General features: G+C 45.9%; 1 protein-coding gene across 1 annotated transcript; it reads right to left on the bottom strand.

Annotated features, from left to right (window-relative positions):
- Nucleotides 1-43,786: 43,786 nt before the first annotated feature.
- On the bottom strand, nucleotides 43,787-217,702 carry PHLPP1 (PH domain and leucine rich repeat protein phosphatase 1). The gene is made up of 17 exons (XM_053664180.1): nucleotides 216,002-217,702; nucleotides 131,529-131,725; nucleotides 125,196-125,321; nucleotides 108,968-109,134; nucleotides 87,524-87,670; nucleotides 86,670-86,900; nucleotides 81,237-81,439; nucleotides 79,484-79,544; nucleotides 77,135-77,230; nucleotides 72,972-73,127; nucleotides 66,050-66,250; nucleotides 63,194-63,356; nucleotides 58,776-58,906; nucleotides 53,855-53,959; nucleotides 50,916-51,110; nucleotides 48,247-48,475; nucleotides 43,787-45,859 (listed from the first exon to the last, which is right to left on the bottom strand). Exons 1-17 carry the CDS (start codon nucleotides 217,455-217,457, stop codon nucleotides 44,732-44,734), a joined length of 4,992 nt encoding a protein of 1,663 aa, XP_053520155.1. The 5' UTR covers nucleotides 217,458-217,702; the 3' UTR covers nucleotides 43,787-44,731.
- Nucleotides 217,703-281,890: the final 64,188 nt, after the last annotated feature.

Here is a 281,890-nt window from a genome sequence, read left to right as displayed (position 1 = left end):
TCAATCTTAACGTTATGACCAGCTGCAGAAAAGCAGACTGACATCTTCACCAGTATTTCTTTGCTTGTTGCTAGTGTGTAACGATTTCCTCCCTTTTTAGTGTTTAAGTAGAAGTTACACCCCTCCGTACATGTCCCCCAAAATGAAAACATATGTCTATAAAAATCTGCATGCTTATGTTCACAGCAGCACTGCTCCTAAGAGCCAAAAACAAAAACAGCCCAGGCACCGTCAGCTGATAATTGAATAAATAAATTGTGGCTAACCAGACAACAGAATATTATTCAGCAATCAAGATGAATGGACTACACGAGCAATAGAAAAATAAGATGTGTTCCAGGTGCACTCGAAATGAAAAAATATCATAAGGGAACTGTTGCACAATTTTATGTCAATAAATTTGGGATCAAATTGCTGCTTTTAAAGAAATAATTCTGACTTCCTCAAACTGACAGAAGATGTAGAAAACCTGAATAAAGTGACTTTAGCACTAAAAGAATTTGACAAGCCAATGTCAACCCCTCCCAAAAAAGACATGAGTCTTAGATGAATTTAGCAGTGAATTTTACCAAACCTCCCAGGAAAAGATCTTCTCTATCTTTTATCAACCTACGGACAGTAGAAAGGACAGCAGACTTCTTCATTTGTAGAACTACTGCAGGCTTGACACAGAAGTGAAATGGGGCTGTGCAAGAGAGAAAAACTGTAGCATAATCTCACTTATAAATGTAGATGAGTAAATATGATAAATATTAGCAAATTTAATCCAACCAGTATATTTTTCAAAATGATCATTACTAAGGTTTATCCCAGGATGGTGGGAACATTAGAAAAACAAATTAACATATTTTATTCTATGAATTCAACCCTCACTCTTACCTAAAAGGAAAAAGTAGAGATAGAAGAGAATTTACTTAATCAGATGGGAGTTTTACCAAAGACATGATCATAGTAGTCACTTCCTGTTGGAACATTCCCATTAAAAGCAAGACCAAGGCAAGGAGGCAGCTATACCGGCCACAATTCAACATCACATAGGAAATACTAGCAAATGCTTTAGAAAGGAAAAACAAGGAAGAAAAAGGAAAAAATGTCTGAGGTTTGGAAAGGAAATTAAATATTTCTAGGCATGGAGAATGCAGAGACATCAACAGACAAGCTATTGGAACTGCAAAAAAAAGAATTTAGCAAGGTTGCTGACTCTAGATCAACATACAAAATCCAATGTATCTGCTCATATGTCAGCAACAATTTAGGAAACAAAGTTGAAAAAAATTGAGCAGATTCACAATCGCAGCAAAAATTATAAAGGACCTAAGAAATACAACTCACATAAAACATCTAAGAGCTTTCTGGAAAAAATTCTATAACTTAATGGACATAAAAGAAGATCTGAATAATGAGTAAGAAGACTGGAAAGAATAAAAGTGTCAATTCTGCCTAAATTATCTATAAATTTAACTAAATTCCAAACCAAATCCCTGCAGAAATTTTTTGGTTTTTGAACTGTTTCTAAAACTCACATTAACATTTAAATTATGTAAAAAGAATGATTTTGGAAAAGAAAAGAACAGTGAGGTGGGCAGATATCAACTTATTCCAGGTGCCCACAGAAGTTAAAATACAGCGTCTGGGCAGAGAAAGGAGCCTGGAACAGCACAGCGCAGATCCGTTTACATTCAGAATGTAAAACATGAGGGGGACGCAAGGATGGAAACACTGCGTTTCCATATTTAAAAAAAAAAAATGTCATTGGAATCCTATGCCCACTGGACAAAAACGAGCTCCGGAAGACCTCAACGTGAAGGGCTGCAACGGGAGACTACCTGGGTGTGTAGGAGGACACCTTCACGGCCTGGAGTGCACGCGTCTTCCGGCTCTGCTGAGGCAGGGATGTCCCCCAGGCCACCAGGTGCCGGTTGGTTCCCACACCATCCACAAGGCGCGGCCCCCCCACCGAGGCCCGCCCATCTGGCGCCAAGGGAGCCTCAGGCAGAAATGAGGCGGCTGGCGGCTGCAGGACCTCCAGGGACCTTCAGATTTTCTGCAGCGTGGAGGGGCAGCGGCCGCGTGGTTCGGGGACTGGCGGCCCATTCCGGAAAGAGATGCGGTACTGGGGTGTTCCTTCCATCAAGTTGGAGGCCTCTTTTCCCATTAGTCCCAAATGCTGGGTGAGCGCCCTTGTGTTTCTCAATTCTCGTAATTTTTTTTTTCTGCTTGGACTCGTCAGACTGGATTCTATTGCTTGTAACTAACAACAATAACTGACATACTACCCCTCTGAACTGAAAACATCTTTATTTAAAAAATACCATAATCAAAGTTAGATATTAAAAAAAAAAAAACAGGATGGGAGAAGACATTTGCAGGATCTATCACCAAGAAGTTAATAAATATATATTTGTTTTATCAGAAAATTTATACTTAATGGAGAAAGAACAGAAATCAATAAATAAACAAATAAGAGATTGGATAAACCCCAATAGAAAAGTAGGGGGAAAAATGAAAACAGGTAATTTTTAAAAGTAGAAATTTAAATGCATATATATACATTTTCTTATTTAAAAATTGCATAAATAGAATTATAGTATTCTTATCTATAAATTTTTTCACTATATAATCCAAATATAAACATATTCTTTTTTTAAAATTGCATAAAAAGAATTATGCCATTCTTATTCTATATTTTCACTTTACAGTCCAATTATATATATTCTTATTTTTTAATGCATAGTTATGGTATTATTCTATAAATTTTTCACTCAAGGTGAGCATTTATGAGAGCTCAACTACCTCTTGAGGGCAAAACTTTAAATAGACTGTGGACACCATAATGCTGTTTCCATCAAGTTTTAAGTAAGATAAAGCAATACTATCATTTATGAAGATACTAAAAATCCAAGGAGAAAAAGCAGTAGGAAGCTAGCACAGTGAGCTACACGGTGCTGTCCTTCAAGGGTGGGGCTGGAAGGCCACTGAGGGCGACAAGTGCTGAGCACCCGCAACTTAGTTACATTTGATTCCTGGGGACAAAGGGATAAAGGCTTGGTGGTTGTTAACATTTGCTGTGGATTTGGTGTGGATTTTTCTCCATTTCTGACATTTCCTTAAGCATAACAATCTTTAACATGTTCCCCTCATTTCTCTCCTTCTATAAAATGTGAGAAAGATGAAACTTGCCATTTAATCTATACATTATATGATATGGTGGGAACATTGTGAGAGAAATAACAGCGTATTCTCTGTAAAAAATACAGAGGGAACCCCCATAGTAGATTCCCCCCAAAATAAGCATTTTTAAAAAAAGGGTCAATTTGCGAAGCTTTATTTTTAATTTACTTTTAAATTATACATGCATATTGTAATGACAAAAGACCCTGATATAAGGATTTTAGGCCTTAAAAATGTCACCGATGGTTGTTTTTCCTTGGCTGGCCACACTCTCTGCAATGACTCCCTGTCATCCTGAGGCTACAGCTGTGACCCACGATGGCCATTCAGGGGCCAGGCCACAGGACGCCACTGTTGCATTTGTGTGTAAGTGAGGTTCCTTAGACCGAGGTGGACGAAGAGAGAAAAACTGAAAAAAGCGCCCTGCTATAAATGGACGCATGGTGACTGTTTGAAGTCCAAGAGGCAAACCTTTATCTTTCGAGTTCTAATTTTTTAAATCCCTTTCCACTGGAATTCGAACATCACATATTGAAATGATCTGAGCCTTTAATGACATCCCAGAATCAAACCAAGACAAATGATTTTAGAACAGTTAGAAAATGGGAGCAACCACAAACGCTTAGAACACAGCCCTCTGGCGGCTCGTCGCTCAGCGGTTTTGACGCCGCTGCGTGGAATTGATGGTTAGGTGCGCAGACTCACGAGAGCTCAGGGATACTCGATTGCTGAAACGGACAAGTAATATGTCCATACTGTTTAAACCTATTTAAATGTGCTTTTTAATGGGGCCAGTGCATGTTTGAAATCAAAGTGTTGGGTAAATCAAATTATGATTTTCCTTTGATTTACCCCAAGATACTTTATTTGCATTTCTAACAGAATCACAACTGACGGTTAACACTTGGCAACTTTGAAATTCCTTTCTGACCCTGTCCCAGACTCAAGCCAGTAATTAAAGGTTTATAAATTAACAACGACAGGTCCCAGAGAAGCTGATTTGAAGGGAGGCATCCCTTAGGTCTCATGAATAAATAAAATTTACAGAAAGATGTTCCCAAAGCAGAATATGTCCTATTAAAAAGCTACCCTAGTTATGAGTATCTGGTCTTGCATGTAGGAAATAAACTATAGTCTCTCAAAGACACTGGAGTTGAATTAGAGACACGTGACACACCCGTATTTTAAAAATGCCATCAGGAATGTGAAGTGCCCAAGTATTTTAAAGTGCCCAGTTCAGAAGAGGGTCCCCAAGGACTGGAGCAGCTGGGAAAGGCTTTGGAGGAGTTGAGCCCTCGGGCTCAGCATCGCCCCCTTGAGCGTGCTGCCTGTCCTCCCCTCGGCCCAGCCAAGCTAGTCCCTCCTCCGCTTGCTGTGTTGGTCAGTCCTTGTCTCCTGAAGACTTGCCGAGCTCCTGGGACACGCGTTTAGTTGTAACTATCAAATGTTGCTCACTTATTTACACGACCGACACTAGGCGCAAAGAGGACAACCAACAGGGTCCCTGTCCCTGGAGCTTACAGTCTAGTAAATGCACTGTGACCACTGGCTGGCTCATCTCTGTCTTCTGGGGGACTGTGCAGTGCCCACACAGAGCAGGACAGAGTGTGGAGGACAGAGCAGACCAGGACTAAATGTGGGTTAAATGAATGAGGCACCAGGATGAGGTGGAGGCAGCGAGAACAGAAGTTAGTTAGCAGAGCCGTCCGGCCAGGGGTGCTGAGCCCTCGGATCTGAGTGATGCGAGAGGGGATGGCAGAGAGAGGGCAGTTAACAAAGGACAGCCAAAGACCCAATGCTCCTGTGACAGGAAGGCCAAGGACGAAGCCAAAACCTATTCCAAGGGTGGCTAGGGAAGGCGGGTTGTTTGCCTGCTTGTTTCCTTCGCTAATCCTTTGCGCTGGCCACCCGCTCCAGCTACCGAATTAACCACAGGCCAGCCTGGTTGCTGTGAACCACACCTCCCTGTCCTGCCCTGAATTTTGATCCCACAATAAAGGGCAGGCTCCTTGGAAGATCAGCGAGTGTCCCCTGGCCTGTGCTCCTTGGCGCACCCAGCGAGATGAGGAGGCCACTCTCGGCACATGAGTCATGGTGGTTTGTCCCAGCTGTTCACTGCACCCGGGCCACGGGTCTTAGTTCAATTAGAGTCAAAGGCAACTCTTAGGGGTCAGCGTGACTCATAGGAGCAGGGCATGAGCAAAGTGATGGGCTGAGTGGTTGTAAGGTAATAAATTTTTAAACTTAACTAAAATAGCCCAAGTCTGAATTCAGGATACTGGTTGCCCTGGCAACAGAGAGGTTAAAGCGGCAATGAATTACAGCTGGTCTCATCAAATTGAACCATCGCCACTTTACAGCATGGCACCAGCGCCCTGGACGTTGCTGCTGAACACGATTCAGCATGGAGAAATTAACAGCAAGTTCACTCAAAGGAAAACAGAAGGCTGCAGCCAAGGTCAAGGCCCAAGCAGCCTTGGGTCCTCAGCTCAGACAGGAAATCGTGACTTGTGTGGTGGCTCACCTTGCTGGCTCTGGGCCTACCAGTACCTGTGGGGACCCTAGCTGTTGGCCTCCACTCCTGTGGCTGCAGGGTCTTCCCACGCGGCGTGCAGGGCCGTGGAGGACAGTGCCCTGTTGGGACGGTGGGGGGCAGTGCACGTCGGGAAAGGCGGGCCCCACCCACGCCTGCGCACCACGGTGGGGGCCAGCTGTTGGGGTCTGGGCCAGTGCTGTGCACTCCCGCAGCTGCAGGGGCCTGGGCTGGCGGCTGGGGCAGATCCCAAGCTCAGGCAGGGCCAGGGAGGGAAGGGGACGCGGAGGGGTTCCCGTGTCTGGTGTCTGTGATGCGGTGAATACCTGTGGGAGCAAGTGGAGACGTCTGCAGGGGGTCCGCCGCAGCTGCGCACACACCACTTCTTCAGTGCCAAGAGCTGTGGGTCCCTGTGATTCTCGCCCTGTGCGTCAGCTTTGCTGGTTTCCGGGTGGGGTGACACTGAAGCAGGACATTCCTGCCGTTCCCTGAAAGGCTGGGGAGGCTGGTCCCTCACCCACGCCCCCTTTCCCAGCGAAGGGACCCCTCCTAGCGGGGACTTTCCTCCCGGCACAGAGCATTACGGGCCCCGGGATGGCTGATACCCGTGCAGTGAAGCTCTTCTCCCCGTGGTTTGTGCGGCTATTCGGATGTTTTGTTGCACAGCTTCTGGGGCAAACCTGTGAGCTCCCCCAAACGCGTCGTAGTCCGTGGGTGGCTTTGGTGCAGGGACGGAGGCTGGGGTCCCCTCCCTCACCGTCTGGGTCTTGCTAGGGGTTCATGAAGAAGAACGGGGTGGGGGAGATTTTTAAAATAGACTTTGAAATGCGTAGCATCCTTACCTTGCTGAGAGTTCAGACTTAAAGGAAGAGCAGGGAGTGGTGTGAGCGAGCCCGAGTGCGGGTGGCTGTGTTTGGGATTTGAGCGGAGTTGATTATGATGGACCAGGTTGAGGTGCTGCTCTCTGTTTGGATGGACGGCCATGATCGGCCTCCCAGCACCTCCTCCTCAATGCAGGCCAGCTGCCACACCCATGGGTACTTCTGTCCCCAGGCTGCTTATCAGCCCTTTCCATCGGCGGGAGATGTACTGCCGATAAGCAAGTGGACTGGACACTCCAATCAATAGCAGTCACATAAATATTCTCAGGTCGTATAAATGGGACTGCTTTCAAGTGACTATATTTCCAGCTTCTGGTAGCAGCAAATGCTCTTTTGGGAAATGCCATCAACTCATATTATATTTGAAAAGAGCTTGGTGAACTCGGGCTCCCTACAAGATGTCACAGAATACAGACCTTAATGAAAACCTGTTTTCATCTGTCATCCCCATTTTCAAAGTATTCAACTGCCCTTCGCCTTGAACTTGAGATTTACCTCTCAGTGACAAATCACGTTGCAGAACCAAAGACCAGGCAGGGCATAGCGACACGCTGAACGGTCATGTTGCAAAGCCGACGCACTTGGCTCTGGCATTTGTGGGCAAAGGAGCTCCCTGTCCTGTGTTAATTCCCCAGCGGCGTCTGAGAACCTGCAAATCTGAAGAGTCTCGGGCCTGTGGCTAGGGAGGGGAGACATTGGTTTCTTTTCTCTTGCTGTGTTTTCATTTTCTTATGCCCCATGAGAACATGGGCGCCGTGGGACAGAGTGAGTTGAGGAGGCCCACGCCCACCCTCCTCCGCCCTGAGAGGGGGGCTGAGTGGAGTGGAGCGAACTAACGGAGTCACTGAAACTGCCTCACTCGGGAAGGGCGTGTGGACACCGGATTTACTGAGACAGATGACATCTCTGTGTGTAAATCACTTCGCCGATCAGGCAGTTTTCTGTAACTCCTTCAGGCCTCTAGGGGGCAGTTTAATACACTCAAGGAATAATTTACTGTCAAGTAGGATCCTTGGGGTGGCAACGGTCTTCGCTTTGGGCGACTCCTTCATGACGAGGCAATCAGGAGGCTTCTCTGTCTTCTGTCTGCTTCTGTCCCCCTCTGTCTCCATGTCCAAAAGGGGGCCATCCAGGCTTCGGGTTTGGAAAGCAGAGGGTCAGGACTTGTGTTCCTGGGAGGAGGAGGTGTTAACCTGTTCACGGGAATGGTGAGGCAACACCATGTGAAGCTCACCGTCTGTCTGGACACCAGATCAGCAGAGTTTGTCCCCAGCAAGCATCTGGGCTTGGTCGGTTTCAGGAAAGGCCAGACTAGACCCCGGATCCTCAGGTTCATTACGAAGTTGTGAACACCAACTCTTGTTTCTCTAAGGCATTGGATTTGCATTTAGGATGTGGCTGTGCTTTGAATGTTTTAAATTGTCTTTCTGATCTGCAAAAAGAATGACAATTGATTGGTCGCTTAACCTGCAACTGTAAAAAAGAGGAAATAGCAGTGGGAGGAGGGCTGATAACAGTCCCGTACTTATAAAATTGTGCATTCCAATGAAGAAGACCCATTTAAGAATGGGTAGCTTAAGTTTATTGAAAATGTAATTACTTTTGGCTTTTGCAATTTTATTCCTTTTTCATGGACCAAGACAAGAATTCCACAAACAATGGCAGCCCGTGGAACCTACTATTCAGGAGAGGACTGGGTGGTTCAGGATGAAACAGAATCCCGTGCCCGGGTAGGCTGCAGGGTTCTCGAGCGCCGGGCTGTGCTGTGGCCTGTTCCTGGTTCCCTTCTGCGTCGGCGGTAGCCAGACGTTCATTGCCACCTGATGGCCTCGCCCCCGAATGCTCTGTGATCCTTTCACACTTCCATCTTCCTATCTCGTCGTTCATTCATAGGACTCAGACAACCGTGCCTTTCTCCTGGGTCTCTCTCCCTTCTCGCAGCTCCACTATTCCACTTTGCAACTAAATGTCTACTTTTATAACACACACACACACACACACTATCTTGGGGTGAAGTAAATGTAATTTACAATTACATTGTTAGTTACCTAAAAAAAAAAAACAGATCTCACTATCATACTGTAGCTTAAAATAATTCTAGACTTATCATTCATGCACTGGAAAATTTTCCAGATGAGCCCGAGGTCCAGGCAGGACAGGGCCTGTCAGCCCCAGAACCCCAGCCCCCCAGGTGCTGCCAGGGGCCACCGAGGGCTAACGGCAGTGCCAGCCCGCTTGGCCCAGGCTCAGACCTCTCGTCTGGCCTCCCTCCTGCCCTGCCAGCAATGCTTGGGGGACATGAGAAGATGCTACCGCAAAAGTTTGTCCAAAATCCAGTGAAGCAATGGAAAAGCCGAACCTTGGTGGCTTTTCACAAATATCAGTGTCTCTAATATTGCTGCCCCCTGTCCTTCACTCACAGACTATAGTGACCACATAGATAATACTTTGAAGCCAATCTCACCTGATAAATGCTGCCAGCATTTAAAAAGGACAGATATGTGAGATGCAGGAAGTTTCAGACAGCCCTTAGGCCTTTAGCGCAAAGCAGTTGGGCGGAGATCAAGCCCGGGGAGCTGGGGGCTTTTCTGGGGGTGCAAAGCCCCTCCTATTAGCCTACACTTACATGCTTGGGGATTTTCCAAATACACCCAGGAGCAACTCAGGTTTCTATTTCCCTCTGGCTTGGCTGAGTGTGGAACCAGCACCAACACGATTCGGGCAGGGTGGACACGCCTGGTGACATCATCCCTGTCAGCCGAGACTTGCGCTGGAGTCTGCTGGTGTCGCTGCAAATGAACCAGGACTTTCCCACTCGCAGGGAGCAGATCCATGGATGTCTGAATTGCCTTTGGATCTTTGCAAACAGTGACTGCAAGCCTGGTGTTTTTCAAATACCTAATAATACAGTAGTACTTTCCATAATTGCCTTCCCTAACATTCGTAGAAAACTATAAATAGTCCTCTTAATATGCGCAGAAATGCTTCTCTCCCAGATGTTCCCATGGTGAAGGGACTGAGCTGTAATTTCCACCTATTTCAGAAGCGCCGAGGCATGGAAACCTGACAAGCACATTCTTTTCTTCTGCCTCCTACAGGTTCCCACGCCTTCCCCCGTCCCCATCCTCCAAGCCACTGCAAGACGACCCGATCGCCTGGCTGTGGCTTGGACAGTGCCTGGGCCTTCTGACTTCCTCGGACAGGAGCCTCAGGCAAAGCCCTCTGGCAGCAGGGCCCCCTCCCGCACTCTGGAACAGGTGTGGGTCCTGGTCCTTTGCTTCCTTGTTTCTATTTTTAAAGACCACGGGGGTGGGCTGAGCAGAGGCTCCCCAGTGTTATTTTATGAGGGCACATTTTCCCTGATTACTGAGTTTTCATGTCTAGTTACAAAACCACCGACCGTGACTCTAACGAAGAGACCTTCCCCACGATTTCAATGAGAACCTTGACCGGTAATGATTTTTGAACTTTTCTTAGGCTGCACAAAATCCACAGTACTATTTCAGCAGACTCCTTGTCTCCTAGAATCATAAGCATGTTTTAATCATCGTGGCCCTAACTTGCAGTCCTCAGTGCATTTTAGGTCACGCCATCAAAGGCACCACGGACCGGCCTGGCCCCTGCCCCGCACGTGGCCGTGTGATTGAAGAGGGTGCAGGGCTGCCCAGTGGGCCTGGGGTGAGGGGCTGGAACCTCTGGGCCTCACCCAGAAACACGGTAGGAAGGGCCGTTTCTAATGGGAGGGCTGCTGTCTAATCCTGCGCATGTCGCTAGGAAGTCTGTCGGGCAGATCGGTACCAGAAAGACGCCCAGGGAAGTTGGAGGCCTGGGGGTGTCCTTCTGTGAACCCAGCTCTTCCCACAATCTCTGGACGTCCCTGCTGCACTAGACACTTCAGAGCACAGTAAACACAAACATTATGTCCAGGCTCCCAGCTTCCTCAAGCGGCTGCCTGGCACTGACCTGGGCTCTGCAATTCACAGAAGAAAAACGTGTGCTTCCTAGCTCGCCCCAGAACGTGAAACGTGCCAGGCCAAGGGCAACCCAACACACTCGTGTTCCACTGGGCACCTTGCACTGGCTGTCTCCACTTAGTTCTCATAAGGGGAAGCGTAGCTTCGGAGCCGCAGGTATCACCCCGGTTAGCTGCCCAGGCTCTACTGTGAACATCTCTCTTTGGTTCTCTAACCACTGACAGAGCTCTGGCAGCGGGGCTCAGGCTCGGGCTCTGGGCTTCCTCCCTTGCCCTCTGTGAAGTGGGACATCGATCTGGAGACAGCATAACGTAGTCATTTGAACTGAAAAAAGAAGGCAGGTTCTCTCTAATAGAAAGCCTGGGTCCCGTGTGGCTGATCAAGCGGACAAATTTGAGGACGGACTTTGTCGGTTCAGCTACACGAGTATGACAGCTACGTCTGATGAACGAGAGGTGCTAAAAGGTTGTTCTGATGTCTTGGATAAAACACATTTAAAGCCAGTGAGAAGGTAAAAGCACTTCATCTAGAATATTCTATTGGTGAAGGCATATTAAAATGAATGAAATTTAGAACTTTCTAATCTTTCTGGCAATACTGGGTGAAATAAAATGCTTAAGCGATACACACACACACACACAAATAAATTGGTTGTAGTTCAGTAAATCTTAGTAGAGTTTGTTTGATTCTATTTTCTACAAGTTGAGAAACTGATGAATGAATAACAAATCTCTTTGTAAAGCAGATGGCTTCCTGTTATTTATTCGTATTATTTTGGCTTTTAATATAATTGAAGGAGGGCCTAATTGATTAGTCTGCTGGTAGATTAATACAAATAAATTCTGAAGATGGATTAGTACGTGTTTCTGGACATGTCCCTTAGAAGGAGTTCGCAGAAGCGATGCCGCCCTTCTCACCGATGCCTGTCATTCGTTTCCGGGGACAGAGACCCGTGTGTGGAGCTTACTGCCTGTCAGTGACAACGAGGAGGAGGATTGTAGCGAAGCCCTGTCAGACTCTGGCAAAATACTCACCTACGGACGAATCCATCTCTTTAAGAGAGGCATTTCCTGTAACATTTTACTTTTATGTGTAATAATTATTCACCAACACTTAAAATATATTTATGTTGTTTTGACCAGTTGTGAATGAATAATAATTGTAGCCATAACTCAATCCCTCCCCAAAATGAATGCGTAGTGTCTCTCTGGTCACTGAAAATGTAAACAGTTTAAAATTTTAATTTCCAATCGTGAGGAATAAATTTCTGTTGTTTATAAGCCAATTTTTTTCTTTAATCTCTATGCGCTAATGCACGAGGCCATGATGGTTACAACTTTGAAGCATGCAGATGTAACTTCGGGACAAAATTCTGCAGGAAAGTAGAAAGGAAATCTGTCTTCAGGAGGAAAGAGAAATGATACAAACGTTCCAGGAGCTAAACAAGAGAGATTTGCCTCCTTTTTAACTGCATAGTGGATGTTTTCAACTCCTACGGTATTTAGACTTCATTATAACTATTTTCAAAGAATTCTGTAACAGATTGTTTTTCAAATGCCACTATTTACAGCAGTCTGGAACATTCATCTTTTGTAATTATTGTGACTTACAATGAAAAACTTAAATGTCAACTAAAAAATGTGTCGGGGGGTACCTGGTTTAGTTTTGTTTTCATTATTGCACAAGCTACAACAGAACATTTCGCAATCCACGGCTCCACGAGATGCAGGCTGCTGGATACCAGACCGGAGACTTTCCCTCTCTCCCTCCCTGTGCTCCTGTTAATGAGCCACACGCCTCCTGGGGCCCCGCGGTTGATGAGACCCCCCCTTTCCTGCTACCGAGTGTGTGTGAATTTGAGCGACACTGGGACGGCTTTCAAAGGGAAAATATCCTATGGACCCCCATGGGTGGCTTAAGGGATTTCTATAGTAATGTCACTTACAGCTACAAAACTCTATATTTAACCCTTTGTACGCATAGCCCTGACACATTGACTTAGAAAAACAAGTCGACAAATTCAAAATAAGCCACAAAGCCAACACAATTAGAAATGTGGTTAGCACACTGTTGCTATCATTTGCTCAGGCTAAACCGCTGCTCTCCGAGGGAACAGATCGCCGATTGTTCTGACGGAGGCTGGGGCCACGGTTTTGCTTTCATTTTGACCTGCCCGCATTCCTAGGGGCCACGGAACTATGCTCCAACTGCCTCCGTTCTTCGGTGTTTAACCGCCGTGACACCTCTGCGGACAGTCAGCGCGGACAAGGTCACTGGATGCTGTCACCGGGCTTTGCCCGGTGCAGACCTTCCTTCACCAGATCCCACTGTTCTTATCTCAATAGCCTGGGACAATTGTATGGTCCGCGGTGACAAAAAGATTATAAATATGAATGCAGGCACCTCCCTCAGGGAGTGGATTTCATTTTAAAGTGTTTATCAAATGATGCTGAATTCACTGCCATTATGATTTTTTGAAAGTTAGCAACAAAATGAAAATATGAAATTTTAAACCTACCTATTGTAGAAAGTCTATGGGCCCTGGTCCCATCTTCCGACCTCTGGAATTTCGGAGATCCCAGCTTGGGACACCAACACCACCATCGCGGTGGTCACCAGCAGCCAGAATGGGTGTCGATCTCACCAATTTAGGCAGGTCCAAGAAGACGTGTCGGAAAGAGTGACCGTGGACAGTTCTTTCCATCTAATCTACTAGAAGAAACTCAGAGCCAAAGCATCTCTGGTTTGCTTACCATGCCTGGCACCATGCCCAGCGCTTGTGGTGAGCTCACGGTCATTTGTTTGTTACAGTGACTTAAATAAAGGATCCAAGTCATTAAGTCACCCAGGGTGGGCCTTGGATGATGGCCTGTATTTCCAAAGACCCCGAGAGCAGGTCACCTGGGCTCACGGTCCCCATCGATCCCGGCCGGGCCTGCACAAGCAGACTGCTGTGCTTCCACAGTTCCACCTCTCTAGCTAAATAAGAGAGCAAATATAATAGAAATAGCAGATACGAGTTAAATAGAGCCTATGCTACATATTATGCAGCATATAAAATTATAACTGTATAAATATAAAATTAAAATACAGAAAGACAACGGGGAGGGGTGGGACCCTCATAAACTCATTTTGAAGGCTCCAAAGACACACCTCGATTGTGTTATTGTTTGTTTGCTTTGCAGGTTGTGTGTTTCTGTCAAGTGGTTTTGGAGGGAGCCAGTGGGGACTGGAGCCCCCATTACCAACCCTGGTGGGATTCTAAATCCTTGGATGTTTTCCACACTATTCCCCGAGCTGTCCTCATCATAGCAGCGCCCATGGCCAAGGTGTCCAAGGAGAAAGGACAACGTCTCAGGCCCTTCTCTGTCCTTCCCCCAAGACTGTGATTAATGCATATTTCCCCTGTCACTAGAGGATTTTCTCTTAAAGATGTACAGCGCCGTCTAATTATAGGTCGAGTGTAACCAACACTGTTCTGAGAAAGTCGTGTCTGCCCTACAGTTTCTCAGCCCTTAAGTGTATTGTGAACCATCAGAATCCCGACACCCTTGGTGTTCTTCCGGCTGCATTGTCAAGGTCTAAGTCATGTGCGTCAGCATCGAGCTTTCTTCTACGCCACGTGGTCTGAGGACTAAACACACGGACCTTAGAGCTGCATGACCTCGGTTTAAATCGCACCCTGGCGACCTATTTACTCTCCGGTTTCAGAAGGTCACCTCACCTTTCTGAGCCGTAGCCTTCTGTTCTCAAAATGGTTGTTGAAGTGACTGAGTGTGCCAACTGCATAAGATTTTTAGCACAGTGCTTGGCATAAAAGAAGCATTCAGTGAATAAGAGCTATATTTTCTGCTGAAATATAAATTCACTCACGGCTTTGAATGAGACTTCCCAAGCCTTTATAAAATATGATCCCCTTTCTGTGACTTTTTCCCGAGTCCTTCCAGAACGCAGCCCGGAACTGTATTCGCACAGCCCTGTGGGGTCTCCTGCAACCAGAGCAGCAGGCTGACTGCCCACGTGGCTGTCAGCTCTGCTCTTCAGAAATAACCGATGGACACAGCACTTACAATGAGGCAGAAGCTTCTGTTGGACTCTACAGCGACCCTTGCTCATCTGGGCCTTAGGACTCTCTGATACCCCAAATCTTGGATTCTTCCATGCTCGATGTGTTCTTTTCACACTTTTAAATAACCAAATTTCACTTTTAAGTTACAGACTTGCAAAAGATTTGGAATTGAAACCTCTAAACCCAAAAGAAACAAACGGGGCAGTCCTGTAGGAAGGGGCACTGAGTTCGGGGAACACGGGTGCCCGACCCAGCACTGCGCAGCCCGGCTGGGCGGTCTTGGGTAACTCGCTGCCCTGCTCTGGGCCTCAGTTTCCTCTTGTGCCAAGTGAGAAGATGGGTTACACAAACTCCAAGGTTTTAAGTTCCCACGTTCTGAAAGTAATAGGCAAAGTCTACTCATAATGCCACGGAGAAAGTAATTAAGATGTTTACGGAGCCCTGTGGTTTACAAAGCCCTGTCTCCATTGTTCCTCTAACAGTGCCCTGAGGTATTTTCCCCAGTCCCATTTTACAGATGGGACTTTCGTAATATTGAGAAGTCAATCGAAAACCAAGGCAATGCAGTTACTGAGCTAAGAGAAGACCTAGGACCTTTCTGTCTGGGATGTGGGATTTCTTTCTTTTCTATCCTCACTCAAGGACATTTTTCATTTGTTTTTAGAGTGAGAGGAGGGACGGAGGAAGGGGGAGAGAAAAACATCAGTGTGAGACAGAAGCACTGATTGGTTGCCTCTCACAGATGCCCAGATCGGGGATCGTACAGGCCCGTCCTGGAACCAAACCCACATCCTAGGCATGTGCCCCGGCCGGGAATCTGACCTGCAAACTTTTGGTTTATGGGATGATGCTTCAACCAGCTGAGCTGCGCTGGCCAGGGTTGGGGTGTTGGATTTCAAAATTTTCTCTAAACTTGTTGCCATGCCATTAGAGGAGAAATTACTTTAAATCCCCAAAGAATGCCCTTTGTGGCTACTTGTCTATTGACATGGCTGTGGATTCTGCAGGTTATGTATTCATTCATTCATTCACTCATTTAGCTAGGATTTTATTGGCCATGTCAACACAGCAGTATTTAACCTGCTATGTGGGACATAAGAACACACGAAGGTCAGTTGTTCACTGAAATTCTTCACTTACACTGTCATGAACATGAACTTCCGGGTCTCTCTGTTCACTGCTCCCACCCAGAACTTAGGACAATGTCTGCAGCGTGGCAGATGAGCGAACGAATGAATGAAACAGGCAGATTCGATCCTGGCCTCACATAAGTGTGACCAGCCTCTTCCAGGAAGGTTTCCCTCCAACCCACCACTCAAGACTCAGCATTGTCCACCCCACTCCACGCCATGCCTGTAACACTTACCACACTGTGGTGGTTTTCCTTTCATTTTAATTTTTTATCAAAGCCATATCTACACCGAGTTAACAATCAGACAGTGCCCAAAGGCTGGTGATAAATCACAGCAGTCCTTAACCCTGTCCCTCCCCCCACCAAACACACACTCCAGTTCTGATTCCTGGGGCAACCACTTTGAACTTGGAGCTGTGCTTCAGCACCAGCCTTCGCATTGCTGCATCATGTGCTCCTCTGGCTGGTTCCTGATTTATCTGTTTTCGATGGTATCTGTTATCTGTTGTGATGGATCACCATTTTAAATTAAACCATGTAAGTATGACTATGTGAATATGACTTGAGTTTCAAATGCTCTGTCAGTCCTCCCATCCATCTGTTTTTTGTCTTGCCCTGGTGACCCGCCGTCTCAGTTATTCCAGGAGTCCCTGTTTTTTTCCAGAGCTTTCTCTCCCTGGACCCCCGTTCCCCCAGCTCCCGGCCAGCCTGTGGCTCTTCGGTCTCTCTGAAATGTCTTTCCCTGCTTTCCTGGGGGAACATCCGCTCTTTCTGGGATCCCAGGTCTCCTCTCTCTTGGTCTACGCTCTCATCCTCCCAGAGTATTAGCTCCACTCACTTGCTCCACCAGGATGAATGGAAGGTAAAGATTCTGAGTCCTGGCATGTGTCTGAAATCCATTTTGCCTCACTTTGGAGTCAGTTTAGCAGAGAGCCGAGTTCCACGTTGAATTCATGTTTCTCAGCATTTAGAAGACACTGCTTCCCCATCCTCTGCACCCAATGTCGCGCGGCCTGAAGCCAAGCTTGCTTCTTCCTTGGAAAGCTTTCAGGGATAAAGTCCACTGTGTCCGTTGTCCACAGCCACGTCCCTTGGTGTCAATCAGCTCCCGTTGCCGTGTGGCTACTCGGTCAGCTGTTTCAGTGCAGTGACTTGTATCTCAGTCCCGGGAAAGGCTCAGTCATTTTTTTCCTGTTCCTTTTCTCTGTCCTCTTACCCAAAGCCCCGGTTACTCAGATGCTGCACTTTCAGGGATCATTCTCCATGTCTCCTTTCTTTTCTTTCATATTTCCCGCCTTTGTATCATTTGTAATTATTTATTCAACTTTACTTACTAACCCCCATGTTAAATATTTTTCTTCAGTTTGTTGTATATGTTTTAAATGTCTAATGCTTATTCTTCACCCCTAATTGTTACCACTTTATAGCACTTTCAAGTTGTAAAGCTTTTTTCCTTATGTCTAAGGTTATTATTGGGCTTGTTTAAAACATTTTCTCTTCTCCCTGATTAGTTGCATTTCCTCCGGTCTCCTTTGTGCAGCCCTTTACTCGGGGCTTCTTCGCGTTAGAGGCTCTCTGCTCGAGTCCCGGGGCCCTTGGTTGTCCAGTGTCCCAGGTCCTCAGGGAGCTGCCTGGGGAGCTCTGTGTGCAAGGGCGGGACTTGCTGCTGGCTCCTCAGAAGGAACCCACCCTGCAATGCCCTGACCTTGGACTTTCTAGCCTCCCCGAGAACTGGGAGACAGTGAGTTCCTGTTGTTCATGCCACTCAGTCTGAGATACTTGGGACCCTTAGGAAACGAATGCAGTGACTGTACATTTTAATTGGAAATATGAATATTTATATTATGTCTAGGTTATATTACATATTCAGAATAGAATTCCAGTCCAAGAATTAGGCTTATGGAATAATGCAGGTCCTTTGGATGACCTCGTAGCTGAGTTCTCTGGCCCTTCCCTTAACTCCTGTCTATTTCCTCATTAACGAATTCTTTCAATCAGTCAGAGGTATCTGTTGAGCACCAACTGTGTGCCAGGAATTGCCTGGCCACAGGACTCAGCTGTGAGTCAGAGAGACAGGCTCTCCGTCCCCTGGGCCTTGGGAAGGATCACGGATGGTTGTGTCTGGAAGGCTTCAGTGGCCGATTGTTTAACACACGCAGCCCACCTCTGGGGGGACAGGCTCATTCTCTAGGTGTAATCAACTAGAACAGTTCATTAAAAGTATGATTTTGTGATGATTATTGGGGCAAGTCCGTCTCCGAGTTGCTGTGTTACTTTATTGCCAGATGGGCAGCATCATGGAGCAGAAAGACCGTGAGCTGGGCAGCGTGAGAGGCCCGGGGAGAAGGAAGAGGCCGCTCCGTGCCCCGGCCTCAGCCTGCCCCCCAGCTTTCTAGGCCGCAGGGCGCTCACCTGTGACAAGGTGAGAGCAGTCCCACCCCCTGGACAGCCAGGAGTCTCAGGGGGGGAATACTTTTACATGGCTGTTTTTCTGGGCTGCTATTCTTAAACCAGATACAGAAAAAAATTCCTGCTATTGAACATGAGATTAGATTTCCTTGATAAAGCTTCTTGGGGGGTCTGAAACCTGCACTAGGCTTTGGAGAACACGGTCCTGAGAAATGATGGGGCTGTTTCCCTGTTTCCACAGAAAACCGCTGCCCACTCACCGCGTGTCACCAGGCCTTCATCACCAGAGTGTCCGCGGTGGTGCCATGGCCAACAAGGAAGTCCCCACAGAATCACGCTCTCAGCAGCTCGGGCCTTTGTGGTCTGGTGCTAGGTGTCTCGGGATCAGGTCTGACTTCCTTGCCTGGGGTGTTTGACCTTGGAATGTGTAAATGGCCTGCTTGGTTCCAGGTCAAGTTTCGTGTTGAGGTGCAGCTGATTAGCACTGAGCTACAGACCACATGAATAATGACACTCGTGTGACCCGTGGCTCATAATGTCCCAGTGATGGTCCTGGCCTCTGCCCAAGTCCTCCCCTGCTCGCTCAGCCCTGGTACTAAGCTGGGGTGAGGACACAGTGGAGAGGGCCAGCAGCAACTGGAAGAGGGGTGCCCAGGGTGGTGGTCACACCGGCGACTGTGTCGAGCTTTTAGTAAAAAGCTCACACGCTTTCTGGGATAGCCAGAGCGACCTGCCTTATTACTTCTTAAATTTATTTATATTCCTACTTAGTTCCAGCTATTTGGGGACAGATGGCTAATACTTGACAGGTTGCACACATATGTGTGTAAATATCTTTCCCCCTCCAGCCGTGAGCTTAAATATTAAAGATGACAACGCTTATTATTGTTAGAAACTGTAAGTTTAAAAAAATCTCTCATTTTGTGTACTCAAGCAAAATGACTTAATCAGTTTCCCCTTGACTCACACAAAGGGAATTTGAAGTTCAAGTTCGTGCTGCAGGAGGCATTACATAGGGGGCCCTTTTCCTCCCACACCGCACATCAAGCTGACTTTTTCTTCAACTGTGAGTGATATTGGGGTAATCGAGATAAGCTCTGAAGCACTGCAGGAGGACAAACAGAAATCCCACATACAGAGTTAACAGAGACATCTTCACGTGCTTAGTGTCAATGGGGACATCGTACCGTTGTCTGTCGTTGCTCAGTAAATTACTGGCATCAGGACTGTGTGGAGATGAAGGCCAGTTGGGACGTAAGGATTTTGGACTTTTTCTTAAAGTGAGGAAGGCCTGATGCTTTGTCATCCTCCACGGGATCACATTTGGCTGTGGCTGGAAAATGAAGAATGGAAAGTGAGGACCTGAAGAGAGCAAACCAGCGGGTGCTGTGGGCGCCCCCCCGGGGTGTGAGAGGCAGCAAATGACATTGCGGTGGGTGGGGGGGGAGAAGTGACAGCTTCCAGAAACCACAGGCTGGCCAACCCCTCGGATTTGATGAGTGGACAGATAGGGGGGGGAGGGGAATCTAAGGATTCTACTGGACGTCTTATCCGGGTGGAAATCACGACCTATGGGAAGAGGTGGGAAGAGGAAGAGTTACTGATATTGATCTCCCTCCTTTGGCTTCTTAAGAGCGCAACAATTTATGTGACTATGTAGAAGTCTGTGCAGAGCCCTTTCGAATATGGTGGCTTCCTTCCAAAGTCCTATGTATTCGGAATCCTAAGCAGGAAAGCCAAGCCACAGCTCCTTGCTCAGAGTCCTCTTTGCCTTCAAGGTGAAGATCAAGCAGAGCTCGAGTCTGGCTTTGGTGTTCGCCCCCAGCCCAGGTTTTCTCACATTGCTCGTTTTTCTGAGACCCTGGGCTTTTCCAGGGTGGCTGAGCAGGGGCTGTGCCTGCAGCCGCCTCCACTGTGTGCTGAGTCCCAACTGAGTTTCATGAGAAAAGTTGCCCTTGGAGGTTTTTAAATGCACTGGGAACTCTCAGCACCAGGACGGCCACTGAAGGGGCACAGCCATCACGAAAAGTCTGGCGTAATTGTTGGCGTCACACCATGGGCGTGTGGGGAGCATAAGGACATCACTGGTGACAGAGACAAGTTGTTTTCAACTCCATCGTGCACGGCACTGCTTTTTTATGGCAGTAACTATCCTGTGTTGCCCCCTCTTTGTTACCCTCCAAAGTTAAATTTATAGGGGGTGTATCTACCCAAGTGCATCATTTTAAAACTTGAGTTATAATGACATATAGCATTAGTTTCAGGTGTATGACACAATGACTCCATAATTATATATATTGCTGACGATCACTACACTCTGTCTAGTTAACATCCATCCCCTCTATAGTTACAAAATCTTTTTTCTGGTGAGACTTTGAAACCTTAGCAACTTTCAAATACACAATACAGGGTCCAGTGGAAGTCAGGCCTGCTTGCGTGTGGTGGGGAGGGTAATACTATGAGTGTAATAATTAGAGTTTTAATCTGAGCATTTCACCTCAAATGTCCCAGGGTCAGCTTGAGCGGGATATTGTTATGTTACCGGATGACATGCCTATGGTTTTGTAATACAAGGTTTTGTAATAGAAAGAGACGTTATTTGTGCCGGACCCTGGATTACACAGCCGGTCCTTGAGTGACGTCCTGCCCTTCCGCGCCGTGGCGCTGTGCCGTGGGCGTGACGTCACTGGCACGCAGCTCTCGTTTGCGTCAGCCTGTGGTACAGCTGGTCTCGCTGCCCGTCGTCTCCCTGAAGTTCTGCGAACCCAGTGGCGACTGTGAGCGGGGGCCGATGGTACTCACTACAGCCACATGCTACATGCTACACCACATGACAGCCACATGCTACATGCTACAGCACGTGACGTACTTCTCACCATCAGGAGTCTGTGCCTCTTCACCCTTCATATGCATATTCTTTAAAAAAAAAAAAAAGGCTATGATGCCCTGACTATAATATAAACAAGTGTAACAGCGCAAAATTCTGAGCACTTTTTTTAATCCATCCCTGTCCAATCAGGAAAACAAACCACCCTTGGTGTTTCTAAGGAAGGTGAGTTCATGGAGGGAATTGGTCACAGAGGCCGGGGCACACGCAGGAAGGTAGGGTCGTCCAGGGCTACCTGCAGGGACTCCTAGGAACCAGAGAAGCAGAAGCCTCTGATGGCCAGACTTCCGCCGATGCCTCCGCTCCCACCGCGGCTGTGTGCACACCACATGACCCAGAGGGAAAGGCCGTCTCTCTGACCTCTCCCAGCCTCCCGGGGGCCTCCCATCGGCGGACCCTCAGGGAAGCCTGGCGGGAAGGAATCTGGAAGCTGCGAGTTGGAGGATTCCAGCCCCAGGGGTGGAGAGCAGGGCTTGGAAGAGGTGCACAGAGCTGACGGATGAGTTTCAATGCGCAAATGCACAATGCATCTGAAGATACACGGAAGACACCAGATGCCTGAATCGGCTTTTTTAAAAATTGGGGCTGAATTCAACAAGACGAGGTTCCACTAAATGTCTGTAGACACTTCCTGTCTCTGATGTTTGGAAAGAAAAGCCAAACCGAAGTGTTCCCACGTACACTCAGTCACAGCAAGTGCCAAGACTGCAGAGCCGAGCGGCCCAGGTGGCGGTGACGCGGGCCCGCAGTGAGGGGTCCGGCCATGGCCGCTGAGGTTTTCCAAATGGTTGGGTTGACAACGCGTCGAAGAAAGTACAAACAAAATAAAGCTCACGAGTTGCATTGTTATAACATTCAGTGTATACTAAACCCATGCCAAAAAGCTTTGTGTTTATATGTAAAATGGAGTCAGGTTTTGGGCTGAAATCATTCTAAACAGGTTTTCTTTTCTTTTTTTTTTTTTTCCACTTTCATGAATATCCAACAGGACGTTCAAAATCTGAGTTGGACTAAATATTGTAGAACAGCTAACTTCCTGGTCCCCCGCCTTTCAGTGTCGCTTGCATGCTGCCACCCGCCCTGTCCCACCCTCTACATGTGACAAATGACAGTGCCCCGGGCGGGCGAGGCTCATTGTCTCGGAGCAGCAGCTCTGCTCCTGGTGAGGCCTCCAGTGCGAACGTCCGTCTCTGACGCGGGAATATCACGCTACCGGGTGGAAAGCAGGTCACAGAATGGTTTCCAGTAACGGCGGCTTGTCCCAATTTTAGAAAGTATTTCCCATACATGCGAGAAGAGGCCTTGTGGTACATTGAACCAAAGCCATTACAGCGGTTACCTTTCCTCCTGAGATCGGAGAAATGATGTTTTTCTTTTGTTTTGTTTGTATGTTTGAATTTTTCCACTCAAGGGTTTTTTTTTCCACTTTTAGTTTTCATGACAGTTTGCATCCAACACCCTTTTGTATTAGTTTCCGGCGTGAAACTCCGTGGATGGACGTTCACGTAGGGTACAAGTGTTCCCTCCGATCCACTCAAGATGTTTCTAACATGCATTCAAGGAAGGAAGAAACTGGGCAAATGGTAGGTCGGGTCAGGTCGGGTGAGCCCCTCCAGGAGGACTGCCCTCGGCTACAGGCCAGGCCGGCCTCGAAGCTCGGCCCTGGCTGCCGCTCGACACTGGTGTCTGACACACACATTAGCTCCCCTCTGGTTCTGGCAGAAACGCCACCTTCCTCCCCGCACACAGACCCCTCTGTGGGGCTCACTGCCCTTCACAGACGGTGGGCAGCACACTCCCTTCCCAGGGCAGGAGCCACTGGTCCAAAAAGCAGCTCAGCGTCTTCTTTCAGAACAGGCGCCACCTCCGAACTAAGCACGTGGTGATGCAGAGATAATCCACACCCCCGCCTGCACCACAAGCCTCAGGTATAGGTGTCTGCACTGGGAGACCCAGGCCCGGGCTGGGATGACCATTTCCACTCCCAGGCCAAGCCACAGTGCGGCATCAGCGAGACCTGGCGAGATGCTCGCTGCGAGCTGGAGGCTGGAGGCAGGCCCGGCATGGGGGTGGGGGTGGGGGGGCCCTGCCGAGGAAGCTGAGGAAGGATGGTAGGATGGGGAGCAGGGGTGCTGCTGTTGGCAGGCGGCCCGTTAGGGTTTCACCAACACACGGTCTCCCAGCCAAGCCATGGCCCCAAGACCAACCGCTGCCCCGCACACACCTTGGGTGATGATGGCAGGCGCAGTGTGGCCGTACCTGACACGAACACGTCTCCTGAGCCTGGAGGCCGGGGCCAAGACCAGGGATAGCTTCCAGATGTGGGCCCCACATCTGGGCCAGCTGTCGGGAGGCTGCTTGCTTGAACAAAGGCTGCAAGTACTCAGAGAGCCCTAAGGTCCAGACAAGGCTGCCAAGACCTGGTGAGCAGATGGGCGCAAAGCAGACCCCAATGTTTGCTCTCAGGAGAGGAAGGAAGCCGTGTCCCGTGGTGCATGCACTCCGTGGAGACGGGTGCGTGTCCCTCTCACACAAGGCCGTGGCTGTGGTCACTCAGGTGAGGGCCTCTGATTCAGGGCGGGCAGTGGTCCTGGCTGAGGGTGTGCTTCTGTTTTCAGCAGCCCAGGTTTTTAAAAATATAGTTACTTTTAGAGAGAGGGGAAGGGAAGGAGAGACGGAGAGAAGGAGAGAAATATCCATGTACGGTTGCCTCTCGTGGGTCCCCTGCTGGGAACTGGCCTGCAACCCGGGCCTGTGCCCTGACTGGGAATCAAACCAGCGACCTTTCAGTTCACAGGCCGCCTCTCAATCGCTGAGCAGCACCAGCCAGGGCAGCAGCCCGTACCTTGACCCTCCCCTCTTTCCTCTGCATCTCATAACTTGTATTCTCCAGAAATATTTTTGAAGTACGGAATTTCACCACGTTATTATAGTTCGGTGGGCCCAGCCAGCCCCTCGGCCTCAGCAGACACGTACTTTCTTTTATACGAAACCGTGAGACTGGAGAACCCCCCACCGGACCGGGAAGCTGAGCTGAATGGGCGTCAGCAGTCAGGGGCCTCCGGGAGAAGCCGGGGCCTGGCGGCGGCCTGGAGCCGCATCTCACACTCCTAGGCACAAGGGGGCGCCTGCTCCTCTGGCTGCGTTCTTAAGGGCTCAGCTGTGTCCCCCCCAAATTTGCATTTGAAGTCCTGACCCCCACACAGTCCCCGAGAACGTGACTGCATTCGGAAACCGCATCTTTAAAGAGGTGGTTAGGTTAAAATGAGGTGACTGGGTTGGGCCTGGCGCAATGCGACTAGTGTCCTCAAAAGAGGAGATTCGGACGCAGACACGCCCCAGGGAAGACCACGTGGGACACAGAGAGAAGACAGCCGTCTGCCAGCCCAGGGGAGAGGCCTGGGAGGGACCCGTGGTGTGGACTTCCAGCCTGGAGAAGGAGGGAGAGGTCACTGCTGCAGTTTAGGCCACCCTGTCTGCAGGGCTTTGCAGCTAAGCACATGAAGACTGGGGGCTGGGGGTGTCTGGAGACTCGGGACAGCTGAGGCCCGTCCCAGGGCTCCGTGGGAGCGCAGCTCTGCTCCCGACAGCCCATCAGCAGGCGGCGGGACGGCAAGACACGGCCGATGTGCACCGTGCAACACGACCGAGCCTCAGGCAGTGTGGTTCCGATTCGTGCCCCGCGTGGGCGAACCTTGCAGACACAAGCTAAATGAAGTAAGCCAGACACGAAAGGACAAATGCTGCGGAATTCCGCTCACTGGGGAGGGTGGGGGGCGGTCCTGGCTGGGACGAGGGAGGAGTTCTGAGGAGACTCCAGGGTGTGGAGAACGCCCTTAATACCACAGAACTGTGCACTTGAAAGTGGAAAACAGCCGGAAGGGTTATGTTATGCCTGCTTTATCACAATAAAGAAATTAATTAATAAAAACAAAGCGACCTGCCCCAGGTCATAGGGCGAGGGAAGTTGAGGCGCTGAGCTGGGGACACAGGGTCCCACACTTGCACCTGGGGGCTACCTCCCACCGTGGGAACCATGCTGCTGACCGTGGTCCACGGTGAAGTCCCCGCAGCAGACGTGCCGGGAACATGGCAACGTTCCTCAACTCCTTCCCTCTAACCACCTGGGGCTCACCTGGGCTCCTTCCCCCTTTCTTTCCTTGTAACCCTCTTTTCATTTTCCCTTTAAATCACACTTTCTCCTCCTTGGGTTGGAGGCTCCTTCCTCTGAGTACTGGTTAGGAGCAGGTGCCTGGGTTCAAATCTCCACTCTTCGGCTTACTAGGGGGTGGCCTTCCGCAGGTGTGTTAAACTCTCTGTCCCCCGCCCCCCACCCCCCGCCCCCGCTCTCCCACCTGTGCAAAGGGGCATCGGCAGTGGCTGCCTGTGGGGGTGGCTGTGGAGGAAGGTGCAGTGACCATGAAAAGTGCCAGGGGTGTTTCCCAGGTCATGGCTGCAGGGCCCAGAGCGGCCTGTGGGGGAAGGTTCCCGCTACCTTTCCACCTTGGTGACCTCTCAGAACCCTTTCGGCACGACTCTTATAAGCCCAGGACTCTCTCCTGGAATGTTGCATCGGCAGCAAAGACCCACAGGAAACACAGCCGGGCCAAGCCTTCCTTATGCAGCAGGGCCGGGGGGGGGGGGTCACTCGTGTCTGTACAGGGATTGGTTTGTAAACAACTGGCGGGTCATTAGAACGCCCTGAACACACGGGAAGTGAGCCCCGAGGGGCCCCACACCCCACCCAGGTGCATCCCCTCCCATTTAGCAGGGCGCCTCGCTGGGCAGTCCGCCACCCGCTGCGCAGGCACCCTTGGGAGGAGCTGGGGGCAGGGCCAGGCCGAGGCCGACTGCACTGTGTCCTGCCGACAGCCCCCCCCTTCTTCCCTCTGTTCTCTGTACGCACATCCATGAGATGCTTCCAGGCTCCCTGTCCCACGAAATGAGGCTTTAGGAGGAAAAGGCAGTCGGCCTCCCAAACCCAAGGAGCTGCAGCCCCCACCTGCAGTGGGGCGGGGGCAGGTCTCAGGGTGGCCCCCAGCAAAAAGGCTCCCCAGGGGCCCAGGGTCTGCTCTCCCTTGCACAGCGTCCTTAGTCCCACACTTTTCCTTTCCTTTTCTTTCTTTTTCTTTTCTTAGAGAGAGGGAAGGAAACATCAATGGGAGACAGAAACATTGATCTATTGCCTCCTGTATGTGCCCTGACTGGGGATGGAACCCACAGCCCAGGTACATGCCCTGACCTGAACGGGACCTGCTACCTTTTCGTGCACAGGAGGGCACTCCAACCAGCTGAGCCACCCAGCCAGGGCTATTCCTGCACTTTTCAAACCGATGACTCAAAATCCAGAGGCATAAAAGATGAGACGAATTGATTTTTTTAAAACTGTTTTCCTGGAAAGGAAAAAACAATCCCCATATGCTAAATCTTTAAAAATAACAAATGGAAAAAAAATGTTTTTGCAACTCATGACAAAAAGGCCTAATTTTCCCTAATTATAAATAGCTCCTAGAAAGAGAAAAGAGCGTGGAGGGGGGGCAGCACTGCTGCTTCCCAGATGAGGCCTCTCCCTGAACCCCCCCACCCCAGTAACGAGTGTCCGAGCTATTAGAGACCACATCAGACGCGGGCACCTAAAACGAGGTGTAGACCACAGAGATGAACAAAAGCGGAGGAAGAATGAGGTTGTGAAAGCCATTCCGTGGGCCGGCCGGTCGCCAGGGCAGTTGCCACCAAGGCTAAATTGCAGCCTGCCACACCCCAATGTCTCCCCACCACTCCGGGAGCTTCTCGCTCCAGCCTATGTTAGGGGGGTCCACGATGTGCTTCTAATTCCATCCCTCTCCAAGTCGTCTCACAGAACACAAACCCGGGCAAATATCAGAAGCCTGCCAGTGCGTCCTCTTTTGTAGGTGAGGTCAGACAGGGGCTGAGCATTCCGGACGTCTCACGCCCAGGCCGTTTGCAGGGCCAGCCGCACCTGCGTGGTGTCCCAGGCGCATGTCTACCTGCTGGACTACCTGCCAGGCCACCCGCAAGGCCAGTGGGCCAATCGCACACCTGGGTGTGTTTCAAGTCTGTCACCTTCGTGACTGGGGAAAAGCTCCAGGCTGTGTGCACGCCCGCCCAACTTTTTCCCGAGACCTGAGAGCTGGAGTCTGGGGCTCATTCAGAAAAGGCCTGTTTGGAGGTGCCTTTCACCTTGGAGGCAGACAGCCAGTCCTGGCCCTGAATTTGCTGAGGTCTTTCCATTCTTGCCTGTAGAAAAGGTGCATTTGCCTACAGGCTTTGAGTTCAAGTGCTAGGCAGATGCTAGCTGAGCCCCACCCACGCTCTGTCTTCCCACCTCTGCACTGACAGGCTGGAATGCCAGCGGCCACCCTCATTTCACGGCCTGAGGACACCCTCTCCACCTGCAGCCACTCAGCCACCCGCACAGTGGGCCAAAGTGCCGGGAACCCCAGCAGCCTCCTGGCAGCAGCAGGCAAGAGCTGGGGTGCGAATACCCCAGTTCCCTAGCCCCTTGGGCGAGACAACCAAGGGGTGCGGTCGACTCTGCTTCCAGAGCTTTCCGAACAGAATTAAGCTTCAGGGCCCACAGTGGCAGCCGGCCTGACGCCACACTTGCCCTTGGCCATGCCTCTCCCTCGCACCCCTGCACCCCTGCCAGCATCCCCTAGGCTCACCTCCCAGCTGAACTGCTGTACCTGGAACCTCCGTCAGAGAGAACCCGAACAGACCCCTCTGCCAGCGGACGTTGCTGCAGACATCTGGGAGCTTCCTGCACAAAATCGGAGAGTGTGGCCGCTTCCCTGGCCTGAGCTATGGAGTGGACCCTTTGGGGGCGCCCTGGCAGCTATCTCTGGTCCCTGGAGGGGGAGGGCGGCAGCAACGCCCAGCCAGAGGCGGCCGGAACACCCATGCAGGGGGACGGAGATGAGGGAAACGACGGACCCATCACGTTTTCCTGCCACCACCATCCAGGCGTCCTCCTCAAGGTCCCCCCAGAATGTGAGGTCAGAGGTGAACGGCACCAGAGAGAGGGGCCAGAAGAGAGAAGACCACCCTACGCATTCCCTTTAAAGAGGTTCCATAGATTATTTTTTTCCTTTAAAATACATTTTTAAATATTTCTCTCAGGACGGGTCTGCCAGGGGTACACCCTGCACATTTGTTCCACTGAAGACGTCTGTATTTGGCCCTCACTCGTAGATGGCAGTTGAGCTGGACTGGATGTTGCACTGGAACCGCGGTCCTGCCGGCGGGAACCTCGTCGCCTGATGTCTCTTGTGGATGCCCAGGAGGCCTGTGCCCCTCGGGCTGTGGATGTTTGGCAGGCAAACTTGTCCGTTTTTCAGTCTCCGGCTCCTTCACCCAGAGGTGTTCAATCCCCCTTCCCTCTGCCTGGTGGTCTGTGGCTTCATTGTCATCGGTTCAGCTGTGCCTTAGTTTCTATGAGTCAGCACTGCCTCCACCTTGAATCTGAAGAATCATGTCTTCTATGAACTCCCCCCAAAACAAATCTGAGCCACTATCTCTTTAAAGATTGCCACCCTCTTATTCTTTCCCTTGTCACTTGCGAGCCATTTTTGGTTTGTGCTGCAGGTTTTGTTACTCGGGCCTTTGGTGGTGGCTCCGGAGAGCGATCCTCCCCTGCCCCCTAGTGGCCTCACGACAAATTGCAGGGGCCGTGTTTCTTCTCCATTTTCCACCCTGCTTCTATTCTTGCTGTTTTTACTACTCATGGGGGGAAAAATGGTTTTCTTGGACGTGTCCCTGTGCTGAAAATGAAATGAATACAGTGTGCTTTCACCAGGAAACGTGAGAGCGGTTGGAGGCACTGTTCGGCACAGAGAGGCTGGAATGCAGAGGTTGATGGCCTCTGGTTCTCCGTGGTGGCTGTGCACCCTCGGGCGGGCGGGCGCTTCCTGGGACAGCTGCCCCCCACGCTGGGACCCCTCGCTGGACAGCTCCCTCTCTGATCCGCACGAAAAATGTCCTCTGCCTCCCCAGCTGCCTTAGGCCACCTGGAACGTCCCCCACGGGCCCGCTTCTACCTGGTGTGGCTGTCCAGTGCCCGGTCCCCTGTGCAGACCCCGAGCAGCCCCCTCCGACCTGAGCTCTCAACAGAACGCTGGTGGGGTGGCGCCCCGACAGAACTCGGTCCTGGACTTGAACATGGGGCTCACAGCGAGGCCTGACTGGTGCCAACCAGAGACCGTGCCCACCACGCCTTGGTGTACGCCCCCAAGTCTGCACTGAGCTCCGATCAAACAGTCCGCCACCTCCCGACACCCCGATTGCCTTCACGTCTGCAGCGGCCCTGCCGGGCCACTGTCATTCTGTCCTCACGACAGCGGCTTCTTTTTTCATCGGAGTCATGGGAACTCTATTTTAATCCCTGTTGTTTGCCAGGAGACAGGATCATAATTGGGCTGTAAAGAAAAATTCCAACCTGGAGGTTTGGGGACAGTCCCTGGCACCAACAATCGAGTGTTGTGACCTTCCCTAGCTACCAGGCTTCTCCTTGGTGACATGGAACGCGCCTCACCATGCGCCAGTGAGGACCAGGGAGGAGGAAGCCTCCGCTCCTCTCACGGTGAGTGGACCACAGAGGGGACGATTCAGTTTTAGAAACTTCCGGGAAACCGCGCCGACGCTCCGGACATCAGCTCTCCGACACCAGCTGAGGGGACCTTCAGTTCACAAATTCTGGTGCGAGAGATACTACATTTGTTTTTACTTTTAAAATTCTCACTACTCCTTCTGATCATTTTGGGGGAGAACTTCTACACACTATCCATCATTCATTTTCCCTCATTTTTTTTTAAGGCCTGCACTACAAATCGACTACCGGGACTCCACATGTACATAACATTTACCATTTCAGCCGTGTTTGTGTGTCCAGCTCAGCAGCATTAGCACGTTCACACTGCCGTGCAGCCATCACCGTCACTGACAGGGCTTCTCCTCCTCCCCATCACCCTCCCCACCACCCTCCCCACCACCCTCCCCGCCGGAAACGCTGCCCCACAAACATGTACCCCCACCCCTCTCTGCGAGGCCCAGCAGCCTCCACCCTACCGAAGATTTCAGGTGTAAAACAAAGTGAATCTCGGCACGTTAACTCTCTTTGGTACCTATTCTCAGGCACTAGAGTTCCTTCGTATTACAGGCATAGCTGGCATTTTCTATGGGAACTTCTGGGGGAATAAACCCATGGGGGGCACACCCCTCCCACAGGGGCTTCGCTGCCCCTTTGGTTCCTTGGACAGTGTCTGGGGAGAGCTGTCCGAGAGAGTGTGCCCCGCGGCAGAGCACGGCGATCCCAGACATGGGGCCAGGGGCCAGGCCCGCTGACGGCCTGCGGGCAGTGCCGGGACACTCACTGCCATGATGGCCGTGGGACTGGTCTGCCGAGAGACGCCTCTGCCCGCAGATCTAGAGTCTGGAAAACACTGACCACAGACGTTCCCTCCATTGGTGATGCTCCGCTGCGTGAGTGCTGGTTGGAGTTCTGACTGTGGGGTCCTTCTTCACTGCAGAGACCCCTGAGTGGCTGCTGAGGAACGTCGCCCTCGCTCAGAGCCCCTGGGCCGGGGGAGCCGTCTGCGCCCCCCCCCCAGGTGTGGTGGGACCACACGGGCAGTCACAGGCACTTCCCAAATGCAGGGGCGTGTGGCTGACCCATGGCTCCAGAAGAATCAGGACACCAGTGAACCTGCCGGTGGCATCTACTGAAACTGAACCCCAGGATGGACCCCCACCCCCGTCACCCAAGGAATCGCCCTGTTGTCCTGGCCAGGACGCCGAGTAGGAATATTTGGCTCCGTTCCTCAGGGAAAAACTGGTTCTTGCTCCTGCTACTGTTCCATAATGAGAGCTCTGCTGGGTGGCGTGGGTTTTCCAACACACGTGCTGCTGTGGCCTGTTCCAAGATTCCAGGCTTAAGGCTACTAAAAAAAACCTGTAGGTTGCCTGCATTTTCGTCGCCCTTCGTGCGTTTTTCAAAATGTTTTCTCTCTTCTCCTTTACACCTTTTGGTGCTAACTTCTGGGGAAGCACCTCCCACATGGTGTGGGGAGGAAGGAGAGCTTCTATTCTCATGGGCCTAGGAAGAGCCTGTGCATCTTGGTCAAGTGCAGGTGCTGGGTTAGAGGGTGCAGGGCAGGGCCCAACCCTCTGCATTTTAAAGATGTTCTCAGGCGGCACCCACTACAGAATTGCCCCTTACAAAATAAACATGCAAGGCCCCTTGTTGAACGGTGATTAAGAATGTCAAGAGGAAAGAGCAGAGCATTAAACCAGTGGGCGACGTTTCTAGGCACAGTCCCTCTGAGCACCGGGACTGTGGGCTGCGCAGGTCACGGGTCCCCAAAGCTGGCATCGCTCCCAGGTGATGTGGGCGGCTGTCGAGGAGCAGAGCTACAACGTCGGGCTATTATGACAAGGCCATCTGGCTCCAGCACATTCCTCAGAGTCTCAGCCCAGGGCAGGGCGGCTCTAATCCACATTCCATCAAGGGGAGTTAGTTCCCGGAGCCGAACACCCCAGGTCTCTCCTGGGGAGGTGGTCAGAGATGCACAGCCTCAGCGAGCCAGCAAGGGGGAGGTGGCCCAGGCCCGGCCCTACTGTGCTCTGTCTCAGAACCGAGTTGCCCCGGGGAGACGGTACGTATGCAAATGTTTTGTAAACTTGGAGGCACCGTACAAACACGACACCTCTACCTGGACCTGCACCTTGAGGAGGGAAAACAGCGTGAATAAAAATCCTGGTGTTTCCCAACGTCAGTCTCTAAATTCAAGATGGCTCATGTACTGACTAGACAGCTGAAGTGTAATTTAAGGGAAGGGGAAGTCGTGCTGGACCGGAGGAGTGCGGAGAGGAAGGGCGGGGCACGGGGGGGGGGGCGGGGGGAGGGGGTACCCCAGGGCCCGAAACCCCAGCCCCTGGAAAGCCTGCCAGGTGACTTGGTGGCTTCCCGCCTGCTGAGCTGGGAGGGCCAGTAGTTTGCCAGGGGAGCGGGAGCCAGGCCTGCAGTTTTGAAGTGCCGGCCTGCGAGCAGGAGTTCAGCGGGGGCGCCTTCTCTGTGGAGGGCCAGCCACCCCTCCCCCTGCCCTCACCCCCCATATCCCACCCAAGGGCGCCTCTGTGGACCCTGCCGGGGGCCCATCTGTCCTGCTGGTGGCGGCAGCTGGGCCACTCGGGGCTGGCGTTCTTTCCTGCTTGTGGGGTCCAGCAGCCCACCCACCGGTACCTCGGCCTCCCCAGCCCGGCCAGCTGGCTCAGTGGCCCGGGCCCCGCTGGGACCTGCCCTGTGTGCTCCAAAGGAGGTCCCAGAGGTGAGCACACCTGTCAGAACGGGTCCCTCTGTGGGCCACGAGCACCCTGCTTTTCCATTTAGTGTCAAATCAGGTGCCCGAGTCCTCTCCACACCCAGAGTGGGAGGAACTCTCCCTCTTCTTGCGAGGATTCTCCCCCAACCCCCCCTGCACAGCAGACTGGCCTAGAGCAGGGCCCACCCCTGGGCCTGTGCCACCAGGATTCCTCAGGGTGCCACCTGGCACTTGGACTCTCTCACGCCCCCACCAGGTTCCCCCGTGCAGCTGGGGCTGAGAACCCTGAGGGGCACGACCGCTGCAGACGGTACTGCAGAGACCCCCCCCCCCAATGCCGCCCTCCCCAAGGCCCTGCCCCGCCCACCACACTGTGCTGCTCAGCACTCTTCCCAGTGACCCTTCGTTTCCTGGAGTGGCTATTCCGAGCCACTGTCAGCTCCTCACTCTTCCTAGGCCGACGACCTCTGACCCTGCCAGCACCTGATCAGCCTCTCTGAGCCAAAGTCTAGGCAGGCATCTGTTTCAGGGCTTTGGTTTCTGGAGCATCACAAGAAGCAGGCAGGTCTGGAGACAAAGCCACAGGGTCCCTGTCCCTCCACCTCACCTTTGTGGTGGGGTCTCGGGCCTGAACACAGACACGCCCTGTTCCCTGTGCTCTCTGACCCTGTGGTTGCAGGCGCGCTGAAGCCTGTTGGCTTGAAGGATACAAGGAGCCTCCAGGATTGGGCTTTGGCCTTGGCCTTTGCCCGGGGTGCCACTGCCCCCTCCCCATCTCAGCCGTGGGTGGGGTGCACATCGCTGCCACTCTCCCAGGGGACAGGAGCTGTCTGCACAGCCACATGCTGACAGTACAGCTCACCCCTGGGCTCCTCGGCTCTGCCGTCACGGCTGGCAACACCCACTCGCATCAGCCCAAGTTCTCGGAGCGACAGTCCGTCCGTCCGTGGTGCAGGCTGCTCACAGATGAGCCCCTGATAACCCACTGACCAACGGGGACGTCACCGACCGGACTGTGAAGGTGGGCACAGCCTCCGGCCCCCACCGAGGGCCCTCCAGCAGTGACCCTGGGGAAGGCCCCATTTTGGGTCGAGCTGTGTCCCCACCAAATTCACACACCCAAGTCCTAACCCTCAACACTGCAGAACGTGATCTTACAGGGCAACAGGGGCGTGGCGGGGGTAATTAATTACGGTGAGAGCACGCTGAGTTCCAGTGGGCCCTGAATCCATTACGACTGGTGAGCTTACAAGACGAGGGGCATCTGGACCCAGAGACAGGGACACACGGGGCCGTGGCCATGTGAGGACACATGTGGAAATTGGAGCGAGGTGGCTGCAAGCCAAGGAACACCCAGACGCCACCGGGAGCGGGAAGAGGCAGGAAGGGTCCTCCCCTGCAGGTTTCAGAGCCCTGCCAGCCCCTGGTGTCAGACGCCTGGACTGCAGGACTAGGGAAGAGTGAGTTCTGCTGTCTGGAGCCTCTCGGCGGGCGGACTTTGCCGTGGCAACCCCAGGGAAGTGTGCGAGGGACAGTTTAGTGAGCCTTTGGCTGAGCAATCTGGAGTTTTGCCTTCAAGCGATAATTCTCTAAATCCTTTTCCAATTTATTTCTTGAGCATCGTCCCTGAGATCTGTTCAGTGGGGAAGGCAACCGGAGTCAGAGCGACCCTCAGCATTATCTAACCGCAGAGCCACAGGAATGGTGTGTCCTCAGGAGTCTGGACCCCCCACAGCCCGGCCCTGCACGCACAGGTGCTGTTGGAGAGAGAACCGTGGACTTCCGCTTGCATTTCCACCCCAGAGAACACAAGCCTCAGAGTCCTGGACACTTAGCTCAAGTCCTGTGGGTGCGTGTTACCTGCTGGTCGACACGTTTTGCACACCAGGAGTGTGCGGTTTTCAGCCTTTGCATGTCTATGAGAAGTGATCCATTCCTTACAGTGATCCAAAGTGATCCATTTTTACAGTGAGAAGTTCAATATTTGACAGTCCAGTGATACTGCCTTTGGTTCCCGGCTCCAGCCTTCGATATTTAATTGTGATGTGTAGCAGGTGAAACAAGTGGAATCAATTGAGATGGAAAATGGAGACGTTGGAAAAAGTGAAGAAACATATCCTTTGTGGTCAATATTAATCTTGCAAAGTTTTTTTCCCCCCCTGTAAGGAAGCCTGCCAAGAACAAAGAAGACAATGAGGACAGAAAATGACTCACCAAATCCGCAGCTTCCGAGGTCAGGAGAGACAGACCGGCCCCTGTGTTTGGCAAGGGGAAGAGTCAAGAAATTGGCCGCCGGCCGCCGGAAACGCATCCTGTGTGACCACGGGATGGTCAGGAGGCTGGGGCTGGAGGAGGAGGGACGCCCAGCCTCCTGACCAGCACTGTGGCTCCTGGCAGGGCGCCTTCCCTTTCCTGGATCAGCTTCCTACCCCCGACAGGACAGCCCAGGCTCCCTCCAAGTCAGTACCCTTTCTGAGACCCGACTGTTCTCGACCCTCTACACTTCTGTTTGAGTCGCCCCAAAGTGACCTTTCTGTCACAGCTGGGAGGACTGGGTGGCACCTCCTCAGGAGGAAGACCGGATCTGCGCGGTTCCTCACCTGGGTCCCCGGGCACTTGGTTCTCCAGACTAAGAAAGCCAAGTCTAGAAGATGCTACCAAGCGAAATCTTTCTAGATTTTCAGTCCTGGAACGCCAAGGGTTCTGTGATTCCCTAATGCCAGTGCTCCTTCACCTTCACGAAAACCTCCGTGAAGCGGGAGGAAGGTATTTACGCATCCATTTGACATCTGCTACTTGTCATATGCCTGCTACAGCCCTGGCCCCGTTGGTCGTATTTGGGACTCTTCATGAAGGCAGGCAAGTTTTCGAGAAGGTGGACAAGTGCCTGCGTTCATTAAGCTCACCATCTAACGAGGGGACAGAGGACCAAGGCCATTTCAGAAACTGACAAAGGGTAAGGAGGAACTGAACTACAGCGATGCAGACTTCCGGGGGCCACCTTAGTTCGGGTGGTGACATCTGGAAACAGAACAGAGGAGGGGGCAGACATGGCATCATCTAAGGGAGAGCCTCTCTCAGAAAGGGTACGACTTGGAGGGACCCTGGGCTGTCCTGTGGGGGTAGGAAGCTGATCCCTCCCTGACCCTCATCTAAGGGCAAGACAGGAGCTGCCATAAGGCGTCTCTCGGGGGATGTGTGGGAGGTTGGCGGGAAGGAAGCCACAGCCACGCGATGACCGACCCTCACAGCGGTGCGTTTGACCCCTGGGGAACACTGTCCGTGTCTGGAGACACTTCTGTTGCCACAAGTATGGAAGGGCTCTCCTGGCAGCTAGCAGGTGGGGCTGGAGATGACTCCGGAACCCTGTGATGGGCACAACAGCTGCCCATGAGGGAGAGCGACGTGGGCCCAAACCGTCACTGGAGCTGAAACTGGGAAGCCTGGACTGGAGGGTGTGTGTGAGGGCGGGAGTGGGAGGCACCGGGAGTGGGAGGCACCACGCGTGGGGGGGCTGTCGGGCCGTACCGACTGGGCAGGTCCTTGTGGGCAGCGTGGGCGCTCTCTGCAGTGACAGTAACCCGCAGGAGACGTCTCCCCAGGGGCCTGCACAGCCCCCTGCCTTTTGAAATGATGGTTCTGATGGGAAGTTGCTGGGGCGGTGCCACAGTGGAACCCCGTCCAGAAGCCCAAATGGGAGGTAACAGTTGCTTGGACGAGCAGGGGAGGTGGACAGAAGTGGACGGTCTGGACACGTGTTCAAGATGAAATGGGTCGGACAACTAGATGGACTAGCTGCGCGGAAAAGAGCCATCAAGGGCGACTCCGGGCATTTTTCCTGGAGCAACTGGAGGGTTCCCAGGGACACTTGAGTCATGCAAAGGACCAAGACAGTACTCATTTGGGGCAGGAAACCAGAAATTCTGTTTTGTGTGGGATGAGTTCAGTACACGGAACAGAAACCTGCATGCGGGTATTCAGAGACCGTGGGCCGCCACCAAGCAAACGGCGTTTAAAGTGGACGAGAGACTCGGCAGCCCACCCGCAGGGCGCTGGGCCACCTCAGACCGCTCTGCTCGCACAGAAGCTGCCATGCTCTCATCAACTATGGCTCTGAGAAGAATCATTTTTTTCAGAGAGGCCAGAGAACGACGTGGTCTAAGGCATCGACAAATACAGAGGGATCCAGCAGGTCAGTATCAAAGCTCGGAGAACTTGGACTTCTTGCTGGCCCCCCAAATTGACATATGTGAAGCGATGGTTCCCCTGGTGGGGACGCTGTTACCCTACGTCTCCGTGGGCCACCTCCCAAAGCAGCCCCTCGGGACCCCAGCAGAAAGCGCCTCCCTGTGACACCGCCTTTGGTCCTGACCTGGGTGGCTGCTCTTTTCTGTGCATTTGAGACCCTTGACGTTAAGCCCTTCCCACAAACTAGTGACCTTCATCACCAAATCCTCGTGCTGACTCATGCCTGGGTACCCTGAACCCCAGTTTGCAGACCAAGTAACTAAAGTCCTGGGAGATTCCATTGTCAAGGACACCCAGCTAATCCAAGGCAGAGGCAGGATTTGAACTCAGGGCTGTCTGCTCACAAACTCCTGCCCCTATTATTTTTCAATGACTTTCTCCTCCACTAGCCTGTGCCGTCCCTGAGGGGCAGAGTGGGCTGAGCTGGGTTCCTGGGGAACACCAAGTGCCCTGGGTTTGTTTGCAGAGTCACCACATACCTGGGTGTAGTCTTGACATTGAAAACCTGACCACGAAATCAGTCACAGATGCTGGGGTTCAGTCTTTAGGAATTCAAACCCCGTGCTGCTGAAATCTGCCATCAACCACTAGCCACTTAAAGGAGTATTTCACAGAGCAGAAAAATGAAATCCTGATTTCCTTTCTCCACGCCGAAATATACAACCCTTTAAGAATCAGCCTAAAGCTATATCCGAATTTTCTCTGTACTGGTGAAATTCCTTTCTTTTTCCAGAAAGACAATACATACTTAGGGTACTTGTCCCTTTTACAGTCCATGCTTTGACCCCGCCTCCCCCCACACAGCCGACCCACCAACAGCCCAGGGCCACTGCCGTGGGAGCCAAGGCCACGCCCGCCTCTGCCGCAGACAGCCACTGCTGGGCACCCCACCTCCCGCTCCAGCTGCCCATACATTTTAATCAACATATTGATTAAATGAACATTTGCAATTGCTTAATCGAGGAGAGCGAAGAAGTTCACTGCAGGGCTACCACAACAGCAGAAAAGCTACAGACCATCCAAATGACCCCATCACTGACCTGTCTGACTGACGAGAGTAGCGTCAGCTTTTAAAAATGTTTACAAAAGAGTTTTTAGTAACCAGGAAAGATGCTCAAAACATATGGGGGAAGAAGGATATTGAATACAGCATAATCGCAATTGTGTATCAAAAACTGGCGCTTAGAAAAAGGACTGGATGGGAATAAAGCCATGCTGATATGAGAAGGAGATTGTGGGTGGTCCTTTTGCTTCGTTGATGTTCTTGTCTTTTCCAACTTTTGTGAATGTATTATTATTTTATGACCAGAAAAAAATATTGGTTATATTTTAGATCACGTGTGTGGCTTCCAAAGCAAGAGAAGGCACTGGTCCACATGGTGAAGGTAAGTCTCATCATGAAAGGGCTAAGAAGGTTGATGAGAGACTGGAGCCACTGGCCGGGCTCAAACCCCTGCTTCCTGGCAGTGACCTTGGGCTGATCACCCAAACCCTGTGAGCCTCAGCTGCTGCTGCTTGTGTGAGCCAGGACTGTCAGTCTCCTGCTATCCTCAAGGTTAAGGGACGCACTAAGACAGGTGAGCACGTGAGGTGAAGCCTGACACTCACTCAAAGCAGCGCTTGAACGTGAACTCTCACGACCTTCAGAGCACAGACAACGACGCAAAGGGAAGGTCCGGGGCTCTCCTTCCACACCCGCGTGTCCTCCGCTGTCCTGCACCCAGGAGCCTGCAGAGGCAGGGGCTCTGGCCCCACTGTCCTCAGTCTGCTGGGCCTCCTCACCGGGCTCTGGGCGGTGGCGCTCCAGCTCCGCCCACCCCCCCCCCCCCCGGGCCCTGCCAGAGGTCTCCACGGAAACTCACTCAATCGGGACACGTCTGTCTCATCCACCGAGAGGAGTCCTACCTGCGGAGCAAACCTGTAGGGCGCCTGTTCCAGTTTGTCTCTGGTTCCCGAAGGATGCGAGGAAAGTGGCCAGTTCCGGGCCGGCCCCTTGTGGGGACAACAGATTCAGCAAAGGCAGAAGTCGGCGAGTCGCCCAGACCGCAGCTTCCACTTGTGGCAGGACACTCTGCAGTGGCTCAGAACGGGTCACCCAGGGGCGCCTGTGTGTGGCCTGTGGATTATTTGGAGCTAAAGGCAACTGAGACCCTGTGGTCTCAAGTGCAACCCCATGCCAGCTGCCTAGAAGAACTTGAATTAGGGCCTGACCCATAATGAGAACAATCACGGCCCGGGCTGTTGTGGCTCACGTGGTTGGAGCATCGGCTGTCAACCAGAGGTTGTGTGCTCCATCCCGCTCAGGGCGCGCACCCAGGCTGTGAGTTCCGTGCTGGTCGGGCACATACTAGAGGCAACCGATCCGTGTTTCTCTCCCTCTCTGCCTCCTTCCCTTCCCCTCTCTCTAAAATCAGTGAGCCTATCTTTGGGTGAGGATGGAAAATAAAAACGAAATATAAGAACTATCAGAAATATCTTATTTGTCTGATAAGACAAATGTTTTATGTCTGATGTCATACCTTGTTTGACTCATCTCTGTGGCAGAGCAAACTTCAAATCCTTACCTTGTCATCTGTCCTCGTCATCCTGCCGGGACCCCAGCACTCACCCCCCCTCCGCGGCTGTGCCCTGGCAGGTCCTCTGCCTGAGAGTCTCTTCCTCCAGATCCTGCCTTCTTCTCCAACATCACCTTGATCCCATCACCCTCTTCCTAGTTTCTTCACATCTGCAATCATCATGTTTGTAAAACAAACAAACCGTGTATTCATCGCCCCTGTCCTCCCTGAGGGAGGTCCAGGAGGTGGATCGACAGGGCTTGACGACGGATACAGGTTGGGCCAGTGCCAGGCCTGCAGGGGCGTCCAGGAGGCAGTGGGGAGCGGCTGACATGGGGGGACAGTAAGCACCCCCGTGCTGAGCCCTGAGTGGGCAGCAAGGGCTGCTGGCTCTCCACTGCAGGAAGGACCCGCCCGCTCTGGGCGTTAATGAGGAGCAGCGTGTGGGCGGTGGCCCTTCTCCCCTCTTTATGCCTTGGAGGTGGGAAGTCCTGACCTTCCCTGACACGCACCAGCCCGTACCTCCGAATGAGTGCCAGGGATTGAGAAGGAAAAGGACAAAACCGCACACTTGGTAATCCATGAAATACCCTGAGGCACGAATGTGGGGAGTGGAGGAGTCCTGGAAGTGTTGCCATGAGAGTGTATGCAAATGACATGCAGGCATCCTGCACTGCGAGCCCAGTGAGGTTCCCAGCGGGTCTACCTGGGAGAGCCGGTGGCTGCAGTGGCTAACAACCCGCCGCTCCTGCACTCGGCAGGCCTGGAGCGACGCACATTTCAACAGCTATTTTTAACCCACTGACATGGCTCTAGGAAAAGGAATATTTGAGTAGTTCTTAAAATGGATCGTAGGCCATACAACAAGATATTTTGTGTGTGTGGCTTATTCCTGGTGTGCAGGGCAATTTCCGCTGATTTAAGAACCTCCGAATTCTAACTGTGGAGCAGTTTGCACAGTCCCAGGAAAGCAAATGACCTCTTAATGAGAGCTCCAGAAAAGTCAACATCTGGAGGCACAACATTTGGGAAATCTACCTTGGTTGCTATTTGAATGCTCTTTCAATGGGTAAGATTAGTAGTTAGGGGAACGTGAGAGCTAAGAACTCGGAAATGAGTAGACATTTCGGTTTGAAACGTTTTACCTTCACATCTTCAGTGAGGCAGGGTAATGGAGGAGGCCCAGTCATAAGCAGATGGCAGCAAATTCTCCAAGAGCTCTGCCGCACCCCCCCCCCCCCCCTTTGAATAGGACAGAACATTGTGTTTCTGGTCTGGAATTAAAATGAAGGCACTCACGAACCGCAGCCCAACAAAGGCAGCCCTTGTTTTGGGGCTCTTCAATTCAGGGCCAGGAATGGCATGACTTCCTACTTCATAACACAGCCCAGAAGTCGGGGCTCCTGTCCGCCTCCTCCTGTCCAGTGTTCAGCCTTGATCTTCTGGAGAGGACAACAGGCAGCAGCCCCCTAACCCAGTCACCCTCAGGACCTGTCACTGAATGGTTGGGATAGTGGGCTTGCCAAATTGTCTAGCCTTGTGGCAATTTTGGTATTCTGATGGCGGTGGGGAATAAAAAGATTTCGGAGCCATCTTTCAGGCATGCAGCAATGGGGGTCGGTTCATGGCAGGTGAATGACTATAGTGAAATAGAACAAAGTTTGCAGGGATTCGTTTGCACAAAAGGTATGCTGGAGGATGAAGGGAAAGAAAAAATGAAATTCAATAGCAAGAAATGAGGAAAGCCTACTTTCTCTCCCATTACTGCATCTCTCTCTCCTGTAACAATTCAATAGATGTTTCTGGTAAGAGTTTTTCATTTAAAGAGGCACTTTTGCTGCATTCCCAATTACTTTCTTTCCAGCCATCCTTAATGGTTCATTATAACAGTGACAATACTTCTGCCTACATAAGGCTTTACTATCTACAAATTGCCTTGAATGAGTGGCCTGGTTCGATCACCGGGTAGGCAGCAAGGGCAGGTACCACAGCCCCCACACTTCACCTGAACCCCACCTTCTGACAGGTTGGGGTGACCTCCCAATGCCTTCTAGGAGGCTTCACCTGGGGTCATGCAACCAAATCGGACTGTTCCCTGGCCCGACTCTTGGATGCTGTCCTGCCAGATCCGAGGCACAGCGCGGATTTTTATGTGTGTGTCTTTCACCGCGGGGAGTGGGGAACTAGGCAGACGCTGAGGATACTCACCTCCTGTCTTCCAGGTCGGTGCTGTGACCAGCTGCCCCTCTTCACAGGCCCACATGGCAACTTCCCAGGGAGCACAGTGCCCATGACCAGCGGTCACCCATTACACCACCTGACAAAGCAGACCTCCATGGGTGCAATACGGTACGGCTTAATCAGAATCCTCTGCCTCTGCCCTGGCCAGTGTGGCTCGGTTGGTTGGAGAGTCTTCCCACAGCCGAAAGGTTCCGGGTTCAACCCCTGATCACGGCACATACCAGACCAGGGGCACATGTGAGGCAACCACTCAATCCATGATCCAGGATCATACAAGGCAACCAGTCACTGTTTCTCTTGCACGTGGATGTTTCTCTCCCTTTCCCGCTTTCTAAAAACAACAAACAATGAAAAAATGTCCTTCGGATGAGGATTAAAAAATTCTCTATCTCCTTAATAGTGCTGGGACTGCTTTCTCACATCATGAGTAGCATAAACTTTATTTTTTCTGGAAACCTGGAGGAAGGATGAAGAAGGAATCAGCAGGGAGGCCACTTGCACCCAGGGTCTAGCCTCACCAGCAGGGGGTGCTGCGACAAAAGCAATCGAGAGAAACCAGGTGGGAGAGGTTGGGAGTCCACAAAGGCAGTAATCCGAGGGCACACAGGTGGACGCTCTCACACCAAACCACTTCTACGGTCCTGAAAGGGGAGCCGAGGGTACTGGCAAGGACGCAAGCCTTCTCGGGGCTTCTCAAATCTGCTCCATCTCCCGCCCTCTCTCCTGCTCTTCCCCAGTTACCTGCTCTGCCCAGCAGGGGGAGATGCCCTTCTGGCTCATATTCACTCTGCAGATACCTTGGATTTGGGACCTTGAAATAGTATGCATGTTATAGCTTACGTATATTATCAGATGCTACCGTGATGAGAAGCAAAAGGACATGCTTCCTCGGAAAACAACGGCGAGGCTTCCACGCAAGAGCAAGGCGTGCTCCTCTGTCCACGTGCCTGTTTGCCCCACACTCCCGAAGAGAAACGCCCTGCCCTTCGTTCGTTCCCCAGCACCTTCTACGTGTAGGGTGTGCTCAGTGTGACATCAGGACACAGCGAACAGGAAAGCCGGCACTGGCGGAACTGGCGGGCCTCGGCCAGCACCAGCCCCAGCTGCCCCGGTCCGCACATCAGCCACAGACGTGGCTCGTGAGGGGCTCTCCCCGGGGCACCTGGCCACCCCCACCCATCGTGGGCTCCTCGAGTGACTGCTGCCTCCTCAGGTGACCACCACGAGGGTGTCCAGTGCTGGCCCCCGCGGAAGGGAGCTGCAGCAGAGAGATCCACACGGCCGGCTGGCCTGGGGATGCCCCACCCAGGGCGGTGGCTGAGCCGGGCCCACAGGGGGTTTAGGAACTGCGGGAACCAGCCAGGCCTCCGCTGGCGTGGGCCCCAGTGCCTCCCGCCTCTGCCTGCTGGGATCCGCCTACCGCAGAGCAGACTGCGGAGGGCAGGGGCTGGCGAGGGGCTGGGCACAGGTGTCCTCAGGGGGCTGGGGGCTGGTTTTGCTTCCAGTCTGGAACAGTCTAGGCCACTGGTCACTGATCCCTCCCTGGGCTGAGAGGAGCTCCTTTGTGGCCTTCGTGGTGTCCAAGAAGCACGGTGCGCGAGTGGCCCGACGTGGGACCAAGCACAGACAACACCAAGACGAGGCCAGCCCACTCACCTGGCCACTCAGCAAAGGGACAGACAGGCCACCACCCCCGAGCCTGCGAGTTGAGGAATGCTGATCGTCCTGGCACTGAACCATCACCACTCGGGGGCAGACCTGAAGGAGGACGGGAGCAGGTCCACCTGGGAAGCCGGTCCATGTGAGTCAGAGAAGACGGACCGAGTCTTCAACACGTGGCTCACGGGGGCGGGGCTGCCGTCGGTCAGCGAGGCCGTCAGGGGCGTGCTGGACGTCCCAGTGGGCGGCACCGTGCGAGCATCACTTGTCCTAGTGGTGGGGACTGAGCTGACTAGCTTCTGATGTTCACTGTTCAGACGAAGGTGATTAACCTGATCTTGTGCTTTGGGGGCCCCTGGGAGAGGTGGAGATGGGCATGGCTCTGTGGGAGACAGCTTCCAGAGGCCCTGTTTTTTGCAACCTCTGTCTCATCCCCTTTTAACACCTGGGCTACATAATAACGAGACATGGGAAGGCCACAAGATCAACTACTTCTGTTAATCTCAAGGTCAACGTCACTACCTCATTCAGTGTAGGTTAACCTGTTGGGTGTTTTTCCCTTCCCAAAAATATCAGTCAGAAAGCATCTGGTAACATCAACAGTCCACCTGGTCACTCCAAGCCCAACCCCAGCTGTGGCGACCGACTGCAAGGCACATCTGGCTGCTGAGACAAAAGCAGATGGGTGCAGTACTTGTAAATTTTGTATTTATTATAACAAAAATTATGACATGTTCATCTGTGCATTCTGCTGTAGTAGAACTCTTGGTATGTGAATGGCCTACCTGAACGCTACACAACCATGCTGACCGGGGCGGCGGCAGTAAGGAACAGGGTTAGAAAGTGTCTGTGAAAGTCAGGGGGCTGGGGGCTGGGGGCCGGGAGAGGAGGGAAAGAGGTACAGGGGCCCCTCGGGTGCAACTGTGTCTGCAGTGGCCCACAAGGCACCACCTTTGAACAGAAACGCTCTTCGCCGTTCGGCCTCATATTTAATGATGAACTGGGGGGCTGGGTGGGGGCTCCTGGGTGGGGGGCAGTCAGTTGTTTAGACCGTGTCCTTACGCCCAAACTACGAAACACCGGAAGCAACACTATACAACACTGAGCTATTTACAATAGAAATTTCTCAATCAACTGTTCTCTCAGAGAAAATTAGTGAATCCAGTGACGTAAGTCACCTGACAGAGTAAGCAACTCCTAGGAGTTAGTCTCCATATTCTACAAATGTCTATCATTTTCAAGACAAAAAAAAAAGCTTTCCCCCCCGAATTACAATATTATTAAATCATTTAGCAATGGCAACCTGCCCTGCCTTCCGAACAAAACAATAAAAAGCCATTTTAAAAAATATTACATTATCATTAACTGTTTCTCTGTAATATATTAAACCTTTTGTTCTTTGTCTTTACACATCTGAGACGTTAGGAAAAGAAGTTAACAAATTTAAATCATATCGGTAAAGCATCACTAGAAGAAAAGTGGTAATTATTTTAAAAATCACCAGCAGGGAGAACCTACAGACTGGCCGCAAAGACAGGCGGGGGGTCGGGGGAGGGCGCGGTCGGACCCTGCTTAACGCCAGCCCGGAGCCTCGTGCCGCTCAGCCTCCCAGGTCGTGTAGTCCAGGGGGCCGCGGTCATAGCGGTGTGTCGCAGTAGTCCGGCAGCGGGTCCCCCGGGCACGGCCGCGGCGGCTGCTGCTGCTGGTGGTGTTTCATGATCTCCTTGACCTCCTCCTCCAGCTCAGGCGGGATGATAAACTGATCCTCGGGGTCCGGCTGGGCGGGGGCGGCGAAGTAGCCTCCAGGCCTCCGGAGAGGTGCGTCCGCGGCTACCTCGATCACGTTGTGGCTCCTCTCCTGGGGCGCCACCGAGCCGTTGGCCCTCCGGCGCCCGATGGTCCCCACGGCAGCGAAGTCCACCTTCCTGGGCAGCCCGGGCTCGTCCTCGTTGGCGCTGATGACGATGCCCTCGTCGCTGGCCTCGGCCTGCACGAGCAGCGCGGGCTGCGGCTTGTCCCTGTCCTTGGCGCGGCCGCAGTGGATGTCCACCTCCACCTCCACCCGGCTGCCATTGCTGAAGACGCCCTCAATCGGCTCTTCGTCGTCACTGTCCAGGCCGTTGTCCGAGAAGGCGCTGGAAAACGTGGCGCTGGACAGCTGGCGCTGGAAGGAGCTGGGCAGGCAGGCAGGGTGCAGCAGGCAGCGCTGCTCGCTGGGGAAGGCGGGGCCGCTCTCGCTCAGGGGCCCAGGCGGGGGCTCGTCGGAGGCCGTGGAACCCACCTCGCTGCTCATCTCAGAGGTGGACAGCTCGCTGCTGATCTCCGAGGCCATGCCGCTGCTGGAGGACGGCCCGCCCAGCCCGTCCGCCGGCCGGTCCTTGATCACCATGCTGACCGAGGGCGGGAAGATGCCCGGGCTGGGTGGCGGCAGCGCCCCGCCAGCGCCCAGCTCACAGCAGCAGAAGCTGTCCTCGGTGACGCTGAGCTGCACCACCACGGCGCTGAGGCTGTCGCGGCAGCCGTAGCTCTGCGCCAGGGTGCACAGCTTCTTAGCGGCGGCCAGGGCGTCGGGCACGTTGCGCACGGCTGCCACAGCCTCCTCCATGGACAGGCTGTCCCACAAGCCCTTGCTGCCCAGGATGAAGAACTCGTCCTGCGGGGTCAGGGGCACGGACTGCACGTGGGGGCGGGGCACCACGCTCGGGTGGAGGAACGTGTAGCCCAGGATGCGGGTGGACTCAGTCACTCCGTTCACCTTGCCGTCCTGGAAGAACAGGGTGTGCGAGCAGAGGTTAGCACAGAGCACAGGCAGCAACCTCCCTCGGGCCTCCTGCCGGGACCCCAGGGAGGAAGCTGGGCCACAGAGGGAAGGACTGCGCAGGCTGTGGTGAATGGCGAGTGTCCACCTGTCAGGAGAAACCTGGGCAGGTCAGACGCAGGAGGGAGGAGGGTTGCGTTCACACTGGCTTCTAAGCAAACCACCATCTGGCCTGACGGAGCAGCGCGGGTGCTGACTTTTCCTGCAGCCCACAGGGGAGGACGGGCCTGAAGTTAGCCCATCCCAGGCAGACACGTGGGGCAGGTCCGGTGCCAAATAATGCCCCAAACCTTGCGCTTCTCTCCAACAGCCCATCAGCCACAAGGCCCAGAGGCAACACCGTTTTAAACTTAGGAAGGTAAAAAAAAACTGGCGGGGACCCTGTTCCCATCACTCCTGAGAACTTGCTCTGCTGGTGGTAAGGAGAGAAGACAAAGTCCCTCGGCTTTAGTCCAGTTGGGTTCACGCCATTTAAATCACGAGCCAAAGTTTCAGACCATTGGCTGGTAAAAGACCTTTACTCTGAAGCCGGATGGGGGAGGGGTGGCCCTCTGTACCCACTTGGTTCTCTGTTCAAGTCTGAGGGTTTCGGTCCATCACGGGCCTCTCCATGCCCCTATTTTTAACGACGGTCCCAGGGAACCTCCATCATGACAAATGCCACTTTCAGTGTGTGTCTAGAACGAGGTCACAGAGGTGGCCTCGCCGTCTCCCTTAGAAGCTGGTGTATCTTCCAGAAACCGGCCGTTTCTGATTCGACCCGCCTTTCTCACTGGAGATTTGCAAGGCGCCTGCTGGGTATTCTCGGGCTGCCTTGTGCAACTCCACGGACACGCCTGCCTCGACACACGCACAAGCAGGCAGAGTTCTTAGAAGCAAAACTGAAACGAGTCTTCAACCGGTTTTCAGCTCTCTTGATTCTACTCATGTAATCTGTTGCTCCCTGAAGTGTGGAATTTGCCAGAAATTACCCTGGCTGTTCTCACCCCAGCAGAACCAACAGTCGTGCGTCTGTGTTGTATGTGTCTGTGTGCGCACGTGGGCACTTTGGGGGCACACCTTGAAGCAGAGAAGCCACAAAACCAAAGGGGACTGCATGTGCTGCGGTGCAGACAAAAGGGGGGGGAGGGCAGAGGAGACAGAATGGCTCTGCACTTGCGTACGGACACCATTAACCGTAGTGTCATGTCAAGTGAAGTGTCTAATTCAACACATCCTGTGCCATCTCACACCGCTCTGCTCCCCGAGACGGTGTCTACTGTCTGAGTCTGCTCGGCTTCCAGAACAGGCAGGTGGGGGACTGACACCCGCAAACTCACTCCCAGACTCACAGCGGATCCCACGTCCCTGTCTTCCTCACAGTCCCTGTCAAAGCCCATCTGGACTCAACACACTTCTCTACAAACCGCACACTGTCGCACTGTCCTCCCGGGCGACACGCACAAGGCCTGTGGGTTTTATTGACAGTGCAAGGCTGGACACCTCCCGTGAGTCTGTGGGGGTCACTTCTGTCCCCCATCATTGTTGAGCGCCCAGCAGGTGGCAGTACTGTGTGAGGATCTGGCACCTGGAGCAGGGCCGCTGGGACCCACAGGCGCTGCTGCATCGTCAGGACCCGCATCGGCACGGCTGGCCTCGCCCGGCCTTCCTCACCGGGGCACCCAGGGCACCGCCGCCGCACTGGCCCGGAGCCTTGCTGCTGTGGGGCGTCCTCTGCACTGCAGGCTCATGCCCACAGCACTCTCTGCCCCAGGTGTGACAACAGATGTCGTCTCCAGGTGCTGTGAAATGTCCTCTGGGACAAAACTGCCCCTGGCTGAAAACTGTTCACTGCCTTATTCAAATGGACCAGGGTGTATGACCCCCCAAAACAGCCAGTCCATTTCTGCTGATACAGAGGCCTTGTTAGACAGGGCAGATTTATTACTATGCCCACTTCACGGATGAGGAAACTGAGGCTTCAAGGTTTAAAGTTCACAGCCCACCGGGACAGGGATGCCAGCAGTGTGATGATCTCAGGGGCAGAGCCCTCAACCAGCAGCCAAACCAGCGCGTCTGTGAGGCCCAGATGGGTCAGCACCACGGGGCGCCGGGCACAACCCGACAGAGAGAGACCACTCACAACTGTTCAGTGTTCTGTGCACTGAACGTCCTCACACCTGTCATTCAAAGATTGGCTTTGTGACACTAGGGATTTGGAATTCCAATTTTAAACCACCTTTAAAGAAAGTCTTTGGAGGGAAACGGTCCCTGGCTGGCTTCTCTGCCACACGACCCTGGCCCTTCGTCCCCACCCCCCCGAGGAGAATGGCGCTCACTCTCTCTCCCCTCACCTCAGTGATAATGGCCTTGTGCTGTTTAATTCTCTTCAGTTCTTCCTCGCAGCTCATGATGTACGATTTGGACAGAGGCAGCGGCTTCCCGTTGCGACAGAGAACCGTCTGGCACTTGCCCACATTAGCAGAGGTCAAGGTGAAGGACCCTCCTGGGTCCACAGGGTCATGTCTGATGTGACAAAGGACAGCAGCGCCTCCAAGTTTCTGCCCAGCAGTTCCCAGTTTCCTGGAATCCAAAGAGAGGGTGTGAAAACCCATGCAGCCTGACACACATCTGTTTTACTGAAGGAACAGAAAACTGTTCACTAGATGGGGGGGGGGGACAGAACCCAGGGTTTAGGTGAGCCTCTTCACCACCGTAGGCCCCGCTCATGCACCCCTCACTAAGAGGGGTTTGCCCCCCACCAGGGCAAAGCAGGTGGAGCTGAAGTGCAATGAGAGAGCCGCTGCCCTGCTGTGCCCAGCCCGCCACTCCCAGAGCAGCGAGCTCCAGAGGACAAACGAGCAGGGAGGGCTCCCCCACCCTCTCTGAACCCCTGCTCCCCGGAGAGGTGCACTGACAGGACCGCTTCCACAGGAGCAGGTGAGAGACATCACACCTGCTGACACACAGGCCTCGGGGTCACCTGGCCACCCTCCCCTGTAACACGGAGGTCTGCTGGGGACAGTGCCGCCGTACTGGACCATCTGTGTTCCTGTTCTAGATGGTGAGGACCTGCTGGACCAGTGATGCCAGTTCTAGAACCTTCCCAGAAAGGGCGTTCTGGTATTCAAGCTCCGGAACACTGTCGTCCGTGACCGTCGGTCCACTGCCGACTGATTACAGAGCACCTGCAGGCCCGACCATCTAGGGGAGCCCCACGGACTGCGGAGCCGGCCAGGCCCTGCCGATCCCGAGTGCACAGGAGCACACGGTTAGGAGAGACAGACGCCTGTTTACAAGGGCAGACCCTCAGCTTCTGTCAGCTCCCGTCCCATCTAAGTCAGGTGACAACACCAGCAACGGAAGCCAGGGCTGCCTGGCACGTGCATTAGCCTGTTGCACCAAGACCATCCAAGTCCCCAACAAAAGACACCACATGGCCACGTCCTATTAACAAGCAGTGAAACCGAGGCCTGTGAATGACCCTGGACACGGGCCAGCAGTTTGGGTCTCAGACCCCAACTCCTGGACACCCACAGCCGGGTTTGGCTCGAGGCACCGCTCAGTGATTGCCCTGGGCAAGGCCAGAAATGGGGCGCTGTCCTGTGGCCAGCACAGCAAATAATCAGAGTGCAAGGTTCTTATGTTTTTAATTCTTAGCCAGTGCTAGAGGGTCTATAACAAGCAGACTTCTTGGAGGTGTGTGAAGGGGTGTGTGTGTGGGGTGGTGAACGTGTGTGTGGGTGTTACCCGTTTGTCTTTTTGCAGGACCAGGTATGGATGAAAACAGAGAAGTAGGCAGGTGTCCCCGGTGGTCCGCATCCTCTGGGGGTCTTTCTGCCTACGGTCCCGTTCTGGCTGCGCCCCTACCAGCTCTCAGCACAACGTGCCTCGTCTCTCTGACCTCCTCTCTCTCATCTGGCCGAGCCTCCCGTCAGTCAAACACCATCAGTAACAGAGCCACACCCACTGGGTAGGGTTTAAGGCATTACGGAATCTGGAATAATGACCAGGACATCTAAAGAGCCATCGAACACTAGCAGCGAGCAGCAGGCCCACTGAGAAGCCGAGAGACAGCGCTGAGTCTGGCAGCGAAGGCCCGCCCTGGGCCTGCCTCCGCTGAGCTCTTCGCAAGGACCTAGCTCTTCATGACTTGGGGGAACTTGAAAGGCTTCTCCGAACCAGCAGTCCTTGGCTGAGACCCCTCTCCCCCCTCACAGAGATACTTCCTCTGGCAGATGACCCCGGAAGAGAAAGAGAAGAGAGAAGAGACAGCGTGGTTCCCGTGACCTTCAGAGCACTCTCCCTTCCTGGCCCCACACGGGCAGGTGTCTGCAGGGCAGCGTTACTGGGCAGGCCCCGTGTCTAGAGCCTGCAGAGCCAGGCAAGCCACCAAGTGGGGGTGGTCCTTTGAAGGAGGGGACGCTCAGCACACTCAGCACTAAGAGGTACATACATTCCAAAATTTCTGGAGTAGCCCTAAGCGCTAGGCAGTGGCCTAGGACCCTGCCGGTAACACTGACCTGAACATTTTACAAAGGGGGAAACAGCACCTGAAGAATGGCCAAGGTTCCGGCTTGAAATCGGACTGTGGCAGGTTTACCAAGGACTACCCCGTCTCCGACCGGTGACTGTTTTGTAAAGGTGAACCACCCGAGACAGGACGGTCTGTTTCAAAGAAAGTCCGCACACTGAAAGGCCGGAGGAGCCTCTGGTGAACGGGGAAGGGGGCATGGGCGGTGCCCAGCCGCGAAAACCGGGGCTCCTGGCGGGCCCGTGGCATCCAGTTTTAAAGAAACGGAATTCCTGTCACGGACCCCTGCAAAGCTGTCAGAGCATCAGTATGGCTCAGACAGGACACAGTCCACCCGTGACGCTCGGGGACAGCCAATCGCCTGCACGCATCTGCACCACCCGCAGCCAACCACGGCGCTCCGAGATTGCCGGACGCCTGGTTTTCGAGCCACAGGGCCAGCACTCAGAGGAGAACGCGGACACACAGAGAGGAGGTTCCGAACCGCACCTCTGCATGACGATGAAGGTGTTGACCATGTACTCCTCTTCGTTCTTCGTTTTCTGCAGCTCTTCCGCCAAGATGTCGCTCATGGTGCACTGGAGAAGGTAGGGCACCTCCACGTTCCGGTCTCCATCGAACACGCCGTACAGGGCCTCCCGGCTGTCGCAGAAGTTATTCACCGACAGAGCCGCCACGCACAGCCTGCAAAGCAAGAGTGCGGTTGGGCCAGGCCTGCTCCTCCCTCTCTGGGCCCCACCCGCCGGTTTCCTTTCGGATTTGTGCGCCCCCTGCTTGGGTCTTTTTTCCGGACCCCGGACAGAGTAAAATTGGGTCCGCTAACCCCAACTGATTTCTGTCAACTCCCGCCTGTAAACCAGGATGACCGACACGTGTGTATGTGTCACGTGGCTTCCTGGCCCCTTTTCTTTAGATGACATTGTTTTCAAGGGTGGCAGAAAGAGAACGAGGGCCATGGGAAACAACACAATCACAAATCCGTACGCCCATCTTCACAAAAGTGATTCAGGAGAACTTCCACATCAGACAAAGATGGGGTAGCAACTAAAGCACTGGAAAAGACGCAAACACAGGAAAAGCAAATAAACACGTCCGAAAGGCCTCGCCGTGAACACCGCACATTGGTGTGTAACTCGGAAGCCTGACAACCACCCTGTGGACACAGGCGGTATTTTCAGTGCCATTTCACAGATGAGGAAATTAAACCAAAGGGGGGTTGAGTAACTGCCCAAGGTCATTCAGCAGCCGCGCACGGAGCCCCGACGTAAAGCCGGGCAGTCTGACCCGCTGGCTCCGTCACGCCCCTGCCTCCGACCACTAAGGAAAGCCAGCCGGCCCAAGCTACATGGCAATAGTGGCAAAGTACAATTCACACTATAATATCAGGTCATCTTATAATTCTACTTCCCTTCTATAGGCTCCCTGTGCTCGTCAAAATGGGGGAGGGGAGTGTAAAAAAAGATGTGTTTTTTAAAAGCCCAGTAGTGATTTTTCTCTTCCACTGAAGCTTCCTGCTTGTTTTTCAGTCTGAGTAAGAGCCTAACTCATCCAGCTGAAGCTGCCCGCTTGGGTTTCCCCAAAGGATCTGCAGTGACTGACAGGGAGGCCACACGGCTCCCCGAGGGGCAGGAGGAGGGACAGAAGGGGGCACAGCCATCTCCCAAGACTTGGAGGCAGGGACGACCGCAGTTCTGGCCTCCCCTCGAGATGGCAAGCAGCAAGCTCCTTGTTTACAAAACACTCTCTACAACTCACAGAGAAAAACCTTGAGAAGCTTCTGCTGGTGAAGTCAAAGGTAAAAAAGCGAAGTAAAATGAGGGCCTGGTGGCATGGGACTTCGGGGTGCTGGTAACATGCTAGTTTTGTGATTGAGGGTGATTTGCAGGTGGGATTGCTTTAGGATTCATAGAGCTGTGCGCTTATCATTTACTCACTTTCCTGTACTTAATGCTATACTTCAGTCTAACAAAATTTTTCAGAAAGTAATTGTGGAATTGTGGAAGGAGGAATTAAGCAAAAAGATTAATTGGTCATTGCTGCATTCATATATATATATAAGATATATATAATATATATAAGATATATATAATATATATATTATATATATATATATATGTAAATAACATTTTAATACCCAGAGATGTTTAAAAACCAATCTTGAATTTTACATTGGTGTTCGTGAATTCAAAAGCAACTTTACATACTAGTGTTGGCAAGCAAGATATCAAGGCCTTTCAATCTAAAAAGACCTCTAAGAAGGAACCTGGAGTGCTCCAAGGAATGCACTTCTTCCCCTCTCCCCCAACTACCATGACACATGTCGCCAAGTGCATAGAAACCACGTGACACCCAGGGCCCAAGTAGCACGGAGGGCAGACGGGGCACGGCGTCGGAACAGGGACCACCTCCGCTCTGGTCCGCACAATGCACCACACTCTCAGAGAGGGAAGGGTCAGGGTGCCGGTCCAGAACTCGAGCCGATTCTGTCTTTCATCCCAAAGAAAGCAGACAGCACCGCACCTGCGCGCCCACCTCTCATTTTCCATGGAGGGTATTCAGCTGGTCCATGGTTCTCAAACCTGCATGTGCGTCAGAATCACCTGGTGGGGCCTGCAAACCATTCTGATTCAACGGCCCTCGCTCGGTTGGAGAACTGCGGTGAATTCGCCATCTGACTGATTCTCCTGTGGGCCCAGGGCCGAGTCTCATGTCCACTGTCACTGGATCGTCCACTTTCTGTTCTCCCTCCTCTCAGTATGTTGTGTCCTGGCACCATTGCTAATTAAATTATGACTATTAGAATTTACAGGGTTCCCTACTTTTCTAGTACTAATTATTAGCATCTCTTGATAAAATGCAAGCAAGCCTGAATAGCTTGATTACCGTTCTCAAGAAAATCAACATTTGCATCTCAGATGGGAAAGAGAAAGAAATTCAGAAGGCGGCAGGACGAGCAGCTGACAGGACAGAACACAGCCATCACACGCCTGCCAAGTTCTTGTCAATCGTAGAAACAGCTCCCTAGAAGCACGGCTGGTCAGTACGTAAGGGATCTCAAATATGGAGAATCGAGGATCCCGTTTTGCTGGGGAAGCAGGCTTCAGCGAAAGAGAAAGGGGCTTTTCAAAAGAGCAGGGATGCATTTCAATACTGATGCCTCCTCCAAACATTGGAGTCTCACACAGATATAGTATGTCAGTTACACTGTATCCTAGCAACATCTCTCACAAAGGGAGAGTATGTGATGCCAAGCAGTGCTGCGGTTCACGTGCAAATGCACCTCGGTCAGGAGGTGGCCTGACTTTGGGGAAACAAGCTCGAGTGAGTAGCACACCAGGCAGGCAGGTGTGAGCACCGGGTTTCTTTATGCCCCACTCCGAGGGGCAGTGGGGCAGGAGGGCTCTCACTCAAAGCTCCCCCCCACTCACTTGTTTTTCACCCCCGAGGCTTCCGTGTAGCCATGGCTCCATACGGCAGGGGCTCCAGAGGCGTCTCCTGAGGAAGGCTGATCGATCTTGAAACAGCGGATATTGCTAGCAGGAGAGACGTAAGGGGCGGAAATAGTTAAAACCAAACATGTACAAGTTGCTAGCTTTATCTGAGAAATGAAAAATACCTGTTAAGTACTCTGTACTTACCGTTTCTTACTGTTTTAAGTGTCTGAAATATTTGTTTAAATTGTTTACTTATTGACTTTTCTTTTTGGGGGGAGAGAGAGAGAGAAAACATCAATTTGTTATTCCACTTATCTATGCACTTGTTGGTTGATCCCTGTATGTGCCCCGACTGGGGCTTGAACCTTTAACCTTGGCGTATTGAGATAGATGATGCTCTAACCAACCGAGCTGCCTGGCCAGGGCCTAAGGTGTCTGAAACAGTTATCAGCAACAATTACTAGCTACTATATTCACGATGGAAATGAAGGGGCAGACGTGCAGAGCATGGACATTAGTTCCCGTCGGCAGTCCACGTCAGTTCTCAGAGACTCCCACGCACGCAGCACTGGAGGGCTGCTCTTCCCTGGGAGTGAACAGGACGGCTCTCGACCCTGCTGTGGGAAAAGGAAATCTAACTATCAGATTGTGCGCATTCTTACAACACGAACACGCAGGTGGGAAAAGATCAAAACCCAAGCCACAGTTACATCGTGTTTGCATGGATGTGAGACAATTCTGCAGCATTCATCCTCGAAAACAGTTCCTGCCTGTATCACTGGTTAAAATATTTCGTGAGCATTACCAAGGACTTGCCACCCCCTAAAGCTTCCGACTCTTTCCTTCCTTGCACAGTCAGCCATGCTAAGGCTAATCCAACAAAATTACAAAGTAAACAAAGAGAATTTCAATAAATTACATGCTAACCATGTGTATTTAAACTGGAAGACAAGCTCCTACCCCACCTCTGCCCCCATATGCCGTAACCGGCCCAAGAGGACCCACAACAGGAATATGAAAAGTGCAAACAAACTCTCGAATGGGGTTCATTAAAAACCGGCCCACCAGGCAGCATTCGGTGTCATTCGGATGTGAAGTAGATTTTTTAAAGGGCTGGTTGCCACATGGTGAAATAAATCCTTCCTACTTGTAAACTGCCACTAGCCCTCCCCCTTCCTTAAATAGAAGGAAAAGCATCTGTACAATCCCTTAACTTAAATGGCACCTCGACACTCGTCATGACTATAAGAATTTTAATGATCTGCTGGCATCCATTAACTCTAAGATATAACAAATACTGAATGCCTCTCCTAAGAACCATTCAACTCTAAGAAGTAAACTGATACCAAATAGTATTCGCTTTAACTCGAGACAGTTGGTGGCACTTTCTTTGAAATTTAAAATTGTTTTGTTAAAACAGAGTTTCTACTCTCAATTACCAGCAAACATCGAATTGTCCTTTTATCCTAAAAAGCTGCAAAACATAAAAGTCATAGACGGTACCAATGGAAAATCCCCAAATCAAGCCACTACCTCGTTTTACAGTAGGGAGATAGATACCTCCCCTCTTTTCAACGTTTCCAGCCCCACTGGTCCAAGAGGAGAGCTATGAGCACAGGCTGCCATTTCAGCGCTCCCCCCACCCCCACCCCCGACTGGGTGCCAAATGCTGCCCGGGTGCAGAAGCGACGCTAAGCAATGTGGCGGTTTCGCTCCAAAGACTGGCTCTCACTGCGACTTTGCTACCTTTCTGCATTCCAGGGGAAAGCCGGAGGCTCATTTCTAAAGACATTTATACTTTTCACAGACAGAACACTGAGCCTTCAAAGAAGTAATTCCATTTCCTAGCCTGATTATGAAAGAATATATAATCCTCAAAGTCCCCATAATCCTTTCCCATGAAGCAGCAACTTCTCATTCTCGGCCCCGCTGATCACAGTGTGGCCAAGCGGCTGTCCCTCGTGCCCTGAATGTTGACTCCTGCACATCTTCAGTGAGTCGGAGGCGGCCTGGGAGCGGGAGCTGGGTCACGCTGCAGGGTCGCCAGAGGCACTGCTCCCGGCTCACGCAGAACAAAGGCCTCCAAAAGTGCAAGCAATACGTTAGATACTAAGACCCTCCCACGTTGCTAAAAAGCCACCATCTTCTAGATGTGGAACAGAAGGTAACGTTTCACGTAAGAGTATTGTGATTTCATTGTCTGTTACTTTTTCTAAAACCTGACAGCACACAGGTAAGTGCTTCACTGCAGTAGCTTGGCCCCTCCAGGAACACGTGCTCACTGGAGAGAATTCAACAAGCAGATGTTCTCCAACACACACGCAACATGGCTCGGTGGTCTGTCTGCGGCTCTGCGTCTTTTTTTCTGATTAAATCATGGACACTTCCCATCGTTTTACACTGATCCTAAATAAGATTAGAAATATCTTGAAGATTATGCTACATCCAAAATAAACATGTTTCTGATCATTTTTTAGAATAAGTTTTTGCCAGAGAAAACCTTGGTCTCAGAATGGGAATATTTTCAGAAGCTTGACACACAGAGCCAGTGGCTTTAAGAAAAGCTACATGCACGCACAGTCCTCTAGAAGCACCAACCTCAGGGAGAGAATCATTACCATTTAAATATTTCATAGTTCCTTGATGTACTAATAAAGTTAAAAACAATCTTTTCATGTCACTATCTGTATTTTTTTCTTCAATGTGTATGTTCTTTACTTATTTTGAGTATTTTTTACTGACTTAGAAGAACATTTTCTATTAAATATTAATGCTTTTATTTTAGTATTTTTGCCAAAGTTTCTTCTTTTTAAGTTTCTTCTTCTTCTTTCTTCTTAAGTTTTTCATTCTTCTTAGATTTATTCTTGGTAGCTTTTGGAATACATTTAAATCTTTTATGCATAAAAAGTATTTTTACATATAAATATACCTAACATAAATATCAAGGTATATCTACATATATTAATTTCTCTGCTTGTGATCCCTCTGCTCCTTTTTGGTCTAAACAGTCCTTTTCTGGCTTGGGAATATATTCATATGATTTCTCCTCACATTTATTTACATACTTATTTATCCTCATGAGAGGACATGCTTAGAGATGGGAAGGAAGGAAGAGAAACATTGGTGCTAGAACATCGCAGGTTGCCTCTCATGCAGGCCCCCAGTGGGGACCAAGCCTGCAGCCCAGGCCTGTGCTCTGACTGGGACCCAAACCTGCACCCCTTGGTCTATGGGATGACACCACAACCAATTGAGCTACACTAGCCAAGGCTGATTTCTTCTTACTTTTAAATGTTATTTCATTTTAGAGAGTTAACTCTTTAATTTTGCTGGAATTTATTTTGGTGTGAGATAAGAATTCAACTTTTATTTTTCTCCGAACGGCTAGTTGCATTTTTTACAGATTTTGATGTAATGATTCTTAACAAAATTTCACATGATATTTGTAAAACTACTGAAAAGTTATCTGGATACACACGGAATGTATTTTGATAATACGAGGGCTCTCTGCTCTGAGAAGTGCCTTCTAGAGTGCGTCTCACCGTCCTCAGCCTGGAGATGGGGAAACAAGCCCGGCCGGACTGGGGCGCTCGGGCCAAGGCTGTGTGGCCGGGCCCCCAAACAGCAGGGACCCGGCCACCCGAGAACCTCATCTCCTCGGATTCCCGAGGACATTCTACCCAGCCAGTGTCTTTAATCATGTATCAAAATCAATGTTCTGATTAAGTACTTAAAATATCAGCAAATTGGCATGAATTGGGCCAATTGCATCCAGAATCACCTTAAATGATTTTCAAACTCTGGTCTGCACCAGAGGTTAGGATACTTTTAGGGGCCAAAAGCAGTGTTCGTACCACTTTTCTTTGAAACGTTCTACCCTCCTTTCTCAGTTTTTCCTAAGGTCACAGAAGGCGACTCTCACTGCAGACACTGCCACCGGTGTAAGCACGTCAGGTGCACATCATGGGCGGTGGTTGTCAACATCCAAGGCTGTGACTAAGACACACAGCCAGAAAGTCCAAACACTCAGACAGGTTTAAAGAAAGTTAAGACCACTCCAAATCCCATTATGCTGAGAATAACACTATTTTAACATTTTTTAAAATGTCCTTTCAGGCACTTTTCTAGGTGTGCACGGGCACACACATGCAGACATGCCGCCCAGTGCACAGAAATTCACTGTGCAAAAAGTGGAGTGAAACTACACTAGTTTCTTCACTAACGTTTTTACACATAACATTATACTGGGGAGACCCTGAGTAGTAATATTACTGTAAACTGTTGTTTTTAATGGCTGTACAATATTCAACCGTGGGGCACAATTCTATTTTTAGACACCTAGCATCTGTGATAACATTCCTATGGAGACATCTGTTCTGATGAGGTTCCCTTTATAGTTTTACCGAGACCATGAACCTGGAATTCTCCATCAGCACCGAGAAAGAGACAGTGCCAATGAACTCTTTCCCAAAACACGAAGAGAACTCCACAGGATCTAACTATCCCACGCTTCCCATTTTGTTTCAATAATTGGGATTTTACTTCCAAACTGTTCATTTCCCCACATTATTTATCTCTCTCAAACCCCTACAGGAACCTCTGAATCGAGTATCGCCCATGTTATCAGTGTCCGAGATATAAGTCTATGTCTCGGTCACTTACTGCTCTCCCACTGTCTTTATCAGCAGTCTTGTTGCTTTTCTATAAAAATTTCCGGAAGGACACTCAGGGTCCAACTCCTGGAATTTTCCTTGGCCCTGCATTTTGGTAAAGTACAGACTTGCCAATCCCTCCCAACGCACGCAGGTACTGCTAGTGAGTTAGGGACGCCCCAGACTGCTGGACATGGCCACTCGGTCACAGCCCTGCTGTCAGCAGATGAGGACAGGCCCTCGGCGCTCCGCCCAACACTTACTTCAGCAGCTCCAGGGTTTTGTGGTCGAGGGCCAGCCGGGGGTTTCCCGTCAGGTCCAGTTCTTGCAGTTTTGGGGGCAGGTTTTCTGGTAAAGTGACCTCGCTGAGCTCGTTGCAACTCAGGTCCACGCACTGAAGGACGAGAGGAAACAAGGAGAGGTGGTCAGGCGGCGCCCTGTTCCCACGCCGCGAGGCAGAACCCGGCTGACCGTTCACCGCACCACCCTGCTCATGGGCAGTTTGGCTGCCGCCCGGCCAGGAGGTGTGGGATGCAGATTTTGCTAAATGTGGTTAAATTTTTTATTTTAAATAAAAATTTAAATTTTAAAATAAAAATTAATTTTAAATTAATTAATTTTAAATTTTTACTCCCTTTGAATAACACCAGAAAAAAATTCCATGCTCTTTATTCTCCCCATCTTTATCCTTCTCAGTTTTTATCTCTGTATTTAAAAAATATTAACTGAAAAATCCTAAGGATCGTTTTTCTTAGTGCTGACAGACCTGTGCACCTAGCGTGGCCATGGGGGTTAGGGTTACAACATCGAAAACAAACTTCTTACAACAGCAAACAAAAAACATGCACAATGAGGAAAAAGCAGAGCACCACTACTCAAAATGAGATCGTTCAAAACTGAGAAACTGGTAAAAGGCAGACTAGCAGATGGGCCGCAGATGGGCTGTCTACTATATGTACGAGAAAAAGGCCTGAATCGGATACGGGCCCTGCCTTCCAGGCACTGAACACCCGAACCCTCCCTCCACCAACTCCTGCCTCTTCTCACTTAAAAAATAAGCACAAAAAGAGTCAGCATGTGGATCAGAACACAAAACAAACAAATGAGCAAAACAGAACCAGAGGCATGGAAACTAGGAAGAGACAGACAGCGACCAGAAGGGAAGGGAAAGGGGGAAGGTCTAGTCAAGGAACAGGTGTGCATGGCCCATGGACATGGACACCAGGGTGGGGACTGGCTGTGGGGGGGGGGGGGGGGGGGGCTGGCGGGGCAGGGGAGAGCCAGGCGGTGGGGGGGGGGAGGCAGACTGGGACAAGTATAATACAACAATAAAAAATGTTTTTAAAGAACATGGATTTCCTGTTACCTGTGAATGGGAATACCTCCTTTCTCACGAGACCCACGTCAGGCCCCAGGGAGGTGAACCCCTAACGGTGGGGGTTGGGCTTCTGCTGTGGGAGCAGGGAGCCAGGGCACAGGGCTCACTGTGCACCCGGGAGAACGAGAGCGGCTGGTCGTTTCTCTGGACGGGAGTGTGGCCCTCGGTTTAGCAGGATGGAGGGAAAGCGCTCAATCCGGGTTGAGCGGGCACCTTACTCTAATTCTAAAAAATGCCCTGAAGAGCCTATTAAAAACCTTTGGATAATTTGAAAGCCAATTTTTTCCAAGAGTTTCAGAATCTTAAAAGTGGCCCAAATCAGTACTAGAAGGGGGAAAGGCACAGCCACCAGTGGAAAACTTATTTGAACAAATAATAAAGGAGAATTTCCCCAATCTGGCAAAGGAAATAGACTTCCAGGAAATCCAGGAAGCTCAGAGAGTCCCAAAGAAGTTGGACCCAAGAAGGTACACACCAAGGCACATCATCATTACATTAGCCAAGATTAAAATGAAGGAGAGAATCCTAGAAGCAGCAAGAGCTAAGGGGACAGTCACCTACAAAGGAGTTCCCATCAGACTGTCAGCAGATTTCTCAAAAGACACCTTACAGGCAAGAAGGGGCTGGAAAGAGGTATTCCAAGTCATGAAAACCAAAGACCTACAACCAAGATTGCTCTACCCAGCAAAGTTTTCATTTAGAATGGAAGGACAGATAAAGTGCTTCTCAGATAAGATCAAATTCAAGGAGTTCATCATCACCAAGCCCTTATTATATGAAATGTTAAAGGGACTTACCTAAGAAAAAGAAGATAAAAAAAGATGAACAGTGAAAGGACAGCAAACTCACAGTTATTAAGAACCACACCTAAAACAAAAGCCAACTAAGAGGACAGCTAGATCAGGAGCAGAACCATAGAAATGAAGATCACATGGAGGGTTAGCAACAGGGGAGTGGGAGGAGGAGAAGGGGGGAGAAGGTACAGAAAATAAGTAGCATAGACAGTAGATAGAAAATAGATAGGGGGGAGGGTAAGAATAGTAGGGGAAATACAGAATCTAAAGAATTTGAGACATGTGTTCATGAACTAAAGGGGGAAATGGTGGGGGAGGGGTATGCAGGGTGGAGGGGAATGGAGGTGGGGAATAGAACAAATGTAATGGCATAATCAATAAAAAAGTTAAAAAAAAAAAAAGGCCCAAATCCTAGAAAGAGTCTTAGACGAGTTAAATGTATAATGGATTGGGGAGGGGTAGAGACTGGGTAAAATGAGAACCTCTGTTTTTGGAGAAATATATTATTAACTGGCTTCAAACAAATTGAATATAATGTTTCACAAACATTGTTTCATGCTCTCGTTTCCAAATAGTAGCAACAAGATTATATTGTGATTTTAAATAAGTACTCTTTATTACAAGAGCATTATAACCCTGTTACAAAAAGTTGGACCAACAGAAAAGTTCAGAAAACTTGCCCTTAAATTTAGCATCCTACCACGACTAGTGTTAACATTCTATTTTTTCTTGTAGGCCTATTATCAATATTAAAAACTTTAATAAAGATCATATTAGTAGGTACAGTTTCATTCCATTACACTCATCCCATACCTTCACTCCCATCACCTTTGGTAACCTTCGTAATTTGAGTTTAAGGACAATAATTCACTCAACCTAAACATTCCTAATAGGAAGTGGTCACCTCATTTTTGTTTTGTTTTTTAATAACAAATAATGGGTGCACAAATGGTCAACTTGACTTTACTGAAAACTTGATAATATTGGTTAATAACAGTCTATTCTGTTGGTAGAGTCAGTACACATTACGATAACAAATGGTACAAATAAAATCTAGGGGGTAATTTTGAGACACTGGCTAAAGCACTGGCAGGCGTGGATAACTTAAAACACAAGAGGCTGACAGAAATGGATCCACAGGTCAGAGCACGCCTTACGGGAAGAGATTAAGGACATTTAGAACGTTACCAAATGTGATAACATTGGTTGGCAATATTTCGTAATAGGACCTGCAGATTCCGACTTCCCGAGCTATGTCAGTGCAAACTGCTCCTTCTCGCAGCGGCCGAAGCACGAACTGAGTGGCACGGGCTATTCACTCACACAGGTAACACCGGCGAAGGGACAGCAGGTCCTCCTAGGGCCGGGGCTTACGCACCGACCCCTGCCTGGGCCCACTTGGCCACCAGTCTTGAACTCACTGCCGCCAGTTCCCTCCCCACTCACCGCTGTCCAGGCCCCATCCCGGTCCCCTTGGAGGACTGTGGGTGCTTCCTGGCTTCGAGTTCAGCCCCCTTCCCTCTGACCCCCTCCTCACAGTGCTGTTGTCCCAGTGAGTCTCTGATGTGGTTTATTCCCCCACCCGCCCCCCCATCACACTCCTCCTGCCCTTCAACCTGCCACCAAACGCCTCAATATGTCAAGTAAGGCACATGTCAACCAGGCAAATGTATAAAAACTGCTGACGTAAAAAATTATGCATGCTATTTCAAGTATCTTCAGAGGTCTGCTACATCAGGTTTCCATCAGAAGGTGCCAGAAAAGTGAGGAATGGCTAAGTAGGACAGCTTTTGTTCCTGATTAGGAGACTAGAATACACTCCAGAGTCTATAAACCACTGAATTAGTTTTTCATTAAGCATAAAACTGATGAACAGCAGAATGCTAAGGTGCAAATGAAGAACTGCATTTTACAGCAATAAAAAATTTCTACTTTTGCACCAACACACACCGCACCGACTCGCTGCCCGATCCCTCCACGCATCAGCAGCCCAGTCCCCTCGCCTGCCAGACGGGAAGGTCCGCTCCGCCAGTTTCATTAAACTGAAATGCACTGACGGTGCTGTACCCGCGCAGGGGATTTCTGTGCATCGGGGGCTCTGGTGGGTGCTTCTTAATGAGGGGAGCTGCAGGGGAGGGGGTGCTGTCATAACGTTGTTTTTCAGACTGCTGTCACACCCGATTCCGTCTTTGAGCCTGTACATGAGGAGGACAGGTGTGAGACCACTAGACAGGGGGGAAGAGTCTGGTGGCTACGAGGCTAGCCTCAGGTCACACCGCTGGTGTGCATATAATTTTCCCTACCCTGGTTTGGTGGTTTTTGTTTGGGGAATTTTTACCCTCTGCTCACTCAACAGTGTAGCTCAGTGGCTAGAAAGGATGGGGCAAGGACAACTGAGAGTGGCTATGCTGAAGAAGTCCAACCACAGGGCAGGCGCCTCGGATGACCGCGTGAGAGGCGGTTCTCTTTGCAGACCCGAGGCCTGAAGTTTGGTGGTCCAACCACACACCTTGATCTCCGGGAGCTGCATGACCTCGGGAAAGGCCTCGATGCAGTTGGAGTGGGCGACCACGGTGTGCAGGCGCCGGCAGTTGGTGATGGTCGTGGGGACGGCTTTCAGTTTGTTCCCGCTGACGTCGACTTCTTCCAGTTCCTCCAGTTTGGCCATTTTACTACAAAGAGGAAACCCATGGGGCAGGGAGTCAAAAGATAATTGTAAGGCGAATTAAAAAGAAAATAATACATAGTAAAAATGAAAGGGGAATTTATTATGATTTTGAAGATTCCTCAAAGATTCACTTGCAATGGTCATTCTAACATATAAGACTTTGTTCTCACTATTGTTTTTGAGTATCGAAGTATTTTAACTTCTCCTTTCCTACCACAAAACAAAAACTTGAACTCTTCAAGTTGTCAACAAGAAGAATAACAGACAGCCTTTTCCATGGAAAACTGTACGTGTGAATTAAGTTAGCCAGGCTACAATCCCCTTGCTATGTAGCTCAGTCTAAAAGCCAACGAAAATCCTGCTCAAACAGGTCAAAAGTTAGCACTAATCCAGTATCAGTGCTTTGAAAGAGCTTAGGTGGAGAGTCCGGGTTCCTTTGTATTGGCCCTGAAAACTCGGAGAACAGAGAGAGGAGAGGGTTATACCTCGAAGGTACATTCTCTCTTAAAACTGCACTCCCCAATTCCTCTGCTGTCTCCGTCACCACGATGACAGCTGCTGGGTTGCGGGGGAGCGGATGTGGAAGGTCGTCTGAGTCATCTCTCCCCACCGGCTGGCAGTACCCACAGCGAAGCTGTGCCCCAAGGAGAGTCCTCTCAACCCCTCCCAAACCGCCACAAAGAAGGAACCCCTCTGACCTAACCTTGGCAACTGATGTCACCCAACACTCTCGTTACACAATGCTTTTTCTTGTCCACTCTTAATCGATATTTAATTTTAATAATATGAATCGATAACTACAGCAACCAAGTACAAGGACACTACTGGATCAGGGTGTCCTGTGTTTCTTGTACATTTGGAGGAACACGCCCCCCACCTCTACAGCCCGTGGCACACACGCCACCAGACACTGCTCCCTGTCCCCACCACAGGGGGTGCCAGGTGCCCAGTGAGTGTCCCTCGCACTTGCAATCCGATCGTTTAGGTTACAATTATCGGTGTCTCCTCTGCTTGCCACAATAAACCTTTAAACACTTTAGCAAGAAACTGCTTATTACTTTTCTTTCGTCATCTCTCACATATAAAAGTTGTATTATTTGCTTACCCTGAAAATAAATATAGGCCTGGGGCACAACAAGAACGAAGTTCTTGTCTTATGAAATCAGATCTTTTAATGGCGTAAATATCCATCCTAGTACTAGGATGTGCCACAAACACCACCACATACAAAGACTGAAGCAATCCATTTACAGCAGCCTGAATTGGTAAGACTATTACTTGAATACGTTATCAGACTACCCCGAAAAGAAACGTGGAGAAATCAGGGGGTAATGGGGCATGAGAAATGACTGCGAGCACAGAAATCAGGCCCAGGGAAGAAGTTACGGGAAGTGATGTCCCCGCACGTGGAGGGGTGGCCCTGACTGCGGGAGCGGGCTGTGCTCCACCGGCTGAGTCGACCTGAGGCCAGACCTCCCGTGAGGCAGAGGCTCAAGCAGGCAGGTAAACCCCAGGCCTGTCTGCAGGGGAGCTACTGTGCCACGTCACAGCCCCCGGGGAGGCAGGAACCGAGGCCAGATGGGTTTGCATGGGGTGCACAAAAAATTCTCTGTACCTCAGGTGATTACAACTGATGTGGGGCCCTAGGGGACACTCCCAGATTTTGAGTTTGACAATCTTTTTTCCTGGAGGGCTCACGCATTCACCATCTGAAATAGGACAATGAGCCTTTTCAGAAATATTATCTTATGGGACTGTCATGTTTTCTTGCCAACAAATCACCTCCTCATTCCATAGTTAAGTACACAGAAGGTTAAAAAAACACTGAATCATTATCATTAAATGAAGGAAAAGCTACAGAAATAAATACAGACTACGAACAAGAGAGCAGCACTTGAAGCTGATGCGTATCTGGGCCCTCCTTACTGAGGGTTTAAACAAACTGGTGGTCTCGGCAGCTCAGAGGGAGACTGTGCCAGTGCTGTGCGTTGGCCCAGGGCTCGGCTGCAGTCAGCAGAACACCAGAGGGATCAGGGTTTGCTTCTCTGATGTGTGGGCATGTTCTCCAAGTCCCAACTCGTGGGATGAGTGAGTGCCCACGGCACGGAAGGGGGGCAAGTCCTTCATGGCAGGCTTGGTGCGTGGACTCCCTCAATACCAGACACCGTGCCACTGGTTGTAGATGCTAGATATCTACCTCAAAATATTATTAAAAATGGAATCTTCTGAGAGCCAGACCTCGTTTGTAATGTTACCCAGTTTCTACGGTTGCACAGGCCACCCTTGCTTCTTGTACCATAAGCACAAACACAAGAGCTGGCAGCTAATTAAGGACCTTCAGGTTCCTTGTTTAGGTTCTAATTACTACCCACCATATTAGGTTAATTTTTTAACAATTAATTTGACTGGTTAAAAAGAATCAAAAGAAAAAAATACATCAGCTAAACTACATTACCTTATTTCACAACCGTACGAATGTGCTAGTGAGTGGGCCTTTGGATACACTCATACTCAAAACACAACGCGTTTCTGCTTAGGGCAATGGCGACCATGGCTCGCAGAAAAGACAGCTGGGAGGAGGAACCAGGACGCAACAAGCCTGGCATCATCTGCGAAACGAACGTTTTGGCTGTGGCCTTCCCCTCCGCGAATTCGTTTCCAGAAACACAGTGAAAAGCACCCCGCTGCGATCCTCACCTTGCTGGGAAGCTCTGGAGCCGGTTGTAGGCCAAGTGCAGGATCTTCAGGTGGGGGTGTCCGGTCAACAGGGGCACGCACTTGTCCGTGAGGTTGTTGTTCGTCAGGTACAACTCCTGCAAGACGCTGCTCGTCTCTTCGGAAAGTGTGGCCGGAGGAAGGGTTTCCAGTTTGTTCGCAGATGCATTCAGGAACCTCAAGCTACAATGACCAAATGCAACAAAGTCCTGCTGGTCAGCCAGAGCTCTGGTCCAGAAGCCTCAAAAACCTAGCGTGTTAGAAACCGGGCCTGGAAACAGGAGTTTAAAGACAGGATCTGGCTTTAGCAGGCATGGAGACACCTGACCTGCCTACCTGTGCGTGTTAAATACAGAGAGACAGAAATCAATCTCTGTGGAAGCACAAAGGAGAGAGGAAGTAACTAATTTTATAGCTCATGGGGAGTGGAGGAGAGGGTGATAAAGCAAATATTTTGTCTTAAGGAAGAGAAAAACAATCACCTATTTTTTTTTAAAGAGTTCAGAGTAATCAATCAATTAGACATCAGCTCACAAGTAAATCACATAGCGACTAAGCCCTTGTCAGGATGTTGTTAAATTTTACTAGACTCACAAGTGCAGGAGCTGGTTTGCTCTGATAACTGAACACCACAAAGCTGGGGTGATAAAGAATTACAACCACACAAGCAACAGGCCAAGCCTCACACACGTAACGTCGAGGGAAAGAAATAGGAGAACGATGCACGTGCTGCGTGAGGCCGTCACTACGGACGGAGCTGAGAATCAGGGCAAACGAGTCCATGGCAGTAGAAGTAGGGGGGGAGGAAGCAGTGTCTAGGAGGGGCTTTCGGTTATTCCGACACCACGTCCTCCTTCCTGACCTGGGTGCTGGGCACACGAGTGTGCTCACTTTGAGAAAACTCATCACTGCTACCCTTATAATTTGGCCCCTTCTCTGTTTCTATAGTATTCTTCAAAATTTTTTACATTACATGTAAAGCAAGTAAATAACATATATATAACATATATATGCAACTGGTTATTCAAATGAGAGCATGTTTTTATACCTAACTAAAACGGTCAAAACCAGCAATCCTGCTGTTACTGCGAGACAGATAAACGCAAAATGCAAAGCTGCAGAACCGAAACAGCCCCCTTGCTGTGGTCAGGTCCACATCATTTGGAAGGGAAGGGGAGGACAGAGCAGGAACCGCGTGTGGCTTGCAGGTTGTCTCGCACTGGGTGTGTGTCCCAAGGGGAAGCTGCAGCCGCCGGCACAGGGAGAGTGTTCAGCCCACAGGACCCACCTGCCACACTCTCAAGGTCAAGGCTGCCCTGACTCCTCACTCTGTTAATGAACCTCCACTCTCTTCTTTTAAAATTGGGTCTGAAATTTCGGCATCCAATTCAGGACTATCCTCCTGTCTTATGTTTGGGAAAAACAATAAAATCTTCCTTAAAAAAGAAAAAGAATATGAAATACGAGGTGCAGTTATTTTTAATCTTGGACAAAAAGAAGCCTTTGCGTTTGTGAGTCACCACCAGGGCTGCCAGCCCCAGCTCTCAGTCCCCTAACGTAACAACCAGTCCCACGACCCCTACCGGCTGCACACCCAACTCCACCACTGTCCGAGGAAAGCGGCTTCCCCAAAATAGAACATTTTCCATTAAAGACACACGTATTCTGTTGACATTAAAGAGGAAAAAAAGGAAGTTAGAGAAGGGCTGTACAGGCCATAAATAGTCATGGGAAATTACAGTCGTGTGTGCTGCGGAGAAGAAAATAAAGGTCATCCGTGCAGTTTCTGAAATGGTGTTGAACTAGGAAGGAAACCAGCTTCGGCACCAGTCCTTCAGAGGGTTTTTATTAGGCTGTGTCTTCGGGTCCCATTTCTATGACCTGGCTTAAATGCCCTGTTAGGAATTGCTTCAGTACAGAATTAGAAACAGTTAATATGTATTGTCCCAAAATATCATGAACTGGAGCTGGCTGGGAAACTGACAATCTCATTGAAACACAATTCTCTAGGAAACATGCAGTTATAGACAACAGGGAAAAAGGGAGAAATTAACTTATAAGTGCCTGCCTATGTTTAGGCCAGAAAAAGAGGAAGTATTCTTTTGAAAGGAGAAAAGATTAGCAAGTGAATGTTCATCTAGAAAGCTGCAGAAGGAACTTTAAAAACCATTCACGCCACCTGAATGAAGGAGAAGCAGTGATTTCCAGAAAGACCTGATCTCTACTCTTGTTGAATCTGCCTGTACTAAAGGAGCTGTATACCCTTTATGGGAAACCCGAGGGGCAAAGAGCCCCCCCCCCCCCCTCCAACCACTCCAGGAATAAAACTGAACTGGAGAGACACTGGCTGGTTCCAAAGGGTTTCATTCGTACTGAATAAAGCCTGACTGACCGAGTCACCTTGTTAGTCAATGGGCAGAAAGCAAATAACCAGGCTAAAAAGATTTTTTATTATAACGGTCTCAGGAAAATTAAATTCAGTACTCATTCTCCTAAACAGAAAACACTTGTCCCACAACCTTACAACGTCTCATGACGCAAATTAAATGGGTTTCACGTAGGTGTTGTATTTCCACCAGAATGAACAGCTACTTTGATTTTGCAAAATTTAATAGTTTGACTCAATATATAGGGTATACAACTCCACAACCTGCTTTCAACTAAAATCCTAAAGCACTGAATTTGGCCTCAACCTCAACAGGATGTGATAACCTCATTAAGCTTCTTCTTACAGATTTTTGCATAAAATGCCATTTCACGCGCCAAGAGACAGCTCACCCATACAACCCTCACTATGCAACCCTCTTGCTCTAATTAGAAGGAGCACCATATCACCGCTTTCCTCTCATGTGCAATGTGCTTTCTAGAAACCACAGCTCGTTCCTATTTTCTATTTCATTTGACTCTCCCATTTTCCTGGAGATGGGCCCCGCCCACTTCACAGAGGACAGAAACCGGAGCTGAGAAAAGTCGCACTGCTGGGCAATGAAGTAATTAGTGACAGAGCCAGAAATAAAACGCAGACCTGGACAGTTCACTATTCCCTATTCCCTAACAGGCCTCTCCAGAATTCAAATGGTTCAAATAATGATAATAAAACATTTTCCCGAGGACATTTTTACAGCCCCTTCTCTCCAAAAAAGCTGGAGGTCAAGCAGGATGCCCGCTGGGTAGCAGGAAGACCACACAGGAGCCACACTTCAAACTCAATTCTTAAAGTAACTTCATAAAGAGCACAGTGCTCAAAAACTTTCCTCAGCAGAAGTGCAAAAGCTGCAGAGAAAAGCCACCCATGCACGGCTCCTACCCTAATGCACTTGGGAAGCTGCCCACAAGAACAGTGAGATAAATCCACTCCTTGCTTCTTGAGCAATAATTCTGTTCTTCCCTTGGCACATTCTGTCCATCTCTGGTTCTTCTAGTTTTTTTCTTTGGTTTTGTTTTTAATTGCTTTTTAGTAATTTCCAGCATACCCGTAAATTTTACAGCCAAACTATCCCTGAAACGAAGCACTGGATTTGGTACAACAGAGTAACCTATCTGTAGGCATACCAGGTACTCTGCGTTTAAGTGTTTTTTCCAGGAGATCTGTACTGGGACTTGCAGTCTACTAAAGACACAAAAGGTTAAGGTTCTAAGCCCAGCAAAACTCTTCTATTTTTATTTTGGCCCCAAAATGTTCCAGAAATGTCAAGCAAAAACAATCTGAATTCCCTACCACTTGTCTTTTTTCTTTAATTTTTAATAAATGTATTGGTCTAGCTTTGGTTAATAGAATCACAGAGGTTTCAAGTATACAATTCTACAATACGAGGCCTGCATACTGTACTGCTGTGTGCCCGCCACCTCCAGTTCAACCGTCTTTTACAGCACAGCCCTTCTGACAAGTTCATCCATTTCATAAGGCCGACAGCTCTTAAAAGCAAGGGCTTTCCCATTTGTTCTGATGGCGACCAAGAGCACGAAACGCAGACTCCATGACCAGCACAGCGCACACGCCAAACGTGTATGTGGACTGAAACCAAAGTCTCACGAAACTATGTTCAACTTCACTCTTACACAGCTATTTTCTATCCTATTTAATCTTTTTAACTGCTGGTAGATTACATGTTGTACTCCACTAACGAGTTTGAAAAAGAAGCCCCGTTACCGATCATCTCGGAACACCACCTAATGGTGGGGATGGCAAGTGAAGGATGTGTGAATGCCAGTCCAGCAAGTCTGCTGACTGTTATTTTGGAAGGTCTGAATATCTGCCTGGCTTGGGCAATAAGGATCATGGCAGTAACACAAAGGAACAAAAGTTATACAAATATAAGAATTGTTTGAGAAGAACTTGAAAAAATAATTTCAAAAATGATGTATAATTGTTTAAGACCATATCCTAATTTCTTCCATTATTCCAATGACATCCTCTATCTGGTCCAGGATCCGATCCAGGGACCCAGGTGGCATTTCATTTTCATGCCCTCTTAGTCTCCTCTAATCAGCCTTGTCTGTCTCAAGTGACCTTGACACATTTGAAAAGTATCAGGCCGCTGTTTTGTAGAGTATCTTTCGATTTAGGTTTTATCACCACTAGAGTAAGGTGATGGTTTGGCAAAAACACCCAGAAGTGACTGTGCCTGCCTTGCAGAAGGCACGCGATTCCCAACTTCAGCCCCCCAGACAGTCATATTAGGTAGGTCAGGGGAAGGTCTCAAAATCTAGAGAAATACAAATCCTGGTGACTGGCCAGGTGAGCCAGTGGGAGAGCGGTAAGGGCCAGGAAGCTGCATGTTTAGTAAGTAATCTAGAGGATTCTAAAAACACGTTTTGAGAAACATTGTTTTATTCTACTGTGGCTCTCAAAAAATTAGACCTTCACAAGACAGCTTTAAAAACAAAAACAAAAACGTTTAGGCCACATAGCTCTTCAAAATGCCGGAAATACCTATCTTTGCCAAAAGGCACCAGTTTTCACAGTCAATCAATCATGCTCTCCCAAATCTGCTGTTCCCTTTTAGGGCCCTTGATATTTACACATGTTCTGTCTGAGTCACTGAAACTCACGATCTGTAAAGTGACTAATACTCTGGGGATATCTATTAATTAGCACGTACTTCATTTGTGCAGCCCCCCCATCCCCAACCACCCCCGAAAATGCCCTGCACTGTTCTAACCGGGAGAAAAACAGATGCTAATATCGTCCCACAAGGGGAACCTGTGCCTCTCCTTTAAGGGGACTCTGTTCATTTGAGTGAGCTCATCCGGAGCTGCTCTCTGGCCATCAAATGCGTGTACAGACGCAAGATGGATACGAAGTCAGTGCCAAGATTTCGGGAAGAACAGAAGGATGGCAATACCTCCTCCATCCACTCCGGCGACCCCTGGGGAATATCAGCCCCCACGCCTGCCCATCTGTTGATGAAAACTGATTATCTGAAATTCTTTGGGGGGTTTCCATCAAGAAAACCTTTAATTCTAAGCAAACAGAGGTAAGAGGAGAGACCGAGGCCAGTAAGATCCAGATTAGCCTGTCTGTCCGTTCCCCCACAGAACCAGATCCCAATCTGGTCATAAGATCAAATGCAAAGTCAACCTTTCAGCAACATACGCCCTATCATACTGCACATCTATCTACATTTTTAACTTGCCAGTAAAAAGCAAGTTAAAACGAAACTCAAAGATGAACATGGAGAGTAAATCCATAAACTGAAATCCCTGATTTAAGTCCTAGGGATTTTAATAAAACTGGTCTGCAGCTTTCAGAGGGAAGTGGAGAGACGTGCAAATGCCATCAATTCAGAGGAGACTCCTTGCTCCTGTTTGGTTTCCGAACACAATTCCCCGCCACCCGTTCTGAAGCCACAGCCTTTAACAGACTGTACACGTGACTCAACCCGAGGTACTGGTTTTAGCAGCCAAGATCCAGAGTAACAGAAAACCCCCGAGAAAGAGTCTTCTGCTGTGTCCAGCAGTGCGTGTTTCCCTGGCAGTGCCCTGGAAGCTTCCAGACCCTCTGCAATACTTGAACTTCGTGTTTTCTGGGCTGACCCACTCCTACGATCGTCAGCACTAGTGTGCTCCTTCCTCCGAATTCAACAAACCAACTATGCAGTGTCTCTACATTTTCCGGAATCTAAGTCATGTGTGTGTGTATTTTAATTTAGGTAAATAAAACCTCGATAATTTAGGTTTTGAAAAGGGGAGAAAGTAGAAGTATTAACACTTTAAGAAGCCATGAATAGTTTGGAGATAGTCATAAAAGGTTGTTTTTCTTGTCTTCTGACAAGTGAGATAACACAGGAACGTTGTTGGAAATAGAACTGATTTACCCGCCCCCTTCATAATCCTCTCTGCCTGAGAGCACCAGCCTCCTCCTCAAATCAAGGTAATTTCTTTAAATACTTAGAGAAACAAAGTTAGGAAAATTCTGTTTAAAAAAAAAGTAAATTTAATGTGAGGGAAAAACTATGGTAAAGATAAGAACTGGCTAAAAAAAACCCCAAAACCCAAACAACCAGAGAACTAAGCCAACTCAAGGCAAGCCTACTTGCCTTGACTCTCACGCAGAGTCACAAACGTGTGACAGCCAGAACGGAGACTCACACGATAATTAAGGTTAGCTTGAGCAGCCGGCATCGTTCTGAAGAGTCAGCCAGCTTCTCGTCCTTGAGCATCTCCACCCACCCACTTCTCTCCAGAGGGCAGTGAAATTAATGAAGTCTCTAGAAGCGATTCCCCACTCTACCCCCACAACATGGCCAGGCCAGAGGAGTGGATGGCAAGCCATTTTCTTCATAGATTCAGAGAGACAGACACTCCAAACGTCCACACGAATGCCCCAGGTCACGAGACAAGAATGCTAACGAGGGGCCGTTTACAGCAGGACGCATCACCCAACCAAGGGCGCCTTCCTTACCTGTCGGCCTTCATCAGAAGGCTGGGCGGCAGCTCCAGGAGCAGGTTGTGCTGCACGTCCAGCACCTCCACGGAGGTGCTCTCCAGCCGCTCGGGCAGCCGCGCCAGCTGGTTGTGCCCCGCCAGCAGCTTCCGGAGACTGCTGTTACAGAACAGGCTGTGCCAACAGGGACAGAAAAAGGAAACTTACTTAGAGCTCATCTGGGATAAAGATGAAAAAACCAACAGGAGTAGGAGAATACTGGCAATGATCTCTCCAAAACACACAAATTCATTCACAGCAACTGCAAATTCATTTTACCAGAAGCTCCAACTTGGAGCTGGTCATATTTCAACATTTCCCATACTTTCGAAAAAACAAAGTGAGAAAAACTATGAGAAGGAATAGTTCACAAAGAAGCTACTTAGCAAATGAGTAAGACAGGTTTCTTAGGAGAAGATTCTGAAGACAGCAGTCTAATCTGAGGTGCACATGGCAAGCATCGAAAGGTGTGGGCTGCTGAAGGCAGGGCTTGTGTCCTGTGTCACTGTGAAACACAGGATGTCTTACTTACAACAGATTCTAAATAAATGCAGTCAAGCAGTTTTTATCTCACAGGATCAATGTTCCATAAAGGGTTAGTCTATCTAATTAATCTTTTACAAATGCCAACTGAAAAAATGTTACATTTTCCTCCTCTGCATTTCACAATCAATTAGTTCGCCCTTTCCCCACTTCCCTACGACTGTACGTTTTTGCTTTCTCTTTGGTCTAATGCTAGACCACAGTAGACACTCTCCCTTGAAGAGAACAGAATGCACTTCATCCACTATTCTCTGCTGAGCCTTAAAGAGCTCTTCAGAAGCTTGGCTGTGCTTCTTCCGGAGGCTATCAGACCTGCATGGAGGTCCACTCTATGACCACTGGGGCCTTCAACAGCTGTACAGAATAAAATGAACTCTGGGTTTAAACACAGAAATCTGGGAAGTGTGGGGAACTGGGGTTACAAGGGGCCCAGCACTGCGGTACAGTGAGGATGCATTCACGCCGCTAAGAGCAAGGCTCCCTCTCCCACCGCCACCCGAAGCTGTTAAAGTCACTCTACGTTCCAGCTGTATCCTTACTCACTTTCAGCATCAAAACGAGATTCTGTGCTCACGGAGATGCCAGAACCCGTTTCAGCACTGTGACAATGCGAGTCAACACTAACAATATTTAACAGGCCTGGCTTGGCAGGTTTAGACACCAATGTGACAAGACAGATTGTCCAGGACTGTCATTCAGTCACAGTTAACACAAGGTCTCTGTAACGGTCACTTCAACCGGATAATTCAGGATTGGCTTCACCAATTTTACTGCCTTGCTTGGCTTGTGCTGCAATTTAGAATTGGGTTATTTATTATTTACACACACGCGCACACACACACACACACACTTTACCCTTGAATAGACAGGTAACTGAAAGACAGGTGACAAATTGTTTATTCTGATTTTTCCAAATAAAAAAGTAGATTTGATAGCTGCAGAATGAGTATTAAATGCTACTTACTGAATTTGGCTCAATTCTTTTGGACACTAAGCACAAAACACCTTCTTTTCATTTTAACACATTTCCACTTCGAAATACTAACTTTTGTTTTGTCAAATCCTTTACACGCACCACTGAGGAAAACAAAGCATGAACACTAATCAAATTCCAATGACTCACTGTCCTGCCTGGAATGTCAGATCAATGCTGGGCTAATACAAAGTCCACGACTAAACGCCACCGTACACGAGAACAAAACAATGCACTGCTTTTGTCCCACCACACACACAAAAACGGACACTGTTTAAATTCCTTGACAATACAGCATTTTGGGATTTGCTTTGAATAAGCATTTGTTTAGATCCCCCAAAAGGCCTGTTCTAACGCAGAACCAATCAGAGACTGGCTCTGGGGGAAAATGAGGTGAAATGCCAGTCACCTGCATTTATTGTTTACTTGTTGGTACATGCACACAGCATCTTCGCTGCAGCCCGCAGCGAAGCAAAGGCTTTAGACTCCCAGGTACTGTGTCTGAGGCCCTAGGGAGGCTGCAGCGGCGAACAGCACGGAGCAAACAGAAAAGCAGATACGCAGGAATGTTTCCATCACAGCGCTTCCCTACTTAGCAGTAGCCTGTACTCCTCTTTGCTGCTTGTCTCCTGAGCACCCCCGCCCCACACACAGTGCCGGCACCGGGCACAGCCCCAAGCCTTCTGCTGGTGATGGGCTGCGCACACCGTGTCCCCGAAATGCTCAGTCAGCGTACACTGGACTTACAGGTACAACAAACGTACAGTCGAGAAAGTCGCCCAAGCTGGGCTTTCTAGGGACTGAAAACATAAACCCAGACTTTCTTTATGAGAACCACATTCTGCCAGTTTCAGTCAACAGGAATCTAATGTGGGCTGCATATGTAATTTAAAATTAAAAGTAGAAAGAAACAGGTAAATTAGTTCTTACATTACTTTTTATTTGACCCAATATACCCCAAATATTATTTTAAAATGTAACTAACGTACAACATTATTGAGCTATTTTGCATCCAGTGCATATTTTTGACTTCAGCACTTCTCAATTAGGACTAACCACTTTTCAATTGCTCAACAGACTCTTGGCTAATGGCCAGCAGCTACCATATCAAATAGCTAAACTCCAACACATTTACTAGGCTGACCAAGCATGTACAGTTCACGATCTTTGTTCTTTACAGAAGAACAGAGGGACATCGGTCATATGCCTTTAAAGATCATGCACCTAAAGTAAAATTTAACTCCAAAATAGTGGCATATTTCTACAGTATTTTCACTGGTATTGTTGAGTATGCACTATCAGAAACAAGTGGCTTCTTTTGCCCCATGACTGGCTGGGAATGGTTCGAACAGCTAGACCCTAGTCATGGCAGCCAACAGTCACAAATGGCTATTTAAATTTAAAGTAATGAAGATTAAGTAAAAGTTAAAATTCAGCTCCTTAGGCACAGCAGCCACATTTCAAGTGCTCAAACGTCACACGTGGCTAGTGGACCACTTGGACAGCACAGGTGCGGAACATCCCCATCATCACAGGAAGTCCCACAGGCCAGCACGAGGACGGACTCCTCTTCTGGTCATGAACTTCAGGGCCAGTCACTAATGGTCGAAAAATACTTCGTGTCACAATCAACGCAAAGATGTCTGTGTCTGTGGATATTAGATGTCATCATATGGCTGATGTAGAAATCTTGGCATTAAAGTAAAAGTTATAAAATAAAAAAGGATCCAGTTTGCCCTTTCTAGGTTTAAGGATGTAATAATCTTTTCTCCCCCGAAGTTATGCTCAAGGAAAACCAAATATTATTTGTGGGTAAGGCAGACATGTCAAGTTAATGGGCCAAAGGGGAGGATTTGGAAAGAATTAAGATTACACAGGCAAACCAATCGTACTGTTTGCTGAGTCTCTGAACATTTCCTTTTGGCTTATTTAAAAATTTCCACCAGGAACCATCCACTACATTCATTTGAAAAGTGTAGCAGAGAGTCGAAGCTTCCTATCACTCTTCACTGCCTAAGGAAAGTTTGTAACTCAGAGACACTACGTGAGGTAAAGATAATAAATACTAGGTTTTAAAAAGTAAGGTTTAAAAAAAACTTTTTAAAATGTATTTTTAAATGTATTTAAAAATAATATGTATTTAAATGTATTTTTTGTATTTTTTCATCCTTACCTGAGGACATTCTCCCATTGCTTTCTAGAGAGAGAGGAAGAGAGATCTGTGCCCAGACTGGGAATCGCACATGCCTGGAATGGGATCGTATGTGCAGACTGGAGACCAAACCTTGTAACTCAGGTATGTGCCCTGACTGGGAATTGAACCTGCAACCCTCTGGTCATGGAACAACACTCCAACCAAATGAGCCGCAGCAAAGCTCTTTTGGGAGGGGTAGAGGACAACTTGGGAGGATAAATGGTGACGAAAGGAGACCTGACTCCGGGTGGTGATGAGTTGTGGAACTGTGCACCAGAAACAGGGTAATTTTGTTATCCACTGTCACCCCAATAAACTCAATAGAAAGGAAAAAGCACACGCACGTAACACTTTTAGGGGTTCCTAATAACAAGTTCGACACTGAATCACTGATTTTTACACCTGCGTATCGAATCTGTGGTTAATACTCACCGTGCAGGGAGTTCACATATTCGATTATGGCCAATATCCAAAACTTCTAGCTTTCGGCTTTCACACACCCACTCAGGCACATTTTCCAAGCAGTTCCTAAATGTAAGAATATACAATTTTTTCTTTGATTGGAATGTGGCCTAAAATACAGTTTGAAACTCAAAATAATTACACAGAATAAATAAAACGTCAATGAAATCCCCAAATACAGTGAATATAAATCAAAAGCATACATGTATTCACTTTAACATAGAAGTAAGATTTTGATAAGGAATATAAAGCAAAGAAAAGGTGGGAAAGGACACAGTTACATCCTCTCCACAGTCTTTTTTTTTTTTAAGTCTGGCTCCCAGAACTGCCGTCCTAAAAAGACTGTAAACCCATGCAGTTTAGGGAGAGGAGGTCTTACACGGGAACAAACAAGCATACACTTCCAGTTAAGTCAAAGAGTCAAACGGCATAAAATGGCTTCATTTTCCAATTTGCATTTTTACTCCTAAGACTGAAACAATTCTCAGCCCCCGTGGGCATCATGCAAGCACAGAGAAGGGGGGAAAGGGCATCAGAGCAAAGACACACTGGCTCTCACGGCTCAGAATTCACTATCCAAAAACATTTACAGAGGCACGAGGTGGTAACTGTAATTACCAGAAGCAAGTGACCTAAACTAACTGTGGCTTTAATTATTACACAAATTGACCCCTCCTTCCACAAATCTACTATATTGGAATGTCTCTCTAATCACAGGTGTTTAGTTCAGCCTCTTATCTTTCTTTTAAATATGTAAAATGACCAGGCACAAAGAATCTAAAATGGTGTGTAATATGTTATAGCTATAATGCTTTAAAAACAGAGAGGCAATTCTGTAAAAATATGATGCTTGGGATGAGAATTATATTAGAGCAAAAGTGAAAATAGTTGTAATATTAGGGTGGTAGCATTATGTGTGATTTAAAGTTCATGTTCTTCACTATTATATTGACTTTTCAATTAAAATATACAAAACAATACATTATTTTCTGCTTAGTGTCTATATAGGCACATACAGTTCTGGCTTTAGAACCCTAAAGATTGATACACTTATTAATTTCATTTTATAGCAATGAACCTCTAACACATCTCGGTAAAATAGGGGAGTGAAAGTACCTCTCACTAAAATCAACCTCAATATGCAATAAAACTCTTGTGAGTGTGGGACTCTGAACCTGAGGACCTCGAAGTGCCTAGTAAATACATGATGGAACCACTAGCCAACTACACGCAACAAATAAAGGGAAAGTAAATTCACTCCATGGCCAATGCTCCAGTACTGTTCTTATTTTAAAAACTGAGGATAACAACCAAGGCCAACAGGAAAACAAATAAATAACTCGGTCAGGTAATATCTGACTCAAGCACAGTGAACAACATCATCTGACATGAACTCAGCAGGAAGTGTAGGAAGCACTACTCATAAAAGATTTTATAATGATAAATTTCTAATAAATCTATAACTGTAACAATTCTCACAATAGCTAAATTCTGACATTCTTACATAATTATGACTGAGGACATTATTAACACGTGTGATTCGCACACTGAGATGCGTTAACAGTGGCACTGTGAGGGGACCACATCCTCCCAAGTACTGTGGCTGATCAGAAAACTTGGGGTATTTCATTCGGAAGTACATTAAAAGTGAGTTCAGTGTTAGTGTGTTAAGATTATTAAAGTTTAGTTTGTGCAAATACATGCTTTATGTCTTCAGGAAAAAGTCTACCGTAATATGTTTGGGAACTGGCGTGACTGACGCTCTACCGCAGTGAGTCTGCATGAAAGGAGCCGGGCGGCTACTCAGGAAAGAGCTGAGAAAGGCGAGCAGGCTGATGGGAAGCCTTACCACGCTTGCTTCAGTAAGGACTGGCAGGCTACTTTGGTGGCTACTTTCCCAGGGTTCTTAGCTAGGAGATGTATGTACAAAATAACAAAGAGGAAGAGGGGAAAATCCAAGAAATACAGCACAATATTTGTTCATGAAATCAACACCAGTTCAGGGAAAGACACGACAATGTGGTTAATGTAATTAAAGAGCTACGGAACCTTCCAATCCACTGATCCTCCAAACCCAAGCCTGGTGTTCAAACTGGAGTCCATGCCAACATAACACCTTGACTCTGCTGTTTGAACTACAATATACAAGTGCAGCGTTTTAACTGACAGATACTCATGCACGTTTTCAGAGGGTAAGTTAAAATTATTAAATTAAAGTACTTCAAAGTATAGAATAAGTTCTTTATGCCTATGCTCAGTCAGAATTATCTAAGAAATTTTCAAGCAGACGGTACAGCACCCTAGGACTTGGCTTCTTACCTGGAAACGTCCAAGTACGACAGATAATTCGGAACTGGGTAAACATCAAGTTGAACAAGTTCTAGAAGGCGGAAAAAAAACCACAAAAGCGTTACCATTCAAGAGACACAGAGACTCTGTGTGTGCAGAATGTCGTCCCTGGGCTGACTCCCCGCTGCTTGTTTAGGTTAGGAAGTACAATGCATCCATCTGTTCTCCTCCGGAACTACAGGGAAGGGCACGCAGCTTCTAATTCAATCACAAGACCTTGCTCAGAGTCGAAAATAAATCCCTTGTTCTACTTTCCTACCTCTTTCCCATCCACTTATTGTGGCTCTCCTTGTTAGGCATGCTAAATTTTATCTGGAAGATGAACTATATAAATACTGTTGTTTTTTTTTTAAACATTCACTGTTCCTTTTTATAAAACCAAATGCAACCTGGCTTTTGCCTTTTTCACTCTACTGAAACAGCGCTCCTGAGGGTTGGAATGACTCTCCCTACTCAAATCTGAGAACCCCTCCTCAAAACTGGTTAAAACAGGACATCACGGTCCACCTAGAGCTTTGTCTCTGGGACAGGGTAGTTTCTAATCAGAGTCAGGTCCTACCTGGTTGCCCACTCTGGTACCAGCTACCTAGGAGGGTTTGTAAGTCTGCTTTTGTTACGTTCTCTTTCCAGTTGCCTCACTTCCATGGTTTCAGGTATAATCTCAGAGTCCCAAATCAACACCTGTACTCCTGACGGCACATGATCAGCTCACATGAAGACCACTGCAATAACCTGGATTTAGCGGGGGATGGGGTGGCCCCACTCCTCTCCCAGCATGCACTCTGCACACGACTGTCATGTACGGTCTTTTAGCATCCCATCTGTCACATGCCTCTTCAAAGCCTCGCCATGCGTACCATAATTACTTCTTACTCCCCAGCAAGCACCTGCAGTTCAGAATCCTTGTCTTCCTCCACCTGCCAAGCAAACCACATTCCAAGTCTTTCTTTCCCAACACCCGCATTGTGCCCTTGGCTGTCCAAACCTGTGACCCTTCAGGGACCTACAACTATTTAAGCTCTGGCTTATTTCTCCAGGGAGATGGCCGTAAACTCATTTTTAAGAAATCCTTTACCCTTCAGAACCCAAACACCGCACTATGCATGCAACAGCTGCTTGTTTAACATCTGTTTAACTTGGGAATACTCTCCATTCCTGCCAACAAGAACTCCACCTTCACAGGAGCAAACATGCCCATATCACCAATAGCCATGATCTCCAAGTTCTAAGACAGAGAGCTTAATAAATGAGTAGGACTCTGGCTTGGTGGTGTCCCTAGGGTCTGTAAGTAAGGTTTCCCTCACGGTGAGTCCCTTTGTCAGTGGAGCAGAAAATCTGAGGACCTGAATGAAATCCAAGATGGATCCTTTCACATTCGCTCTCCAGGATTAAATCAAGGTTCCAGATTTACTGTTATTAACAAGGCAGCCCAAGAAACTGTTTGCCCTCCCTATACTCTTTCTTCAAGCAGAGGTGTCAAATCAAAAGTGGGAGTAACTTATCTAAGTAATCACAACATGAGAAAAACAAGTTAGGAACTATAAAATCCCCCTTTCGGATTCCTTTAAGTAGCAAATCAGAATTCTTCTTTTATGATTTTTATCTTAGCAAAATTTGACACATTTTACTAAACAAGGAAAGAACCATCAAACCCGGTGAAGACGATGGCATGAACAAACTCTGGAGCCAGCCGCGCAGCTTTGATGCCGTCTCTGTCACTTACCATTAGAAGAGGCATAGAGCGCTTTTAGGAAATAGCCGCAGATGTTCAGTGTCACCAGCTGATTCCTTTCACAGTGTAAAACTTCAATGTTGTTGAAGATCATGGCATCCAGATCACCAAGCTTATTGTCGCGCAGATCAAGCTGAGTGACGTGCTGGAGAAAGTCTACTTCGTCTGCTATTAGCTTCCTAATTTTGTTCAGTCTTGAGAGAAAAAGGACACAGAAAGAGGCTACAGTTAACGAAATAAATCGCTGTACCCTAACATGGCCAGATATGGAGAAGGGAATCAAGTCTCACTGCATTACAGTCCTGCAAGTCTTCTTCCATCGCAGCCGCTGGCCTTCCTTAACTGGTCAGATTCTTTGGCTATTTTTAGCTACAACCCCTAAGCCTGGAGGAGGAGCATGTGTACTGATTTTACCTGAGTTCATCTGAAGAGGGAAAAAAAGTCTATTTATGTATTTATTTTGAAAGAATATGGTCAAAAATACAAGAAGCAGATTACGACTGCGTTGACTATTTATGGAAGGAGAGAGGACAAGTAGGCAGGCAGATGTGTGGCCATGAAAGACACATGTGCAAATGGTAGCCACATATGCACCAGAGACAGGAATGAAAGTATCTGGTTCTGACAGGCTCAAAACCCAGAACTGTTCATCTCCATCTTTAAAACACTGCTTTGAAAGAGCAGCGTGCAGGAAATACTAAAACCTGGCATCTAGAATGCACTGAGAAACTATAAAACGAAGGACAACGACGAGGAGCAACGAGTCCAGGCCTGAGTGGGGCAGGGGGAAAAGCTGGCAGAGCTCCAGCACGAGAACCAGGTAGCGGGGGGCTGGCGCTGCTGCGGAGGGGCCACCAAGAGGTTAAGTGAGGAGGAGCAGGGACTGGACACCGATACAACAAAGACATGTTCAGCTTCCCAGGGGAGAAGAACAAATGAAGTCTTGACCCCCAGTCTGCTGGGCTCAACTTCTTCACAAACAACAAGAACAGTCTACTTCTCATCACAAGGCCAACGAGACGCCGAGACCACGCACTTGGGTTGTAAGAACACTAATGCGAAAGCCAGAGCTTAGAAAAAAGCCAAACGTTCTGTTATGTATTTCTGACCTTTCAAAACTAAAATAAAATGATGGCAACTGAATTATTAATAGCAACAGCAGAAAGCCATTAACACTCCAGGATGAGTGACAATGAAGGGCTAGGACTTGTCGACCCGCAAGTGTGGCACATGGCTTCTTCCAATGTCCCCAAGAGCAGCTTTTGGCTCCTCTTCTCTTTCATTACAGGTTGTAAGATTAAAAAACTGGCCTCGACCCAGCTATCTGACTATTTCCAAATGCTCACTTGATTCTAGAAAATGCATGCACAGTAAAAAGAAAAAGCAAATCTCATTTTGGATATAAAAGACTGCAAGAATTGGCAACATGTCCCCTGTCCTCCCTATTCTACACTTTATATGGTCTTTGCAGTGTGGCGTTATCATCTTCATTTGAACTTGCTACCCCCACAATTTCAATGTATTAACACTAAAATAATTCGAGGGTTGGTTTAATGAGACCAAACAAATTATAATGAAAAGGAAGTTAACATTTACACTGTTTGGTTTAAGTTGCCAAGTCTTACCAGGATTCAAATATCAAAATCATACAATAATGCAACTATTTAGGATGAACTTTTAAAGACGCAAAATATGGTTCAAGTTTCCTTCCAATAACCCCCTCAATTAACACAGCCATTTTGTCACTTTCATAAATATTCATTGAGCATTACTCTGGAACAGTTACAGGCTATGGTGACAATGCCCAATGGCTTTGACTTGACAAGAAATTAATAAAACGAGGTGTTTTTCTATAGATTTTGAAATTTCATGAGGAAAGATCACATGTGCTTTCATAAATAAAGTATTCGGACTAGAAACAGTGATGAGTGCTATACAAATGATGGACAAAACACAGAAACCAGTTAAAAAAGATGTCATGGGAGAGGACACGTCTCAGCTGAGTCCGGGGCAAGCAGAATGGGAAAGGCGTACGTGGGAGAAGAAAACCGTCTGGGGAAGCAGCCAGATGGCCGCTGGACCGAAGGGAAGGGCGCAGGTCAGCACATGCGTGAACAGGGCAGGGCGTGTGAGAGGAGAATATGGCTCTCCGAGGGCTGGTCCACTAATATGTATCAAGTACTACATCTAACACAGGGGGGTCAAGGATCAAGACGAGCAGCGCTTCCCAGGTTATCTATGTGGGCGAGGGACCCACTTTCTAAACTTCTGGCATCACAGACTGGTGTGCAGTCACAGTGCACATGACCGGCACACGGGTCACACCACAAGCGGCTCACCATGCGGGTTCCCCTCCAGTGGGCGTTCTACTTGCACGAGCCTATTTGGATAGTGCGGCAACGTTGAATCGCTGTTTCTAAAATATGAAGTCTCAAATTCTATGCGTATCTCGCTGTGGAAAAGTGGCGAACAGCTGGCCTGACAGCACAGGATGGAGGACCACACTTCGTGCAGCTCTGAGCAAGAGCCTCCTCATTAAGGAACTCACAGCCCGCCGAGGGGAAACCGGACACGAGAGCCTGAATGCCCCAACCGGAGAGCTGAAGGCTCGGAGCAAGGCTGTGCTTGCTGGAGAGGCGGCATGACGGCATCAGATGGCTCGGCCAGGAGACAAGAGCAGCAGTGAGAAGCAAAGGGAAGGGGCTGGGGGAGAAACTACGGTGAAAGAGGAACTGAGAGAACCTGGTGGTAAACGAGAAACAGGGTGGCAGTTTAGAGTCTGCATAACCAGCGAAGCGGTGCTGCGGGCAGCAGACAGGAGCCCAGGGGAAAGCGCTGGCTGAATGAGAAGAAACTGAACACGTGCCCGGTTACATGTATCGGCAGGGAAAACCCAGGTGATATTACCCAGTTTGCAGGTGAAGCAGAATTAGTTCCAAGAGGAGAAGTAAGACTTAGGGAAATAATTAGCAAGGAGATGAAAGGTGAGCAATGAAGCCCCAACAGCAGGCCACCACAAGACAGAAAACAGAACGAGAAGTGATCAAGGAGAGAGACATGGGTAATACCCATATTTTCGACAGAGACAAGACGGAGGAATTATTAATGATGCCATAGAAGAAATAACATGAGACTCAAAGAACACCAGCCCAAGAAAAAGAACAAGATTAAGGTCCCAGCCAGCTAGCTCAGTTGGCTAGAGTGTTGTCGCAATTTTCCAAGGCTGCAGGTTCGATCCCTGGTCAGGGTACACAGAAAATCAACCAAGGAATATATAAATAAGTGGAACAACAAACTCATGTTTATCTCTCTCCCCCTATCTCTCTCTCTCTGTAAAAACAATTAAGTAAAAGATTTTTTAAAAGACTTAAAGTGATCACTTTTAATCTGACATAACATTTCTATCTGAAGGAATAAAAAAATGAATCAATACAATTCACCCTTTGCTTACAGAAACTAACTGAAACTTGTTTTAATTTATTCCTATTAAGGCAGAATTATAAGCTAATCTAACCAATTTCCTCTCCTTCGATCGGTGGCCTAATAAGAAGCAGTTATCTATTGAAGATCACTCAACATTAACAATGGCCAAAGAATATTCTGGCATTTAAATATACTATAACTGATCTAATCTAAATAGACCTAATTAAAACTAGAAGTCTGAAGATTTTATAAAGCTCTCAATAAGAACAGTTACTTCTAGACATATTAGAATGATCTTATTGGTAAGCTAATTCAGCTCAAGAAAAATATTTTATTATATGTATCAACCAAGTAACTCAGAAATCCTCTCATGCTTGTTACATGAAGTCAGTAGGACCACTGTTATACTGCTGAGTGGCTGAATAAAAAAGGCCTTAAAATCTTGAATATGAAGGTTTTTTAAAATCCAAGTGACTCAGAAGCCAGTAATGTTAACAATTTAGAAAGAAAGTTAATAAGATAAAGTGTTCAGTTCTCTCACTTGTCAATTCCAAAAGTTCTCAAAGCCATGTAAATTACAACCACGTATTCCCTGAATTAAGAATTCTGGCCTGCAAATTTGCTATCACTTTCTCAGGAATGACAGGCTTGACTCCTTCGGTCTAAGGAACTAACCCAAGAGGCTTGTGAGACAGAAGAACTGGGTTTGCTAGGCCAGACCACGTGAATGGAGGAGACAATAAAAGATGATGCTACTTTACACTGGCACAGCACGACAGGTGTGGGTGAGGGTCTGGGTGACCACCAGAGAGAGCAGTGGGCAGTAAAGCAAGGAGAGAACCACTTCTGACAAACAGAAAGGTGCAAAGAGCCAAGAAGGACAGGCGCCGCGAGTGGCGAAGCAGCCTCAGCCTGGTAACAATAACAACACAGTCACACTTGCTGGGAGGGTGAAGTTGTAACTCAACTCTTTCTGAAGCTCCATGAATTAGGTTCCATTAGCTGTAATTTAGAGAGGAGAACACAGTTGCAAAGAGACATTAACTATCTCACCCAAGACTAAACAGGGCTATTATGTGGTCATAAACCGCAAGCTAGTGGGGAAGTGAGTTTGGGTGAAAAAGTATCAATCTGGGCAAGTCAGTAGTAAAACCTAAACCTCACAGTTGTTTTTGTAGTAATTCAATCCCATAGTAGGCTTTCGTTTTTCCTTAAATAGAGAAATTTCAAAGAACATTCTTATATACTGGTCCTTTCTGCACTGGAAACCAGAACTGAACCTTACGTACTAAGAGGTGATTACTGGATGACTTTCTCTGATGTAGCAAGGATTGTGTTAGTGGTTTCCAGCTGGAGTTCAGTGTGATGGGGATTCGAACTGTAGGTTCCCTGCTCTTGCAAGGGGTGAGAGTGGGGAAGTTCTAGCTAAATTTGGGCCAAACAAGAGATTATGAGTTCTATATTTCTGTAAAGACTAGTAAACTAGGCAGAACCACCTGGACGGAGAGAGAGATAATGAACATAAGTTTACATGAATAAAGAAATCTAATTTAATGGACATATTACATTTAGACAAGCCAAGGAAGGAAATTTAAGAAAGGAGATATGCTCAGTGATGTTAACTGCCTCGAGTCACAGAAAAGAACTAAGAGAAACAGATTCACTTTGCTTAGTGATACGGTTTCATTTTCATAAATAACTCCCCCAACAGCCTCCATCTATTCATACAAATTAAAACTGGGTTCACACCTACAAAACAAAGCAAAACCTTCAATACATCTGGTCATTCATTAATGAGAAATTTTTAAAAGCAAATACCAGGTATGACCAAAGCCCAGTATTAACCACTACTCTTCCCTCTGGGCAGAAATAGAAGAATGGGGCCTAACTGCAACTCCCTATCCCGTTCCCCGTGGCAGGAGAGTGTCACCACAAGGGCTCTCATCTAGCCCCCACAGATGCCAGCCACTGCCATGGGGTGTGCGTCTGTAAGACGGTTACCTTAGATCCACATGCTTAATGTGGGGCGTTCTTCGTAAGGCCTGCAGCCTCAGGCCCTGCAGACAGTTCCCAGACATGCACAGTCTGTCCACAGCGGTCAGTTTCTCTAACACCTCTGGAATGTCAGCAAATTCATTGAAAGAAAGACCAAGATAACTAAGCTGATGCATGTTCTCCAACTCGGCAGGAAGGGTCTGCAGGAAGTTTCCATCCAACAAAAACGTCTGTAAGCTATTCAAGAAAACATGAGAATTATAAAGAGAATGTGTACGTTTTATATCTTTATTACCAACATACAAGTTCCATAAGTACAGATCGTATTACTAAAAAAAAAAAAAAAAAGTACTTTCCTTTGCAAAATGAATGGTGGCAGGCCTGAGGCAATAATATACCAGAGAAAAAAGATCAGAGATAAACATCTTAATCATTTATTGAAAACAAAAATTATGACCAATTTTCCCAACTTGGATAGGCATAAATGGGAACAATGTGAGCTAATTGCAGTGTGAATGCCAGAGATGAAGTCAGCCCAAATACCCATCTTCCATTGTTATTTTTAAAAGAGAACGTCTAAGTCTCAGAATTCAACATAACCCAGAAAATGAGCGAGTGACCCCTCCCCTCATGCTCAGACACACTCATCAGTAGGGATCTTCAGTTCTAAACAGGGATGTTCGAATTGGTAACAAGATACTCAGAAGCATGAAAGCTAACAAATGAACCCTACACAAGAGCCTTGATTCGGGGCCAATGCTTAAACGACCAGCATAAGTTAACTAATCGCATGTGCAGTGGCCCTGATGCAACCCCCCCAGTTTCCGAGGGACACTCCGAGGTGGGTTTCCAGTACGCACTTGTGCATGACTCCTACAGCGGCAGGGACGGCTCGGAGGGCGTTGCCGGACACGTTCAGCTCGGTCAGGGTGGGGATACTGCAGACCGCTATTGGGAAGTCTCCTAAATGATTATTGGAAAGGTTAAGACTCTTCAACTTGGTGAACCTATTACAATAAAACAAAACAAAAGGAAAGAAAAGACAAAGGTCACAGATGCGTCAGTTCACATGACTTGAGCACAGCTTTAGAGACAACCCAGCCCAAACTCAGATTCGCCTAAGGAAGCAACGGAGTCCAGCAGAGCTAGAACGCAGAGCTTCGCACTCAAGGGCCAGGGTTTTACCTAAAATATCAACATTGCAGAGAAAAGACCAAAAACAAAAAACTTACCACTCTACGGTTGAGTATTTGGGGAGGTGTCCGCTGCCGAGTGAATTTTTTTAGCTTTACCTGAGCCAGCTTAATTCACACGTGTGAATGATAACAGAGAGGGAGGAAAAAACCAGGCAGATCTGCTGAATTTCTGGGTTATCTCAGACACGTCTGCTTTTCTGCTTCATTCTAACCCAAATGTGAAATTAAAATGAAAAGAACTACACTCTCTCTAAGGCAGGCAACTTTGTAGTCCCAAGTTTAAGTGCCAGTCATCACTGCTCAGGCCCAAAGGAACAGGTGGTACTGCCAGCCCCGCCCTCGCACCGGTCTCCCCGACCCCGCCGCTCCCAGCCCCCTCCAAACCTTCTGTGCGTTTTCTCCTTCCCCACCTCCTCCCCACCGCACAGTCAGGCAGCACCGTCTTCCCTGGGAAGCGATTTACTGCTCATGAACAACTCTCTCTAACCCATCGCCCGCCACATCCCAGCCCAACTCTTTCCCGTGTTTTATTTTTGTTCACGGCTCTTTCACTTTCTCACTTGTCCATTAAGTAAAACTCATTAAGTTTTACTTCTCTGTGAAATCCTGTATCGGGCCCACTGCCAACTTCCGTATTTCTTCTTTGAGATGAGACTCAGATGAGTTAGTGTATCGTGCTAATTATTTTAGAAACTGCCCATGCCCACTAGGCAGTGCATGCTATGCCTAGAACAGACATAATCTTAAAAATAAGTCTAATTCAATCCAACTAGCATTTTAAAGAAACTGTCACATGATATATTTGTTAAAGTCTATAGTAAAAAGTATTAAGCTCTGCTGTCAACAGCCACGTAGAATTGATTCGAAACAGAAAGCTGGCATGCGCCCATTTTACAGGTGGAAAGTGTTACCTTGATTTTTCATAATAGTCATTTTCTTAGAGGGCAGAGTGCGGACCTAATAGTATTTTAAAGAAAATAAAACTTAAGAATTACTGCTAAACCTACATAATCATTTTTTTTAGTTTGTTTCATATTTTACAATTTGATTCATTAGGCCTTCTTAAAACAAAGAATACTTATCCTCAGTTCTGGTTGTCTATGGTCTGTCTACACAACACTAGTTAGAATGACAAGATCTGTTATTCCTAGGGGAGGAGTTCACAAAATACTGTTAGGGGACCCCAGAAGAGGTCCCCTAAACTTCATAGGAGATTCCCAAGCCCAAACTTCTTTCCGTGACAACACTACGAGGCCGCCTGCATTTCTTACTCTCACGTTCATCGCAGCGTCCAGCGGAGGGTACCAGGTGCGACCTGCTGTCGCGACACACGCCTGACTGATGCTGAGACAGACGGAAAACCCCGCCTACCTTCTAACACGCCAGACGTGAAAGATCTATAAAAACACCAAAGGACCACACTCTCCTCCCAGTTTCTTTTGTTTTAGAAAATAGCTGTTTTTATCAATATATTTATGCTAGTGAGAATGGGTTTACTATTTTTCTAAATTACAGTAAATTATTTCTCAGTGTGATTTCTGATATAGTGAATATAAATAGATTTGATACTTAAAACCTGCTTGGGGTCCTCGATTTTTGAGAAGGTAAAGGAGTTCCAAAAACGGTGTACCAGATACACAGAACATCCAGTTACATTTGAATTTCCAGTAACAACCAAGTAATTTCTTAGTGCAAGTACATCCCAAATACTGTACATGACATACTTAAAAAATATTTCATTTGCTGTTTTTCTGAAATTCTGGGTGCTGTTTTTTCCTCTCTAAAACTGGCAGCTCTATCCTGAAATACATGAAACCACTGTTACAGTGCAAACAAAACGAGCACCCTGCTTTCTAGGCATGTTTCCCTATTTGGTGGGACTGGTCACAGTGTTAAAAAATATGCATGCAATTAAACTGAGGTTTTAAAAAAACTTGCTCAAGGAAAGGAAGACAGGAGACATTATCCAACACAGCACAGTACGTGGACGAAGAAGCAGCTCTAGGGGAAGTGGCCCCACGGGGCCATCTGATCCTAAATTCCTCCCTGGGCAGGTCGCGATGGGCACTCGTGCCCCAGGAATGGAACTTCTTCAGTAAAGGTTCATCTCTGCCTTCAGCAAGCCCTGCCCACAGCTGGTGACCATCCAGGTCAGCACACCGCTGACATGCCCACCTTTCAGGCCCCTCGGAAGCCTAGCCAGCCTCGAGAGAGCACGTATTACTGTGAACTCTCCTGTAATCCAAGTCCAACCTTCTTCTCTCCCACCTTCCTGTCACCTGCCCTCCACTCCCTTCTTATGCACAAAAGAAACTGCAAACTGTTCTCTGGAGCATCTGAGCCCTTTCTTCCCGGCACTGCCATTGGTTTGGCTCACAGAACCTCTTACAGAAAATCCCTACAGGTCTGGATGTTCCCTACGTCCACAAGTACAAAGACTTTCCAGGAATTCCTCCGGGTGGGAAATGGAAGCACAGACTTTCGGAAAAGTGTAAGCAACAGGGGGAAAAGGTGTATCCATCTAAACAAAGAGATTTACGAGGGCCGCACGGCTCCTGAGAACAAAGGACAGCAGTAGTGGGTAGAATGAGTAAAAGGCGGTTGAAAAGCTTACATGGGAGAAGAAAAAAAAAAGCAAACCCTTAAACCAGTATCTTCTATTAGTTTTATGTATGTATCTTTTGTATTTTAAAGTGGACACCAGCTTTCAATGTAAAGACGGGTAATTATTCTTTGCAGCAACTCAAGGACAAAAGCACGACCAGACCTTCCAGTGAGGAGAGCTGCCCGACCTCCCAGGGGCCAAGCACCCTCACAGAACGAGGCATCTGAGCCCCTTTCCCTACATCTGCGCTGCCCAGGAGGGTGCTGTGGGTACTAGGGGCCACTGCTCATGTGAAGCGGGGCCAGTCCACACTGGGCTGCTCTCTACATATAAAACACACACTGAATTTCAAAGACTTAGTACAAAAAGAATGTAAACTCTAAGCTCTTAGAACTGATTATTTTGATATATTGAAATGTGCCTCTGAGTTATGCAAATTGTACTGCCCAGAGAAGAACCTGAAGAACCTGAGTTAGAGGCCTTGCTTATAATAAGAGTATCAGCAATAACATCTTATGACCGGTCAGGAGAACAGGATAAACTTTGACTTAAAAGCGTCTGCCCTTCCTGTCACCCTGCGATGAGCCTCTGAAGCCCCCATTCGCCTCCCCTCATCCCTAGCTCAGGATGTCGTATGGACCTATTTTTCTCTTTCTCCGAAATTCTCGAGCACGTGGGGTCCCCATACATATACGTGTGCGTTAACGTTGGTTGTTCTCTCTCGCTACTCTGTCTCATTTCTGTTGGATCTGCCCAGCTATAAGAACCTTAAGGGTAGAAGAATTTCTTCCCCCTCCACACAAGTCATCAAAAAAGTGTGTTTTTCAAGGTAGGAGGAGAGACTGCATTTTACTTAACAGTTTGTTGGCTTGATTGTAACTTAAATATATAGATATATGGTATGGGGCCTCCATTCATACTCTTGCCCTAGACTTGACATTTTAAGCGCTGATTCTGATTTAAAAAGTGGTATCTTAAATTCCTTATTCCTTCCTCTGCAGCCCATCCCCCAAACTCTTTCCAGAAAAGAACACAGTGTTCAGCTGACTTGTTTAGCAAACAAAGCATTACTGTTTCTTGAGAACTCAAGTTCTCAATCAGAACACATTAAAACTCAGCTGTTCTGGAAACTCTAACCCTTAGCCTCCTTCCCGTCCCACTTTTTCTTAATCGATATGGAAAGCAGTCAGATGACAGGCATCTGCCAATTTAGAGAAAGATAAGAGGGAAGGTCTTCCTAGAATTGACTTCCCTCAGGGCTTAAAGGGGATGAAACGGATACCTGGAGGCAAAGTCTGAGCCGGGAGCCAGACGAGAGAGGCAAAGGGGGCAGGGGGTGACTTTCCTCCCTTGACCTTCCTTCTGGACAGACAGCAGAGGAGAAAGCAAGGTGAGAACACACCCAGGGAAGGGAAGACCAGAAACCCTTCCGTCTCCTCAGGGAAGAAAAGTCGCTCAGCTCCGTCATGCACAGGCGAGCGGACCGATGTGCACGGACCCAGATTCCAACACAAAACTGCTTTAAAAAGTACATATTGGGTGAAACAATTTAAAATGTTTTATTTTAACTAATATTACAGCTTTTAATCCTTAAAATGAAGTTACGTCACACTCACTCAGGCTACAGCCATTTCCTCACAGCTGTTCGATGCAGGTAGGCACAGCAGATGAGAGTACCGCCACATTTAAGACCACTGAAAATTATTTCAGTGGTGACGGCAGGAGCTCCGGTGGTCAGTTTGGCAATAACGGGGGACAGTTCTTTCCGGTGCTTTAGAAACTAGAAGAACAAGACGCTGGCTTGTTTTGAAGAAACACCTGTGACACAGGTCTCTGCACACCCAGCACCAAGGCTGAAGAGAGCTACTTGGAGTGGGTATGTATCCTCCTCATGTCTCAGGGCTACCGAACGTGAGCCTCGAAGGGGCCTCTGAAGTCTTCTCTCACATCCCGAGCTACCAGATTAAAAAACCAGACTCAGAGAAACTGCATACAACCTGAATCTTCCGCCTTTCTGGCCTGCTCTTCTTTTATTCCAACTTATGAAAGAGTTGTGTAAACAGGTATCGATTACTAGTAATTCCAAGTCCCAGGTCAAAGAGGCGCCTCAGGGCAGTGTCTGGGAAGGACTGCTTACCCCTCTTTCCCACTACAGAGTGGCAGCCCCGGTGTGGCAGCCCCGGTGACGGAGGGTGGTGGTGCACCGTGCGCACACACACTCACACCCGATCAGGCAGGGCCCAGTGCTCCCAGACCCCCAGCAGCCCCAGAAGACTGACTGCACCCTCCAGAGCAAGCCATGTGCTTTAAGGAAAAAGATATAACCCTGTGCATGTGTTCTGTAATAGAGCAGGGAAAAGAAACCAAGTTATTAACATTTAGCCAGAGTCTAGTAAAGAGTGATCTTTTCCTAAAATGTGGTTACACGGCACAGAATTACAGTGTTGTATGAGTAAATGGCACTGGGTACTGTGTGTACCTTTAGAACTCAGGTCCAACAAATTCCAAAGTTCCAAGGCACCACTTCTGTTTTTAATACCAAGTGTCACAGAGAAGTACAATCAAGTACACACACTTGGCAATCTACACAGACAAGAACTCTAATTGAGTACGTTCACAATTACGTATCCTACGGGGCATACAACCAAGTGCATGATTACTCACAAAGGGTGGAGGCTCTGAGGGGACAGAAGGCCAGACATGCGACAGGCAAAGACGGCAGCACAGAGCTGATGGAACCACTGCTCTGCCGAATGACATTTCAGTCATGTGCATTTCTTACTGCCTTTATATTATAAACCAAAAGTATAGTAACCATGAATCTGTATCTAGACACAAGGCTTGCTAAACTATCCAGGGGTCTGACCTATTAACATTTTTACCTTCTCGTTTCTTTCTCCAACTTCACAGCCAAAAATAATTAACAGCAAAGCAGGACTGGCATGAACCTTAGAAGTGCCACTGAGGGGACAAAGCAATCACCAGTGTTGCCCCTGCACTTGTTTAGCTTCTCTTTTGAGCTAGACAGCAGTACACCGTACTGCGTTAGTGAATTTTAGACTCTTCGCTAGCTTTAAATGGATTTTTTCCCTTCAGTCACTAAATTTCTAGGTATAATTTTCCAAACTACTCCCTTGAGAAAATTACTGAACACTACGAAAGGCAAGACTGCTTAACTTCTCACACTAAATCCAAAGGTTAGAATGCAGCAGGTTGCCATGCTTGCAGGGCAGCAGAGAAAAGGCAAAGGTTCTGTGACATCAAACTTAAGAAAAATAAACAGATGCACAAAAGCTGCCAATGCTCACACACCTCCCCGCGTGGGCTGCTTTTATCAGGATCACAGAAGTGCTTCATCTTTTCTCCTTTCTCAGCATTTATCCACTCCATCTATCCACACTCAAAAATTTGTATACAAAATTCTTACTGCCTCTTGAGTAGAAGGGAATGGCTATACATACCTGTACATATCTAGGGCGCAAAACCACGTAAACACAGCATGACGATCGTTTGGAATCATAATACTTGGAATCATAATACTAATTGGCTTTTAGATCCATCTAAATCCTTTCAGGAACTAAGGACATACTACTAAAACAAAACAACGATACCATGGAAGTAGTTCTTCTTAAAACATATTTCAAGTGTGCTTAAAATGAGCGTTAGATATTACACTCATGAAGAGGAAACCATACTTGTTTTATTCCATGAGTCAGAGGAAACAAAAATCCATACTATTTTCTGGAGTTATCATTCCCTACAAGTGGGTCAAAGAAAAACAGATTCCCAGGGTGACTGGATTTCTGTTTCACAGTAACAGCCATGTTTTTCCCCTTCCCTGCAGGGGTCATACTAATACACTTTGGAAATCATCGGGCTTCAATAGTAAGGAATGAAGGACCTGCTGGAGCCATGAGCCTAGTGCTCAGCCCTCTGCTTTCCATTAGTTCTCCAGAGCAGCTCCCTAATGAGGGTTCAGAGGGCCATACCCTAGCGGGATATTGCCGGGCCCTCAGTGCTCTGTGATACTTGCTATATTAACATGAAGACGAAGACCGCTTTTATTCGATTACCAAAACATCACCCCCTCACTCTAATGAGCCAAAGTATACAAGCATATAAAGAAAACCTGAACAGTCACTCCAGCTTCCTTCCAAATCCCCCCTGCCCTACTCCCGCTGAGATAACCAGTGACAAGAGCGTGGTATGCAACCTTCCAAAGCCTTTCCTCCTTCTAAAACACATACATGCATAAATAGAGATAACCTCCCTCCCTACTTTTTGTCTGGCATCACACCCACACGTTTCTTCTATAACTTGTTTTCTCACTGAATACCAACAACTCATCTTTCTGAGTCAGGACATAAAAATCTAACTCGCTCTTCTGACAGCTGCATAATACACGGAGTACAAATGCAGCAATTCATTCCACCCTTCCACGCTGACATCAGGAGGACTCCCAGTTTTCCTGCTGTTAGACTAATCCGGCATACCTACCTGTGCAGCAATGATTTTATTTGCAAGAGATGTGCACCCAATGGCTTACCCATAATTCTGAAACCCAACAGGCTCTGAAAAATTCAAAGACCTTTCACTGATTCGTATGGCGGCAAAAGCTGACCTGGCCTGATGCAAACATTCACTTTTTCTCTTTGGAAATACGAACACATTTGCTTACGGAGTTACCTTCCCAAACCTGCCAGGGGTGTTATACAAACGTACAGACTAGGCACCACGCTGTCTTCAATAACGTATAATTCTCTGAATCCTGAAACACAAATGGTCTCAGGAGTTTGGGAAAAGGGACTGTGAACCCGTATTTCCAAACGTATAACCCACTGATCCGAGAGCATGTACAATTTAAATTTTAATACACACTTTAAAATTGCCCCAAAGCTGCAGAAATGCGGGAGGGGAAGCTCTTGGTGCCCCGCCTTCCTGAGCACCCGCGTGGGCCCCATTCTGTGGCTGCTCGGCTGACTGGGCGGGGGCAGGCCTTGGGCCATTTCCATTTGCCCTCCTCAGTGGCGCCTGTCGTCTTTAAACGCTGTGCCACACGCAGGGTCCTTTGCTGTGTGTGCCCCATGACTCTCCCAGCCTGCTGTTCTGTTTTCCCACAGTTAGAAGTGGGTTTTGCCGGAAACCAATTTTTATTTGCTTAAATTTGGCAATCTTTTCACTTTGCTTGAAAAGGTCCTCTTATTCCATCTCAAAGTGGTACAAGTGTTCTCTTGTACTTCCTTCTAATATTTATGTATTTTAGTTTTTATATTTAGATGTTTGTTTCTCTCGACATTTACATGGAATGTTAAGTAGAAGTCTAATCATTTTCTTCTGGTAGCTAAACATGCCAACACCATTTTATTACATGAAACATCCTTTACAAAATCCATTCCCTTTAAATAAATTTCATACACTGGCAGAAGAGAGAGAACAAACAGAGAAAGTTTGGTGCTGTTCAACTAAACGAGACAAAGAAAAAGTCTGGGCAAAAACAAGTTACGTTTACTTTTTCCCTCTTTCCTTTTTTCCGAGAGAATTTATAAGATCAAGTGCCTGTGTTTTCATTCTTCCTAGGAGCCCACTTCGTGGATTTGAGCCAGCAAAATGCTTTAATAAAATGATTAGTTTGACAGAGTAATGCCTTTTATCTTTAGAAAGACAAATCTTCAGACTGGTATCAAAGTACTTTTAAAAATGTGTATGGAACACATTTACTCTCAAGAAACCTCAGTGAAGTGAGTGAATGAAAGAGACCTCAGTAACTTGCTGGATGTACCTTCCTCAACCGACAGGACCGGTTTCCTGTCGTGTGGAACTTTACTGGCTCGTGAACTTAGCCCCACGGCACGTTTTCATAGTTTTGCCCCGGTCCAGGTACCACATAGGGCAACCTGTATGTGCTGTAATAGTTACGTAAGAAAGCGAAACAATTTGCCCAAGACTTCAAGGCTCTCTCCCATGGATGCAGAAGGAAGAAAAGACTATCTTCTGCCCGGTGTTCCTCTGGGACGAGCCTGTGGTTGTGGCGGCACGAGAAGCATTTCAATGCCCGGGTCTGCTTCCGAACTGCTGGGAGCACCCACACATGACTCAGAAAGCATGACTCAGCTCCTTTCAGCTCTCACCCTGCTCCCCACACACTCCAACGGCACTGCCCTGGGATTGAACTCTCCTTGCTGACGTCTCTGTTTCTTGGTACAGCATTTTCTCCCACTGTCCGTTCATGACTTCTGCAATGAGATCCACAGGAACCTACGTATGCCGTTCTGTCCCAAGGCCCGAGCAGCCCGCCAGCCTCATTCCCACAGAGCACCTGCCAGGGTCTTCTGGGAGGTTCAGCCCACACAAATGCTAACGTGGCACATGACCAGCTTCTCGAGGCTGGAGCCAAAATAAACAGAAACCATCCCATCTGAAGCCTAACCACATTACGTAACTCTCCATACAAGCAAATTAAGCATAAAACCTTCTCATATGACTAAAGAAACAAAAATAAATACATGCATCTTTTACTTGGATAAAATGAAAATTTACAGCCACAAAAGGATTTGAGCAAAATTTCCTTAATTGCTGCAGATGTTAAAGAGGAGAATAAGTATACCAAAGCTGCAACTGATGAACATAATTTTTCCAAAATAATAATCAAGGAACTAGAGAATACTCAGGCTTGGCAGCCATTACAATGGACATATTGCTGTAAAGGCAAATGAAAGCATTGCCTAAAGAAAGAAAATTTTATCTTTATCTTCCGTTGAAAATAATCCCAACAGGAGGCACTTTTTAGTCCCCTACTTGTGCCCGACCGGAAGCTGAACTAGTCCTTGGGACACAACAGTCTCTGCAGGGGAGGGCGAGTGGGTGCAGGGGCAGGTTCCCAGGAATCGAGTAAGTACTGGGCTGGCCAACAAGTCCGTTTTTTGTTTTTTTTTTTTGGTAAGACGGCTCTAGTAGCGCTTACTTGTCTTTAATGTCATTCAGAATAATTTTGTTAGACTGTATGGGAACAGGTGTCATATCAGCATTCATTAAAAAAAGTATCAAAACTGGTGTACTCCTTTTAATACTGAAGACAGAAGAAATACACAATGTATTATTTCAGCATATTATGCTTTATTATTTCAAGAAAGGTAAAAATGCAACTAAAACACAAAAAAAGATGTGTGCAGTGTATGGAGAAGGTGCTGTGACTGATCGAATGTGTCAAAAGTGGTTTGTGAAGTTTTATGCTGGAGATTTCTCACTGGACGGTGCTCCCTGGTCGGGCAGACCAGTTGAAGTTGATAACGATCAAATTGAGACATCAACTGAGGACAATCAACGTTCTACCACACAGGAGAAAGCTGACATACTCAAAATATCCAAATCGATAGTTATTGGTGAAGATAAAAAATGTGTCTTATTTTTTGGAAAAAATAAACGGACTTCTTGGCCAACCCGGTAAGTTGGACAGAAAGCCACTGCGAATCACGAGACAGCAGTGAAGTGCAGACTGCAGTCACTAGATGCCACAGTGACCCTGCACCAATTCATGAAAACAAGGAGTCATAACCACTGCAAATCTGAAATTTTCGGACTCTCCAGTAAACTGGCAATATAATAACCAAAAAGACAAGTAAGAAGTATGTTAATCCTGTGACAGTCAAACATATCTCTTTAATGAAAATAGATTCTTTACTCTATCCATGAGTACATTTAAAAAATTTTCTCACCCAAAGATGTACCACAGTTGGCCAATTTAATTGCAATACTATTCAAGAGATGTTTAATATTAACCACCACGTTAGTAAAATAACAAAAATATAAAAAAGTAGATTTTTATAAAAGGAAGAAGAAAGGTCACTATTTCCACTTCTTTTCAAAGCAAAAAACATGTAGTATACCTGGGTGAAACCCCAGCTGAGTCATACAGGACATATAAAAATGAACGCTGGGCAACATCTCCATCACAGAGACTAGATTATCAAAGGGGAAGTGAACTTAAGCTAACGCCAGGGAGAATGATGTCATGAAAATGTGCCATAAGTAGCTTAAGCTCATACTATGAATAGACCAGGCTTATCTGGTAGTTAAACCGAAAATGTCCTATGCCCAAAACATTACTAGGAATATAAAGTCTGATCTGAGGACTGAACCTTTCATTCACCGAACATTTTCTGACTTCTCGTTGTGCACAAAGGTGTGTGAAACATGCGAATATGAACTTGGCATGGTTTTCACCCTCTCAGAACTTGAAACAGTCTGGGAGCAAAGCTGCTCTAATACAAAACAGAAGATGAAACATACTGGAAAAAAAAATATCATGAGTGCTTCCAGAAGAGAAAACTCACTTTTATCTAAGGGATACGAACAGAGTTCAACAGGCAGATGGGAAGAGAAAGCATTCAAAGAGCAGAGGGTGGCCTGGCTGTTTCTTGAACTTGAGCGTGCAGTTAAAAATGCAGATCCCTGAGCCTCACCACCACCAGAGGTTCTGGCTCGGCAGGCCTAGGGTGAAAACCAAGTACCCCTGTTTCTGAACCACCGCAGGCAATGAGGAGGCAAGCATTTCATGAGTCATATTGTCAGACACATGGATTTGGAGGGCAAACTCGTGCCACTGGGAAACAGTAACCAAACTATATTGTTAAGCAAAGAACTCCGGTGGTTGTAAAGGATGCTTAAAAACTAATCAGAGCACTTCAAATTCCAGATGAAGACACTGCTATGAACCAGTGGAAATTTCTGAATATGGGGAGTGAAATAACCTTTCCTAGGATGCTTGCATTTGTAGATCACATAAATCGAACACCTCCTCTTCCCTTGTTGCAGCTCCTAAACACACGTGCACACCTGTGTACATAGGCACACATCCCTTTCTACATGGGGTGAAAGTGTGCATTCTGACAGAAAATTTTAAGAACAACTGTTTGGAAAGTCAGATTTCCCTCAGGTTCTCTCGTTAATTATCTGTCCCAAAGACATCACCAGAGAGGGATGGGTGTGCCCTGCTTCAGAGGTCAGCCAGAGAGCCGGCCAGCTCGAACATCATGGCCCTAGCCCGCCCATGGGAAATGACAGCAGGCGTGGACTCCTCCCACTCAAAGCTCAGTTACTGTGGAGAGCATGGCAAGTGACAGCAAAATGACAGGCACTCCTAGGAAGCACAGAAACCCTTGCGGGCCTCTAATTTTCAGAAGGTCACCCATGTAGTTGCCAGAAGGAGCTACAGAGTTAGCTGTGTCTGACCTGCAGCAGAGGAGAAAGGGAGAAACAGGGGCATTACTGCTTTCCACACTGGCAGCCAGAGAGTCATTTCAGAAGTCATGGGCAATGACGTTCACCACGCTCCCAAGCCCCAAGTTGTGATGACACTGTGTCGTCCACAACCGCAAAGTAGGCATCCTCTGGCCCTCTCGGGGCATGCTTACGCTCATTGCTGTCCCCTGAGATCTACACAGAGGGAAAAGTTGGTTATCATGCAGAACAGCAAATATGTACAAATACTAGGTTTAGCATTAAACTCTAGCAGTTAAGTTAAAGCTTAGCTAAAACAAACAGAAAAATGGAACTGGCCAGAACACAATAACCTCACTGGAACCAAGCCAAAGCTTCTGAAGATCACTCCCACTTATTTAAGAGGAAAAAACGTTAAAAGAACAGCTTAAAGGACCCCAAGAAGTCAACAGGGCAAACTGTCATTGAGTACAGTCTGGCTGATAAATACATCTTTTGTCTCTTTCTGAGCACCCCCTTCTAAATGCACTGTACAGGGAAGAAGAAAATAGACTATTATTGCCAGAAACAAGGTTAGGAGCCGCCAAGGAGAGGACCAAAGGCTACACAATCTCACAGCCGCGAGCACCAAGTGAAGGCTTTCCTTTGATCAAACGCTCAGGGCAGGAAAATGGAAATTGTGTGAAATGGAAAGCTTCCCAAGAGGATCAAAACTCCATCTGAAAGCAAAGCTGTGTAAGAAAGGAACTTCCAGCATGGGGAGGAGTTAACTGAAAGAAAGACACTTCGTCCAGTCCATGAAATTCCTCCAACAGCTGGCACGCGCCCCCACCCAGCAGTGGACACCCCTTCCCAAGATTCCCGCCCCCCAGGAGCAGCACCTGAGCTGCGGGTTTCTTCTTCAACACCTGAGCTTACACACGGCCTTCAGCAGTTGGCTGCTCTTGTTTGCCTGTAATTTTCTTCTGCGCCAACGCATTTCAAAGAAGCTGAAATTGTTAAGGGCCCCAGTTTAAGTCCAACACATGAGTTGAAACACATTTCAGCCTGCTAGTCCTGATTTGTATGTTGATGTGGCATCACTATTTCCATGTGAAGAGGGTGTTCAGGAATTACTGATAAAAACAAAGATTAGAATCTCTGTTTCTATGTGAACTTTTGGTTAGGAAAAGTAATTAACATAAGTAACTCCCAGCTCTGGAATGCCACATCCCCAAGAGAACAGAGTATGAAATAAGGTCATTTGTTTTCCACTCCATGGGGATTAGAATGTAAAAAAAAAAAAAAATCAAGCTTTCTAAGAAGAAAGGTACTTAACAAATGCGAGGCATAATTATGAGTTTCTCAGGACTCATTTCTTCATAACTTTCATTCTGCTACACCCACACACTAGCACACCCAACTCAAACTCATTCCTTCCCTCCCACTCTCCTCCCCTCTGAAAACTCCATGCCCCTCCCCATCTCCCTAATTCCTTTCAGCTAAAACAAATTTCACATCTAATCAGAGATCAAATCACTTCTTTCTCCAAGTTGTTTAATTCACTCTCTCCTTGGCCCAAAGGTAACCTTCACCTTATTTTAGATTACATTACACTCATTTTATACCATAGCCTGTGTGATACAACCACACACTCACTCCTAAATTCCTTGAAATTGATCTGAGTGCCATAACACATCAGTAATTGATCAGCAATCATTCTAAATGACTACTGTCCCCTTAAAACAGTCACTTCAAATACTAAGTATATGAAACGGTCCCACTGTTCCAAGCATTTTTGGATTCTCTCTTCTAAATGGATCATATTCTTTTGATTATCATTAGTGGTGGAAAAAAACAGCAATTCAATTCAACAAATATTCATTAAATACATTTAAGTACAAAGAAAACAAGGAGGCTAACAATTCAGAACATAAAGAGGTCACGTGGAGTTGAAACAACCAAAAGCTTCAAGAAATGAAAGTCATTACAAATATGCTCTGAAGGGTGGGTAGGATTCCCCAGGTGGAGCCTGGGTTCGGCAGATGGAAAGTTAGAAGCGGCACCTTCCATGCACAGTGAACGTGAAGTATGTTTAGAGAATGGCAAAGAGACCCACAGGTTTTTTTTTTTGTTTTTTTTCAGCTAATGCCTTCTTTACAACTTGAAATCCTTTCTTACGAATCTTTTCCTCTGTAATGTTTTCTGAATCATCTCACTATGCTGCCTTCTCATTTTACCTTCAATCAAAGAGAAATATAGTAAGTAATAAATTACCAGACTCACTTCCTTTTGCAAGTTGCTACAAATATGATACCTTTTGCAAAGAGGTAGGGTGTACTTAACAGAGTTGAAAAACACAATTCGCACTGTTTCTGTTCTTTTGCCAAGCCCTGGCAACAGGCCCTCCTTCTGAGAAAGAACTGATTTGTGCCCTCTACACAATAACATACAGAAAACAGTTACCTAATGAAGATCACAGGCTGAAATCAACTCCTTCCTTACAGCACCTATACTCTAACTCAGTGTGATTTATGTAACTCAAAAATGAAATGTAACCTCAAATATTTAAAAGTTGAGACAACATTGCTATTCCTAGGAATAGCATTATACCCTAATTAAAACTGGTTCTTTTTAAACTATTGCATAAAACATGAAACTGTGATGGGACAATAATAATAAAGCAACAACAAAATTCAGTATCCAGAGGGGATTGTTAAAAAAAAAGTTGGTGGTACATCTTACTTTTCCTTTTTTTATTGCTCTGGGAAAAGCCCATTAGTAATTCTACAGACACATGATTTATCGAGTAATTTGAAATATCAATTTCGACTTTAAGTTAGTAATCTTCCTAGAAAAACACGACTGCATTCCTAAGCTTGCTGGGACTCCCAGGCTGAGCCGGCTTCGTGCCTGGACCCCAATCCCCTCACAAACAGCAGGAGCTGGAGAAGGCAGGTACACTTCCTGCCTTAATGGGTGGAAACACCAGTCATCTGCACAACAGAAACAAAACCAATTTCTGATAAACACAGGATTACTTAATTTGTGTGTATTTTAATTATCATCAATTTGTCAACTATTTATTAAAATATAGGCTTATCTCTAAAAGTGGTAGGGAGAAGTGATGAGTAAACTGAAATGAGACTACAGTTGTCAACTAAATAGTTGACAAATTGATAATTAAAATACACACAAATTACTTAATTCTGTGTTTATCAAGAGAGGTAATGTTAGTGTTCCACTTATATTAACGACATCTCCATTTAAGTGACCCAGATAGTATTACTACTTTTGCCATGGAGAATTATTTTTAATAAAAGTTAAAGAGGTAAATAATGCATTATAATTATTAGTGACATGATCGAGAAAGAACTCATTAGAACTCCCCAAAGTTTCTGATGTTGCCACTCCCGTATTTTGAAAACTGACTGAGGAGCCCGAGTGCCGAGCACGGGAACTAACCACTGGAGGACGTAGGGCCACCGTCCTCCCTCCAAGCCCGGGGGCCTGCGCATGCGCACCAGCACGCCTTCTTCCCAGACTCAGAGCGCTGCTGCGAACACCAACCGAAATGTTCTGTGAAAATAGCTCATTTGTTTAAAGTGAGAATTTGCAATAGGAAGAAAAAATGAGGAGCTCTGTGGCCAAAGGAAAAAGTCTTCCGAGATATTTGTCCTAACACTGTAATCTAAATATTCATTCTTTGAGATTTAGATAAAAACATAAAAATAAATTACCTTCGGGAACTCTCTAGCATGCTCCCTGCCCTGTGAAACATACAAGAGATTAGCACTAATCCATTAAACATGCTGATAAAAATAAGCAACTACATAAATGGCATGTTCTCAAAACTACACACTAACCGTATGGACCTGAAAAACTACATAAATGCTTTTGAAGTATCAGTTTTCCAAATACAGATCTTCAGTTCCTAGCACTGAATGTGTGTGAGTGTGTGTGTGTGTGTGTGTGTGTGTGTGTGAGTGCATACTCGTACACTTGAGCACCTACTGCTCCGAAAACTTAGCGAGAAAAATCTTTCTTGGACAATAGGGGTGGGCGACAAAAGTCTCACAGTAGTGTGTGGTGAAAGAGAAAGTGGGTAAAGTGAAGTTTTTCCAACGGGCAGTACAACAGCCACTTCGCCGATGCCCACCCGGCCCCCACATAATAAGTCTCCGTGGCTCATCTCTCCCATGTTTACAACAGAAACAAAATGGAAACCTTTGTTGCAGTAACATCCTATTTGTCGATACAGGTACTGGTTAAATCGAACTGTTCTCTTTGTAAACCCAAACGTGTGCCTTTTCTGTGTTTCTGTTATGCTTCTACCAAAAGACTTTCTGAAGGTTATGTAAGGAGGAGGTCAGACCCATATCCTCTCCCCAGTTCCAAAAGGAGACAGTGTATTCCCCAGAAGTTGAACCAAAGAAGTCCGGGCTCAGAGACACCAGGCATTGTAGAAAACTGTTCTGCAAACAAGGGGATCAAATAAAAGCCACACACTAAGCCTTGAGATTCCAGCTTCTTCCCTGTTGAGCTCCCTGAATCTTGGCATGCACTGCCCAGGCAAAGACCAAAGGATTCCTCTCCAGTAAAATGACACGCCCTGGGGAAAAGATCCGCAGATACTGTCTTTGGAAGTTTCCCAATGAAACCACAAGGCTTGCTCCTGACAGCCCTCACAGTGAAGCTGTGTGGCGGAGAAGCCCAATTCACTTTCAGTGACTCACCAGTAAACAGGAACAAAGCAAATGATCACTGAGTAAGTTAACTCGAATTTCTGACATGAAACTAAATGGGGGGGGGGGGGGGACCAAGATAGTGCAAGAAGAAAAGTTAAGTACATAAATAAATAAATGTCCCCAGAAAGAGAAAAAATTTCCCCATGAAAAAAAGGAAGAAAATGCATACAAATTGAAACTAGACAGACTCTAGAAAAATACTAGAAATGTCTTTCTGGAAACTACAAAGACAGCAGAAATTCAGGAAGGTTAAGACAAAGTAGAGAAAACCTGCCAAGGAGTAAGGAGGCATTAAGACAGAGAGAGAGGAAAATCAGAGAAGCAGAGGGCAAACGAGGAGGTCCCGCCCAGCAGCAATTCAGAGGAAGAAAAGAGAAAACCAAGGGGGAGGAAATCACCAAAACACATCACGAGAAAGTGTCCCAGATCCGAAGGACAGTTTTTCCAGATCCAGTGTTCCGCACAGAGGCTGAAATAAGGAGTGCCATAAAAAGGAGATCCTGAAATCTTTGGGGGTTAAGAGAGAGAGACGGGAGCAAAAAGACAAGTCACCTGCAGTACTTTTTAATGACAATTGTAGGATCTAGAAAACAATGGTGCACGGGCTTCAAGATCTGAGGACACATGCTTTCCTATCTAGGAGACAGCCATGTTTCCAACCAAGTGTGAAAGGAAAGCTATTTTCAGTTATGTGTCCAATAAATTTGCTCCCACATCCCCTTTCTCAGGAAGATCCTAGAACACATCCCATTAGCAAGAGGAAGTAAACCAAGAAAAGAAGTCACAAGACACAGGAAAATTGGGGATCCAGGCAAGGAAAATGACAAAGGTGACCCCAGGACAGCAGCTGTGCAGAGGCCCACAGAGCAGGGTGGACGCTGGCTCCAGCCCAGGAAGAAGGCGCACCCCAGAGAAAGGTGCCAAGGACAGCGGGAGAGCCCAGTCAGAAAGCTTCGGGACATCCGAGCGAAAGGGAAGCACACGCGTGAGAAAGAGAAGCGGCAGAGGAAAGGAAATGCGACCACTGCGCTCAATGCCTTTACTGCGAATCTTGGTTCCGTGCTCAAAAGAATGTGAACCCTGGACACCAACCTAACTGAAAATTGGTGCCTGTACACAGAGCATGGAAGAAGCAGCGGTTTGTGCATGGGGCGGGCAGAAGGGGGGTGACGTACGTCAGAGTTAAAATCTCATCTTCCATTGTAGGAAGTCAACATGTGATGCCCCAAATGAGAAAAAATGACAGAGAAGTGCACGCAGAGTGTGCTGGAAGGCGGAGGAAGATGGCACGGAGACTCAGAGGTGGCTGCCTGGGGAGCAGGACATGGGAGTCAGTCTGGACAGGAGTTTTATGCTCCTGTTCTTATTACGTCTTTTTGCTTATTAATTTTTTTTAAAAATGTATTTAGGATATTAGCTTGATGGCGAAAATGTTTAAATTTTTAAAAATACAGAACAAAACCAAAGCAAGAAACACACAACACAGCAGGCAAGGAAACTCGAGAGAGTGACCTGCAGCAGGGAACGACAGTAAGACACGGGTTCTCCGGGGCACCTCCTACAGGGCTCTCGGTGAGAGAGAGGAGTGATTCCTCCCACAGCTGGTGGACAGTGTGTGCTGAGGGCTGGGAGCAGGTGAGAAAGGAGGAAGGGTAGAAAAGATATTCACAGGTGGAGAGTCAACAGATGTGGCAGACCGATTAGGGTGCTACGTAAGGACACACAAGGCAATGCCACAAATATCCATCCACCTGCGAATTCACTTACTTACTCCCCAAACGCTGGCTCTTTGGAAGCATCAGATTCCCCACTCCCCACCATAAATACAAAAGCATTTTGATTCTTTTTCTAAAAAGATTTTTTTAATTTAAGAGAGGGAGGGAAAGAAACATCGATATGAGACAGAAAGGTCAATTTTTCATATGCGCCTAGATCAGGGACTGAACTGGCAACCTAGTCAGGTGCCCTGACTGGGAATCGAACTGGCAACCTTTCACTTTGCAAGACGGTGCCCAACCCACTGAGCCACGCTCAACAGGGCTGCTTTTCCTTTTGTTTATTATGGAATATACAACAAGAAAAATACAGAAAACAGAAATGATCATCCAGGTACCAACTATTCATCTTTTAAAATATTAATATTTTTGTTGTTTGCCATTAGTTTTTCATATCTGCTAATTTTTTTAAAGGAAAAAGCATATGGATTTAGTTGAAACCCTCTTCAAACCACTTCCTCCTAATCCCACTCCCCCGACTGCCTCCCAGAAGAGAACCATAAACCCAAGTTTGGCTACATCTCCACGCACCTCACGCCTGAAACAAGGGCAGTCATTTGAATGAATTCTATGTCCCTCTCTGTTCTAAAACACCATGATTCAATAGCATGAGATAAAAGTACTGGATGTTCTGTAACTGAAAGGCAAAAACCTATACTACTGTGAAACACACAGAAATATCTGAAAATGATTTCAAACCTCAAAAACGGGCGGGATCATAATGTGACCCTTTGGCCAAAAAAATCACAGTGACTTTATTTTCACAGAGTCAGGAAACATCATTATCACTGCACAGGGCGTAGGAGACCGAAGTTCCAGAACGTGGCCGTGCTCTCCTCTCCTCGTGACTACCAGCTCCAGGGGAGAACAAGGATGGGCTTGAACGGAACACCCTTACTGGAGTCCCACCTGCCCCTGTAACTAATCCAGTGTGGCACCGAACTATCCCCATTGTCACTGCCTTCTCCTGTAGCAGATCACAACAGCAAAGAGATTTTTAAATACTTGTAATGCCGGTTTCACTTAAAAGCGTTCTTGGTGATACAAGAGAGTTGTCTGTGTTACCTCTCGACCTGCGAGCCCACGTCTCCATTTTCTGGGAGAGAAAATGGGAAGTGCACGTAAAGCGGACCAAGGATGACGGTCAGGTTCAAGGACAAGACTCGTGTGACCCTTGCTGTGAGCCAAACGAGTCACCGTGTTTATGGAAGACCACTTCTATAGGAGAGAACTGACAAATGCGGTATCTAGACCTGGGTGCTTGGCAGACGCTTTCTGGACAGTGAAGGGAGGAGGTCAATTCAGGAAAAACCACTGACAGCGTTTGCTGCCAAAGGCCAGCCTTCCAGCTTTCAACTGAAATTAAAAGTTTGGAAAACGTTTTTCTACCACGAGTCTGACAACATTCCAACACATAAATATTTTTCTGATGAGCTACGTGGTGATAGTAACAACTGTGATTTCTTGAAATTGCATAATGAAATGTGTTAACTTCTGAAATATCTGTGTTACCCAACAAACCAGTATCTTCCAAATGACCAACACACAATGCAGAAAAACAACGTCTGGGCCAAGGCCCATTCAAAGTGCAAGAAAAACCAATGGATCCTAGTGGGAAACAATTTTAAATGTTCACTAATCAGGTTTTAGACTCCACATTGGAACCAACATTTAAGCAATAAATGCTTGTCGAGTTTTGGGACAGTATCAAAAGAACAGTCACAATGATCAAAAAGACACTTAAAATACTCCTCCCTCTTCCTACTATCTGCATAAACTGCTAAACACTTATTGAATTATTCTACCTGGATGTTAAAAACCGTAAGCACATAATCACAATGATTAATTACCACAGTTTAATCTCTGATCATTATCAGTCATTTCAGAACAAATAACAATTCATTATTTATTTTAGATGCTTCTGCAGTTAGTCTTATATAGTTACAATATACATGTATCAGAGGCTTCACTGACCATAGAATCAAAACTAATCATTGCTCCCAAAAAGCAAACAGAAATGAATATGGTAAATCCTTACATCTGTTTTAGATACATACAAATAAAGTCCCTTTTCTCTAGTGACAAAGGAGTAGACCCTACTCATTTAACATGTGACTCCTGAAATCTACACACTAATCACCTGTGTGACCTACATGGTGTTGATAGATCTAAACCTCGGTTCTTAAATTTCTAAGGAAATGTCTTTTCATGGAAAACCCCAGACCTTTCATAAATTTCAAAAGAAATAACTCCAAACCCCTGCACTTCAGAAGTAGCACCTGAAACATCATGAACTTCTCAATGACCCATTTCTAGATTGGTTAAGAATTAAAGAAGAGAAATGTTCTTCTTATACAAATCCATCCTTTTATTTTTTTTTAAATATTTTATTTATTTATCTTTAGAGGGGAAGGGAAGGAGAGAGGGAGAGAAACATCAATGTATGGTTGCCTTTTGTGTGTCCCCTGCTGGGAACTGGCCTGCAGGGAACTGGTCTGCAACCTAGGCATGTGCCCTGACTGGGAATCGAACCGCGATTGTCTGGTTCGCAGGCCCGCGCTCAATCCACTGAGCTACCATCCTTTTAATGAATATCATAAATCATTCATTTCAAAGGCAGGAAACTTGAAAAAAATTCATAGTAAGAACTGATACTGTCTTCACCAATAAAGTTGTAATACCTTGCCCTGTGAAAGCAAAGTTACACACTGTAGGTTTTTAAGTCAGAATATTCAAGAAACAACCAGAAGCTGCCACCACTCCTTACCCACTGCAGCACACTCACCTTTGCAGTTCACTGAGCCCCCTGGCAGTCGGCAGACTGGGAGTTTGCCTCAGGAAGTTCTGTTTCAGGTTGAGATGAGTGAGGTCTTGGCTGTAGAAGAGGTTGGCAGGCAGATGCTCCAGGCTGCAGCATGAGAGGTCCACTGAGCTAATGCGCTGCGATGCAACCTGGGGGGCACAAAACACAGCTCCATTACCATTCCACCCGCTCGCCCGGCGACGGCTCCGTATGGATGGAAACGAGAGAGCCGCATCGAGGAACAAAGACACACGATGCAAGTAGCATTATTAGTCCAAATATAAACCAATGGAGGATTTACTTAGTACAGAACTGAGTCAAGTACCTGCTACAAAAGCAGAAACCAGTGTCCAGGCAGGGAAGGAACTCAGAGTAACCTAGTATAGAAGACAAGTCACCAAGAACACAGATTATCCTACTGAGTGTAGTGATACCAGTGGCCACCTCCAACTCTAGAAGTTATACTCCTGAAAACATCCAGGATGAGAGAATTCAGAGCTAAATAATACAAGACTTTAGAGTAAATACAGGGTTGGGAGACAAACACTTAACTGAACCTCTGAAAGTCCTTATACATTTTGATTTAAAACAGTGGAATAAAAAAGCACCATCAGCAGTCTTGGACGTATCTTTGATAATGGCAGATACAATCAGATTCCACTGCTTGCCTGCTTCAGCTTCCAACTTCTTGGTTGCCTCTCACACCGAGTTCAGTCAGATGCTTAAAAACTCACTGTGCTTTACTTGTAGGTATTCTAAGTAAAATTTACTTTATGTCTAAATGTTTATCCACACATTCTAAGCCTTCCTGGTTAAATGTCCCTTCCTGTGGCCAGAGTCCCAGGGCTGAAGACCGCACGGGCCTGCTGAGCCAGTAAAGCACTGCAGTTCTCAAGTGCCCTCTCCAGTACCCAGGCGATGGGGCGCCAGCTCAGGCCACTGCGCAGGGCTGCAGCCCCAGTTGCACACAAGCGGCACCTTCTCTCCGGACGGAGGCCATGGGAACGTTGTTCTAACATCTGGTTGATTCTCCCTCGGGCTCTTTATCTTCACCAAAGCTTTATCTATGATTCACTTGACGCCCTTTTCTATTACCAACCCCCAGCTTTCTCTTTCCTAATCACAGAAGGCAGCAGGACATGGTCCTTAGGAGTGTGAGTCCGGTGTCAGTGTGTGGATCACATCCCTGCTCCCCACTCAGGAGCGAACAAGACTTGGAGAGCGCAAGCTCCAGTGTCCTCGTTTGCACAAAAGACATCAAGATGACACCTGTGCCTACATGCCCATCAGAGAAGACACATTAAATCAGTGATGATTGCTAATATTGTGACCATGAGTGCTTCCAAAGAGAATGGTTCCCATCTTACATCCACTGCGATCCAAATTCTCCTGATGCTAAGAAGGTATTCAGAATTAAATATGCACAAAACAGCTCTGGCTGGTGTGGATCAGTGGACTGAGTGCCAGCCTGCAAACCAGAGGGTCGCCAGTTTGACTCCCAGTCGGGCACATGCATGGGTTGTGGGCCAGGTCGGAGGTAGGGGGCGCACGAGAGGCAACCACACTGACGGTTCTCTCCCTCTCTTTCCTCCTCCCTTCTCTCTAAAAATAAATAAACAAAATCTTTCTTAAAAACCTGCACAAAACCTATCCTCCTGATGACATGTTACTACGGGGATAACGGGGTAAAAAGTGCCTGGCAGGGACCAACTCCAAAGATTTTACAAAGAAGTCGGAGTTTGTACTGTAACAATTTCATCTTTCCTTGAATTTTCACTATTAAATAAAGAAAAGAAAATCCCCAACAAAGCCAAATCATTCAAATAAACCAAAAGATGTGAAAAGAGCCAGAATTTAAACGGGTCTGCAAGGCATGTGCACACACGCCACAGCCACACGGAGTTCCTGGCAGGGGCCTGTGCTTAGGGAAGAGGCTGAGAGTCGCACTAGGAAAAACCCTGCATTTAAAAGCGGGTGTTAAGCACGCAAAGCCGCGAGGGACCCTCTGCTTCCCGAGGTACAGCAGTTCCAGACAGACACTGTCTCTGCTTTGATATGCGCACCTCATGAGAGAAGAGAGGTCAATTACGGCATGGTGCCTGGTGGCGTGTACAAGGAGCGTGAGCCGAGAAAGGGTTCCCGGAGGGCTCGATGTCCAAGTTCAAGTTGGAAACCTGAGTGGAAATGGGCGTTTTTATCTGCCCCAAACCCTTTCCCCCTTCTCGCTTCCTATAACAACCCTTCAGACACGTGTAAAGCTGGTGACAACCGCAAGCAAAGGCCGCTGGTCCCCGTCTGCCGAACCCACGGGCTGCTCCGGGGGAACCAGCATGGGACCCAAGCCAGGTCGATCAGAGCCTTCTCTGGGATGTGTATGTTCTGAAGCCAGGAGACAGAGAGGGCTGCATTTAAGATGGATCAACTGATTTCATACACATCAACCTGAACTAGTAAAAAAGGCAAGCTGCAGAATGTTATATACAGTATAACACCACTTATGAAAAACATTTTAACACAACTCGAATTCTGTAGGAACAGTTACACGGCCAATAAAGCTATAAACCATCCGTCAGTCACGTGCCAAGTCGAGGATGATGGCCTCTCAGTAGGCGGGGAGGGAAATGGAAACACGAACGGAGAGGAGATCCGGAGTTTATCTTTGGGGTTTATCTCCACATAAGAAAAATAGAAGCTATGACAGAACTGTGTCAACATGCTGGCAACTCAGGAGGCTGAGACATGGAAATTGTAGTATCCTTTGCGGCGTGTGTGTAATTAGGAAAAAAACAACATAACTGCAAGAAAAATATCAGTAAGAAAAGGGAGATGATCCGAGAAACGGCAGGGAGAGGTTAAGGTAAGGGGAGTACCCTGTAAGGAGGTCAGCAGGGTCAGGCTGAGAGCGGGCAGCGGACCCTGCAGAGCCTTGCTGGTCACTGTGAAGACTGCTTTTCAGGTGAGTGGATGAGAAAGAAGTGCGGGAAGGCTCTGAGCGGAGTCCCTGTCTCCAGACTGGGGGTGGCGAAGGGCAGTGTTTCCGCCTATTTTGCTCAGCACGCAGTAGGACCCTCAGGAATAATCTGCTGGAAAAATGGCCACGGCACCCCTCCCACCTCCCCTCTCACCAGTGCGCCTCCCACCCACCCAGGCTGTCCTTTCATGTGGAGATGACTTTGAAGACGGCAGATTCTACTTCAATTGACGCATCACACTAAATACTCTCTATGGACAACTAAGAGTAATGATTAAATGTCAAGTTGCATTTGATTCCGTTCCTCACCGTGGACTGCACGCTGCTCCCGCTGTGGGGAGGAAACCACACTGACAAAGCGACAACAAGCAGGAGCAGTGTGTGGGAGTCGGGGCAGCCCGGGGAACATCCACAGCGAGAGCAGAAGTTACCGAAGTGGGGAAGGCAGTGGGCGGTGGGCCGGCCGGCTGACCACAGAACCACCACTGGCTGCACCTCTGCCCAGCCGGGTCCCTGCAACGAAGGGAACGCTGAAGTGCTTCCGCCCCGACCACGGGGGCACACGGGCTCCACCACAGAGAGGACTGGCTTGATTCCTAGTGAAACACCTACCTGCTGGTTACCTACACAGCACCTATGAAATCTCAGATCCTTCGCAACAACATAAAGACCTAAATAAGCCATAAAAATATATCAGAATGCTACTCGTACACACCTCCCAGCAAGCAGCCTTTTATTATCCTAGCTTAGTTTTCAAGTGGTAGTAATAACAGCAACAGAGCTAACATCTAGGGGATGCTTCAGTCGTGACGGGCACGCTTCTACGTGCCCTAGACATAGTACAAGATTAACTTCACAATGACTCAGTGTGGAAGGGACTTCTCACTCCAGAGATGAAGGTTGACCTGAGTCACATGGGCGCCCAAGGTCACACGGAAACAGCAGCAGAACTTGAGTCTGAACAGAAGCCTGCGCTGTCACTGGCAGGCCACCAAGTTGGGGCCTCTACCCAGTGTGTGTCTGACTTGAAGGGAGGCTCCTCTAACTTCCATGATAAAATAATAACATCACCCCCCCAGACCAGAGCAAAGACAATTAGATGGCACCCTTAGGACCAGCTTCAGCCTTGGGGACGAAGACAGGAGACTGAGGAAGACAGGAGCCCTCCTGGAGAGAAGCAGAGAACACCTGCTGACCACAGACAGACTTCAGGGGACAGGGGAAGTCCCACGGGGGAAGTCCCATGGGGGCGCCCCCTCAACATCACAGGCTGGGCCCACTCCTACCTCACATGGCTTGCCCACCTGTGCAATGATGGTGCTACCTGGTGAGCACCTCGTTAAATTTTAAAAGGTTACAGGACAAGTTTAAAAGGAGGCTACAGAAATTTGGCAAGAAAATTAAGGAAACAGGCATAGGTAGAAATCGCCTTAAATCTGTTACAGAGAGGAACTTCTAAAGGACCTCATGTTACTATAGAAAGTCCTTTTGGCAAAAGCTACTGTATTTTTATTACAACCCCAAACATCAAGAAAATGGAAAACAAAGTTGAGGCCCAGGCAGCTCGGCACAGAGGAGAAAGGGCACAGGTCTAACCACGCACGCGCCCTACAGGGACAGCGCTACCACTTCCCACAAGGTGGCTCTGGAAAAGCCCCTCTGCCCACCTGTCCCTCAGTTTCTCCACCTCTAAAGTGGACCAAGTAGTACTCTGACCAACGACGCAAGCCGCTGGGAATGAAATGTGCTCACTTCAAACTCAGAGGAAGCTCTGCAGACCAAGGATCCTTAAACCAACAAGCAGAGCTGCAAGCGACAGAAAACTGTAAGACAAGAACAGACCCCCGCACGGGCCGCCGCTCCCGCCACTGAGCAGGCACAGAGGTAGAGCTCACAGGGACAAAGGCAGAACCTACGCTACCAAGCAGCCCGCAGCCCACCGGTAAACTACACACAGAGGGACTGAGTTCAGGCTTGGGGAGTCAGGGGGAGTCTGAATTAACAACCGCACATGGTTTAAGGCTGATAATTTACCTTACAGTCAGTAAATTAAATGGGTTTTTTTTTTCCTCCCATGAACATACATATGCTGGGAGATACACTGAAATGAACATGAATCCCAACCACCTGCTCAGGTTGTCTGTCTTCTTTTCCAAATGGCTTGTAAACGAGTATGAAAAAATGTTCCCCCAAGGAACGGTTTAGGGAACAAATAAAAATAAGACAAAACATGAACTCTTCAGGTTACCCACAGGGCTTCCACACACTCCTCACAGGCCACTCAGCTCCGCACATTACTCAGTGCCGAACCCGAGGATGTTTATGTTGAAAGGGTCTGTGCTCCGACTCTGGCCGAGTGGCACCCCACACCAGTCTGTCCGCCCCGTCTCCAGCCCGTCCCGCCTTGCTCCCCACACCAACAGCTCCCCGTGCAACAGGACTGCGCTCTGTGTCCCCCATCGTTCCTCACGCTCCCCGAGTGCACACTCCTCCTTCACAGGCGACAGACAGCTCAGAGTAACACTCATTGTTTGTTCCCACTATACTTTAGTAAATTAGTATTCATCTTTATTATCTGTATGGCATGTTCGAATTAAGCAAAATTGCTCTGAAAATCTTGGTTAAAGCAGCTGAAATAGTACAAATAATTCTGCTTGTATAAAGTAAAGGACTGTCGTAAACTGGCCTTATGAGTCATTAATTGTTCTGGCGTGGCCTTCTGTGGCTTGGGAAATTATGCCCTGGCTACAGGGGTAGTCTCTGGGGAGTTGACTAGACTTCTGTAAAAAATTCCTGACCTCGGCTGACCGAGTTTTCATTTTCACTGTTTGTCCCCAAACCCCGCCCATGCCCAGTCCAAATCCTTTGGGAAGGCAAGGGGTAGGAAAATATAATTCAGTACAGAGTTTATTAATTTGTATTAGCTATGCATTCTAACAACTTATTTTCGATTTCATCAAGAAAGTTTTATAATATTTTATATTGAACAAGAATTCCCAATTTTAATAAAATGTAAGTTCTCTCACTGCTCCACAACATGCAGTCGATTGTTTACAAAAATTAGACAAAGATAAAAATGCCTTAACTTGACCCCAGACCCTTTCACAATGACATCTCATTTCCTGATCCTTTACTAACTACCATTTGATAAAATCTGTTTAACAAGAGAGGCAGGAAACATTCCTATAAAATTATATACATTAATAATGTCCTAATAGGAATATATCAAGCTGTCCATTTTGGACTTAGTAAATCGTACTTGAAATTCTAGTATCTTACCACTTCTTCGCCTTAAATGGTATGAAAAACAAAAATAAATAAAATATACAAATTTATATACCATCCTAAACCAGCAGAGATGATGAAATGGCAAATTCAGGAAGACAAGCAGCAGGAAGGGCTGGAGAGGCTGCCATCAGTAGGCAAAAATGAGAGGCAGGGGTCTATGAGGGCAAAAGTATTTGGGGAAGAAGGGGACTATGATTTTAAGATTAGGTTTATTAAGACTGTAAAGTACCAGCTGAAACATAGTTAAGGGACCCAAGAATAAGTGCACAGGCTGGAAAAGAAGAAAACAAACAAAGCAACTCAGACGCAACCACACGGAGACATCGGACAGGAGCTCCTCCCAGGCATCCTCAGCTCTGTTGGCCAGGGCAGCGGAAGGGACCAGGACGAGTGACTCTTTCAACGTACATTGATCATGTGCCTTTAAGAACCAGGCACTGCACTTGGTACTGGAGAGACGCACTCCTTGTCTTCAACAGCTTGGGCTCTTGAGGACACAGACACCTACACAACGAACTTCAGAGCCCACGTGCAATGGTGCTAGGAGAGCCCAGAGCAGAGAACAAACCTCAGCAGTCCCTCACGTGACGAGACGGGTGGGCACTCCTGGCACCTGAGTGGAGACGTGCGGGGCGCCACGCGGTGCAGGCAGGGCTGCGGCACTTGACCAGCGAGCTGCTGAAGGCCCAGAGGAGACGGCCCTGACGGCCTACCCGAACCATTAACGGTGCCACGCCGAGTTATCTCCCCTCCGCACACACAACCCCATTGTGCCTCCCAGTAACAACAGAAAAATAGAGCTTGCCTTGGGTGGAGATCAAATCTGAACTCAGAGTTCCTTCCTCATTTCCTTATTGGCAAAATGTGTGTAAACAACCCCTTCAGAAAGCGGCCACCTGCGCCTGTCCCTGAGGTCCCTCACGCAGCGTCCCCAACGGCGGCATCTCCGTGGCACAAGAGAAGGGGGAGCATCGCTAACCACAAAAACTTATATGCTAACTTTCTATATAGTAAAATAAAGAATATAAATACAGACTTAAGGAACTCTACCATTGGAAATAAGCCACTTGTTTTGTAGGTAAAATACAAAAACCTCAATGCTGAAGTTCTAAATTTAACATATAACATCAACAAATTAAACAGACTTCATCGATTTTTTCAAATATTCTATCATTCCATACTTTATAAAATTATAAATAAGACAAGTAGGTGGAAGAATGAAGAATTTAACTCCAGAGTAGAAGTGGAAAATGCAATACTCTGGATTACAAATGTAGGGATCATCCAAGACCAGTAAATATATCAACAATATGATTTTTTTTTTAGAGCGAAACAGTAAGGTGGAGAGACAGAGAGAAACATTGATCTGTGGCTCTACTCATTCACGCGTTACGTGCCCTGACCTGGGAGGGATCAAATCCACAACAGCACTGACCAACTGAGCAGCCGGCCGCGTACGGACGTTCTTTTAGGAGGGAAGGAAGCCTGGGCGTCCGCAAGGTGCTTTCCAAAACTTAAATTCTAAGTCTCTACTTAGATGATGACGAGGATTCAAGGATAAACTAAAGAACGCTTTCAAAGAATTAACCAAATAATTATTACAGCAATTATTCCACAAGTTATTCCAGTTATTTTTTGTGTACTACTTTACAAGGGCCCTTCCCAATCTTAAAATAAGATGTTGTCACTTTAAAACATAGCTTTAAGTTCCTCACTTGAAACCTAATATATATATATATATATATATATATATATATATATATATATATATATTATTATTAAAGATAATAATCTACAAGTAAAACCCACATGGGGAACACATTTCTTTCCCTGGCTGAGTCCTGACCCTAGAAGTGGAGCCCAGAAGAGCACCCAGTGCAAAGAACAAGTGCAGTAAGGATTCTCTCAGCACCTCCCTTCCTCCCCTTGTCTCTCCCTGCTTGGGGGGGGGGGGGGGACGCAGGGAAGCAACAGCTCTGTAATTCTAACAGAGATGGAAGGGGGAGGGGGGAGGAGACAGGAGGAGAGAAGATGGAGATACACGGGATGAGCTAAAAAGGGTAAATATTGAAGTTGGCAGTGTTTCACAGAAGCATGCTTCTTTTGTTATGATAGGGTGAGCAAACTAAGTATCTTTTTTATTTGTATAATATCGAATGAAAAAACAAGAAAATAAAATTAAATGGTTTTTAACTGAAATGACTTAGAACTGAAGGGAAAACCCCTTCTTTAGGACTGCATTAACTAGGATTTCAGAACCCGTAGTTACCACAGAAAGAAAAAAGAACAGAAGGGATTGATGATGTGGAAATAAAATGATGCATAATTGTAACTGCAAAGAGATCATTTTAATATTTTCACTACCTAAATTAATCATGGTTTTATGTATTACGAAAACAAAATTTAGTGCAATCCAAAATATTTCAACTTTAGCCCTGGCTGGTGTGGCTAAGTGGCTTCAGTGCCAGCCTGCAAGCTAGGGGGTCACAGGTTCGATTCTCCGTCAGGGCACGTGACCTGGGCTCCAGGCCAGGTCCCCAGCTGGGGGCGCTCAAGAGGCAACTACACTTTGATGTTCTCTCTCCCTCCCTTCCCCTCTCTCTGAAAATAAATAAAATCTTTAAAAAAAAATACTTCCACTTTAGCTTGAATTCAAAGCAGAATTTGAATTTCATAACCTGCTCTTTGTATCTGTAACAAGGTTAAGATTTCATAATGTGAATTTTTATGTAATAAACCCATTACTATATTGGAAAGTTAGTTACAGTATTTGGTAATTTACAGTCACATTTCCACAAGAAAATGAATAGAACTAGCAGGCAACCGTCTAGGCTGGCCAGCACTTTTTACTTTATCTAGCTTCTATTTTTTTGTTTCTCACCCTTCTCAGACATCTGTGATATGACATTGCTACAGCCTTTGTATACACTTGACATCTCCTTGAAATGTCCTCTTCCCTATTGTCTTTCTGTTGAACTCCAATTCAGCCTTCAAGGCTCAGCTTGCCTTTACTTCCCGGAAGTCTTCTGTACCCAAATAACTCATATACTGAATTCCCAAACTTTTCACTGTAGAATTAGCACAACAGTGATTTAATAGGGGTGCCGTTTTATAAGCTGAGATCCATGTCACTCAGAGCTTCAGTTCTACTTCAGATTCTACCACAGACTTGCTAGACTGTCCTTGATCAAATGGCTTGGATTTTTTTAATCTAAAGAAGGGGTATGAAATGGGAAGTGAGGGTTTTCCCAAAAGCAGATACTCTCAATACTCCCCGGAAGAACAGCATTGAGAGCAAAGCATCTGTACTAGTAGAGTCCCAACGTAAACAAACAACGGTAGCACGGTCCCTAAGAGACAGGAGACAAACCGTGCTGACAAAAGCAGCAGACTCCCTGAACTGCACTTCCAATTAGGGGCAAAGTGTGTGCAGAAGGTGACTAACCTTAAAGGGCTCCTTGCAGCTAATGACACACCTCTGCATGCTAAAGACCTCAGTCCTATTATACTGGAAGGCTGTGACTGAAGTGCTTAGTGAAGCATTATTTAAGTAATATCTGAATAAAATACTTTTTTAAGCACACAAAACCAAAAGTTCAACTGTGACTCACCATGTATTTTATTTAAAAGGTGCTATTTACTCATTTCATGTGATCTTTAATTCAGCCTGAAATGTAGCCCTGAGACTTCCAGTCAAGATGGAGAGATAGGAGACAAGCTTTGCCTCCTTGTGCAACCACAGAAGGAATTATAGCCCGATCTCAAAACTAATTAACACCAGAACCATCATAAAATCGAGCTGTGTGGAAGTCCAACAATGAAGAATTTAAAGAAGCCATACTGACCAGGCGGGTAGGAGGGGCGGAGTCCAGGAGATGGGCTGAGAGGTGGTAAGGTGCTGAGAGGCAGTGGCGGCAGCAGAATGGATGCTCCCACATTCACATACGTTGGGTAAAAATCGGGAGCCCCAGGCTGGACCACACAGCCCAGGGTTCCAGCACTGGGAAGAGAAATCCCCCTTACCACTGGGGCAAAAACCAGTGGGGGTTGGGACATAGAAGAAACTGCTGGATTCTCTCCACTTAAAGGGCCCATACTGACTTAGAACATACACAAACCCGGTCTGGGTTTCGCAGCAGGCCAGCATTTGGAAGGGTGCCAGACGCATAGAGGAAGTGGGTGCAGTGCCTGGAAACAGGCTGAGTGCTGGGCTAATCTCCAGAAGTCAGGCATAGGCACCATCCCGTCCCTGAATCCTCCCCTACCACACAAAAAGCCACTAAGTGGTGAAGTGGGTTTCCCCACCCTGGCAATTACCTAAGGCTCCGCCCCACACAATTTACAGGTGCCTTTGCTGTTACACAGGCCACTCTATTAGGACAGGGAGTGAAAGCAGCTCTACCTACTACACAGGAACAAACACAGGGATGCTGCCAAATTGAGGAGACAAAGAAGTGTGGCCCAAATGAAACAACCGAACAAAACCCCAGGAAAAGAACTAAATGAAACAAAAATAGTAAAGCTGACAGATGCAGAGTTCAAATCACTGGTGATCCGGAAGCTCAGAGAACTCATTGAGTACAGCAGCAACATAAAGGAAGAAATGATGGCTACACTAAGTGCAATAAAGAAAAATCCACAGGGAACCAACAGTGAAGGGAAGGAAGGAAGCCAGGATTCAAATCAATGATTTGGAACATAAGGAAGAAATCAACATTCAACCAGAACAGAAAGAAAAAACAAGAATTAAAAAAATGAGATGAGGCTTAGAAACCTCTGGGACAACTCCAGATGTGCCAACCTCCGAATTAGAGGGGTGCCAGAAAGAGAAGAGGAAGAACAATCAACTGAAAACTTATTTGAAAAAAATAATGAAAGAAAACTTCCCTTGGTGAAGGAAATAGACATACAAGTCCAGGAAACACAGAGAATCCCAAACAAGTTGAACCCAAAGAGGACCACACCAAGATACATCATAATTAAAATGCCAAAAGTTAAGATAATGAGAGAATCTTAAAAGCAGCAAGAGAAAAGCAGAGAATTATCTATAAAGTAGTTCCCATAAGAATGTTAGCTAATTTCTCAAAAGAAACTTACAGGCAAGAAGGAACTGACAAGAAGTATTCCAAGTCATGAAAGGCAAGGACTTACAACCTACATTACTGTATCCAGCAAAGCTGTCATTTAGAATGGAAGGGCAGATAAAGTGCTTCCCAGACAAGGTAAAGCTAAGGGAGTTCATCATCACCAAGCCACTTTTACATGAAATGTTAAAGGGACTTATTTAAGAAAAAGAAGACCAAAAACATGAACATTAAAAAGGCAACAAATTTACAACTATCAACAACTGAATTAAAGAAAACTAAACTAAACAAACAACCAGAACAGGAATAGAATCATGGGTATGGAGATCATTTGGAGAGTTATCAGCTGAGAGCAGGAAGGGAAAGAATGGGGGAAATGGTATAGAAATTAAGAAGCATAATTGGTAGGGAGATGTTAAGAATAGCATAGGAAATGGAGAAGCCAAAGAACTTACACATGTGGCCCATGGACGTGAACTATAGAGGGGACTGCTGTAGGGAACAGGGGTACTGACCAAGGGGGGCAAAGGAAAACAACATTGGGACAACTATAATGGTGTAATCAATAAAATATACTTAAAAAGAAAAAAATGAAAAGAAATGTTCATATAATTTTTTTAATTGTGGCCCTGATTTGCCCACATTATGCATTTTAAGGGTGAACCGAATATATCATTGTAACCAGAAGTTCATTGCAGTGACGCATTCCCCCCCCCCAAAAAAAAAAGATGGCCTAGACAACAGTGTGGTAATTGCTGGGGGGAGAGGGGTTTAAGGGGTCTAAATGGTAATGGGGAAAAAAATACAATGAAGGTTAAATAAAATACTACGGTTAAAACTGAAAGAAAGACCACAGGAGGGAGAGATAACCACTGTGATAACCACAGTCACAAGAACAGCCAGAATGTCAGCCATCCACCCTCAGGGACAGATAGGAGCTTGGTGGCCTTAGGCAGTTTATAAAGCTGGGCCACAGACATGTGTACGGCTGCCAACCCCAGGCCTCACACGACTGCCCCTCCAACCACAGTGCAAACACGGTGCATACTGGAATCTACGTTGAATCCTTTCTGACACTGCGTATAATAGGGTGTTCGCTGAATTTTTAAAGCATGGTGTGCCTGAATATTTTAGGGGTGACTTTAAAATAAATATGGTAATCCTCCCAAAGGAGCTATTTCTACATTATCTGCTAGTAACATTCACCCAAAATAAAACCTCTAAAGGGACAGCCTTGGGTGTATTTTTGGCAAGCAATACTAAATCCTAAGATTAAAGTTTTAAAAATAATAAGTATACAAAAACCCATCTTGATAGAAAATATCTAATTAATAATCTTTTGTAAAACTTCCCCAAATCAAATGAAACAAATCAGAACAAAGACTAACATTTTCTTGTAGCTAAAATCTAGAAGCGTAAACTGAAAATAACTGTTTCCTTTAAATTATTACCTATTCGTTTTAATTTTAAAAACATTGGAATTTGGTTCTTTTTCTCTTCCTACCCTGACTGCAATGGGGATGGTCATTAAAAATCAGAAACTCAGATAGTTCTTTCTGTTTTTGGTTTTTCCTCTTAGATCCTTATGAAAATGAGTAAATCCTCCTTTAAATATCAGGATGTAAAGACAATCCATTCTGCGAATGTTCCGTTTCTTAGTAAAAAGAAACAGAAACTATTTCCATGGGAACCCTGAGTGTGACTAACACGGGTGCATATGAGGAAGAACAGAGGACGAGGGAAGGGGAAGCTGGAAGAAGTGGCCTGTGGCAGTGAGGCCCTGCCACCCGAACTTCCCACAGGCATTCCCACGCAGAGTGAGCTCCTCGGACCCTTTCCAACGGCCCCAGCCTACGCTCTCGGGATGCTGGATTAAAGAAAAAGATACTCTCACAGGCTTATTATCCACAATATACAAAATTTAAAGAAGGGTATAGCCATATTTTATGCAAGATTGTAGATCCAAGTGGGGCATCTCTTACACATTTCTTTTATAACATCTAACCTCTTTAATCAACCCCTTACAACACATTTGCCCTTTAATTCACTAACCATAAGAACTAACATTTTTGTGTATCTGGTGTTTCAGATTGCAGAGAGGGAAGATACTGTATCTAAAATCTGCTTTTACTAGAACGGTTAGCCCTTAGTCCCCCATTCCTGACCCTGCAGGAAGAAATCTCTCTTCCCAATGTCTGCCATCCTTAATGACTGTACCCCAAAGGGCTGGTGTGGTTGTTAAGAGCAGAAGCAGATCTCTTGTTCAGATAATCTAAGCATGCTTGTGTCTTTATCTGCTTAAAATAAACATAAAAACATAATACTTGAAAAAAGATGGTGTGGCCAATCAGTGATGATGGCAGTAATGATGGTCACAAAGTTACTTATTTATGTATGTATTGGTCACACTCCAGTGCACACCCAACTCACACACACAATGATCATTACATGCATATTTCATACAAGCCCTGCTACTATTATCTTTATTAGATGAAAAGGCTTAACACTGAGAAAGCTGGCTACTGCCACAGGACCAGTAAACGGCAGAACCCATGTCTGCCTTACTCTGAAACTCAAACTCTTTACCCCCACACCATTCTGCTTCCCAAATATTCAGAGCCTTTCTGAAGGGAAAGGAGCTTAAGATTCTAATTCAAATTCATTCTAGTTAACACCAATTAACTAGTGGTTAACTGTTATTATCACTAGTAATCTAAGGCCATTAACACAAACTCACACCCCGCCCCCCCGACCTGGAAGCACTCACCCACACTTGCCAGTCTGGCGTGTGAACTGCGATCTTGAGTATGTCTGTGTGTGAATTTTCTTCTGCACACGGCTATACTGCATTTCAGCCCATACACATCCAACGCTTTCTAATGCAATACAATCATCAGTGAAATGGGAGACCCACACCAACCTTCCTCTCCCCCTGCCTGTCACCATCAGGTTCTTCTGCCTCACGATTCCCCACCCCCACCCCCACCCCACGGAGAGATCTGAGCAGAGTAAGAGCCTCGCTATAGGCACACTATCCTGTTAGACCAAGGAGATGGCACACCGGCCAACCATCGAAGACAGGACATTACCCCAGCCAACCTACGACACTGACAATCACCAGCAACAAGTTAGAAATCAGTATTCCATGCACCCTGGTTAAGACATATTTCATAGTGTACCTCTTACGCTTCATTCATCTCTCTGCTGTCTTTCCAGAAAGAACTATTTTGCCATAGTTTTGAAGGTGCAAATATAAACAGTCTAATTATGCTACAATTTCTGACTGTGGCTACACGTTACCCAGTTTAAGACCTACCAAGAGAGGGGATTGGACTTGCTCTTTGCTGTGTCCCGGTGCCTAATAAACACTTGCTGGCTTCTGAACAGTGACTCATCCTTTCTGTGAATGTTTAATATACAACACTACTAAACTCAGTACCTATTAATCTTTTTGTTTTTATTGTTTGAATCAAAACAGTCCATCGGTGGTAAGCCTGATAATGTACACATACTTTTGTTTATATATTTATCTATATTTAAGAATTTATGCCTCTGATTTGTTCCCAAAAAAAATGTAAAGCATCTGACTATTACACTGCATTTAGTCTAAAAGATCAAAATATCTCTATATAGGACATTCTAAGAGATATGGGACCAGTGATCCCCCCAAAACTGTCAAGGTCATGAGAACACACAGACTGCAAAACTGTCACAGAGCAGGGGAGACAAAGAAGATAGAAGTACCGTATTGCCTCTAATATCGTATTAGTTCTACATGCAAGTCTGAAGGAGGCGTGCTATTGTTCCCATTTTTCTCTAGTGGGGGTGCTGCCCTGCACATTTAGAACCTCAATTTGCCTACTAGGTTGGCAGAATCTTCTAAGTCCTATCCTAAACTTCGCCATGGCGTCTTCTCTAAAAACGGCAGAAACTAGAGTTCCTAAGGGCATCACATGGTCAGAGAACACAACCAGTATTCAAATGCAACCAGTATTCCAACAAGACTCACTAGACATTAGCCTCTAAGTTTCTGTTAACTGTTGTACAAAGGTACTCCCTATTCGAATGACAAATAATTACATCATACGCAGTCTGAATCATAGTGGACTTGAGTAAGAAATTGGATTATAAATTCAAAAATATGAGAGCGAATTCCATGGTAACGCTTTTGTGCCCTAGAGAGGTTTCATCGTTCCACAAGCACACCCAAAACCAAGACACAAAGCACCGTAACCCATCCATTTCACACACGATTCCCTAAATGTCACAGAGAAACATTCTCACACACAGTACCTGTAATACCAGCATTTATTCATCTTATTAAGCATGCTATTCTGGTTTCCATCACACATACACACACAAGTGCATTGTTTCATGGGTCATGGTGATCTTGTTTTTTTTAAGGGATTATAGAAAATGGTAAAAATAATTAAGATGAAAAAAGAAACCATTCAAAAGGGAGAAGTTGAAGATGGCATAAGATTAGACTCTTACAAGAAAAAACAGCAGCCGAGGGGAAATTTGCGACCGTGCTCCGGGTGCTCTGTGGTTTCCCGGTCACCCTCCCCGGGCCAGACTCGCAGTCTCGGTCTTGATGTCCCTCATCTGCAACATCACTACAGTAATGCCAGTCTGCCCACTGAATGTTTTAAGTTTACACAAAACCTGGCAAACAAAATGCAAATTTTTAAAAGCTACTTTCCAGCCAAAATGAGCTTTTAAAAACCTAAAAATTGCTAACTACTGGCAGTATCTGAAAATAAAAGTTTTGAGTGGATAACCGTATTTGGAAACTGGGCAAAGCAGGAGAGAACTCTTTAGCCGAGGAGAAGCAGAACAGAAGACTTCTTCGGTAAGTGCTTCTTACCTTTGACACTTGTCGAAGCCACCTTAAATACTCCGTGAATGTATCAAAACAAATGTAGTAAGTCTGGCTCTGGGGTCCAGAGGAGCTGAATGCTAAACAGTGCTGGTGCCTTTTCACTTCTTCCACCTACAAACATAAACAGAGGCAGACGAAACCAAGTCAGAAAGCAGAATCACCTACATGTTTCATTAACTACCCCCTAGATCACAGAGCACGCACCGATTTGTATCTTTCCCTTGGCATAGATGTTTCCATCACTTGAACACATGTCAGATCCTGAGTCTGACCAACCAATCTGAGTTACAAGAAAACCAAAAAAGGGGAGTGTTGTCCCCATGAGATCTCCCCAAGACCGTGAGATTCTACTTCCTGTTTAAAATTGAGACAGACCCCCCTTCTTATCTTTCTGAAGCGTCACAACAGGGGGCCAGGGTTCTTACTTCCTCTTAGGAAGATTTTTACTTAAGAATTTTTACATCAGGTGGATTTTTACTTTTGGCACTTTTGCATTACTCTGAATTACAATCTTCTTTCTAAAGAGCCGTTCAAGCATGTTAAATCAGTTTTTTTTTTAATTTAAAGTGAAATTAAGGTTAACCTAAAATAAAACCCTACTGTGAGAACTTGCAAGTCTTAATAATGCAGTGATGTGGTCAAACGAAATTCCCAAGCAAATTTATCAGCAAGTTTCTGGCAAATTTTTAGAAAAATGTTTTACAACCACTAAAGCAAGAACTGAAAAAACAAGAGGCCTAAATAGTCCTGTAACTATTTAAGAAATTGAATGAATACTTTTAAAAAGATTATTTATTTTTAGAGAGGGGGGGAGGAAGGGAGAAAGATGGAGAGAAACATCAATGTGTGGTTGCCTCTCACATGGCCCCCACTGGGGACCTGGCCTGCAACCCAGGCATGTGCCCTGACTGGGAATCAAACCGGTGACCCTTTGGTTTGCAGCCCACACTCAATCTACTGAGCGATACCAGCCAGGGCTGAATTTTTTTTTAATTAAATTTATTTTTTTATTTAAGTATAGTTGGTATACAATCTTACATTGGTTACATTAGTTTCAGGTGTACAATATAGTGATTTGACACTTTATACTTAACAATGTGATTACCCCACTAATTCTAGTAATTATCTGTCACCTTGTAAACTTAATGTATTTTTTAAAACTCTCAAAATATCAGGTCCACATGGTTTTATTGTTGATTTCTACCAAAGCTACAAGAAACAGATCATTCCAAATTTGTGCAAACTCACCTACCAAATAAAAAAATGAAGAAAAACACCCCAACCTATTCTACAACACCACTATAACCAAAAACAGATCAGAACAGTAAGAGAAAGAAAACGTACCGGCCAATCTCAGTCATGAAGACTTATCCTGAATAAAGTGTTCCATCAGAATTTAGTAATACAGAAAGGAAATATCAAGAACAAGTTGGGCCCTGGTTGGTGTTGCTCAATGAATTGAGCACAGGCCTGCAAACCAAAGGGTCGTTAGTTCGATTCCCAGTCAGGGCACATGCCTGGGTTGCAGGCCGGGTTCCCAGTGGGGGTACACATGAAAGGCAAACACACATTAATGTTTCTCTCCCTCTCTTTCTCCCTCCCTTCCCTCTCTCTAAAAATAAATAAATGAATAAAATCTTTTTTAAAACATTAAAAGAAAAAAAGAACAAGTTGGGTTTACCTCAGGAAAAGAAAGATGGTTCTGCACTGTCATAGGAACTGTGAAATCATTGATCACATTAACAGACTGAAGAAGACACCCCACTACGGTCAGGCTGCAGTTGCAGAAAAAGCACGCGGCAACCTTCCCCACCATTCACCACCCACGGTACAAATTCTCAGCAAACTAAGGACTCCAGTGAATCTCTTAAACTGAAAAGGGGTATTTATCAAACATCTAAGGCAAACTTCGATGTGATACAATATCATTATTAACCATAATAAAATCATTGATTAGACAAGTAACCAGTTTCTTTTCAATACCATAGTAGAGTCCTGGCCATTATAGTAAGACAAAGAAACGTATTAAGGAAGAAATTTAACTGTCATTATGTGAATAGGACATGATTAGCTACACGGTCAACTCCAGAGAATCTATGAATATTAGAACAAGTAAGAAAATTGAGCAAGGTGGCTGGATGTAAGTTTAATACTCAAAAGTCAACTGTGCTTCCGTACACTACAGAGGAAGCGTCATGTAAACCAATCCGTATCGACAGAAAGCAGGCCCGTGGCTTCCTGGGAGAGAAGCGAGAGGAGAAGGGTGGGAGGCGAGGGTGCAAAGCAGCACAAGAAAACTCGGGGGGGGATACCTTCCCTACCTTTTTTTAAAGTTTTTTTTTTAATTCTCATTTGAGAGAGGGGGGAGAGAGAGAGAAACATCAATGTGAGAAAGAAGCACCAACTGGCCGCCTCCTGCATGTGCCCCAACAGGGGACGTAGTCCACAGGCTGGGCACGTGCCCTGACTGGGAACTGTACCAGCGATCTTCCGGTTATGGGACAACATTCCAACCCACTGAGCCTTGCTGGCCAGAGCCAATCCCTACCTTGATTACGGTGATGGTTTAATGGTTGTATATAGCTATCAAATTGCAATCTTGGAAACATACAGTTAGAAAATGTTATCAAAAGGTACGGTTTACTGTATGCCAATTACACCTCAATAACGTTTGGTGAAGATGTACACCTGGACACCGATGTGACTGTGAAATGGTATAGTAACCACAGAAAACAATCTGCAATCACTTTGTGAAAGTAAATGTGCATCCGCCCTACGGCCCAGTTAACCGCACTGCTAAACAGGTGTCCAAGAGCAGTATTTCTTAAGGAGGCCACCACAGGAATTCGGGATTGAACAGCTGCACATTGTGAAGGGCTGTCTAACACTCTGCCTGACGTTTCACTCTCTGGGCCCCTGCTCTGTAAGTGCCAACAGTGTCTCCTTGAAGCACAAGTATTGGCATTAACTACACACTCATCCACGTCTCCACTTCCCAGATCCCCTGCAGTGAAGGTGGGGTGGTGTGACCAGTTCTGGCAGATGAGCCACGGGCAGGAGGGGCACGCGTCCCTTCTGCAGCCAAATACCCGTGAGTTGGTTAATGACCTTCCACTCACCTCTGCCCCTGCCTCAGCAGCCGAGGAGGGCTTCGCGTTCCAAATATTGTAACTGTAAGAGCGCAGAGCCTCTGCCAGGCTGGGTCCCTGTACAGTTACGTGACAAAAGAAATCTCCACTAACCCATAATGGACACGTAGTGTGAGGGAGAAATAACTATCGGCATGAGTCACTGAGACCTGGGGGGGTTGTTACTACAGTGTAATTAGCTTATATCAGCAGAGAGCATGCTGACTGCTCAATCGTTTGATAAAACACACGCACATAATACCAATGTCCCCTCCGGGCACAGCAATCTAGTGGAGAGCTACTGTTCTAGGAAAGCTATTTGCATACTAGGAGGCAAATCAACATAAGACTATTTCAGCAGCATTATTTATAATAATGAAAAACTAGAAGCAACCCAAATCTCCATCAACAGGAAAATTACTGAATAAATTACAAGAATTTAGAAGATTTATAGAGTGGAACATCACACAGAAATAAAATCCACACTTAGCAAGCTACACAGACTCTCATTATAAAACATGTTATTGAGGGAAATAATTCACTCCCAGAAGACCACACAAAAGTATGATACCATCTTTATTCAGATCAAAAACAGCAGGACATGGCTACATGATAAAACTCATTTAGGAAAATGATGGGACCATGCTCTAGGACTGCAGATGCTGGCTGGGGGAGGCAATGGGACAGATGTCAGGAGAACACAGGGAACACGGGTGCCGACCCTGCTGTTTGTCCTGACTGCATAGCGGGTTAACAGTTACTCAATTCATTAGGCATTACTGCTTAGCAAAGAGTAAATAAAATATCAATTAAATAAGGTGCCAAAAAGTCTATTTAAATTCCAAAGAGCAAATTAAATATAATAGTTGTACCACGAATAAAAACTTCTCTTACACAAATATTTTTTAACAACTAAATGTTCAGAGATCTTTACTTAACTTCATATTTGGAATTCCACATCTGAAAATGTAACCAAATGGCCATGCTCAAGTGGGGGGCCAGATCTGATTACCCCAGCAAGTACGTCTGGGTTATGATGAATTTACCTAACACCTCGTTACGAGCTCTTCTTTATATACATTTAAAAAATTACATTAAAAACTCTTCCATTTACTCTAGGTTTCCCCTTTAAGAATACGATGGAATGAGGAACAGGCAAACGTTAATGAAAACTCAGGCTGCAAAGAGTGAGTTATTTTTCCTAACTTGGTCAACTGGTTTTTAAAAGACTTAATTCTTCAACACAATTATTTTTAAAGACATAATGCAAAACAGGTTTTGCAAGGTCTGTGAGGAAAGAAAGCTATTAACTTTCCACTCACTCAGTGGTGGAAGAACACCCAATAGCAGGCCTGGGAAACAGGACAAGTTTCTGGCCCTGAATGAAAACGTTCATTACAACGGGATCTTCTGTCCTTATCTGAGCATTTCACTGCTTCCAGCCTCTGGTTCTCTGAGCATAAAAATCTTTGCGGCCACCTTCTTCACATGTCAACAGAGTTCTCACCCTGCAAACACGACTACCTCCTTCACCAGAAACTTCCAGCACCCCCCACAAAACGCGGCATTCCTTCCACTACTCTCCCATACTCCCGTTCTGTACCTCTCTCACAGTAGATACTGTTATGCCCACCCTTCATTCTGGAGACTAAATTATAACCTATTTAAAGTCAGGAACGGTGACTTACCCACCTTGGTATTTCTGGGACGCCAAGCAAAGTGGCTTCCCCACAAAGGATATTTAATAAATAGTTACATTAAATTTGCCTATGCAAATCCTTACCATCATAGAGAGGAGAGACTGTTGACTTAACAAACAGGGCATCAAACATTAAATACGCATTTGTTAACGGTGAGCTACAGGAGTAACGTCATTGACTAAATTTTCTGTAATCCATTTTAAGGACAAAATCTTCAGTAACAAAATATCACTAATTCTTCAGTGTTCAGACAACATTAGGCAGCAATGGTTTCAAACTGGATGACTGAAATACATCTAAACAGACTTTGCAGCCTGGCCAAAATTTATTTTTAAAAATGATCGAGTATTAGTCTTCTTAGAACTAGAATGTACAAGAGCCGAGGGAGATAAAAACTGACGTGGGCTATTTACTCATAAGGAAGAACTAGTTTAAAATTAGCAATGAAGGATGAACTTGCTACGTGGCCGGAACAACACACCGTTTCTTCCTGCCACGTCCGGCCTGACCTGCTTAATTCCTGATCCTGGAACGAGCAAATCAAATTTTACCAACCAAAAAAAGCTCATTTTAACAGAGGATCGTCCCTTATTTTTCCCCTCCTTATATCCTCCATGTTTTGCCTTCTTTCCCAAGTTCATTTGGCTGGGGAAGCAGGGGACGGTTCAAAAAATTTTCTTTAATATGCCCTCAATTTCCAAAACCCCATTTCTCCAACCAAATTTACCATTGCATTTCTTAGCAGATCATCATATCACTTAAAAATCAGGAAATACACAGAACTACAGTAATGACACCCCTACCAATGTTTGGAATTTATACATAGATCTGACAAAAAACATTCTCTTAAGCAATGTACTTCTTTTTATTTTAAAAGTGATAGGAATAAAATAGTTAACATGCCCAAAGAAAAGCAGCCAGTAAATGTCAGAAACATCTATCAACTGTAGCACAGGTTTTCTCCAAAATGAGTACCACTTCGGGTTCAGAAATTATGATTAGCTATAGTGATAAACTAACAATGCTATCCCCCTAGTCCCTAAATACAAACACAGAGTTATGGCAAAATGAGGTCAAAGGTTCAAGCTAGAGAGTCAAACCTTTACCAGGCATGCTTACTTGGGATGACTGTAAAGTCATGGACATACACTACAAAACACACGCTCAAGGTATCAAAAGGTGTCTCGTCATAAGTAGTGACATCATCTCCAGTCCAGACCATCCCACTGAAATTCCAGTTGCTCCACTTTCAGTCCTGTAGCTGAGATGCGCTACCACTGAAGTGAGGGCCACCACAGCCCCGAGTGGGCCAACAGACATTGTTATTATCTGCCGCTCCACCAACCAACAACGTCCACTGGTGGAATCAACAGGAACTGAATAAGACCATTAGACGAGCCAAAAACCATCCACCATTACAGAAATGGCTCAAAGTAAGCCCCTTAGTGACACTGGGAGACCTGTTAGTACCTTGTTTGTTTTACACTTACTTTTCCACCAATTAGGGGCAGAACATGCATCTTTCCAGTCAAGCTGTCTTTCACAGATGACACTATCAGGCAGGTCCCACACAGAATGACTTGGCGTCTGGTCCATCGGTTCACTGGCAACTGCATTTTGCCTTTACGGACATTATACATTCCTGAGAGCTGAATCCGTTCGGAGCTACCAGTGCTGTGAGGTTTTCCTGGAACAAATGCAAGCAAACATTTTAGTCTGAAAGAAATAAGCCTTTTTCTACTCATCAGCATACCAGATAAATTACTTGGACAACAGAGAATAATTAGAGAAAAACAATCTAATTTGTAATTCAGAGAATCTAAAACATGAAATAATGCAATTATGGTTACAACCACCACATCGCCACACGCGTATTTTAACATTAGGTGAAGGAGAGCTTTTTCCTTAAAAACCTGGGAAAGACTATGTTTCATTCCTGTGTTGTAACCCAGGTTTTATTTTCTTCTATATCCTTCACAACTTCATTTTACCTTTGAAAAAGAGAGAGCTACAGATTTTTATGAATGGCTAGAGTTAAAATACTATAGGCTGAGACAGCAAAATAACATTCAGGACCTAGCACTTACTGAAACTGATCAGCATGAATGCAATTAACTGCTGCCGTTCTTCCTTCTGCAGATACCCAATGCACGCAGGGTGTGGCAAAGTAGGTTTACAATTGTGAGCACACGAAACACGCAGTTGATTCTTGTATTGTTATTATTTATTATTGTGTTATTTTCCATCTGAACCACTGTTTTTGCCCTGCCCTGCATTTACTATTAAGGAGGCAGTTCAAATGAATGACTTCTCTGACAAGGAAACACCACTCTACAACCACAAACTGCAGTGTCCGGTGGCGCCTGTGACGCAAGGAGGGGTAGAGAGACAGAGAGCGGTCCACTGAGGCTTGGGCAAGCAGAGAGCTGAGAAAGAGCTGAGAAAGACCTGAAGAGTCTGCATTTCCCAGCTGAAAATGAGTTTGGCAGAATGACATTAGACAAGACCTACCAACCGAACAGCAGAACTACTGTGATTACCATGTGACGAAATTATGTCAACAAGGAGAAAAATACTTCCCAGTTCTGGACAATGACCACATACCATCAAAGAGTCCTGAGGCCCATGCTCCGAAATAAGTGAAGGATGCGTGTCTGCAAATAGGAGCCGCGCCAGAAGTGTTATGTTTACATGGGGGTTGGCCTAGTTGCCAAGGGCTGGCAGAAGAAACAGATTTGAAAGAAATTATATTCTTATGAATACTGAAGTTAACATAAATACCAAGCATTTTGGGCAAATGTCTCACAGCTACTGGAGAAAGAAAGAGGAAGGACGGCAGCACCAAAAATAGCTCTCAAGAAGACCCAGAGAGTGAACCTTCCCATCACATACCTCTGGGCAGAAATGTTAACAAGTAACAAAACCAGCAGGTTTGGATTTGGCTTCTTCTCTCTCCCCGTACATCAGAAATTCTTATATAACGTGTACTGCATACCACATACTTTTGCTGGGGCTGGGTCGAATGGAGTGCGACTGAGCCACCTGCCTGAACCTGGCACCCAGCAACCACCCACCGCACAGCCAGCACTCCAGTGGACCAGGGGGCGCCACCAGATGCTAACGCTCCCTCCCACAAAGCAGCAGGAAGCCCAGGAGACTTCAAAATAAATACGACTCGCCCGAGGCTGCCAGTGAAGGCCCAGACCACAGTCACTGACTTGTCCCATTTATACCCAAAGAGGAGGCTGCCCAGGCTCCCAGTCTAAGAACTCCTTTCTGCACGACAGAGGCCTTTCCTGCAGGGACGAAGCGGGAGAGAAGAGACTCCGAGGAAAAATGGAAGTAACTGCAAGACCAAAAACAATGGACAATGGGCACGCAGACTGCCAAAACCCAATTTCCGTGGCCAACGTCTGTAACAAGGGATCTGATCTAAATATGGACACACACTGACATACAGACTAATGTATGCAAAAAAAAAAACAAAAAAAAAACCCCAGGCATTTTTATTCAGCTGCATCACAAACCAACTTCAGGGATACTTCTTTGTTAAACTGTCGTATTTATCAACCTGTCACATTGTAAGTAATCAGAGACTGAGGCAAAAGACAACAGGGATACATAAGGAACAGTCCTTCAATTCTGCAGCTCCACAAAAACCCTAGAGAAGGCCCCAGAGCAAATCCCCAGATGGAGTGGGCTAAGGTCGGAAGGGATGTAGCACCGTAGAGAGACACCAACAGAGGCAGGCTTTTCATGCCGCACTCAGAAAAACTCCCAAGGGGCCTGAATAGTCCTGGAGACTAATGGTAAGATCAGTCTGTCCTTGGAAAGCCCTAAACATCCCAGTCTGAACCAGATAAATCACTCTTGTTTTGTTCTAACTGAATTTCAACATCCTTGTTGTCTGCCGCCTCCCTGGGCCTTCCAAATCAGACACACCCGCAGCGCTCTGAGGCTCAGTGTGTACCAGCTGGGATCTGGGAAACACGGAGGTGAATGAGCAACGCACACCTGGGCAATCACCCAGGTGCGCCCTCCTGGTGGCAGACTTCCTTATTCTGTGACATGAGGAGTTATGTGAGCTCTCCCTGCCAATTCTCAAACTTCTCAACTGAGAGGAATTCCAATTGTCCTCTACTCTAATAAATATTGACAATACCAAAGTGACCACAGCCTGCCACTGTCAAAGTCAAAGTCAGTTCAGTTGTTGTAACTTTCACTTTTGAAATGTTACTCTAATTCCCTACAGGCTTGAGACATTTCTTACGTGATCCAGGAGAAAAGACAGACAACAAAAGCAAGTATTTCAAACTTGAGATCAAGAGCTGACAACATAAGGTGATTTAAAACATACACTTTCCTTTCTTACTCAGTTGGCATGTGGTAATTTGATAAGGTCAAACATATACACACCCATAAAACCACTGCTGGAAAACGAGCTCACTGGTCATTGTAACAGTTTCCGTGTGCCCATGTGACCACTCCCTCCATCCCACCTGGGACCTCCCATGCTCCGGCAACTGCTGATCTGCTTTTGGCCACTTTTTGTCCACACTGCTCAGTGTGCCAGGAGTCCCTTGTTTTTTACTGCCGAGTAGTATTCCACTGTGTGAATACGCCCGTTTAACTGCCCAGCTGCGGGTGGATACATGGATTGTTTCCTTTTTATTTTTCTGCCCACGTCCACCCAGAACATTGGTGTACGAGTTCTTACACGAGCATATACTTCTATTTCCCTTGGGTCAACACGCGGAACGGGAAGGGCAGGGTTGGACCATTCTACATCCCCATCACCGAGTCAGGAGAGTCCCAGCTGCTCCAGAGCACACCTGGTGGGGTCTCATTGCAGATTCAACCTGCCTTTCCCTAATGATTGAAGTGCTTGGTCCCCTGTATTAACACTCCACTGATCATAGTTGGATGGGTCAGTTTTGTGGTTATTTCTTTTTTTTAAAATATATTTTATTGATTATGCTGTTACATTTGTTCTATTTCCCCCTTCATTCCCCTCCACCCTGCACATACCCTCCCCCACCATTCCCCCCCTTAGTTTATGATCACGTTTCAATTTCTTTAGATTCTATACCTCCCCTACTATTCTTGCCCTCCCTCCTATTTTCTACCTACCATCTATGCGCCTTCTCCCCCCTTCTCCTCCTCCCACTCCCCTGTTGCTAACCCTCCATGTGATCTTCATTTCTATGGTTCTGCTCCTGATCTAGCTGTCCTCTTAGTTGGCTTTTGTTTTAGGTGTGGTTCTTAATAACTGTGAGTTTGCTGTCCTTTCACTGTTCATCTTTTTTATCTTCTTTTTCTTAGGTAAGCCCCTTTAACATTTCATATAATAAGGGCTTGGTGATGATGAACTCCTTGAATTTGATCTTATCTGAGAAGCACTTTATCTGCCCTTCCATTCTAAATGAAAGCTTTGCTGGGTAGATCAATCTTGGATGTAGGTCTTTGGATTTCATGACTTGGAATACTTCTTTCCAGCCCCTTCTTGCCTGTAAGGTCTCTTTTGAGAAATCTGCTGACAGTCTAATGGGAACTCCTTTGTAGGTGACTGTCCCCTTATCTCTTGCTGCTTCTAGAACTCTCTCCTTCATTTTAATCTTGGCTAATGTAATTATGGTGTGCCTTGGTGTGTTTCTTCTTGGGCCCAACTTCTTTGGGGCTCTCTGAGCTTCCTGGATTTCCTGGAAGTCTATTTCCTTTGCCAGATTGGGGAAATTCTCCTTTATTATTTGTTCAAATAAGTTTTCCATTCGTGGCTGTTCCTCTTCCCCTTCTGGCAACCCTATAATTCTGATGTTGGAACATTTAAAAATGTCCTGGAGGTTCCTAGGCCTCTCCTCATTTTTTTGAATTCTTGTTTCTTCATCCTTTTCGGTTTGGTCATTTTTTTCCTTCTTCTGGTCCACTCCTTTGATCTGAGTCCCAGTTTCCTTTCCATTACTACTGGTTTTCTGTGCATTTCCATTCATTTCAATTAATTTAGCCTTCATATGTTCCTCTAATTTGTGACTAAAATCCACCAGTTCTGTGAGCATCCTGATCACCAGTGTTTTGAACTGTGCATCTGAAAGTTTGGCTATTTCTTCATCGCTTAAATTTATCGGCTCTGGGGCTCTAAGTTCTTCTTGAGTCATGTTTTGATCTGTTCCTGCCTGTTAGGTCTGAGGAGCGGAGCCTTAGTTGTTCACCAGGGCGGGGCCACCCAAGTCACTAGTTTGTGACAGTGTATGTGGGGGCAGGTCAGAGAGAGGCCACCCAGATTGCTGGTTTGTGACGCTGTAGGTGGGGGCGGGGTCAGAGAGGGACAATGGCGGTCCCCTCTGCCGCTTCCTGCCACTGGGGCCTGCATGGTCTGTCTCACCGCTCCCTTCTTCACTGGTTTATCTGCGCACAAATGTGTGACCATGGTCAGCCTTCAGTGAGTCCACCACCTTGCACCCTCAGTGGGTCTGCCTGCTTCTCCACACCTGGGATCTGCCCACGGCTGCTGGCGCACCTGGGTCACACACCCGGGTCGGTCCAGTGGATCTTTCCTGCCTGACCTCACTCTGCCGCTGGCTCTGCCCCTCTTACCGGTTTGGCTGAAGGGTTCGTTGTTGTCAGGCTTCCGTGAAGTTCAATTTTCTGTGGTTTTGGCTGTGTTTTTGTTGCTAAAACTTTGTTGTTTTTAAACTTGGTTATGGGAGGAGGCACAGTGCTTCCACCTACACCTCCATCCTGGCAGAAGTAGTTTTGTGTTCATCTACAAATAGATGAGTAGTTCTGTTCCACTCATCTATTTGTCTATATCTTCAACTAGTATCACACTATCTTGATTACTGACTCTTTATAATCAGTCATAGTAATGTTGGCCTCACAGACTGAGTTAAAATATTCTTTCCTCTCTACTTTTCTGAACGAGTTTGTATACAATTGGTATTATTTCTTTCCTAAACATTTGCTAGAATGCATCAGTAAAGCCATCTGGACCTGGAATCTTATTTTCTGGGGCTGTATGTGTGTGTATGAGAGCGGGAGGAGGAGAGAGAAAGGTTTGAAACTATAATTCCAATTTCTTCACTATAGTTAGGGCTATTCCATGACTATTTCTTCTTGAATAAGCTTTGGTAGTTTAACTTTCAAGAAGTCTGTCTGCTTCATTTAAATGTCATACAGTTGGCACAAACTGGTTTACACTGTTTCCTTACTATCCTTTTAACAGCTGTACAATCTATAGTGATGTCACATCTATCCTTCCTCATCTGGGTAATTTGATTCTTCCAACTTTTCTTGGTGAGTCTGGTTGAAGGATTAGCAACTTTATTAAACTTCTCAAAGAACCAGCTTTTGGTTTCACTCTATTGTTTTTCTGTTCAGGGTTTTGTTTACTTCTGTTATCTTTATTGCTCCTTTTCCTGATCTTTGGATTGATTTACACTTATTTTTTTCTTTCTTAAGGTGTAAACTGAGGTCACCAATTTGAGGGTTTTCTTTTTGGCCACTGCAGGCATTAAAGTGCCATATAAACTTCCTTCTATGCACTGCTCTCGCTGCAGCCACCAATTCTGCTGTGTGGAATCTACTGTTAATCCCATCCAGTGCGCTTTTATCCCTAGAAGTTCAACTGGGGTATATGTGAGTGACACACATACACTTACACACACACACAATGAAACATAACTATAATTGCCGTTAAAGGTCCCTGTCGACTAATCCTATCACTGGCATCACTTCTGTGTCACTTTCATTTCACTGAGTTTTTACCTCATTGTAGGTCATAGTTTTCTGCCTCTTTGCACACCTGGTGATTCTTGCTGGATGCCAGCCACTGTGATTTTTATCTTGTAGAGTGCTGGTTATTTTTATATTTCTATAAATATTATGGCATTTTGTTCTGGGACACAGTGAAGTTAGTTGGAAACAGTTCAGTTCCTGGGAGGTCTGCTTTCTATGACTGGTCATATAAGACCAGAGCAGCCTGAAGCCTAGCGCTAGTAGCAATATTAGCAAGCAGTCCCCTGCTGAGTGCTCTGATAGCCTGTAAATCATGACTTCCCACTGTGGCTGGCAGGACCATGAACTGTACCTGCCCCTGAGCAAGCTTCAAGGTCTGCCCCCTCTGCTCCTGCTCTGTGGTTTTCCTCCCTCCGCCCTGGTCAGTGTCCTCACACACACGTGTGCATGATCAGAACTCAACGGCAGGCCCACAACGACCCCCCTGCACACTTCCAGGACCTGTCTCTCTGAGCAGCTCTTTTCTCCTCAGCACCAAGCTGTTTCACATATTTCACCTGATTTTTAGTAGTTTCAGGTGAAAGAGCACAGGCAGTCCCTACTACTCCATTTTGGCTGGAACGAGGTGCCATTCTTTGTTCCTTTAACTCAGTTTCCAATACCTCGTCTTCAGTTATTTTTTTTTTCCTTTCAAGGGCTGTATATCAACATATTACTATATTCAGAAATTTGGAGAAGCCCATAGACTGGAAGAGCTAAAGGCCCTTGCCCAGAATGGGCTCCAAACTACAGTATTGGCATAGTTCTTCTCTTCTTTTCCAGTTATTGAAGCCAGTGAGATATAAGCAGCTTCTAATTTGCTGCCTTAAGTACATTCCTTCCTGAAACAATAAGCCTAAAGTAGCGCTCCACCCCCTTTCAGAGTAAAGGACAGCACTTCGTGGTAAGTCTTTCTCTGTGCTCAGAGCTCCCTCTTGACTTCCATATTTATAACTATTAATCCAAGTAGTTTGGGCTTCTGAACAAGTCACTTCTGGTTGGGTGTCAGTATATTATCTTTCAAAAAAAACCATAAATAGAGTAATAATGCACAGCCCATATCTCTCTACCCTGTCACAAATATGAGAACTTCATCCTTAACAGGCAGAACTAAGATACCTGGAGCCACTCTGATGGAAAAATCCTAACTGAGAATTTTAAATAAAGGAGTCTTCTTTGTTGACTCAGGCAGGAGTAGGGCAGATTACTCTAACACATGCTTGACACACTGGTTCTAAAAGTGTAGTCCTGGGGCCAGCAATACCAGAGTCACCTGCAAACTTATTAGAAATGCACATTCTCAGGCCCCCACCCTAGTGCTGCTCAGTCGCATCTCTGGGGTGCAACCCAGCAACCTTTACAATGAGCCCTTTGTAAACAGGGGGCTGATCAAAGAACAGAGTTCATTGTGAGGCTCAGACAAATTCCTCCATCTTTTCAATTAAAGGCCTAGGATTTTGCTCATTTCTTTTTTTTTCTTCTTCTCCTTTCTTCTCTTCTGTGGCTTAAAGTCTACTCTTAACTATCATTCCACAAGATGAGATGAGAGAATTTAAACTTTTAGAGAGGGAAGAAGATTATAGTAAAAAAAAATCACTGATTTGGATATACTAACTGAGAATTTTGACCATGAGCTTTTTAAACCGAACTCTACTTCTGTCTTATCTATCAGCAGAAAACATTACTACATAAATGAATAAACATGATTAGAAGTGCTCATATAAGGGAGATTGCAGTCTGTTCTACTACAATGTACTAACACCAAGTAGCTCATACTCGACTGAACAGAGAGGAACAATGTCAATGTCATACGCATACTGTGTTGGTTCACGAGGACTTACTTGGGGCAAGGGGAACCAGGCTAATGGGAGTAGAGCTGTGATTTTCCAGAACAAAGGGAAAAGCTCACAGCACATGCTCTGTCTCGATGCCCTGAAGCCTGCATCTGCCCTCCTCTCTCATTGGGCATTTTTAATATGCTCTAGGGCAACTGGACTTCCAGCCACACCGCGCTGCTGCCTGCGCAGGCTCTCCCAGCTCTCCCCTGAGACACCCATGACTGTTTTTGTTAGTACTACTCTGGGTGTGAAGACGCACGTAGTTAGAGTTCTGCCCTACCCCAACTCCATTTTCCCATCAACCCTTTCCAGAATTTTAAGGAACATAAATATAGTAGCAGAAACACCTGTTCTAACTAGAAGACCACTGGAAAAAAACCACAGAAATAAGTACAAATTTGGTTGCTGCCAATTATGTCTTTGCTAAATATATCTAGTGTCTATCATTGCAGTAGTTTAAAAATAGGTCCACCAATTCCTTTAAACTCTTCCCTTCAAAAGGTGGAGCCTGGCTCCACCCGCCTTGCACACGGAATGTGGCAGACGGGAAGCAGGTGGAACCGGGTACGCAGCTTCCTCCTTGCTCTCTCTAGGATCACACCCTCTAGGGATGCCAGCTGCCATGTGACCAGGGCATTCTGGGGACCCTATGAAATCTTACTGCAAGGAGCCAGAGAGGAGCCCAGCCCTCTGTCAGCAGCCACGTGAATGAGCCCTGCGTGATGCAGATCCTCCAGCCCTTGCCAAGCCCAGGGAACCTGGCCCCTAGGACTTCGTGACCGTCACCAGCCAGAACTGCCCAGCTAGGCCACTCCTGAATTCCTGACTTAAGCTGTAAGATAATAAATGTGTGGTGTTTTGAGCCACTAAGTTCTGGCACAATAACTAATACAACTTTATTGTGCTGGTTTCACTTAGTTGTATTTACCAGAACATAGTAAAAAAACGTTAGTAACCTACATTTCCCTAAAATAATCTGTGAAATCTTTGCAGGGCTTTGTATAAACTAGTGAAGTCTACTGTAATCAGAAATCGTCAAAAACAAGAATAAGAACAGCACATTAAACAATCAAAATTTCCAAAATAGTAGAGAATGAGAACATTCACGATGATATGGCACCAAAAACCAAGAAAATTTTGATCACTACATAGATGTTCATGACAGAATTTACCACGTCCCTAGAGCTGAAAATTGTCAGGACTGAGTGAAAATACTCAACTCTCACCTCGCCTCTTCCACCTTTTCAGCTTAGGTTGATAAAACCCTAAAGCGTGTTTCTTATTGCATATAAATCCTTAAATCCTCCTTGACTACCTCCAGTGACAGAAAGACTGAATTAAATTACTTGCCGAGGGTTGTTTCAAGAGCTGGCAGGAGGATTTAAATGCACCCCATAACAAGGTCTACCGACCTGAGCGCTGAACTGGCACCTAGGAATTTTGTCTCAGAGCTGAAGGCTGATGGAGCTCAGCAAGGCGTGCTGGCAGGAGCTTCGCAACAGATTTAAGACTAGTTGCTTTTAGCTAATGGAAATGACAGCCAGCTGTGAAATAGATTTGGGAAGGGTTAGTTTATGCATCAGATCAAAAAATATGTAGTCAACTGCCTGGTAAATCTTGCTTCTTATTGACAGCTACTCAATTTGATTAGGTTTATTTATATCCTTTGAATTACTGTAGATGCTGATGCCTGAGAAACTCCATGCCCTCCCTGAACCTGTCTCTAATCTCTAAATTTTTTAATACATAGCACTCCAGCTTATAATGTCCCTTATAATATTCATTAGTGCCTGTAAATGTGAGTTATCTCTTCGTGCTCTTTCAGATTTTTAGACACAAGGCCAATGTAATTTAAAGGAAAAAAAGAATCAACCAAAACAATGTACTACTGCTAACAATTTTAGCACTAAAAATATTGCTAATGTAACTAATATAAACTACAGTAAAATTAGCCATGAACTTAACAAATATGAAAAATCACAGTAATGAAGATGATAATCATGACTGGACATTCTGTGTTAATATGTAGCAAACCATAATAAATTAAAATGTTTAAAGAAAATGCTGAATAAAGACAAGATAAAGCAGGGGGCCTCAACTTTAGCAGTACCAAAATCACCTGGAAGGCTTGCTAAAACCAGACTGCAGGGCTCCCCCAACCAGAGTTTCTGATTCAGTAATTCCGAGTGGGGCCCCAGAGATTCTGCTTAGGCTGCAGGTCTGAGGACCAGAATTTGAGACCCTCTGAGTTCCAGTATTAGATTAACAACGTCTTTTTGACCTGATGGACCATCAGTATTTGGTTGATTAACCTTGACCAAAGAAGCAAGTGAACCAAGTTGGGGAGAAGATAAAAGGGGCAACTGGAAATGAACCCGAAAGCAAGTTGGTGCCAACTTTTTTCCCTTCCCTTATCTCCTGTCCTGATGAGGAACTAGATTTATTTCTCAGGCATCTTTAAAGTTCCCCCATTCCATCATCGAAATGCATGCTTAGTTACCTGAATGTGTGTTGGTCCCAGCTCTTCTTGGGGTGTGTATTTAGAGAAGTTATTTTTTAATGTGGGTTTCATTATTAAAATTTTGCATTCATGAACACCATAACCCACCCCTGCTTTACAAGCTCCTTCAACTCAGTTCCAGGAGCAACAAATAGTTAGCTGGTGTGGCATCACTTATTCACTTCATATTTAGGGAAAAAAAACACACTTGACAAATGTCATTGAATCAGCCTTCACTTGTCGTACACTGTCTTCACCGTCTGTTACATCCCACAGATGTCACTCTCATTTCTCCCGTGCGTAACTTCAGGCCACACTTTGAGAGCCTTTCAACATTCTCTTGCATTTTCCTTCTCATTTGATGAGCAAATTTTTTCTTGGCTAGAAAAGTCACTGAAACAGTTTTATTAACTTTTTGTCGTCGTTTCCGTTATAGTGGATGGTAGACTTCTTCAGATCCATACAGGTTTGTTAAACTTCTGCCATATTCAACATTCTTCAACCACCTACAACTTCTATTTTCTGGCTAAAAACCATCACTTTGGTAGACCTCAGGATTCTCATAACCCACTTTCCTGCTGGCTTTATTTGGTGTACTTCTCCACAAAGAACAATGTCACAAGGACACGCATGAAAGCGTAAAACACCAGGAAACAGCTGAATTTTGCTGAAATAATGACACTGGGCTGCAGGCTTTAAGAGCGACTGAATCCTAGGTCTGAGAGTGCCGAAGGCCCCACATACCCCCACGTACGTCACCTGCTCTCAACATAACGTACGCACGATCTCCTGTAGATAAAAATTGTGACTTGGGTCAGAGGTGATGCCCACCGCTGTAGGTGTGGAAATCAGGAGGATGGAGCTAAACAGCCCCAAAAGCCGCAGCTGAGACAAGTTTTCACTGTGAGATGCTTTAAGAAGGAGTGTTGTGATGTTCCAGCCAGGGACACACACAGTCATGAGTAAACAGCAAAATAAAAAGTCTGAAGTCAAGCATGAATGACTTTTGGATAATCCACACCCCTATTTCTCTCTCCTGTAGCACAGTTTAAAAAAACAAAACCAAAAACACTGCATTTCATTTTCCTTTGCTGTGAAAGTCACGTCAGCCAAGATGACTTGAGGTCACTATGTCCACACGGTCACTTCAGACACAATCTGATTCAAAATGCTTTTCCACAGTAGTTCTGTCTTTAACATAGCGTTAGAACTTACCTTCCTCTTTATAATACATACTGGTTACGTTTAAATGTGACTTTTACAAGACAAGAACAAAGATTTTGAGAGCGAGACAATTTCCTAAAAATGTTATTTCTGACTCATCTCTGCTGCACGAGGTGATGTTCCCTTGACAGCCCTGCTCCACTGGAGGCTGATTCCATCAAAGAGGTCGAGTCTTGATTCAAGTTTCTAACATTGACCTTATGGACCATCTTCTACAACCATCACCTCAGAATGTCTACAACTCACCCGTTCTAAACAGGTGACTGTCCCTCAATTTATGACGAATCTCTAGAACAGTTACAAGCCCTCCCATCATTAGCCCATCCCTATGATTTACCTACAAAAAACTTTGGGGCCTTCATTTTATCCCTCAGAAGCACACACAGAATCCAGTTCCCACTTAAATTATTCTCAATTATTATTTTAAATACAGACCCATTATTCAAAGATTAAAGGGAAAGGGAGTAAAAAAAATAGCAAAATAACCATAACCCTACTTTCTTTGCAGTATTGTTGACAGTGTGGTGAATTTTTTCCATTTTTTAAATTTAAAATTCATTTATATACTTGTAATCACAACATGTACACCACTTCATATTCTGTTTTAACCTACCCGAATTATTATCAGACACATTTTTCAAACTGTCAGCCTTCGCAGCTTAAAGAATTGGAAAACACTCCGTAAGCTATCATCTGATCACCCATTTCTCCCCACTATTGACAGCTGTTTCTGAATTCTCAGTCCATGAATTGCTAAACCAAAGTGCACAACCCTTTTTAACAACTCCTGTTCCCTCTTTAATATTACCAGTGCTTTCTGGCCAGCAGTTCTAAATCAGCTATTAATTAGAGTAAGCCAAAATAAGCATGCTTCCACTAATGAATATTTTCCCCAGAGGAGTGAGTAACCTTTCCAGACATCCTAAGAACATGTGAAAGGGAAATAAAAAAGCACAATAAGCTATATTAGTAATAAAAATGAATCCACATCCATGACCCATAACGGAAATAGGTTCCACCATACTGTTGATACCAGCAGCTCATCTGAGTAAGACATGTAAAGTCACTACTTTTTAAAAAATGATTAAAAGAAAATACAGTAAAAAAGTAACAGGAAAAAAAGCTATAATGTTTCTGGTGAAAATGTTTGTACACAAACAGCACTCTAATTTCATCTGGCATTCTAGACTGTTTTCCTTTCTGCCCCCCGCCGTCCAACTACCCAGCCCCCCCGCCCCCTCCCAGCCAAAAAGAAGAACAGCTTTCACAGAGGGGGACAGGAAGAGGGAGAGGGTCACTCTGCCCTTAGTCACTGACTGTAACTACGAGCAGTAGCAAAGTGCTTAACAATGGATTAAAAAAAATATTTCCAAACAAGCACAATAAATAGCAATTACTGACTGCGGTGGGTTTTACAGCGCCTGCTATCATAAAATATTTAATCAGTCTTTCAGATCTAGGATACCGACTTAAGTCCTTGGTGACCGAATCATTTATTCACAAATAAGTCTTTTGATCTTCAGAGGGTACCAGTACCCCAAACTCTTCTTCCTGGGCTCTAGAATACATCCAACAAACCCCACCCCTTTGCTTACAGATTCCACAGGAGGCTCTACCAGGTACGGCCCTTTCCAAGGTACAGGTCCAAGGCTGAGCACAGTATCTGGAACAGACTCAGTGCTCAACAAGTATCCGCCACAGAAATAAATGCACTCCAGTATTTGGGCCAAAGAAAACAGCCACTTCTCAACATTCACAGCAAATTATTAAAACCATACAATCTACAAGTACGTGTCTAGAAAAAAGAAAGAGCAAAAGAGGAAAATGTGTGGCTCAAAACAAATTTTCTAGCCTCTAACCACTTTCAGTTTATATTACTAAGAAAAACATGTGTCTAAGATTATCAGCTAAATATTTCAAGCTTCTCTTACAGAAATACAAGGGAACACTTTTTGTTTGTTGCTAAGGAAAGGGGATATTTTCGAAGGACAAGTAAAAGTCATTCAGGTGATTTAATTATAGTATGTGTACAGTTTTGAAAGAACCTGTCCCTATGTTCATCAAAAAGTGTATTAGGAGTACAATTTATACGTATGTAGGTTTACAGTTGTTGATATGGAGACCACACATACAAAGAGTACAATAATAAACCCTGTTTTCACATACGCACAACTGCAAACCTCCTTTTGCCCACCTCGTATGCGTGTGCTCACACATGCAGAGTGACAGGGACCCCACCATGAAGAATCTGAAAGGAGGATAAATGGAGCTTGCATTCACAACAGAAATAACATCCATTTATCATTTTTAGCATCCCTGGAAATTAGAGATCAAAATATGTCTCCAAAACTTGCTGACAATAGAAAAAGAATTATTTGCCGTCTCGTTCTTCAGACTATAAATAAAGTGACAAGAACAAAAATACCCGAGAAACATGAATTTCCAGGTAGTGTGGAACCTTGTATCGGGAATTTAAAAGCCAGCCCCTCATTTTCACTGTGCTTTATAAAAGCAATTTGTTGTATTGTAATGGAACATGATCCCATGCCATGCTTTTCAATCCTAAATTATCAAAGTGAAGTTTCAATTTCAGTAGGGCCACAAATTCCAAAATGTCAGTGCTTAGAACAACACAGGGAAGCCTGAGAGGAATGGCCTAGAACATACACCAAAAAACCTGAATCCTCCACCCAAAATAGTAAAACAAAGGAACAGCCTCATGACTACAAAATGTATCGAAGTGATTTTTTCATATGAATGCACCAAAATGCTACTCTGCCTTTAACGGCATATACTGTAGATGCTATTTTGGTAGAGAGGGGCATGTTCACCCCACTTCTCCTTCCCGGGCACACACCATACACTTCTCATCCTCTCTTGGAACTCAGCTGGAGCCGTGCCACTGGTTCTGGCCAATCACGCGGGCAGAGATATATACCACTTCTGCCTGCCCACACCACACGTGCTCTGCCTCTGGCTCCTCCGCCGCTGACCAGCTAGATGCAGACGGTCCAGGAGAACTCTCTGAGGATGCGCAAGGGGATGGGAAGCCACAGCGAAGGGGGAGCCCAGGTTCCTGAGTCACTTGGAAAGGAGCTGCCTGGCTTGACCAGGAGAACAAAAGAAACTCGTATTATGTGTAACAATGCTGTGGTTGGTTGTTGCGGTCACTAAAAATTTCCCCAACACAGCTGTATTCAAGTCAAAATATCACCCTAACTGGAACTGAAACAAACTATCCATCCCATGAGCAAACTTCTAGAACTGGGAACACTGCACACAGAAGTAGGGTGCCAAACTTCCTAACCTCCCTCCGACGTACCCAAGGGGAAAAGGCTCTGATGGGCCCTGCCCTCTGTCACAGGGAGGGGACCCTTCTCACAGAGCCAACTGGCAGCCAAGTTCTCAAGAAGAGTGACTCTGAGCAGTTGTGTTTTTTTTTTAATTAATTAATTGTTGTTCAAGTACAGTTTTCAGCCTTTTACTCCCATCCCAGCCCCCCCCTCCCCATTTTCTGTTTGAAAAGCAGACAGATTGGCTCTGAGAGTCCCATATGAGACCCTTCTTTTACTGAAAATCAGTCTGGGAACTGTAAACTATCTGTATTAGCTGCCAGTATCTGCCATAACAAACTACCACAAGTTGGGTAGCTTAAAGCGACAGAAACTTATTTTCTCAGAATCAAGATGTCAATTGAGCAGGTTCCTTCTGGAAGCTCTGAGGAGAAGCAAGCTGCCCCACGCCTCTCTCCTACCTTTTGGTGGTTGTCTCGGTCCTTGATCGTCCCTGGCTTGAGGCAGCGTAATTCAAGTCTCTGCCTCTATCTTCACATTGCGCTCTTTGTGGGTGGCCCTTTGTGTTTTGTAACAACCCCCACCCCAACTGGTTACATCTGCAAAGATTCTGAGATCACATTCTGAGGTTCTGGGCGGAAAAGAATTTTGGGGATGACACCCACCTCACTATTGATCTCTGATCAAAACAAGTCTAACTTTCTTTAGTCTTAGAATTTTTTAAATTTGCTAATTACACATTTACAGTACTACCTTTGTTCAGTGTTGTCATGACGTATTTTCAATACAATGCAATGAGTATATTACATTTACAATAAAACTTAATCATGAAGTATCAGCATGATAACATCAAGCAATTCTTATTAGCAGAGTTCTAAAAAGATTGCTAGGTATGACATTTTGACTTCTAAATGTTAAAGGCCAATGCTCTGGCAGACAAATATTCACACTACTGAAGATTCATGAAGCATTCTGTCATTTTTGTCGGTAGCAGGGCAATGACCCGATGAAAGCCCAACAAGTTGGCACGTTAGTAGCCTTAACCCAGTGTTAGCACTTCACTTCTAAGTTAAACAAACCTTGGTGTTTACTTAACTGTCTTCAAGAGAAGCTCTCAACATTGCAGGAGGACTGAAAAACTGTGACGATGAACTCTGCAGACTATCACAGCCTTACATGTTTTTCTTGACAATTTTACCTCTTTTTGCTACCTACTCGCAACTCCAAGCTAACCTCCATCGATGAAATAAGCCACGCGAGGAGAAACTGAGATGCCCAAGCACATGCAAACAGTTTGCACATTAGCTGTAAAGCACTGAACAGAACATACTTATTTAGCATACACATTCATGATTATTAACCTATGTTTTGTTAGTTCAAAATCAAAACTCGTGCCATTCACCTTTGTATTCTCAGAGGACCTGGACCAATGACAAATACACACAGCAGGCATTCAATAAAGTCTAAACAAATCGACTGAAGTAACTGGAGGTGAGAAAGTAAAAAGCACTTCTAGGCATGGGGAAAATTCAATTACCTAAAATATAAAGGCAATATAAAGTGAAGAACAGTTTAGCTAACAGACTATTCAGAAAGAAGTGTAGATGTTCAACCAAGTCTATTATATAACTTGTCCTTCACATACACAAAATTTTTAATTTACAACTTTCTGTATTTCTAGGAGCACAGAAAAACTAGTTATGAACACAAAATTATATACTGCAGTGACCAAAGACAAGCATGAAACTTTCTAAGAAACTACAAATAGGACAAAATTCATCCATCGTGACAGATACCAAAAACCCTTTCCTCTTCCACATCTACCACTGCTGCTGACGACAGACTCCTCGAGGGTGGCACTAACGACTTTTTGGCCCTGTGACTAGCTTTCTAGTCCTTGAACCCCAGGTTTGGAAGAACGAGTGTTTTCCACGCGCTCAGCTCCTGCTCCTCCGCCTCCACTTACCTGCTCACCTTTGGGCTTCCCTGAGCCCGAGCCAGCAGGCTGAACGCGAGTTACCTTCTCCAGGCGACAGAGGACAAAAGGGTGCTCACCTCTGAACGTGAAAGCACGCCAGAGCGGTCCTAGCGTGTGGCCTTACACAACACCACTCTCCCTCCTCTGACGCAGCAGAAGCCGCACTCTGGAACACACCCTGGGTCAGTACTTCTAAAGGCTCACAGCAGAAGCCACACGCACAAACGTCTCCGTTCTCTTCTGGCCTAGAAACTACTGAGTGCAACAACGACTACACGGCGTCTTCTTGTCTACGCTTCTCCCCAGGAGTCCTAAGTCTTGGAACAAATCCTCAATACATACAATCAAAACTCACTTCAAATTTTAAGTTTGTCCTTTAATTTGATGCCCTCAAGTTTTACAGTAAAAAAAAAAAAAAATCAGGGGTGGGCAAAAGTAGATTTGCAGTTGTTCCTATAGAAAATAATATGATAATTAAGCTTGTGGGGGGCGGTTTTGGCTGTGCGTTCAGCAGTTTTCTTTTCTTTCCTTTTAATATTTAAAAAAAAAGATATATATAATTAATAAATAATAAACTGTTTCACATACTCACACCCATAAACCTACATTTGCTGCACCCTGTCTTATCAATGGGAAATATAACTTCCTAGACAAACTAAGATCATGATTAATAAGGGCTGTTCTTCACCATCACTGTCTCTTATATTTTGCCAATTACTATGTTATAGAGATGTGAATTTCCTTTTCGGAAGTTAACATGGCAGATAACTTTGTAGTTGTATACTGTAATCATTCCTAAATGTTATTAACTTGAAGAAAGGAAACCTGATTTCCTTGTAAAGGGAGTGAGGACAATTTTATTAATAAAAAGGATTTTAAACTAAAAGCTAACAACTCTTGGCTGATTTGAACTAACTCCTGATGAATTGAGTATACAAGGTTTTATTTCTTGGAGTTTCTTCAAACAGCTCCTGACCACCTTTATCTTATCTCCTCCAGACAACACTTTAACTCACATAATCCTGAACAAATTTATAGGAAAAATAAAACTATACTTAAGAGCTTTAGAGTAAAAGAATATGATCTCATACTAAGACCTGAGGATAAGGCTCTGATTAGATAAACAGGAAATTATGAATTTCAAAACAGATGTTAAACTAATCCTCACAGATATAATTTCAATGTTGAAAACAGTATTTAGACAGTCCAACTACAGAAGAAGAGTACACACAATACGCTGAAAAATTCTTCTTATTTATCATCTTCTTTTTGCCCTAAAACTGTTTGCCTTGGAAATGTTATCGATCCTTTGGAAGAAAGGGGTTTCCTCAAAATCTTATGACCAATGTAAATGACCCCCATCAACAGAATCAACTAACCAAAAAACAGTCTATTCTTTTTTTGTTTTAGATTTTGTTTATTTATTTTTAGAGAGAAGAGAAGGGAGGGAGAAAGAGAGGGAGATAAGCATCAATGTCTGATTGCCTTTCATGTGTCCCATACTGGAGACCTGGTCTGCAATCCAGGCACGTGCCCTGACTGGAAATCGAACCTGTGACCCTTTGTTTCACAGGTCCATACTCAATCCACTAAGCTACACCAGCCAAGCGCTCTGAACAATGACCTATTCTTAAAGTATAATATACTTTCTCACCAGTCCCACTGCTAAAACCATTTTTACAACTTATACCTAAAAATGGGGAAAGCAGGGAAAGGGGGAAAAAGTATAAATAATAAATACTATAAAAAATAGCACAGATAGAATAACTTTCTTTCTGAATCTATCAACAAATCCTTTTTGGGAATAGAAAGGAATCAGGTAATAGAAATTACTCGTTCTGCCCTGGCTGGTATAGCTCAGTGGATTGAGTGCCAGCCTGTGAACCAAAGGGTCGCCAGTTCAATTCCCAGTCAGGGCACATGCCTGGATTGCAGGCCAGGCCCCCAGGAGGGGACACATGAGAGGCAACCACACTGATGTTTCTAGTACTTATTAATTTATTATTTATTTATAAAGAGGGGGAAGGGTGGGAGAAAAGAGAGAGAAACATCAGTGTGGTTGCCTCTCATGATAGACTTACATAAGCTTTATCTACCAAGTCTTCATTCTTCTATGTATTCATAAACAGAGTCAATGATGACCTCAAAGGCAGAGGATATTTCTTGTGTTCAGCAAAACGACTTGACTTCTGCGGGTAAAGACACTATGTAAAACTCCTGAGCTTAAGGTTTGTTCTGTCTCCTCCACAGACAGATGATGGGATGCACAGAAAGATGGCACACAGTAAGAAGACGAAAACGCTCACATATTCACGTGTATGGATTTTTAAAAGTTACAGAAGAAGACGCAATTACTTTATTTTTTTTAAATCCTCACTTGAGGATATATTTTACTGATTTTAGAGAACGGATGGGGGAGGGGGAGGTAGGGTGAGGTGGGGGGAGAGAGAGAAGAAAGGAGAGAGAGGGAGAAAGAGAGAGAAACATCAATTGCTTGCCTCCCACATGTGCCCGGACCAGGGATCAAAGCCACAGTCCAACCCACAATCCAAGCATGTGCCCTGACTGGGGATCAAACCCACCGCTTTCTGGTGAACTGCATAACCCTCCAACTAACTACCCTGGCCAGAGCCAATATAAAATTACCTTCAGTTCAACCAGCATTTAAATGCTAATTTTATCTAAGATATGGAGCCCTAATTAGGAGATTAGAAAGTTACTTTAATCCAGCTGCATTTTGTAGAGAGTCTTGCTACTCTCTCTACCTATTTAAGTGAGCTGTATGATGTTCTAGAGCCACAATACTGTCACTGCAATGCTAAGGACAGTTTCAATTGTCCAAATTAGTGCAACCCTTTTCTACCCGGAAGGGAGTAATTCCACGTGCTCAGGCTCCACTCTCTTGCCTTCTATGCAATTTCACCTGCCCCCTTTCCCAACATTCCCCCTCCAAGACTTGGGTTCTGCTCTCACTTGCTTGCTGGGTTGAGATTTAGGTCCTCAGTCCAGCAGACCCATCACTCCCAGTCTCTCCCTGGGCACACAGTCCACCCTCCCATAACCAGCAGTTAGTTTGCCACTGCTCTTTTCTCTGGGCCTCTCTTCCCATCAACAATGGAGGAACAGGTACCTCATGCTCCCCCTGCTTGATTCCCCAGCTGTTCCTTGCCTCTGGATGCTAGTACCCACTGAGGGAGGGAGGGAGGGAGGGAGGGAGGGAGGGAGGGAGGGAGGGAGGGAGGGAGGGATGGATGAATCAGGGAAATGAGGAAAAAGGAAGGAGAAAAGGAAAAGAAGGGGAGCAGGGAGAGAGAGGAAGTGAAAATATAAAAGACACAAACATAAAGCACACCACCACACACAAAAGAGTGTTCCTGGAGACTAGGAATCATAGCCTCAGTGTATGTGAACATGTCATATGACTATAAACAGAAAACATGGAATATGGGAAAAGCCAGGAAACAGGTGAGAAAATGTGTTCAAATCATGAAAGAAGGTAAATGCCGAGGACTTGGTGAGAAAGAAGGGGAAGCATGGACGTAAGAATGAATGGGATGTTCCCACAGTTGGTGGAGCGCGTGGGCTGTGGGGCCAGACTGCCGGAACCACGGCTCTACATTTGGGAGCCATGTGACTTGGGGCGGGCCCCTCTCCACTCTCTGATACAGAATTTTTGGTGCTGGTCTGCTTTGTTTTAACGTTTTGGTCACTGCTGTATTCACAGCACCTGGAACAATGGCCAGCACATAGTAAAAACTCAAAGCATAGTTACCGAATAGATGAATGAATGGACTTAACCTCTCTGTGACTCAATTTCCTTAACTATAAGAATGAAGATTACATCAAATCGGATTGTTGCGAGAATGAAGTAAGACATACATAAAGCACTGAGAACAATGTCAGGCAACACAGAAAGCGTCCGATACAGTAAGCTTTTCATTGCACAGAAGCTACGATAACGAAAGATTTGCGCACACCCTCAGAGAAGTACTCTTCCCACTGGTCTGCTACCTTAAGCAAAATTAGCAATAACGCAAATTTTAAAATATTTTACAGGGCACTAGTGCTGTCAATTTTTAAAATCAGGATATAAAGCTTACCTAAATATTTTGAAATTTACTAAGCTATTAGGCCTAGTAAATACGATCACCACCAGTACAAACAGTAAGACTTCATTCACTTCACTGTTTTAAAAAAGTAAGAACAACAGCGTAACCCTCCAGGCTCATTCAGCAGTGTCACAACAGACTGCACAAGTCAGCTGGCCACTGAGAGCTGGCGTCCCATTTTTAAGGTAAAGTACTGGCACCCTCACTCAAGAAGCTGATCTCAAATACTAAATTACCAAGTACTTTATAATTCCTTTTTGACACACTGGTCTCACTTGTCCAAATGAGTAATTTCAGCAGTGAAACTACCATGTTATATATGTTATATAAAAACAGGTTTTTTAAATTTTAATCTTTATTGTATTTTTTCCATTACCGTTTGGTTCCCTTATATCCGCCCCCAGGAATCACCACACTGTTGTTGTCCATGTCCACGAGTCCTTCTTCCTTTCTGCTCCACCCACTAACCTCCCTCACACCGGCTGTCATCTGCTCTCCATCTATGAGTCTGTCCACATTTTCCTTGTTAGTTCAGTTTGTTCATTAGATTCTACATATAAGTGAAATCACATGGTATATGTCTTTCTCTAACTGGTTTATTTCACTTAGCATAATGTTCTCAGGTCCATTCACACTGTCGCAGTTTTTATAGCCAAGTAGTATTCCACTGTGTAAATGCCCCACAGTTGTTTTCTCCACTCACCTACTGATGGACCCTTGGGTGCCTCCATATCCTGGCCATTGTAAATAACACTGCAGTGAACACAGAGGTGCTTATGTTCTTTTGAACTAGTGTTTTGGGTTCCTCTTGATATATTCCCAGGGATAGCTAGGTCGAAAGGGCAGATCCATTTTTAATGTTTTGAGGTGTCTCCATACTGCTTTCCATAGTGGCTGCACCAGTCTGCATTCCCACTGACAGTGCAGAAGGGTTCCCCTTTCTCCACGTCCTGACGAGCCCTTGTTTGCTGATTTATTGATGACAGCCATTCTGACAGGTGTGAGACGGTATCTCACTGTGGTTTTATTTTGTGCAATGCATCTCTTTGGCTCCAAACCAAGCCTTCTGCGTAAAACATATCACACTGGCAAGGCTACAGTTAAGATTAATTGCTCTGGACAATGCTATTAGAAATTAGCTTTAATTCAGCCTACTGAACTCTCTAATTCAGCCTACTGTGCACACTCACCAAGAAGGTCAACTTTCAGTTAGGTGAAAACAGACGATAAAAAAGGCTTCATAAAATGAACTCCAACTGAACTCCTTCTCTCTTTTGGTACAGCTACTACCACCACGTGACAAGAGACCCTTACGCCTACAGACGGATAGTATTAGTATTTGCAAAGACTCACTAGTAATGCGTCAGGCGAAGAATGCAGCTAGAAAAAACAGCTGAGTACCCAATACCTCCAAAGCACTCTGGAAAATAAGGCCCTGTATCTCAAGCAGTTATTATTAGGATCATAGGAAATAAGACAAATTCCCTAAACAATGAAACAAATAATTGGGAGGAAGGCAAATATGAACACGAGAGGGTCTTTTGCAACAGAGGCCCTCGCCTCCTCTTCTGTGCTTCCCTAGAATGCCTCATTCTTAGGCCACTTTCTCTGCACCTCCCCCATAAGAATAATTTTAACTGCACATAATGAAAGTGAAAAATGTGAGAGCTTGTATGCATTACACGTGATCAGTCCAGAGGCAAAAAAAAAGAAAAAACGCTGAGGCCACCACTGCACAGTTATCTAAGCAAGTTTTAAAAACATGAAAACTGCATTTGCTAAAAATAATGAAAGCACAAAAACTATAGAGTTGGCCCAAATAAATTACATTCATGCGACACAAACTCTAAAGCCTTAATTTACCTGCTCTGGTGGTGGTGGCAAAGGGCAGAGGAAGCTACTTCAAAACACTGCGAGAGCTGCTAAAGAAGCCATCGCGGGTTATGACTGGTGGGCTCAAACGGGACCCAAATTAATCATGGTCTGTGTAGAAGATGAAGAGTGGCAATAAAATAAGGGGCAGTGACAGGCATTACAGTTCACCGGTCACTTGGCTTACTTACCCCTCTCTTACTCCAGGTCTCCGCTCCGACTACAGCGAGGCCTGCCCTGACCGCCATTTCTACTACCACGGCCTGTCTTCGCCCAGTGAGCTGCCAGCCGTCGTCCCCCCCACCCCCGGCGTCTCTTTCTGTTTCCGTAGCACCTATCACTTATGAGAGTCTGCAACTTACTTCTGCATTACTATGCTCACTAACTCTTCCCCCCCTGGAGTGCAAGCTCCATGGGGACACAGGTCTTTGTTTTATCCTTGGCTGTCTCCTGAACACCTACAACAGTGTTTGCAGCAGGGAGGTCGTGATATGCCTGACACGTAGTGACCTTGGGAAAAAGTCACACAGTGAATGGCTGGGTAATCTTGAAGATATGTTTTATTGTGATAAAAATGTTTCAGTTACAAAAGAATAATCTATTAATCCAATGGGTTAAAAATAAGAATTGTTATTTATTAGCTTTCTTTACCTTAAGCATCAGAGGAATTAACCTAAACAAATGGGTGAAGATCAAAGTTAACCATTGTTCAGTATGGCCTGTATCTCACTTGGCCAACACTCATAGATCACCCACCTGTATATAGAATTCTAAGAAAAGGCCATTTGGGTTTGGGTTACAAAAGAAACTGACAATACAATTTCTCTTTCTAGGTATGGAAGCAGCCCAAGTGTCCATCAGTAGATGAGTGGATAAAACAACCAGGGGACAGTCACACAATGGAATATTACTCAGCTTTAAAAAAAATAAGAAAATTGCATCCTTTGCGACAGCAGCTAAGTGAAATAAGCCAGTCACAGAAAGACAAATACCACACGGTTTCATTCACATGTGGAATCTGATGAACAAACTGAACTAACAAGGAAAACGGAGACTGACTCACAGAGAACAGAATGACAGCTACGCAGGAGGGCGGGGAGGGGGTTCAGGGGGGTAGGGATGGAGCAAAAAGGAAAAAGGACTCACGGACAACAGTGTGGTGAGTGTGGGGGCTGAGGGGATGTATAAGGGGACTAAAATGGTAGTAAAAAAACAATACGATAAAAAAAATTTTTTAAAGAATTTCTCTTTCTTAGCAAGTAACAATCCAGATGACAATATGCAATCCATAAACAAACAGTAGTCAACAATTTTCTACAAATTCTTAACAAGTTCATTTCTATCTTCCAGCAGATGGCTGACCAAAACACTGCTATGTTGATGTTTTTAACAAATTTTCACAATGAATAATCATGTTCAAATGCTTTCTCTTCTTCTTGTTTATGGATAGAGTACCTAGCACATTCTATCCAAAGGCACCTGCTTGTGCTCCCGAAAACAGCCAGACTTTTTCTGTCCTGATAACCTTCAACTCTTCCCTATTTCAAACACTCAAATACTTCCATCTAAAAAGTTCAGCCAAGTTCACAAACTATCTGGCAAAAGAACAAAATACAAAGAGACCTGGACCTTGCCAGGAAAAGGAATAAAGGTTAAAGCTGTGTTTGAACAATTCCTTCCTTTCCTCTCCTAGGTTCAAAGTCTTTCTTTTACCTATGAATTCGGTGTGGAAGCAATATAGCACCAGTTTCTTTGAGGCCAGGCAGCCCAGGCTTGCGTCCCTACTGCCACCGACTTTCTCCACTCACTGACCTCTCATCTTAGCGTCCTCCGCGTGAAATGGTGAAAGTGTGCACGGCACGGTGACTGACTTTGCCTCTACTATCATTAGGACCTATGAGTGTTACCTCTCAGTCATGGATGTCAGACTCATTTTCACCGGGGGCCACATCAGCCTCGCGGTTGCCTTTGAAGGACTGAATGTAACTTAGGACTTTATAAATGTAACTACTCCTTAACTAGGGGCAAGGGGCAAGGAGCTCGGCATTGCCGCCAAGTAGAAACAAGGTGCCGGGCCAGATAAAACAAGGTGGAGGGTCGGATTCGCCCCAGGGCCGTGTGTCTGCCACCTGTGCTCTAAGTCTTACAAACCTGGATTTACTTTTAACCATCTATTTTAACAAAAACCCATTATGACCAACAAAGGTAGGTTTAGTCATAAAGGCAATCACATAATAGACTCTGCTTTATAAACAGTGGGCAGGATACTGAGGCAGGGAACTGAACTGATGAATGAGTCCCCTGCCCTTCAGAGTCAAGTTTCTTCAAAGAGCACCGACTCCTTTACCTCCCACACGGGCCCCCACTACACCGTAACACACTCACTCCTGAACCACTCTCCCGGCCCCACCCAGCCCCATCCAACTGCTGGAGCATTCCTCTCCTCTGGTTTTCCGCTACTTCTCCAGGCTCTTCTCAGCCTTCTTCACAGGACCCATTCTTGTGGAAGCCCCACCATCAAGCTCCCTAAGTATGTGGGGAGCAGGGGGTGGGGAGAGGATTCTATGGATGTGGTGTTTCCTGTTATCTCACCCACTCACTTCCCCGAATTCACTCACAGCCTCCACATCTAAAGACCAGCCCGGACCTCTCCTGAACCATATCCCAGCTCCCAGCAGCGCCCTGGACCTCTCTAATGGGAAGACCCCCAAGCACACGAAATCCAAATCCAAATTAAACTAACCATCTTCTGACCTAAAAGCTGCTGCCCCTCTTTCCTCCATGGCTTCCCCATTTGTTACTTGAATCTAAAGCCTATTAGTTATCTGGACTCTGGTTTACCTGTATCATCTTAACCACCTGCCAAATGTGTATTCCCTCTCTCTAACCCACCTTTCCCTCCCTCCACTGTCCCTGCCTGCTCTCGTGAGGCCCCTGCTTTGTCTTACCCAGATGGCTACTGCAATGATGTACCTATCCATCTCACTTGATCCAGGATGCCTCGTCCCTCCACCCTGCTAGTCAGAACATTTTCTAAGATGCTAATGTTGTCCATTATTCTCCCGTCTAATTCCTCAATGACTGCCCCACAGCCTTCGGGACAGTCATAATCACATCATCGACAACGACAAGAACTAACATTTACTGAGCACTCTCTCAGGCACTGGCCGACCTAATTTAATCATGGCAATCCTATGAGACAGGCACAATTATTAGCTCCCATTTATTGATGAGGCAACGGAGACCAAGGGAGTCCACCCAGGCGCAGAGAACACTGGGAGTACAGACAGTCGGAATACAACCCAGAGCCACGCTCTCTCAACCACTGGGCAATACTGCCTCACCTCAACTCCTGGCACAGCCAAGGGATTTTCTCAGGACCCCAATCCCGCCAGCCTTTGCAGTCCCATCGCTCGGCACGTTCTATTTTTGCTCTCCATCCCTCTAGTCACGCTGGACCCACCTGCATCCTCCGAACACAGCAATATGCTCTGGCCTCTCGCTGATGTCCCTCTACCCGGAATGCTCTCCCTTACCTCCCTCCCCAGGTCAACTGCCCTGCTCATCAGCTGAGACACACGCTCGGGGACGCTCTCTAGGACAGGGCTCTCCCCCTCATCTCCACACGCACAGTACTCAGAGAATCAATGTGACTTACCATCAGTACTGCACAGCAGGCAGAGGCTAGTATCTCACACCACAGGAAAAACTGTAAAGTGTATCTAGTTCTTTGTATGTATTCATTACTGTAGTAAGTCCCTTCAAAGTATCTGAAGCCATAATTCTTAGCACACAAAACCCCATCCAATTAATTTCTCAGAACTAGTTGTCTATGCAAAAATCCAGCTGGCTTCCAGGTCAGGGTAGCACCTCCTTACAACCTCCATGCACTCGATAGGCCTTACATAAATCTCCTACTGGAACTATGCTCTCACCTCCGTAACGCCAATGGGTAAATTTTATTCTTAATGGCAGGGAGTTACTTTGTGACACTTCCAAAGCACTAAATACAGGGGGAAAACCCATGCTATTAAAAAAGGGGGGGGTTAAAAAAAAGAAGAAGAAATTTGAAGAAAAGCCTTATTGGGGTTGTTGAATTATTTTTAAAAAGTTAAAACTCCGAACTTGATAGTAAAAGGAAGGACCTTTTTTTTAAAGACTTGTGTATTGATGGGTGTTCTCTGCACTAGGTTTGGGGAAGTGAATATTTAGGAAAGTCATCAGCATGTGAGTACATTGATAAAAAGGGGGTAGATCAGAAGAAAGTGAGAAGACAACAAAAGCAAGTCGCTAAGAAAAGGGTAGCAAACTGGAATTTAGTTTCCCAAGAGAAAAAAAGTGATGAAAAATCACTTATACTGAAAGAACATCAGCAACAAAATCAACTGTTTCACATCAGTGTCCATGGAGCACAAAGGCGACAGTACATTACAGTTGTGCTTTGAAAAATAACCATTGACAGTCAGCTCTGCCGGAGAAAATACTTCTGTCCGCTGCGTTCGGTGTCCAGCACTTTGAAGGACAGGGGGATTCTCCAAGGCAAGACACAAAGCTCAGCCAGGACTGTCAGCGCCCCTTCGGTTTAGCTGCCTGTTTCACTGGAAATAAGGTCTCAGCACAGAAAGACTGGTCTGATTCAATCGCTCTGATCAGAAAAACATATGTTTAAGCTTATAACAACAAAATCTTCCCCTTGGCTACAGGAATCCAAGCTGATTATATCCAGACTGAAAAAAAATTATTTTTACAATTTCTTTATTCAGAAAGAATGTGTCTCACTCCAGGAAAAAGGAGTGAGCTTACTAATTAGCAGGGTAGTAATTTTCTAAAATGGCATTAATCTAAGTCACCTATGATTTGACTTCCCTCGCATCCACCAATTTAACCATTTGGACTTTTAAGCCTTAAATGACAGTATCTGCAATCATTCATTAGCCATTTCAATAAAAAGCACCATTTGCTATAAAAACAGAAGGCTTAACTAGTCACTTCAGATGTTCCCTACTACCTTATTACAAATCCAGCCACAAAAATGTTCCAATAATACAAGCTGCACTATTCTTGCTTTCCTGAGAGCATTTCATAATGCTCTGATCGCTTAGATTATTTGTCTAAAGATCATGGAAATAACAGCAGGAATGTTCAGTGATGTACCCAAAAGAGCTGTCATATTGCAGGAAGTAAGATTTTCCTCTGAGGCTCAGAGCCAGGAGCAGAACATACCTACACAGAACCAAGGAGAGCCCAGCAAAACCACAAGACAAACATGGAAGGAAACTCTTAATTTTGGATTGATGGCTATCATTAATGCTTTTAAAAATTACATGAAAATAAACACCGTGGAGTGGAATGGAAACTTTACATGACATTTCAAGAGACCTTATGATGATGTCAGGTGAGCATGCCGGCCTCAGCTCTGTTCCCACTCTTCAAGTGCGTAAGCAGGTCTAATTACTGACTTTTTACTGTTAAGTAAAAACTGTGTATCTGAACAAAGTCTGTTGTCAAGCAAAACCAATCATCCCACAAAACTCAAAAGAGCTACAGACCAACCAGCAATTATTAAGCACTTTCCAGGGCAACAACGAAAGCCTGTCTTCGCTTGTCTAAGCTGAAAAGAGCCTCTTTGGGCCCCAGGCCAACAAGTCCAAAGGCCTCCCAGGTCTCTGGCCAACTCCTCAACTCAGCACCCCGGAAACTAAGCCGGTCTCCCTCCCTGCAAACTCAGCTGCCTGTCTTGTTACCGTGGTAGTAAACAACAAGTCTCCCAGACTCAAAAACTGCAAAACCTTGGAGCCACTTTTAAATCTTCTCTCCCTCCCTCTTGCCAATCATGCCCAGTTAATCACTTCGTCCTGCTGAGTTCACTGTATCTCTTTTGCATCCAGTCCTTCCTCTCCAATCTTCACGTCCCTCCCCAGGTTCAGGGGCTTGACCTTAACTCCCCGCTTCCTCCTTCACTACAACACCCACCTGACTACTGTTTCTGCTCCCACCTCCCTCCCAGTGTCGCCACCAGCACGCTCACCACCACTAGGACATTTGCTGAGCATTTGATAATGCCCTGCCTTAACAAAAATCATAGAAACAATGGATATTTTTGCTTGGTGACCCTGAGTCATCATCATTAAAGGACATGTGAGGGTATAATAAGTGATACTCATAAAACTGTCTTCAAGGACGACTGCAGTCCCAGGCCGGCTGGCCCCAACTCTGTGCCTCCTCTTCTGATACACCCCAAGTGCTTACACTTAGATTCTGTATGGCCATCTGGGCTGCTTAGAGGCATTTTTTGCTAGCCTCCTGGCTTAAAGCTATATTTACAATTTATAACATTCCTCCATACCCCAAACACCAAAGTACCCATATTTAACTTTCTTATTTATATAAAGACTTGCCTTTTCAAAGTCTTTGAAAAATCATGAAGGCACTGGCTCCATATTATGCAATCTACATTTTCTGTTACCCCTAGCTACTGTTTTATCATCCACTTGCCATGAAACCGCTAGCCTCACACAGAATTTATTTAAAAATTAGCTGGGCTCTGGCTGGTATAGCTCGCAGGCCTGCGAACCAAAGGATCGCGGTTTGATTCCCAGTCACGGCACATGCCTGGGTTGCAGGCCAGTTCCCAGCAGGGGACCCATGAGAGGCAACCGTACATTGATATTTCTCTCCTTCACTTCCTCTCTAAAAATAAATAAATAAAATCTTTAAAATAAATAAATAAATAAAAATAAATTAGCTGGAATATAGATGTACTTCCACATAGGACTACAGCTATTTAATTAAAGAGAAACAGCCAGAGAATTCAAGTTGTTGCTAAGGCTTGTATGTTTAGTTTTCACAAACACACAAACACATGCGTGTGCACAAATGTAACTGGCCTTAAGTACAGCTTGGAACTATTTGCCTTTGTCACTCAGAATCTCTGCAGCCACAGCAGAAGAAAGCCAGGCTCCAGGTGGACACATAAGGGACTCGAAGCGTGAAGACGGGAAGGGCAGACAGCAGGCCCGGGCACCTGAGCTCTGATGCAGAGTAAGAAGACTGATGAAGAGAGGAGGGCCTGGGCCCCCTCACACTGCTGGCCCTCCTACTTCACCTGCCCACAGCAGGTGACAGCAGAGAGCAAATCAAGATTTCACCTCTGCAGAGACCTTTTGAAAAGCAGCCTGGGAGATTCCAGTAAAAATCTGGCCTTTTATAAAATCTGAGATGCACTTGTGTGTTAGTGTCTTCAAAAACGAAGGCACAGCTAATAATAACTTCAACAGATCAACAGACAGCTAGCTGATTAATAGACAGCTAGCTGATCAATAGACAGCTAACACACACCCACTTCAGCGTTGTCAAGTAGCGACTCCCTCACGACAGGGACACCACCCACTAGTACAGACCTGTCCTCTGCTGTTTGTTTCTGTGAAAAACAAACAACAGAGAGTCTCACATGTGCTCGCTGTTGCTTAAGGAAATTACACGGTGCAGTCCAGACTCCTGAAGCACTTTTACGACAGCTCTCTTCCTCCCCCGCGTGCCCACCCACGCTCAGCGGCCGCGGCATCGCTGCAGCTCCCTGCCTGGTTTACTGCCCTGGCACCTGCCTTGATGTGGCCTTGCTTCATTCGGCTTTACAGGCTTCCCCGCCACAACATCCACCGCTCCAGCGATGGGAAAGAACGCCAGCCGCCTCAATAGCAGGTTAAAGCAGGTTCTGTGCTCTCTCTGTAACTGCTAATACCAAGATGGAAGGGCCTGAAGAACTGGTTCCCTCTGCACAACACAGAAACAGACGTGAAGAATCCAGGTACAAAAAGAGTCAGGTAAGATGTAAGAAGTTTCTGCATACAGTCGATCAGGCATGCTAAAAGGATGAAGGATGGTATGTAAAATTTCGGACACTCTAAGAAAATAACTTTTTAATGCACTGTGATTTTTCTGAAGCTTAGGCCAAATTTAGTATTAGTTTGCACTGTGTGAACATATATAATACACAATTACTGGAAGGAAAAAGGGGGGGTTGCTGGCTAGGACATTCTTGAAGTTTCTACTTGCCTAATATTCCATATAATGATAATTGGGATTAGCCATATTTCAGAAATTAACAGCAATTTGCTAAGCAAAAAAAAAGGGGAATGGAGAGAGAGGAGGGGGGAGACGGGGCGGGGAGAGGAGAAAGACAGGGAGGGACATCTTGAATAAACAGTTTTTTCTCTGGAATCCAGAATACTCTTTTCACTTAAATGTTTTAAGTTTATGCACATGGTATCAAAAACAGAAGCTGTGCTTATCAGAGCTTGGCATGGTCATTTTAAACTCAAGATTGATGTTTTTAAACACAGAAGATGTAACAAGTTTTAATTACAATTTATGGAGACATACCACAATAGACTGAACAAGAACAGCCCCCAGGTTAAAAACAAAATAAAAAAGAAAACCACCTCTTACTACTCATTTCTTTTGAACGCTCACTTGAATCACCCAAAACGATGCTCTGTTATAAATAGCATACAAAAGGAAAAGTTTTCACCTTTATCCAGAAGGCACAATTCCAATGTAAAGTGAGAGCGGGAGGGGTGAGTTCACATTAGGCTGGCCGGGTAGTTACAGTGGGACCGCGCGCCCTCCGCGGTCCTGCCTAGTCCTGGCCTCTCCGACAACGGGCGTGCCTCCCTCTTCCCACTGTCCCGTTCCTGCTTTCCCACCTCGGCTCCCCGCACTCCCAGTACCGGCCCCCACGGAATGTCCCAGTGTGCCAACAGCAGTGCCAACGGCAGGGCCCTCGGGCAGCGACAGATAATCCTTCTCCTAGGGATGCCGCCCAGAGTTCTCTGCAACAACCCGCTCAAGTGAAGGAATTTAAAGGAAAACATACAGGGCCTCTGGGCTGACCTCTGGAGACCGCAGCCTGAAAAATAAAATGCTACTGGCCTAACTTCTTCACTGACGAATTACTGAAAACTGTCAAATAACCTGACACAGAACAAATGTTTATGACAGGGCACCGAATGACTACTAAACCACCGAGCTTTGATAAAGCCATACACATTCTCTCAAAAGCAGGAGACGCAATAGAGACTGAACACAGAAAACACTCTCAGCCAGCATCTGGTGAACTGACCCACCCGGTGAACCACGTGTCTCCATTCCTGCAGTAAAACACACCAGGGACGTCCAGGGCACTGGGAGGTCCCCGCCTGCCGACCGCCAGGGTCAAACCACAGTTGAGCATTACAACCGTGATGCCAATTGTACTTGTTGAAATTATATTCACTTTTACACAGACCAGAAACATGTGAAGACAAAAGAAAAAGTTACTTCTATTCAAACTAAGCTGAATTCTTTCGAGAAAGTGAATGAAATAAATCAATTAATAAAATAGTATTAAAAGAGACTTGTGGAAAAGCTGTGAATGGGGCAGAGGGACACTGATAAAAATCTAGCAGCCCAGTTCGGAGGCAAGAACACAGTAAGAGTACTGTTCCTGACTCAACGGGCTCAGGGCTGTTACGCTAGAAACGGCTGCCCATCACTCCTCTCGGGTCCTTTCTGCAAAACGATGCTTTTGCCGCATCCTACCTCCTGCCTCTACGCAAAGTCCAGGATGGGGAAAGCCTTAAAAATTACCTTAAAACAGTTTATGCTCTGCTTTAACCAACTGTTTCAATTAACTAACCGAATACTAGTTTCAATTTTGTAAAATAAGAGGCCGTATGCTAAGTAACCTTAACACAAACTGTCCAACAGCACGAAGACAAACGTCATTACTCGTCTGACACAGCTGGCAGCTGTGGAAATTTCCGAGGTTGTTGGGTGGGGAAGTCGGAGCAGACCCTGCCTGGAAGGACCACCAGCACCACCCTCCCGAACCAGCTACCGCATGCGGCTACTATGAAGGGCAACAGCCTCAGACATTCTTTAGGTGTGGACGTGGGAAGAGTCAACGCTCTATTCCTCTGCCTTGTAAATAGCACTCTTAAATTACAAATGACTTTGTCCCTTAATATTGATAAAAAATTATAAGTCTAAATGAAAAGTTTGTCACAAAAAGAGAAGACGGGAGAGCTCATGGGGACTGTTGCTCCCTTTAACTGTGGACAGTAGTGTAAATGTACCATGTTAGCCATTTCTCACTGCGCCGCTCTGTGGCACCGAGTAACTCACAATGTCATGTAACCATCGCCACAACTCACCTGCAAAACCTCACGCGTCCCGAACGACAGCTCTGTCCCCATTAAGTACCACCTGGCCATTCCCCCCTTTCCCTGGCCCCTGGGAACCATCACTCTACGTTCTGTCTCCATGAGTTTGGCCAGTCTAGGTACCTCCTATAAATGGAATCATACAGCCTTTGTCCTTCTGTAACTGGCTTTTTCCACTTAACGTAACGTCCCTGAAGTGCATCCATGTTGTAACATGCGTCAGCATTCCCTTCTTTTCAAAGGCATAACAACATTCTACTGCATATACGTATCATATTTTGTTTACCCATTCACCCTTCGACAGGCTGCTTCCACCTTTTGCCTACTACGAATCATGCTGCTATGAACACGGGTGAGCAACTCTCTCTGAGACTCTGGTTTGAATTCTTTAGGGCATATACGGAGAAGTCAAACAGCTGGGTCACACGGTAATTTTGTTAAAGACTTTCTCGGTAACTGCCATTCTGTCTTCCACGGCAGCCGCACCCTTCACAGCCCCACCAGCGCTGCACACAGGCTGCAATTCGCCCACATCCCTGTCAACACTGTCTAAAACAGCCACCCCAGTGAGTGGGAGGGAGCATCCGATTGGGTCTTGATTCTCATTTCCCTAATATTAGTGATATTGCTCATTTTCATGTGTTTGCTGGCCCACTGCATACCTTCTTTGGAGAAATATCTATTCAAGTCCTTTGCTCATTTTTGACTGAGTTTATTTTTGCTTGTTTAGCAACTCCGACTTTTAAGCTTCCAGGCATTTCCCTCTTCTTTTTGCAGAAAGAGACAGACAACGGCCCCTGTAGCAGGTTCATGTTCCTCCCCTCATGGCACACACCTGGGTGTTCACCAGGCAGGTCAGTGCACCCCTGCACAATGCACAGCTCCAGAAGCAGCGCCGTTGCAGACTGCGCACGAGAGGGGCCTCCCAAGTCACTGTGCAGTAGTACACAGTGGGCACGCCATCTGTGTGCAATGGCCCTGCCTTCTCATGGCCAAAATCTTAAATTCCTGGTTCCCTCCTCACGGGCCTCACCACTACGAGGCACTCACTGGACATACCACCACTGCTAACTTCTCTTCTGGTGTATGCTAACTCTCCTTTTTTTTTATCTATTCCTCCAAAGAAAATTCAAGTTTGTAGACTAAAACAGAGCCTTAGCATTTCTCTATAACTAAATGTAAGTTACAGAGTTACACAGATGCATAAGAGCCCTTGTTGTTAGTAGAATTCCTAAATGCCACGAGGTACAGGACAGTGTAAAAAAAAGGTCTGCTTTGAAACCCTCCAGACTTGGGATGAAATCCCCGGTGTGTTATTTACTACAAATGGAGCAACACCTGCGAACCTTGGCTTTTCTCATCCATAAATCATGAGTAGTACCAGTTAAATCACACGGTGGTTGGGAGGATTAAGTGAAGTAAAGCATAGAGCCCACTGTGTTTCAGTTTTCTTACTGCTATTCATATTCATTCTCCTTCCCTCTTTCTATCTCTATTTCTCCCTCTCTGTCTCTCCCTCTCAAACTGATGGTCTGAACTAAGATGGGGAACAGAAAGTCAGAGAAAAGAGGGTGATTAAAGATATATATAGGAAGGAGAAATCTCCGTATAAAAGTGTTTATCCATTATTACCTATAAATTATCATAGTTACTGATTAAGCACCTACAGTTCAGGCACTAAGCTACAAATGAAGACACGGAGATAAAATTCAAGGACTCACTTCCCTAGTTTCCCAGACTCATCCCTCACTGTCCTTCCCTCACACTGCCTGCTCCCACTATTCACAGTTTCCGCATCTCTGAAGTCTCTGAAGCATACATGTTAGACCACATACTCCTTTCTAATGTGACTCCAAATCCAGCACAAGTGGTAATAATCCAGGAAAAAGACAAGCAAAAATCTTGCAAAAATAGCACAGTGTAAGCTGATGGCAAAGGCCTGTGGCATTTGGAAAATGAGTTTTAAGTTAGGTTCTTCCTAGCTGTGCGATGTCTTTTTCTTTTTTCCCACACAGTTGAAGTCTACTGCCATTTTCCACTCCCCAAAGGGACGTTACTCATCTATAAACAGTATTAAAATTTACAGTTTAGATAGGTCAGCCCTACCCAACGCACCACCTATAACAAGCCACATTACCAAATTAAAAACCAACATTATTTTCTCTATCACAGGGCCAAAGTACTGCTTTGAATTTCTGCTTAAACAGAGCTACTGTTTTTGATTCCTATAAACAGTACTATTCCTTTCCTGGATGATGCTAAATATAATTTTTAAATTATATAAGTAACCAAATGTTAGGAACATCATCATTTAAGACGACCAAACAGAGGAACACAGTAGGCATCTAAACACTGCTTCGGACTCTGCACGAATTCTCCCTGTCCTTGTAATGACAGTTACGAAGAGTCTGAAATGGCCCTTTATCTGCTGTGACATCACTGTTGGCAGCCGCTGCACTGCAACTGCTCGGGGCACAAATGCTGCCCATCTCTGTGCTGCTATCACGTGCATTCTCCTCCCTCCCTGCCCCCCCCCAGTCATTCCAACACTGTGTTTAGTGAACAACATAAACAACCCACCAATTAGAGGCCTTTAAAATTGAGAGTTAAATGGGAAAACATACCAATTATCTGGTTTTCCATGTTTTGTAACAACACAGTTTTGGAGCTGCAATTAATTTGCCTCAAGTTATAAATAATGAGTTTTTACAGGATGCTCCCCTCCTCTGGCACTTGGGTCACACTAATCTTTTTCCACACGTATCTGTGTATTTTCTGACTTCATGAGTCATTTTACCCTGAGCAAGCCATGCTTCAATTTCTCAATTGTGGTAACTACGTCAAAAGAGAAACCACAATTACTAAATTCCAAAAAAAGATCCCTATAATCTTCTGTTGACTTAAGTGTCAGGGAAAGTAGATCTGTGCCTGTTCTGGCTCACTCTGACAAAGTCAAGTTAGGACTGCATGAAAGGATAGTAAAGTGCAGGCCCCAAAACATGCCCTATACTAAATTCAGCTGTATACCCTTTTGTAAACCAAATGAGGTTAGTTGGTGATGATTTCCTGATTTCTCGGGCACACAGACAAACCTGTGGCTTTAGTCATCTCCGAATTAGCCCCACTCACTCAAATGCAAATGACCTGAATTGGAACTTAGTCTGTAAACGTCACTTCTGAAGACAAGGATTGGGGGTGGCGGGGTGAGAGGCCACAAAACCTGTGTCATGACCTACCCTAGTACACCAATTTCTATGACACTCATTCTAATGCAGGAGCAAAAACTAGCATTCTGTGCCTGCTCTCTTTCTTAGAACTCCCCTTTGGGGAGAGCACATTACCCTAGAAACTTTTCTCTTCTTTAAATAATGCTCAGCGGTAGGTTTCTCAACCATGGAGCTACTGGAATTTGGGGCTAAGTAATTCTCTCTGGAGGGGCTGTTGTGTGTATTGTAGGATGTTTCACTGTCCATCGGCAAGAGATGCCAGGAGCAATCCCCCTAGTGCGACAACCAAAAATGTCTCCAGATGTCACCAAATGTCCCCTGGTTGGTGAAATTGCCCCAAACGAGAACCACTGCTTTAGAGATAGCTCACTATTGTCTGTGTTTATATAAAGTCTAGGATAAGGAAGTTAAACAAAGAATGAGAATAACTTCAAGATTCTTCCCATCTCACATTTTCAAAATTAAAAACCTTGAAGACCATGAACCTGGCTCTGGAGTTACTAGTGTACCAGCGGCTCAGGCTCTGACTGGCTGGGAGACAGAGGGGGGGCCCCTCCTCACAGTGGCTGTCTTTCATATTCTCAGGCCCTTGAATGACAGAGAGGTCAGAGCTAAATTCTGAGGAGCATGGGTTTCCTAAAAGACAAGTATAAACATTCCCTTTTTCTTTCCATTTCAGGAACAGTCATGCCTAAAGTCACTCATTTCACACTATCTGAAAGACAATTAGGTTAAGCCAAGTTATTAGGCTGTGTGCTAAAACACAATAAATTAGCACTGTGGGACCCCCGTCCTGGTGGCCAATCAAGGAAAGTCACGGGAGACCTCGTGTGCAGTAGCGTAAAAGTAACATAACTACTCGCACAGGCCCAAACCTGCCCGGGAATATCTGCCCTGTAAGAGCAGAGTCCTCCAGTCACTGAGAGTCAATCTCTGCTTGGAGCTGGCCCGCTCCCACGTGCTGTGGAGTGCGCTATCGCTTAATAACCTGCTCTCTCTGCTATAAAAAAAATTTAAAAATAAAACACAGATTGGTAGCTGCTCTAAGAGGAAAAAATGCATCAAGAACAAAGGACTAAAGCTTTTCTTCAGGCTTCAAGTGTCCCCTCGATAACACTAGTATCCGTGGGTCAGAGAAGATGGTCTTTTCCCGAGTGCACCCAGCAGCTTCCCGTTGCGACGTCCATTATAACACAGCACTTACCACCTAAAGGCTTGTGGGGACAAGTAGCAGGCTACGGTAACTAGAAGTAACTCGCTTCATCTTTATTTTTTATTTTTTACTCTTAAATATTCTAAATCATCACATTTTTGCACGAGTATCTCTGATGTACTATTTCCAACCATCTCCATCTTCTGGCAAGAATAATGTTTTATTGGTCCCTAAACTATTTAATAAGAGATTCTCATAAACTTTCACCAAAGCTACTTACTTTGGAGAGCTGAAACCAACCAAACCATGTAAGTATTCTGAATGTTATAAAAGCAAATAAGTCCACTTTTCTCCAGCACAGACACCAAAAAAAAAACCAACCCAGAACACCGGAAGTCAAAAAACAAACAGCACTCTGCTCCCAAAACATGATTTTAGTCCGTCAAAAATCCACTATCTTACTCTTTGCTATACCACATTTAACAACACTAAAAGTCATTATTTTTGTTACTTCTACTCTCAGTTGCATCTTAGTCAAGAATTGATATTAAAGCCAGTAAAGAACAGGATAAATACCACATATATGGATGTTATCCTTGTAAGTTCTCTCATTTATAAATTCTTTGACATATGCAACATTTAGAGTTTATACAGAAGACAGAGAGCATACAGCTGAATCCACGTTAATTAAATTCACATATATGCCTGCATCAAAACAAAAGTCTTATGCAAGAATATATAAATGGCAGAGAGAGCTCCGTTATGTATTTGAAATCATTCATACTAAGAAACATGGTTTAGGCAACAACATAGTGTACCCATCCTGAATTCTTCTGCCAGTATTCAAATATCCTAATTCAAACGAGTGAAACTACTACATCTCATTCATCTACCATACAGTTTTTTAATTCTGTGAATACACAGTGGTCTATCTCTGCTGCTTCTGCTCTCTCTCCATGAGTCTCACCCACTTGGTTCAGTGCATGAAGCTTGCCATGGGCTCACAAAGGCAAGCAAAAATCATGCTTACGAGACGACTGCTCAGTCAGGATCATATATATTGGCCGAGATATGCCTCGCCCCCCCCCCACATAACTGAGCCAGCTGAGTATTGGTCACTGAAAAGGAAACAGGAAGCAAAGTGTAAATATGTACTGAAGACAATCCCCTCCTGTTTCTGAAAAGCATGAAATCATAAACGGGGCTGACAACACATCATTACAATAGGCCTTAGGACAACAGAGAATTCATGGTCATCCAAAAAAAAGGATGTAAAACAACAATGAAAAGACATTGAACACCCTCCAACACTGCCCCGAGCACGGTCTGTGACGGGGGCGCCTGGCACTCTCTCACAAAACACTTGGTGGTGGCCAAAACACTTTCTTAGGGGAGCGCCATCCCAATGGACAGAACTCACAGTCGAAAATCTCAATATAGTCCAAGCTAACTAAAATCTGGTGAATGTAGGTTCTTTTTAAGAGGATTCAAAGTAAACCAAAGTTCTTCTCATTGGCTTATATATCCAATGAACAACCAGTAGGAAAACTGGAGCTTAAAAAGCATGCAGAAAGTTTCTTCTTTAAATCTATACACATTTGAGAGACATCTAAAGATAAGAACAGTTAATATTGTGACACACACACCCCATTCCAGGTCGGGGATGGAGCTGCGTGCCTCTAAATACAATGGTTTTCCTGTGGCGCCAGAAAAAGGCGCATAATCGCCCCAGAACACAGTGAGGATCTGAGTCAGAGCAACACGCCGCAACCGGCCCTCAGAGCAGGAAGGGCCCAAGCACAGGCACCGGGAGCCGGAGCTGAGTGCCCAGCGACACAAAGCCAGGTCAGAAGGGGACAAGACAGAGGGTTTCCAATCAAGAGAAGCGGGCCCTGTGCGTACACAGTGGGCAGCTAACTGCCTACTGCCCGTGGCTGGGCTTCTGGCTTCTGGGCTTCTGGGCTTCAGCAGGTTAGGTGAGCAACACACATTAAGGCAAACAGTGAAGAGAGTGTGAGAGTAACGAACACGACCTAAGACTACACTGAAGTTATGGCCACTTAGATGGACACATGCCCTTTTACAAAGCCACCCATTACCGAGTACTTCATGCACCTACAAAGTACTTTATGCACCTAATTTAATCAGGTCCTCACAAAAATCCTATGAGGCAGCTATTATCCACCCCATTTTAGAAATAAGAAAACAAAGATTCAGAAAAGTTACATAATTTTCCCAAAATCAAAAGAGCCAGTAAGTGGTACTGCTAACCTCTGAGCCAAGGTCTTATTGACTCTAAAGCCAGGGTCATCAAACAGACAAGATAACTTGCCCATCCCCTCTGAATGAATGTCTCTCCCATTTTTCCCAAACACACAATACAAAGGATGAAGTTACGGGCAGCATACTGTGGTTAAGGGCCTCAGGTGCATTTAGCCATTTGTTATGTTTCACACTTACAAGGAGTCTGGAAAGGACCGAAGATACCATGTAATGCGAGGGAACCCAGTGACCACAAGGTAAAGAGGGGGAGGCACCTGCTACTGCCGAGATGCATCACTACACAATATGGGGGGGGTCTGGAATGCTCTGGACGAAGACGGTGCTGGCGAGTGCAAACAAAGAACCTGACAACCTGCAGCAGTGGTTCTCAAAGTGTGGGTCTCGGACCAGCAGTACCGGCATCCTGGGGGAACTTGTTAGAAATCCAAGTTCTCAGGCCCCACTCCTGACCTGCTGAATCAGAAACTCAGGATGGGGCAGTGATCTGTGTTTTAACAACAATCCAAGAGGCAATTTTGATACCACACTCAAGTCTGAGGACTGGTGAACTACAGAACGCAGAATGGGCTACAGAGGGTTCTACAGCGTTTCTCAGAACAGATCATGGCTCTAACGTCAGTGAAGACTTCTATGAATTCTAGGTAAAACTGATATGCTAACATAAAATACATTAAACCAAGTCAATTATAAAATTCTTAAATGATTTCCAAACAAGACAAAGCCTAGGATACCTGAAACAGTGATAAGGCCCAAATTAGTATCCACTTAAATAATACTGTCAATTTAAAAATGAACACCTCCAACGTACAGTATCTTACCACAGCTGATTAAAAAACAAGTGAAATAAACCTGACTTCTGAATCTTTCAGATGTTTTAATGTTCCACTAAATCAGGTAAATTTAACTTTCCATTCTTGCAAAAACTTAAGGATGCCTACCCAACTATCGTGTATATCATATACCCACACATACAACCTATAAAAATTCCCGGAGGTGAACAAAATGACTGTGCAAGCCTGGAATTACATAATTATAGACTGTTAAAAGAGGACAGACATTTGAGAGCATTTCATTCAATCCTATCATTTTATAAATAAGAGAACCGAGGGCCAAGAAACCCATGAGGAGAGTTGGCTATTGGTGGAAACTGAAACCAGGGTCTGGGCCTCCTGACCTTCAGTCCAGAACGCTCAGTCCACCACCCCACCACGTCATAGAAAACGAAACACATGATCTAGTGACATTTCAGCAATTTCCAAAAGCCTCTAGCATATAAACTTAAAAATAGAAAATTATTATTCAGCTATCTCTCTTAAAGAACTGAAAAGAACCATGACCCAACAAATTAAAGACAAGACAGGATCGTGTATCTGCATACCAACTCTATCCACCAGAGACAGTATCTGTTCCTACCATAATTGAATTCTGTACTATGTAATGAAAAGATCAATTACTGAGTAAACAGACAATCTTACCAATTAGTACCTGTTCAGTCACATGATGTTTTTAACATACTGCTTTATTTCGGCGAGGATAATTATAAGGATTACCCTTGTCCCTCTGAACACTTACAAAGCACGCACTACCTGTCTCCATGCACAGGGCCACAGCAGCAAGGGAACCAAACAGCAAAGCCAGACTCTCCTGAGGATCACTGACCAATTAGAGGGAAGGTGACAAGGATTAGGAAGACAATAAAAACAGTGTAATCAAATGCGGTGACAGGGGAGGAGGAGATGCAGGTGAAGACCTCTCTGAGGAGGGGATATTTGATCTGAGACCTGAAAAAGGCAGTTAAGGTCTGCAGGAAGAGGATGACAGACAGAGGTGACTCCAGTCCAAAGGCCAAGGGAATGAACTTGCCCCGCTCAGAGGGCAGAGTAATGAAGTCAGGCTAATGAGGGGGAGAGGAATAGGAGATAAGGCTGACAGGCAAGCCTGAGCTTGTGGGCCTGGTAGGTTGTTTGGATTTCATTCTAAGTGCAATGGGAAACGCCTGGAAGGTTTTTAATAGGAGGACAACAGGATCCGATTACTTATGAATAGAACAGAATCATTTTAAATTCTAAATGCGCCTTTGAGTTTATCACCCCCAGCAACTCTCATTCCCTGAACTAAAAATGTAGAAACCCACAACTAACCTCACTGGACCATAAGAGTCAGAAGATTTCATTTAAAATATTTCCAAAGCATAATTTGAATAAACATTCTAAGAAATCACTCAACATCTATACCATACCATCAGGAAATAAACATTAAATCACTACACTAACACACAGTTATTCCGTGGGCCAAATCACTCGATCTTCTGGATACTTAGCACATATACTGTCTAGAATAGCAGCCATAATGTAGTTTCATGACATACCTGTAGAATCTAATATTACTCCATAGAATATTCCCCAAATAACCAACTAGATTTGAACACATGCTTCTATATGTCTAAAAATATGTCTTGTTGCTTAGAAATCTCTATCTAAATCAAAACAGCAAGACCTTAACAGAAAAGCCACAGTATACAATATATCAGAGAAAAATCTAGAATAATGAATTATTATTCTGATACTCACCGTTCTGTACAGCAGGTCTTTACTGCCACTTCAACAAAAGTCACTTCCTGATTAAATTGAAGGCTATATTTAGCCTTCCAGATTATTCTCTTTAAATTAGGGCTTTTAAATATAAAACTACAACATTAAAAAAAATATATAGCATCCAAAAATTAATGGCTATCTATACTTCTCTTCCATGGTTTTTTTTTTTTAATTCCCAAAGGTTTTCTAATTATGCCGTTTTTTTTTTAAAGGTACAAAAGCCTTTCATGTCACAATGGTCTGTGTTAAGTGTTAGAGAGAACACCAAAGGCAATGTATCACAAAGTGTAGGCTAATAAAAGAAATAATGATGACAGAATGTGATAAATCTAATAACAGAAGTCATGCCTAAACCCTCCAAGTCCCAACTCCTTCATATAAAAATCTGGCTGATGCGCCGCATCCTCTAACACGGAAACCCAAACAGGTCACATCACCGAGACTTCGGCAATCTGGAAGAAATGGATAGCTCTTGAGGATTTCTCAGCTGGGAGTAACATGAACAGATTGAGATTTAGAATGACAACTTGTGGTATTAAAATGGATTGGAGAGGAAAGATACCATACACAGGACATCAATGAGAAGGATAATTTAATGTGAAGGTCAAAGACAATGAAAGCTTAAACACAGATAACAATTTGAAAAAGAGTCCTTACTCCAAGGTGGGTGCTGGTGGTTGGTGGGGGGCAGGGACAGGGGGGCAGTCCTTTCTGAAGGAGAGATCTACAACATGTGATACCTAATTATGGGGAGGTGAAGATTGTAAGAATGAAAACTGATGGAGAAGAAGAAATTCTGTCTAAAGACTAATGTAGAACTCCTGCCTGAACTTCTAGTCTGCCTCCCGAATTCAGACTCGAGACTATATTATCCACTCCTGACTTTCCCAGCGACTGGCCTGCTCTGCACACGTGAAACTCGGGGCTGCAACATCAACGCCTGTGAGTGTCCAGCCTGCCGGACCCTACCATCATGTGAACCAAGTCCTTAAAATAAATCTCTTTATATGTATATGGCATATACACGCACATACATAGTATTCGGTCCCTTTCTCTGGAGAAATGTGACTGATATAACTCAAGTCCATTTATATGAAATACAGAAAATGCAAAGCAATCTATAGCGACTGAAAGAGACCACTGGTTCCCTGGGGCCAAGGGCAGAGGAACACTGAAATGACTGCAAAGTGCCATGGGAAAACTTTTCAAGGTGACAGAAATGGTTTCATGGTGTTTATATGTCAAGATTATTATGTTATAGACTTCAAATGGGTATAGTTTACTCTACTTAAATCACACCTTAATAAATTATACCTCACCTGGGCAACTGGGTAAATGTTAGTGCCATTAGCTGAGATTAAGACTATAAGAACTACATGCTCAAGTGGATTTGGCTATATTCATGTTAAGTTATGGTTCTGCTAGGAAGTTCCGTGGTAACGCAAAAAAGCCAACAAATGTGAGTCTAGGCTTCCGAAGGTAAAGCTGAGCCGAATGCAGCTGCGGGAGTTACCCGCACAAAAGTAGTAAGAATGATGAGGGACAGACTGCATAAGAACAAGACAGCAGTGAAGAAACGAACGCCTCGTGGTGCCCCACGGGCTATGCTACTCGGTCCCTGTGACCTTAGCTGAGCGAGAGCAGTTTCCGTAGAGTAGAAGGAAGAAAGCTGAATTAAGTCAGTTTTGGAGAGGAAAGGAAAAATGTTTAAGTGACAAGAGTTCTATGTGTTATTTTTTCAAGAAGCTACCTTGACTTAAAAAAAGAGGTTGATAAACAGGGTTCTATTTTCTTGAGGAGGTATTTTTGTTTTGTTTAAATTTTGCTTTTGCTATTACCAAACTGACATATTACTTTGTTTTGCCTGTACATAGAAAAATAACTTGAATGCTTTTATAGTCAGAATTAAGCCCATGATGTAGGTAGACTGGTGATACAAAAGAGAAAGGCAAGGTTTCTAAATAGGAAATGTTACCTTAAGTAATCATTTCAACTGATACCACAAATTCCCAAGACATCTTTCAAATTCACTGCAATTTTTAGTGTGTGCATGTGTGATGCCTTTTAAGATCGGGACCGTTGTGACATTAGCTCAGTCAAGCTAAAGAAAAGACCTCTATACAAAGTGACCTCTGTGTCAAAGACCTTCAGATTTGCAGGCATGTGAACATCACAACTTTGCAATCCACGTGGAGATGAATGAGAGGCTCACAAAAGTCAACTGACTTTCCCAAGGTCAAAAATCTATCTGGCAGCAGAGTAAGGCTCAAATTGCAGTTGGCCTGATGCCAGTACCCTCGCACTTGGCCATGCATGCGGTGTGCCTGACAATGTGGAAGTACCACAGGAATAAGACAGCCTGACTCAGCTGCAGCGGATGTGTAGGAAGAGGAAAGACTGCTGCTCTCAGCCCCCACGGCCTCCAGGCTGGGCTGCTGCAGCAGCCTCCTCCCTGGCCTCTCCTCTGGAAGCCTTGCCCTCCCCAAGTCTATTCTCCACAAAAGGGCCAGAATCATGCTTTTAAACAAAGCAGGTGATGTCACTCCTGCTTTCCAAACCCCACCGCAGGAAAAAAAAAAAAAAAAAAAAAAGACTGCCGGAACCACACCTTACACGACTTTGAAACCAGCCAAGCAAAACCAGCCAACTGGATTAACACAGATTTCACAAGAAGGCTAGGTAGGACCTTTCCCACCAAATCCACAGCAGCATCAGGTACAACTTTTCATTGTTTTGACCTTCCTCAAAGTTAAAATACTTTTAATTTTGGTTAAGAACAAGCAAAGAGAATACCTACCTTCCTCCCACAAAAATTTTAAGTCCTTTCCCCCAAATATGGCAACTCATGGTGATACAAGAGTGATACACAATAAACCAACAAGGGAACTTAACATAAAGCCAAGTTCTTGCCAATACTGGACTTTGAAATTTACCACTTTACCATAGAGAGAAAATAAAGGCAAATTCAATCCAGACAGACAGGAAGCACCCCCTGCAACCCAATATTTACTGATGTACAAAGCCCCAGGCCTTGAAGGGCTCTCACAACGTCCCACCTTCCACCTGACTCTGCGACCGGGACTTAGATGACACACACATATGTCCTGTTGTGTTCTTGAAGTCTCCTAGCAGCTAAAACCTCCGACACACAGGCACAAGTGAAATGGGGCGTCCTCGGGTACATCCATGCAGCTAGCCCACCACGGAACTACAGCTGGAAAGGCACTCTCAAAACCTGAATGACCAAACCCAGGCCGGTCCTGCTCACGTTCTTCCCAGCATCCACCCCTCCTCTTCCGCTTCCACAAAACCCCGCACACTGCCTACCATCTGCACTGGTTCTCATCACACCACCAGGGTCCACTGTACCCGTTTTCAGTTTCTTCCTTTCTTTCTCTAGCAGTTCTAAGTATTGGTAAGAACTATATTTCATGAGTTATTCTTTCTAAGAGGTCTTCTGAAGAACAACAACAAAAAAATCTACTTATTATTTTTAAAAACAGTAAATTCATTGTATCTTACAATTACAAGATGAGTCCAGTGCACTATTCTGCAAGTCTGAGATAAATTATGAGATCTTAATGATCTTATTTTTCCTATTCTTGAACCACTTTGCTATTTGCAAGGTGTTTCACCCTTACAAATCATCCTAAAATTATTTTAATACTAATCAATTATTCCTAACTATGCTTTAAAAAAAAACTAAAATAAGAAAACAGGAGAATGGTCAAATCACCCAGAGAAGGACAATATAATGAAATAAACTGTTACTACTGCATCATCCTTCAGTTTTCTCACTGCACTGCCCAAAAAGCCTTACCTGTTCTTTCAAGAGAATTTTAGACACTTTGTTGTCTGCTTTTAGCATTCATGGAACACAGCTGAGAATTCAGAATTTTTTATTGTCTGCCCACAATGGCGAAGAGAAGAAAGCCGACACATGAAGACACGGCACCGCGAGATGAACCAGGAGATTAACGCGGAGAAGCAGGTGGCAGCGCTCTGGGCTCCAATAGTGACGTCGGTCATATAAGCAAAACCTCAGGCGGCGAGTCTTCCAATGAGGATGGCCTGGACGGACTTTTCTCAGATTCAAGAACTGATGCATGAGCGATGTATTTCCAGAGACAAAAAGGATGTTACTCTCACCCCACAGTCATTCGACAGGAAGGGGTACAGTATGCAGTACCTCTTGACAAAAACGTGCACCACACCATTTTGCTAAAGAGACTGGGACAGTATTTGTTCGTCTGTTATGATGTTTGTACATCAAAATTTACTTCACAGAGTTCATCGGTAGGCTGCAAATTGACATGTTGAAGACAGGGCAATGAAAGGATATACATGATATGGAAATGAAAAGTATTAATGAGCCTGACCATGCTAGCTGACACCTACAAACCCAGGGATAAAAATGTCTCGCAGTTACGGGGCAAAGGATGGCCTTCTTCTCTTCGACAGAACTAGGAACCATCCAAGATTTTACAAATTCTTCAAGCATGACATTTGATGATGCAAGCAAGGGCGAGAAGAGTAATGACAAGCTATTAGATATCTATTTGAAATCTGGATTATTTCTACATTCACACATGAGAGTTGATAAGCAGTATTCTCAGAGAATGTTGCCCTTTTTGGATGTACATACCTTAGAAACCTAGAAAACATGGAATAACAATATGGATTCACTATTTTAAATTCTTCTTTAAAAATCCTAATAAAGCTGTTTCTCACTAACCCTTTATTGTCCTGTAAATTATTTGTAAACTGACTTAAACACACACATACACACACACACACACACACACACACACACACACACACACAAGTTTAAGGAGCCACTGAACCCAGACAGTAAGTAGTAATGACTGTTTTTCCTAGTACACGGAAGATAAAGAAGCTTTAAGACATTTCTATGAAAGTTTTAAACATGCTTTTTGGAAAGACAGAACACATACTTTTGAACCCTACCATGACTAAACAAAAAAAATTAAACAAGAGCTTGTTTAAAAATATGGTTGCTTATCCTCTCTCCCCCAGCGATCACAGATAATTATTCTGCTCACTCCGAAATCAGAAATCATTGTTTTTGACACATCATTAATTTTTACCTTTAACACGATAGGCTTTAAAACTGAAAAATAAAACAGCATGGCAGAAACCAGGGATTATATGAAATCCTGTTTAAGTCTTTCTACCTCTAGACTTCTGATGCCAAAATACTAAAAATTTTAGTCAAGCTTTATATCCAAAAGTCCATTAAAATGTATTTCTAATCTACAACTTCCAACTGCACTTCACTACCTTGTTTCTTTCAACTAAATAATCAGCTTTGAAACTTTGTACATATATAGAACACTAAGTGAATGAGTTCTTAATAATTTCTACACATCACAGTTATCCTTCTAAAGACTCAGTCGTTATCATTATCCTTAATTGTATCAGCAATCACTTCATCCATGACACATCAAACTTGCCCACCTGTATCTCCTGTTCAGCCATGATGATGAGCGTGTCAGACACCACTGACGGCCGAGCCCCCAGCCCCTGGAGACCCCCGCCTAGGAAGTCTTGATGTCTACTAAATAACTTAATTGTAATTCAGGTCCCTAAAGGCTTATTAAGATATAAATTGTTTGCTTGTACCCTAACTAGAACACAGCTTCTGAGATTTATAAATCCTTGTATTTGCCTTCTACAGTTTTATTTTATCTCCTTTTTTATTGTTAGGTAATCGCAAGTTTTTATCTTCACCCACATACATTTGCTTGATACTGTCACTGCTAATGTCTATAACAGCCTCCTTTCCAACTGTGTATTTCTAATGTAACATTACAAAGTTTAGCAGAATCATATTTAAACATAATAAAATCTTGCCCTGGCTGGTGTGGCTCAGTGGACTGATTGACGGCCTGTGAACCAAAGGGTCACTAGTTCGATTCCCAGTCAGGGCACACGCCTCGGTTGCGGTCCAGGTTCCCAGTGGGGGGGTGTGCCAGAGGCAACCAAATACTGATATTTCTCTCCCTCTCTTTCTTGCTCCCTTCCCCTCTCTCTAAAAATAAATGAATAAAATCTTTTTAAAAAATACAAAGTAAAATCCGAGCCGAGTAAGGTTTAGTGCCATCAATTTGCAATATTCAGAGAAATTTTCTGCTTATTTTCCTATTTTCGCCTATATTCCAAATAGGAGTGTTACAGAGCCGTTCATTGTTGTGCTGCTCCTGTTGTTTACAGAGCGACGTAATTATCAAGCTCGTTTTCCAGAGAGTTACAGAACAGCCTCCTCCATCCCAGTCAATGACGTCACTGTTGAGCTGTTCTCCGCGGAGGCTCAGGCGGTACTTCCTGCCCTGCAGGTCGCATCACATTCCTCTCTGGGACCCTCCCCACTGCATTCCACCATCTCTTCAGTCCTCAGGGCTTGAGGAACGGGGGAGGATGTTTTTTTGTCAGTTCTTTTCATTTTTGCTTTTCTTGAATCACAGCAGCTAAAATTTTTTTCTTCCAAGCTGTGGTTTCTTTACTATTATAAGACAGTTCTCAAATTTTCAACTTTACATCTCTCTAGTTTTTCTCTGAAGTAGAAATTAAACAAACTTACAAAACAGAGCTTCTTGGCAACACCACTTGTCCCACAGTGGAGGTACTAACAGGCTCTCATCCCTCTCCCGGGGCCCTAAAGACTTGAGCCGCCCTTCAACCTTCAATTCTTTACTACGTTCTATGTGGTTTAACTAGTGCCAACCAAACACTGCATCCTAGCATCTTCTTCCAAACCACTTTGTGGATAAAAGGGCCAGATTTAAATGGGCCACAACCCGAACTGGTTAGTTTTTGCTCCTGTGCTCCATTAAACCAGACGGGGGGCCACAATTTCTCTAACATAAAAGCAGGGTCCTCCACCTTCCCCTTCATACCCACAGACAAATGCTACCTACCACCAGATTCAAGCAGCTGTTTCCTACCTGCCTACTTAGAAGTGTAACTAAATACCAATGTTTTCAGAGAGAGTTCAGCGCCTATGTTCCAGAACTCTGTGGCAGCAGCAGTTCTCATGAGTCATTACTGAGGATTTCATGCCTATGCCACAGGTATGACTTACCAGTGTTCAAACGAATTATGCTCCACGCCATTAAATCACTCCATGTAAAACTCTCAAAACCTGAATGGGGTTTTGCCATGTAGAGGGGAAAGGATCAAACCCGACAAAAACCTGCAAATAATGGCTTTTAGCCCAATATAGTAGCAGGTGTGTACTCCCAAATTCTGGGACTTTCTCAAGTCAGAGGAGAAACGGTGGTTCTGCTCCCACGACCCCACACAAGCACCCTTCCCCACAGTTCATCGACGTCAGAGCCAAGTAACAAGGTCCTACTTCTGGCAAGTGGAGCCGATCTCTGCGTGAGTGTTTTGCTTTGGAATGACTTAGCTCCCCCCATTCCTGTTGGAAAATTAATTTTCTTGATCGAAGATTTCCTCATTCTCATATTCTTGATATCATAGTAATGTGGAGCCTGATACCCAGGTTACATTTGAAGTAAAATCTTTTTCGTTTGCGATTTTGACTCACCCCGCCCCACCCCACCCCAGCAAACCACTACCACTTCCTGAATGAAATCCAAGGATTCGGCAGCCAGTGGCTGGCAGGAGCTGGGATTTAATCTGCGGACAGCAGGTAATTATAAAAGTAACAGGTCCCAACTTGTTTCTACTTTCCATTCCCAAGAACATTTATGAATTTATACATTGTATACAGTTTATTTTTCAAATACTTCATTTCATATCTTTTGTCCTACTAAATTTAGAAATTAACAACTGGATTTTAGAGATGAAGGTTTTGGTGTTGAAGTGGAAAAAATTTAGTATTTACCAACCTATTGGGGAGAACCAATGAGAGACATAGAACCAATGAGGGAAGCCAGACAGATAGAGATAAAATATCAGCTTTATTAATAATTAAGCTTAAATGAGAAAGGGATCGTAAGTAAGTTACTAATGTTCTGCTAATATTTAAGCCCAGAGTTAGGCCAATTTATCTACCCAGTCACAGGCACAGCTCCCCCGCCACAGGCCTCCCTGCAGACGCCCACCCCTATAAACCTGACAGCATGAGTGGGCAGGGCAGAATGCAGGCTCTCTGCAGGAAACGGCGGACTGAACTAGGCATGTGCCCAACTCCTTTTTCCAAACTCCAGAACGATAAGTCACCTCTCCTGCCCTAGGGAAGAGCGAGCGAGGGTTCCCAGAGAGGAGCAGAACCTCCGTAAATGCCCATCCCATGCAAAAACGAAACCGAGGAAAGGAGCGTCTGTCTCACCCAACATGCAGCAGCAGAGGGACCGCAAACCGCCCCCAAACTCCCCAGTTCCCATGCACTGTTCTAACTGGAACACCTTTCCTCTTCCCCTACCTCACTCCTGTTCATCGTACATTATTAATATTGTCTTCAACCCTCCTTTTTTGTAGGAACTTTTAAAAAGTCACCCATTTTGAGAGCATTTTTTATGAAACACTAAGTGATGTACTCTATAAATCCACTCCAGCAGGCACCTGTAAACTGTAATAGATCACAGTATGTTGACAAGTGACAAGGAAGGAAGGAGCTATGACCTCACCTTGCATTCTTTCCCGGGGATACTGCAAGACACGTGATGAAATGATGCATAGACCCGAGGACGGGATCAATGCACACATCGAATGTCAGTAAGGCTAAATTTAAGCACAGACACCAGTTTTCACATTTTCCTCCCATGTCCAATCGCATTTGTTTGCATGCTCCCTATGACGCCAGCACCCCTCACTGAAGACCTTCAGTTCAAGCAAGGGGAGTGACGTCAGAGCTGAGCTTTAAGAACATGAACTCTGGTGGCAATGTAGAGAGGAAGAAGTTGAAAGACCCAAGACCTAAAATAGAACAGAGGCAAAGAACACAACACGCTACACACACAGTGATGAAGCATAAGCCACAGGATTGGGGAACAGGTTACATCTGGGGATGGTGTGGAGAACGGAAGTGAAGGAGAAGACAGAAGTTTAAAAGAATGTCAAGGTAAAGAAAGATCCTAAGTGACTCAGAGAATGCAAGAGCATTAACGAAGGAAGGAAGGAAGGGGGGGGGAGGAATGAATTTTGGGGAAGCACTTAGGTAATCTGAGATATCCTTGAGAAACATTTGTATTTAAAGCACAAGTGAAACAGAAACTAATGAAGGGGCTGAAAAAGGTCATTCACTGGGAAGACAAAAGCACAGTAAAGTGTCATAGCAGCCCAGAAAAAGGAGAAGCATTTTAAAAGTATGACATGACTTGTGTCAAATGCCGTCGATAATTAAAGAAAACAAGGGACAGAGACAACAGCGGCTGTGGCAGACAACAACAAGAGAAGCTAATATCTGAGCGTTTACCACGCCAGACACCTTGTCCCAAGAACTTTAATGCGTTAATTCATGTAATCCTTCCCATTGCATGGTTAGTGTTACTACCAACCTCATTTTGGTGATCATTAAGAAAATTACTTGCATAATAAGGTAGTGGCAAAAGCCAAATTGGATGGGGTTGAGAACAAATACATGACAGTTGAAAAAGAAAAGTTCAAGAAAAAATGTTTTGCTTGTAAAAGGACAGAGGGATAGAAGACAGAACAGTAAGTAAGGGGGAACTGTTTTCATTTTGGGGTTTTTTTGTTTGATTTTTTTTAAGATGGAGACTATTTGAACCCTCAAGTGTTTACCAACTTAAATGAGAGAATTCAGGTCTGCCCAACAGGAAAAACATCCTAATGGCAGTGGGAAAGTCACATGTGGGGAAGACGGGGGCATGCTAGCAGAAGACCAGGGAGCAGGCAGGAAAGGACAACGCAGGGGAGAAGGGGTCAGCACAACCAGACAAGTGTCGCAGGGTCAGACTGGCTGACCACAGAGAAACTAAAGGAGCCCGAGAGCAGATGGGACAGAAATGGCACCTGTGTGGTGGTCTCAGTGCTCCTTCTGCCCCAGCACTTGGATGGGGTGGACAGCACTGAGTCTGTACAGACTCCGCAAGGTTGAATGAAGCACGCCCGTGATTTCCTGTAGACGAGATGCATGTACCCAACCAAGGGGCAGAACCATGGCTAAGGATAGGCACTTGTGTACAGGGACGGCCCTACTTACAGCCTGTATGGTAATCACTTGTGATCTTCCTCCTCTTTAGTAGCACCCTGCTGCCCCCTGAATTCCAAGGACGGTCAGAGAGCATGGTTACAGGCCACACACTGTAATTACTTAAGAAGCATACAGTTACAGAGCAGCAAAGGAGGGTGGCAAACAAGTTACTGCAACCACTTCAGTCAAACAGGTGGTCTACACAGTCCAGCACTTTCCTAAGTAGCCAGGAGCTCCTGTGAATCCTGGAGGTGGGGACTGTACCCATCACACACAAGAGGAACCTGGAGCGTAGGGAGGTGATGGAGAACTGGTCCAAAGATGCCCAGGTAAGTAAATGGTAGAAGCAGGATTCGAAATTTGGCTTGCAAAATCATACATTTTTTTCCCACCAGTTCACAAGCCATAGTAGGTGCAGCATCAGCAGCAACCAAGGTAGAAAATCTAATAACATACAGATGGGGAAGCACCTGTAGCTAAAATTCTTCTACGGTGGGACTGCAAGTCAAAAATGCCCCTGGGGGGCCCAGGCAAGTAACAGCAAATGAAGGGGAGTCGATGGAACTGGGGAACCAGAGACTCTGTGTATCATCTAAGCAAAGTCACTTCACATGTTGCCACACTCCCAGTTCTTTTCAAGAGACACTGGAAATAATCCCATTAAAAAATACCGACAACTAATTTTTTTAAATTAAACATTATACTGCTCAAACAATATACACCGTGGACCACTAGCGTCCAGTCCCTGAAACTGACAGATAGCAACTGGAGGCCCTGCCGTCACTTCTGATAGAAGCAGAAATAGACAAGTGTGGAACCCAAGGGGCGAAGAGGCACAGGCCTCAGAACAGCTGGAAGACTATCAAGTCAGATGAAGTACTGCATCTGTTTGATCTAGGCTGAAATTTGTTATTAGCAATTTGTTACATTCTCAGTGTTCTGGTTTTCAATTTCCCAAAGTTAAAGAAAAGGGAGGAGGGGGGAGAGGCGGAGGAAGACAAACTGTATAGTAATAATTTTAATGCCGAGGCAAAAACCTACTCTTAAATGAGTCAGTTGAGCCGCCTGCTTGGAAACTCTAATATTATAACCAAGCAAACCAGGGCTTGGCCACGTGTTCACCGTGATACATGACCCAGTAATTAGCGTTGAAGGAAACAGGTTTTTACTTACAGGATTCCCACTGGGTGGGGAGAGGGGAGCACTCCTGCTCAGAGCTCTTTTCTCCCACAAGACCCAGGGCTCCCCTTGCTCCCCAAACGGCTGTAAGCCACAAGCATACCCAGAAGTCCCCCATATCCTTCTGTTCTCAAGCGGCAGTGGAAACAGGTCTCCACCCCTCTGGAATGTGCTCCTGAGGGTCTCAGAGTGGCCACCCTGCCACAGCAGCTCTTTCCAGGACCTGGGGTACGCTGTCCTCAGCCTCCGGGTAGTGGTTTAGGAAACCATGCACCATGTTACACTGGATCGTGGTGGAGTCCAGGGAGGCCCATGTCCCAGAGAGTGGCCTCTCCGTATGTCCTTCAGACAGGCAGAAATCTGCCATCCCGGTCACAGTTCAGCTCCAAGCCATCTCCCGTGAATCCTCATTTGGTGAGGCAGGTCCCTGCACAGCTCCATCAGCTCTCTCCTCACACCCTCTCCTCCAGCATGGCTTCTTCCTCCTCTCTTTCAGACCTCATGGCGGAATCCTCCCCATCAAACCGCATGAACTCTTTCCTTACTATCCCAGGCCGCATGGTGGAATCCCGTTCTCTTTTAGCCCACCCATGTTTTAAATGTTTGTTTTAAATGTTTTTAGCCCGCCCATGTTCCTACATGACCTCCTATCTGGCCCCTCCTATGAGCTACTTTCGCCAGTTCCCCAGATTCTTTTACCTTTTTTTCAGCCGCCATCTTTAGTCAGGGCAAGAGTTCCCCGTGACACAGGGGCGTGCATCTGCCTCCCCGGCTATGTCACCAGTCACTGTACTCTCTGAAAGTCATATAGGCCCTTTTGCCTGGGGCGGTAGCACAGCTTTTAACTTGCCGTTGTTATGCAAAGTATCTCAAATGCAGATTAGCACTCTTCCCCCCGCCTCCGATCAAGGATTCTGGGGAATATTTCAGGGGACCCCTGCTCTGCACCCTGTTACAGTAGCACCGATTCTGAGTCGGTTAAGATTAATTTCAGGAGTGGTGGGCAATTCCAGGCTCGTACTGCCTTCTCAGTGAGTTTCTCATATGTTTCGGAATTAGACTGACATTCCTGAAAAAATAAATACGAATACATACCCAGTAGATGTGAAGCAACAGCAAACATGTAATTAGAAGGGAAGATAAAGGCAAATCTTCCAGTATGGGAAAAATAATTTTATTTTATAATCTGCATTTGGATATTTAGTAGGCTAGAATGCTGATAACCTAAAAACTAATTACCAGGCAGGGTCAAACATCAAAAGAAGTAGAAAATTTTTCAACAATTAAATTGATGTATTTCCCAATTATTTCACCATTCTGAAGGCTGTTCTCTTTGAACACATGTACCTACAGTGGCTCGTTTTTTTTTTAAACTAAAAAGGGAAAATCAGTAGTTCCTGTGGATGCGAGAGGAAAGTCGTCCGGGGCTTATAAACCAAGGGGACAAAGCCACAAACCACACACCACCCTGCGAGCAATAGTCATCCACGGGGTCCACACAGAAGGGCAAGGGACACTGGCCTCCAAACTACTGCAATGCACTGTGGGTTTGCCAACAAAGTGTAGAACTAGTCGCTTTTTACCAGCTCTTACCTCGGCTGATGAAGCAGAGCCAAAGGTAAGTGAGCATGTCAGCATGCTACATTTCAAGCAAGAACATGATGTTAAAACAAATATTTGACATGCTCAAGAGATTGTAACAAGTATTAAGACAAAGATAAAAATGAGAACATACTCAATATATGTAACTTTTCGTCCCCATCTTATGATGTATTCTCAATCTGCTGCATCTTCAAAGAGATGTTTTTGTGAATAAAGTAAAACCATCTTAGCTGCAAACACAATACAATCTCAGAAAGCAGAAAGTGGCCCCAGAGTGAAGTGTGTTTTCACTGACAGGCGAGTGGTGATTTTTGAAGCTTTTGCAGAAAACATCTTCCCAACTCTGTTTGCGGTCCCAGGACAATTCCTTTTACCTAGGCTTCTTCTGCAGCACAGGCAGCAAACATGAGGCCCGCAGGTGAAATCCCGCCCTCCACCTCACTTCTACCTGACAGCAGCACCACACTCTCACTTCACTGTTAAGCAGTAGTTAGATTCATACAGTCTTAAAACTACACTCGGCCCTTGAGGGCAGCCCCGGTGAACATGAGTCGGACAGCCCTGCGCCAAAGCGATCTTGTGGCAGGGGGCCCCACAACTGCTACTCACTCACTGTCTATCGTGTTTATGTGATTGTTTTTAAGTAGCTCTAAGTTATACGAACAGTTCTCTCCCTCTGTTCCCACACAGAAGGCTCACAAATTTAACCAGTACGCACTTCCCTATAAAACCTATTTTTAAACAGCATAATTCAAAAACATTACATAAGCATCAAACACAAAATTTTCCCTTTTTCTTGGTTTACAAAGGCTTAGGTTCAACAAGAGCCTCCATCTGCACAGGGATTTCACCTGACAAGCCTCCTGTCAGTGAAAGCACCACACGAAAAGAAACTGCATATGGTTTCATGTAAAACTAACAAGGTTTCATCATCCTGGAAAGGCAACATTTTTCAGATGGAGAGATCTTATTTTTTAAAAACTCTTAAGGAAATAGTTCGTGGGCTTTTGCATGTGGAATGCAGGTATGGTCATTAAACCAAAATCTTCTTTTCTGCAGTTGATTTACTGAGGGAAATAATAAAGTTATCACAAGATGTTTCATGTCTGCCTTAGACCAGTTCACTAAATAATACCTAAAAAGTTAAAATACTAGAAGCTCCTTACCTGAGCAAAACAACAACAAAAACTAGGTATTTTTCTTTGTTCAACTATTATGGATTTCTGTAAATACCCCAAAATGCATTGTGGTGTAAAGGTTTTGCTCCTGTTTGCTTGTTTGTTTTTAATCCTCACTAGAGAATATGTGTGTTTTTGTTTTTGTTTTTAAATGATTTTAGAGAGAGAAGGAGGCAGGGAGAAAGAGAGAGACTTTGATGCAGGACAGAAAGAAATATTGATCAGCTGCCTCCCTTATGCACTCCCACCAGGGACTGAATCTGCAACCTGGGTATGTGCCCTGACCAGGAATTGAACCCGCAACCTTTCACTGTACGGGACAATGCTCCAACCACTTCAGCAACTGGCCAGGGATGTTTTATCTTTTTTTTTAAAGGTCTAATGGTCACCAGCCTAAAGGAACAGAAATGTGGAATATACAGTTCTGATCTTCCTCTCAAACACTTTGAGGAAGGTCAAAGTTTTGATAAACTTTGTCCAAAAAAAAGAACAACAACAACAAAAGGAAAAACTAAGGAAAAAGAGGAGAGACCACGGTCTCACAGCAGGTACGTCGTCACCTTGATGGAGTCACTTCACCTCCCTGTGCCCCTCTCCTCACCTTCCAAATGTCACTTTACTGGCCCTGAATGAGGTCTTTTATTTTGTCTTTAAAAGAAAAACAACAACAACAAAAAAAACTATGTGATTAATTCCTGGGTGCCGTATGACTTACTTTGGTAAACGTACCCTAAAAGATAAAAATCAAAAAAAATTTCACCACTGCAATCAAGTCATTTTGCCATCCAAAGCTTAATAAATATTACTTGAATAATGGAAAAAAATTCCTGATTTTTTAATAAAAATAACAGACTCTACATTTGTAGAAGTTTTCAAGTACTTGAAGGAAAGGGTATTTTATACATATGGAAAGCAGCTCATGGGTCAAAATGTGAGCAGTCTCTACCATTCTGTAATCTATGAAGCTTTATTTAGAAGTGTCCATAATCTGAAATTTCACAGATGAAAACTAACTGAACACATTTCTTTCAAGCCCTAAACACACAAATGAAAAGGGCCCTGTGCATAAAAACAAGTACCTGAAGGCCCCCAAGGCCAAAGAGGCAAGATGAAAAAAAGGTTTCTGCAGGAAGTGCTTGGGGCTGAACTGCTCATACAGGTGTGTAAGCAGGGGAAAGAGCAAGCCAGCAAGGAGAGCTGGCTGCTAACACAGGCAAGGCTGGGGCCTGGGGCAGGCGCCAAGGCACCTGGCTATTCTCCGCCAGCAGAGGAACTGTGGGGCTGGCCCCAGAAGTCCTGCTAAAGAATTAGAAAGAAAAACAGAAACCACAAAGATACAGAGAGAGAAAGCCCACCTCCGCCAGCACATTGCCAGTTCTAGGGATCAGTACCGTTTACAGATACCTCAGGTAGTGGACAGAAGAGGGAAGCTCAGCTCTGGGAGAACAGAAAGGAACAAGCGCTTCAGAAGTTGAAACGGGGCCACGCCGTACAAATGGGTAAACATACCACCAGTCTAGCCTGCACTTGACAGATAAGGAGAAAGTGGAACACACCTTTTTAAAACCTCAAAGACAGACTAAGGCGGATTTGAAAAACAGCAGGACCAATCATTGCATCTCCTATTGAGAGCAAGAAATGAAATGAAAACTCATTGCATCTCCTATTGAGAGCAAGAAATGAAATGAAAACTAACGAAATTCACACTGGAGTTTTTTTTCTCATCCAAGTGAAAACTGAACTGTTTTAGAGACACTAGAAGCCATAGCCCGTTTCTGCTTTGCTTCAGGTGGGCTTCTGCTTCTTTAGGGAGGGCTTCCCTGAACCGCTGACGGGTGACGCAGGCCAGGCCCTGCCCCTCCTCTAATGCAGCGCCGGGCACCAATGGCAGTGCTGCGCATGGTGCTGACTTTCGTCAACACAACCATAGTCTGTACCCGCCGAGCTGTCTGAAAGAGAGGTCTTAAAGTTCGAGTTACCCCCGTCCACTCAAGTCTCCTTTCTACGTACCATCTTACACCGTAAGAAACTGATCTCTCTCATCACCTCCACAGACAAAAGCCTCGACCACATGCACGGGCTGCAGAGCGTGTGGCAGACCCTGCAGGAGGCCCCCCCCTACACCCCCAGTCTTAACTGTAAGTACCCACCTCTCCTGCCTACAGGCGGGGGCTGTGGGGGAGGCTGACCCTACTCCCCGCTGCAACAGCAGACTGGTTTCTAAATCAATCTTGGTACCTGGTTTAGAACGGGCACGTGACAATTCTTCCCAGAAAAACAGGAGAAATCTAACGAGGGCTTCTGGGAAAGATTTCCTAAGGAAGAGCATCCGCTTCTTCCTCTGCCCTTTTCTTCTCTAGCACTTCCATCATTTCTGGACGTACCACCCGAGCCTGCTCAGATGCCTTCTGACCAAGAGGGACACCTGCCTGAGAGCAACGCTCCAGTCAAAGGTGGCCGGGCTGAGAGAAAGAAAGGACCCCCTTGCTGTCGTGTGGGACCTTGTCACTTCAGCCACAGGAGCTGAAGCCCTCTTGGACTCTCTGTTTTCCCTTTGCTGTGGCGACTAGCTACGTTCCAGATAGCATTTGCTCCATCAGCCTGGGTCCCTGAGGAATACAGGTGAGTAGATCACCCTCACCCCCACATTTTATTAAAAAATAAATAAAACCACATGTTTCTAGTTAGTACAAATAGATGGAAAAAATATTCTCACAAATCATGTTTGTTTGTCTTACCCAGATGTAAATAAAGGGGGGAGGTTGCTAAGGAAAACTAACAGAAAACTGCACCTGGAAAAAGCATACCTTCTAAGAAACCTCCAGCAGTAAATGCCCAGTTCAGTAAAACAAAAGTAATTGCAAACTATCTTACTAGCACCATACACAGCAATTTTCTATCTACACTCTTCTTTCTTCATTCCCACGGGAGCCACTAGAGAAGAAAGGGAGTTATTTATGAAGGCTGGGACTACAGGAAGAAAGGACCGGAATGAGCCGGTGGGCTGACAGCGCACGACTGGACCAGGTTTTGGACGTTCTGGCTAGTTTTAGAAGTAAACTACCTTTTAACTTTCCCGCCTGCACACAGAATCAAAGCGTTATAACGATGATCATCCATCTAGAGGACAACAAAAAAGGCCTTAACTTCTACAGCCTACAAAATGCTATGATTAGTTCATTTAACTACGTCGGCTATTTCAAAATGCTGTCATGGTACAGTGCACAGGGGACTAAGCTCCCTCATATCAGAGGGGCAGTGGCCACTGCCCTTACCGTTTGACACAACAGCCCTGCCTTCTGACACCTGTCAGGAGGGCCCTCCTTTAGACACTGTCCGTCCCAACCAAGCAGACAAAGGTTTCTCAGACACGTTTTAGGCCATTCCACCATGACCCCCCCCCCTCTCTGCATACCTGCAAACCTCAATCTGCTCCTCCCTCCTCCCAGGAAGCCTTCTTTGACAACCATGTTACCACTGCGACACCCTGGCATGAACACGGTTCAGAAAAGAAAGTGTGGCGGCGGCAGCCTCCGCAGTTCGGGGAGCGGCCAAACTTGCAACAGGATCGTGCACACATTCCTGCGTGCACACAGGCACACCCTACTGCCGCCGCGATGTGCACAACCAATGACAAGCGCCTGGCCCTGGCCCCAAGCACGCACCGTCGGCGAGACACAGGGATGCGTGGCTCACAGGGATGAAAGGGATTCCACAGCAGAGCAGGGGCAGCTGAGCGAGCAACCTGGCACGAGGGAGAGGCTACAGCTAAGACAGAGCGCAAGGGGCGCGCTCTCCCGTGGAGAAGGTACCAGGAGCAGCTGCCACAGCTAGGGCAGGAGGGCTCAGACCCACAGGCCGAGGGCCAGTTATAGGACTGAAAGAAAGCTTTTACTGCACAGCCCTCATCGGGAGTCAGAAGATGAGACAGCAAGGGAATAAACACAACTCCAAAGAGCCAACTTCAAGGAAAAGCAAATGCATCAATCGCATAGGATCAAAAATCACTGTGGGGTCTTTGTCTTTGGCCCATTTTTACAAAACAGTCAACTTGTCTAAGCAAAGTTGCATAGGAAAAAGCCAAACTTTTAAAGTCATTACCTCGAAGAAACGACTGTTTTATTTATCTTAATTGTTTGGAAAAGTTATAAAGAGCAGTCATACCACGTCACATTCTGAGTAAGGCGGGGCCTATCAGGGACTACAGCATGGGCGTGGCAGGCCCTGTTGGAAGTATGTGCTGCAATCAGTAACCCAGCAGGGCACCTGAGTGCAGCTACGCACACTCCTGATATGGAACCAACCCAACTGTTAGTGGCAGAGAGTAGAGGACTGAGACATCTGTCAGGGAACAGAACAAGGCACCAACAATGCACACCAAGTGCCTATGCAGCCTATAGAATACTACATGGGTTCAATAAATTATAGTTACTATAATTGGCATTATTAGAAAAAGCCCTCTTGTTTTCCTCTAATCAAACATTCCATAAATACCATACTGTAAAAATCTTCTTATACGTCGTATATAGACTCAGTTGATTAATAATAAAAAAGCCTATTAAAATAATAAAATGTTTAGAATCACGTGAACATAAATACCTTAAACAACTGCATTTTAACATAAAGCATAAATGTGTATTCATTTTCAATCTTTTGATGCAGAGCCAAGTATGAACTCATGGCTCTCGCATAAACTACACTCATAATGCATTCTCTAAAACATTCAGTTTGCTTCTTTAAAGTGGGAGCTGTTCATTTGTTCAACAAATGTTGAGTGCCCACTACAAGCCAAGCACTGTTCTAGGAATTAGTAAGGACTCCGGCTTTTACTCAGAGACAGAAACCACCGGAGAGGTCTGAACAGAGTGACATGATCTGACTTTAATTTTATCAGGATCACTTTGGTTGGGAGGGTGGAAGCAGGAAGATAGGATGTTAAAAAGCTATTATGTGGATAAGTTCAGGAGGGAGACAATGGGACTTGAACGGAGGAGGTAGCCGTGGAGACGAGCCAAATCCTGGACACATCTTAAACATGAAGATGTAACATTCAGCTCGAATGGCCGGGGAAGGCTGTCCGGGCACACGAGAAAAGAGGCCCCGCCTCCGACACTCGAGAAGCGGCGTCACACAGAGTGGGCAGGGAGTTTCTACCACGAAACAAAGTTTGCTTCATTTGAGAATAAATTTGCCATGTGGTTCCTCCTTAATCCAAACCAATATGTGAACCCGCCAAAAATGAGAAAATAACGTAGCCCAGTCCCCAGTGGTGTATATTCTCTTCCTCCATAAGAGATCAACTCCGAATGCACTATTGTGGTCAACAAGCTCAACGTATCCAAAATGGAACTCACTGACTCCTAAGACCTCAGTTTCTTTAAAGTAATTATACCCATCTAAATACGATATTGTAAAGAATTAAAGTAAATGCATTTTATTGTCATCTTACTGAAAGCACCTAGGCCTCTCCTGTTTTAGGTACAGGAAGGCAGCACTGTAGGGCAGCCCGACGCTAGAATTTACATCCGCATCTGCGTCACTGACACCCCTGCAGGTGGGCAGTGAGCAGCCCGGAAAGGCACAGCCAGCAGAGCATTCTGGGAAAAGACCACGGTTGCATTGCTGCCCTGCCACGATCCTACCTGGATGGTGTTAAGTGAGATTCTTGACCTTTCTGGACCTCAGCCGTTAAGGGGAAGGAAACAGGTATCTTACACCCTTCCACCCCCTTCCTTAGACGGCTTCTTTGGTATTCTTCATTTTCACAGGAAACAGAATCCAGTCTCAGTGTTTTTTCTTTTAAGTTCTCACGCTGTCTTTACCCAAACCTGTAGTTCTTTCTCTGAGCAGCTATGAACTTGATCACCTTCATCCCCTCTGTCCATCCCCATTGCCTACCCTCGACAATGAACTTAAATAGCCAGCCTTCTAAGTGGTAGGTCTCCTTGCTTCTGTCCCTCTCACCCTGCCCTAAATGAAGACCCACCTACAAGGCTTCCCCATGCCTGCAAACTAAAGTCCACGCTTTCCACGGCATGGCAGACAGGGTCCTTCACATACTACTTCTACCAAATCGACTCCAGCCTCATCTCCTTCCATTCCCTCCCCAACACTAAGCCCCTTCTGCAGAATCTACACACTCTTTCAATGTCTCCGGGCCACTATATGAGTTTTCCCCTCCACCCCAAAATGATGCTGGTACCTGCCCTCCCTTCATCTCGCAAAACCCCACTATCTCTAAGACATCCTCTCCAAGTTGAATTTCCCATCACTCACTTCATTTCACGCCATAGTGGGTAATCCATCCCCTCTCTGTGCTCTCACAGCATCTGGTACCTGAGGCTATTATTACAGAACTTGTATGAGGCACTATCAGTGGGAAATTTTGAGCAGCAGGGGCCCAGTGTTTTTACATGCCTGTGCGCCCTCTCCGCAGCGCCCGACAATGTCTGGGACATCGGGGAAGGGGTGAGTGGAAGTGAGCATAAGACAAGATCACCACTCTCTAAATGGAATGCCTACGCCAGGCTCTGGGGGTACAAGAGCGGACAAGCCAGGCAGAGCTTTTAGCCCCGTGGTCGTCCATCGTCATCAGACTGGAAAGCCAACGAGAAGTGTCTGTCGTCCAATGCCCACTCTAGATCGGTACCAGGAAAACCACACTTTATGGAGCCACAACCTGAAACTTAAACACTGTCATTCATACAAGCATATATCCTATCAAAAAAAGAAGAAAGTCACATCATGAATGGCTATAAAGAATACACGCATTAGCTGAGATCTTGTTTCTCATTAACCATAACATTTATTAGCAAATATACTAAAGAAAAAGCTAATTACCAAAAAGGGGGACATTAACTTAAACATTACGGTTTTATCTCAGAAATTATTTTCCCAAGGCATGAAAACTAAAATGCTTGGGAACATACAAAATACGACCTGTTCTCTTTCCCAAATTATTTTAACCCCTATATACTGATATGCGGGACAATCTCTGGGACAACATTGACTTCAAATTTAACTAGAAAGTTTAACCAGCTTTCCATAGTGAAAAGGACAACTTTACCTAATTATATCTTTAAATGAAATAAAAGGTTACAACACATTACCATTCTCAGCTCACCAGAAAAACAAAACAAAATCCTTCTCCACCTGGCTGGTGTAGCTCAGTGGATTGAGCACGGGCCTGCGAACCAGACAATCGCGGTTCGATTCCCAGTCAGGGAACATGCCTGGGTTGCAGACCAGTTCCCTGCAGGCCAATTCCCAGCAGGGGATGCATGAAAGGCAACCATACATTGATGTTTCTCTCCCTCTCTCCTTCCCTTCTCCTCTAAAGATAAATAAATAAATAAAATCTTTAAAAAAAAAATTTAAAAAAAAATCCTTCTCCAATGTCTCTCTCCATAAAAACTACTGAGTATTCGGTTGTCTCCACCCCATTCTGTTACTCGGTCTCCTATGTGTCCAGTGAAGGTTCCACATGTTAGGAAGTCTTCTTACCACATTCCTTAAATAGCTATTTTTTCCCTGTAATTATAGTATTTGAAGATTTATTTCACAGTACACTACATTCTTCACTTTCCTTCAGTTTTCATCCAATTATTTACTCCTGTTTTCCATTGAAGATTTTACAGAGATGAGGAGTTATTTGATTTTACTTAGTTTTTTAATCGCATGGCCAGCTTCAACAAAAAGAACTGACTGAAACAGTGAGATCATTTCAGAAAACTGAAATGATGCCACATACCCAAAAGGCCTGAAAAAGACACCAAATATGGAACAAGAATTGAATCTAACCTTGACCACCCCGATAACTTCCCCATTTCACTTACCAAGATTTCTAGGCAAACAAAACTCAGTAAGATCGAACTTCCCTTGAGTTACAGAACTACCATTAATCAAGATAACATCCTGGCAATTCAAAACTGGTAACGCTACTTATTTACTCTCAAGAGTCCCCCTATATCCATCATGCTTTTATTCCCACCACCACCGGCCTCTCAAAACTACACAAAAAACCCCACAGATCATTCTGGTTCCCTTCTTCATGGGCACACAAGAAAAAAAGTTGGAAACATAAGCAACAATTCAGCATCTACCGGTTAAAAAAAAGTCACATATTCTAAACCAAACCTAAAATAATAAAAAGTCTGTGGAAGGAGGGGATAAAGAGCATTTCTGCCCTCGTGCTATACCCCTGTTTAGAGTTGAAGATGTTCACCTGAACTCCTCTCCTGCTTCTCCCTGTCAGCCCCCAACCTGACCGCTCACACGCACAACGGGAAGAACTATTCTCTACCCACCACCCCCAAAAATGAGGCCTTTCAAACACATCCTGTTAAAAGAAGTAAGTCCTTTGGCACACATTACCATCTATTCTTCCAATGCCTCCTACCCTCATCTGACCTGAAATGCTTTTTCTGGGTGTTTTAGTACTATTTGAAATTGGATACCAAAGGCAGACACAACTTTTCTGTGATTTTCCAGGAGTTAGCAATTCACTGAGTCACTTGAGAATGTCCTTTATAGTTATCTCCTTAAGTTTACATTTTGTTTGGGGTTTTGTTTTGTTTTTAAGGAGCAGTGCAGGAAACTGGACGGAGGGGGAGAGATCCACACAGTCCTTTGCCCTCCCCCTCCCCCACGTTCCCCTCCCCTCTTTATCCACCCCCAAATGAATGTGAGAACTTCCTGCAATGAGAACACCATGAATAGGACCTGGCATCTAGACAGGAAAGATAGTACAGGACTATGAATGCTCTGAATACAGCTTCTATGCACCCACTAAATTAAAGGAATTCAGGAGCTACACAAAGGGCCTGGCTTTTTAATATATTCAGTCTTTTATTTTACAGTATAATTAAGCCGCACACAAATAAAAGCCTCTCCCAAGGAGCTGGACTGCACTAACAAGGCCAGATGACTCTCCCTACATGCCCCCCATTTCTCTGCTTGAGCTGCTGTCGTTCTTACTCTTACACAAACATTTAAGAAGGAAGCTGGCTAGATATAATTTAATCCACCCTTAAGGAGTACAAATTATTTCTACATAGAGGTCAAATTCTGAGGTACCTTCAAGTTTTACTCCGTGATAGACTCCATTCCGAAGCACTGAATAAATCTTCTGAGATACAAAGCCTAGAAACGTCAGCCAGCCCTCTGACCTTCATGTGAATAAACATCAATTGTTAGACGGTGAAACAGCCCAAACACTAGCTTGGAGTAAAACATGTAGCAAAAAGTGAGAAGGGAACTACCGTGCATAAAACTTAAATGGCGCCCCCTCCGATAAAGGTAATCTCTGCTGCACTGAGTCAGCTCACACACCCGCCAACCCCCGGGGACCAGGCAGAAACCCCCCGGGGGAGGCCCCGGGGTGACGGGGGAGGACAGGCACCCTCATCAGCTACACCTGGGGACATCAGCACAGAGCCCCACTGTGCCCAGATCTTCTGATTGAAAAAGAAAAAGGACGTAAATCTTGATTTTCATAGAAAGACTGGTGACGTCTAACTTACTAATTTTGAAGTATTTCAGACTGTGTCCACAAAACAAAACAGGCCCATGAGCCAGGTGAGGTGTGTGGGCTCTGGTTTTAGGGTTCCATTCTCCGTCCTCCAAAAGCTGACCCAGTTCCACTCTCTGGATGAAGAGAGCGGAAGTGAGGCAAAACTCTAAAGAAAAAGAAATTCCAAAGGCACATACCCCAACTTTCAACGTACTCCTGTTAACACCACAGGGATATAGTCACAAAAAATCCAGACTACATCAGGAAACCCTACAGGACAAAATGTATGTTTTATTCAACAAATAAACTGCCAGGGAAAGAGAAGGCAAGGCTGAGAGTGGACGTGGGAAGGAGAGGAGTGGAGGGGAGAGAAAGGCGAACCTGAAGAAATTTAAAAGACGGAAAAGCCAATCACAAGGTATGGACCACATACGCATCGTAATTCAAACTAACCATTTAAGACAATTAGAAATTTGAAGACTGACTACATATTTGTTGAAAACAAGAATTCGTGTTAATCTCTTTTAACAAAAATAATGATGCCATGGTTGTCTTTGAAACAAGTGCCTATATTTGAGAGATACTTAAGAGAAATTTATAAATGAAATTATACATTGTCTAGGATTTGCTTCAAAATATCCAGGCAGAAGTGGCTCTCAGTAAAACACGAGTGGCCGGGGCAAGCAGGTAGTTGCTGACACTCCCGTCAGTCCACAGAATTCCGGACACTGCTTTGCCTACTTTTTAAAAAAAATCCTAAAGTAAAAATTCTTTTTCTCTCTCTCCTGTCTACTACCACTTGATCTCATCAAAATGATTCAAAAAATAAAGAAGACCAAAGAAGGCAGTACAGAGAATAGCTGCTTCAATAATAACTATAGAGAAACGAATTAAACTGCCCTTAACTGAAAAATAACTGACTTATGCACAAATGACCCTGGGACTTCTTTTGGTTATGGATAAAAAGTATTCAAAGAAGAAATCCTCTGCAGGTGTGATCTCACTGAACACCTCCCTAGCAAGACATAAAAATTGTAATGCTACATTCCAATTTCATTAAAATGGAAGACGGTTGCTAAAATGCCAAGAGGACACACCGACTGGTGTTTTTTAATTGCCTTAATCAAACACACTTGATGTTCGGCACTGCTTATTACTGCTGGGGTGAGTTAGGGATAGATGGGGTGTACAGTAAGGAAGTGTTTTCATACTCGCTCAATGAGAAGTACTGATGCTTCTTTTCTAAGAAAGGGAAAATGGGTGGATTGGCATGGAGCGAAAGAGAGTAAAGCTTTCTGTAAAAATGAATGTGAGCCATTTATTTTTTAAAAGATTTTCTTTAGCTTTAGAGGGGAAGGAGAGAAGGAGAGAAATATCAATGTATGGTTGCCTCTCGTGCACCCCTGCTGGGAACTGGCCTGCAACCAGGCATGTGCCCTGACTGGGAATCGAACCGCAATCCTTTGGTTCACAGGCCCGCGCTCAATCCACTGAGCTACACCAGCCAGGGGGTAACGCGAGCCATTTAAAAGGCTGTGCCTTCACTGTCAGACCACAGCCCGCGTTATTTGGGAGATCTCAGGTCCTCCGTGCAGAGTGGATAGAGCTGGGTTAGGATGCAGGTGGCTAGGGGAAGCTAGAAAGATGCAGAAAGCACACGCGGAAAGTGTACACAGGAAGGACAGACAGTAGCTGTTCTTAGTGTGTCTAGAAGACTTGGCAAATATAGAAAAAACAAGTTACTTTTATCCTCCCTGTGTCCCTCCTAAATTATAAAATGACAGTCATGGCACCTGTCCTTGAAAGAGATAAATCTAAATGACATTTTATAACTTGATGGAATGGCTTCCTATTATTCTTAAAATCATTTCCAAACACTAATTGTGGCCTGTGAGCCCCTTGCAGTCCTACATAACCTAATGTGCCTACCTACCTATTTTCGTGTACAATTTAAGGGGGGTGGGGACAATGAAAACCAAAGGTCTCTGGACACGACAGAACACGAGCCCAGACCACACACACCCATGGCTGTTTCTCCAGCCGTGGTTGGAGAAACAGGATGCTCTCAGTTTCACTGACTACACCGCACTCACAGTGGTCCTTCCTCTAGGTCCATGAGCGTGCTGCACTCCCCACCTCAGGGCCTTCACACATACTGTCCCCCAACTGGAACACCCTTCTAGGTACCCCTACACCCCAAGCTCCCAAACCCACTATTTAGCTCTCAAGGTCTCCGCTTAAATGACAGGGACTCAATGCTCTTCAAAAAACACTGTATTTCTCTTCGTGGCACATATCACAATTACAATCAAATGATTATTTACGTGTTTGATGAGTCTTTTCCTACCTGCTGTGAAGTAACAAGGGCCCATTATACCTTGGGAAGCAAACCCACCACAACCGTGTGAATTGACTCAGCTGATGAGAGGGGAAAAAAATCTCTCATCAGCCAGGATCCTGCATAAAAATAATTTGTTACAAAGATCGGTGGCTTGTGAACATAAACAAAATGTTGTGCCAAGAACTGCAGCCCAATAAATACGAAGTTCCTAAGCAAGTAAAGCAACAACAAAAACCTAAGAGCGACTCCACTGCCGCCCCACCAGGCTCTGCAAATCAAAAGCGACAGTCCTTTCCCCCAAGCCCCAAATGGTACTGCTGGTCGGCAACTCACCATGTTTGATACAAAGAGTGAACAATTATGATTCCCTCTCAAGACTTTCCACCCTATTCCCCAAAACATCTTTATTAAAAATGTACAGAAAACAACTCTGCAGCTGGACTATAAAATAACCAGGTGATATAGATACCTCAGTAAATATTTGGGTAATTATACTCTTAAGAACTAGTTTTTCACTTGTTTCCATTACCACAACTGAAATCTCAGCGTCTAGCCCAGGACTGAGTACAGAACAGAAATTTAATGCTTATTACAATGAACAAGAAGAAGAAGAATAGGTTTAATGTGGTTTCTTAACAGTATTTACTATTTAATAAAAACTGCTCCCTGTTTGGTTTATATCTATCTAAGCTTACAATCTATCATGTCCTCACATTCACTTTATAAACAGATCCAAGCAATGTCACTTTTAACAACCTAGGAATTGAAACTTTTCTTCAGAACCAGCTCTTATCTCTGCAAGTGAAATTGACAGGTCTCATGAGGAAGAAAAAACATCAAGCTATCTCAGAAGTTTAATTATCCATAAGTGATTTTATAAACAGACAGGAAATAGGATATAACGGAAGGTACAATCCCAGCTTTGTCATTTACTAGTTACAACTTTTCCAAAGGCTTTTTGAACATCACTCATATCTCTGCACCTACTGCCCCCCACCCCCCAGAAAAAACTAAACCCAGGCAAAGTTTGGGAGGAGGGAACCAAAACTGTGCCATCGAAACTGCAACACAAACCTGCCCAATGCCAGCACTGCCGAACCTGTAAAACAGACTTTGGTAACCATTTCTCCACCCCCAGGTGACTATCCATCATCCCCTTCTGCCACAGGAAGTGCTTTAGAGCAGTCCAAGAAAAGGTCACCCTACAAGAAAATTCAGCGTAGGTTGATATAACAATCATAAATTCCCCAAAGAGGATGTAAACTATGATTAGATACTTGACTCACTCAAGAAAATGTAGCCCTGACTGGTGTGGCTCGGTGGACTGAGTTGCCAGCCTACGAACCCAAAGGTTGCTGGTTCGATTCCCAGTCAGGGCACATGCCTGAGTTGTGTCCCAGGTCCCCGGATGGGGGCATGTGAGAGCAAACGATCGATTTATCTCTCCCACATCAATGATTCTCTCCCTCTTCTCCCTCCCTTCCATTCTTGCTAAAAATATATTTTAAAAACTAAAAATGGTAAGAAAATGCATGTATTACAATAATATTGAGACTTGGTTTTCCCTACCTTCTAATTCACTACGAAAACTGAGACTCAACCTCATGAAACATCACTGCAGTGAATCTTTAGCAATCCTTCCTTTAAGAAGCAGATGTCCTCTTCCCGCCCACAGACACTCCCTTCCCGGTGCCCATAATTCCACCTCCTCCCAGTTCCTCCCAGACTTCCCTTGGTTTATTTTTCCCCCTCCATCCATCCATCCATCATCCTTAGCCTCTCTCTTTCCCTTCAGGACAGAAACGATGTTCAAGGTGCCTCAGGACCACGTCCCTTCTTTCTTCTCCTGAGGTATAACTTACATCTGGTAAAGCACGCAAACCACAAGGGTACATTCGACACGTTTTCATATACGTATATACCCAGGAAATTACAGAGAACACTGTCAACAGCAGAGGGCTCAAGGCCCTCTCATCAAGATACCCCCGAACGGTAACAACTACTGTGGTCACCAAACATTAGTCTTCCCTGTCAATTGACCCTCATCAGAATGCAGTCACAGAGCATGTGTCTTTCACATCTGACTTCTTTCACTCATGATAACCCATTACCAGGGCAGTGCGAGGGCTCAACCCATTACCAGGGCAGTGCTCGGAGCCCTCGCTTCATGCCGCCCACTCTACCTACCAATTTCATTTACTCAAAAGACTTCACCTACTACGTAAGCACAGATGATCCCTGAGCTCTTCAGACGCACCTGGATGTCCTCCAGGCACCTTAATTTAACACATCCAAAATATATTCACCAGCTCTCCCCTCATCCTAAAGCCAACTCTGCTTTCTGCCTATATTCCGCCTGTTGGGTTAACGGGGTCACAGTCAACCAAACCAGAAACCCCCAAGTCCCTCTGACATACAAAATGCTGTCATGGGGTCTCTGCTTCCCAGGAAGCCTTTCCAAAACATTCCACTTGCAGGGAGAGTGGATTTGTTGAGCTCTCTGGGTTCGCCTGGCGCTCTATAAATGCCTTCATTAAGGCACTTCAAGTTTTATTATAACTGTTTATGTAAATTTCCCCCACACATAACAGATAGGAAAGCCTTGACATTCAAAAGGCATTCATCCTGAGAGCTTCATAAATTTAATATAAACACTCTTTTTAGACCTCTTCTAGCATTCATTCTGAGTGTGAAAAAAAAGGCTCTTATAAGAAAACCAAGTAAATAAATAATGTTTCCATCACCTTCCTTAGAATAACCACACATATGGTAAGCAGTGGAAAGCAAAAAGGGCCACTGAGACCCAAGAGCTGGGTGGTGAACCGGGTCCATTTACCAGTTAAAGGGAGACTACACTCAGCTTAACACATATTACCATTTCAAACGCATCCTCAGTACAACCACCTCAACTGCTAAATAACTGTAACTACCAAAAGCAAGAGACACACCTTCTTCATTCATCCTTGTATCACCAGCTCCTCAGCATAGCGCCAGGTCCCCAAGCTGTACTGAGTGAGTGATATCCCCTGTAGAACCTCCTGTTTTCTGCTTTCATGAACCTACAATTCTCCCATCACTCAAACTGCAAACTTGCCATCTTTGAGCTTCTATTGCCAAAACAGCCAATTAACTACTGAGTCCTGGGATAACACTTCATCTATCTCCTTTTTTCCCTCCACTGCCCTAGTTCAGGCCCTTGGCATCTCACTGAACCACACGAGCTCCTACTTTAAGTTTCCTTCCACCAATTCCAACAGCCCCGACTCCTGACAGTCCAACGCCAGAACGTCTTAAACTGTATTCTGTAGACGAGTCACCTAGGGATCTGGTTAAAATGCCGACTACTCAGTAAGTCTGAGTGGGGCCTGAGACCTTTCTAACATGCTCCCAGGAGATGCTGACGATGCTGTTCCGGAACAAAGTGCGCCCAGGGGCCAGATGACCATCAGTCAGGAATGTAAGAGCACGGATTTCTACACTGGGGACCGTCAATCAGAAACCTGTCACATGAGCACGGATTTCTACACTAGGTGAGAAACCAGACTACATGTCCCCAGGCCCCTTCCAGTGCTCAGACTCTATCCCCCCCCGGGATATCCATGACATTCCCATTGATTTTTCATCCATGAAGCCCGGCAAAGCTACACCCTCCCAAGTAGTCTTCCATTATTACATTTAGCAGGTTCCGACAGACAACTGGGATTTAGTCTACTCCAATAGTACAAGTGCTTTTAAAAGATGTTAACTGTGACCATGCAAGGGGGTAAGGAGAGGTGTGCTTATGACAGAACCTTAAAGATAAATGAACACCACTACTTACCTTTATCCATCCGTATTATCTCAAAGTTAACACCATTTGGATTACTCTAACAGTTTCTTAGAACTAAAAGGGCTCTTAATCTTTGTGTTTTGGTTGAGGGGTGGTGGGGGGGAATCTTGTGCACATGTACAGAAGCAGGCAGCAACCAACTCTAGCAGAGGCCGTAAGCAAACTCGAGATGTACGAGCATCCCAAACGTACCAACCGCTAGATGACCCCTACTCTCAGAAATGGACTTTTGTATGGTATCTTCCAAATGCCATTATCTAAGCTGCTCCAAGATTACTCATGTGGTTACAGAACTTTTGTGATGACGTTATATATTTATCAATGAGACAACACCATTCAGATTTTGGTTAAAAAACAAGTCCTTCTTATGAACTGGTTACAGAGCAATGGCTTTTGAACATCTACTTTATGAGCACAAGGGCCAGAAATCACAGTCTGTATCTTTACACGGATGCTGGCATTTCTGTTAAAATGAAAATCATGCCCCCATGAAAATCAACTTCTCCAGTGCTGAATATTGTCCTCCTGAGTTAGCTGAGGTCGCAGTAAAAATCTGTCACAGAGGGCAAAAAGGTGCTGACGACGGTGGATATAATACACACTGACAGGTAATTAACCTGAATGTCGATGAGTTTAAATTAGAACTATTTTCATTTGAATTAGAAGCATGACTTATTTCAGTCACATAGGATCTGAATAACTTTTTTTTAACCATGATGTTGGGTACAATTTAAAAACTAACATAAAGAGCAAAATGCAGATCCTTCTCCAGGGCTCTCAGTCACATCACTACATACAACAGTATTTCGGATACATTTCACTTTCCACTTCAAACAACAACAGCATTAGAACAGGCCATTCATTAGTCAAGGCCGGACTTGCCACAGGTGTAAAGCAGGTTTTACAGCCACAGGTAGGAAAGTTTTCTGCGCTTACACGAACACTTAAGAGTTGTGTTTCCTCCTGGTCCAACACAAGAGGTTGAAAAGAATTTCCTTTAGCGACAAAAATCCAGACTGTAGATGGACAAAGTTAAAAATAATGCCCCCGATTATGACGTCATCAGCTTCCAAATTTCACATGAATGTGGTTTACATGTGACACAAAACTAAAAGAAAGTACCTGCCTCCAGAAGATCAACACTTTTCCCATAAAAATCTCCTGAACTCAAGGGAAGGAAAACCCTCACAGGCCTTAAAAATGGTGGATGAGAGAGTATCTTTCAAGCAGACGCCAGGCCCCTTGCCAGGATCCGGGGCAACCTGGAGCATGCGCCACTTGCATTTTTCTTTTCAAAAAAGCAAAATTAGTACCTGCTGATCCAGAACTTGGATCCTGACAACCTCTGACACCAAATGGAGCCCAAATGACTCCAGGAGATGAAAAGGCCGAGATGCCTATGTGGTGAACCTAACGCCTTCAGGCGGAATGACTAACCCTCACACTCAGTCTGCCTGGACTCTGAACTCGTAATTGATGGTTGCTCCTCAAACAATTCTTTTGCCAGAATTATGGCAACAGCCTGCTCCTCCTGGTTAGTCCTGGTTCTTCAAGGCTGGTTCAAAGGCCTCCTGGGGATTCTCACGGTGGCAGTCAGAGGCCGCTGGCCTTTACTGCTGCTACCAAATTCTGTGACTACTGTGCCTGTACTGGAACACTTTCCACCCTTGAGCTGTGAACCTTGGCTTGCTCATTTGTTTCCACAAACATGCCCTCAAATCTGTGAGTGTTTTTAGGGATCATAGAAAATTCAAATGTATCACCTTTAAACCAAAAGCTCCTTTGACACAGTAGATACAGTGATTACTGGAGGGAGGGAGGGAGGGAGGGAGGGGGGGGGGGGGGGAGGGGGGGGGGGGGGGGGGGAGGGGGGAGGGAGGGAGGGAAACTGAGTAGTCTGCCATGTCACTTAGCAACGGAATATCCCATCTTCCCTAATGAGCCCTAATTAACTCTAATTAACATTTGTGGCAATTTACTATTGCTAAAAATAATAAAACCACACTACATTTGTTTAACACCTGACAGTTTACAAAGCTCTTCCACATCTATCACCAAATCTGAACCTCCCAAAGTTCTCTGACATATTTTTCACGACCCTTTTTGCTCACCCCCTTCAACAAAAGAGCCTTAAGGTTAAGGACGCACATCAATTACAGATATGTCTTGGAGGAAACGCAGGTTCAGTGCTAGACTACTGCAGTCAAACAGGGACCTCAATAAAGCGAGTGGGGTCTGCAGAAGGAAGAGAACAGGTCTGCTCCGATTACAGTGTTCACTCTTCCCATGAGAGACTCTTATTACATAAAACTCAATGTCAGCTGCCCCCAGCCACACCCCCTCTCTAAGAGACCTGCAAGATCAAGTTCTCCTAGGCTTCAGCATCTGGAGTACATATTCTATATGCCAGATGCAATGTACTTTTACCCTTTGTACACTGCACTTTAAAAAGTTCCCCTCCTCACATTAAAAATGAACAATCGTCTCATATGAAAAGATGCTCAACATCAATAATCAGAAGGGAAAAATGCAAACCCAAACCACAATGACATACCACCTCATAGCAATGAGAAAGGCTATTATCAAAACGTCAGTAACGTATTGGCTGTTGGGGAGGATGTGGAGAAAAGGGAACACTTATGCACTCTTGGTGCAATGCAAATCGGTGCAGCCACTGTGGAAAACTATATAGAGACTTCTCCAAAAACTAAAAATAGAACTAGCATACCACCCAGTAATTCTACTTCTGGGTATCTTCCCATAAAAATAAAAACATTGATAGGAAAAGATACATGCACCCCTCTGTCCACTGCAGCATTATTTACAATAGCCAAGATATGGAAGCAACCTAGGTTTCCATTGATAAATGAATGGATAAGAAAATGTGTTATATATAGTAAATGGACTATTACTCAGCGCAAAATCAGTTTTTAAAGATTTTATCTATTTATTTTTAGAGAGAGGAGAAGGGAGGGAGAAAGAGAGGGAAAGAAACATCAATGTATGGTTGCCTCTTGTGCACCCACTACTGGGGACCTAGCCCACAATGCAGGTATGTGCCCAGACTGGGAATCAAACCAGCGACCCTTTGGTTTGCAGGCCCGCATTCAATCCAGTGAGCCACACCGGCCAGGGCTCAGCATGAAATCTTAACATCTGTGACAACATGAAAGGACCACAGCATGAACACCAATACAGGGTGTTATGCTAAGTGAAATAAGTCAGAGCAATCAAATACTGTGTGGTTTAACCTATATGTGGAATCTAAAAAAAAAAAGAGAGAACAAAACAAACACAGATTCACAGAAACAGAGATGGAACCAATGGTTGCCAGAAGGGTGTGTTGTGTTTAGGGAGATGGCTACAGATGGTTAAGGAGAACAGAGTCAGTAACACTGAAAAACCTGCAGGTGACTCTGTGTGGTGACCACACTGTAAGGTATGTAAGTGCTGAGTCACTCTACTGTACACCCAAAACCAACATAATATTTTATACCAACTACATTTAAACTTAAAAATGAACAGTCATCTTTGAGGAATTTGACTCAGTAGATAAGGGAAGCTAAAACTTTTGCTTCAGGTAAGTGATTCAATTAAAACGGAACTTAATATAGAGGGGAATTTCTCTCACCCCTAAAAAATACTTACACGCTGTCTTTTTGCTAAGAAGAGCAGGCTATTTCTTTCTCCCTTTCTCTATCTTTTTTTAGAGAGAGGACAGATATTCAAAGCAGTAGCATATTTCATGGTAAAGACTTCCAAAACCAGCATACAAGAGCCCAAAGATTACTGAACTGGGTGGTTCTGATTTTTTATATCACACAAAAGTACAACTGTGTATGGTGTACATGAGTAATCTGTGTGCATTTCATCGTAAGAAAACAAATTATTTTCCTTACATAAAAACTGAAATAAAAAATATAATGAATACTGAATGTTTTTAATGAACATATGCCTGAATGGGAATTTGCAAAATCTATCCTTCAATTTTTTCCCCCAAATATTTTTTAAAATTCAGTTATTTCTTTTCCCAACATTTCCATTATTTTAACATATCCAACTGTTCCACTCCTTTATAATCTGTCAAAGTGATATGTAACCTCTCAAAAGTACTGATTAAAATGAAGAAAAAAAAAAACCTAGAAACACACTGAAGTCATAGAGAAACCACAGATGTGTGAAACATGTTCCATTTTTTTAAACTTTCATTTTGAACGCTCAGTATAAGGAGGACCCAAAGATAGTAAGTGCACAGGTTCAAGTGTGGAGGGGGAAAAAGAACACAGGGTAGATGATTCAAATCCTGGGTGCGGTTCCCAACTCTGGAACGGACGTGACCTTGAACCAGATATGTATTTCATGGGTTTGCTTTCCTCACCCATAAAAACGCAGATCTTAGAATCTCTACGGGATCCTAAATTCTATAACGTAATCAAAATAATGACACAAAAATGTCATTTCCTTTTTGGCACTTTTCCTCCCACCGACTCCAGGCACAAGGAGACAGGCACACAGCTCACTGTGCATTAAAGGTAACAAACCAGTGAGCTTTGCACATTTGGAGCCTTCAAAGAGTTACCATTTAGTAAGCTTTAGAAACCGGATTATGAAACTACCCTGCTTTATCAGTCAAGTTAAAAATCTTACTTCAGTTTTTAAAAGGATGTACTCCTTTCAGTTCATCTCCAGCATGCAGAGGTCAACTTTGAGGAGTAGGGGTTGGCAGGGAGAGGTCACTCAGACATCATCACTCAGTCATTAGTCCTAATCCGCACCCAAAAGGTGGTCTGCTGTGGTTGGCAGCCCCAGGCTGTCTCGTGTATGTTCAACGCAAGCCCACTCCTTTCTCCGGAGAAAAGTCAGACTTGGCGGTCTCACACCCATGGACAGGTCTTAGAGAACTTAAAACTACAACTTCTAGTTCTAATTTGAAGAGCAGCCTATCTAATGGAGCCCCTGAATGTTTAGACTTGGAAGAGACCTGAGATTCCTTCCATGGCAAACTGATCATTTTACTGAGAAGAAGGGCAAAGCCCAGGATAAGTTCAAGTAAATGCTCAAAGTTATACCAAGATTCCCAACTCTCAGACTAGTTGCTTTAAATGACAGACCATTTTCTCTCAGTGTGAGAGAAGAACGGTACAAAGTTGATTTCCCCAAAGTTGTTTTCCAAAAGAACAAGGTTCCTTTCACCTGACCCCTGGACACAGCAGCTGAAGTCAAGGCCCATAATGTAGCTCCCATTCGAGCACTGAATGAAGTACAGCCGGACAAGCGCTCGTGGGAACAAATATTTCTTAGGAACACATTTCTCATAACTGACAATAAAGATAAAAAACTGGTTCTGTGTATAACACTGTGTTCTTTAGTCTATGTGTCAAATGCCAAGTGACTGTAAAATTCAGATAACTGTTAAATGGGCATTAAAAACAAGAACCGATCATATGTTCTTTTGCTGTATTTAAAAACATGCCTCATGTTTGAAAAGGAAGCCCAAACATTCTAGCATCATCAACGAAGGCAGGTACAGGGAAAAATTCATCCTCTAGCTGCTCTTCATCAGTTTCATCAGTCAGTAGAAAGAGACATCAATAAATGCGAAACCATGCTTGGAAAGAATTCAGGAGGAAAAAAAATACCAACCAACTTACAATTATTTCAAAGTTCAATTTTCTAATTAGACTTTTCCGCTCATTACTGAAATGGTCCAAAACCAAATTACAACTGACCCCTGAACAACAAGGGTTTGAACTGTGGGACTCCACCCGTTTTTTGTTGTTTTTGTTTTTGTTTTCAGTAAATACCGTATTTCAAATTTTATTCAATCTTCAATGAACTGAACACTTTCATGCAACTGGAAATGAGACTAATTTACTTCTTTATAAACTTTACCTGGAGAAGCATATGAAAAAATTCTGAATTTTTTTGTTTGTTTTTGGTAAAGTATTGACATTTACAAACTCAGAAAATATGTACAACCTACTGATAGAGTATGTCCAATATAACTTCTAGGTTCCAAACTTGAAGGCCACTGGACTTGTACCTCAACAACACACTTCATCATTCAATGCACTTTACAGAGTATGGAAGCAACCTCACATGTGAAAATACAACAGGGAGAGGGTTAGTTCAAGCATTACTGTGGCATTCTGGGATGATCATGCTTCATTTTATTTAACATACTAAAAGCTATACCAGGCATATGTATTACACAGGGTGAAGGCAAAAGTAGGTTTATAGTTGTTCATATGGAATAATTAATAAATAATAATGCAAGAATAAAATGCGTTGTGCGTACCCACAACTGAAAACCTACTTTTGCCCCAGGCTCTATGTAGAAAAAATATGTAGCAAAACCATCCCATCTCTGAATCAAAGTATAACACTTCAGTAATCCAGTAACTGTTACTATGACTGATTCTACAGTATCATACTACTTGAAGGAACTGCTATTTCACAGTTAAACAAATATCCTAAGGTTCTTTAATCAAAGTATCATGAAAGTCCGTTCTTCTCAGATCCATGAGTTTCAATTTACCACAATATTCCAAAGACTAGAGGACATTTCCTACAAACTTGCGTCATAAATACCTTGTATGTCTAAAGAATCCACACCGTCAATTTTTTGGTTTTGTTTTCATTACACTAGCTTTAGAAAACCAAAGGTAAGAATAAAAACAGGTTTGCCCTAGGAGGCCCCAAACAGGAGGCCCGATTCAACACCCCTCATTCCCAGTGTTGGACCAGATGCCTGGGATTACAGGGGTGGAGTCGCTTTCAGAAGGTGGGATGATTTTTTTTTTTAAGGCTCCATTTCCCCAGACTGTTTGGGACATTTTGATAACATCTCTTTCTCTTTTTCAAAATGTCAGGCGTCTCTGTAAAGGAAAAGCATTTCTATTGAGTGGCTTCAGGGTCTCTCAACTTTCACAGCACAATTAAACCCTTCTCTTGTCCAGCGAGACTGAACTGTGTTCAACCCCGGCACGTAACAAAATCATTAAATCTAAAATGCCTCATTTGACAGATGCCTCATTAAATTCATCTCAAAGTTGAAGAGATGCCTCTGAAAAGGGGAGGTGGGGCACACCTGTTAACTGGGAGAAAATTTTGAGAACTGTTCCCTCAAAATCCACATAGAGCTTCACTCACGTGAAACAGAAGATATTAATAGAATGTGGCACATCTCGGATCTCCTGCCATGAGAGAAATGCCTGTGTGTGTGTGTGTGTTTAACACGTCCCTGGAGACCCGAATGTGGAAGGCTGCGGAGTCAGGGCCCACACCACCAGCTGCTTAACAAAATTCCACAAATTCAATTCAGCAAATGTTTAAACTAAAAGGCCAAGTCTTATGCTAAGCTTGGGTCATCTACAATGTCAATGTATGTTATTTTACCGATAAATCAAATTCAGGGCTCTAAAAGGAAAGAGAGTAAGAAACAACAAAAATACCTTACACTTTTAAAAATAACGATCTTTGGATAACCAATCATTTATGGAGGTTGATTTACCATCTTTTAGCAACAAAACGACTTTCGATGTAGAAACTTTACAGACTCATTCACACACATCTCATCCCCTGCAATTACTTCAGTGAGCACAGAAGACAGCCCGTTTTAGGAATCACTATGAAATTAAGGGAGAACTGCTCTCTACCTCTCCACAGCAGGAACATTATAAAAACTGTACGACGGCACAGTAATACCAATAAGGCAGTATTGATCACTAAAGTACAAATAATTCCATCTTAAAATATAAGGTTTAAGCAAATCTTTCACAGCGGGTTTTATTTTTCAATGCTTTAAAAGGAACTGCATTGTCCCACCCCTGGCCTCAAGTTACCCCCTTTCCAGATGAAGTGTTAATTCCCTCTACCCAATGAAGACTTAAGGTCTAACAAACAAGGCATGCTTGAATAAAAAAACAGAAACTCATTAGGTAAACTAGTTCGTGTTGCCTTAAATGCAAGTATGACTATTTGCAACCAGGATATTCAGAACACTTCAGGACTCTTTCCACCCTGTCTACTCATTTGCCAGTTTGGGTTCTTTATGTTTTTAAAGGCAGAGTGATAAAAATAGAGCCTTCCACATTTCCCGATGAATGCCACTTTGCACTGGAGGATAATACCACCTCATCACCAACAAAAATAGCATATTTTCTGAATGCTTTCAACAAAGTGCAAATTCAAGTGTAAATGAAATTCAGCATCGATTCATGGAAAGTGATATGAATTGCAAAACAGAATAACCAAGCTCTCTATTCTCAGCTCTGCCCAGGACTGAAAACCGCAAGCAACAGTGGAACTTCTCTGTGCATCAGCCTCTCCATCTGAAAAGAGGCTGGACACAGACTCCTCCCTGATCATGGTTTTGGAAAGGACAAATGAGATAAGCTATGTGAAAGCCCTTGAAGATGTCTGAAGAAAATAAAACCCAATATGTTAACAGATACTATCAAACCAGTTATGAAGGAAAAGACATCAAGCACTTAACATAAAAACAAACATAAAACTTAAACATAAAAAATGAAAGTGAAGTTACCTTTTGTTCTTAAAATTAAAAGACTGCTCAGGCATACACTGGTGTCACATGTTCATACCACGTTACTCAATACTGCTTAATTATAGTAATAAGAGCCTGCCCGTCAATATTACAGCTTAATGCCGAACCACCCCTTCTTGGTTTCCATGCAGGAAACCATGTAAGGTTTGATCATTCCCAGAAGAGAAAAGGAAGAAATATGAGAGGGGTAAGAAGATCACTCTGAGCAATCCCAAGAAGTCACACATAAAAATATCTTGTCCAAGACGCACTCTGCACATTGGGTGTTTCTCTGTTCTATCAACATCCTTCCCACTAGTAAAATTGGAACTGAAATAGCTAGACTACTAAAACCTTAAAGGTCGTACAAAGTCCAAAAGATAAAAAACACAGGTTAATACTGTGCTTCATCAATGACTTAGAATCCCCACGGAGTCCAAAACACAAGCTCATGAATGTTTTGAAGGCAATAACTTATCTCAAGCGACTTAAATTCCTGAATTTTTTAACCTAAAGTTACTCTCTTTAAGGTAAAATTTAAGATGGCTGATTTTAAAAGGAAATTAAATATTCATGTACTTACCATACTTAAGACAAATAACTTCAGATAAAGATATTTACATTTTTTTATATTTTAAATCACAAAAAGACAATGTAGCTTGATAGCATGCAGCTACAAGGCTGTTAAGGAAACTTTATGTTAAGGAAACTTTAGTTTGAACTAAAGTTTCCTTAACAGCCTTGTAGTTAGTACTTGTTTGTCCAACACCTACCTCCTAGCTCCTTAAAGACTTTCATTTTACTTTATCCAAATAAATGTTTAAATATTCAAAGCAACCACAAATGGCTTTCAAAGCCTTTTAAACATAACTTGAGTCAGGTAATAAATACTATAATGTAATTGAAAGGTCACCCTCAAGAGGATGAAAAAGTTCTCTGCTGAACAAGAACTTCTCAAAAAATACAGTTGAATAAGTAAACCAGATAGACAGCAGATAACAAGCTCAATTTAAATATAGGAAGATATCCAAAAGGCTTCAAAGGTAACTTCCTAGTCAATCCTTAATTCCAAGTACAAATGTAAACAAAAAGACCACTAAATTCAAGAGTAAGTTACAGGTGAAATTATAAAAGCAAATGAGGTACACGACACCCTCCACGACACCCTCTTTTAAGGGAGTTATCTGAAACAAACACGAATTCTCTTCTTCCTAAGGGAAAGAATTACTACCAAAGTGTAACACTCTTCCAGTTGGGTGTCCTACATTCCACTGCAACACAAGAGTAATTTCCAGGAATCGCCTCCAGCCTGGCGCAAACTTTTGCTAATCTGAAGTTCCGACAATGTTCCCATACATAGTAAGTGAAACCACCTTACAACAAGGCCCTTTTGTTTGTCAATAACTAAACTCTCTTCCAAAAGTTCAAGTGGACTCATTTTAAACTTTGTTCTATTGCAAATGATTATCAACACTGAGATGTCTGGTATATTAACACAGGCTTAAAATAAGCTCAACTTTGTGTAAGAAAAATAAGCAATTAGACATCTTTGTCACAATCAGGCATCTTCCATTTAGGACACCTGCACACCGGCCTCATATTCTAGAACAGGTTGGATATGGTATATGACTTTCTATGAGTTATTTTGATGAGTGTATACACAGGGGTGTACATAGATACCTTTGGTGTGTCTACAAAAATAAAGTAAGTTCAGAATGAAGTGACAAGTACTGCTTTTCATGAACAAAAAGGTAGACCACAAAAATAAATTAGAAGTATAATCTGTCACCTTAATAGGGATGTTTAAAGAAAACAAAACCTGTGTATCACTCACTTCGAATATTTTAGACATACTTGAAGAGACAATAAAGGAGGAAATAAAAGATTTAAATGCCATGGCCATGACACTCAAAACCTTCCCATGAACACTTAGATCATGATCAATATGTCCAATGATGAAGAAAACATGGGAAGCAAAGCTCTTTCCATACAAAATATGTTCAAAACTGTCTAATATATTTCTTTTGTGTGTGTGCGTATTTCCTGCAACGTAATTAGTTATATTGGTGTTTATCATTTTCATGTTAACGAAATATTCCCATGCCAAGTGTGGTTGCCATTTAATTTTTGTAGTTTGCAAATTAGATGAGCTACAGGAAAAAAAGGATGAAATTGTTGTTCCTACACATAAAATAAAATCACCTATTTTCTAGGCCATAAACTTTTAAAGTCATGTCATCCAGTTGGGATATTATCTTCAGAAACTGCAAATACTATTGTGTTATGATTTTCTTTTAAGACAAAAATCCATCCGAAATCCACTTGAATTAAAGAAAAACTTCAAACAAATTCAGACACAATCTCAACAGAAATGCTACTGGTCTTGCGTATTTCAATGAGGGAGTAAACATTTCTTCATTCAAACTTACTGAACTGCCTGCCACAAGTTGGACCAAAAGCATATCAAATACTATGAATCGCTACAGATTAGTTACAAGTATGATTATTCCCCCACCTCTGCAATCTAAAATAATAATGTTGGGGAAGATTTAACTGCCCTGATTTAATTTTGTTATGCTAACTTTATAAAATTCCATATCACTAAGAATATAATTCTTTAAACCAGGAGAATAGAATGCAAACAACTTATAAAGCTCACATTTAACAACCAGGATCTACAACTCCCTAATGTATTCTTCAACCAAAAGAGAAACACAACAGTCACCCCTACTTAAGAATTTTATATGCCAGTTATATGAAAATGCTGGAATAAATAAAGAACAGAAAAGTTTCAAATACAGAACTGAAAAAGAATGAGGTGAATTTCAGAGAACATCTCAGGAGACCTTAACCACTTCAAATTCTTACAGTGAATTCTTACTGCCAGTCACACTGCAGTGGTCAGCTCTGGCCATAAAGGCTGTAAGCAAGAAATGAGAGAAATAGACAAAATCACTTTGTCGCAAGAATCAAACTGGTAGAGAAAACTGAGATGAAGAAAAAAGCAGTGGGAAAAAGTATCACTAACATGACTCCATCTTGTAGGTTTCTAACGAGGACTGAGAGGGCAAAGCGCTTTGGCAGAGCGCTCAACGAGCGCAGGTGGGAAGGAAGGACCTCACGGGGGTCCGCGCTGCCTGGAATGGCGAACTGGGAGCAGTCAAACGCGCGGAGTGTGCCCTTCGGCATGTCTGTTGGCTACTTTCCTCTACCAATATTCAGTGAGCCTGAGTTTATCTGAAATCCCAAACTGCCCCCAAACCCTACACGCCCCGGAAGAGAGGCCTGGATGCAGCAGGTTCACCGTTGAGTGGACTACCACCTCTTCCAGGAGTCTCTGCTTCCTGTACTCCTGGTGGCTCGGCCGCCTCCTGCTCATGGCTTCCCAATCTCTGGGCCCCCAAGCATGGCCCAGCCTGCAGACTGAACAATTAATTGCCCGACTGAGTGTTATGCAGATTACCCGTGAGAGCTGTAAAGAAGTAACAAAGACTGCCGAGGACATGCGTGTACTTGAGGGCCAACAGACCCCGACTTGACTCCTTTCTCGAGACCTGTTCGCGTTGACACCCCAAGTGCAGGTGGTTTCCTTACCTGCATAGAAGCGAATGAGGCAGCCAATCTCCGAGTCCATGCCTTCCTCCTGCACCCTCCACAACTCCCCAAATCCCAGTTGAAAGAGGTAGTCATTTTGGATCTGCAAGGGCTTCTCGTCCGCCTCCAGGCGCCGAGTAGTCTCTCCATGGAGCTGCACGTAAAGGGTGGGTGGAGAAGGCGCTTTCTCCGCGGTCCCACCCGGGATCGGCTGGGGACGGCCAGGGACCACGGCTGCCGCTGCCTTTTCCTCCCTAGGCGGATCGTCGGTGGCCCCGTCCGGGCAGTGGACGACCGTCGGGGCTTTTGGCTGCAGCGGAGGCGGGGAGGCCGTAGGGGAAAGCGGTCGAGCACCGACTCTGGGACGGATGTGCGCGGAGCGGTCCGGCGGGCAGGGCTGGCTCGGAGCTCCCGCTGGGGTTGGGACAGGGTCGGCCTCGAGCTCCTCGGACGACGACGAGGAGCCGCCGCCGCTGCTGTAGGGGTCCAGCCGGTCGGACACGCTCTCCGCACTGGGGCTCAGGCTGAAGCTCTCAGTGTCCGAGGCCCGGCCCGAGGCCGCGCAGTCAAGCGGGGTGCCGGGGTCGCCGGGGCTGGAATCCGAGAGCACGGGGCTGACGCGGGAGGCGCCGGACGCCCACCCGCCTAGAGCGCCGGGCAGCGGCAGGTCCGCGGGAGGCGCGCGCGGCGAGGCCCCGACGGCAGCCAACCCGCTCTTCCCCAGGGGTGGCTCAGCGGGCGCGAGCCGGGGGCCGGCGTCCGGGGGCCCCTTGCCCAGCACCTTCACCACGCCCCCGCCTTTGTGGCCCACCTGCAGCAGGCGGGCGGCCACCTCGCCGGCCGTGGTGTCCAGCGTGCACAGCACCGGGCGCAGGTAGGTCGAGGCCAGGTGGCGGTCGAAGACGTGCACGCAGCCCCGCTGCAGCTGGTGCCTCACCCAGTCCCGGTCCGAGGGCTGCAGCTGCAGCATCTGTCGGTGCTTCAGGAGCAGCGTCTTCCTGTCCAGGCTCCGGGTGCACAGCGACGCCGAGGCAGAGCTGGAGGCGGAGAGGCCGGCGGCGCCGGGGGAGTGCGAGGCGGCAGCGGCCGAAGAGGAGGACGAGGAGGACGAGGACGACGAGGCGGCGGCGGCCGCCGACAGATTCCTTTTCAGCCGCCCTCTCCTTAGCAGGAGGGAGTTGGCGCCGCTGCCGGCCCCAGACACCGGAGCAGCCCCGCCGGCGGTGGACTGGGGCGCGCCGCGCCGCCTCCTGCGTCCCGCGCCCGCCGCTCTGCCCGGCGGCGGCCCCGGCTGCGCCTGGCCGGGGGCCTCTTCCCGCGCCCCGCCGCTTGGGGCCGCGGGGATCAGCGCTGGCTCGGGGCTCCGGCCGCCCCCGGCCGCCGCCGCCGCCGGAGCTCGGTCCTCCCTGCTGGTCTCTGGGAGCCGCTGCGCCGTGGCCGCGGCGGCGGGCTCCATTGCAGTGGGGCTCCGCGCTCCCCCCCCAGCTCCGGAGGCAGCGGGCGGAGAGGCAGCGGAGAGGCGGAGGTGGGAGACGGCGGCGCGGGCAGAAGGGAGAAGCCAATGGCGTTCGGCGCGGCCGTTCCAGGGGATTATGTGGCAATTCGGAGCATTCCGACGGTGTCTCGGTGTTCCATCCCGCGCGCTCGCCCGACTCGCCGCCGCCGCCCCCCCGACACACACGCCCTCCCCACCCGGGTCGAGGCTGCCGCTCGCAGGCCCCGCCCGCTCCCCACCTCACGCCCGCGACCCAGCCGCGAAGCTCGGCTCATTGAATATTAATCACGCACAGGGAGCGGGAGGCGGGCAGGGCGGGCGCTCCGCGTGAGCCTCATGAATATGCATCACTAGCAGGACGGCAATCCTGGGAGGAGTGGGGAGAGCCAGAGGCCGGAGGAGAGGCGGGGCTTCAGAGTAAACAAACCGTGACGCGTGCGTAAGGGAGAGGGGCGGGGGCAGTTTCGCGGGAGGCTCTGGCTCGGATCTCAGACCAGGGTTGGCCGGGAAGATCGGTGCGCATTGCACCCTGGGAGTTGTAGTGCCATTGGGGGGACGGACGTGCTCGGGGGAAACGGACGAACTACAAACCCCAGAGATCCTACCATTATGCCCCTCCTTGCAGCCCGCGGTTGGCCATTGACAGTGGCTGTTGTGCCCTCTGCCGTCGAACTCTGTGTGCCCGGAGTGTTCTTGTTCATTAACATGTGCACAGCCCTCCTACTCCCGCTCCGTAGAAGACTTGTTTTCCCTATTAATTGAAAGAAAGGGCTTTGAGGGACTCTAAACGGTACAGAGGTCCCCGATGCTAGGTCCCATTGTATGAAATACAAATCTACAAACTAAGCAAGCTGACTTTTCCCCACTTTTTCAGGGCCTGGGGAGACAGTGCCTGGATATTCTAACTTGGACTGTTGTTAAATGTGCCTGGTGGAAATCATGCAACCCCGAGAGGATCCTCTCCCAGTGTACACCTGAGAAGGAAAAGGGCCTAGGGCAAGGGTCTCATTTGTTTTCCCATTGATCTGATTTGTTTCCCATGATCCGTTTGAGGTCAATGGCACGGAAAGCAGTGGAAGGAAGAAGCAACGATGGAATGGAGACCTTGATGGGTATGAGATGGACTGGTTCTGTGTGTTTACTCTTACATCTTTCCTTGACTTTTCTTTCAACATTCAGAAAAAAATTCTGATAGCTTACTATGTATAGAATTTTGAAAAACCTATTTCATTGAATTGCCACTCTCCCAGATTGCCTTGTAAATCTTGATTTTTCACGTGTGAGACTTGTTCTACTGTATACTATTCAGGGTCTGAACTTAAGTGAAGTTACTAGAGTAGGGGAGAGGGGAAGGTTACAGAGAGAGATATTAATTGAAACTTGTAGCTGAAAAGACAGAATATGGGCAAGGAAAGTTGTACTTAGGTCATCTGCAGTCTCATTGAAGAGGAATGAAGAAACCTACCAGAACAAAAATAATATTTCTCTTGATTCTTGACATTCCTGAAAATGACATTCTGTATTTTTCATTTGAAGTCTTATTTCCTGGCCTCATGAAACTAACTTTATTCCATTTCAATTTGATTAACATCACAGTGTCTCATTTTTAAAATTCAAGAGAATGCATATTCTCCCAAAGAGAAAAGATAGTCAAGTAAATTAATTTAACACGGACTTATAAACAGTTATATCCCAGCAGTCACTGTGTTTCAGCGTTTGAATAAATCAGACACAGTTCTTGCCTTCACAGAGCTTACAGATTAGAAAGATATTCAACAAATGAGAAGGATACACAGGAGGGGAAAAAGACAAAGTGCCACAGAAAAAGACAAAAATAAAACAAGGAGAAGTGACTTAGTCCAGGAAATCAGACAATTGAGACCTACATTTGGATAAACTTTTCTGGAATAACTAAAACTGAGTACTTGCTGAAAAGTGAATCTTTGAAAGAAAGAAAAGAGGCAAAGAAAACGTAATGATATTGAGGTTAAATTTTAACTAGACTAATCTATATGTTGCCTTGAGCAGCCCTTAACAGGAACCATTAGTTCTAAAAATAAAAAGAATTGTATTTTAATGTAGCCTTCCTTTAATAAGATTAAAAAACAAAGAGCATGTTAAATTTCAGTACTAAGACTATTTCTACTTTTTAGTTCCTTAGATGGTTGCCTACAAACCTCTAACTTTTGCTTTATTAGGAAATGTATATTAATTCCCACATATCTCCTTTCTAGAGTTATGTTTCTTTAGCTAATGTAACAAACTCAAGGAAGGTTTGTTTTAATCATAAATACTGTCAACATTGGCCCAGTGTCTATGGCCATCTTCTCTAAGAAGTTATCAACACCATGGCAAGTCCTCAAAAAATTAAAAATGGAACTGCCTTATCCATCAATTCCATTTCTGAGTATATACCCAAGAAACACAAAACACTAATTCCAAGGAATACATGCACCCCAATGTTCATTGCAGAGTTGTTTACAATAGCCAAGATAAGGAAGCCAAGCAAGTGCCCATCAACAGATTAGTGGATTAAAAAAGTTGTGGTACATACATACAATGGAATATTCCTTGGCCATAAAAAAAAAAAAATGAAACCTCACCATTTGCAATGGAATGAATGGACCTAGAGGGTACTATGCCAAGTGAAATAAGTCAGTCAGAGAAAGACAAATACCACATCATTTCACTTATATGTGGAATCTAAAGGAAAAAATAAATGAGCACACAAAATTGAAACAGACTCATAGATACAGAGAGGAAGTGGTTGGGGGACTGGGTGAAAGAGGAGAAGAGATTAGGAAGTACAGATTGGTAGTTACAAAACAGTCACAGATATAAAGTACAGCATAGGGAATGCAATCAGTACTACTGTAGAAATTATGTTGGTGCCAGGTGGGTACTAGAAATATCGAGGGGAACACTTTGTAAAACATACGGTTGTCTAACCACAAAAAGAAATTATAGGACTGAACTTAATCTCTCTCTGGTTCTTGTCATTTAGCTTTACACAGCCGCCTAGGCATTTTATTCTCTAGAAATTTTGTTTCTTCTTTAAGGTATTTATAACCAAAACACCTCCTCTAAGAGGAAAAAAAATTAAAGAAAATGCATTGCTCTGAGAATTTAGTATCCAAAGTATTGGGGTGTGGGGAGAATTCCTCATACACACCTGTGAGACTTGGTATGAAGGATTATTAAATTGGGAGAAGAAAGGAAATAATGAGTAATGTTAAAGTGTCTCAACATGAAAAAGGAAATGCATTCCAGCCTCAAAAAAAGTGTGCTGGGGGCGTTGGGCAGGGGAAAGAATGGAGAATATAATCTTGACAAAAAGAAACTCCTGCATGCATAGTGTTCATAATCTGAAAGACGCCATACTACTCCCTTGTGCTCAGAATAATGAAAATCAGAGTGGAGGGGAAAGAAGAGCAAGGGTCCACAGTGCGATTTACTCCTTATTCCACCTCCAAACCATCCATAAAGTTACTCAACTTGGGGGTGAAAGGAGAGAGAGAAAGAAAATTCGAGTTCATCAAGAATAGCTTGGGCCCTTGGCACCAGATCAGCTGGAACCTCGGAGTCGATGGGGCCATGAAACTGTACTTGGAGCTTACTAGTATTGTCAAATGTCATTCACACCACCTGAGTCAGCACACTGTACAATCTCTCTTAATAAGAAAAGGATTTCAGTACAGGACGGACGTTTTTCGGAAACCCATGAAATAACTTCTCCTACTTGAAAAGAGAGTGGAGAACAGGCCACTATTCCAAAACCAAGGGACTCCTGATGACACCGCCCCAACCTTTAAAGCGTTTGAAGCGTACAATCTGATACCGCATTTCCTACTAGCTACACTTCTCAAAGAATCACATCTTAAAGTGTTCAAAGATAATCCCGAAAAGAAATAACAGATGTAAAAGTTGCCAACCCAACTTGTTAAGATATTTTCACAGTTAAGTGTAGAAAAAGAACGTAATTTTCAATGTACTGCCACAGTTTATTTTATGCTGTGTGATTTGTTACTGGCATGCTGTTCTGCATCTGGGTTAATCCTGTCTGCATCCTTAGATCCAAGATAAAAGAAACTATCTTTGGAATTTTTTTCTGATATAAGCAGTTGGAATTTTAATGGGTCATGAATTGATAGCTGGGATGCTTTCAGTGTGAATTGTTAAGGGCTCAGCTGTGCCCAGGAATAAACTCAGAAAGATGCAACATACAATGTAATACAGTTAGTTAGTACATTATGGACAAAGAATCTAATTATAGTTTCACATTTTTATATCCCTTGAGCTACCAGTGGTTTACCATGACTAAATTGCTCACTATTTACTCATTCTTTTTTACTAGGAGGGAACCATTTAGCAAATTACTGCTCCGGTGCACTAAATGAGCCCCAGGTGGCCAAACTGGATTCAGATGTTTTCTGCTCACTGGCAGGATGAGACCTCCTGAGCTCCCTAAAGCCTTGGTCCTCCCCCGCAAGAACCCTTCAGGAGCTCAGATCGCCACTAACGAACGCCTTAGGTCGTCCATTTTATACATACAGTTGGGCCGTTTTTCAGGTTCTAGTGTATACCCTTTTTAATCCCATCATCCTTTGGTTTTGTATTGTTTCTCACACCCCATCCTACCTTGTAGAAATAAACATGTAACACGTTGTCACAACAATGAAGTGTTAGGCCAACAACACAGGAAGATGATGTGACCCAGCACTTCCGGTAACAATGTAAATTGCCTGAATGTTCATTCAACAAGTTTGTGTTAAACTTTTCTGTGCAGGTGCCACTTACCCCCAGGAAACAGAATGGACAAAAAGGCCTGTCCTGAGGAAGCTGATATGTAGGCACTGTCATGTTCTTTCTTCTTCTTTTTTTTTTTTTTTTTTAGATTTTTATTTGTTTCTCTTTAGAGGGGAAGAAAAGGAGAGAAGGAGAGAAACATCAATGTATGGTTGACTCTCGTGCATCCCCTGCTGGGAACTGGCCTGCAACCCAGACATGTGCCCTGACTGGGAATCGAACCTCGATCTTTTGGTTAGGTGGTCCGTGCTCAATTCACTGAGCTATACCAGCCAGGGCTATCATTTTCTTTTTAATCTTATGTTAAAATTGACCTACTCTCTTTTTTTGTATAGACAGTTCTTATTTTAGGCAAATGGAAAATATGATCATCTAGATATGTAAATTATATATTAGGATATGAAGATTTCTTCCCAAGCTATTCCTTATTTTTTGTTTCACATATGACTTGGTTATACAACTGCCTTAAATACTGGGCTCCTAAAATGTTACTACATTTAAAATATATTAATTTTTTAAAAATTGACTTATACCCAGGTTTTTGGAAACCCATTTTGGGTTCTGGTAACGAGTGCCTGATACCTCTTTCCATTGAGAGTCATATCTAACAAAAACCCATCCTCCATCATCCCAAAGCACTTTCCCTGAATCTTCCTGTTGTGGAACGCTCTGCCTGGTTCTAGGAATTGTATCTCGACTCCTGGTGGCTAAGGGCAAGGGATGACCTTTGGAATGTGAGCCACAGAAAACAAAGCTTGTCTCTGGTAGCAAACACTGCCTCAGTTTCCTCTCCCTGCCCCCAAAGCTTGGTCGGAAGTCAAAGACGGTTAAGACCCCTCACAGCAGGGGCGCAACCTAAGCCAGACTGGATCACTTGGGAGGCCTTCATGGAAGAACTTGCTGGGGGGGGGGGGGGGGGGGGGGGGGGGGGGGGGCTGCAACAAAGAGGGAGCAATGGACTTGCCCCCCCCCCCAGTCCCCATGTCTTCCTGGCTCTAATCCCCTTAAGCCTGAATACCTGATGGGGAGGGGTGCAGCTCCTTGCCTTGCTAGAGTGTGTCCTGGGGAAAAATCTAGCAGCACAAAGAATTCCTGATAAACCTGTGAAATCTGCTCTGCTAAGAGTACTTTCATTCATATGCTAAGGGTTCTAGCAGGAAACCCTAAAACTCTGTTCCTAACGGACTCTGACTCAGACTAAGCCCTCAGATTTCTTTGAAATGTTATCTACTGTTTGATCCTTGCCGCCCTGTATTCCTGTGTATTACAACCCAATAAAAGGCCCTCAATTAAAGGGGCTGAACACCTTTTTCCCCTGAGAAACTGGCCAGTGTTCACAGCCTTTTTTCTCTAGGAAAATGGCCACTTCTCCCCCCTAAGCAGATCACATCATGTCTCAGTCATGATTACTCTCACCCATGGTGGCTCGGGGGACTTTCGAGGAATGTCACCCCCACATCTTCCGTGGCTAAAAATGGAACTGTAGCCTCCAGATAATGATTTGCTTAATATCCCCTGAAGAAGCAGCATGGGTATTCTCTTGTTTGGCCCCCCAAATAGAGAGATTATAGGAGACACAGTCAATCCCTACAGTTCTTGCCCTTTTTTCTTCTACTTCCCACAACATCCACTGGTATGTACTTCTAGATACACCCTACTCATTCCTTAGGGCTGCTGTAACAAAGCACCACGTACTAAGTAGCTCAGAACGACAGAAGTATGTATATTCTTTCATAGGTCTAGAGGCTGGAATTCCAAAAATCAAGGTGTTGGCAGGACCATGCTCCCTCTGAGTATTTGTGGGGGTGCTGGGGGTGGTGGGGGTGGTGAAGGTGGATCTTTTCGGGCCTCATCCAGCTTTTGGCAGTTGCCAGCATTCCTGGGCTTGGAGCTGCATCACTTCAATCCAGGCGATCTGGTATCTGTCCTCACGTGGCTTCTTCCCTGTGTCTCTGTGTCCAAATATTCCTATTCTTATAAGGATACCAGTCTTGGAACAGGGTCTTCTAATGCAGTATGACCGCATCTTAACTTGATTGCATCTACGACGACCCTGTTTCCAAACAAGGTCACATTCTGGGGTTCCAGGTGGATGTGAGTTTTCAGGGGCACTCCAGTGTTTTGTATTGCTTCTCAGGAGTGACGGTCTGAAATGTATCAGACTTCTACATTTCAGGGATTAGTGAAATTCTACCCCCCCACCCCTCCAAAAAAATTGGTGACCAAACTAGAGTGATTAACTTTTTACTCATTCATTTAAATATGTATCCTCTGTTATATGTCAGTCACTGTGCAAGGGACTGAATGTATAACAGTGGATAGACCAGTTGGAAGCATTGCCCTCAAAAACATTTTTGAACCATAAATACCGTGAAAAATAAAGTTAGAGAAAGTACATTTTAACACACAAAGAAAGTAGGAAAGACAAGGTTTCGCATCAAAGGTAGTCCCTTTAAATGAACACAATTAATTTCATGAAAAACTCCTTTCCTTGTCTTTTCATTTTTTTCCCTCTCATGTAACCACAGACCAAGAAAAATACCAACCCAGACCAGTACCAGGCCTCAGGCATTTTGGAGTCACAGAACCAGAGCCTGCGAAGAGTTGCTTTCTCTAGGCCTCTTTCGTTTCCAGGTTATGGTGAGCACAGAGCTCTGACTTTCAAGAAATTCACAATTTACAACTGTCTGTTGCCATATGGATCAAAATAGTACCAAAAAGTGACCACCGCACCAGTGCCATAGAGTATGTGTAATCTTGTACAAGTGTGATAAAAATGAGGCGCTGGGGCCTGGCTGGTGTAGCTCAGTGGATTGAGTGTGGGCCTGCGAACCAGACAATTGTGGTTTGATTCCCAGTCAGGGCACATGCCTGGGTTGCAGGCCAGTTCCCTGCAGGGGACGCACGAAAGGCAACCATACATTGATGTTTCTCTCCCTCTCTCCTTCCCTTCCCCTCTAAAGGTAAATAAATAAAAATCTTAAAAAAAAAAAAAAAAAAGATTTGCACGGAGTGATTATGAAAAAAATAATTAATTAATTTTAAAAAATGAGATGCCAGGAAAACCCGGGAGAGGGAGGGGCTCAGGGGTATATTAATAAGTCAGATGTAATGACGGTAATGCTGGCAGAATAACGTTCTCAGTCTTCTGCACATTCCATAGTTTAAAAGGTGGCTCTGTATCATATCTGGGGGACGTTGAATAATATAAAATGTTGGAAGCCACGAGTCCTCATTCTAGTCATGGTGTTATACTAATTAAGTATGACCTCGGGAAAATATCTGACCTCAAGGAGGCTTTAGATACTAATATACAAGCTGTGAAGGGGTTGAACTAGGTAGTGTCTCTAATATCTCTCCCAGCTCAAAAAACCTTTTTTTTTTATTCTGGCTAAAAGCAAAATTGCCTAATTTGGAATACTGGCAAATGTTTTTGTTAGTCACAAAGCAGAGACTTTCACATTTAGATGCTATTAATTGGAAATAAAAATGCTTTTCAGACTGATTCTTGCCATTTAAAAGAATTCGTAATACATTTAAAATAACAGCAGGTTTATTCTGACATTTAAGAGAACTGCTGGGTTTCCGGCCCTTCGAAATGGGAATTTGTCATGAGTAAGAACCCATCCGCGACAGCCAGATCCACAGCGTCAGCTCCCCAAAGTCCAAGGTCTTCATCAGCTTCCCTTTTATGGTCACACATGGGCAGAAATCTCTGTGCGACATCAAGTCACAGACACGAGAACGCCAGCCGCAGTCAGCACAGGTGCCCCAGGGGACATGGACTGGGATGCCCATAGCGGCCGCAGTCCACATGCCCCCGTGCCTGGAATCAACCCAAATGCCCATCAACAGCAGAATGGACAATAAGTGAGAGCGTAGTCCTGGGGTGAAATACCAACACGGCCACAAAAATGAATGAGTGGTTGCAATGCTAGGCAATGTGAATGAATCTGAAAAGCATGTTTAGTAAATGAACACTTACTTATGATTCCGTTTATATCAAGTCCAGGAACAAGCCAAACTAGTCTGTATTTTGGGGGGTTGCCAGTTCAGGTGGTAAAACTGAAATGAAAAGAAAAGAAGGTAAATTAGACAAACGAATGAGGCCGGCGTGAGTGGGCTCTGACTGGGAAAGGGCATGTGGGGCCTTCTTGACCTGGGTGGTTCCCTGCGTCTCTTGTTTTAGAAAGAATGTGCCTGTACGTCTGTATTTTGTACACTTTCCTTTTAGTGTTATGCTTTGTAACAAAGGTTTTCTTTGTTTTCCAACATCAGTCTATGGTTTTGTTACAATCTGAACAAATCGTGTATTTTGCCAATACATACACAATTTGTTTAGTTCATCTAGAATTTTATTTTTAGTGTAAAACCATTGGTAAATTGTGAATTAATGTAATTTAGCAGAACTTTAAACTTTACCTTAATGCTAAGAGTTATAAGTTCACTATTGAAAGTTTAGACAATACTGAAAACTCTGAAGATGCAAATATAAACAAAATGAAAGTGTAATAACCCACTTATTTTCACATATTTTCTCCCAGGATTTTTCTATTCATTTTGATGTAGTACAGATCAGTGTTTAGTTATGGTTTTCTGTCCTGCTTTTTCTCACACAAAACTGCGCTGTGAACAGCTTTCCATGTAACTTAAAAAACTCACCATAAACAAAATTTCAAATTTCTAAATAAAAATGGGCCATTCGGGGACAACCATATTTTTTAAGCGCTCCATAAGGTATGAATTACTGATCAGGTAGGACAGCATGCTGGCCCTCTGTGTTTAGATACTATTTTGGTAATATTCTATTTGTGGAAATAAGAATATGATTATAGTCAGTTTCGCTGCGGTCATCTTTCCTTATCTCCCCATCTTTCTGCCACAAGTTAGCAGCATTTAAATCCAGCAGTGCCTGGAGCCCCATTTAGACGAGCATAGGAGGAAGTGAAAATGAGAAAACATTTACCAAGTGCCTCTAACAGGCCCGGGTAAGGTGGCCAGATTTAACGAATAAAAATATAGGACACCCAGTAATTGCAATATTTGGACACACTTACACGAAAGGACATCGTTTGTTGCTTCCCTGAGATGTGGATTTAGCCCGATGTCCCCCGTTTTACCTGGCACCCCATCCAGGAGCACTGCCAGGTTACCGAGTGTGCCTTCCAACTTTCACCCTTTGTCCCTTTTGAGAGTTGAATATGACGCTTCCCATTGCAAAGAAGAACTCAGAAAGGTTCGGCATCTTTTCTAAAGTCACGTGGCTTGCAAAGGGCAAAGCAAGGGTACACACTCAAGCTGTCCAACACCCAGATCAGCGCTCCAAATTTGGTGCCCTGCCTCCTACTGCCTGAGTAATAGGGGCCCGACTCTCCCTCAGTGAGAGAGGGTGTTCTGGGTTTTCACTGGATGCCATTGTTTCTTATTAAAACTGCTCATCGCTGCTAAGTATTGCTTTGTTAAAAACAAGTACTAACACCAATTAAAAAATTGTAAAAATGCCTGGTGACAGGACCTACCTATTGACCACGATTCAAAAAGGAGGCCCAGAAAAGGGGCTTTTTGTTGATGCAGAGCAAGAAGGTTGAGCTGATAATCCTTTCTCCTAACCCTTCACCCCTTCCCACATTCTGATCACAGTCAAATGAAACCCCAAGAGTGTCTGAGTAATTTGTTTGCTGATGGGCTTTTTAAAATACACGCACACACACACAGTGTGGTGCCAGCCAGGCTCCCAGGATGAACAGAATGGTCTCTCTTGCTTTTGTTCATTAATTCCTCAGCCTCTCTGCTTCCTTTCCCCCACACAGATTCTTTTCAGACAAGCCATTTGGCAAATGCCAGAGATTGGCTACCTCTCCTGAGCAGAAGGCCAAGCTTCCCTCGCTCCTGAAATAAGGAGATGCCAGAGGGAACACTGTCGGAGGGGTGTGAGTGTCAGAGGTGAGTGGATGTTGGAGGCCAGTGCGTGCAGGATACTGAGCGAAGCTTAAACAGGAAGAGAGGAGCGAGCCCTGGCTCTGCTCCTGAGATCCATGGGGATGTGGCTCTGTGACCAGCCCAGGTGAGGCACGTGGTAGGGCTTTGGAGAAGGACCCAGACATCCACAGTGGCACCCACGGAGGCCTCCAGTCCTCACTCCAGGAAAACATATCTGGCCAATGACATTAGCACAGAACCAAAGGGATCAGAGGCTCACTCTTGTGCACAGAGGGAAGCAGGTGTCCCACTCACGCCCAGCGCGTGGCAGCAACTCACAGCTGCACTTCCCCTTCTGAAGTTCTGAGAACACAGCTTGTGTCCCCTCAGCCCCAAAGCGGCTCAGGGTCCTGGCATCCTGGCCAACCTGGCACACTTGCAAAGCTCAACGAACTTGTAGACAGAGAAGGTGGCTGGCCAGGAAGCCCGTGGCAACTCCCGCAAGAGCTTATTAATTACATGTCTCAGAGAGGAAGGTGGCCCAGACAACTTAAGGATTCCCTTGGCTGGACTCAGCTTTAGATGGGCTTCTTCTTCACTGTAGGCCTTCACCTCCTCCGCTTGGAGCATTTTCTCTAGAAAACTCATTACTGTCTATTGTCTACCTGCTCTGAGATGTATGTAATTTTTTTTAAGTCTCTTGCCAGTTTTCTAACCCAACAAAGTCTTTTTCAAGGAGCTGGAAGCCACCTCTTTGAAATGCCATCATAAAAGGAGATGGGGGCCTATCTCCCAGATGCCATGGGAGATTAGGAGCCTAATTTCAGTGGGTGTCTTGATCCAAGTTATAAAACCACCTGCTATTATAAAAACATGAGAAATGTATTTTTCCTCTGGATAAAGTCAGTTAGCTAACACAGATGGCTTAACATCCTCCAGTACTTTTCCACTCGCTCGCTCCAGCCTTTAAAAACCCTGCTGCCCCCTGATATGGCAGGATTAAGGTCAGACTGAGTTCTGGTCCTTCTCCTTTTACTGCTATCGCCTTAAAGAAAGTCTTCCTTGCCTGTTTAACTTTGCTGCATCTTCGCTCTGGAAGGAAGAATCTAGTTCCTGATATTTTCCTAACTTTTAAACAAGTTATCATATTTGCACCACAGTTGTTAATTAGCATTGTCCCAGAACAGAATCGGACATATAGATTCAAAGCTGCAAAAAGTGAATGCTTCAGAGATGCGACTTGAGAAAAAAGGCTTTCCTTCCCCAAAATACCTCCGCAGCTTCTCCACCAGCCTAGCTTGGCTTGAAATGGCCATATTCGGATAAAGCAATGGAAGTGAGAACCAGGGCCTTTGAAGGTAACAGGGAGAGCTCACTACGATTAAGCTAAGACTAAAATGCTATGGGACACCATACCAGAAACACTCATTTGAGCTGGATCTTAGCCCGTCATGTGAAAGATAAAATTACAAAACCTCTAAAAATCACTTGGGGATAGGTAAAGGCCTTAAGACACAAAAGCTCCAGCATAACAGAAAAATAATAAGTTAGACTTCTTTCACAATGGGGACTTCTGCTCCTTCAAAGACATCATTAAGCGTGAAAACGCAAGCCGCAGACCACAGAGAGACAAAGGAACTATGTTTAGAATGTGTAAAGGACTCCTACAAATCAATAAGAAAAATGCAATCTTTTCAAAAATCACAAGCAAAATCCTTAAATACTTCAACAGGCACTTCAGAAAAGAAGATATCAAAAAGCCAGCTAGCATGGGAAAAGCTGCTCACCACTGTTGTTCATCAGGAAAGTACAAATTCAAGCTTCATAAAATACCACTACATACCTTAGAAAGGCTCAGACTAAGAGTGACAATACTAAGTGACGGCACTATTATAGAGCAATTGCAACTCTCCCACATTCTGCTCCGGAAAACTGTAGGACAGCATCTATTACGGCTAAACATAGACCATGGTCCACTCCCAGGTGTGGTCACCAAGAGGCATGAATGTGTACACCAAAAGATAAGCACAGAAATACAAATATGCACAGCATCTTCCTTCATAAATAGTCAAAATTGGAAAACAACCCAAATATCTATCAACGCAAAAGAGGAAAAACAGTGGCAGGAAAATCATACCGTGGAATACTACACAGCAATAAAAAGCATACACTACTGAAGCATGCGGTACATGGATGAATCTTAAAGGCATTGTGTTGCACAGAAGGCACAAGCCAACACAGACTATATGACTCAGTGTATATGGATGAAACTTAAGATAGGCAAAACTGCAATATGACCTAGTTGCAAAAGGGCAAATGCCCTGTGATTTTGCTTATATGAGGTACCTAGAATAGTCAAATTTATAAAGACAGGAAGTACAACTGTGGTCGCCAAGGGCTGAGGAGAAGGGGAAATAGGGACTTGTTTAATGGGTAGAGAGTTTTAAGTTTTGCGAGATAAAAAGAGTTCTGGAGATTGGTTATACAACAATATGAATATATTTAAAAATGGTTGAGATGGTAAATTTTATGTTATGTATATTTTAATACAATTTCTTAAAAAGACTAGACAAAACTAATCTGATGGAAGTCAGAATAAAAATTAACCTTGGCCTGGAGCTGTAACTGGAGGGGGCTTCTGGCCTTCTGATTAATATTCTATTTTTTAAAATCTGGATTGTGGTTTATAGGTATGAAAGATCATAGATCTGTATGATATGAGTGATTTATGTATAATCCTTTAGTAAGAGGTTTTGTCTTTGATTAAGACAAGGGAACGTTGCATTTATTTAACACATTCATTATGTAGAACTCCGGGCTGGTGAGGCAGGAGACAGGTGGACTGTTGGGTAGGGCAGGTTGGTCCAGTGCAGGTTGAAGTTGGAGTGAATAGAGGAAGACAAGGCCAGAATAGACAGCCAGATCTGGAAGAGGGAATAAAATGGCATACGCCTTACAATTTTGTCTGTCCATGAACCTTAATTTCTACATTTTTCCTGCAGAAATGAATGTTCTATGCAAAAGCACACAGACCAGGACCTGTTTCCATTTGTTGGAGCTCCACGCGAACCTAGAGATCTGGACTTAAAATGAGTTGTATTGATTGACTTTGGGCAATACAATATCATGATCCAAATGTTGATGATCCAGTTATGCAAAGTAACTCATTCAAAAAAGTTTGAATGAGCATCTCCTATATGCCAGGCACTTGGCTGAGAAGAAAGAATACAGTGATGGCCACATCATCCACAGACCCTCTCCTCTTGGATCAGATAGCTTTGGAAGGGAAAATGCCTGCCTGCCAACCAGTATTGCTCCTTTAGGAATAGATGGACTCAACTCTGCACCAGAAATCAACTTCTCAAACTGGACTTCAGTTCTGTGCTTTAGAATCACATAATCTGGAAACAGAGAAGGGTGGAGGCAGTGAAGGCAGGAAGGAAGAAGAAAAGAAGGAGCTGACTATTCCATTGGACTAGAATGCTAGATGTACACTTTTTAAAATTAAAAATAGGAAAAACTCTAAATCTGACAATAGAAGGGGGTTATTTTTTTGCCCCCATAATACTGAGGAGAATGAATGAACATTTCCTAATTATACCTTTTCCATAGCTTGAAGGCTGACACCTTAATGTTAACATACATTTGCTAAAATGGTGACTTACCGTGCATTTGGTGTTTAAAAGTGCAAAAACCTAACTATGAAATGAATGCACGTTGGACAAATCCAACAAATGGCACTGAAGCATAATAGTGTGGGAAAGCTTGTATTTGTATTTTCCCAAATGAAAGTATATAAACGCTATTAGAATAAAAGTTGATTGATTAGATGCATAATCAATGGTGATACTAAAATACAGGAAGAAATAAAACAAGCTTTACTTAATGTATTTAAACTTTATTTTTTTTAAGTTGGAAACTCATAATACAAAATGAAAAAACTCTGAGAACCACACAGAATTTCTACACTAAATATTGGTTAATTGATAGTTTGTTATGGTATCTGCAGTCCTATTTTAAATCAGTTCTATTTTACATTATAGTTGCAAAATAAATATAATTTTATATAGGCCTGAGCGAAAACAAGGTTGATTTATTAATAATATTAGGAGGGCCCTGGCTGGTGTAGCTCAGTGGATTGAGCGCAGGCCTGCGAACCAGACAATCGCGGTTCGATTCCCAGTCAGGGCACATGCCAGGGTTGCAGGCAGGTTCCCTGCAGGCCAGTTCCCAGGAGGGGATGCACGAAAGGCAACCATACATTGATGTTTCTCTCCCTCTCTCCTTCCCTTCCCCTCTAAAGATAAATAAATAAAATCTTTAAAAATAATAATAATAATATTAGGAGGAAAAAAAGCCCCTTTCAAATGAAAAATCTTAAGCCCACTGCAAAAAAAGGTGGAAGGAGGAAAGAAAACGAACAGAACTCGAGGGGTTGTTGGTTCTCTTCTATACATAATAAAATAGCTTGCATTACATTTATATCTAAAGGTTTGTAAAATTACAGATTTTTTTAGATTAAGGTTAGTTTCTAATCCATCAAACTTTTTTCACATTGGACTATAAACACACAACAGGATGTATCGCAAAAATGATACCTTGGATCTTTATAGTACATTCCTATGGATGAAGAGCCGTCGTGTCCACATACCCCATCCCCTGATTCTCCCAACAAGACTGGGGCAGACAAATGGCAAGCATCATAAGGATACAGGCAGACCTGATGGGGTGGTCCCACTCACAAAATCTGAGAACAAAATCTCCTAAAATAAACAATTACTGAAAGTAGATATTTGTAGTAATCGATCACACTAAGTAAGATCTAAATATGTTGCTATGGACACCTGAAAACTACCCAAGTTCAATCAGAGTGATTATACTGTATTGCCATCTGGCAAACGTGTAGTCATCTGTCTGAAAGAAGAGTGTTTTCTGAAAAGGACCGTTATGATCTGAAGGGAGCCAAAATGTAAGAATTGACCCACATTGTCCAGAAAAAAAGGCGTTCTCCTCAGGAATGAATGAATGAATACACAGAGCAAAAAAGAGTTAGGAAAGATTAAGATACTTTCTCAGGTATGCAAAGTCCTGATGGCTTTATCTACCACTTCCTCTTTCTCAAGCATCTACTGGAGAACATGCTCCAGAGAAATAAAAGAATTGCCACAAAAGAGGAACTTATGGGATCCAAGGACCAGATCTCAGTTCAAGAGAGGAAAGAAGAATCCCCAGGTTGATGGTGAAGGAAGACTCCAAGGTGGAGGACAGGCCGGGAGGGCAGCCTGCCTGGTGGGACAGTTCAGAAGGCTCCACGGGAGATGCTTCCACGAGATAAAACTGGTAACAAGCCTGGTGGACCTGACACCAGGAAAAGATATTTGCTCTTCCAGTAAGGAGTTTGGGGCTTAATTAATAATAATTAAATAGACAACCAAGTGAAAGAAAAAACCAAGGCAATCATTAACACCAGGGGAAACAAAGATTTAGAAGAAAGGAAAGTAGTTTTAAACATACTGTGTCATTCAGCAGTACAGAGTTACAGAGTCCAAAGAGTGGCAGCCCTGACCAGCGTGGCTCAGCTGGTTGAACATCATCCTGTGGAATGAGAGGCCGCCAGGCCGATTCCCAGCCAGGACATTGCCTATGTCGCAGGCTCAGTCCTCCGTTGGGGTTCATGCGGTGGGGGTGATACAGGGTGCAGCCAAGGGGGGGGGCCCAAAAAAAAGGATTTGGAATGGTGTCCAGAATTCAAAGTGTATAGAAATATTGGAGAGACATATAAAATGTCCTCACACCTCCCCCCAGGGGGAAGAAACAAATAGAACCAGGGCCATTGAGAGCTGTTTTGCATAGCAACAGTTTTGCAGCTAACCTCTGGAATGGTTATTTAACATATCTATAACCTTTAACTGGTTGCATAGATATGTTAAATAGCTGTGGCCAAGTTTGGAGACAGTGGGAGAAGGGAGTAGCGGGGACCCAGGAAGTAACTAGGGGCTGCGCTCCTGAGTGAGGTGCCTGCGAGAGAGCCACGCGGTTTCAGCAGAGTGAGGACCCCCTCTTGGTGAGGTGAAAGAGGGAGCCACGTGGTTTTGGCAGGGTGCGGACCCCCTCTTACCCATGTGAAAGGGAAAAACCACGCAGCTTTGCCAGAATGGAGATTCCTGTAGCCAGATGAAGAAGAAAGCCACATGCTTTTGGTGGAGTGCGGACTCCTGCAGCTTTGGTAGAAGAGGCCCACACGGCTTTGGGGTGCCCCCTTTGGTCACGGGGCCTGGAAAGCAGGAGAGACTTTGACTGGAACTGGGTACAAAGGACTCCTGCCAGTGGACCATGAGAGGGTACCATAGTACTTTGGATTAACTCGAGATCCTGCACAGTGACACAGCTGACGGTGCCAGCGGCCTGCAACACGGACGTGTGCTCTTTTCCTGATTTACGGTACCCGGAGTTGGGACAGTGGGAGAAGGGAGCTGTGTTGTTGTAGGTGTATACCCTAAAGGACTTTGCTATTTTAGTGGAGGCGTTAGGCCTGAATAGCATTAAATAAACATTTCGTTTCCTTTTCACAAATCTCTGGCATTGAGAGATGTCTTTCCAATTGGTGGCGGACAGAAGAGCCCAGTAGATATTAGTATTTTGTTTTTGGGAGGGGCCCCTGTTGTACAGCAGTTTTGGGCATCCCTCGGTGGGCCAAATATTGTATTGCCCCTCCCTCAGACCTCTTGTTCGGTAACAGGGGCACACATTGGAGGCAACTCACTGATTTCTCTCACACATCGATGCTTCTCCCCCTCTCTTTCTCTGTCCCTTCCCTTATCTCCAAAAATAAAAAATAAAATCTTTTTTTAAAGAAAGAAGAATTGCAAAATGATGTAGCCGAAAACTGTGACTGAACTATTTTGGGGGAAGGCATGGACAGGAAACGCAACAGTGCGGTGTTGGGGAGAGATGACGCCTGCAATGAACACACGCGGGCAGGGCATTTCTGTGACGAGGACGAAACACCCAGAGAAACAGCTGGCGGGATGGAAAGCGTTTGCCTTGAGGGAAAAGGAAGTGGGGGAGCAGGGAGCTGCCAGTTTGACTCATCATGTATGACACCGATGAAAACAAAAATTAATTTTAGAAATCTGAAGGACCATAATTTTTGTTGGAAGCAAGTGAAGATTACAAACCAAGTGCCCTTTACAGTAAAAGCAAGATATTCAGGTGATCGGAAATAAGAGGCCACAGCACAGGACAAGGTATGGAATAGAGATATCATAATTATTTCGATTGGAAGGGAATTAGCTCTATAGGAAAAATGGCGTTGAGAAATAAGAGAAGAGGGCTTGAAGACAAACATTGTATAAGTGCTGTTTAAAGTGTCAGGGGAGAAAGGGAGTCCCTTAAATAAGCCACCAAAAAAAACCCCACAAAGAATATAGGAGTTTCAAGCAGAGGGAGGAAGAGGAGATGAGCAAGGTCAATTGCGCAGAGAGGCCCAGACCATGAGAATAAACCATGAAAAATTTCTAAAGAGGATATTCTCCTCTAAGGATTAAATTCACGCCCTTTAATGAGCCCTAAATTTAGAGAAGCTTTCAGTTTGGGAACGACCTTGTATTTTTCCAGCACGCCACACAATGGCCGTGACCCTGTTTTCAGTAAATACAGGGTTGTCTCTGGTGATGCTGACACACAATCCCTGCATTAGCACGAAAGTGAGTCTTGGGGCATATTGTCCTTACCGTGCCCGTACAAAGCTCTGACCCTGTTTTTCTTTCTTTTCTTTTTTTTCCCCCCACACAAGGGAAGGCATTGTCTGTGTCAGAGATGAGCATTTGGACTAAAGTTCATGGCTTGGCTGGCATCTTCCTTGGCGGCATTTGCCAGGCGATCAGCTGCCTGTCATAGGCCGCGGTGCTATTGACACCCCAAACAAGTTGGAAGGACAAGAAAACAAACCACGGGAGGCTGCTTTTCCTCGCCGGTGTGTCGAAGGCTAGGTTCAAAACACCAAATTCAATATGAAATCTCACCATAAGATGAAAGCCAACGTGGTGAAAGATCTCACTATTTTATTTTGTTGCATCGAATTTGAGACTTGGCTTGGGGACCCAGAGCATAATTGGTAGCAAATGTTACTTCATCTCTCCGCAAACCATTTTCTCCTTCTTGTATAGATCGCACTACACGTTTCCACCCCCCCCCCCAACAGATGCAGGATGGACCGAAAGTCTGGTTCGGCGTTTTTCAGAGGCCACCGTGACCCTGTGCCGCTTATTTTCCTGCTTGCTTATGTCAGTTATGGCTGCCGACCAGACACTACCATCTCAGATGTATCACGAGGACGAATGGTTAAAAGAAGGTTATTAATTTGGAATTCAAAGGCTCACACGAAGCCATTAACACCCCCACACAGCCTGGTCGTGTGTGTGTGTGTGCACGCTAGTACATTGAAGTGTCCACCAAGTGAATAGTCTGGGGGCAAAGCAGTAGTTCCCAAGTCCCCAGGGTCAGAGTTTCTGGGGCACAGCATCAGCATGTCCCGCAGCACCACCGGTACAAGTCTATGTGCCCAAAAAACATAGCAGCTTATTTCTGTGAAGCCCGGAATAGCTGAAATGGTGTTCCAAATGCATGTTTTGAACACCAATGAGGGAGTGATATATTTGACACATGTGAACTAGAAATTAGCAAATATCGACAATGCTTGATGGACAGTCCTGCAAATAAAATGAGGACTCGTCTGTGGGCAATATATCCATACATAACGTCAGCCTAGGATCCTGTCATTCATTCCAATGCTTTCAGACAAAAAGTGCCATGATGGGATCCACCTGAAGTAAGAGGTGAGCATTCCAATTTCATTGACTTCGATCGGTCATAGGGCTTCTTTGGAAACAAAAGACAAGAGAGACTTTTCTAGAATCTAGCCATGTTCTTTTTCAGTGTCAGTGGAGAGTCTTCAGGGATGACAAGGAGTGTGGACAGAGTCGGACAAGAGGTTCATTTTCAACCCGAGGAGCCAGCCTTGCTCTGCAGGTACTGCAGGTATGTCCTTGCTTAGCAGGTTCATTTCAGCACAGACTCTTCTTATTGAAGGTCACTTGCTGGAGTTTATCTGTTATAAGCCCTGAAATGCAGTCCCTTCTGCAATGGAAAATGTCAGATCCTCTATTCGGTGACTGTTTAAATAGGAAAGAACTTCTCAGTTGAAGAAGTCAGTCATACCAAATGCAGAGAGAGACGTTTTTCAATGTCATACAGCTGGGAGAAAGAGGTAAGCCAGGAGGAAGAGAATGACGTTTTCCAAGGAATGTTTGATTTTAGCATAAATGCAAAGGCATTGAAAGATGTTGAACGAGGTCTTAGGAGCATCCACTTTAATCAGGTGTCTGCTGTCCTCCATTTTTCTCATGTTCCCTGAACTGAAGTAGAAACCAGAGTTGCATATCCTGAAAGTTGCAGCACCTTTGCTTTGGGGAAACCTGCATGTAAGAATTCTGTGACAGCTGCTCGTTAAGCACATTAAACATTCCGAGTAGCTGTGGCTGGAGCCTGTTGCGGCTGGGTCCGTTCTGATGCGGCCTGCTTTGAAACCACACCTGCTGGGGACCAGCAGGAAGCCTTGCCATTAACGAGGGCTTCTCTTTGCGGTCTTTCCTTTGGCTACAATTAATGTGAATAAAAATCTCGTTTTGAAAGTGCTGGATGAAAGAAACACATTTTTGAGGAAATAATGAACCCCCTTGCCCTATTCTACTTCCAAGCCAATTAAAAAAAAATCCTCTACTAACACACTATAGCAGCTTCATGCAAAGGCCTGAGTGTGTTTAGATTGCCTGCTTGGCTGACTGGTCAGAGGTGATGAGGAGCTGGAGGTGGAGAGACAGTTACCCAATCGCGATGCTTGTGGAGGGCTGAGTGAATCAGAGCATCGCTTTGGCGGAAGGGCCTGAGCACAGAGAAGCTCATCCTGTCCCAGAACCTACAGCAACTGGGACCACCCAGCCCAGCAGCAAAAACGGGAAAATGAATGACTGATAGGTTTTGGGTCTTTCCCATATTCCAAGATACTGTTAATGAAGTCTCCCTGTTTTCTTCAGAAACCAATAGCTTTGTTACAGAAATCTCTTCTAGGATGCCATTGTAATAGACTTAGAAACAGCTTACCTTATTCTCAGTTCATCAGACATTATTAGAACAGAATGAAGAGAGATCCAGAAATAGTAACATAAGCACCCTGCCCAGCAGCCAACATTGTTGGAAGGAAGAATAAATTCGCCAGTGGCAGGCAGGGTGGGGCGAAAGAAGGTCTACAGCTGTTCCTGTGGAAAATAATACAATACTTGATAAACAATAATAATAGTATCAGAATAAACCGTGTTTTGCATCCTCATAACTGTAAACCTATGTTTGCCCCACCCTGTATATTATCTCCCCTTTTGGCTATGGCTCAGCAAATACTCCAGAGAGAGTTCAATAGAGTCTCCCCATCCACTCCCAGTTGCATGTATTATTTTAATGATAAGTCAGGACTTAAGTCATTTTAGTTCTTAGAATACCTTTATTGACTGATTCTACCATGGAAACCCAAACCTGAACTCTCACTTGTTTTGTCTTTTGCTGTCCGTTTATACAGGTAACAATGCGAAGGAAAACTCTTATTTTCCCTTCAGGTGGCCCGAGAATCCCCTGGTGCCGGACGAGTATTCCATGTGCCCCCTTAAATCTGCTGCCCACCCCTTTCCACCCTGTTCCGGGAAGCTCCAGATGGAGCTTTCTCAGCTCACGGGGGATTGTCAGACTTCAGTTGCCTGCGTGGTGGGACGGAGGCCCGGGGTCGCCAGCTGGCTGCCAGCTGAGGGCTGCTCTCAGCCCTTCGAGGCCGCCCACACATCCCTGCTGGTGGCCCTTACACAACATGGCAGGTCCCTTCCTCTCGGCCATCAGGAAAACCTCACCTGCAGTCCGCGACAACAGAGCCTCACACAGCATACCAGTCACACGAGTGACTGACATAGTCTATCATGCCTGCCATAGTCCGTCAGCTAGAAGCAAACCACAGGGTCCCCGCACATTCAGGGGCAGGAGGTTCTTTGAGGTGGTGACCCATCTGTGGAGGTCACCTTAGAATTCAGCCTGCCACTTGGTAGGAAGTCAGCTCACGTTCCCTAGCCTGACGGTGCTTTCCTGAAATCCTGCCTCCACCTTCGTAAATGGATCCTCCATTAAATTCCCCTCAAAAGGTCCCCCTTGGAGTGTTCCATCTGCTCCTGCCAGGACCCTTATGATAAAATCCCTCTGCACAGGGTGGCCTGTTTCGGTAATGTGCTCATCTGCGAGCCAGGGCCAGCTGGTGGCTGGGCCTGGGGGAGCTGAGACTGCACTGAGCTGTTCAGCCAGCGTCACAAAGCAAAGGGCGGCTGTGCTCTCCACTTGGCTGTAGGCATGGACAACCAATAAGGAGCCAGGCAGGGGAAAGAGACTGTGTCCAGAAGCCAAGCAGAGAACCCTGGGGCCAGGTGACTAAGGAGGGATTTGAGGAGGGAAATGCCAAGTGGCATGCAACGTAAGCCCTCTCACAACAGTAAACTTGACATTGCTCACTCCCGCCCTGGGTTGGCCTGCTCTGACCGGTGGACAGAAGGCAGGCAGAGTCCTGAGCCGTGTCTCCGCGCGGGCATGCTGGAAGCCGGCCTGCTCTCCCTCAGCACTTTGAAAACTCATCTTTTTATGGTCTTTTCTGTCTTAAAATTTCTTTCAACTTTTTTTCTAATTATTTCCCTTTGGAATGTTTTATAGAAAATTTTCTTTTTAAAAAAAGTCTCTGTGCTTTTAGACCATGGGTTTCAGTGCCTAGAGAGTCTCTGGCAGAGGCCTGGAAACCCGCCCTGTTACTCAGCACTCCACCTTCGAGACGACGTCATTAACTGTCACGCACAGGGTTCCTATCATCTTCCCTCAGAGGAGCCACAGCCGGAGAAACCAAACCAAAATACGAGCAGCCCAAACAAGGTAACGGTTCACATCTTGCAACCTGACCTTTCTGTGAGTCTTTGAGAGATGGGGCATCACCTTCAGTTCCACCGAATTGCTCCCCAAAGACAGAGTCATGTGAGTCGGCCAAGCCATTTTCAGAGAGAGCATGTGGCAGTGACCCTCAAAACGTGGTCCCCAGACCAGCAGCACCAACGTGACCTGGGGCATGGATGAGAAAGGCCAAGTCTTGGGCCCCACAGACCTGCTGAGTCAGAGACTCTGGAGGTGGGACCCAGCAGCCTGACGTGGTGACGCTGCCGCCTGACGGTGTTTGAGGGCCTCTGCTTGGGAGTGGGAGGGTTCAGGACCGGGTGTCTTTCACTTGTGTGTTGGAAGGCACTGCTCTGGATAAACAGGAAGAGGAGGAGGGAGAGGGGGAGAGGGATGAAGGCTGGAGGAAGAGGGACAAATGCTCTCATCCCTCTGGTAACCGAGCAGCAGTGGTGTTGCGGTAAATGTTCGAGACCAGTTTTCCAGAGTGTGGGCCGTGGTAGGCACCAAGCCCTGTTCTGTCATAGTTGCCAATGGTCATGGTGCAAATACTGCCACCGCAGCCTATTTCATGCCACCAACGTGAGGTCGTGAAAGGTGGAATAGGGGTCTTTAAGCTGCCATGGGGTCCTGCACCCCTTGGCCACGTGCAGAAGGGCGGGACCTGTGCTGTGGCCCTGGGAAGGCCACTCAGTCTCCTGGGGCTGTTTGTCAGGTTGAAAATTTCTTTCCATCAGGGTGTCTCAACTTTAGCACAGGTGTATGTAAGTGTTTTTTAAAGACTTTGTTTATTTATTTTTAGAGAGAGGGGGAGGGAGGAAGAAGGAGGAGTGAAACATCCCACAACCCAAGGATGTGACCTGACTGGGAATCGAACCGGTGGCCTTTTGCTTTGTGGGGTGACGCCCAACCAACTGAGCCACGCCGGTCAGGACAACCTCAGCACAGTTTGGGATAATTCTTTGCCCCGTGCATTGTAGGATGAGCATCATACCTAGCTTCTTCTGCTCACCAGATGCCAACAGCACCACCCCCCACCCAGTTGTGACAACCAAAAATGTCTTCACACATTGCCAAATGTCCCTTGGGTGGCAAAACCACTGCCAGTTAAGACTCATTGCCTTGCAATGACTTTTCAGCCCTTTTTGGTTCCTTGGGGGACCTTTTTCTTACATCCACCCTCCGGGCCACGTTACTTCCAGCCCTACAATCTAACTCCAACAGCTTTTTTCCTCTGCCACCTCTACTTCAACCTGGAGATGACGTTCTGGTTAGTGCGCCAGACTTGGTTTGTTATGTACTCCGGTCATTGTTACTATTATTATAATTATTGCTCTGCTCAGTGGCCCAGTTGCTGGTTTTGAGATGGGTTCCTGAAGGTGACGTTATCTGTGTATCTTAGCATTTCAGTCCCAGCAGCCGTAAAGTCACGTCTCTTTCTCCCCACGGCTGTTTCCTTGTTCTTCTTTCCTGTCATCCCTGGAAGATTAGACATCATTCTTCCTTTTCCTTCCACTTGACTAGGGAGTAAAATGATTTCTCTGTCTCCAATCTCTCTCCTTTTCTGCCCTCTGCTTAAAAAAGTAACAAAGGAGTTTTATCTCCAATAATGTAGTAGCCCTTCCAATTTGTTGGATATTGGACAATGCAGTCATACCACGGTACTCAGCATCTGAACCCATCAAACCCTGTACCTGATGTATTTTGATGAGAAAAAAATCTTTCAGCCCTTGGCGCTTGCTCAGGACTCATTTGCACTTGCTCCAACTTGTACGAGTCACGACACTGCCCTGCAGGAGAAAGTGCTTCATCGTTTGGTACTGGCCGGTACTCGTTGGTTTGGGCTCCTGTCACAAGTTCCGGAACGACATAACAACGAGTACCAAGGCACCAGTGTACTTACTGAGTACACCTGCCCGGTGGAAATGGGCTTAAATGAACAAAACCAGGAGGGTACTCTGCACCTCTAACATTTTTAAATCATGACTAACCCAATCAGTTACACGGCATGAGTAAGCAAGGCAAGTCAACCTGATGCCCTTCTGGGGACAGAGACATCAGTACCTGGGAAAGCCAGGTTCTCTGCTCCCGGCCACCTGGAATGTCAGGCAGAAGGGGCGAGCCTGGGGCGCGTGCTGCCTGTCAGTTACTAGGCAACGGCACGTCTTGACGTCAGACCTTGTCCATTCCCATCCTTTGTGCTTATTTTAGTATTGCAGTTTACAGTTTTAGTTCAGCAGGTCCAGACATTGAAAGGCTCATCATCTGAGGATGGTTTAAGAAATAGAAAACTAATTTTAAAGGCATTTTAAAAATGACTTTGTTTTTTTAATTATTGCACTTTAGAAACTGGAGATAAGGACAGATGACCTCTGATAATCCCTCCCAATTTAGTATTCCACAAAGTCCAAATTTAAAAATACTTTAAATACCATGACTTAAAAAAAAAATCAGATTAACCAGCGGTGCAACATTTTCTATTTGCAACATTTCTCATGATTGTTTCTCGTTATTGCCTCTTATTTCTTTCCTGTCGATCCTCTCTTGCAGAAAGTGGCGGGAGGTCTGCATGTCATTTGTTTACTCCATTAACTTGAGGATCAACAATGTGGCAGGAAAGGAGCCAGGTGATGGGTAGAAGAAGCTTCCAAGCCAGTGAAAGAGGAAAACATGGAGACAGACCGCTGTCTCTCTAACACTGCAAGGGTGCCATCACAGGAAAGCACCCAGCTCATACCAGGACGGCAGAGCAGGGGGCTCAAAGCCGGGGCCAAGGAAGACTTCCAGGATGAGGTGAGCAGGAGTCAGGGAGCGGGAGAGGGCAGGAAGGCAGAGGTGAGAGAAGGCACGGCAAATTCCGGGGGACGGCTGACGTCCAAAGTTGCTCTAACCCAGTCAGAGGCAGGAGGTGCCAACAGACCAGGTGTGTAGGGAGCTGGTCAGTGAAGAAGCTGGAGGAGATAGGCAGCCACCAAAGTAAGAAAGCAGGGGGATGTGATTACATTTACACTTAAAGGTGGCCTCTTTGGCAACCGAAGGGAAGAATTATGGTAATGGTAGGACCGAGCCAGAGGGACTGGTGAGGACGCTGGCCCAGTGACCCACGAGGGAATGGTGTATGTCTGGACTGGGTAATGAGGGTGGGGGGAAGGGAGCCAGCCTGAGAAATGCTGAGTGACTGTCTCAGTGCTGATGATGAAGGAAGGGGTTTAGAAGGACACTCGGGTTCCTAACCCGGTGTCGACAGGGGATGGAGGCTGCCATCTGTGATCCAGAATGTAGGAGGAAGAGATGGTTTGGCTTCTGATTTGGTACATGTGAAATGTTTATCTCTCTATCCATCTAGTAGGAAATGGGATAGCTGACTCCTCTTCTTGAGAAGGGAAACAAAAGTGCTACAGAAATAAATCTGGGAGCTGTCAGTTCACAGACGACCTTGACGCACTGACTGTCAGTGAAATCTCCTGGAGGGGAAACAGGGACTGTGAGTGGAGTATAAAGCCTTGGGGGACACAAGTTTAAGGAATGAGTAAAAGAAGTCAAACCTACAAAAGAGAAAGAGAAATCACCATCATAAATGTCAGGAGTCACAAACCAGGGGTGTCATGATAGTGGGGGGGGCGAGCTTTTCGGGAGGGAGAAGTGTGTTAGTGAACAGTGCCTCAGAGAGACACGAGAAGGGGACTGAAGACACTCAGAGAAATGGGGGGGGTGACACAGAGTCTCTGCAGAGCAAAAGTCTAACAGAAACCACGATGCTGGGGTTTATGGGTCAAAGAAAGTTGGAGAGGGAAAGTGAAGACCACTCTCTTGAAAAGAGAGAAAGAGAACAGTTGTTTTTCCTTTTAGATTGGCCAGACTAGAGTCATTTGTCATCTAAGGGAAGAGACCAGAGGAGGGCAATATCGAGGAAATTAGAGAAATGAAGAGATGAGGCCAAATGTGGCTGGAGGGCATGTAAAGCCGTATACGCTGCTCCCAGATCCCTGGGGCAACGGACGGTGGACCAGGCCCAGGCGAGGGGAAGCAGGCTCAACAGCCTGGGAAGGAAGAGGCTGCGGCTAAAGACTCTTGGGGGACGGGAGAGAAATAAAAACTTTAAAGGGTGACCTTGTACACCGGGGGATCTGGAATGCAACACACGTGTCCAGGTCCAGGTGCATGGTCAGAAAAGACCTGAATGGACCCTAAACTTGTACCTCTGGCTGACCTTTGGGCTCTGTGCTGGCAGGAGGTGAAGGCTGAGGCAGAGTTGAAGAAGTACCCCAGCCCATCTGCAAAGACCAGGAGAGTATTTATTTACTTAATTGGCCCCAGGTGTTCTGTTTCTAGAACACTCCACCGATAATAGCAGATACGTATGCCTCACAAGTGAACATGAAACATTCTTCAAGACAGAACTATGTTGGGCCACAAAAAAAATCTCAATGAATTTTAAAAGATTGAAATCATACAAAGTAGCTGTTCGAACCACTACAGAATGTTGTTAGAATCAACTGAAGTAAACCTGGGAAATTCACAAATATATGTAAATTAAATAGCACATTCTTAAACAAGCAAGGGGTCGAAGAAGAAATCACAAGGGAAATTAGAAAATACTTTTAAAAGAATGAAAACAGAAACATAACATGTAGGAGACCAGTTTGTGTTGGCCTGGCAAATGTGACTCAGCTGTGTATGGAAGACCTACAGATGCGAAGTGGCGGGCAGGAGCCAGATCTGCAAACTGAGTTTTCCTGTGGGAATCAGGCCTAGAAAATGCATACAGACTGTTATGGCTTGCTCTTGCTAAAACCCCCTCACCCTGGTCTAAAACAACAAATGTATATTGTTTATCTTCAAGGTAACTTCCAAAGCCTGTGTGAGCTCTCCCAAGGATAGAGCTAATGAGCTCATCGCCATTCCCCTCTGCATGTTATTTTTATTTCCTTGATTGTACCTAGAATGTAGACAATAATGTTCTATGTGATAGATAATAAATCTTTCTATGATGTAAGGCCCCAGGAAAACAATAAAAGCCTGTCTAGGCAGGGGTCGGGGTGCTCCCCTCTTGAGGGAGTGGCCGAGGCATCCATAGGCACTCTCTCCTTGAGAGAGTAGTCGTACCTGTTCCCTTTTTCTACACAGGATTGTTGTCACCTGTGCACTGATTCTTGTCGTCAACCACGACAGGCAGACTCTGCTGGACAGGGTCTGCAACAATAACATACCAGTACTTGTGGGATGCAGAGAAAATGGTGCTCAGAGGGAAACTTACGGCTATAAATGCCTACCTACATTAAAAAAAAAAAAAGATCTTAAAGCAATAATCTAACTTTATACCTTAAAAAAATAAAAAATAGTAGCAAAATAAAACCAAAGCCAGCAGAAGGGAGGAAATAAGATTAGGGCAGAGGTCATTAAAATAGAAAAATAGGAAAACCCCTAAAGGAAATGAATGAAACCAAATGTTTGTTCATGAAAAAGATCAACGAAACTGACAAAGCTTTGGCTAGACCGACAAAAAAGAAGGTACAAACAACTAAAATTAGAAATGAAAGTGGGCACATTACTATCAACCAGCAGGCACTGATGAGGATGTGGAGATGAAACACCTGTTCGTCGCTGGTGGCGACGCAGAATAGTTCAGCCACTGCGGAAAACATTTTGGTGGTTCCTCAAAAAGCGAAACAGAATTATTACATCGCACATCAATTTTACTCTTACGTATGTATCCCAAACACTTAAACAAACACTGTCCAGGAAGGTTCATTAACAGCACTGCTCAACATAGCCGAAGGGAAAACAACACAAATGCCCATCAATGGATAAATGGGTAAAATACTGTAATAGAGGCATGCAATGGAATATTACCCAGCCGTAAAAAATGAAGTACTAATACATGCTACCATGTGGATGATTCTCAAAAACATTATGCCAAGTGGAAGAAGCCAGACACAAAAAGTCACCTGTTATATGATTTCATTTATATAAAATATCCAGAAAAGCATATTGGTGATGGTCAGGGGCTGGGAGGAGATAGAAATAGGGGGTGACTTCTCAATGGGTATGGGCTTTTGTTTTGGGGTGCTGAAAATGTTTTGGATCCAGACGGGGGGGGTGGTGGCCCAACATTGCAAAGGCACTAAATACCTCAAACTGTTCGCTTAACAGTGGTTAACTTTATGTTATTTGAATTTCACCTAAATTAAAAATAATCTTGCAGGAGCTGAAAGACTAGAGGGTCAGAACATAGGTGGAAAAGTTGACCTTGAACTGGAAAGAGAAGACAGGATGGATTGCAGTTGTAGAACACAGCATAGCTGGGAAGAGTCCAAAGTTGAAGGGAAAAAACTTGGACAATGGCCTCAATTTCCTCAACAAAGCAATACCAAAAAATTGCCTCCCTTTGATGTTGTTGTGAGGACGGACGGACGGACAGACAGACCACAGTGGTGACTCATCACTGAGCATGTCTGGCTCCTGAGCAAGGGTCAGATGATTCAAATCACAACTGTTTTCTGTGGTTTGTTTTGAGCTAAAAATTTTTTTTTTAATCACAAGTGGATTTTGCTTATTCTTCAGCCTGAGAAGGTACTAGTTCTCCAGCGCTGCAGCCACAGGGCTTTGAAGGCTCCGCTGACCCCCAGGCCCTGGCTTGGCTTCTGGTCAAATCTCACAAAGCTTCCAGAACTTAAGATAGCTGCTCTCTTACCAGATCCCCTCTGATAACAAAGAGGGACACTTTGTGGCCAGGAGTTAGGTGGGGTTAGAAGAACTGTTTAATTTCTCTCAGGAGAAAAAAGAAAGGAAAACAAAACCATCTCTGAATGCCAGCAACAAGAACCACCTACTTCCTGCATAGCAATGTTTACTTTGCTACAGTTGCAGAAAAACTCCAAGGAATTCATGAAATAAAATCATTATCATCACCACCACCATTCCCATCATCACACTTGGTCACCTCACACATTTTCTAGAATGAGCAAAGGAAATAGATGAATAACTGAACGAATGATTATTATGGTTATAATTATCATAATTAATCAATCAAAGGGCAATAATGCCAGCTCTTATCCTGGGTCGGGCTGGCAAGTGCTTCATCCCTGAAAGATGCCTCACTCAGAAGCCTGCAAATCTCAGAAGGCTTCATTAAAGGTGACTGATTATGTCAGCTTGGAATATGAGATTCTTCTCATGTCATCGGAATGAAAAGAGCCTCTCGCTATACAAGGTCTGTGGGTTCATTGTAAAGCTGGGGGCCCAAGATGAGAGGGAAAGAAGCAGAGTTCTTTGGAGATAGCGGCCTTATTTGGACCCTGTACAAAGGGCTCTCAGCTGGCCCGGGGCCTGGCATTTGGCTTCTCTCCACCCTTGGTTCTCGTAGCCTGGAAACTCAGATTCCAAAGTCCCTTAGATGGGGGAGTGTGTGTTGTTCCAGCAAAGCTCTTTGACTAAATGGGAAATGCTATCTCCTTGTACTTAAGCCGCACGGCTTTGTGGGGGGCTGGATCAAGTATAAAGTACACCCCACTTTATAAATGCTCAGCTTGTAATTGGCCTTTGAGTTAGCCCCGCGAAGTTACCCCTCTGCCTCCAGGCCTCTTCTCTGCCACTGACCCCAGGTCCTCTCCCTGGCTGGGCTGCTCCCCCCCACCCCAGGCCCTGGAGCGCTGCGGTTACTGTGGTAACAGTCACTGCATTTCTGGCATTTGTGGGTTCGCCTACGCACCTACTCACCATGACTCACGTTATTTCTATGGGAAAATACTTGCTGAGGTTTAAACCAACAATTTATAACTTGCACTGGAATATCTATATTGCCTTTGTAATGCCTCTTCTTGGAGTTTCATGGAAAAGAACGCTCATAATTATCAAGATGAACTGGTGAAAGTCAGTTACCCTACTATCCGACGTCAGTTTTCTCGTCTGTAAAATGGGATTGCAGGGACCACATAAGACTGGGCAGTGTTGCTTTGGAAGCTGTAGGGTGATATATAAATTCAAATATTTTGATGTGTAGCGCATTTGTACAAAGAAGGACTCCAGGGGAGAACTTCCTTGGTTCACATCCTGTATTTGAAACATTCTATTGCATAGTTAGTCCTCACTTCAACATTGTCAATAGGTTTGGTGAAAGTGAAATGGCATGTATCAAAACCCATTGCATCACTGGCTAACAGATGGAAACAAGAGTCAAGTTCCTACGTCACCTCATCAATGTTATAATGAAATAATGTTGAACCAAACAGTGTAACTTAAGGGCCTGCGGAATTGAAGTATTAACCACTCACTCTATTTGCTCTGTTGAAGCCAGTCACTTAACTGCTCTGTGCTTCACCATCCCGCTGGGGATCGTAATAGGAGCTGTAGGAAATGATGGTCGTGAGGATTAAAACGTTAAAAGCGCTTGGCCCGTGCTAATGCTAAGTAAGTGTCTGCTATCACCCTCGCCGCCTTCCATCTTCAGCAGCAGCAGCAGCAGCCGGGAGACGCAGGGTAGTGGGATGGAGAGACGACAGGCTGGGAGTTCGACAGTGGGGAGCACAGTGCACGGTGCTCCTTGGTACTGTAACTATAAGCAGCTGCTTTATTGGCCATTCAAGCAGAGACTCGGTAATTATTTTAGGTGTTTGTTTATTTAGGCGTAGGCACCGCTAAATAAACTGTGAAGTAGATCCGTGTTTGTCTTTATAACTTCCTATTTTTTTTTTAAGCCACCTGGCCATGGATGTGGACCAAGAGCCTGAGGCTTCTTGGCACAGATTCTAATAAAAACTCACCTGGGCTTGTCTTCTCACCTGTGGCCGTCAGCTTGTGGTCAGCTCTGCAGATGGCCTGCCAGCCTTTGCCTGTTCCCCTCTCCAAGCCCGTTAAGAGAGACGTAGAGAAAAAAGTAGAAGGAAGCAAACGGGAGAGGAAGTGCAAAAATAACAAAACGTTGGAAGATGTGAAGTGTTTGGACAAAGGGGATCAAGTTTGGTTTCAGCTTTCTCCATTCTGTGCCTGGTCCGTGTGAAGCCAACAAAACATATATTGAATTCGCCGTGAACCCTCAGAAGGCTGAGAATCTGGAAGCACTGGATGTCTCTGAATGTAAGGGTTGCAATGAGGCTGAAGATAAGAGCATTGGCCCAGAAATCTGTATAAGACAGAGCTCGAGCCCCAGATGTTCTTTGCCCCGTGCAGCTGGGGGCTTTGGCTCCTGTACCATCCAGCAGATGACAGGTTTGCTGGCAGAGGAGGGTGAGCCAGAGATATTCTGACCTAGGGGACGTGATGCAGAGCAGAGGGCAGGAATACAAAGCCTTACTGAAAAGAGTAAGGCTCCCAGGTGTCGTATATGACAAGCTGCCTGCACCCCCAGCCCCCCACCCTGAGACAGCCAACTGGGACATGGCTTTCTCTGCTCTCACTGCGTTGCGGCCCAGGGACCATCACTCCACAGACTGCCGTGTGAACAGTGCCCCCTGGAGCGGGGCCGTGAGATGGGAACTGGTCAGCTTCTGCTCACCCTCTGCCCATCCCCAGACTGGCAACTCTGTTTCTAGTGGGAAGAAAAGAGGTAAAATCATTTACGTCAACTGTGATTCCAGTTTACGTCTCCCTGGACTGAGCTATGTCACATGACTGGGGCTACTGACAAGAGTGGCTGGGACACCCTAGTCAGGCACGTTGTCACCCTGTGCGCAGACATTCTGTTAATGAGAAAGCTATATTAGGTCCTGGCTGGTGTGGCTCAGTGGGTTGAATACTGGCCTGTGAGCCAAAAGGTCGCCAGTTCAATTCCCTGTCAGGGCACATGCCGGGGTTGTGGGCCAGTGTGCCAGAGGCAATCAATTGATGCTTCTCTCACACATCCACGTTTCTCTCCCTCACTTTCTCCCTCCCTTCCCCTCTAAAAATAAAAATTACATAAACTCTTAGGGAAAAATAGAAGTATTAGGCAGGCCACCAGCCATCTCAACTGCAGAAACAAACATTTTTCTTGCGAACCAGAAGACATGCATCCCCACCTCTAAAGGCCCCTGAGCACCTAGAATAAAAGAAACCTTGCAACAAGCCATAACATTTAAGACATAGAGATTTTAAGACAAAGAAATTTAAGACAGAGATTTTTGAAAATTCTAAGAGCTTTCAGTGAGAACAAGCAGCTGGGGAACACAGGGGCCAGAATGAGAAGTGCTGGTCTCAACAGCAGCCCTGGAAGAGGGCCCTCAGCGGCTTGGTCAAACGTGTGGGCACTGACCCTCCACCCCGGGAGCTGCACCTGGATCGCCGACCACAAAATGCAGAAATCACACCCCTGCCGGAGGAGGATCAGAATCTCTTGTTCAGGTAGTTATTCCCAAGGGCAACAACTCACCGGGTGTGGCTGTCGTTTACTCGTCGCTCTGTAAACAAAGCAGGACTTCTCGTTTATGTCAGATCACTGTTCTCCTAAGTTAATTGTGCGCCTTTTGATTTCAGGTGTGCTTACAGACGCCTGAAATGAGGAGATGGCTGCAGGGGCTGCGGCAGGCAGAGCAGAACGTGCCCGGGGCTCGTGCAGGTGGTTTGACGTGGTGTCATCAGATGCTCCAAAAAGAAGGGCAGCGCAGCCTGGTGGGAAGGGCTCTGCTCTGATGTAGGAGTTTCGGTCAGTTCATAGAATCAAGGTGAAGTTCTGGAGCTCCCGTCTATTAAAGCTGAAGTGTCTGACCTCATTGCCAACTCTACTATAAAGTCAGTCAAAAAGGTCACCATGAAAAATAAAATGATTTGATTTTGCAGGGAACATACAAATACACTTTTTGGAGGAGTATGGCACGCTGGGAAAAATCATACACTTACTCTTAATATGGGTAAGAAGCCAAATGGTCTTGGCAATGATTTCTTGGATGTGACACCAAAAGCACAAGTGACAAAAGCAAAAAATAGACAAGTGGCACCGCATCAACTGAAAAGCTTCCGTGCAGCAAGGGAAACGATCCACAGAATGAAAAGGCAACCTATAGACAATATTTGCAAACTGTGAGTCTGATCGTGGGTTAGTATCTAAAACACATAAGGAACTCCTATGTCTCAGTAACAAAAAAATTTTTTCCAATGGGCAAAGCATCAGTCTGTTTCAACTTTATTTATTTTGTTATTTAGGTTCCACATATAAGTAAAATCATATAGTATTTGTCTTTTTCTCTGAGTTATTTCGCTTAGCATAATATTCGCTAGGTCCATCCCTACTGCGTGAAAAAATGAAGGGGTTAAGAAATGTACAGCGGGAATTATAAAATAGTCACAGGGATGCCAAGTTCAACGTAGGGAATACAGTCAGTAATGTACTGATTGTGTACGGTGATAGCCGGGTACTTGAAATATCAGGGGGAATGCTTTGTAAGACATATGATTGCCTAACCATTCTGCTGTACACTAGGAACTGATACCAAACAATGTTGAATGTAAACTGCAATTGAAGGTGAAAAATTATACATTTCAAATGGGCAAAGCACTCGAATAGACATTTCCTCAAAGATGGCATTCAAATGGCCAGCAGGCACCTGAGAAGATGCTCAACAGCACTAATCAGGGAAACGCCTCCCCCACCTGGACCACAGCCAGTCCTTCCTGACCGGCCTCCCTGCTCCCCACCCTCACCCCTTTTACAAACCGATTTCCCTGCAGAAGCGAAGGTATCGTTTACAAACACAGAGCCAGGCTTCTGGGTCCTAGTGCTTAAAAGTCTCTAAGGAGAATGGATTTCACTTTCTACTCTGACCCATTAAGGCCTGCGTTATTGGCCTCCCTGTTTGCCCCTCTATTCCATCTTCAGCCTCCCTCCCTCCCTCTCGCTGAGACAGCCACCTTCTCCTGCCCCTGGACATGAGCACTCCTGCTTCTTCAGCTTTTGGACTCAGGCATGGACTTACACCACCAGCCCCCCGATTCTCAGACCTTGAGACGCTGACTGAATTAAGCTGGCAGCTTTCTCAATTCTCCAGCTTGTAGAAGGCAGATCGTGGGACTCTCAGCCTCCATAACTGCTGAGCCAATGTCTATAATAAATCTCCTCTTGTGTCTATCTATATATAGCCTATTGGTCCTGTTTCTCTGGAGAACTGTGACTAATACAGTTATCTAGACTGTAACCTGGTGCTCCGCAAACCTTAGCCTGGATCAGAATCCCTGGGGAGCTTGGTACCACACAGATAGCTGAGCTGGGCTGCAGAGAGCCTGACTCCGTGGGACTGGCATGGGGCCTGCGCACATACCCTTCTATCACATTCCCAGGGGAGGCTCACGCTCCTGGTCCAGGGACGCACTTTGAGAACCACTGGCCCAGCTCACAGCTGAGGTCTCTGCCTGCTTATTCAACAGCCACCCTCCACCTGAATTCAAATGTAAAGACACAGAAAAGAAAAGTAGTGGGGTGTGTCCAAAAGAAAAATGGACCGATTCTCACTCTGTGAAGCAGGATTACCTTTCGCACGATGCCTGGCCTTGAGCCTTCTACAGAGGAAACAATGTTTTTAAAAAAGAAACACCCCTTGGCCGAGACATCTCCAGGCACACAAAAAGGTATCTGAGGACCAGATACACACCTGGAGAAGAAACCTGTACAGCAACCAGAGTCTCAGTCGGGGCCGAAGGTAGAAGGGTCACGTGACCGTGTCTTAAAAGCTGGCCAAACAGAAAGAGGTCCCTGAGGCCCCATTTGTGTTTTCCAAGTTAATTACATTGATTTAATCAGCTGTTTCGGAACTAGTTTTCTCCCAGGATTGGTAGCCCATGACGACAGACAAGGAGGACAAAGGCACAGCTCTGCCAGGTGAATTGTGTCTCGGTACAGTTTATGGGCGTGCGGGGACTGCTGGGATCCCTTCATTTCCATAAAATGACCCTGCCTTCCTGTTCCTGCACAACTGTAATTACTTACCTCGGAGCTATTTCTTCCCATCTTCTCATTTTTCTCTTGGTCTCATGTGGCCGTAATAATACCTTGTAATAAATGTTTGTGTGCTTACACTTTTTCATTTTATTTTATGAGTTAACAGACTGAAGTGAGAGGTTACCTACTTCTCAGCTTCTAGGGCGAGTTTGGCCATAACTCCCCTGCCCTACCCTCCCACTCCCATTCCACCAGTTCTATTACCCCTGACACCTTTTTCTTCACTTTGCTCCCGCCCCCGCTGCCCTACTTCTGGTCCTTGCAACTCTTCCCTGAGAATCCTGCCTTCACTCTTGACCAGTCCGTCCCGTGTGTGTGTTCCTGTTCATTAATTCACTCAATGTCAATGATCCAGTACTCATGACACGTCAGGTCATGAACAAACAGGGAACGAGACGATGCCTTGCCTTCCTCTGAAAGCAGCGATCTGGTCGTTGTACCTGCCCTGCGCTCCCCTGGCGCTAGGGTCTTCCCTGAGTTTTTTCCTCCCAGGAAGCTCTCTGCCTCTTGCTCTGTTGAAGTCCTGCCCCAATGTCAAGGTTTAGGCTCTGCAAATCGCCTCCTTCATAGTCTCTCCTTTCCCTCTCTCCCCTGCACACCATTGTTCCCTATAATATAAAATGCACTGCGGTCATTCATACGGATGGTGCTGTGGCTTCACATGGTATTTATCATCTGGAAGTTCCCCGAGAAGTACTTCCTCTAGGATTGGTTTGTGGTTGTAGGGGAGGCAAAACTTGTTCTCTGCCCTTGGTAGCTTTTCAGCTGGGACTCGTGATGAATGCGTGCTGCCTACATCACACAGGGGAAAATCTCAGGGAGAAGTAACTCCAAATGGCGGTCTAGAATTTCAGCTTTTTGACACCTTCAGTAAATAGTGATGAATTTATAGAAGGCGGGTGGACTAGGGGCAGTGAATTGTGGAGTAGTAAGTAGGAAGGTAAGGGTTAGTTTAACAAGGTTTGTTCACACGGATTCTCAGTCCAGCTTCCTATCTTTGGTGATAAGAATGTCTACTTCCCTCCTGGGACAGGGGTAGTGCCCTTCACCTGGGAGTTTTATCTCTGGGTTTCAAGAAGAAAAAGAGAGTCAGAGTGCCCTTCCTGTACCTGCTGTTTCTCAAGTGCCTGTAACTCAAAATAATCCACGTGTCAAAGTGGCGTACTTTGGGGTGGCACGTTCTGCACTCCTTCGGAGTTAAAGGATTGAAAAGGGTGAAATGGTGCTCAAATCCATTCTGAGGTAGCATAAAGCTCGTTAGTATACAGTAAGCATCTGGACAGAAAAAATCAGGGTGGGCGTATCTTTATTAAAGGACATGGAATGCCGGTGGTGCCTCCCGCCCCCTGCCATCCCCCGAGCAATTACATATGTCCTCCACCCCTCACTTTGGAGAATTCAGCATGACAAATGGCACACGAACAGCATTATAGTCAATCATGTCACAAAACTGACTCAGGCCAAAAAATTCTGCAACTGACAATCTGTTGTCTTCTTATTTGGACTTTCCCTGGAGTAACTCCAATATTGCACTTTATCTTTGTATTTTTGCTTATTATAAATCCTCTATTACAATAAAGCAGATTTTGAAAGGAAATAAACATCCTACCTCAATTCTAGCATCTGAATATTTCTGTTCCGATTTTCTGCATTCTCTGCCAAGCTCTGTCCTTCAACCATTAGTTTGGTTTTTTTTTTAGTATAATCTTAATCATTAGGGCATGGACAATTTTGTATTCTATTGTTTTCAATGAATATTATACTATCAACATTCTCCTGTGGTGTTACATAATTATAACATTCAATTTCAGCATAAAAATTCTACCGGATAATTTATATAGCTATTCAACAAATATTGAATAATTTGTATGTCCCGTCTCACACCCATCCTTTCTTATAGATCTCACTGCAAAAAAAAACCCCTAAAATCTTTAAGTGAAAACATTTCAGAATTAACGACATAATTCTTGAGACCAATTTCCAGGAGCGAATGGAATTACTGTGTGAAAAGAAAAGAACATTTTTATGGTTCTTGATACCATAGCTACAGAGCTGCCCTAAGGGACATGATGAGCTTAAGTGGTAAGTGTGTAGAACACATTGTCAGGACGGCCCATAACAACACAGGAAATGGTCCAGTTAGCCAGACTTTTCTGATGGGGCTTTCTGAGGGCCACACCCCTTGTATCAACTGAGGGCTGTTACATTCATACCCACTCATGACCATAAGGTATGGCTATGATTTATGCAAACGTGTGACAGCGTGTCAACTATTCCTGGGCTACTTCCCAAATACTGTATGGCTCCATTTTTCCTTCAAGATTGGTGTTGTTGGACAAATCTGCACGTATCTTCGTTATAACCGACCCAGGGCCAAAACACTGGAAAGGGAGGCACAGGACCTAAAGGAGGGGTGAATGCTGAGAGCCCACAGAAGCTCAAAGCCTCCGGATTTGCTAAGATTGGCAAGAATTAGGGAGGCTCAGTATGCAACAAAGCACTTAATCTTTGTCCTGTGATTGCTTCTTCTTTTAAATATTTTCTTTTAAAATCAGATTTGGCTCAAAAAGCCGAAGGGTATTGAACTAACAAGGAACAATCTCATTTTTAAAAACCTGTCCAGTGGGGGAAAACCTAAAACACTGTGCCTCCTGTCCGTACCAGTTTTTCGCCCCTCCTCCACCCCAGCCCACCCCAGCCCACGAACTGGGTCTCTTGGGAGAGCAGTTGATGCATGATGCCATGTTCTGTGGGATAAACATTCAGCAATTTATCCCTCTTGCTATTTCACAGGTATATGTGAAATCCATAGTATGTGTGAAGACTTTTTAAAAACTAGAAATAAAGCACCAGGGTTCTAGTCTAAATATTTACTAATATTCATTAGTAAATGACCATTGCCATTTCCAAAACAGCAAGAAAGAGGAAGATAACATTGTTAAAAAGAAGAAACTGGAAAACATCACTGATGGCGAGGTCAGTTTAAGAATAAAGTTAAATGTGATTGTAGACAGCAGGTCATCAGCTACATCCGGTTGGTATTTAGAGAGCTGCATTTGAGATCAGTCCAAGCACAGAGGCGTTTTGGCTGCCTGAGAACATCCAAAATTTTAGTGAAGAATGGTAAGTATCTTTTCCTGAAACATTCCCTTCTCCTTAGAGATAATACGTATGAAATTTCAGCTGATGCGGTGGTAACCACCCGTGGTCGAGACAGACATCCAGTCAGTCAATCACTGAGAGCCCATTGTGGGGGTGATATTCTGATATTCATCCAATAATCAGCCGAATTATTGCAATGGTCAGCTTGCTGTGGTTGGCACTTCGGAGGATTAAATGAGAATAAGACATTTTTCCTTTCCATTTTTTAAATGTAACTTTTTGTCGGAAGGACGGGTCTGATGGTTAGATGACGTGGTTTATAAACTGCTCACTGCCCCGTTGAGGGTTGAGGGAGGCTGCATCCTGTCTGGAGCCTGGACCTGAATCCCCCGACAAATTAATGGTCATTATTGTTTTAAATCCCCGTTTTCCAGTTCTAAGATATTAAGGCAGGGATGCAGGGAACATTCTGAACTGTCGTTTGCTGTTCTCATATGATTTGGGGAGCACCAGGCAAGCTTCTTGGAGGAGCACACTCTCTCACCCGTTTGCTGTTCCCTAACACGGGGAGGTGCGTGGTGCCTCTGCTTACAGACCTGGGCCTCTTTCCAGACGAGAAACGTGGAGTAGAGTTGTTGACTGTCATTGTCATTTGGTGTGACTCTGCCTCAGATCTGGTCTCAAGAGGGATTTTGCTTGGGAAAGAGCTTAAGACCCAAAATATGGGGGAGGGACTCCAGAGGCAGGTTGGGAGCCTTCGGAGGAAACTCTGGCTCACACACCACAATGTAGTCTACAGTCAGCATCGTAGAAACATCAACAAACAAATCTTTTAAAAGAGGTACATCTGCAGTCTTTCTGTAAAAAATGTAAAGCAAGCTGACATTCCCCAAGATGAGTACAGAAATGGAGGTGAAGGTGAATGGACCCCCAGGACAAACATCCAGGCCACTCTTCAGAGAACATTGCACAGAGATGGAATTTGAACCATGCAGAATCAGTCAGGCCTGGGAGAGAGACGGACAGCAGAAGAGGGAGCCCCTGAGATGTGTACCGAAGTGCTCTCCTCGCTGCCAAGGGCAGTCGTGAATGGGCGAGGCTGCTTGGTGGGAACCGAACCCTTCTATCACCTAAGTGTGTGTGTCTTACCCCTTTTCGTGCATGAAAGACAAACTATAGATTGACTGCCCAGTGACTTCCACTCTCCAGACCTGCTTTTCTATGAAATAGTGGGAACTGAATATGCAGATTCTTAATCACCTTGTCCTCCCAGATGCGGTGACTCAGGCGGCATGTTCCCAGCCAGGTGAGCCCAGGTGGTTCTGCCCACCTGTGGTCAGGAGCAGCACCCATGTTTCTTCCTGGGCAGACCTGTTCCAGGACCCTTACCTTGCAAAGGCTTCTGTCATAGAACCCTAGGAAATGATTATTAGGACTTTTGTTTTATGAAACAGCCAAACTCCCTTAACTTCTTGATGTGGGGAAGTGCCAGCCCCACCCTGGGGCCTGCTTCCTGCTTGGCAATTTAGAAAGAAGGCAGCACAGTGAGCTCTCCTAGCCCATTATTCACCTCTGAGAGGCAATCAAAGGGAATGCCTTTCCTCCTATTATTCCATTGTTCAATTTTACGGAGGACTGCCTCTGAATATAGATGTTGTCAAAGAAGCCAAGAACCCAATATAAACAAGAGCTTCCCAACAGGACTCGTTCAAATGATTATTCCCACGGCTAGCGCTGCCACGCTCCGGAAGGACAGCGAGCCATCACGACTGAGGCTTCCTGTGATTTTATTTGCTTTAAGAACCTCTGTCTGCAGAACATCCAAGTAAGCCGTGGGGGCAGTAGCTCTAAACATCACATAAATGCAGTCATACCATGTGTATTCTTCTGTGTCTGGCTTCTTTTCTCAAGCTCATGTTCATGAGAATTTGTCACGTTGCTGTATGAGGCTGAAAGTGATCATTTTCATTCTATTATAGGAATGTACCACCATTTTTATTTATCCATTCTGCTCCTGGTGGACATTTGGGCTCTCTCCACTTTGGAGCACGCATGTTTTCTATTGCTACGGGAACAAATGACCACTAATTCAATGGCTCCAGATTACCCAGATGTATTATCTGGAGGTTAGAAATCTAAAATGGGTCCACAGGGTCGTGTCATTTTGGGAGCCTTTTGATGAGAGCTGATTTCCTTGCCTTGCCTTATACCTTCTAGTGGCCACAAATCATCTTTGGCTTGTGGTCCCTTTCTCCATCTTCAAAGCTAATAATGTAGCATTCTTTCCCCTCTCTGCCCTCTGCTCCCATCCTTACATCTTCTCTCTGATTTTGTCCCTCTGTGTTCGTCCTTCTTATAAGAATCCTTGTGATCATGTTGGGCCCACCTGGATAATTCAGAATAATCTCACCTTCCTTAACTTTATCACATCTGCAAAGTCCCTTTGCCATGGAAGGTTGTCATTTACTGGTTCCAGGGACCAGGTTGTGGAAGGTGGGGGGAGGCTGTAGCCACCCCTCCCAGAGCATTATGAATAGATCTGCTATGTACATTCATCTACGTGTCTTTTGGGGTACATTCTGCATTTGGGGGGTAAATACCTAAGAATAGAATCGCCGAGTTGTAGGATATGAATATATTTAGCTTTAGATTCTGCAAAATGGCTTTCCAAAGTGGTAATAACTTATATTCCTACCAGCGATTTATGAGTTCCCATCAACCTTCATTCTCTCCAACACCTAGTATTGATATTTAACTATCATGAACATATGGAGATATTTCGTGGTTTGAATGTGTACATGTTTGATGACCACTGAGGTTAAACAGCTTTTCGCATATTTATTTTCATATCTTCTCTTGTGAAGTCTTTTTGAGTTTTCCCCCACATTTCTATTAGGTTATCTTTTTCTTATTGATTTGTAGGAGCTCTTTATATATTCTGGATTCAAGACTTCTATCATTTATATGCGTGATAAGAAATTTCTCCCCTTCAATGGTTAGTTTGTATTTTTACTCTTTTAATGGTATCTTGTGAAGATACACATGGATATTCCTAATTTTAATGATTTTAATGTAGCCTGATATTTATAAGGAAATTTCAAGAATATTTTAAAATTCCTTGAAATGAATGAAAATTAAAACACAACATATCAAAATTTACAAACCTAACTTTTTATAAAAGTGAAACTAACACAGTACTTAGAGGAAAATGCACAGTACTAACTTTTGACATTGTTGATTTTATTGAAATCAGATTTATTTTCTATCTTAATAATTTCTATTTTCTTTATTTCCTTCTTTTCACTGTTAGATTTGATTTTCCTCTTGTTTTTAAAATTCTTTAGATAGATACTTGGCTCATTGGTCTTTCAACTTTAAAAGTTTTTTCTGATACATACATATTAAAGCTTTAAATGTCCTTGTAAGCATGGCTTTAGCCGTATCTTCCAAGATTTAAGGTGTAGAAATTTCATCATGACTCAAAATATTTCCTAATTTCATTGTGATTTCTTCTCTGACCCATGGGTATTATAAGTATGTTGCTTAACTTTGAAACATATGAGGATTTTCTCCTTAATTTACAATTTATTTTTAGCTTCAATTCACTCTGTTCAGAGAAAATACTCTGAAATTGGTATTGCAAATTCTTGGTAACTTGGTAGCTCTCCAGGGCCTTAAAAAATGTTTTTATATTCAGTCCAGCTTTTCTAGTTTTCAGAAACAAGTTTGATATTTAAAAAAAAAAAACTTATTTAGCTGTTGCCAAAAACTTGACAACCACTAGAGAAAATCTCACTAATTGCGATGCTACCATGACCTAGAGAGCACCAGTATCCCAGCAATAAACGAAGTTGTCACTACGTTGAGGTCAGAGAGTTCAGCAACTTGACCTCAGAGTTCCGTCTTGTTTTCTCCATAGCTCACGTTCTTGCTATTTCCAACGTGCCTTTGATTGTGTGCATTACCGCTTTCAGGGCCCCGCTGACAGACTCCACGTTTTCTGTCTGATCTGACTCCTCCTCTATCGCAACTTGGTCCCCCCACCCCAGTCTTTCAACTGCCCCCTCTTGTTTACAAATGCCAAACACATGATGAGCGATGTTCCTTTGCTGTGTTATCCTCAGCCTCTCCTGGCTTTTGGAAAAAGAAAAACAAAACCCTGCCTTTTGGTTATTTTTATTAAATGTATAAGAAAATGCATACAAAAGTATTATAGTAAAAAAGAAAGAAAAGGTCATCTTGTGTCACTGAAATGGCACATGTCCCATGTTTGGAAACTCTGAGCTGGTGTGAGCAGCAGGGCACAGGTCGCATGTTTTGGAAACTGCCTCCCCGGGTGAGGGGGATGGGAGAGTCATGGAGACGCCTCAGGGATGGCACCAAAGGGGACATCTGAGTCTACCAGGACTATGTCACATGATCTGTACCGTCCTTTACATTTTCAGATTCTCATTCCGGTTTCGAAATCTCAAAAATGGCACGTCATTCTAGAAACATCTGTTTTACCTTGGTATAATTTTAAAAATAAATATATAGTCTACGGTCCTCCTTCAACGCTGGTAGTCCCAGGCCTGCCTCTGAGACGGGGGCGCCCCTCGCTGGGAGGCACAGGTAATTGCACCGTTCCTATCAACGCGCTCCACAGTGTGGCTTGTCTTAGAGAGGATTCTGGGCAGACGGCAGCCTGCGGTAATTGCTGGGTCCCCCCGACCAAAACCAACCGGCCAAACGAACAGCAAAGCCACCTTGTGGTGAGAATGGCATCGGTGAAGTGTTTTCAGTGTGATGGTTTATTACGTCTTTCTGAGACGTATTTAACGCCAACCACCCCGGGCAAACTCAAGTCCATCTGAATGGTCCAGCCTGTCAAGAGCAAACCCTCCATGAGCCCTGTGTCATCCATGCCAAGACTCAGTGTCTACTGCGTCTAAGGCCATGACCTCTCTGTTCCTTCGTAGAGGTGGACATAAGCTGACCATCCAGTCTGTAAAATTACTCCCAAGGTCCTGGACACCACAGTTATTAACCAGCTCCTCAGCCTTCTCCCTCCAGTAACCGTTGTCCCTTTAACCTTTCCTCGCTGGCCCTGAGTGAAAACTGAACTCTAGCCTTCATCTCAGAATCTTTTCCAAATTGCTCTCACCCCAAAGGAGACAGAAGTGAAATCAGCCTGAATGTCACGTTACAGTGGGACAAGCCGGGGGCCACCTGACTGCAGAATTTCATCCTCAGGTGGTACAAAGCAGGGCTGTTCTGCATATCTACGGAAATATCTTATTACGGTGCAGAGAACACGGCTCCTGCAGATAAGCCTGGGAGGCTCAGCCAGCACAGTGACGTCATCCTCTGGGAGAAAGATGAACATCCCGGGGGGTTGAGACCAGCTTCCCAGGGAGATGGGCTGATGGAGCAGGAGAGCCTTTGCCAGCAAAGCCAGGTGTAAACAAATGAAGCTAAATATGAATGAGTCATTTTGTTCAAGGAGATACTAAGCCCTGGGGAGCTGAGAAGCCTCACGTATGTATCATAAATCAGAGGAGGAACCTATATGAAGACACGTGATAGATACCTGCAGTGGTGTCATCCGCATCGCAAGCAGAAAGTAGACACACCAGTTGATAACAAGAGGCATTTTTCTCAGCCTCCTTTCTTTATAGGAATTTGAAGGCACATGGTCAGAGCAGAGAGGTGGTGAATTATTCCAGTTCTGCCCTGGTTTCCATCATCTATTAGGGTCTTTGAGGGGTCCCAGATGATAACAGTCTTCTTCCCTGCCTGATAAGAGCCAGTGAGAAACAAAGCAATAAAGAAAGAGGCTACCTTGACTTTCTTAAGCTGACATTAAAGACGCAGTTTGTATCTATGAGCAAACAAACTCTCTGATACCGAACTCCAGTCACAGCAGCCTGGCTGGCCCATGGCAGCCCCCTCCCTGGCCCCGCCCTTCTGCAGCCCACCCCTCAGCTCATGCCCTCTGGTAGCTCGCACAGAGGAAATCGTGGAAGGGCTGAGTGATCACATCGGTATGTCCTCTACAAATTTCCTATCAGCCAAATCATTCTATCTCCTCTGAGCAGAGGGAGACAGGCCAGGTGTTACAGAAATAGAGCCCCCTCCTCCTGAAAGAACCGCCAGATGTAGAGAATAAGTGTACCCCAGATACAACTCCAGTGCCTCAGCTTCTCTCTGGGCCTCACGCTCTGACCCCTCAGCATTCCACACTCTTCCAGATGCTCTGAACAAAACTCCTCTTCACAGGTATGACACAGTGTGAGTGTGCATGTGTGTTCTCTCAGGTGCATACATGTGTTTGCTTTTGTGAGTGTATGAACATGTGTGTGGCTTCACCTATGGTGCAAGCCTGTGCACATGTGCATGTTCTGAGTTTGCATGTGAGCACAGGAATGTGCAACCATGAATAAATGTTGCGTGAGTGTACACATGTAAGTGTATGTGTGTGTCTGAACATGAATGTGTATGGGTGTGCCTGTGCCAGTGTGCTTGTGTGTATGTATCAAGATTTGGAACCAGGCATCTGGGTACATATCTGGACAGACCCATTTTAACAAACGTCCTTTGAGTTCTTACAATGGCCGGTGACAGTGATAACCATGAAGAGGGGTATTCATTTCTCTAGACCCAAAAACTTACAGGCAGGTAGGAAAGAAACACATAAGCAACTGCACCCGGCATGTGATCAGAGATGCCATGTGCCATAAGAGCGCCAAGAAGAGAAGCCTTCTGCTCCGTGGATGTCAGGGATATTTGAGACCAGCCTGAGTGGACATGGGGGTGCGGGGGCGCTCCGAGCAAAAGCATGGCATGAGCTTAGGCCAGAGAGAGAAATGCAAGGTCATTTAGTGTGCCAGGGCAGAGATGGAGAGCCACTGCATCGGATCAGGTCAAGGATAACGGCTGGCCTTTCTTCACCTTATTTCATAGGGTGTGTGGTGGTGAATGACGGGAGAGGGCCTTTTGTGGAGAACTGTGACCGCTGCATTAGGAGATGTGCACCTCCTTTCTTGAGGCAAAGGGAAGCCATTATGTGGGAGCGACAAAAGGGGCGTGGCAACAGTGGGGGGTGGAGATTTCAGGAGAAAGAGTTTTCCCCATGGATCTAGGTGAGAGATAAGGGGAAAGGAAGACCCCAAGTAGGTGACGGAAAGGGGGTAACACTCTTACAGACACGCTCAGCAGCATTTCCACAGGGCAAGGGGGAGGTTTTCAGATCTGGCAGCCGTCTGTATAATAATGTCGCCCGCACGAGGAGAGAGGATAATGGGCGAGGAAGATGACGTGAATGGTGAACCGTGCCTGCCTTGATAACCCATCAGAGCTGAGCTGTGCAACCCCAAGGCTGCCCAGATGTTGGCTTTTGGGAACAGCCTCCTCTTGCTGGCTAGGCATCAAAGAGCGGATGTTTGTTCTTGTCACGCCTCATCTTTCAGAGACAATGGCTCACTTCTGGAGGAAGGCAGTTCCTCTCCATCTGGAACCTTTTATCTCTAATGACTTTATCTCCATCCACAGCCCGAACTCAAGAAAAGTCTCAATCTGAGTCCTCAGCAGGAGCTCTGAAGGAGCAGGCTTCCTTCAGCAAGGCGCGTTGCCCTGGTCTGCTCTGCTCAAAGTCTGGCAAGCCAGTCCTGGCAAGCCACCCAGCGATGGATGGCCTGGCCGAGTGAGGGAAAGAAGAAGAGACCTGAACCATATCGGCTGTGAGTAGGCATGTTTGCAGGACCAAGGAGAAGTCAGGTTCCAGGAGAGCACAGGCCACAGGGTGACTCCAGTCGACAGATGAGACACTGCCGGCACAGTTAGGATACAGAAGTGGAAGCTGGGACCCCCTGAGTCCCACATCACCCTGGAAGCACAGAGAAAAGGTCTCGGGCTGCAGGCTCAGCATAACTAGGGGCTAACGATAGCATGAAGTTGCAAAGGTCAACACAACAGCAACTGAGGTGGGTTTAAGAATGAGAAAAGGCCAGAAATAAGCCAGGACCCAGGCAACTGAAAATTAAAGCCAAGTGGGTGGATTCTGATGTGGGGGCCTGAGAACCCAAAGGGATTAAAAACCAAAAGATCCCATGATGCCAAGACATACAGGCTAGGGGCTGCCCCTGGTTCTAAGTGGCGTGATACAATCTGACAAAGGTCAGTGAGGCGCTGGGCTTCGTTGGCCTGGCAGAAAGATGGTAGGGGCAAGTTAAATCATAACCTCTTAGAAGGCAGAAAACGAAGATGTGAATTCTTTTTTAATCCTCACCCTAGGACATTTTTTCATTGCTTTTAGAGAGAGAGGAAGGGAGAGAAACATCAATGTGAGAGAGAAGCATCTATTGGTACGCACCCGACTGAGAATTGAACCTGCAACCTTTTGGTTATGGGGTGACACTCCAACAACTAAGCCACACTGGCCAGGGCAAGATGTGATGTCTTGACCTGACGTCAACAGGCAATCAATAGAGCTTGGTTGATAGATTGCTTAAACAGGCCTTTCAAGAAGATGGCCTCTTAATTGCTACCTTATACCTTTGGAATGACCTTAATTTCCTAGTGTCTCTCTCTTTCCTTCTCTTTTCCTGGCAGCTGTTGTTGCCTCAGCAAACTAAAGCAGTTGCCATTTCAGCATCATTACTAAGACAGACATTGGAGCATCTTATGTCAGCCTGAGCTCACTCATCCATATTAATTCCTTAGATGCTCAGCATAATTTCTTATAAAACCCCTGTTGATCAGAACAAAAGGCAGATAACTCACTTTATCTGTGAGCCTTTTATCTTGTTGAAAAAAACAAAACAACGTTCGTATCCACTCCAATTTTCTCAGCAACTCCAGATGTTGCTAGAAGAAACATGGCCTTTGGAAAGATGCGTGAACTCAACACTTTGATCCTCACCATCACCATCCTGGCAGGTTCTGCCTCGGTCCTGGGGGGACTTCAGACACATGGTGATGACTGTGTCCCCAAGCTTCTCACCCATTTTAAAGAAGTAGCTGATTTCCACTTTTATTTATAGAAGCATCAAAAATGATCTCCAAAGGCCAAGAGCCTAAGAAGGTATCCAAAGTCTTAGAGTTTGAAAGGACACGTGGAATCCCCTGAATCTCTCCTGCGTCCTATGGGTGAAAGGAAGCTCAGAGAACTGACTCTTGCCTACGGTCCAACCACATAGAATGTTGGCCCTTGGAACTGACCCTCCCATGGTCTACTGTACCGGCCTTCTCCTTGACAGAGGACTTACACTGGATCCAGGTGGTTAAAATTGAATGCAAAAAAGGATTAAAGAGGTCATAAAAAGCAATCAACACAAAAAATGCAAAACTAAGGGGAAAAATCTTTCAAAAATGCATATGGCCTTTTCTCCTTAAACCAGATCATTGTTCTGCTAAATACATTTACACATCCGTAAGACAAAGTACTCCCAAGTGAAATGCATTTCTCCAAAGCTTCATTATATTTGTTTTTTTGTCTATGCAAAAACGACAAGCCGTTATACTGTTTTTTGGAGCAAGTGATGACACTCTCTAGCACCCAGCATTATGAAAATTCAGGTATATAAGTTTTGTCCTTCATCTCTCTGTTTTCTTCCCCCAGAAAAGGGAAGATTATAGGCATTGTGCTGAGAGTGGAAATGTTGGCTTTTCCCCTGGCCCCTGGTTTTTTGTTGCTAGGGTATAAGACCACGTGTGCCATAAAACTCTCTCCCATCTGGCTGGCTTTGAAACTTCTCCGAGACCCAGATTTTACAGTTGAGCAATTAATTCTCTCCAGCGCTTAGGAGCTGTTGAAATAAAGGAGATTTCAGAGAGAGTAGTTCATGACCTTGCGCCTTTGTGAGTCGTGCTGAGAACTGCCCTCCTGCACTGCTGGGAGAGAGAGTCTATTAAAACCTTGTGGGTGAATGCTTCCACAAGCTGGCTGCTTTCTGAAACCTGATCATTTGGTGCATTTTAAAAGGTGCGATGAATGATATCACCTCAAATATTAATATTGTTATAACCCTCCGGTTCAGAGGGTTATAGCATTTCAACAAGTCCGTTAGGCCACACCTGTAGCATTTGGAGTATGGCAAATTGCAGGGGGGGAAGACAACATTTGTTGGATTTTGTTGAAAAGGTATCAAAAGTTGTCAAGTGCGTATAAATTAACCTAACCAAAAAAAATCACATGGAGTTATGGGGGAAAATTAAAATTCTAATAAAGGGCCCAAAAGCCCACCTAAATAAACAGGGAGACATGTTCTGCATTTATGAATGGGTCAACTTAGCATAGAACAGATGTTAATCTTCTCTAAATTAATCTTCAAATCAATGTAATTTTAATCAAAATCTCAAGATGATTTTTCCAGCTTTATTGAGATGTGACGCATTACATTGTGCAAGCTTAAGGAATACAATGTGATGATTTGATACACATATGTATGTATTGTGAAGTGATTACCATACTAAGGTTAGTTAATCCATCCTTCACCTCACATAATCACCATTTCACTGTTGTTATGGTTAGAATATTAAAGATCTACCCACATAGCAGCGTTTGAGGATACAATACAACACTGTTAACTCCAGTCACCACACTGTACCTCCGAGCCCTGGAACTTATGAGTTCAAGGTGGTTTTTTAATTAGACAAAACAGTTGTAAAATTTATGAAGAAGTATAAAAATTCACAAATAGCCAAGAGAATTCTGAGAAAGGAAAACAAAGAAGGAGTGGACCTACTATATAGTAACCCATATTATGAAGCATGAACATAGAAAATAGACAGAAAAGAGCCCTGGCTACGTGGCTCAGTTGGTTGAAGCATCGTCCCTTACACCAGAAGTTTGCAGGTTCGATCCCTGGTCAGGTTGTGTGCAGGAGGCAATTGACCGATGTCTCTCTCTCTCTTTCTCTCTCTCCCCCTCTCCCTAGCTCTCTTCTTCTCTTAAAAAAATCAATAAACATATCCTCAGGTGAAGATTTAAAGCGATTTTTAAAAATAGAATAGAAATATAGAATACATATATATGGGGAATTGGGGTATAATAGAGCTGGAAGTATAGAATAGAGGAAGAAATAAAATTATGTCATAATAGATTGTAGAAAATGTGTTTCTTTATTTTAAAATCTATTTTAAATAATTATATTAATATATTAATAATATATTATTATATATGACAATATTACACAATAACAAATATAATTATATATGAGATGTATTAACCTTTAAATAACTTAAATATATTAAAGAAATGCCCAAGAGTGTTAAGACTATAAACCTACTCATAGGAAATCTAGGAAAATCCCTTTACAAGCCTGTAGTAACAAGGAAGGTTGGGAAAATAAACAAGCGGAGCTCAGAGGACATCCAGGGCAGTGACATTACTCTGAATGAAATGACAGTGACGGGTACAGGCCATGATATATTGGTCCACACCCACAGAGAGCACATCACCGAGAATAAACCCTAACGGAAACCTGGACTTGGGATGAGAGGCTGTGTCACTGGAAGTTCGTCCGCTGCAACAAATGCGCCACTCTGGTAGAGGATGGAGAAAGTGGGGGAGTCTCTTCAAGCTTGGGGCAGGGAGTATATGGGAAATCTCTGTACCTTTGCTTAGTTTTGCTCTGAACCTAAACCTGCTTAAAAAAACCGCATATTAAAAGAGACAGACGGACAATTTGCAGGTCCTCCCACCTCCCACCAGGAGCTGGAAGGAATCTTTCTTCCCATTCCCCGAAACTGGGCTTGGCTGTGTGACTTGCTTTGGCACCTGGACATTAGCAGCACACAGAAGCAGAAGCAGAGGGTAAAAAAGCGCATGCACACGGGGGCTTGCCCTCCCCTGCTGCTGGCTGAGTGAGGAAGCTCAGTCCAGCCTCCTGGAGAATAGGAGGCCATATGGAGTGACAGACCCAACCTCCCCAGACAAGGTCCCCATTACATGAGGCCACCCTCCACCTTCCCGCCCCAGGAAGCAGAACCAATCACCAGCTCCCACCAACTCATCACTGTTGGCTTAAGCTGATGTGCTTCGGAGGGGTCTGTCACACAGCGAAAGCTTGCTGATTAGGGTGGGGTGCAGAACGTACAAACTACACATAAAAAAAAGACAAACATATGTAATGATGTCACATGTAAACCTTTTCCTTTAAAACAAGACACCCTAAATGAAGGTAATAGATAGGAGATATGCTGGAAGAAGGTATTTTGAATAAAAAGAACAGAAGATTAAAACATAGAATATCTAAGAAACTCTTGCATATCAGCAAGAAAAAAAATAGAAAAATGGCAAAAATACGATAAAGAAATTAACAAGGTAAGGGGGTTGGTGATTGAGCAAAAAAGAAAAAACTCATGGACACAGACAACAGTGTGGTCATTGCTCCGGGGAGGGGCAATGTGAGGAGGTGGGCGAGGGTGTGGGGGACAGAAATGGTGATAAAGGGGGCTTAACTTGGAGCGGTGAACCCACAATACGGTGTACAGATGTTGTGTTGTGGAACTGTGTGCCTGAAACCTGTATAATTTTATTAACCAGTTTCACCCCAATAAATTCAAAAAAGTAGGGGAGAGAAACAGAAGTAAAACCAGGATGGCCAATACATCTATGAAGAGAATCTCAAACTCATAAATAATCAGAGAAATGCAGACTGTATTAAAAATGAGATACTGCCTCACAGCCATTAGATCGCAGGAAATAGGAAGCTGTACAATGGCAAGGTGCGACTGCAAGGGGTCAGGGTCAGGGTTACGATGAGGGCTGTGCGGAGCACGTGTGCAGACAGAATCCAATGGGATGGCTAATTTTATGTGTCAGTGTGGCTGGGGCATGGTGCCCGTGCATTTGGTCAGACATTATTCTGGATGTTTCAGGAGAGTGTTTTCAGGTGGGATTAACATTGAAGTCGTCTGAGTACAGCAGACCACCCTCCGTAATGTGGGTGGGCACCATCCAATCAGCCACAGACTAGAATAGGACAAGGACTGATCTCCAGGAGCGGGAAGAATTCTGGAGCCTGAGGCCCCACCCTGCAGATTTTGGACTTGCCAGCCAATTCTTTGAAATAAATCTCTTTCTCCATTTACACTCATACTACTGGTTCCTTTTCTCTAGAAAACCCTATTATGCCAAGGAACACCCCTAAGGGGCTGATGAGAAGAATGTCAGCCGAAGAGTTCATGCCATCAGCTTCTGACCTTGGGGGTGGCAAGCTGGATCAGAGACAAGCAACCAGGACCACAGAACAAACAACACACTGGCAAGAGATGCTCAGGTTCCGTGTAGGCGGTGCTCAAATTCCAGCAAACAGAAGTGTTTACGTGAAGTGCAGAACATCCTTCAAACAAGATCTCGCCACCAAGCCCAAAGCCCTCTCGCTCTTAACCGCAACGGTTCGCACAACGGTTCGTTCCCCACATGGCTCAGTTTGATTTCCCAGCACATGGGACAATTGCATAAAGGAAGATAAGCTCATCTTTAACATTAGAAGTAGAGCAGATCCCATAGGTTTGGTTTCTTTTTTTCGTCTGTTTTGGTTTGCATTCTTACTTTCATTATTCGACAGGGCCCAGTCGCCGCACTGGGTGGGAATCCTAAGTGGATAAGGTTGGATGCAGGTCAAACAGGAGTGAACCCGGCCAAAGCTCAGTTCAGGGAGTGAGAGCGGAAGCTGGGTCGCTCAGCCTGGGAAAATAATGGGACCTTGGGGAATTGTTATCCCTGCCTTAAAAATCTCTAATATTGTCACGAAGTTGCTTGACCAATAAATAACCTTTTCTATTTACGCATCCTTGGGGGAAACACAAAGTGCTGATCTTTCCATCACACTTTGGGGAAGCTCAACTGCCTCCCTCCGAGGCTAGAATCAAAGCACTTTTTCTTTGTTGTCATAAGGTTTAACTACAGGCAACAGAGGACATGAGAAATAATCAGAGCCGTCACGGACAGACAGATGGACACAGAATCCTAGGGCTGGAAGGAGCCTGGGAAATGTGGTTCGCCTGTCCCCTTAGCTCTCAGGCCACACCCAAGCGTCGAAAGCCCTGGGGGATTTGCCCTGCCGAAAAGCTCCGAGCACAATGCCTCATCTGTCTTAGAAACTCATTCTAGGGTCTAAGAATACTTGCCGTCAGGAAATGCCACGTGGTAAATTCGGGCTCTACTCACACCCATTTCCTCAGGCTATGAACTTGGGTGGGGATGGACAGACAGCATCTGGACACACACTCTGGCCTACCCAGAGAACAGACGTGAAGGTGGTCACCAAAACAGCCTCACCCCACCCCGTCCCACCCCTTGCTTCCCCTTCTCTGGGTTAAATGATCCTAATCTCTTCTCACTGGTCTCGTTCTCCAAACTAGGCCCACCCAATGCCTAATGACTGACAAACAGCCCAGGAAAGGGTTGGTCGCTACGGCCCTAAGGGGACCCACTGTCCCAGTGTGCCAGGGGCTTCCCAGCACACGGGGATTTCAAAGCCGAGACCAGGGAAGTCCCAAGCAAACCAGGATTCATTGGCCCAGCTGGATCTCTAGAGAGGTGCCTCACCCCCAGATTTCAGAGGAACCACTAGGGGAATCACAGGCTCATGTCTGTCTCTCGGCTCCGACCCTCAGAGCCTGTGCAAAGCCTGGCCTCTCTCCCTCAAATTTGTTGCCCAGAATGGGTCCCCGTTGTTGAAAGGGACCTGGGCAGGGCTCCAAACTCTGGTGCTCAGAGGAAGCTGCTCAACTCATGACCTGTCACTGTCTGGGGACGGGAAGATGGATCTTGTCCCCTGCACCGACCTCCACCTGGAGGAGCCATGGCACAGCGTCTGCCCCACTGCACCCAGCACCTGCATGGCCTCCAGCGAAGTCACCTGGCTGAGCAGGTACACGTGGGGATGCAGCACCTGTGGCTAGAAGAGAAAACCAGGATCAAGAACAGGAACAGACATGAAGTGTGAGGAGGAGGTGGAACGGGGCGGGGAGAATGCCGAAGAGCGGGGGCGGGGCAAGAGAAAATAGCTTAAAGGGTGTAGGAGAGAGAAACATCATTTTTCCTCCCCCTACTTTCTTAGGTTCCTTGGTGAACTGACAAAAAGATCCAAGGGCAGGAACCCAAACGGGAGCCTGTTAACGCGTGTGTTGCACAAGCGCACGGGAGCGCCTGGAGACAAACAGTTCAGGGGGCAGTTTGAACTTGGGCTCCTATGGCATCTTAGCAAGAGAAAAACTCTTATAGCAGTGACGAGACAAAGGGAAAGGTCTCTGAGTTTCTGGGGTAGAGTCACATGAGGGAACGCAGCGGGGTGCCAGGGCCGGTTAGCAAAGTCAGCCACGCGGGCTCGGGCTCTCAACAAGGGTCTTGTGTTATCTCCAGCAAACCACTCTGTCCTTTGTGGTAGAGAGGAGGGCGTGGGGGAACACCTTTTAAAATTCATGTCCTGCTTTTAGGTGAGTAGGGGAGGGCAGAGGGCTTTTCTTCTATCTACGTCTTCTCGGTTGCCTTCTGCACAAAATAATTCTTATCTAAAGTGACATAGTTTGGGGGTAGAGGACAAATTCTGCTACCCTACGAGGGCTGAAGCAAAAGCAACAGAGAGAATAAAGTTAGAAACATACTCAGAGAGAGAAATTAGCCAAGGAACAGGTTTAAAAAAAAAAAAGACCATGAGAAGCAGGAGGAGAAGCTCGTGTTGGTACAAGAAGCAGAGGGGCCACGGCCGCTCCAAGTCCCTGGCCTTGCAGCATCAGGCAGGTCTGCCGAGTGAGAGCCCTGCCCACCCCCTCCCTACCTCCCCCACCCCCTTTTAGAAGAATGTTCTCAGATTCTTGGATTTGGATTTTTTGTTCCCACGGACCAGGAACAAAAAATCAAGGACTAACTTAAAGCTGCAGAGAATGCAAAACTAAAAACACCCACTAAGACATGCATTATTTCCAGAAGCAAAGGAAGTTGTGCAAAGAAAACTCATCAGCAGACGAATGCCACCACCCACCTGTGTGTCACTGTTCTTATTTCTCCCGTTTTGCCAAGGAATACTGAAAACTTGGTCACAGACTTGGCCAGGTGTCCGCCTGGCATCAGGGAGGACTAGTTATGGCCTTTAGGTTGCAACTAAGGAAACAGAGTCCTGGAAGTGTCAAGAAACTTGTCCAAGGTCAAGTGGCAGAGGGCACCTCTAATCCCAGACACCTGGCCCCAAGGTGGCATCTGAAACCACTGGACAGCACTCCATAAACATGCTCTGGGCAGAGCGGGTCTGCCAACTTCTGGGACAACTCCACACCAGCTTTGGTTACGTCTCCAACTCGAAGAGAGGGAAACCTGCAAGGGTCTCTCCAGGACTGTCTTTCCTGGAGCAGAAATTCACCAAGCCCTTTACATGCAGTGATGGCTGCGTCTCCACCGGCCTGGACCCCCAGCCAGGTCCCTCTTTGGTCCCCGTCACTGCCCAGGCCCGGGGTCAGCACCTCAGGGGCGCCAGGGTAGAGCTGTTGCTATTCCCATCTGTGTTTGTTCAGTGACTTCCTTCCGGCTATCCTTTTCACTTGAAGGTCCCTTCTTAGCACTTGGCCTGGACTTCTAACGCCAGTAGTGTCTCCACATCAGAACCACAGAAAGATACAGTCTGGTAGAAGTTTCTTCCTTACGTTCCATGTCGAGGACCTGGTGCCCATGGATAAATGCTCGGAAAAGAGCTGAAGCTCCTGAAGTCGCCCACAGAGGATTATGTGCCTGCTGGTCCGTAAGGGCCCAGGTTGCGTGCCTATTCAAGCCAGGTCTCATCAGTGTATGAATATGTGATTCACTCACCACTTGCCGATTGTGTTATCAGTAACCTAGCGACCAGGGGCACCTGCCTTAGGGCTCTTCTGCAGCATGAGGGGGAACAGCGTGAAGCTGCTCATTGTGCTGCAGTGGGAGCACCAGGACTGGACGTGAGTTTAAAGCCATCCCCAGCATCGTGCCAGACGGGTGAGGCGTCCTCCCGGGGACAGAAGACTCTCCCGCGGTCAACTCCTTTAGCCTATCCCAATGTTTAACTATCCTTTTTGCCGAGAAACTTTTCTCCCTCGAATCCAAGTCCTTTCTGTGGTGGTTTAGACGAGTGCCTCATGGGCACCCATGGTAGAGGTGAATGGGCCACCATCCCTAGTACGTTTTAATATAATATAACCTCATCTGATGGAAAAAATTCTTTAATCCTCCCTCTTTTTCCAACCGTTAAGAGCTAATCTTCCTATCCTCTTCTGCACGGTTGTGGAATTGGAAAGGGGCGTTAAATATACCTGGTTTAGTAATCCTCAGAGCCGGCTTTTCAGAATCACCCGTGAGCACACGCAAGGCCAGCTGGGACAAATCAGGACCCTTATGTGCGGGACTCCGGAGTTTATTTTTAATAAAGCCCAGGTGATCCGGTACTGGCCTTGTTCAGAGCGGCGCGTGGGGACCCGAGGCCCAGGTCAGTTCATCTGTAAGCTTCCTGCTGGCGTGAGTCAGATCACCCCAAGGGGTTGTCACAGCAGGTAGCTGGGGCCCTCCTCAGAGCAGCTGATGCCACAGGTCCCAGATGGGGCCCGAGAACTTGGTTCTCTAACTAGGACCCAGGTGATGCTGCTGCTGCTGCCCCACTAAGCACACTTGGGGAACCACTGGGCTCATGAAGCAGGCGCGAGGTGGTGTTTATTACCCCCTGGAAAGAGAACTCATTGCACAGAACCAGCTGGCGAAGCTAGCGTTAAGCTTAATGTTATCAGTGTAACGCCCTCAAGTTTCACCCACGTTGTTGCATGTGTGAGAACCGCCTTCCTTTTCTAAGGCTGAAGAATATTCCATTCTGTGTAGAGACCACATTTTGTTTCTCCATCCACCCACAGGTGCATTTGGGTCTTTTCCTCCTTTAGGCTACCACGAATAACGCCACAGGCGCATGAGCGCCCCCTCGAGGCTGCTCCCAGTTTTCTCAGCTGCACCCAAAGAGGCTCTTCTGCTCGCGGACACAGTCCCGTCTTGTCTCTGAGACTATGACCGGGAAGGCGAAGCACTGATTAATAATCCAGCGGGCTTTAGAATGACGTCACTAGCTCGCGGTGGGTTCTGGGGCCTCGCTAATAAATGCTAAGTTTTGCAATGGATCCCAACTCTTCCTCCTGAAAACTCCCTGCGTAGAAGGTGTTTTCCTCAGGAGCAGGTACTGCACCCGTCTCGCTGCTGTGGCCGGAGGCGGGGCTCGGTGTATACACCGAAGGGGTGAGCCGTGCACTTGGCCAGGGTCCCCCATGGAGATCTCGGGATCTGGAACCTGACATTGAGATTCGGACCCCCACTGGGATGTTTCTAGGAGTGGGGGGCTTTAGGGTCTGCTTAGGCCATGAGGGTGGAGCCCCCATGAGTAGGCTTAGTGTCCCCATACGAAGAGACGCAGAGAGCTCCTGTGCCCCTTCCTCCCGCGGCGTGAGGTCGGAGCAAAACGCCGGCTGTCTGCGAGGCGGGAGAGGGCTCGCACCAGGACCCGACCAAGCCGGCACCCTGGCCCGGCGCTTCAGCCTCCCGGCAGTGAGACATAAATTGTGGTTGGTTGAAAGTCACGCAGCCTGTGGTACTTTCTTCTAGCCGTCAGAACGGACTAGGGCTGAGCTCAGCCTGGACCATCGGCCCACCCGTGCGCCTGGCACCCCACCGCCATTTGGTTTTTCCCTTTCGCTTCCTGGGATTCCTCCCCCTGACATGAGGTCCCCCTTCCCTCGGTCCCGCCTCCTGGGCGCTCTCTGCTGCTCTCCTTTCTTTTCCTCTCATCTCTCTGCTCTCACTCCTTCCATCTTCCCTGGTTCTAAGGAAACAGCCTGGTGCCTGCAGCTTCATGACATCCAGCCCAGGGAACTGGGCAAAACACAAAACAGACATGAACACCCCCCAACTCCGAATCCCACTCTAGCCACCCACGGCTGCACTCGGGGCCACCGCCGCACAGCCCAGCTGCTGCTCACCTGCCCTCGTGCCCCTCCCGCCCCGCCCCCAAAGGGCAGCTCCCAGGATCCGAGACACAGCCAGCTGTCAAAATAAGGGTCCACAGTTTCATATGTGGGACAATGACTGCTGAAAACTGACGATGGGAACATGTAAACAGACAAAGGGGTTGCAGGGGAGGCTGCTGGGCTGCCTCCCTCAAACCCCCTCCTTCTTACAGAAGCAGGGACTGAAATGACCGCCGAGTCTTTGGATACGACCAGCAAGCACGTCCTCTCATAAGCCATAAAGGCGTGTGCGTCAGAGGAAACCAGGAGAAGGGGTGGGAGAGTCTGGTCTCTGGAGGAGAGAAGCAGGGAGGGTGCAAAGCGCCGGGGAGTTCATTCTTCTCCATCCGCACCCCCGACTTCAGAATGTTGCCTAACAGCAGGGAAGAGAGCAAAGTGATAACGAGGAAGCCAAGGTGGGCAGCCAGGGAGGCAGGAGGCATGAGTGGGGTGAGCTTGCCATGCGTTTACTGATGTCATCTTCCATCCCTTGTGAAACAGCCCTCGTGGACAAAGCCGCCTGCCAAGAGTAGGGTTGGGAGCTAGGAAATTGGGGTTCTTATCCCCACCCCGTGACTCCGAACCAACGGAAACGGTCGGGTTTCCCCAGTGAGAAGACGGGACCTCCTAAAAGCAGACCGGAGGGTTGTTGGGAGGACCCAGTGAGAGCCCGGTTAGGGAAGCAGCCCGTGTTCCTCCGGGAGCCCTTGGTGGGGGCCGACTGGGACTGCGTATGGAAATGCCGACCCATGGGCAGCTTGCCGAGGCGGCTGAGATTATTTTTAAATGTTGTTACATTTCGTAGAACAGAACGAGAATCTGCAGTGTGCGTTCTTCGTGCCTGCCCCACCCACAATGACCTCCACAAGGAAGCTGCCCAGCCCACGACTGTGCAACAAGATCAAAGTCAAATCCCGGAGAAACAGCACCCAGCTGTGAGGCTCTTGTGCTTCCCCCTCCCCCAGGGAGCAGGAGGAGGCCAGCCCAAGTTCTCACCGAGCAATGAAGGCCTTGGCCCGCTGGCCTTGGGGGCCCAACTGTAGCTGCTGAGAGCTGTCCACTCCGAAGGGCGTGGCAATCCCAACACATGGTGATCCCAATGTGTTCATGTGGATGTCCAGTGACCGCAGAGTGGGCATCGACGGGCAGCACCCTCTAAAAAAGGGGGTGTGCCTCACTCAAACAAGGATGCGGGGAGCTGGGTCCCTCGGTGATTCCGGAGACCTTCGAACAGGGCTGGGAAGCCGGGGAGATCTCCCCGCAACGTGGGCGCCAGCTGGAAGGTGTGCAGCCCTCGGAGCAGGCAGCAGCCCGGAAGTCGGTCCCGCAGCCAGAACTCATTGAGTGCAAAGAAGTGAGGTCACAGGGTCCCCCCCTGACCCCCCCACTACTCACAGGTGGTCAGTGTCATAGTGGAGATTCAACTCAATGAGGCTGTGACGGTGCTTGTGGGGCTGAGGATGGACTGGGGACGAGTGCCAATGACGATACCGCCCCTGCATCCCTGGAGTTTCTGGGTCCAGGGCCACGTGGAGGAGGCGGCTTTCTTTCTGTGGTTATCCCCCTTCTGCTCCATTGTCATGGGGAATCTACACTGGCTGTGGTGACAATGACCATGTACTACATGGACTGCAGAGTGGAGAGAAATACCTAGAAGAGACCCCAACATAGCCAGGGGCACAGCCAGTTCTGTGATGACCAGGGCAGTTCTGAAGTGGCCCCGACCTTTTGTATGAAGGGAAAGTCTTTCAGAGTTAGCCAGACCCACAGGGGAGCCAGGCACAAGGCGGTCACTGTTACTGGTCGAACTGTGTTCCTCAAACACATATGTTGAAGTCCTAACCTCCAAGAACTGTGAATGCAACTTCATTTGGAAGTAGGGTCATCGCAGACGTCACACATTAACGTGAGGTCTTTGGGGTGGGCCTTTATCCAATATGACGGTGTCCTCATAAAAGGAGGGGAAGCTGGACAGAGAGACACACAAGGGGACGCGTAAGGGGCAAGGCCACACGGCAATGGAGGCAGAGTTTGAAGTCACACAGCTGTAAGCCAAGGAGTGCCAGCGAGTGTCACCAGCACCAGGGGCTCGAAGAGCCAAGGAGGGAGCCCCCTCAGGGCCTCGGAGGGAGCAGAGCCAAGCCAGCGCCTGATTTTAGACTTCCGGACTGCAACACGGGGACATGATAAACGTGTGTGGTTTTAAGCCGCCTGGTCTCTAATAACTTGTTGCAGCAGCCCTAGCCCCTCCCCTGTGATGGGGCCTGACTCCCAAAGTTAAGCAGGACTGATGGAGGCTGAATCGTGTACCCCCCAAATCCACATGTTGGAGTCCTAACCCCCAGGGCCTCAGAACGTGACCTTATTTGGAAACAGGGCCATTGCAGAGATCATCAGTTATGGGGCAGTCATACTGGAGCAGGGCGGGTCCTACTCCCATGTGACTGGTGTCCTTGGAAGGAGTAGAAACTCGGACACACAGACAGAGACGGGGGAGCAGGGTGGGAAGAACACTGTGTGAAGCCGGGCGATGCACCTGGAGGTGTGTGAACAACGAATACTGCCAGCAACGCCCCCAGGCACAGGGGGAGGCTGGAACAGAGCCTCCCTCAGCAGGAACAGACTCAGCGGACGCCCTGGTCTTGGACCAAGAGGGTCTGTGGGCAGCAGAGTGAGAGCCACGGGATCTGGGGGGGGAGAGCTGGTGGGCCGGGAGGGCCGGGAGCCTGGAGAAAGCTGGGGGAGGGGAGAGCTAATGGCCATGGCGGGTGCCCAGGGAGAACCGGGGACTCACAGGGAGCCGGGTCCTGCCGACCAGCATGAGGGGCCCTCCAACCCTTCCCGCATCCTTGCCAATGCTCACTCAGCACAGGGTCTTTTTTCTTTTTAGCAACGTAAGACTCTCACTGTGAAAAGAGCCCAGCTAGACCGAGCAGATAGTGTGGGCCCAAGTTGTCTAGGAAACGGTCCTGCTCTGCGTGGGGGACAGAAATTGGCGGCGAGTGCCTAGACGTCAAGCCTTCCCTACTGCCCACCAGACGCAAAGGGCCCTGCTTTCTCAGGACATCCCGCCCCAGCCCTGGTAACACCCCAGGGGCCACGAGAACTGCTTCCGAGAACCGCTTCACGTGGACGGCCCTCATTCTGGTTGCCATCCAAGGGCCGCTTTTCTGCTGTGGTTGGACAGTTTCCGTATTTCCAAAGTGAAAAATGGGGAGAGGGAGGAACCGAAGGGCTTGCTTCCTTCCCAGGGAAAAGAGCGAGCTTGAAACCAGGGCTGGGTCTCTCCAGCACCCAGTGGAAACACAGAAGGAGCCAGGCCCCCCTGGGGGGTTTCAAGGAAACGGGTGCTTCTGGCCAGTGAGCTCCCAGGGTGTTGCAGGCCTTTTCCGAGGCCCCAAGAGCCTCCTGGAACACGCAGGTTCCCTTTGCTACATACACCCCACTGCCTGGTAGGGTCGCTCCCCTGGGAGCCCGGGGCTGCTGGGTGGGCTGCCCTTCCTGCCCTCCTCACAGGCCTACAGACCGTCCCCAGCTAGAGATGGCTGTTACTTTGGAGACTGGGCAAGAGCGTAAGGCAGCGCTTGGCGGGACTCTCCCGAGGGGCTGGGGGAGCAAAGAGGTCCCAGCTGTACCCCACCCCCCTAGCCTGGCTTGTTGGAGTTGTGTTTTGTGTCCACGCAAGGGGAGCCCCTGGAGGCTTCCAGGCAGGGCTGAGCAGATGGACGACACACTCCTGAAGGGCTCCTGAGCAGGGCAGGTGACCTACTGAGCAGCCGCAGGAGGCACCTGTATGAGCCCGGTGTGGGGACTAGGCTGTACCTGGAAGTGCCTCAGCAAAGGCTCCCTGCTGAGGGGGCCAGCCCTCCCCACCCCCACCGCCCTCCCAATGCCTCCTCCTTCATGCTGCTGTCCAGGCACCGGCCCAGGGGGCTGCTGACCAGGCAGCGGGGTGTGGGAACACTGCACAGGGTGGGGGGGGCCCCCTGGCTCTTCAGAACTGGGTGCTGTGATGGTGGGTCTCGCCAGGGCCTTTTGCTGTTCCCTGTTTCAGGCCTGACTGCCAGCTCATGGTGGCCACCTCTCCACAGAGGCGGAGGCCCTTGGGCAGGGGTGTCGAACTGAGGGCACTGGCTGGGATTCAGAGTCTCTGAGCCCTGGAAATGGCAGGTGACGCTCCGTGCATATGTGCATTTTTCTGGGAAAAATCGATAGATTTTGTCCAGCATTTGGAAGAGATCGGTGAGCACAGAAGAGTTAAAAACCATCTTTTTGATGGAAAAGAAAAGGTGGTTGGAGCCCCCAGAATTGCTGGAACCGGACGGGCAGTGATTCCTGTGTGTGTTTTCCGCTGAGCTGCCTGGGGCAGAGGAGAGAGTCCTGTCCCTTAGCCGTCTTGTGGCTCTGGGTGGGTTTCGTATCGGCCAAGCGGGGACAAATGCACTCCCTGAATGTTTAAGATCAAACCCCTTCACCACAGGACCGAGTCCTTCTGGAAGCACTTCCCACCCGACCCAGGTCCCAAGGCTTCCGAGTCTGCAGTCTCTTCTCTGACCGTTTTCTTCACCTTTTCGGCCCAGCCCACACCTGGCTGGCCTGCTCCCCACCCCGGGGCCTCTCAGGGAGGCCTGGCCTCTTGCCTCTGGGCCAGCAGGGGCCGGCTTTCCTCCTGGCTCCTCCTTGAGCTTCCAGAAGTCTCCATCCTCCCCTCCCCACATGCCTTGTATTATTAGTCATGGGCTCTCCAGAGCAACAGAGCCAACAGGATAGAGATTTTTAGGCTTCTAACGTGTATGCTTTTAACTTCACGATTTTCAAAATCCACGTGCATCCGATTGTTCTGGGTGCTTGTGAAACGCAGGTTCTCGGGCCCCCAGGAATCCTGTGCCGCGGGCCCTGCAGCCTGCGTTTCTCGGCTCCGTGGTGGGCCTTGGACGGCACCAGGAGGAATGCTGAGACCTGCCGCGCTCCTCCACTCTCGCTGGACTTGAGGGGCCCTGTGCGACTGCTTTCCACCAGGAATCATCACCGTCTCTGCCAGAGCAAACACGCCCCCTGTTCTATGAGGGGCGAGTCTGACTGCAGCGGAAACGGGATGGACGACCAGCTGGGCACAGTGAGCTCGGTCCTTTGGGGTCCTGTTCCCTCCAGAGTAGCTCGCTCTTTCCCGCCATGTTTTTCCAAGACAGCCCGAGACGGGTACGTTTTAATAGTCACCCCAGAGAAGACACGTCGCTATTCTGAAGCCAGGACAGCTCATCAGGAGGTGGGCAGGGTGGGAGGAACGTTCTGGAGACCCGCAGGAAGCGCCCTTTTCGGAGCTGGACTTCCCTTCCACAGCTATGGGAGGATTTTCCATTCTGCAGGAAGCAGACGGGGTTACTAGTCCGGGCTATTGTCTTTTGTTCCGCCGAGGCCCCTCCAAGGCCGGTGAGTGTGTTTCCAAAAGGAGGCACATCTGCGCCAGCAGCAACAGGCAACACCTGCAGCCCCGGCTTGGAGCCCGAATTAGAAACTGCTTACTTCTCCTTTTACTCTGCGCGTCCCTATAAATACATGGGGGAGGCACCCGGTCCTGTGTCCAAGGAAGGCTGGAGAAGTGGTAAGGGGAGGCCCCTGTCGGCCCACAGACTCTGTCCTCTGGACGAGCAATAAAGGGGGCAGCAGTGGCTCAGCCCCCCTGCGAGTGCCTGGCAGTTCCCAAAGGGAGGGACTTGGAGACCCCCAGCCCCTCCATTCCTGGCCCCATAGCCAGGCAAGCAGCACCAGGTTGAGGGTGCAGCAGCCACTGGGGCGTCCTTTTCTGGCATGTTCTGAATGCACAAGAAAGAACCACTGGAGCATGCTGGGCACTGCATCTGATAAGAATAAAGACAGAAAAAAAGGAGAAAGATGGAGTGGAAACCATCTGTCTAGTTTCTGCCCCTTGACATGCCTACATTTCCATTTCATTCTAACAAAAAGGGCAAAGGCATCAAAAGGACGAAAAGACAAGGAGTTAGCATCTGCAAAACGTGTATCTGACCAAGGATTGGCGTCCAAAGTAGACAAAGACTCCTCAAACTCAACAGTAAAAAAACAAAACCCAACTTCAAAAATCGGCAGAGGAGAGGAACACACGCCTCGCTGGAAAGACGCTCCACGTCCTACGCCGCGAGGGAACTGCGATCGCACAAGAACAAGACCCTGATGCATACGCACCAGAAAGACTAAGATCCAAAACGCAGGCAGGAATGTGGAGGGACCGGAACCCTCGGTCACAGCTGGTGGGAGTGTGGGAGGGTGCGGCCACTTTGGAAGACAGCTGGCAGTTTCCTACAAAACGAGATGTGCGTTCGCCGTATCATCCAGCAGCTGCATGCCCTGGTGTTCACTTGGATGAGCTGAAACGTTATGTTCATGCACACAGGTGCTTAGAGCAACAATATCCTTAACTGCCCAAACCTGGAAACAACCCAGACGTCCTTTCCCAAGTGGGAAATAAATACACGAGGGTGCGTCCAGACACTGGAACATTCAGGGGGAAAGAAAAGAAATGAGCTCTCCGGCTGTGAAAGGACATGGAGGAACCTTAAACGTGTGTTACTAAGTAAGGGAGCCAGTCTGAAAGGGCCGCCTACTGTTTGACTCCACCTGTATGACATCCCTGAAA

The sequence above is a fragment of the Artibeus jamaicensis genome, unplaced genomic scaffold, assembly GCF_021234435.1.
Source record: "Artibeus jamaicensis isolate MK-2021 breed Jamaican fruit bat unplaced genomic scaffold, CSHL_Jam_final contig_354, whole genome shotgun sequence".
Lineage (NCBI taxonomy): Eukaryota > Metazoa > Chordata > Mammalia > Chiroptera > Phyllostomidae > Artibeus > Artibeus jamaicensis.
Note: the sequence above shows the minus strand (reverse complement) of the source record. Positions and strands in the feature narration are given on the sequence as shown.

Bases quoted from the DNA above. Each gene is read 5' to 3' on its own strand.
- PHLPP1 (XM_053664180.1), bottom strand. From the start codon at position 217,457: ATGGAGCCCGCCGCCGCGGCCACGGCGCAGCGGCTCCCAGAGACCAGC. The intron at 79,545-81,236 runs GTAAGTGACAGA...TCCGCCTTCTAG, and splicing joins GCTCTATGCCTCTTCTAATG to AACTTGTTCAACTTGATGTT. The intron at 51,111-53,854 runs GTGAGTGGGGGG...CTTGCTTTGCAG, and splicing joins GCCTCGGGGGTGAAAAACAA to GCTGTGCGTGGCGGCTCTGT.